A 240582-nucleotide genomic window follows, 5' to 3' on the forward strand; every position below is an offset into this window, starting at 1 on the left:
TGTGCCTTATATCAGTCCCCAGTAGCATGGACACTCTTTGGGGCTGGTAGTTGCCCAGGCAGAATTTCTCTTTTTACTTTTTTTTATGATATTAAGTTTCTCCAGAATGGTGCATCTATGAAGCAAGAGCAAGAAAGACAAGGGGTGCCACGTTTCCTATCCCTCCTAAGGTGACTTTATGATGCTCATATCCCCATTTGTCTGTTTAGCCCAGAAATAAATTTTACATCTGTAAGATAGTTTATAAGAGTGAAGGAGGGGAAGAAGCAGTTTGTGGGCTGTGCAAAGACCTGCCTTTGCAGTGCTGGATGTGCTCCTACTGCCCTCAGAGGCTGTTTATGGATTGTGCTTATGGATTGAGTCCCACCTTTCTGCACAAAACATTTCCAGTCTGTGGATGAGGGACTCTGCACCACCCCTGCTGTGTGTTCCTCTCAGGCAGCTCCCTTTGGAGGGATTAACAACAGTCCTTGGAGCTCCCTTTGCAGGGCAATGGGCTCACCCCTGTGTGCCATCACACAGCTGGGATCCAGCCATTGAGAACAATGTAGAATGGAACAGAATGTGAACTAAATACTGGCAAGAAAGTTTTTGAGGCAGAAAATGGTGAATTTTTTAAACTAGCTTTTGCAGATGCCCCGTTGTTTTTGTTATAAGTTTGTCAGGTCAAGGATGAAATCCAGGTTTGCTGCAGGCATGGTAAGGAAGCCTTGAAACAGCTCTTACACGGGGTGTCCACATAAAGCAGAGAGGCCTGACTCCAGTTGCACAAACCCTTGGAAGAAAAGAACGGAGGGAAATGTGTATCTGAGGGCTGATAACTAAGGTACTACCCAGGAAGGGAAAAGACTGGGATTCTAAGCTGTACAAATCAGAGTATAGCTCCTGCATCACAGCAGCTCTTGTGAAGTGATCACAACCCTATGCCTATTTCACTCTGAGTTTTCATTGTGGGACTCCTTTATTTCCTCTTGGAAGATTTTGAAGATCTTGCTTTGGTCCTATGGGCATAAGAGCAATATACAAAACCTCAGGGTTTCTCTGCAAAAAGATGCCTTTCCTCCACTTCTCTTCCTGCAGGAGAGCAAAGGATGTGGGTGTGGGCCATGACAGCACCCTCCTATTTGTGCAGGGAAGGGAGAAGGATCACCCAGGTGCCTTTGGCAGGTGCATGTGCATAGGGCAGTTTTGTCCCTCATGGGGGGCCACTGCACAGGCTTTGTGTCTCGTGCACAGCAGCTGCCTCTTTGTGGTGGATTTTATAATTGAAGGTTTAAACAGTTAAACTGCTTTCTTAATGCATTTGTGGTTGCTAAGATACAACCTCTTCAATTCTGTAGATCTTCCACTTGAAATAGAGCTCACTGGCAAATGGGGCTTTCCCTTCTGACAGCCCAGGAGAGGGGGAGCTGACAGGGCACTTCCCCTTGGGCCAGTGAGAAACTGCTCCTGCAGCTGCCTGAGCCAGCTGGGCTTGGTCCACTCGTGAGAATACTGGTGGATTTTACTGACTTCTGGTCACTGTATGGGGCTGAAGGAGAAGGCAGAAGGGGGGATGTGGGCAGCCACAGGATGTGGTAGAAGGAAAAGCACAGAGAGAACAGGCAGCACAACAGGCTAGGAGAGTGTGTGGGGTAAGACTGGGGACTGACTCTGTAGAGGAAACAAGGGAAATCTTTCTTTCCCCTTCTTTAGCTAGCCTCAGGCTTCAATTGTCCTTCACAAGCAGGAATCATCTTCTCTGCTCTTTGATAATGAAGAGTGGATCTCAGGAGAATCTGGTTTTGGGACAGGTTTGACAAGACCTTGGGGATAAATTGTGCAGCGAGAGATTTCTTGCAGTTCTAGAAAGAGATTAGGAGATACAGATTTAAAAGCAGCACTTGACTCCTCAAAATTCATTAGCAATATTATAATAGCAGCTCAAAATAGCCAAATATTTTAAAGGGAAGCCTTAAAAAATATGTGGAGGAAGGTGGTATAAAATAGTGCAGCTTATCTCTCATTTCATGCTAAAGTAAGTCTTTACCTGAGAGGGTTGCAGAAAATATTTTGAACATGTTGACAGAGCTCAATTGATGCAGCAGCATCTCTTTGGATTTGCAGATCAATAGCTGTGAGAAACAGAGAGTGCAGCTGTTCATCCTGGAAAGGTGTTAGCAGAGATGTCAGAGGATGATAATTGAACCAGCAATGTTTTCCTCCCCACCTCTTCCACAAGGCAGTCCAAGATGTGCATAAATTTTCTGTGAGCATTACTTTCTGTATTGCAAATAGATCACAATGGTGGGATCTTTCCCATCTGTGGGAAACCTCTGCTTCTTTCTGCACCTTCACACTAAAGTGAGGACCAGCATGGTCTAGAGCACCATGCAGAGCTGCTGGAGGTGTTCAAGCCTCACCAAAGGGAAATGAAACCAAGAACCTGCCAGAGCTGGGGTGTCAGCAGAAGTTTTTGATAGTGGGGTATCACTCTGGTGTCTTGCTTGGGCAGCATTTAGATTACAGGTATAGAATGGAGGAATATCAACCTATTTTCTCCCAATCTGGCACCCAAATACCAATTTCAATTACTTATTTTCTTAAAATAAGGTACAGTGATTTCTCCCCTGCCCCAAAATTGTTTCTTCTCTTTGGCAAATGATGAAGAGGCCAAAGAAGGTGGTGATGAGGTTTCTGGAGTTCTCTGAGCTAAGTACTCTTCTCCTTGAAAGACAGACACAGTGCCATATTCACATACCTATTGCCAGCTGAAGAATTTTGTCCTGTATTTAAAGCTGATCTGCTTGGATCAGGCTATTGCATGGGACATGCATGTTAGCAGTATGATTAGTACTAGTTTTACAGCAAGGACTGGCTGTCCAGGAAACCACCCTGCATACCTTGATTGTATGTATGATTGCTGTAGAGTTTATTTATTTGAGCAGCCATGTTATAAAAACAATGTGCAGCATTGTCATGATACTTGAAATAACTGCTTAATGGAATTGTTGGTTTAAGGACCTTGTCCTGCTCATTGACTGCCTCAATGGGCAGATGGAAAGACAACTAATTAGCTGTACCCTGCCTGGCTGATCCATACTCATGGCAGCTTTCAGAGCTAAGGGAACTGAGGAGATTACACAGTCAAGTTCTCCACATAAATTGTTTTGTGTCATGGGCCAGATTTAGGATCTACAACTGCCTGAAGAGTTGTGTTCACTTTCACATGAGTAAAAGTTTGATTCTCATCCAGCTTAGAGAAAAGAAAAATAAAATTTCACTGCTAAGAAATGCTTTTCCATGGTGCACTCTGAGAACAAACCTTTTCAGAGCTGGCCTGTACAGAATTTCCAGAAATCATTTAATGGTTTCACAAAGCCTAAGAAACATAATCCATCCCTATAAAATTAGGCCCATTCCAGTAATCCTGGTTCTGCCACATGAGCAAGGCAAGTGCCTTTATGCTCTAATGTTAGACTCAATACAATTTGCTGACAAGACTGCAAATGGAAAATAATTCCTATTGGGAGCGGAAGCAAATTGATAATAATGTTACTGAAAATTTGATATAAAGGCAAACAATCCTTCTCCTTGCCCTCTCATCAGGGACAACCAAAGGCTCCAACTGACTTAAAGCAGGACAACTTCCTGGCTGCAAACAGCAGGAGCAGGTGGCTCATGCCAGTATCTCCCCCAAGCCACAAAGGGTTAAATTGCCTTATGTAGCTGCTAAGTATGCATGTGAAAATCTCAAAAGCATGCGAGTGAGCCATCTGGCTCCTGCTCCTACTGGGTATTTGGGGAGGAAAAGGGAAACTGGAAAGGTAAATAGTGTATTGCTTGATGTGTTGATTTTCAGCTGAGATTCCTCTCTTCAGTGCCTAGTCATATTTGTCCATCTAAATGAGTGGGATTGACTGTGTCTTCCCAAAAAGGGGTGAAAAAGATTAGCATGTAAGCTCTGGGAGAGCTGTGCAAAGCCAGGCTCCGCCTCATGTAACAGCTGAGGCAAATTTGTTCTGGTCTGCATCCAGAAAAAGGGCTCAGCCTCTCAGTGTCTAACTTGTGTGTAGGGATGGAGGGAGGCTTCTCACCTCGGGTACGAGCAAGATCAGGTGCCTTGGACTGAGATTCCAGATCTGGGGCAAGAGTCAGGATCACTACGGAGAGTCAGGCATCAGCTCGGACTGGAAAGAGAATGGTTTCCTACCTTAAATGTGTGTGCCAAGCCAGCAGTTTTTGGTTTTTATTATTATATTTTATTTTCTGCTGTGGTAGAGATCTAGTGGTGGGAGAAAGCAGGATGCTGCTCTGCTGGTATCACTCTGGTTTGTCACCTGGGCCAGTCTCACTTGGGAGGTTGACCTGGCCACATCCCTGATGCACTGCCGTGGTTGGAAGGTCTCAAACCCGGCCAGTGATGACACTGTTGGAAAATATACCAAGTTTGATTTTTTATTTTATTTTATAACTTTAGCCAGTTTTCACAGAATCACAAACTAGGTTGGAAAAGACCTTTGATATCATTGAGTGCAACCTGTGTTCATCTTTGCCCCAGGGGAAGGGAATTGGAGTTTCTTTCCAGGGCATTGTTCCACGAGGTAAAGGCCTGATGAGGTTAACATCTCAACAGACTGTGAGTAGCTCAAATAATACCCAAAAAGATAATGACCACCAGCAGAACATCAACAGACATCTACCTCAGACATCTGCCCCCTGGCAAGGTTGGAGACACCTAGTCCAGAAAAGACTGATGAGGAAATCAAGGAGTGAGGACGTAATTAATCAGAGGTGAAGAAATCCAGAGCCAGTAGGAAGCCAAATACTAAGAACTATATAACTTGGAGCCAATGAACATCAAACCAATGAATCTCTATGGGTCTTGACTGTAAAAAGTCTGTGAAAGATCTGGTAAAATTCATGTGTCATAGAATTTTTTCTCTGCACGCCAGGGCTATGTGTGAATGAAATGATTGCACATCCTGGCCAGAACAACATACTGATCAGAAATAAAGTAATGCTTTGATTCTCTAACACTAAAAACGTTGGAGGGCTTTTGCTTCTCCTACAGTCTTGGTGACAACACCAATGCCATTTTTTACCTGTGACTTCATGTGTCAATTCACACTGCACACCTCTGATTCCATCTGCAGGCGACAGAGACTCAAGACTCCTGAAGTCCAGGTTGGGCTATGAGCAAAAGAAAAAGCTGGTCCCAGGACTGAACCTAAATCATGTCTCCAGCTCTGCTAGAGCTGCCCACACTCTTCACCATACAACACCCTCATCCCACTCATGGCATGTGTTCCCTCCTCCACCTGCCACAACACTTGAAGTTCCCACAGTAGCTTGCCCTCCGTGTCCTGATCCCTGTCACTCTTCCTCCTCTGTAGAATGAGCTAAAACAACTCTTTCTTGCCTAGCTTAAAAATAAGCTGTGCCTTGAAGTCATCTATTTATGCCTTTTTTGGTTGTAGTTTTATTGAAAAAGCTGGTATTAACATATTTATATTTTTATTCAACAACAGTTAGCTAATTTGTGCAACACAAAAAATGCAGCCATGAACAACAGCTTTCAAAACAATCAGATTTACCAACTTTACCATCACTTACTCTACACCACTGAAAGCTCAAACTAAAAAGAGAAAGAAAGTTGGAAACGTTCACAATGACAATGTTGACTTTCATACATTCAAGAAACCAGTTACCGACCTGTAACAGTGATGTCAAAGACAGGAACGGAATACTGGTCTTTGAAAGGTTTCTATTTATTTCCTCTAGAATTACTTAATGATATTTTGGTTGGGTATTTAATTAGTTTTATAAAGCTCCAAAGATATATTTGTTTATTTAATTTTAACACGTTCTTTTTGGTACCCAAAGCTGTAACAGAGTAAGGTACTTCAAATTAAAAAAAAAAAATGTTGCTTTAAGATCTGCTTTATAATAAGTTATCTATAGAATCTTACTTGAGAATGTTCAAAGGTAAATATATGTTTTACATTATCTCTAGCTGTAAATGCCAATATGAGCTGATAGCAATTTTTTTTTCTTTTTGAGCTGCAAAGATTAATGGAGGGGTCCAAAAGTCAAAGAAATTGTATGACACCCTTGAAGCAGTAGTTTGGCATAAACAAGTTCTCTATACAATTTACCACACTCTTAAACCTTTTTACAAGGAAAAAGAAAAGGAAAAAGCAATTTTGTTAAATTCCGTTAGAATAAATATGTACATATACTGTCCATGCCTGCTACAGCACACAGTATTTTATAAACAAACATTCTTTGTTCCCTTTAAAATCACCCTACACATTTCATACTGTATGTGTTCGTGTGGCTGGAAACTGGTGCACATGTGTTTGTGCTTCTACACACAAAATATACAGCATTGATCTAGAAAACTTCAAACAGACAGATTTCAGGTGTGTTGTTGAGATGTCATATAAAAGCTCTAGACTTTGTTTTTTCATTTTTTGTATGCAGATTTTCACCCGCCCTTCCCACAAACCAAAATACAAAAGCATGCAGATCCCTTCATCAGTACATTCTCCACTTACCAAGAAATCAGTGCATAATGGCTTAAAGACTTTTTTTTCTGAGGAGTTTTAATATGGGCAGGTTAACAGGTCATGTGAGTTGTGCTCTTTTATTCATGGTTAGAGTAGGAATCCTTTGGGATATTGAATTTTCTGCCAGAGCTATTGAGGGTGCAGCAGAACTTTCTTTTCCTGGATTAAGAGGACTTCCTGCCCATTCGGATACCATTCTGCATGCCCTACTTTGTGTGTACTTCCCTTTTCCATTTATCTCACTCATCATTACAGAACAGAGATCTAACAGCATTTCTGTGGAGGAAGGTTTTGTTACGTTTGGATTTTTCAAATTTTCGTGTTTCTCCAGGACGAACTTTGTCTCCCAGAAGTGGCCTCATTTCAAAGCGTTAAAATTCACTGAGTGGTGCTGCTTCTCACAGTACCATTCCTTTCACAGTTACAGACACCAGGCATTGCCTGTATTCCCCAAAGGCCAGGATTAACACAACCATCCTGCAAACAACAAACAAGGGACTTTATCAAGCATCTAGCAGGGATGTAGCTTTGTTCCCACTCAAGTTGGTTGCTGCTTTCAAGGAGAGCACTTCTAGCCAACGTTTCCAGAACTCCAACCCCAAATGGTAGCATGGGTTTGTGTGTGATTTGCCAGGCTGTGTCTAACCAGCCAGTCCCTCCAAAGTTGCAATGCCAAGTTTTGTAATAGTCCTCACACAATGAAGATACTACTTATTGTTTTAAATAGAGCAAGAGAACCATGGAGAATAAACTTCTTAAAATAAGCTGGCTGAGTAACTGTACCAGTCTGTCACTTAGTCACTTGGGAAGGTGAAGCACAAAGTAATGTGTTAAATAAAAAAATAATTAAATAAATAAGAGGGTATTGTAAAGAAGGGATTGGGATGGGTGAGATGGGGCAGCTTTTCACCAGCAGGGATTCTGCTTCCAGCTCTAGCTCTCATGAGGTCCCTCCAATGTGCCACATGCTCTAAAGGGATGTGGCTATTCATTGCTTCAAACACGCTCAGCCTAACTGAAAGACAGGAGAACAGCACTGGAAAAAAAAAAAAAAACAAACAAGAGACTGAGGCAAAAAGCTCCAACAATGTGGTAAATGCTGTGCACTGCAAAAGCAGGAAGGGCACCAGAGCACCACAAACCACTGAGACCCTCAAAAGGATGGACGGGGGCTGAGGAGCCTCAGCCCTCCTCAGGAACACTCCTAAACTGAATAAATATCCCTGTTTGTTTAAAGGAACCGATACAGACCACAGTACTGGATTTGCACTCGTGCCTTTTACTCATACAGTTGCAGTGATGGAAAAGAATTGGCTTGCCACCAATAATGATACAGGCTGAGGGATGAAAGGATGCAACCTACAAATCCCACCACAGAAGCCAAAATTTTTGTGAAGATCACATCCTTCTACAACTCTCAAGAGGCTGGTTTGTAAATATAGAGGGATATTGATAAATCTAGTGCATTTCTGAGTTCACTTTATCCTGAAATATGTACAGATTGTTTGTCGCTGCTATAGCAATGATGTTCTCGGTTGGGTGCCATGCTGTGTGCAAGATCTTCTTAGTAAAGTCCAAACTGTCAACACTGATGTCATCTTTCCTCCTCTTGCCTCCCACGCAGACTCTGCGGGGCTTGAGGATGGCTCGTGGTTTGCTGCTCTCCCGGGAGGCCTCCAGGGTCACGTCCCGCTTGGTGTTGCGGTCAAACATTCGGAAGAAGTTGTTGTATGCACCTGTCATTATCACACTGCAGAGAGACAGACAGAGAGACACAACAAAGGCACTTAAACTGCAGCCTGTGCAAAGCCTACCAACATGCCTGGATCAGGACAGCCAACTTTGACCTTAGGGTCAGCTGTCTTCTGGTTTCAGATGGGAAAGAGTAAGGAAAAAAAAGGGGTTTTCCCAGTGCTCCCCAGAATGAAGAGTTTTCTTCTATCAATGCCTTCCCCTCCCACATTATTCAATGAAAATTACAGTTCATCAAGTAATGTCTGCTCCCTGACATCATCAGAATCGCATCAGAAGATAATAAAAGCAACATGTTTCAATAAGTTATTTTTAATTACCCTCCAGCTTTTTATGAGTGCTTAAGGATCATACATTTCAGGATTTTTCCCTTTCTCTAGAACCTTATCTTTAATGGTGGCTGAGTTTAACCATGATTCCAGAAAGAGTTGTAAAATTTCCCACATAGTTCAAAATCTTTTGATACAAGAGTAAGGTTTAGTACATAATTATGTATTTTAAAGAAGGGTGTTTTGAAAGGTTCTGAAAAAAACACACTGAATTTGCACATGTAAATTCTTTACAGATGAAACTCTTTTTCTTGCTGATGCCACAGATCTTGCAAGCCAAACATCATGAAAATTTTTATCTACAATGCTTCTTAGAAATAAATACACTGCTGTCAGGATTCTGGCATCTCTTATATGAAGTTTGAATGAAACATCAAGTCAGGATATATTTCTGGGTCTGGGAGAAAGGGACAAAAACCATACCTCGATCTGTATAAAAATTACCTCATTAGTCAGCTTGCAGTTTGAAATAATAGATTGCCAGTTGCTTCATTCCTCTAGTCCCTAGGGGAGGATATTTTGTCACTAACTTTAATGAATTCAGGATTTCATCCATGGCCCCCAGGTTATTGGATTAGCATAATCATGGGTTTCAGAGCCTTGTTTGAAAGCTCATCCCCTGTGAACTTTTTCCATATGTGAAACCAGGGCTGTTCTCTACTCTCCTATCTCAGCCCCAAACAGGGTGGTTTTGTTCTGAATTTCCATTCTGTAAGAGGGTACCATCCCAAATGGTCAAGTCTCCATGGAAAAAGCCACACAGTTTTAAGACTCAGGCAATCAGTAACTATTTGCCTTTCTAATAGAGCCCAAAAGAACATATTTGACGTGCATGGCATTAATAAACAAACCTCCATCTCAAATAAATGACAGCTGCTTTCACACTTTGGTGTTGGGGGGGATATCTGTGTTGAGCAGCAGACTGGCCAGGGAAACGTGGAGCATATGGGAGAACACTGGAGAGCTCACAGGCACAGGAGAGCCCCAGTCTCGAGCACACAGACACTCCCCAGCTGGCAGGATTAGGTGCTCCTGTATTCAGGAGTGCCTTACAGTGTGTGCACAGCCTCCAGCCAGAGCTGCCTTGATCTCATTTGGGGCCATTAGGAGTGACTGTAATACAAACGAATGATACACTGGAAAAGCACAAATGTGAGCTGTGACCACAGCTGGGGATGGGAGCAGAGCAGGCTCCAGAGCTGCTAAAGGGTACCTGGAGTGGCTGTGCTGGGTTTGCACGCTGGGATCACCCAGCTTCCCCCTGCTTCCAGGGCTGCTGGTGCCATGCTGCAGCCTGATGGCAGCTGATCCCACACCGAGCTCTGTGCAGCCCCTGGAGTGCCAAAGGGAACTGCTGCAAAGCAGAGAGTGCAGCACAGAGACCCAGCACACACTGCCCTGGGCAGGAGCTCACCTGCAGCCTTCATCCCATGGAGAGGGACTGCTGGGGGATGCACAGGGGCACTTGTCCACATCTAGCCCCATGAGCCTGGGCAGGGAGCTCCTTGCTGTTCTCCAGCAGCAGCACCTGCCCTGGTTGCCTGCAGAGATGTTTCCCATTCCTTCTGCACCCACTAAAGGCTGGGTGCAGTCCTGCCTAGCAAGGCACAAGTTAACAACCTCACAAGCTAAAAAACAGGAGTCAGTGTGACAGCTTGATAAAATGTATCCCAGAAGCTGCAGAAAGCCTATTGATCAAGATTAGTGCCCATTTCAGAAATTGAATCAACAGCAGTAAATCAAATGTTTCATTCCTTCCAAATCACCATGTCTTGTCATTACAGCTCCTGCTGTAATGGTTATTCGCAACATGAAAAAGTCGAGGTTATTTCATAGCTCAGCACTAGCAAACACAATTTGTGGTGCAGTCCATCTGTATATTTTCCCCCAGGCAAAATTGTGAAACGGGTTCATGAGGCTGGGGCACCCCTGTGCCCCGGGCTGCAGAGCTGTGGCTCCCAGGGGAAAGAGGAGCATCCCTCCTGGTGGCAGTGGGAACTGTCAGGGAAGCAGCTTTCGTGCTGGCAGAGTACCAGTGCACCAAATGCAGAGAGAGGTGTTTGTTAAGGGTCTTATTTTAGAAGGTTTTGCTTGCAGTAAAACTGCCTTTACAGTCCATTTGCTTTTTAATTTCTTGAACTCTTGCATATTTTTAAAAGTCTGCTTTCTTCAGTTGGATTTACTGCAGTTATTTTTTAACATATGTAGATGACTACTTTTCATGCTGGCCCTGTTTTCTACAGTTTAATGGCTCAGTAAAAAACAGCATTATGTAAATGAGAAAGTGTCCATTCTTGTTCAAGGTCACAAACACAGATGGATTATAACCTTACCTGCTGCTTAAAGTAATAAAAGACAGTGAAAACTAGATGTAAGCCTGCCATTTTTTCCCTGTTCAGGAAAATACAATGTACAATAATGGAGTCTATGTGATAAACAGATTTTTTTTTAAATAATGGAATATAAATTGTAGCTCAATGTAGTATTCCCAGACACTGCTCTGCACAGCAGTGTTATGCACAAAACCCTTGCAGGAGAGGCTGGTCCAAGAAGCCAAAGCCCCTCATTCAAAACAGCCATGCTACTTCATAGGTGTGTAAGGCAGCAGCCCAGAAAAGCTCTGTCTAATTTTCCACCTTTAATTCTCATTAGAAGGCAGGTTAAGAAGCTGTGCTGCACAAGGTCAGAGGTACCATCATCTCTGACCTGCAGAGGTATTTTGGAATCAGAGCACACCCCAGTGCACCCTGAGGAGCACTGACAGCTGGAGCTGAGCTGCAGCCTGACTGCACCAGCTCAAAACACACAGCTACAGGCAGCATGATTACAAAAAAACACCCAAATAAAACAACACCACACCTCATCTCCTCCCAAACAAACCCCTCAAACCAACCAAATAAAAAAGCAGGGAAAGACCCCAATGGGTGCACCATGACTACCACTACCTGCATTTCCCCCTCTGCAGCCCAGCCAGTGCTCTGGAAGGAGAAACACCCACACCTGCAGGGCCAGGAATGCATTCACACAGCCCCAGTTAACCCTCCTGGGCTGCCCCATGTTCCCCTCTCAGCACAGGGCTGCTCTGCACAGCACCTCGAGGATTCTCTGCTCCCTCTGCATGATCTGCTCCAAGCGAGGTCCTGGCAATTCTTCAGGTATGTGTGCTTGGAGTGACACCACAAAATGCTACTGATTCCTCCTGCCTGCACTGACACTGGGCACAGTTGCTTATCAGTGATGTGATCTGAGGCACCTCACTGCCAAACTTCAGCCCTCATGTGGGGTCACTGCAGCCCAGTCTTACCCCTCCTTTTTCTTTACCAGAAATAACAAATATATTTTTACAGAAGGTAAAAGGTGAAAGGGAAAACTCCAGTGCAAGAGCAATCCTTACTTTTATTGACTTTTCACTCCCTCCCTAGACACGGTTCTGTTCTTCTTTTCTTTTTCTTCCCTCCAATTCTGATTTGCCTTTACCACATTTTCCAGATAGGTTTCCCTTTCCCCCTCTCCTCATTCTCCCCTCTTTTTTCATTTCCATCAATCCTGCTCTACAGCTTTAAAATAAAAACCTGCCTTATCTGCTTCTCTCTTCCTTTCCCCACCCCTTTCAAGTCTTTGTTTTACTTCTGCAAGTCTCCTTGCTCACCCTTTCTGCTCATCCCCTACCCTCCAGTCTTGCAGACAACTTGCTTGGCTCTCCAGGTGTTTTGGCTTGCATCCCTGCTTTCTTTGGGCTGAAAGCTCGGGAAACAGCAAATCCCCAAGAACCAAAGCTAATTTGGGCAGGAGAGGTAGTTCCCAAATTAGCAGAACATTAACTCTACACCTCCCACTCAGTTCAAGTTTCTTCACTCTATGCTGCATTGATCTGGTACCCAGCAATAATTCAGGTAGGGTTGTTTTTTCTAAAAATAAAATTTCAATCTGTAAAATTGTCTGAAATAAAGGATTTGAGAGAATAGAGTTCTTCCTGTTTGCATTGTAACAGTAATACCCAAAAGGAGCAGATGTTTATCTATGGATAATGATTTTATTAAATATAACACCAACATTGTACCACTGGAGTTTAATTTAGGGCCAGAGTTTTAGGGTCTACAGAAGCAGCCTCTCAACTACTGATGGCTTCAGCATCTTTAATTATTTTAATACTTTTAAGCATCTGAGTCTCAATATTTTGGTTTTGTTAGTGACTTGTTAAATGAAATAATTCAGTATGGGATTTTCCCTGTTAAAAAGTTCTGCTCCTCTTGGGTGGTCAACAAATTCTCTACTTCATCAGCTTCAAAGGCATTTGAATAGGATTTTCACCATTTTACTAACCTGCAATGAAATATTCCATAATACTTTTTAGGCAATGAGATTATATCAAACATGTCAGTCACTAAGAACTGGCATATCTCAGTATTTCTCAGATTTGTTATTCCCATACTTCAAGCCAACCTCTTAAATGTTATCCACGTTGCAACCATCCTTGCACTCAACAGCCTTCATCAAAATGGCTCCATTCAGCTGTATTCCTGGATGCCAGGGATTACCCTGAAGATTTGGGGTATCTGCTGGAATTAAGGCTTGCTTAAAAATCAAACCGTTACTTGCTCCACATTGCTTTGTGTTGCTTTTCTTGTTTAGGGTTTTTTGTTTATTTAGCTCTTTGAAAATTTTTGGGCTTCCTCTGGCCCAAACTAGTCTTCCCAGATGCAGAGAAGTTTTTATTCACCTGCAGATTCCTACTGTCTGGAGAAATTCAGCTCGTTGCATAGCTCCCCTCATTCACTGTTGCTCACGAGACCATGGAGGCCATGGGATGGTGTGACAGGACAGAGCAGGGCTCAGCAGGGCTTCAAGGACCTGCACATGCCCTGCTTAAGGGTGATAGGAAAACAAAACCAGCCCAGCTGCCCTGCCCCTCAGTGCAGGTGTGGCAGCAGAACATCATTCCTTGGGGCAAGAGGCAGAGCTTGGACTTTGCAGCTGAGAGGGGAGGAGACTCAGAGAGCAGCTCCCACCAGAGCCTGCCCCACAATTGCAAATATCAGCAAAGATGGTCCTCAGGCACCCAGCATGAAAAGAGACCTTTTCTTTGACCTGAAATTGTCCCCCAATTGTATTTTGAGCCCCTAAATTTTCAGTATTTCACTGCCACGTGTATGAGTGCAAAACAGAACATCTGCAGGCTCTTAGGATTAACGTGTAAAGTCTACCAGATCTGGTTTCATGACAAGCTGACCCAATGAAGGAAGAGTTGATTCCAGAAAAACTCTTACAGAACATTTTTAATAGGAATAAGATTTTTAATTTTAATTCCTATTTTTAATAGGAATAAGATGGAGGATTTATTATAGCAAAAGGAAAAGAGGAAGCATTGTTGCAAGCAATGAATTCCTGAAATACTGGGAAATTTTCCTGTGTGCTGTGCTGTAAAGTCACTAACTCCCCATCAAAAAGAGGGAATTTATTTAAACCTGCTAGAAAAACTTGAGACACTTGACTTGGATTCAGGGTTGTGGCACCCTGGTACAGCTGGCTGGCGTAAGACTGGGAATATGAACAAGGGATCCCCAAGTACTTCCAAGCTCTTATTTGACATGCCAAGCTTCGAGAACAAAATGATGTCTTCTAGCTCTCCAGCATGGAGTGTGCTGCCAGACAGGAATAGGCTCTTAACATCTCATCCAATGGGATCTGCCAACTCCTGATTAGAGTGAAGGCTGATGGATATTCAGGGGGATGAATGACAGTTCAGTAGGAAAGGACTGACTGAACAGTTGTATGTGATTTCACTCATCTGCTTGCAGCATCTCACTTATCATGATGGTGGTTAGAAGTCTCCCTGGCAGGGGTCCTATACACCCATTCATTTGAAATCTTCAAAAAAAAAAGTAGTTAACTAAGATATTCACTTGCTATTACAACGAATTGGGTTTTATTTGGGTTTTTTTTTCTGGCTTCTTTACCACACAAAAAGCTACAAAAGTGTTTATTTTTTAAGGTAAAACTGAAAGCTGTTGATAGTGGGAAGAAAACTGTGTCCTCCAGGTCATTATTGAAAGACTTGACTTTGGATGTGAATGGAAGAGGTAAATTAAATTGCCGTATAAGTAGAACTCACGTATTCTACATAGTCATGTAATGATGTATACACAATAAAGATAGCATGATTTTTGTGTAATATACTCAACTACAGATAATACATGCTCATCTGGATGAATTAGTGTGAGACCCCTGCTTGGCTCCCTCCCCTGACCACTGTTGCCAAAGTACACAGTGATTAATGTGTCCTTCAGCAGATGAGATCAGCTCTGTCTGATTGTATTAGTTCCTGCTCATTGGAGTAACTGAGCATCAATCACGTTCTAATCAGAGCTCATGTATGTTGATTATTTTTGTGAACAGCCTCACCATCAGGTTCTATCACAGCAGAGATTAACTTCTTAGTAATGACAAAACTTAATACAAAGTATTTTCACCTAAATAATAAACACACTTTCATTTTTAATTGAACAATCCAGTCAGTATAAATTGTCACTATAGCTTTGAAGTCTCCAAAAGATAAAACCAATACATTTAGAACTACAGTCATCACTGTTGTGTAGATGGATTAATAATCTAAGTACTGCAGCGTCTCTATGGAGTGCAATTATCAATATGGAATTTTTACCTTTAGTAATAGTCCTTTTTTAAAAACTGCATAGGAAGAGACTCAAATTAAGTGACCTTACTGTTCAAATGAACTGTTTTTTAAGAGGTACCAGTACCTAAGTATTATTTACACTATGATCCTCCAATAAAAAAATGTCCTGGTAACATATAGAAATACTTATCATATTCATAAAGCAAGGAGCTCAGAGGAGTGAATCAAAAAATGAGCATCAATTCTCATACATCTGACTCCTAAAAGGAAATAACTAAATTAAAGAGAGCCCTTTTCTTTTGGCAAATGTTTCCAGTGCCTTTACTTGAGAGTTTCTTACAATCAAGAGCAGCACATTGTGCTTGGTGACGGGTTTGGTAATTGTGCATGACTAATGACGCCTCAGTGTCTGGGCAGTACAATAAATGAAGCCCTCACAATCTAATGTTCCCACTTAATAATTACTCCCTGCATTGATCTTTCTGATCTGTCAAGTAGGAATGAAAATATTACACTCACTTTAAACCCTGATATTGAACAAGAATTCCATTACTAGCAGGCAGCTATCCAGAGAGTGGTCTTACCACACTAATGAGGACAGCAGCACTTCATCTGCCCAGAGGAGAGAGACTCTAGGCCTGGGAGTAACTGGCTGCCCAACCTGTAAAATGCACTAGGAATTGCCATCAAGGATAAGCAAAACGGTTTGTAAATACCTGAAAAGTCCTAGATCTTTTTCAAAGTTTCCCAATGTCTACATTATTTGAATGCACTGCTGTTCTGTGCCAGACTTAGGCAGGAATCAGCACTGTCTTTTTTCCAATAAATGCATTAAATTTTGTATTTCTAGTAGGCCAAACTCAAGCCATGACCACACTGAGAAAATCCTCTGCTAAAACAACCATTCATGCATTGGTTTGGGAGTTTCAGAGAAAAGCCCCAAAACCTGGATCTTCCACTAAACTTTCTGTGAGTCATTCCCAGTCTTTGACCATACCAAAGCCACAACAGCTGGTCCCCAAGCTTCAGTGACAGCAATCTGAGAAGTATTTTGCTCAGTGTGGTCTATCTATGTAATTTTAAATGGCCAGCAGTTGGTATCACAAGGGACGCTCAGTGCTGAGTCAATTTTTGTCAAAAAACAAATCACTCTGGCACGCAGGCATTAGAGATAATGGAATATATATGTATTTTCATTTGCATTATGAATGATACAAGGGTAAAGTTTCATTTTTTAGCAAAGACAGAATCTTTCCATTGGGCAGGCAGAGGAACTGAGCAAAGGAAAGTAGTCCAAAGAGAAGGTGCCCCTTACCAGTGTACAGCATAACACTGATCTGCATTTGTGGAGCACAAGACTAGATGAGACTTTGTTCTGCACTTTCAAATTCAGACCTGTAATTTTGACCAAAGTTACATATAACTGCTTTCACAAATTTCCTGAGCACCACCACCAGAACAGTTGGGTTTCTTGTATCTGCACCACTGAGGATGGGAAGGCAGCTTGTCACTGTTTGGACAGGTATGAACTACCTCTAATTTCCAGGTTATAACTACCTGTTGACTCTCAACACCTGCCTGCTGTTGTGCCATTATCACTCACATTTATCTTAGCTAGATTCTCTTCCTCCCTATGTATATCTCCTTGGTATACTTACTACAAGCAAGTAAAATCTTGGCTTCTCTTTTGCTAAGCTGATGAAAACCAAAGTCCTGGCCTCTCTTCTTTAGAGCAGCTGTCCATCTGCTCGATTAGTTCATCCACCTTGGAGATGAGGGACAGGAAATGTGTAAATGCAGTTCAAAGGTCTTTGAATAAGAGCCCAACACAATGTCACCACGACTCCTTTCTCTGCTGGATAGCCCAGTCTTGCCCATTCATATTTGTCTTTCACAGATGTCTCAGACTGCCTGTTTCACAGCCCTTGCCCACTCCAGGGTGGGTAGGCCTGCTTCAATACAATGAGACAGACTGTTTTCCAAAATGAGAGGCTGAGCTGAAGGAGCAGTTCTAGGCTCAGTGCCAAACTTCTGCCTCTTGGCTCCTAACTCTGCTGAACCAGGAGTCACTGTGTGTCACTCAATATTGGCTCCTGTGCTCTCTTTCACATGCATTTTGCAGACTGCTAATCCCTTCCAAAGTCACCTAGCATATGAATGTCCCTGGGAGTTATTTCCAACTGCTAAGATGAAGATTGTGCTCTTTTTTTAACTAAAATCCTCACCTTGCATTATACTCTTGGATTTTATCCATTTTTATTAACCCAGTCCTCTTGGCTGCTCAGCTATTCCTGTACCTCATTCCTACTCCACAAAGCACTGCCACCATTTTCCAGCATTAGGGCATTAACCCACTCCATCCTTGCTCAAACTCTCTGACTTGCTCTAGCATTTCTCATTAAAATGTTCAACAAGATACAATGTCCAAGATAAAGAGAACCTCTCCATCAGTACATAGGGAAAGGGACTGCTCTGATGGAGGGAGATATCAGAAGTGTCATTGGGCAGCAGTTTGTAGAGAATCAGTGGGTGCCTGTGATGGTCCTTCCTCACACCCATTTCCAGTAAGGGAACTGAATTTCTGAGGTAGCTCACGTGCAAATACAGGATCATGTAAGTTTCCTTAGTGTGTTGGTGAGATTTTGTGAGTTGGCATCAGTCTTTTTAGCTTTTGCAGCCTATTTATGATTTGGATGAAGATGGACATAATTTGAAGGGTTTTTTTCCCTTAAGGCCCGAGCCAATGTTATTAAGGCACACATCATTTCTAAGGCAGAGACACAACTGCACAAACATCCAAATCTTCTATCTTCCCAAACACTGGAATGTGATTTTGCACATTGATTTGGAAAATAATCACCTGTAACTGCTTTTGGTTTGCTCCCCATCATATGGGAGGTGTTCTGCCAAATGAGGACAGTGATGGAGAGAAGGATGGATTGATTACCTGTCTGATCCATTCCATGCACATTCAAACTTGTCAAAGATGCAGTCGTTTTCATAGAGGGAACACAACTTGCTTCTAAGGTAATCATGGACCTGTTTTAAAGAAAATAACTGTTATTCTTGAAATCAAAGAAAATATAAAACTCCACAACCCGCCTTTCACTTTTTGCATAATCGCCCATGTTCTCTTTCAAAATATGCTGCATAGATTGGTAGCTGTGCAGAAGATGCTGCATTTAAGCTCCAGAGAAGCTAACTGTACTTTTCCACAGCCCAGTTAACCAGGTGCTACAGAATTACTGTTGTAGGAAGGCACAAAACAGGCTTCCCTCAGCAGGCTGCAGACCACCCCTCTTCAACATATTTGTTTCCTGCTTGGGTGATTTTCTCAGTGCTAGCCTAATTCCCAGAGACATTTCACCAGCTGATACCCTACATGGGCTAATTAATGTGCAAGAAATCTAATTTAAATAGTAACAAAAATGCCATATTCCAAGATAAGTGGGTTCTCACTTATGGCAGAAATAACTTGGCTCTATTAAAAGAACCTTTATGGTATGACATTTATTTTTGTAAGGTATTTTAGAAGTCAAATACAGCACAAGGTTGCAGTTGCACAGGTTGCAAATAAGAACACTAATTTAGCCCAAGGATTTCTCCTATTTGGCTGAGACTTAAAAGCGACATTGCAAATTTTCACTTACTAACTATAAAAGTGAGAGTAGCCGGCAGATCTCTCTCCTCTAGGCCACACATCTCTGAATAAGGATTATCATAGAGATCTCATGCAAACTGTTTCAGTCCTTTGCTTAATTTGATTTGTTTTTCTTTTGGATTATTTAGTTTATTTCATAAGGAAATAATAAGGTACAAAATCCCTGCCTAGATCAATTTACTAATGCACTTCCACTCCTGATATTTTCTTCAGCTGTTGTAGAAAGTGTAAAACAAAGATGTGTAGGTGACCTCCTGGAGAAACACACCGATCCAATGGCCCAGGGGTAATTTAGCTCTGTCATTCTGAAGTTACTGGTTCTTGCAAGTCCAGTTCCTGCTCATGGATGCCCAGCATCCTCCTCTGGCCTGAGGGCACAAACATTTCTTCTAGTAAAATAGCTTCTGCCAAGACCAGATGAGGGACAATGAACTTTCACTTAGATTTTCTTTAAACTTACCCATTTTTGATAGTCAAATTGTACAGTATCCAAAGAATGTTTGTAATGTAAGATTACTAAGGATTATAAATTTTAGTTATAGATCAATTTTCATTAATAAATGAACACTGAACTGCTCATTAACAGATAATGTCTTATACAGGAATTAGTTGGCAAATGGCAGATAGAACATTCCACAATTAAATGCACCATTCACAGTGAGCAATAGGTCAGAACACCTACTATTGATGCAGTCTCCTACACTCTCTAATTAAATCCTTTCCCTTTCTCTTTACTTACAACCTTTTTGTGTTAGCAGTGTAATTTGTTACAGAATTGGAATTCTTTCCTTTGTCATGCTTGTGAGCTCCCAATATTTGGAAGAAATAGAAAGGTTGGGTAAGGCAGAAGGAAGCCGATCACAATTTCCTCCCTGACTGTCATTTCTAGGTTTTTCTCTTGTTACCATTTCCAGCAGCCATCTGTCATGACCACTGTCATGTACACACCCTTTGCAAAGTGTGTCCAAGTCCACAGCTTGGAGCAGTGCCTTTCTATCAGCTTTGTCAAAAAGGATTTTGCAATGCCTCTCTCAGATGTCTTACCTTGTCAAGACTGTCAGACTCACCCTACTGCCCTGGACAACCACCTTGTTCTTTGTGTGGACTTTTGAGTTCCACATTTGAGCACATTCAGACCCTCAGAGAGACCGTGAAAAACTAATTGTAAGGAACACTTAATTTTCACTGTTTGTATATTCATCTGCTTCTACCAACTGAGGGGAAGATCAGATTTGTCTTGTCTGTTACACCTTGTTCTTACCACATATCAATAATACTTGAAAGCAAACCAAACTCATTCCTCACTAATTACTAAGGACCTTTTCTTCACTGCAACATCTGACCCTCATGGAATTATCCAGCAATTCTGTGCTCTGGACTCACAGAGCAACACAGCTACACAGGGACCTGTTGTATTGGGACTGAATACACACAACCAGGAATTCCACTGGCAGGTGACACACTGGTCCAAATCCCTGTGCTACAGACCCTGCCTAAAGTGGATCAAGCTATTTCCAGCTATGAATGTGCTCACCTTGCTGCTCCCAAGGTTTCTGCTGGGGTAATTCACCTGGCAGCATCAGGAGAGTAACCGGTCAGGCAGGGCTGCCTTGCAACAACACTCAAGCTCTGGCCTTTCCCCTGCACTGCTCTCTTAGTGCTGTCCACTGACCATACCCTGCCCTTTTTGCTTTTGTGTGAAACTAACAGGAGAAAATCTTGTTGTCAGCAGATAATGTGTTCAGCAGGGCTGCAGCAGCTGCTCTATGCAATAGCATTGTTTGAGCACAGCACTGATATGAAAAAGAACTTGCATGAGGAATTAATTCTTGTGTGTCAGGTTTTTAATATTAAAACTGGAAGCTAATAATGAAGCAGTACAGTTATGGACTCTGCTCTTTATTACAACTCTGTGTGAAATCTCCTGTTGTGACCCTCACTATTGCAGCTAGGCAATATCCTACCATGCAGTGGATGAAATGAGAAAATCAATCTTTTAATGAACACCTTTTAATCTTTTTATGAGGTATTGTCATCGTAATTATGTGGATACATAACTGAAAACGCTAGGTTTATTTGCTGCCTTACAGTGATCTACCCCAAAAAAACCTTTTGAGAAATTTCCAAGTTTGTATATGAGATTTAGGTTTGTGAAAGAGAGAGATATCTCTAAGACAAATTATTTAAGAGAGTAATTTAAACCACTTTTTCTTAGGGAAGAATTCTCTACTCTCTGCAGCTTAAAAACATGAAAGGTTCTCAGAAGATTTGGATCACATGAATCCTATGGAATCCTGTGCTATTGGCTTCCAAGGCCCCCAGTTCCAGATTCTCCTTCAGTCTAGTGCAATGCCCAGCAACACATCTGTATATTCTTTACAAGGATAAATATTTGAAAGTGAAAGGCAATCAAATATTTAAGAAGACTGTTATATTTTTCTGTGTTTTTTAATATTATATCAGGGCTTTTATTGTTGTGGGTCTTGGTTTTTTTTTTTTTCTATAAACTTCTGACTGCTATTATCAGTACTCATTTTTCCCCATCTCAGCATGAAGAAATAAAACTTTTTAATTGGCCCTCCTGTTGGGTGCCAGACTGATTTAAAAGTGACCAGCTTGTTTCACAGCTGCCTGCATGAGGAAATAAAAGCAGGTGTCAAAACCAAGACAAACTGGTTGGCTTGACCAGCTATTCCTCCCCAGGGACAGGGCTGCCTACTAAATTAGCATAGGTATAAAGTAATATATTACCTAAGCTCCCCAAAACTGGGATTCTATTCTATTCTATTCTATAAAACATAGTCACACCCTTACCCTCCCACTCCACTTTCACAGCATATCAACATTTCTAACACATTCAGCATTTAAAGCCATTTTAAGAGAAAACCTGGTTGTGTAGACTTAAAGGTAAACAGGCTCAGACTTTCCAATATTAACACATTGAGCAGTGAACAGTGAACAGTGAGCAGTGAACAGTGAACATTATCCACCAAAATGTTATGGATGCATTGAAAAATACTGGGGCCCACTCTGTCTACTAAATGCTAGCTAAAAAATACTGGAAAATTTTGCTTGTTTTGACAAGAAATGCTACCAAATTCTCATCATAGTTTTTTAAAACCAATCTTAATTATAATTACTGTGAATTACTGTATGCCACCTGCTATTATTTAGACACAGAAAACAAGAGACCTATTCAGCACTGTCACAGGATTGTCCCTCAGTAAGCAGCACAAGCTGGATGAATGGCATTTTTCCTACTTTGCATACACTTTTTTAGGTAACTTAACAGGTTTTTTTCTTACTGCATTTTCATAACAAGCAGTTTCTGTGTCACAGACATATTTTCCTTCTTCAAGCCAGAGTAAAAAAATGTAAGCTCAGCCCTCTATTGCCAAACATAACAGATGTCAGAGTACAAACTTAGCTCTGGCTGGAGCCACTGGCATTTTGTCTGGATAGTATCTCAATGAATTCAGGCAAGCAGATGTGTCTGTCTGGCATTTGTGAGCTGCTGTGTCAGTGGTGATGCCAGGGTTTAACAGGGAGCACTTCTAGTGCTGGGCACAGGGGAGAAACACACAGATGAAGTTGTAGAACGTAATTCTGAAATGCCAAAGGTGTAAACTTTCAGTAGTCCCACCAGGAGCAGAGTGCTAAGCAACACACAAAATCTCTTCCTCGGTTCCTTTTAAATGTTAGTAGTGAAATACATCATTTGAAAGCAGGTGCCAAAGTGAAGAGATGATTTCTCTTGTTAGAATAATCATTTCTTTCAAGAGCCCAATCCACAGGGAGTGCTACCTTGACTCCCCAGGCTTTACACTTCCTTACTAATGCTGCAATTGCCCTTTTCCTGCTATAAGGATGCCACTGTGAGGGTTTTAACCACCTTGACTAATTCTCTTAGCTTGCTGCTTCTTAGGTAAGGTTATGAGAAGTTTACAGAAACATTCACTTTTTGAACACTGAGATCCTTTTATAATGTTGCATTTTAAGAGTAAGAGATTCCTACCTGGTACGTTTCTACAGGCTTTGTTTCCATGTTCAGATCCCAAACCTTGACAGTGAGGTAATCTCTTGTAAGCATGTATCTACCACTGTGACTGAATTTGACATCTGACACTGAAGAGATAATTTCTGAAAAAAATGATCTGTTACTGGGGTCTTCTGGTTCTTCATAAACTGTTCAAAGAAAAAGAAGGAAGAGACAGAAATCAGAATTGTAGAAAAAATGCTCTGTTTTAAAATCTGAAGTGTGCATTTCTCGTGAAACATGTAATTCAATCTACCAAGGAACATAATATAGAATTAATTGTATATCCAGCATTTAATTTATTCTTTTAACTTCATATAAAAATGCAAACTGTAAGCTTTAAACATTACAATAATCAATGTTACAGCAATGGACTCAAAGCATGACTTTGGGAGATTATGCAAATACACTGATTAGTTGATTACAGATACCTATAGCAAGGCATTTCATGCCTTCGTTCTTTCTGGGGTCTGCATACCCCATTTCCCAACATAACCAAAATCCAGGTGTCCCTGTCACATGAGGGGTGTGTACATGGGGTGTCACTTGTCCTGGCATCCCTGGGAGGGGTGGTTGCTCAAAGCCTGCCCTACTTGCCAGAACCAGCTGCCCTCACTGCACTGGTCATGAATGAAGGCATCCAAGACTAAGGACAAGAATTTTAAAAATCAACTGCAAATTGCAATCATCTCCTCCTGAGAGGTGAGCATAAAATAGACAGGGGTTTACCATAGTTGGTGTGCAATTGCTGACAATTCTGGAAAGCACTGAACTCCCTGAATGTGCTGGTCAGCAGTTCAGTGAGATCTGACAAGGCAGCAGTTACGAAATATTGCTTACACGATGTTCAGACATAAAAATTCAGATCCTGTAGCTGTGAGATTGGTCATCCCTGTTCAGCTGTGCATAATAATGACAGTGGATGACTCTACCCCTACCTCAGGGGTCCTAGAGCAATTGTCTTTCTGCAGGTATCTGTGGCCCTGTGATCCAACTGACCTCTGTGGTGAACTTCAGTAGAAAGTTGGGCTTTCAGGGTCTTTTAACTCTCACAAAATCACAGGTTTTTGGGACCTATGCCTAGAATATTCTTTGAAAATTGGCAATTTAGTGAACTTCATTTTTAAGTTTCAAAAGCAGGTGAAGAAAAGCCATGTGATGAAACAGGAAAGCATGCTGAAAGCAGAAAAACTCTTTACTGTCATTCAAAATGAAGTTTTTTGTACAGTCCACTGGAACATTTCTCTCTCAATTATTTTATCCACGACTATGATGATTCAGACTGTTGGAAGCAACAAGGTTAGTTTCCATTAGGTGAAATAATGTTCTGCTGAAAGTTAAGGGTGAGTACGTGGGTGAAGTATGTGGGGTAATGCAAAAAATTATGGGCAATTTTCTTTGGGGGTGGGCAGTGGAATGCAGCCAGGCGGGCACATGAGAATAAGGTCTATATTTAAACATGCACCACACATCTGAATGGCAATGAACTAGTTCAAAAAGAGTAAAAAACTTTTCAGATAGACTGTAAATGAACAACTTTAAATAGCTCTTTAAAATTTTGCCTAGACATTCTGCAAAGCAGGTATTTTGTAATTATCCTGTCAGATTTTCAAGAGAAGTCTGATGAGCACAAAGCAATTATCATTTCTCATACCTCTTCCCTTTAATCTCTCCAAACTACAGACTTGGCTGGCAGGAATTTCATCCTCCTAATTATGATGGGAAGCTGCTATTAAAACCAGGAAAGAAAAAACCAAAACCCACTCTAACTGAACTACACCTTCATTTATAGCTTAGATATATTTTCATGGCTCTATGGGGCTCATTCAACTCCCAGTGATTAGAACAGGAGAGATATTTGTACCTGAATGTTTTGAATTTTGTTAATTAATGAGATTAAACAATTTCATTTGTTATCTGCCCCATTTATTGCTTTTCTATGCTTACTGTATAAAGTATTAGAAAGACTTAGATTAATTAACTATGGAACTAACAGAGGCATGAAAGTCTCATATCACTACAGAAAGAAAGACAGCAGCAGAAATTTTAGTAGCAGCAATTCTTTGGAGATAGTTCCTCTAGTCAGCATAACCAACACAGGAAAATTGCTACAGGAAATTGAGGAGCAGCTCCCAGTGAAAAGAAGAGAAAACTCAGCAACCACCAGCATCTGCCTGAGCAACCAGAACAAGGCATCAGCCTCAGGAAATGAAGGTGAGAGAGTGTTCTTGGGGCTGGGCTATTTCTGGTTTAGCATCAACATAAGGTTATGCACATACTGCAGAAAAGCACGACCTTCCTTCAGTTTGCCCAATACAAGTGGAGTAATTGGAGACAGAGCAGCAGTGAAGTGATAGCCTTGTGACTCAGACTTCAGTTCAGGCAAGCAATTCAAATTCAGCCCTGACCTCTCCAAGCTGATGGAAAAAGCCACAAGTCTAGCCCATGGCTTCCAAAACACATTTTCTGTTTATTACTGTTCAGACTTATCTTTTGGAGGCAGCAATCAGCACCTGAAACATGATATTTCAAAGCTAGCTTACTTCTCTGTATCTAACTTTTGTTAGATCCGAACTTTACTGACATTTGATTACAGAGTCTATCATATTCTTTAATTCATTTCATCATTAATTTAGTAATAACAAACATCTGCCATAAAAAAGGGGTATTTAACTTTCACTGCTCTTGTTCTTGATAATGGTCACAGTGCTAATTACATGAAAGACACAAAGTTATCTGTCTAACTACCTAATGAACACAGGAATCACAAATGACGTGAGTGCCGAGTTCTCACGTGACACTTGCTCAGGCTTAAATGTGACAGGACTCTGGCACAGAGAAATATCATGGAACTACAGAGGAAAGCAGAAAATATCTCTGAGTACAGCCAGTGTTTCAAGAGGAGCCTGCCAGGAAGACACTGTTCCTGCCCCTTATGCCACCAGCAGTCACATGGATAAACTGGGAAGGCTGCTCAGGGAAATAAAAATGCTCAATTCCTTTCTGCACAGCTCACAAGTTAAAAACCACAGTAGCTTCTTAGAGAAGTCCAGATTTTGCAGAGAAGGATGGGTTCATGGAAGGATACTTCCCAGAGTGCTGTTTTCGTGAATCCTGAAGAAAATCTGTAGCATAAAAATATGCTGCTTCTTTCTTAAAAGGAAATACCATCTGCTGAAAAACAAACTCTTATCTCTCATGAAAAATATTCTTGTTTCCTTGTGAATTTCTCTGATCTAATGCAGAATGGAGACTTTCCTTTTCCAGTGGATAGGAAAGGCATCTCTAATATGGAGATATCTAAAGTTAAATAAATAAGATGGCCCAGGAACAGCAAGAGTAGCTGGAAAAGTCCATTTCCCAGCTTCCCTCCCAGACACTGGCCAGGAAGAAAAAAGAAAGCAGGAGCCTCAGGCAGTAACCAAAAGAAGTGTGGTACACTAACACCTTGTGGCTCTCATCTGCACTCTGGGGGTCACAGGCGCTGCCACCTCAACTTCCCATTAATATGGGCCTGATTCTGATAGTAAAAGGTTTTAAAATCATAAAATTCGGGAATTAGAAAGAAGCTACTTAGTGGGGCCCTGGAAAAATGTTAAAAATAGACTCTGAAAATGTTAGGCTTTGTGTTTGCCAGATCATGTGAAATTGCACCTGCCCAAGCAGTATATGATAAATTATATAATTGTTAAATATGATGATTGTTTAGTAATTAAACATAATTATTGTTTAATCGTAAGAAGAATCATGAGAAACTATGTTAGAAGTTTGAGGGGGACCACGAGGAGCCCATGTTTGGCTGAAATCTATGTATACAGTAGAACAATATAAGTTTAATAATTAACATGAAAGTTATATAATGATATAATATAAAAACATGATCATCCTGAACCCATGTTGGAGTCAGATTTGGGGTTGTACCTCTGACACCCAGAGCTCTTCAATAAAAGCAACTGCATATAATCATTCTCGTGATTATGTGTTCCTGAACGCTAACAATTCCACACACCTGAATCTTCTATTTATTGGGAAGATACATCCAATAAAGAAAACCAAAATCTAACCCAAAGTAATTTTCAAGTTCGATTCTAAACAAGCAGCTGGGCAGAGCTTTAATCGTTGCAGGGTGTAAATTCTGGCATATGTGAACTTTAAGAAATATTAAAAATAATGCTAAAATTGTCTTATATGGTGGGTGCAGTGTCACAATCTGATATAGTATAGAAAATTCTGTATTCCTCCTGAAATCATCACAAGAAGGAAAACTTGAAAATGAACAGAAATCTGCTCCACCAATTTTGTAAGAAATTCCATCAGTCATAGGATAAAAGTATAAACAGCTTTAAAAGGCTCATTCTCTCTAGGAGAAAAAAATCCCACTGCTTTCCTTCTACTTACAAACAAATAATAACTTATTAAGGCTTTTTTTTTTTTTTTTAACAGGATGCTGTTTATAGTTTCTATCCTGTTCTGGAAATTTCTGATCTTACAGTACTTGTTGTTACTTGGTGGAACATGACAGGAAAAACATTTTTTTCATTTTTATTATATAAGCAAGTAAACATTCTGCAGCTAGACTAAATTAAGAATTACTACAGATAAACCCCTGGGTTATACTGGTACACAAATAACAGGTGAATTTCAGCTGCACCTGGAAATACCAGTGATGGATCAGGTAATCCCTCACTGGGCTTTAATTTCATAAACACACAAAATGGGCTCAGTCCCAGGCCAAATAATTTATCATTTGAACTAAATCCCTATTTAATTCCAGATCCCAAATGAAAATGGCTGCAATCCCTGATTAGAATGTATTGGAAAACAGTACTTTGAAATGTATGGGATTTCACTGGTCATGACAGACTAGCTACAGGAAGAAAAGAAGCAAGAACCAATATGTTTTCCTAATGGATGATAAATAAAAAAAATTTAACCAAAATGACAAATTATTTAACCATACTTTATTATTTTAAATGTCAAATTAGCATTATTCCCAGGTCAGCTGTGATTTGCTCTATCACATATTTCATAAAAAACCTGAACTAAATTTCATTTGAGCTTCTATGAAAATACAAATATTCTTTCTTTTTTTAAGTACATGACACTTGTTACTAATGTTCAACACAGAAAGCATTTTTTTTGGTGCTGTTTAATTCAACAAATGCCATATCTTGAGCTAAGCATAGTTCTGGGCTTATCTCTGATATGATACAGATCTCAAGACATAAAAAAGGGCAATAAAAATGACCAGAAGTACCAAATGACTTCCACGCAAGGAATGGCTAAACAGACTGGGGTCTCTCAGCCTAGGAAAGACTGAGGGGTGGTAATTAAGAGTGGCATGGAAAGGATGAACAGGGAATGACAGTTCACTTTGTACTCTGTCTCTTCCAATCCACAAGTCAGGGTCACCATGAGAAACCAGGACAGGGTAAGCAGAGAGAAGATGGTTTTTCATTCTACACCTAATTAAGCTACTAAAGACTTTTCTGAGAGATATTGTGAATGGTAAAAAGTACACACAGGTTCAAGAGTAATTGCACAACTTCAAGGAAAGGAAAAACCCCAAACATCCATTTCAGTATTGCTGAATGCAGTAACTTCGTTTCCACTAAGGTCCCTGAACCTCAAGTTTCCAGCTGCAAGTTGCAGAGGATAAAGATTATACTTGGTCTGTTCTTACATTTTCTGTTGATGTTGCTTGGCCAATATCAGAGCCAGAACTGAGCTAAAAGGACCTCTGGTCATTTTTATGAACTGCTTAAATCTATTTTAAAATTTAATGCAAAAGAGTACCTGAGTTCATTTTAAGTGAATGAAGCCCAACTGCAAGCTCCCATTGAAATTCATGGTCTCTTTATACATTTTAGCTTCATTATTCATGATAATAATTTGATTTACCAGTATTATTTACTCTATCTTTCACTATCTCTGAATGTTTTATTGTTTTGCATTAAGCCAATCTACTCATACATTCATCTCCCTTGGAAATTCTTTTTCAATAACAGAATATTCTGCTAATGTTGACAACCTTGCCTTCTTGGTCTACACTGATTGATATGGTTATACATGAGAGGGAGTTTTTGAATCTGCATTCATAAGCAATCTAAAACACAATTATTTTTTGTAAGACACATTTGTTTAACATTTTCCATTACCATAGCCTGTAGCTGTTTATCCTGCTTTAAACTAAAAAGAAGTATTGTTTTATATTTCAATTTTCTACTCACTTTTATGCAATTCAGAGGGCACCTCTTTGTGCCCTGGTCACTTACACATCTCATTTTCCTCCTTTTCCTCAAAGCAAATTTCTGACCCTACCTCCACACCACAAGTCTGAAATTTCACCTCCCATGCAGCATTCCTTTATCCAATGACCCAGTATTAAAACCAGGCTTCTCATCAATACCTCTGGAGAGCATGGCTTTTAAAAGTGGAGCCTCAAATCAATATTTAAGAATCTGTTTTACCATCTGCACTGAGTTGCTGCAGCTTGTCACAAACCACAAGGGAGGGTGCATTAGTGCTGAAAGGCAAAGCCAGATCAATAGCTAAAGATCAGTGGGTGGGAGCTTCACTACAGAGTTGCTCAGATTGATACAACTTTGCCACTAAGTTTGTTAATAAAGAGAAATGGTGCTAAAGAGTGAAAAGGAATTGAAAAAACACAAAGCCAATCTAGAAGATCAAGCCTCTTTGAACTGGGTCTCACAAAGACTTATGTGCATGCCTAATGCCACGTGTTGTGAGCAATCCCAAGGAGTTAATGGGACATAAAACTACTGCTGCTCTACACACAAACTGATGTGTAAGTCTTTCAGATCTTGATATATAAGATTAGTGATAAGTGGAGGTTTTTTTCCCCCAGTGAAATATGATCTTGAAAGCTGGTTTCATGAGACATTAAAGAGCAGTATTTGCTGCTATTAAAAAAATTAGGCAAACAAGACAGGAATTTTAATAGACTGAATAACTAAATCAATCTTCCAGCAATTATTTGCTTTATCTCTGTGTGGCTGGGGGAGATGGGGTTAATGAAACACCTCTTCAATCATAAATCATTTACCATTGCTTCAGGCTTTTCTCTTTCCTCCTAGTATTTGATAGCTAGAAGTACATAAATCAGGTTTTTTCTTCCTCAGATTTAATTTTAACATCTCTTGCACAACTGGAGGAAACAATATATAGACATAATTGCATTTCTGTAGAAACATTTTTGAATTTTCATTACCGTGTTTTAAATGTCTTTATTTAAATGTCTTGATACATTCATCCAAACTGAGCAGAATGGAAGCTTTGGAGCCCATGCTAAAGGCAATCTGTTACCAAATTTCAGTGGGATTCCTGTACAAGGAAGGATCCATTCCAGGGTCTAGTTTAGCATGCATGAAATTGTAGTAACAGACCTTTAGTGACAGTCATAATTACAATATTATCAGGATATGGCACATTTTTTAATTGGGGATATAAAATCAGCAATGCATAAATGCCTTTGTAGTGCATGCCTAAAAATAAATCCAGAATTAGGATAGAGAACAAGCCTTCATCAAGCACGGGGTCAAATCATTTCAGAAGCTCCGATAAGTTTCACTCCTGTCACATGAAAACTTGCAGATTTTGCCTGAAGTGGACATCATTTTGACAGGGGCCTCTCTATGCTCAAAGGGAGAGTAATGACTGTCTCTCTCTCAGATGACATGAGACCTGACATGAGACCAGATGCAGAAATAAAAAGCGTATTTTAGATGTAAAGCTCACACAGAAGAAAAACAAGTTGTCTTTTTCAGCCAGACAAAAAGCATCATTCATTTGGAAAGGTCAATATTAATTAGCAAATCCAGCAGGGATAGTCTGTCACAGGCTTTTTTGTGCATCTGGTTGTTCTCTGTTGCAAATGAAAGATAATCCATATTCAGTCAGAGGTCTGAAAGATGTCTTGTCTCTGAAATTCCAACCTGCTTTAAACAACTGGTAAATATAACTAATTTAATTTTAAAAATTCAACATGTTTAAGTAGATTATCCTTGATTTGTGTCTTGGCTGTTTCCACGATTCTGAATTCTTTAAAATCAAAGGTAATCTCAAAAAAGCCCAGCAGATAACCCAACTGAATTACATCTCTGCCTGACAGGACAGTGGCATTTATCCTTGGGGAAAGGCTGGCACTTCTTTCAGGCCTGGATTTCAAATAAAAATGTGGAAAAGGACCTTCAGTGGAAAAACCACCCTCTTCATCTTTGGGTGGCATCTCTGAGTCACAAACCAAACCTGGAAACCATTTTACACTGTTAAGGTCCTGCTTGTCCAGCCCATTGGTTGGGATGCACCAGCTGAGAGCTTTGCTCTGCTCAGGGAAGATGGGTTGGCATTGCCTGACACCTACAAACCCTCCTGTGCTCACAGGGAGGAGGGCTCTGAACGGCTCCTGCTACAGACCCAGGGGACACGAGCCTGAGAAGTCTGTCTGGAGGTGAGAAAGCACCAACTCATGGCAACAGAGGCTAATGCTATACAATCCCAAAATTTGTGGTTTTAAGATCACTGTAGCACACAGAGCAATAAACTTGAAACTGCAGCTCCTCTTTCCTTGAACTATTTTGCTGTAAATTTTGCACATGGGTAATGGATAATTAGAAATAGGGTTTTAGTCTACAAATACGTATTAAGAAATGAATACTAAAAAACCCTTAAAGCAACATACAGAATTTAAATAAATTACTACAGCTTCTGAAGTATGCAATGACTTTAAGATGTTAAGGCTATTACATGAAATATCAATAGGAGTTATACTCTTGAGTGGCATAAATTTCCATATTGCATAACTATACAGTTTGTATTTACCATTTAATGATAGTTTTAATAATTCTGATGAACTACTGAAAAAGCACTTAATTTTTTTTCTGACTTCACATGCTCAGTTTTCTTTAGCTGACTGCTTTATTGCATGATTTGTTGAAACAGCCATATGTACCCATCTAGCCTACCAGCTGTTTGGAAGAATGATATTAACTCCATGCACATTTATGAGGATCTCTGAACATAATATTAGCCATAAAAAATTAAAAACCAAATTAGCAACTATTCGTTAACTGAACAAATGCTGCTGTAAGTATATTTTCAGTCAGGATGATCTTACTGCAACAGTATCCCTATGCATGCCTTCCTTGACACCTAAACCCCTTGCATAAAAATTTATGGAATTTGAGGTGGGGGTTAATTATTTTATTTCTTCAATGTTCCCAGCTGACTGCTCTAACAACAGTACTTTTGCTGCTGACACATATTTCCATATACTGCCATTTTTCTACACTGCACTGCCATGCATGTTGCCTGATGACATCTCAAAGGCAATCTTTGGATGCTTTGGCAAGTACACTATTTAGGTGAAAGGTTCCATATTATTTAAATTAATTCCCTATTTGCTGCTTCTTGAGTCTGACTTTCATAATTTTAATCCTTACCTATAACACTGTGGGCTGCGAGAACACCTTCCTCAGTCCCGCTCCTCTAATACTCTAAACGAGCAGGGACATTCATCTCTTAGGCACGTCCTCTCCAGAGCATTTTTGGTGGCATCCTCTCCCACTACTTGCAAAGTCTGAGAATAACAGGGAACAGCATTATGTATGTACCTGCTCTGGGCTTACAGAGTGGTCTTTCCCTGATACACATTTGCAATAACTATGTAAGATTTTCTTGTGATCCTCACTCAGCACTGCACAATCTGTTACAGAGCTGTTATAAGAAGGAGTTTCAGGTAGTCTATTAGAGACACAACACATTTTATCACACCTTATCTGAATCTCAATGACCATTTAAAATTCAGCTACTGACCTGGTATTTTTTCACTGCCTTATAAACAGATTTGGTGGTCTGAGATAATTTTTTTAAGGGACAGATATCCTCCCATTACAACTCATCACACAAATTGGCAGTTTGCTATTAAATCTCAGCATAGGCAGCAAGGATGAGTACATATGGAAGTAGTCTCATCTTGTCCATGTCAAAGCCATGAGGATTTATAAGGGAAACCTTGCAGTGCTGCTGTCACTAATGCTGAAAAGAGAGATTCTGCCACTAAGCTCAGAAAACCAGAAATCTTCAAGACATTATAATTTATTAACATCCTGTGATGGTTGACTTACAACACAGACATTAATATGTAATTTATTTTTACAGTATGGCACAGTAATTATTCATGGCACTCTCTAAACCTGTACAAATGGAAGGGCTCCCCCCCAAGAGCTGCAGCGGACTTTGTGAGAGCTACAGAGATTTGAATAAATAAAGGGGAAAAGAGGTAAATGAAAAAGTTCACAACATATGCTCATTATCCAGGTGTTTTTGTTAAGCGTTACACTGCATCTTTTATCCCTAAGAATGTGTACATCCATTACAATCTTGGAACAGCATCTGAAATATAGCACACTACTAGACTGTGCTGAGAAAGCAGGGATGTATGGCACATTGTGAAGGTTTACTGAGACTCCAGTTGTGGTGTTTTGTTTGAAAAATGAAGTAATTTATGGGGAAGGACTGAAAGACAAGCTAGGAGAGCAGGGTACTGATCATGCATATGCACCAGCTGTAAATTTAGCAACTGTAAAGAAGAATAAGATGCACAGTCAAGGTACCAGAGAGACAATCATGCAAATAACTTGATTTTGCAGGCTGTTTTTGGACATATCCTTTTAGGCTGCTATGGGCCGTATATAATTCACTTTGCTTGTCTCTGAGAGCTATACTGAAACCACTCCAATCAGCAGTGCATGGGCCTCCTCCTTTTAACACTTTGGAAGTTCTACCATTGCTGTATCAATTTTGTACTGTACCCACTCAGATTCTCAATGAGCTTGACTCGACTTCAGTGCAGCAATGCTACATTAAATGGCTATTTTCTAACTCATAGATCTGGAAAATGGGGTTTAATCAATGACCATTAGACCTTGCACTCCCTTCTGGCATAAAATGCCTTCTTTCATCCAGTGTTGCTGTATTGTGGCTGTAATAAGTTCTGATTGGCATTTGGCATTGAGTTACAGGGCCATGGAGGCCTTATTAGCAGGAAGAAATGGAAGTATTACAGAACAAAACAATTAAGGGGGACAGGATAACTCACAGCATTGTGTCAGACTGTGTCATGCTTACATTTCACTTCATGGTATTGAATTCCCCCTACAAGTACAAGAGATACAGCTAACAAAGGTAAAGCACTTCTCTGCTTGTGAAATTGTCCTTGAAGGTTATTTTTTTATAATTGGACATCACAACCTAAGAGGTTCTGAGCATGTGCATTTCTCCTTGCACTCAAAAGGCCTAGTCATACGCTTTTTACTAAATTCACTTCAGTTTTAAAACAGCATATGTGTGAAATCTGTGCACCACTTATGTCTCATTTAAATCTTTGCATACTTTTTCCTCCCCTCTTGCCCCTACTAATAAGATCTGCTATCTCAGGTTCAAGTAGGCACTGAATGGCATAAAACCTCTTATGTGCTCTGGTACTAAAAGAATTTCTCTTGAATTTCTTTCCAATGTTTCAGCATGGTAAAAGAGGCTGATGACTCAGTTCTGTGAGATGGAGGTGTCCTGGAAGAGCCCTTGTCCTGAAGGTGGCTAAAGCAGAGCCACCCCAGCTCATTCATGAGGTTTTCAGCCTCTCACCAACCACCACATGATTCCTTTGTCTGGGCATTGTCAGCCTCAGGAGATTAGGAACAAACAGGTGGTTTGCAAAGGGCAAAGTGCCCGGGCTTGCCAGATTACTGGTGGGAAGAACCACAGTCTGTCATCTTTAGACCCCAAAGAGCTGGTAATAAGACAATATAAACATGCATTCTTCTTCAAGTTTTACTTTGAGTACAAAGATAGTCACATATTTTAAAATTTTACTTCCTTTTGCTTATGTACATTTCAGATATGAACTATCATGATTTGGTGGTTCACCTAGGCTACATAATATCATGTAGGATGGATGACAATTTCTGTACCAACACAATTTTTTTTCTTCCCCTCCTTCCTCCCTTCCCCACCACATCCTGTTTACTTATTGCATTTCCTCTGAGTTTTTCAGATGTAATATTGAAAAAATACATATAGGGAATGTGAGACTACATTTTTAGGAAGGATACTGAGATTTCCTAATTCAGAAAATGGATTCAAAATTTGAAGGCAGTCTGACAATCAAAATTTACTTGCTCTAGCACTGAGAAGAGTACTTGTGTATTCAAACCAGCATGATCATCTACTTAAATACTCCCTCATCCTCCTTCATTTGTTAGGAATTCTCTTTATTTTATTAGAGTTCTGGGTTCTTCACTGATCCCTGCAATAAGAACTGTAAGGGCAACCAGTCACAGACACAACTGTTACCAAGTTCATAGCTAATATTTACACAGGTGAAAAAAGTTCTTCTTTATGCTATTTTCTTTTTCTTTTGCCTGCAAGTGAGAAACTAATACGCTGGGGTATGCACCCATCTACGTGCTGTGTGTGAATAAGACTTTAATGTTAGACTTTAATGACATCTGGGGCTCAGTGGAGCCAGGACTTACGCTTGGAATGTTTGTCACAGAGGGCTGATGCCCTCATGTCGCAGAGTCTCAGGGATCCTTTGCTGCTGCTGTAGACAAAGAGGTTGCAGTGATGGGGATGGAACTCAGAGGCTGTAATCACTTCTGTCAGGTCCTCCATATTGGCTGGCTTTATATCTACAATGTCTGAATGGTAGTTTCATCAAGAAAAATGCAGGTAAACCATGACTCTTACTCGAAGGAAGCATGCAAATGTATACACACATAATGCTTTTAAAGATATACTCAATTTTTTGGTAGCAGTAAAGTTTTCAGTTTCCATATCTGACCTACTTAATACAAACACAAAGAGCAATGTAAAACTCAAAGTCTGCTTACTGCAGATGCCATTAGCAGGTCACCATTTACCCATGCTGTGCAAAGACATCAAAGAAACAGTGTTGCAAGGACATAGAAATCTCACTTCAATTCTTCATTGAAGCTAATAGAGAACAGGTAGCTATATCTCCTGTACTTGTTACTGAAACCACTGCTCTACCCCAGATAATGCTGATTGAGAGGGAACAATGCACAGATCAGATCTGCTCACTCCAGTCAGGCTCACTGGCTTTTATGATTATGCAACTTAAGCTAAAAATACAGGCAGATTAAGGTAAAAGATCTCCCTCCAAAAAAAAAAGGTGCCTTATTTTTTTTTGCAAAGGTATGTGTGGCAAACACAGAAGTATTTATGCAAATAATTTTGGGTGAATATATACTAATAAAATTTCCTTTAGAAAAAACATGTGCAGTATTAGGTAAGCTATTTGAATATTTACAAAGTAGTATCTGAAATGGCATTCTTGTGTTTTTTATGTAAATGACGTCCACTACCAAAATCAGGACAAATTTCTGTGACTGAGAATTGTACACCTGAATCATTTAAGTGAACATCATCTGGAACAAAAATATATCAAATATCTAGTTTCCCAAGCAGAAATTTGTCAGCTGGATCACCAAAAATTATCCACATGAGGTGTAACTCACGTGGTGCCTCTCCAACACTTACATATCCACTTGTACACATTACCTGCCTTAAAGCCCAGGACTTACACTGAGCTCATGTTTGGAGGAAAAGACCAGTCTGTGAAAGATTGCTTACAGAGAAAATAAAGTAAAAGTATCATTAGGGGGCTGGAAGACAGCAATAGATACACAAACAAAATGAAAGATGGATATATATATATATATGTAAAGCAGTACATTTAAATAAGATTGTGCATTTTCACATGGCCCTCAGCAGTCTGCTGCAGATAAGCCATCCAAATGTTAACAAATCCTTCGAACAGGAAGAGTAACATTACCCTGGTTTACTGATGAGTTTGTGCGAGAAGCAATAAAGGATTTGCATAAGATCACTTGGGAAATGCATGACAGAACAAACCCAGATCTAACTGAGTCCCAGGGCAGAGCCCTAAACACAAATCATCTCAGTGCCTGCATTCCCTGAACATAAAATTTGAATCAGCTGATGTTCAAAATTTAAACATCTCAGAGGATAAGATAAATGAGAAAATCTGTTTTATTGATGGTGAGAGAAATCATGTATCATGGTACTAAGCCTCTTTCTGTTCCCACTGTGACCACTTCCCAAATGGAAGACCAATCAAAGACCTTTGATTGATTTCTGTGGGAATGGGATACAGTCCATCACAACCTTAACACATCATACTTTGATCTTTCCCAAAAATATAGGTCTGGAATTTCATTACAGTGAAATAGTACAAAAGATTCAGAGATAATTATCTTGATGACTGCGCATATATCACACTGTTGTGGTTTTGGTTTTTTTCTTCTTTTTTCCCCCATGTGGTTTAGAAAGGAAAATATCAGCAAAACTATTAATATCTTGTGACATTTAATAACAACTGGGAATGAATTAATGCTGCATTTTAACTGCATTCCTACTTACTTGTACTATCACATTTGCATCCATCTCCAAGAATCCATCATGATTAATAAAAGTGTAATGAATGTTAAGATTTAGAACCATTGATTTAGCTCTTTTATAAAGCATCACTAAATAATCCTGAAAATCAACAAAAAAAAAATAACCTTTATTCAGTTATGTGTATTTGGTGAATTTGTCTCAAGAAACACCTTTAAGTAAAAGCAGTTGCTTTCAGGGATTGAATTGCTTTGTGGAGTTCAGAGAAATTATGGTTACTCAATAGAAGAATTCTACCTTTCAACAGAGAGATAAATAATTGCTGAGTGATGAGAAAGATATAAAATATAAATGGAGTATATGAAACAGTCATGGTAAGTATCATTTTTCTGGATGCTGAAGACACTATTGATGAATTTCCTTTCATTGTGTAAAATGAATAAACCTATAACGAATAATGAAATTAAATATTCCATCCTTCTGCCAGAAAAGCAAAAAATACTTAAAACATACTGCATTTCCAGACATCATCTAAATCTTCGCTGAGAAAGAATCTCATTTGCCTACTGAGGACCACAGCAAAAATGAAAATTCAACATTCCACTACATTTAGAAAAATTAAAACAGTAACAATATATTGAAGTAAACAACCAAGGGACTAGAGAGTTACAGATGAGATTTACCCCAAATGCATTTGTAATAATAGATGGAAAAACAGCCTTTGTTTTGACAGCTACAGAACCCAATATATCAAAAGAAGAATATGTTACACAAAAGAACATTTTCCTCCTCTCATGATTTTTGCCATCTATTTGAAAACAATCAAGTACAGCTTGACATGTGATGTGTGGGAACTGTATTTAAACTAGCATGAAATGGTAAGGGCAAGCATCTCCCATGAGACATTTCTCATTTCTAGTTTCTATCTTCCTTTTGTGTGTCTTGTCTTCCTTTTAAGCACAGCATTGCATGGCAGGAAAAAATAATAATAATAAAAAAAAAAAAAAAAAACAAACAAAAAAAAAACAAAACCAACAACTGGACCAGACAGTGTGCTTCAGAAACAGGGCCTTTGGTGAACTTGAAAAGCATGAAACAGAGGGAATCTGGCAGAAACTGATTAAATGAAAATTCCACTGCTAAAGAGAAAACAATGGTAATAGCACAAACCTGTAGTTGTCTCCTACACTGCTGCCTTCCCCTGCAATCAGATCTTGTGGAGGGCTGTCTTGAGTGGGGCTCTGTCCTTCTCCCCCACTGCACTCACCTCTGAAATACCAATCACATCTGACTCTGGCTGTACCACATGTGATCTCTTTCATTTTCAGAGAATGCAAAAAACACCTAGGACCAAAGGCATCTAAGACAGAAAGAACAGAGAGTTCAGTTCACCACTGGCAGAGTACTTAGATAGTACTTAGATAGAATTCTGTCGTCCTAAAAAAGTCAGTGTTTCTGTGCCTTAGCAGGGTAGAAATTTCCCCTAAGAAAATGAAAAACATGTTCATATTGCTTTGACTCCCACACTTGCTTGACAAGAACAAGACATTTTGATCCATGGCAGATACTTGCACTAAGGGAAGGCTGAACTTGCACCTTACCAGTGATGGGCTAGAATGCACTGGCAGTCTTTTAATTCATTAACATTCAAACAAGGAATGGAAAATATCTTCTTGCTTGCAAGAGAACAGGTCCTTTCCCCTTAACTATTTGCTATCTTATATACCATGTCCTCCACTGCTTGGCTCCATAGAACAGGATAAAGCTATGAAGATGCCAGCAGACTTCATAGATGCTGTCCACAGAAAAATGGAAATAAAGGTGGTATAAAGGGAAATAAAAATAAATGGAAATAAAATAAATAAATGGAAACAAAACATTGAGTACACTCAGCAACTACAATGGTGAGAGATGATGTTCTCACAGTTGAATTAGTAGAACTACAAGACCAAGAATGGCAATTTTGGGAAAGGCAACAAAGCTACTCTAAGGCAATTTATGTAGCCTTACCTTTGTCTGAGTTGCCTTCCCCAAAATATTCAAGAACAGAAGTATAACAAAGGAGAGTGAGCAGGGCAGGGCCTGGCTGCAAGGAGGCTTTAGGGAAAGATCTGAGGGAAGGGGGAGGGGGAGAGAAGAAAAACTCTAAGAGAGGAAAAAGGAAAGAGCATAAGGAAAGGCATGATTAACAACCTGCAATGATATGCAGTGTGAGGAATGTGATCTGAGTACACGATTCAGTTTGTGGTATGTTTAGTTCTAATCCAGCATTGTGTGCTGCTGCTGTGCAGCTGATAGCAAAATGAGGATAACAGAAGGAAGGAAATTTGTTCCATTGCCTCTGGGCCACTGATCATACAGAAATATTCCCCTCTGGGAGAAGTCACTCCAGAAAGTTTCTTTTATTGCAGGTTACAAAGTTGACCCTCACCTTGATCCAAATTTCATATTAATCAGACTTCTACTCTTGATCAGCTAGAATATAAATGAGTATGCCTGCTTTATGCTCATGCCAAAACATGTATAATAAGAATATGGAAAATACACAGAGTTCCTGCTGAGCAAAAAAGGTCCCAGAATAAGTTTTCTTGTATGATAGTGGAAACATAGCAGCCTCCTCAAAACAGATTAAATTCCCTTTGAAGTGAACAGTATGCATAAAGAAATAGCTGCTTCATCTTCTTCAAACCATCAAGGAATTCTACAAGAAACTGAATTTTGTAGAGAACAAATTTGTAGCTCACAAGCTATGGCATATAAAGGATTAAATCTTCTACCACTATTTTGGAATAATTTTTAAAGGACTTGTGTGTTAACTGCAGGAAAGAAATTGTTTCAATGGTCAGAAGAAGGCTTGAGAAAAAAAAAATTACCTGCCCCCCTTCCCCCTTTATTCAACTGCAATGGAGGAGGAGAGGCTTTCTTTAGAAAGCCAGACAAAATTTTCCATAATAACTTCACAAGAAAAACAAAATTCTCATCTTTCTTATTTCAATATATGCTGATATGACACTTCATTTTTATCCCTGCGTGGGACTTAGGTTTTTGCAAATTTAAGCACTTTCAAAAAATAACCTTCAGCATAGCATATCTTACCAAACCTGGCAGTTCCCTGTGTTTTCCACAGAGGTTTGTTCAGGTTACTAATTTTGTCTGCATCTCACACCTACATTTCTGCCTAGCCCGAGAAAGATTCACTGACTAGCAGTTGAAATCAATAGCAATTCATGGAAGCTGCCAGGGCTTGAGTTTAGAGTAATTGATTACTGTGGTCCTGCTGAGGCTCTACACTTTTAATATAAGCATTTCTCTGAGTGGTTTCCCCTGCAAGTCATTTAGTGCACACTATTTTCATTACAAGGAGGGAACTGTGATGCCTACAAATCAAGCTCTACCAGTTTTACACTTCCTACATGATGGTTATAACATTCCTACACCATGTGCCAGTTGGGAAAAAAAATTCCAAACGGCTCCACCTTTCTTCCAGGCTGGGTATGTTAGGCCTCAGTGTGCTTGACAACATCATGATGTGACTACATCAATCTTATTATCAACAAAAGAAGCAAGCCCTAACTTTTAAATAACCATCAACTCACTCCTTTCTTCCCATTTCTTACAGATACACTGTATGTTTTTTCACTGTTGAATGACAATTCTACAACAGGCATCACTTGGCAGTATGGACAGCACTGGATAGGGTCCAGCTTCTCCAGCTCTGTATTTCAGGCCTGTTGTCCAGGAGTCAAGGGGTCGGAAATGAACTGTCAATAGGTTAATAGATGTGACCTTTCTTCAGATTCCAGTGTTTTACCTTAGGCAAAGAGAGTATTTATATTCCAAGTATTCCTAACAGCCACAGTGCCAATGTTTTTCATTGCACAGCATTTGCCCAGTGCTCCACTAAAAGCATGTACTATATGGGTTTTATTAGAAGCCCAGAGAATTGCAATTACATTTTCTGTATCATTTGACTGTTCTGGACCACAAAAGCATGAACTGCATAAGTGTGTGCTCCTCCCAGCTGCCTTGAACCTAATACATGTTAATGTAAGATATCAATCCATACTAAGTTGTGCAATGTCTGCCTAATTCTATTTTTAACTCTATGGTATTTATAACAGTGATTCTTCAGACATCATACTGCAGTTGGGAACTTTGGCAACAGTCTAACACTGGTGGTGACTTGCTGAAAATACCAATTTAAATGACTTGATTTTGTCTGGAAATAAAATGTCTTTATCAAAGGCTTTCTGACAGTGCCATTACAATAGTAGAAAGGCTTCTGTAGTTTTCCTCATATTAGGATTATGAGATACAGAAAGAGTAAAAACCACTATGGGGCTTGTTAGCTCTATGTGGAAGGCCAAACCATAGCCAATTATGTCAGGTGCTGTGCAAACACAAAGTATAGGGACTGCTCACAACACAAAGAACACGTACAAAGAGCATACAAAGAAGAGATTAAGTAATGTTAACACAGTTCTGTGGAGTTCTGAGGTTTCTTAAGTCAAGGATTACAGGCTAAGCTAGTTGAGAAAGAGCTGTTAGCAGAAGAAGGAAAGTCATGGTCATAGCAAAAGGCTGCAGTAGCAATAAACTTTCCACCCATTCAGCTAGAACTACCCACAAAAGAGAATTTGGCTGTGTTAGCTAAACAAGAGGTTGAGATTCAGTTCATCCACAGACAGGATGATCTATTTGGTGCATCCTCCTGTATTATTGGCAGTGCACTTTTATCCAGTGTGGGTAACAAGAGGTCTGCATGCTGGAATGATGCTTCCTGGGCAAAGGCCTCACATTTACCCTCAGCACACCACTGTCAATACAGGACGGCCCACGTCTCCTCACAGTCTAGTATGCAATGCTCAGCTACAGTCATGCCTGTTTTGCTCCCTATTTCTGCCTTCTAACTCTAGAGAGTTTTGCTCTCTCTTTCTGCCTTCTAACACCATAACACAACACATGAGGATCACAAAGGTGAACACTCAGACCCTTTCTATGTGTTTAGGAACCAAGATGTTACTGATTTATCTGGCAGCTGACAGAAACCAGAGAGCCTCAGAATGATGGGACAACAGTTGTTCAAGAATGTAACCTAAATATCCAACTTCTGAGCCAAAGCTGAAACTTGTGGAATTCCTGTCTCAAGTTTCATTTGGAACTGGAGATACATAGCAAGAAATTCAAAGTAGTATTAGAAACATCTTCCATTCATTAGGTTTAAAGCAAAGTAGAGTCAGTATTAGTGCTAATGTTTTACAGAAAATTAAACTGAGGCAGGAAGTGGCAAAGGCTTGGCAAAGGTTAAGAGCCAGCAAGACTGGATTCTGATCTAGTGGCTCTCTCCTCCCTACCTGCAGCTGTCCAGTCATGGCAGTATTCCCTCAGTTCTCTTCTTGATTCATTGGTTTTGAGAGGTTATTATTATTCTCATCATTACATCTGTCTTTTGCAACTTTCTCCCAGAATGCATGCTGGTCTAAAGACTCATTCTGAATTTGGGAGACCTCACTCCAATCTTTGCAACATCAGAATTACTTTGCACTCCTATTATCTTGGTAGGATAAAAAGAGACAGCAGCAAGAAAACCCTGAATCTCCATTACACAAATATTACTTGAAAAAAGAATCAACATCTTTTATGTGTACTTAGTAAAATTTTAGGAAATTGCTTTTACTGCCATAAATTCAGTAAACATCAGACTTTGCAGTATGCAAGTTGCAGGAAAACTACTCTACTATATAAGAGAAACTGCCTATGGAGTAGCTGCAACATTTGACCAAGTGTTGCAAGCAGAGAATTGTAGAGTAGCACTGCTAGGAAAGAGACCATTTAAAATGGTGCAGGTCACATCCAAACTTTATCATAGATAGGCCGGTTCCTACACATTGCAACCAGTGATTTACTCAGAGAATAATGAATTTAGAAGTAGATAATGGGAAACTTTAATTTATTTAGGAATGGATTTTTTTGCTTTTTTCTTGAAAAGAGCACCCACATTTTCAACTGTAAACACAGTCACATGCCTGCTTTAGCAAAAACCATATGCAGATTGAAATTTTCAAGAGCAAAGACATCATTATCTGTGTATACACAGCTGAAAGAAAATTTGAGTGGATGAATCAGCAGAGGAAGACCTGCCTTCATAAATACACACCTGCAGACAGTCACTGAAAGATTATAAAGTCATATTTAGTTCATATATTTGCATATTAATTGATTAGGATTTGTCTGAAACTACTGTGGCACGCTTGATGTTACACTTGGAACACAAATACCAGAAGGGCCTCAGGTACAAATAAATTATTAACAGAAGAGCACTATGGAGTCCCTGAGCTGAGCTCCTCTTAGGCAGTGTTGTTCTATGTGGTGTGGTTAAGTGGCATCGTGTACTACACGCTGGCAAAGGTTCCAAGAAAAGAGTGATTCAAAACTAATAAGGCAAGGATAATTTATAAACAAAAGCAGTATAATCTCATTGTTCACAAACCTTTCCTGGAACACATTAACAGAAAACTGTGAGGGATCTACTTAGTTTACTGAATAGAGTCCCTGGTAGTACAGAGAAATATGACATATAAAATTCTCCAAATTCCATCTTAAAAATATCCAGGGATTTTTTCCCACATAACTAGGAAATAAGAGATGAAATGTCTTTCTTTTCTTCTTCTTTTTTTATTTCTTTTTTTTTTAAGTGAATAACCTATATGCTAACACACAATGCCTATCAAGAAATTTCTTCTTGGTAATTGCTAAAATCCCATGCAACTGAGGAAGATCTGTCTCAAATAAAAGCACGCACAGAAATTCCAGCTGGAGGGTATAGACTCTTTAGAACATTTGGGTGGTGACTTTTCTTTCACAATATGCAACTTAATCTTTTATATAGATTTCAATTAACCCCAATACAGTAGTATTTGTACCACACTAGGCTGCAGAAATTCCATATTTTTTCTGATTTTTCAATTTGAATCACAAATTATACATTTTTGCAAACTTTAGCTGGCTACAAGTGTCCTTCAGAGCATAAATCTCTCCCCTTCTCTGCATGCTTCTTATGGAAGTAGTGAAATAAAACTATCTTCAAAAATAGCCAGATACTTCTGAAAAAATAGCTACTTTAAAAACACTAATAAAATTTACATTCAAATCACCTATACTGCATTGCAAAAGATACCTGAATAAAATCTGGTGGCAGGACTTATTATCTGGTAGCTCAATTCGCTTGAAAGGATTTTCAAAAATGCCCATCAGCATGCAGTATGCCAACAGCCAAAAACAACTTACTCTTAAGACTGGTGCTGTACCTTTGTGAAAGTTTATATGGCCTTTATTTACAGAGCATTTCTATTCCAAAGGTGCAAACCACTGCAATTCCACATGCAGTCCTTACCAATGTGTATTATTACAACACAAAATGAAGTAATGTGTGCACTAATGAGAGTGTCCCAGCTCTTTTAAGAGTGAGAGAAGCTTCCAGTGTCTCATGTTCTGGCAGCTCACACAGGTACAGACTTCAGGCTTGACACAATACCTGAGATGACCCCATGAGCATTTTTGTGACATTTTTGTATGAGTACTCTTCAAGCTAAAGATTTTTTTTAGCTAATGAGCAAAACAAGTTATAGTTTCTTCTTTTTTTATGTTAATACTCTGAGAAGGACTGAGCTTTGCAAGGTTAATTTCAAGTCCAAACTCACATGGGAATTAGAATAATTAGACTCATTTAAGAGAACTCTCCCCTCTGGCAGAGCTGATTAAATTATTTATACATTATCTTTTCATATAATTGTACCTAGAACGGTGTAAATGGGGTTTTTTGTCTAACTTTCAATAAATTCATAATACACGTTTTTCAAGTTGGATACACCGACTGCACCTGTGACAACAGAGAATGGCTCATTTTCAAAAAGCTTCAATGAGAAATTAATCCAGAGGGAAACAGAAGCATGCAATTTAAAAGCTTCTACAATGACAACACACTGATTAAAACTCATCAGCTGAAGAAATAAAATTAGTTAGGACAATAAATCCTGGACTGAATCCTGTTACCCATTTCTACAAGAATAACATCATTGACTGCAGTCACATTACACTAAAATAGGAGTGCCGCTTAGATGAGGATCAGTTCCATGAAGTGACCCTTTATCTGTAATTTAATATTCTTTGACATAGTTCCCAATACCCTCTCTGCTAAGGATCTCAGATTCTGGATAACACCTGAAATTTCTTTGCTGAAAAAGGAAATCCTGTAGTTGATGCTAACATTCATTTCAGCTCTATTATATGCTGTTTCTCTCTTCCATACCAATAAACCTGAGAAAGGTTGAGATAATGATATTTTAGAGACCATTCCTGATACAAAATAGTAACTTGTTTGCTACCATCGCTATTACATAGGAAATCACTTGGCTCTGTGGAGATCTGTGAGAAGATATCTTGGCACCTATTGTAAAATTTTAAGTATCTCCTAGAGTCACATTGCCGAGATTGCTCTATAAACACATGAATTCAGTGAAATCTCAGCTGTGTTCTTTAATGCACTATTAAGGAATTCTGAAATGTTCTTTATGGGTTTAGAATTTCACACTATTCTCTATCATTTGCTACAACTCCAGTCAATTCTCTTTTTCCTTTTTACAATTCACTATACATTTTCAAAAACCAAGATTATTCTAATGCCTCAGGCTATGTTTTTCCTTACCTCTGCAGAAATGAAATCACAGGTACGGGTGTGTATTTGGGGACAACTGCATTAGAGAAGACAGAGGGCTAGATAAAAAATCCTTTAAAAGAATAATGTAATCACATACCTCAAGTTGCGTATGGACACAAGTGATAACTAAGAAAATGATGTATTCTGATTAACAAATTCATATTTCTATTAGACAATAAATCTACAGTGCAGTAATTATCACAAGGGTATAGCTATGCTCAAATCACCTTAAATTAACTTCCTTAAAAGCAACTGTGGAAAAAGGAACAGACTGGTCATTTCCCAGAATGCAAAGGCCTCAGCTGTAATTGGTTTTTCACAGCCAGGTTCAACTACTCCAATTTATTTATTCTGGAGGATGGCTAGCTAGGGAATATTTCCATAATGCCATCCCCTGCCCTGATGGCACTGGTATCACACACTCAGGCCATGCACTGTTTGCTCTCACTGCAATGCACATTTCAGCTGCATGGCCAGGAGGATCTCGCTCAGGGATTCAGTGCTAAGATCCTGCTTAACTAGCTCTGATATTGCTCCTGTGGCTATCAGTCATGCTCTGTCATCAAATTCCCTCTGACTGGCTGACAGGCAAATTCCTAAGATAGGAGTCAATTTAAGGTAATCAGAATAGTTAAAAGCAATTGTTTCTGACAGGGATCACAAAGTGTCCTCTGGCAAGAAGCAAAACAAAACTTATTGAAAGACCACTTCTGCAGATTTAGTCATGGTTTTCAGAGCTCCCTAAATATGAACTTAGAGATCCTTAAGAGATTTCTGAAAAGATGCTGAGACTTCTCTGGACTTTTGAAAACAAATAATCTGCAAGGTGCAGATTATAGTGCCCATTCACACAGCCTTACTGCTGTAATTATTAGCTAGTATTTGAATTACACAGCTAGTGATAAAGACTGCAATTTGCATGAGCTCACATATAAACATGCCATTTTTCTTACTCTGAAAAGCTTAAAAGCTGTACTCAATTAAGATATTCTAAATAATGATGACCACATCAGAAATAATTTTGTATCTGAACTGGATGTAGCTTTACCTCAACAGAAGCAGAAGATAATTCAGTGCCTTTTTCAGAAGCTGCATCTACGTTAGTGCCTACTAGGCAAAGTTGTTTAAGTGATCCTAGAAATGCAGTTCTCTCTTGGTACTTTGCACTGGGGACACACAGAATTTTTCTTACAAATTAGTCTTTTGAGAGTTCATGGAAGGCTCCATTTACTGTTGGGATTCTCTGCAGTTCACAGAAGATGACAACTTACATTTACAAATACTATTTACCTATCACCATCACTTATTTACTAATTTCACCCCTAGACTGACACTAAAAACATTTCTTGTCTGATTTTAATAAAAGAATCCCTACTGCATTTTTCCTAACACTCAGCCAAAAACACACACCAAGGACTTCCCCAGAGGGACCTGGACAAGCTCAAGAAGTGGGGCCAAGAGAATCTCATGAGGTTCAACAGTACCAAGGACAAGGTGCTGCACCTGGGTCAGGGCAAGCCCTGGTACCAACTCAGGCTGGGGGATGAAGGGATCAAGAGCAGCCCTGAGAGAAGGACTTGAGGATGCTGCTGGATGAGAGGCTGGATGCACTCACAGCCCAGACACCAACTGTGCCCTGGCTGCACCCAAAGCAGTGTGGGCAGCAGGCCAAGGGAGGGGATCCTGCCCCTCTACTCCACTCTGGTCAGACTCCACCTGGAGTGCTGTGTCCAGTTCTGGAGATGATCTGAATTGCTTATGCTTTCTGCTTACTTAATTAAAAGAATCTTTCCAAAAATAAGGGGCTATTTTTCATTATTTCAAGAATTCCTATAAGTACCCTTAATACATATCTATACAGCACTTTGTTGTGGTCCCATCAGCAGCACTTTATGGAGCTTTATGTTGGAGTTTGTGCCTATCCTAAGCCTCAGTATATGATCTATGACCTAGTGCTCTTCATACATACCTTTGCTGACACAGAAATAACAAGCATTAGGAATAAAACCTATATAAGAACCACAGCGCCTGCTGCTAATCTATTAATTACATCTTAACAAAAGTTATTACTGAACTACACCAGTGTAAATGATCCTCAAGTTACCAAGTGATATGGTATCTGTAGTTTCATAGCCAATTTCAAAATAATTTATTTTTCATAAGCTGAAAAGATCTCAAACCCAGAAAATTAAAAGGCAAAGTCAATGGAACCTGCCATTTTGCGGAGCTTTGAGAATCAGATCACTTCAAAACAAGCTGAAATAGACTGTGAATTGTCGCTAAGTGGGTCACAATCAATTTCCCTCTACTACAGTAATTTTTCTCATGAAAAACTTTTCCATTGCTTCAGATAAGAGTAACATAAATGGAAAATCCTTGGGAAAGACAAGGGTCTACAAGGCTTAAGGACTACAAGTCACATATGAAAATCTTTGGGTTTGCCACTGCCAACTCTTAGTAGAAAACTCTTTTACTACACAGTATTCTGTTCTGAAAAAGTGGAGTCTAGCAAGGGAATCCCATCAACCCAGAATCTAATCAGTTAATTGAAAAAGCTTTTTTCCTCCCCTCAGTTGTTCACATAGGAGTGTTTTAATGAGAAAGGCAAAGCAATCCTTTCTCAAGAGTTAGAATCAGAGAGCTCTCAAAACCATGAGATCAGTGTACATGGTACCTCTGCAATCCTCTAACTTACAGACCTGATTTTAGCTTTGCAGGCATCTTCATTCTCCTTTACCAGAGAGAGAGAGACACACAGTGCATGTGGGAGAGGGAGGGACTCTAGGAAGTAAATAACAAAAGAAGAACACAATTTTGAGGAGAAGCTACCAACTCAGCTGGAATTTGACTCCATGGTATAATATTCACTTTTTAAATACCTGACAGAGACTGACACACTCTTCTTGACAGAATAGGAAGTGCTAACATGGCTCAGACAGAGCTCTCCAAAGAGGATAAGGTCTGCCATCTCCCAAACAGTGCAATGGGTGGGGGTGGCAGCAGTTTCTCACACAGTGCAGACACACTTCTGAGAGCACAGAAAGTGCATCCTTTGCACAGAGCTTGTGCACAGTCATCCTCACTCAGGCATTTTTACACAAACAGCCCTATCTCACTCAAGAGTGTAAACTTCCTCCAAAAAATACAAGACAATACTGCAGATCTGCTTCAGTTTAGCTTTCACATACTTAGCACTGAGTCAGGGACAGGGATTTTGTAGGGCTGGCTATTTCTCCCAGGATAGGCTGCTCCCAGAGCTCTGTATTTGCCCTGTACATGCACTACATTCAAATGAACAGTGGGCTGCCACAAACTTGGTCTCCATCAATGTACTATGTTCTTTTGGGTTTTTCTATTTTTTTCCTGTTGTTTACTTCTTAAGTAAATTCATTTTCCCAAGATATGGTGCCTAACAAACTAACTATCCAAGATATGCCTCAAATACCAGAATACATTAGACTGCAAGAAGGCCCTATGGTGTTTTGCTAATTAGCTTAACCCTTTTGGGACACAGAAGAAGGAATTTTTTATTAAAACAGGATAACCCTGGACTATATTGATCTGACTGAGAAATGAGTATTTTAGTCAAGATGAGTCTCAAGATGAGCACATGCTGGAAACAGCAATGTTGTTTCCATAGCAATGCCATGACAGCCTCTAGAGTGAAATAGTGCTACCAGGAAATGAAGGGAGTTCAAGTGCTATGAGCTACATAGTTCTGTGAGCAATCCAAATACATTCTCATAAAGAATATTTAGTGCAGCTAGATAGTCCAAAGATTGCTGCTAATGGCAAGTAAGCCTTATCAGTATGCTCCTGGCAGTCCTTTTTTCTCATTCATTTCACCCAAGATGATTATCTAAAGACTTAAGCTATGGGCAACACTGCTAAACCATTTCAGACCAAACATTAACAAATACAGCAACCCTTACCTTACTCCTTTGCCAGTGCAGAATATCACCCACAATTAAGGTCACTGACTCACTCTCCATAACACAACGAAATAGACGAAACCTTTTAGTGAAGAAAATCCTAGTATGTGCAATTATTTACCAGGCTGACCTTCTCCCTTCCTTTTCTCTCACCTCCTCCTCTCCCTTGCCTCCTCCTGCCCAAACAATACTGAGCAGATCTGTTTGCAATTTGCAAGTGGGCAGCAATGTACAGAAGTCTTGCATACTCCTCATTAAATTTACATAGGCACAGCATAAACTCACTTTGTCTGCTTTTCACCCCAGTTAGTGCTTACACTAATACAAAAGCAAACCAGAAAAGCACCAGTTGTATTTTATCTGTCTAAGGCTTTACCTAAGGTAAATATTCTGGTCAAATTCTGCAAAGCTGATTTAAAATATTTTCCCAGAGACTACAGAAAGATAATTACTTTAAGATCTCCATTGCTCTGTATTTTCAAAGAAATGAAAAATCATCAGTGATTTGTAAAACTGTTAAAACGATGGTTATAACCAAGCTGTTCTCAAATTAAATTCCACAGGGCAAAGTATTTAAAATGTAAAATACCTAAACACACTGTTGCTGATTCTGTCTTTCTCCAGCATTTCCCATGCAGCTTGTAAAGATGTTCAGACATGAAGTGAATGTCCAGAAACTCTCCCACTGTATTTCTTGTTTGTGTCATTGTCACAACCAGCCTCTTGGGTAAACAGATTGGAGGTCATTATATGTAGCAGGGCTGCCTCTGAGGGAAAATTGAAAGACAAATACTCATCCCTGCCAGATCCCTTATTAACAAAATCCACTTCAAACCAAAATGTTTTCTATTTATTGTTTCAAACATGCATTTCAAGGAATCAAGCCTTGAATGTAAAACAGCAAGATGCTTCATTTCCCATTTGCATTCAGTAAAAAGATGTGAAAGAAGCATTTTTAAAGCAGCCTCAGCCTCCTCCTGCCTATCCCTGTAAATGTGTTACAGAAGGCACCAAGCCCAGCAACATTCATTTATAATTTAAACTGTTTGTTTGGCAGAATTTTTCCACCTTAATATGTCTAGTCTTGTAACTGGCACACCCACTGATTTTACCAGAAATTCATCTACTTCCAGGAGATTTTTATATAAGTTGTTTTTCTGTAGGACAGAAATTCAGTTTCAGGGACAGATGTTATCCAGGGAAAAACACATCCCTGCAATTTTACAAGATATGCAGGGTTCTGTATGGACAAAAAGGTCCCTGTTAGGAGACTGATGTACATTTAACTTATCCCATTCTTTCAGTTATCATGGCCTCCCAGTTAATTCTCCAATATGAGCAATATTCTGTAACTATCTCATCTTTTCTTGGAATACCCATGTCAAAAATTCTGTTTATCAAAGAATTAGGTAAAAGTAATCTGCCTGATGACCTGGTTTTGACAACTGAGTACAGACAGGTGCAGCTTATACTGTCTGTACTCAGTCAAAACCAGTCAAAACTCAGTCAAACCCAACAGCAGTGGGTGCAGGCTCTGTAACTCAACCTACTCTCCTGAATTCATACAGGTATCCAGCCATAAAAGCCAACCTGCTGCCACCATGGGCACCTTAGCAGGAACATTTTGCCCCTAGAATTGATTATCCCATTACTTTGTGTTATCTCCTGCCACTGCTTGAACTCTCTCATCACAGTCCTCACAGGTTTTCATTAAGTGGAAAAGAACTAGCAATATTTATATCCCAATCCAAGACAGAAATCCAAATATCCCAAAGCCACTGTCTCAGACACAGGAAAATTGTCCTATCCTAAAACTCTAAAACACACTCTTAACTTCCCTCTCATGGTCATTCTTAGAACATACTCAGAAAATGAGTGTGTCATTATAAACTTTATCATGCTTTAAGACCTAAATCAATGAATCAATCAGAAACCTTCAAAGACATTTTATCACTAAGTACTCAACCACAGGAGTGGGCTAATGCTTGAAACAAAGTCCACACAGCTATTCATTTACTGCTATTTCTTTCTTAGTGTGGCACTAATGACACTAAAAATTCATGTTGTCCTCATGAACTATAATAACAACTATTTACTTGGTTTTCAAAACTTTTCAGGAACATTTGTCTTGGCAATCCATAGATTATTAAATAGCTTTAATACAACAAAAGGACTTGCCAAAGGCAAAGCCTTATCTTGCATAAGCACTCTGGAATGTGATCTGGTGGTCACACAAAGGCATACAGGGGTTACTGTGCTTGGTCTGACCACTGCTCTGCCTTGGAAGAGGAGGACACAGAGCAGAGTCACATGGAAAAGTGTCCAGGACAGAGAGAAGTCTGGAGGGTGAAGCTGCTGGGAGGAGGGCACTGTCAGAGCCACACTGCTATTCCAAATAGCTGTGCTGGCAAATAAAATTAAATCATTATGATCTGTCTTACTGAAGAATGGAAGTACAGTTGCTTGGATATCAAGGCAGACATAGCTGGGTTTTGAAGTACCACATATAAATTGTTCCTAAATATACAGTCATATTAAAGAGAGAACCAATTAAGCTTGCTTAATCTAGACAGGTGAAGGACAGAATAACAGTATGAGTCTGGAAACAAATGGAGGAGATATTCAGATATGCAATCCCCAGGGTAAGGGCACCTGTCACTTGACCCTGCAAAAGTAATTCTTTAAGGACATCAAATGTTGTTTGATTTGAAGATCATTGTTTCCTGTGACATTAGCAAAGTATGGGTAAAATTTCAAAGATGACCTGGCCCACAAAGGAAGAAATACAATCACCACAGACAGGGAGAACACCCCATCACATTGCTGCCTCCTCTGAGGAAATCCACCCAACAGGACAACTTCACTTTGACATCTAATAGTCCCTCATATAAACCCACAGAGACATACTCTTCTAGCTCCTTTTTGATACACTCAAAAAGAAATCACCAAAGGAATACAACATTCTGACCTGGCCCCATAACCTATTTCTCTTCTTACCAGTCTATTTATGTTCTGCAAAACACAGAGAATCACTTTTCTTGGCTACATTCTCTTTTGCTCCCCCTCCAAGCCACCCAGTTTTAGTGCAAGGGGCAGCCTCACAGATGGCCAGAATGACTCCACAACAGAGCTTTCAGGATAACACCAGCACTCAAAACATCAATGCCTGCATTAATCACAGACAGAACTCACACAAAGCAGCTGAGCCTCACCCCCAAACTGTGCATCTTGGGCATTAGGGCTCTGGGAAGCAGGATGATGGAGAATGGGGGGCAGGGACAGGATAAGGACTGACCTTGCAGCAAAGCAAGGTGCAGTATCTCAGCATCAAATGTCTTCAGGATATGACAGTACAGAGTATTATAGTCAGGTGGATAGTTACCATTCAGCTGGCATCTGTTTCTTATTTAAATGTCTTTGAACAACACCATTACTTTTTATATAAAATTCCCTGATTTTTTCAATCTCTTGGCTGTCTCTTACAATATCTCAGCATTTGCTGTTACAAGTACTGCAGAGATTCTGGTAAGTAAAGGTATATTTTAAAACCCGCAGAAAAAATATTTTTAAATAGTCCTCTTAAGCCCACTAATAACATGAACACTGAGCAAGGAATCAGAATGAAGGATACTGAAGCTCCTGTCTGTGATGGCTAAATGCCAGAGGTTAATCCTGAGATCATCCGCTGACATGTACGTCTCACAGTCACTGTTGACAGATATTGAGTTGACATGATAGGTGTGACCATTAGCAAAGATTCTCCTGGGAGTGACTTCTACCATCAAATCCATGGGTTTCAATACAGGCACCTGCCAAAAAAACACAAAACACAAATCAGAAAGAGAGTAAGACTTGAAATACTGTTTTGCTGGGATGATGAGAATTCCAATAGAAAGAAAGCATTCAATGACTGTGATATTATAAAACTTCTTGACAGTGTACACAGCTGAACTTCCCCATGGATCAACTGCTGGGCAAGGTCTTCCCTGCCAAGGAAGAAGAGAGAGACCAGAGGCAGAGTGATGGAAAATCTGACCTGTGGGAAGGGAGGGGTTGTCAGCTGCCACAGAACAGCTCTGTCCCACTGTATGAGCTACTGTCCCACATCTGCAGAGGCTCTGGCAGGCAGTGAAGCACTTATATTTTCCTTTTGCTAAAGGGTTTGCCCTTAGTTGTGAATCACTTAATTCTATTTGTTTTGCTACTTGATGTTTCTCTTTCCAAAAACTCTCATGGTGAAAAGGCTGTAATCTCAGAGAAACATAATAAATAAAGGCTTGCAAAACAAAGCCAACATGACATACTGTACATACACATGTGCCCCTGAAAAGCCAATATCATAGATCATCACTTGTCAATGTGCCCTTCTCTATGTGTCACTTCAAAGTCATGCCTCAACAAGTGGACACTCAATTTATTCCTTATCAATAAAGCATTAATCACTGTAAAGCTGTGGTCCATGACTGGGACTACTCCATGTTGTTGAACATGCATCAGAAACAATCATACATCAACCCACAAGGTAATCTAAAAGAGGAACACAGAGTTTGAGATTGAAACATTTGAGTTTCACTTTCTACTAAAGGAACAGAACAAAACTCAACCTTTGAATTACAGAATCACAGAATATGTCAAGTTGGAATGGACTCACATGGATCACAGAGTTCAGCTCCCTGAACAGCACCATCCCCAAGAACCACACCATGTGCCTGAGAGCATTGTCCAAATGTTTCTTAAACTCTGCCAGGCTTGGTGCTGTGATCCCTTCCCTGGGGAGCTGTTCCAGTGCCCAACCACCCTCTGGGTGAAGAATCTTTTTCTAATATCCAACCTAAACCTCCCCTGACACAACTTCAGGCAATTCCCTGGGGGCCTGTCACTGTCACCCCAGAGAAGAGATCAGGGCCTGTCCCTCCTCTTCCCCTCAAGAGGATGCTGAGTTCTCAGGGAATTCTCATACTATAAGCAATCCGGAATAGTTTTGTTTGCCTAATCATATAGAATAGATAAATATTCCATTAATGTAATCATATTTTACATTTTGGAAGCTTTTTTTCCCAACAGACTTGTTGGGTTGTTTTGTTTCCAACAATGAAGACATTCTAGTGTTTATACAACACAGACTTCCAGTTCTAACCTTTAGCCACTTCCTTTGACAAAACATCTGGAGTGAATTCAGCCAAAAAAGTCTGAGAGCAAAAATCTACATTAACATGTGGATAATGGGTCTCCTCTCCGAGAAACAAGTGACAGGAGAAAAGGAAATGGCTTTAAGTTGCACTGGGAAGGTTATTCTATTATAATTGGATTATATTGATTATTGTATTATAATTGGATATTAGGAAAGATTTGTTCACTGAAATTTTTGTCAAGCACTGGAAGGGGCTGCCCAGGGAAGTGGTTGAGTCAGCACACCTGGAGGTATTTGCAAGATGTGTAGAAGTGACACCTGGGGACATGGTTTATTGAGTATGGCAGTGCTGGGTTCATGGCTGGACTTGATCTCAACAGTCTTTTCCAAACTGAATAATTCTATGATCACATATGCTTATATGAGTTTCATTATTGCATCTTTTCAGCAATGCAGAATCTCAGGTTTACCAGAGCACAGACTACTGCAAATCCCACTCTTAAAATAATTATTTGATAAAACAGAAAAAAGATAAAACTGAAATTTGGTGTACTGTCTTTAACTCAGTTGCTCTGAATGTGGCAAATTAACTGTTCAAAATTAACTACAAATAAAATGCTTCCAGCACAAGAGGTTAAAGAACCTTTTATGAAAGCACATTAAGTCACAATAAGAGAATTTTATCAGGAAAAATAAAACCAACATGAACTCTCAAAAATACTTATTTTGGTCAATATATCTTAAAGGATTTGTGACTTGCAAATATGTGGTAGATTCAATACAGTGAGCAGTCAGCTAAAGCTTCAGTTAGAATTACCATATAAATACTTAGCATTGGGTACATATTTAAATCTTTTACTGACTTAGCACTGCCTTTTTCATACAGAAACAACTGAATTTTGGACATGGACAAAATCTTACCTGCAGTGATGTTACTGTAGAAAGATCTTTAAGCTTTCCTTCTTCATCTTTTAAGTTGTACCCCTCCGGTCTCTTATCTCTTTCAGTAATTTTCCACAATTTGATTGTTTTATCTTTAAAAGAAAAGACAAGCAACTGTCAGCAGAGGAATTCTGAATGCAGTCACTCACCTTTCACAATATACTCCTTAAAGAAGATTTTACACCTTGGTTTAGACAAGTCCTGTGCTGAAATAATCTGGGTCACTTCATTCTGCACATCCAGAAAATGCTGCCCACAGACAAAATACTCATAAAGGACATCCCAGATCTTCACTCTGAGTCAGGGGTTCCTGGCAGCTGACACACTGTGTGGAGCATGTAGAACACCTGCTGCTCATGAATCCAACCTGGCAGACTGCAGGTGGGACAAGCCCAAACTACTCAATGCTCACTGCTGAAGCTCAGTTTATCAATGTGACTTGGCAAGGAAATAATGTCAATATTAAAACCAGTTTGGCATTAATGCCAGTTTGTTAGGTTACTTATAAACAGCACAAGAACAGCATGGATACAAAGCCACACCAATGACCCCTTCCTGGCCCACTGTGGGGATGGGCAGTGGTGCATTGGTGTAGCATCAGGAGCTCCTGCAAATGAAAGGCTGTGTAAAAAATGAGGCATTTCTCCCTCCTAATGGAGAGCAGCTGAGAAATAACAGAGGAAAAATAAAAAAACCCAACCAAACTAAGAGAAATGTGTTGCAATGGCAAGAGAGAGAAGTAATGAGAAACTTGAATTAATCCTAGACTCTTCCTTTCTCGTGATGGGTGAAGCACATGATGAGACAGTAATGATGACTCTCAGTTAGCAAAGAGCCTCTGAGACCAACAAACATTTTTTAAACATTTCAAATTGCATTTGTCTTTGGGGTTTTTTTGTACAAGCTGAAGCTCCAGATTTCCTAATGCTGATTGTCCACTCCCACTGTGGTTGTGCTCCTAACCTGCCAATCCTAAAGCTTCTTGGACTCAAAAATCAATGCCAACTCTTCTGCAAAAAATCTGTCCCGAGATTCTAATGGCTGTTTCACTCATCTGCTTGTGCAGCAGCCAAAGTCTTTCCAAAGCTTCTGCCCTTCAGCTGCCAGCACAGATTTATTAACCTCAGTTCCTGCATCGTTTCTGATTTCATCCCACTTTCTTCATTTACCTTTTTTTCTCCAAGTACACAGCAGAGCATAATAATTTCCCCAGTGTGACTGATCCAAATACTACTTCTAAATGCCTGTACAAACCACTTTAAAGACAGGATATATGAAAAACATGAATTGATTTACATTTCTGTAGCAACTTTTAACTTTGAACTTTCTTTGTTTCAAAATCAATCCCTCCATTACTCATTTTTTGCTATTATGTATCTCTTAATGATATTGATATGCTAATATGCAAGCAAAAAAAAATCACAATACAATTACAGTCAATCTACAGAACAAGAGGTTAGTTCAAACTGCAATTAAAAAGCTCCTTTTAAATATTCAATAAATTTCATTTGTATTGTATATCATGTTAATTAATTATTAAAAGTATACATAGGTCATGTCATGCCCTTGGATATTTTATTACATGTAAATAGTGCATTCCTGTTATCTAGTAAAAAAATTATAAATACAGCAATTGAAAAATGACTTATAATAAAAAAGAAAAACAATTTTCCATTGTTAGATTTGATTCCTATTAATAAATCTACCTCTTTCCTGAGTGAAAACTGTTTTATTAGGAGGTAAGTTTATCATGTATTGGGTCCCTTCTCCTTTATCTAACTCTGGAATTTAAATACTCCTTAGAAGTTTTAAGTATGCTTATATTTTGCAAAATATAGAAAAAACAGAAACATCTCTGTAAGGTTAAGCATTCAGTCTCAGGGGTGTTGTGAAGTTAAAATTAATTAATGTCTGGTAAGCAGCCTGAAATCCTCAGATGAAATAATCTGTGTAAATTCTGATCCACCTTATGTAGCTCACACTGAAAGTGGCCCAAATATATTCTGGTACAGAAGATACCAATGAATCATAATAAGTTGTTACTATTATACTACAAAATCAGTTCATTTTACAGTGAAAACTACAAATTTGCTAACTGCAAGCACTGTAAATCCACAGTGGGATTTGAAAGCCTTGGTGATTCCCTTCTGTCTCCATTAATTAAGATGCCACAATCAAAGCTTAGCTGATAACGCGAACTGGAAAGGAACCAGGACTGACTCTGAGGGAGCGGACCTGTGCAGAATCTTCAGACAAAAGTCCTCCTCAGAATGAGAGAAACAGATTTGGGCAGGTGCAGACCTGCCAAGTCTCATTTACTGAGGGTCAGATTTAGACTGACTCTCCCCTCATGCTCCTTCCAGCACATTCAGTGGGCACTGTCTGCCTGAGCACATGGAAAGGATGCTATTTCACAACTCCCATTTTTCTGCAAAAACCATGCATTAGATCCTAAATTATCAGAGAGCAAAATATCAAAAATTGCATTAAAATAGCAGGCTTGGAATTTAGTAAGCAAAAAACCAGTACTCAAGATATTTCTACAATCTATCCAATATGAGCATGTGTGATAGATAGTGCCTTCAAGTTAGGAAACATATTATTATCCCTTTTTATAGGCATGGAATTGATATATATTGTCAAAGGCTTCTCCCAGCTAATCTGTGAGACAGTGAATAATTCAACGTGGGCTGTCTGTACCCTGAAGCTAAAACCATCTTTAAGAATATGCCAGGAGGTGAATCTTGAGACTTCAACCCTGCTGTGCCAGGAAGCCTGGAATCCTCCCTGGCACATGCAAATGTTTTGCAATTCAAAGCCAAAATCCAAGGCTTGTAGCAGTGGAACCATTTATGTTCTCCTCACCATGAAGGGATCTGCTGAGATGCTCCAAATTAAGAGAGGGAAGCAGAAGCCAAAGTATTTTTCCAGGTCCTAGGCTTGCTCATTGTTGGTGGGAACTGGATTAACCACAGCAGCACTAGGACTGGTTATTTCTTCCTTTCTCCCCTCTCATGACAGTACAAACCAGAAAACTCATGTAGTAATCTATCATCTATAACTGCAAAAGCTGAAAATATGAGGATTCTGCTGTATTCCTCTGTGCTTCTAAAAGCAAACTTTAAAATAAAAAGGGAAAGGTTCACTTTCAGTAATCTGCTTTTGTGTCACACACTCAGAAGCAGCTGCTCTTAGTTACCTGAAGGGGTGAGGGATATTTTTACCAAGGGAGAAGAGTAGAAATAAACTTCATAAGGTGACTAATCATTAAATTAGCATAAATCACCTCTCTGTAACAGGTGTATTTCATTTTGAATAAGTAACAGTGACCCCAAAAAAATCAAAGGCAACTTCAGGTAAAACAAACTACAAAATCCTAAAAAATTATCATCTACTTTGAATTAATGTAAACATTATTTAATGCTATATATTTTAATGCAAAGCAATCCTTTATATTGTGTCAGTTCCCAAAGATGAGATAACCCTATTTCTCATCAGCAACTCCCAATTACACTCAAACTTCTAGAACGAAAAAATTTCTTTTCTGATTACCATTAGATCTAAAATTTAAAACCATTTTTGTGGTATTTTGTGTCATGCATCATCTGCAATAATGAAGTTTGTGGGTGTCTAAATGCTTCCTAAATGACACCTATTCATGTTAGGTTACATTCAGTTTTTTTCCCCTTACTTCATATCTGATTATTCCCTCTTGGTAATAATAGTGCCTTTTTTCATCAATAGGCTTTACGCATGTCAGAAATATGAGTCAATACCCTAGTATTATTCCTTCTGTCTTCCTAAGATTTGTGTACCTTTTTAAAATTGAAATAGACTATTCTGATGATAAGGAATAAAAAGAAAAATAAATTAATCTCTCTCACCAATCTTCATCTACGCATCTGCAAATAATAAAAATTATGACAAATACAGCAGAAAAAATTCTAAATTTCCCATGAAACACAAGCTGCTGAGTAAAGTGATGCCTTTGTCACATGATCTATTTCAGCACAGCACTGCATATTGATAGAAAAATGGACAGCTCTTTAAATGTCTATGAATATTCAACTGGAAAAACCTCGTGATTCTATGAATAAAATACACAAACAACAGAGATCAGAGGCAGTATGACAGTCTTGGTAAACTCTGAAAGAATAAATTACTAAAACAGTAGATTAAAATGAGCAAATATATACATCAGCACTAAAACACACAGAGCAAATACTGCAAATACTGCTATGTCCTGCATACTCTCATCAATCTCACCATTTGTTGATAGAAGTGAATGAGCTGCATTTTGCTGTGGTAACCACTTGATCTTGTTTATTTTTTCTTCTATCTCCAAACTCTTCAAATAATCAAATTCAGGTTCATGGCTCTGGAAAGTGCTGTAAACATTGTACTCCCCCTGATTGTAAGGCTCATTTTTACTCTGTGGGGAATAAGAACAACAGAAACATTGTTTATGACAGTAATATATCTTCATCTCTTAGGAAAGATGTATAAACCTTATAAATATAAAAAATATTGGAAATTTATTTTAATTTCTCATTTAGAACATGATATTGACAGATTTGTTTCAGCAAGAATGACACTTCCTGTGAGAATTGAAACACTTAATATTAGAATTTTTGAAGAAATATCAGCTATTCAGGAAAGAATTCTACACAAAATACTGCAGATGAATGGAATTTACAAGTGGAACATGTAAGTGAAGGTATTGTTTTAAATAGAATAGGGTTCCATCATCAGGAAAAAGCTATTAAAACAAGGCAAAAGTAAAACAAAAATAATCTTCTTTTTTCTTATATCAGAATTTTGGAGCTTTGAAGCATTTTTGTTTGGGACAGCAAACTTACGAGTTAAAAAACCTTACCCTATTTCACTTCCTCTCTGAACAGGTGACACTGTTTTAATAAATTTTGAGATTATAAACAAGTAAATTCAGTTAAATAAAGTGTTTAAAAAGTAAGGTTTAGGTTTTAGACTGGTCAAAAATTTAAGCCAGGCTTTTCAGACTATTGAGGATGACATTGGTAACCCACATACCTCAGGCTCCCTTTGGAATATAACCACTCGGCCCCCCTTGTCACCAGTAGCCAGCAGTTCTCCAGTGTGGTTGAACTCAACTGTAGAAATAATATCAGCTGGAGGAAGAAAGAGAAAAAAAGGCAGATTTTAGACTGCTGCTAAAACATAAAGTCACTAGAAATATCAGGCACTGCACAAAGAATGCAACAAATGAGGGATTTGAAGGAATACAGATGAATTCACTAATGCAAACAGGCCGCATGCCATTACAATCTAATGAAACAAGTGCAAACATTAAAGAGGCAAATTTGTGTTTCCAGCACATCTGCAGTTGGGGGGAGCAGAAGCTCTCTGGAGAGGTTATGCTCCAAGAAGAGCCATCTTGGGTGGCTATAAAGCTTTTTTTCAGTCCTGGCAAAGAACAGAACTGGCCTCCTGCTATATGCTCTAGCAAGGACCAATATAACATCAGTTCTCTTGCATGTTTTATTTATTCTATGAGCTTTCTGGTGATTTTAACGTAACCCCCTAGCAATAGTTTTCTCAAATATGTATTGGAGTCAAAAGTGCAAAAGCAAAGTACGTGCAGCCTGTCCTACCACTGAGGAGTGAAGGCAAAACCAGAACTGCTCACTGTGCAGGGCTGGCAAGAGCCCATTCTAATCACTGTTTTCAAAAAATCATTTCAGCACCCTAAAAATGTGTCATCAGAAGACAAAAGAAATCTCAGTCTCTCTTTTCCTGATTTTCAACAACTGCCTTCCCTAAGCAATATCATCAGCTTAAACAAGAAACCTCATCAAAACCTGAGGCCAGTCTTGAGCACAAATTACTACACATGAGGATGAGAGGGAGAAGAGGCTGTAGCAGCTAAAGAACTGGTTCTTCTGCTTGAATGACAGTACATGCTAGAATCATAATCCACAGTTAATCCTACACTATTACCATAATTTGAATTAAAATGCCTACTGCAATAGTAAATTAAGAAACCATCATATATACAATCACAGGCAAATTCAGGGAATTACTCAGAGACTGCATGTATGAATCCTCTATAATGATCAGTATTCACTCATCAGAAACATGGGCCAGATTTTAGAAGTGTCAGTAGACAGGAGCTCCCCTTTAGGCATAAAAAGCTGCAGCTCCCAAACACATTCATCATCCATCAGTTTATGGGGAGAACAATGAAGTGACAGTGGGCTAAGCTCTTTTGAGAACCTAGCCCAAATGAGTTCACAGAAATTCAAAGGAATTGAAATAACAAGTGGATGTACCATTTACTTGATACATTTTATGAATTGAAAACATCTGTTCCTATTATTCTTTTAATAAACTAGCAGTTTAGTGTTACAAAGTGTCTGTTGCCAGTAGCTCTCATCAGCAACACAGCCATCCAAAAGCCAGATTCTTACTCAAACATTATAAACTATTTACCATCTCAAAAAGGAAAACTTTGCTCCAATCACAGTAAAGAAAGATAGCTTTTCATTTTTTAAACAAATCTTCACCATCAAATTCTTCTAAATCAAACCAACATTCCTCCATCTTTTTACCTCCAATACTCCAATATATAAAGGAGGAAAGAAGAACCATAAATGGATGTGTAGACTTTGAGAAAAAAGGCACATGAAAATTTAGAGTATTTTTGGTCTGAACCCAAAGCTTCTCAAAGGTAATGGCATTTGATTTTTATGTAGACTTCCACAGGCTGCATATTTCATAGATAATAACTACAAAAGCCCGAGATTTACCAAAGTATGGGAAAAGGACTGTCCTTTTCCAATAAAAAGAAACAGACTTGGATTATAATATATGTCTGTTACTTGCATAGTTAGAAACACTCCATGTGATTAACATAAAGAATTTCAAGAACAAAGAAAAATTAAATATCTGTATTGCAGGTCATAAAAGAATAAGATAAAGTAAGTGCAAGAGGAGTGAATTGCAATTGGACATATATGTGTGAATACATTTGCTATTGGCCTGGGATAATTCCACAACTTCACAAAATATTCTTCTCTACAGTGGCAGAGGTCATAAAATATATTGCACTTTACAGAGGGCATCTGTCACTGCCCAGTAAAGTCCAAAGCAGTATTTGCACATAATAACTGAACCAGGATTGTAATAAAACAGCTCTGCATTTTCTTATTATATTGCATTTGTCATTAAAATATCATGCACAGTTAAATGACTACTGTTCAAAGAAAAGGACAGTGTGCAACAATATTGTTCTGTGGCAAAATTCTCACCCCCTTCCAAGGTGTATCTTCCAGATACATCTCTCCTTTCTATTAGAAAAACTACTCCTGAGCTGGAAACTACCTATCATTTTTAAATTAAGTTGTTCTGAAAAAGAACAGATCCAATATTATGACCTTATAGGCTACGTAGCTTGTTGGTAAAAATTATCCTTGAATTGGAAAATCAGTTTTATTGATCCTGTAAATAACAGCTGAAAACAACATCTATCTGTCCCCTGCACAGCCACCACCACCCCACCACCCCCCCAAACACATCCAGCATATCTGTTCAGCAGGTGAACATCAGTCATGCTGTTCTCTTACAAAGGGGTTGCCAGGCTGGCTCTTCCTAAAACAGAGGAGGTAAGGACAGAATCAATCAACAAAGCTCTTCATACTCTTCTGCAGGACACTCCCCCAAGTATTTCTGAATGCTGTAGCAACATCAGCCACTGCTGTCCCAATCCTGCAGATTCTCCCACTGCAGAGTGGCCCCCTGAGCACACAGAGCAATTAATTCCCAGATTTCAGCATCTCCAGGATATATAAATGCACCACAATAGAAAAGCTGATGAATTTGCATGTACAGTAAGCCCTTGGCAAGGGATGGCAGAGATGAAAGACTCCTTCCAGCCTTCTCCCACACTACACCTTCCATATCTCCGCTGGCAGCGCCAAGCTTTGCACCGACAATTAGGATTATCAGAGACAGAGATAATTTACCTATTAAGAATAATTATGGGTAACTTCAATGCCAAATGCTTACAATCAAACTGTAAATCCCATCTTCCCATCTTTTATAGAACATAAATCTTCCTACTCCAATTTTAAATTTTCCATTTTGTCTATGCAGAAATGTATGAAAACTTGGATTTAAAAGTCAATATATTCAGTATTTTCCCTCAATATACAGGTGCTGACTGAGAAAAGCAGACCCAAAACTTTCAAAAGATGAAAATATTCCAGGGGCATAAACACCTGATTATCTGGTCCACATCCATACACAGCAAATTGTCCCAGTATGCAAAATGCATTACAGACTTGAATCCTGAAACTTATTTTACATATTCACAGAAAGAAACCAATTATTCTACAGAGAAAGACATCACACTACTTTACAGCTTAAACTGACAAAAAGCTTTTCCTGACCCAGCCTGTGAAGTATTTCATTTACTGACGCAGAGTCACCCCTGCCCTTTCACACCTCACTAATTCCTCTGCAGATTCACAATTTACACTCCTTAAATGTTCTTAATGGCTATGCTGTTAATGGTACATCATTACACCTGGGCACATCAAGGTAAATCAAGCTGGCTGTACTGTTCTTTCCAGTACTTCATGAGTATTGTTCCAACATGGATGCAGGCAAATGAACCCTCCAGCAGCCCTCCCTAGGCTGAGAGCAGGGATGAAACAAGGTTGGTACACATAACCCAAGCTAATTTTGGCCTTTATTTCACCATTACATACTTTTCTATGTTCACCTTCTAGCCTCTCACAGTTTTATTTAAAGGAATAAGCTATTAAAAGCCATACAGAACACCAACAGGTCCAAATACCTCTACAATAAATCAGAAAAGCCTTACCTATATATTCAATCTTTCTATCATTTTGGGGCACTCAAGTGTAACAGCATGCGATTTTCCACCTAATATGGACTCAGTCAAGCTAACCCTGAACATACTTACACATCCTCATACAGCCTTTTGGTCAGAAACTTCAAGTATTTCTAAGAACAGCTCAACTGTAATTTTCGTGTGGTTTTTTTACTAAAAATCTCTACTTTTCTGGAACCTTCAATCTAAAAACCGTGGTTTGGTTTGGTTTGGTTGTTTGGGTTTTTTTGCTTCAGAAGATCAGCAAAGCAGAGAATTTTGTAATTATTTCATCCAGCACACAAATGCAGCTTTTTGAACAGCACAGCAAGTTTTGAGGGCAATCATCATGCAACAGTACAGGGAAAAGAAGATCAGAGAATATAATCTTCAACTGAATTCCAGTGTAATCCAAATAGAGAATTAAAGGATTTGGAATGGGCCAGAACACTGGAATTAACTACAGTACTCTTCTCTAAGAAAAAAGCTGTGAAATCCTACCAGCCAGAACAGGTCAGAACTCAGTATTAGTATCACACCCAGCACAGTCAGCATGGCCAGCCTGAGCTGTCTGAATCAACATCTGGGTCAGGTTTTTGTTGTGTGTGCTCCCAGTGGCTAGCAGAAAATCTTGTAGTCTATGTTATTTCAACCAAGTTCTGACCTGGCCTAACCTTGGTTTGTGAAATCCAATAAGATCACAGCACAATCTGGCATGGCTGCAAGCAATGTTCAGTCACACTGATACAGAAGTCCCTGAGGAGAATAATCTGGAAGAAACAACAAAGAAGCTTGCAACAAAGAGAAACATAAAACAAAAGGACAAATGGCAAATAAAAGAGGAGCAGTATTACAGTATCTCAAATGAAGGGACAGCCAATACAAAGAGCTGTGCTGTCAGAATTTAGTCTAGACTAAGAAAACAACAAAAAAAGGAGGGAAAAAAAAAAAGAAAAGAAAAAGCCTGCTACCTTTTTAAAAGCTGAAGTTTCAAAGGTTTCCTCAAACAGCTAGAAAATAAAGTATGCAAAACCTCAAATGTATGAAGGCCTCCTTTTCTGAAATAGCTGGCAGAGAGATCCTTAACAACTGAATCATTTCCTGCCTGAAGCAGCAGTCTCTGTAAAGGGCATTCACTTTAGGCCACAGTAGTATTATTCACCATCTTGGATCCAGGGATTGTAGGACATTAGAAGCACCCTCAAAGTTCAAGCCAGCACAATGCAAACTCCCACATCACACCATCCACCCTGGCTGGGTCAGATACTTAACACCCATAACAAACTCACCAGAAAGCCAACTCCACTCTTGGGCAGACAAGACACAGCATTACAGAACCACGACCATCAGGGCTGGAAGAGACCTTTAAGATCATCGAGTCTAACCATCAACCCAGCACCACCATTGTAACCCCTAAACCACATCACCCAGACACTGGTTCCTTGTCCTACACACAAACTGCCTGATCACCTCTCCAAGGCACCAAATCAACACGGGTTATGCGCACAAGCTGCATGGTCAGATGAGGAAAATAATAAAAAGAAGAGCACAAGGATGCATGAGATGGCAAGAGAAGGACAGAGCATGCAAATGTTAAAAGAGCACGAGGATGGAAGCAAATGAGCATACCTGAGAAACTACATGGACATATGAGAGTTTTAGAAAGCATGAAAGAGTACAAGGAAATGCTGCAACAGAAAAGAAGTAGTTTGAAAAGAAGGATCTATGTGCCCCTTCATCCCTAGGATTATTTGTCATCCTGGCAAATCTTTAATTTTGCTTTTTTCCTCATTTATTATGGCTTTAAAGTGTGATGAGTTGTGCTAAAATATGGCAAATGTTTGCACCATGTCACATGTAGGGACAAGGAAAAACACAACAGGAAGCAGATTTTGGCCAAAACAAACTTTGAACACAGATGCTGCTAACAGTGGAAAACCTTGAGGAATCACTGAAACAAGGTGATCAATTCAAATGAATCCAGAGATGGGTGTCCACTACACTTCAGGTGGTTATTTTGTTAACTGCCACCTTGCCTGGCTTCTTTGCTAACACAGGCAAATATATCAAAGTAAAAAACAAACAGCCCTATTTAATCTTGTCATGCAAGAGCAAGGTTTATCAGGCTAAATATCACCTTTTTTCCTGAGTACAATCCACACAGTAGAATGCTGACCAGGTCTTGAAAGGTTCCTTGAAAGAGGAGCACTTCAGCTAGGTATGATTGTAAATAAAAGTTAAAAAACCCCAAAGAATGGAAGCAACAAATTTTTCTTACTTCAAATCGTGGCAAGTACTGTGCTAATGTTTCCCTTTTCTTCATCTTTAATCTCCAACTTTTGGATTTTAGAAATCCTACACATACACACCTTGGTGTCTTAGGTGACCATCAGTATGAGACCGCTGAGTTTCACAGGTCCACGCATCCCTATCCTCAGGGACCAAGGAAAACACCTTCCCATGCAGAACATCTGAACGTATGTTCAGTGCTCACTCAAAGAGAAAATTCACTTAAGATAAAATCTAAAAAAACAAACCCAAAGTCTTTAGCCCTCTATGAGTACTTAGGACCACTGTGATTTATTCTTTCTAGCCTGGAGATTTAGTGGAGTTGGGTTTTTCCTCCACTATTTTTGTATGTTTTATTTTAAGAGCCTAGAAAATTTTTTCAACAGCTTTTTAATCACATGTTAATTTCTAGCTGTATTTCTCAAATTGGAAAAATCAACTATTAGAGCACAGTCAATGTAGAAAAGAACTGCTTACAGGACAAATATGTAAAATAGATTATCTGGGTTCAGTGTTCTATGCTAAAACAACACTTTATACTGAACACAAGTCACTGAGATTCCGTGTTTCACAAACTGACCCTCCCACATATGAATTCCTCATTCAAAAGCTCAAAGCCCTGACTTCAGAGGTTCTGGCACCCATCTCCTGCCTGCAGAGTACAAGGCCTCCAGGAAAAGAGGCCCAAGAGACTTGACCTTCTGCCCACTGAGGTAAATGCAAAGTTTCCCACCACTTAAGTAGCAAATAAGGTCAAGGAACATTTGTCAGATGTAGTGTAGCTGAAAATTAGGACACATTTCTCAAAAATTTGGCTACAGTTTTCATGCACTTCAGGGTCTTCATTTTCAAGGTGACCTGCTTAGACCAGCAAGGCTGCAAAGGCAGAATGGCTAATTAACATTATTAATATTATCCTTTAACATTATTAATATTATCCTTGCTGAAGTCACCAGGTGCAGTGCTTTGGGCCTTCCTAATCTGAACCATGCAGTGGACTGATAAAAAGCTTCCCAGGACTCCTTTTAATGCCTATTTAGGGCTCCCAGCAGTGCAGACACTGCACCCCTGCAGTCCTCGAGCATCCTCTCTGTGCTGGGAGCCTGCAGCCCTCCTTGAGCAACAGCAGGCAATGCAGGGGCAGCTCCAGCCCTGCTTCCAGCAGGTACCCCAGCCCCTGGGAATGCCAAAGAGGGGAACAGCAATCCCTCTATCACCCTATTATATCCTGTTCAGCAATCTCTCCATCCTGAACAAGACCAAAAAAAAAAAAAAAGGCTACAAAGCCTTTTGCTCTCAGTAAATATCAAAGTTACCATTTGGTAACTCTGCTTGTATCTATTCTTACAAGCAACACTTAAAACTAAGAAAACACTGCAGATCAGTATCTATTTTAGCATAAAGATATGCACAGAAAGCTTCTAAATTTCACATTCCCTCAAATCTTCTTCACAGCTTACATTGTGTAACACATGCTAGTCATTTACTCTTCTGAGATTTTGGGGAGGGGCAGGGGGGAGAGGTAAAAAAAAAAAGGAAAAAGAGAATTGCAGCCAGATCTTTCTTTCTTAGCTGACAGATGAGACCCTCATCTAAGCAAAGGACTCAGTAACATGCTTGAAACACTCTGCTTGATAAACATGCACATATTTAGAAAATGTGCCAGTCCACTCCTCTTACCAACCCACGCTGAAGGACAAAAGAGAAAAAATTGCCACTGGCATCACATCGTGCATTTACAATTTCCAGAGAGAGGTTTAAACTGGTAGCCTGGTAGCCACAGAAGGCAGGCTGCCTGAGCTGGGAGCTGGGGCTCAGCTCCATGTTACTTCCCACTGAGGAGCTGCACAGCCTGGCTGCCAGCTCCACACAGATTAGAAATGGTGCTGCCAAGTGTTAAAAATGCTAGGCAACCAGGCTTTATGGAGAGCACAGAAAGACCTTGAACCTCGCCCTCCATCTCAGAGCAAACAGAAGCCAAAAATGGGAAGCACACAAATTATTAATATACACTAATTCTGCTTTTACTGTCGGAAGTGATTATGCTTGTGCATAGTAATTGCAATGATCTACAATAAGAAAACATCAAGTTCTGTTAAAAGCCTATTCTAAAACAAAGACCAAAAAAAATCCCACCCATATTTAGAATTTTAAGGGAGAATAATTAATTTCAAATATATGAAAGACTAATGAAAAATCATCCAAAATTTAAAATACAATTTTCAATAACCAGATTCCAAATGAATGTTAAATCCATATATTACATAAAAACTTCAATAGAATTTCCCTGCCAGCTGGTTCTGAACTTTTCTTCCCCCCTTCCCCCAACCCTTAACTAAGCAATTAAATTCCAGAAGCAGAGCTCTCAGTAATTCTGTCACAGCAGTTCTCATGTTCAAAGCACTTTCTGGGCATTAAACTCCACAGCAACCCAAGGAAGTCAGCAAAGAAATGTCAGCATTCCCATTTTACACAAAAGAAAAAAAATGAAACAGATACTCCAGAGTTTCTATCCAAGATCAGAGAACCAGTTTTGATTATACTCATACTAAGGGACAGATAATCCATGCTGTGGCTTAGCAAAACATTTCCATTTAATAAAGCCCTTAATCACTTGTCTAGAGACTTAAATGTTCCTATATTCAGCTCAAATGACTATGCATGTTGCTAAATGAACATACTGGTGGAGTCCCAACAAACAAAGCCTCACACAGCATGCACCCAGGGAGAAAAACCCCAGTGAGCAGGTTTTGGGGTGAAGCAAGGGGCATATGATCTTAAAAATCATGAAGGGCTGGAGCTGGACTAGAGCCAGAGTCTTTAAGCACAGAGACAAGGCAGGCAGAGACACAACAGCCCTGTCTGTGCTAGCAAATGAAGAGCTCCAGGATGTTCCTGGGCTGTGCAGTGCTATGGTTCACACTGCTCAACTGATAGAGGGGACTTTTGGCTGCAATAAATTTCTCTCCCCCAAACACCCCCCTGGCATGGCTCAGAGGCTACGAGGCAGGGCCACTTCTCAGCAGCAGCACACACATGGCCACCATGGTTTGCAAGCTGCAGAATGTCACCCCCACGGGCCTCTCTGTGCCAGCTGGTCCCAGGGCTCCCAAACACCCAGTTTGCCCAGGCAGGTGCACTCAGTGAGTGAGTGCAGCTCACAGGAATCAGTGTGGCACACACACAGTGGCAGTCACACTCTGCCATGCCAGATTATATTAGGGTTTCCTACTGCACCTGGCAGAGGTTGGGGGTCCCCAGCATACAGGGGGCTTTGGAGCTGTAGAACCAGCACATGGAAAATAAACTGTGTTTGCTTTCTCATTTGTAACCCAAGAGGGTGGATGGTAGTGTTTAAATCTCATCAGAGACTCTGACTACAGCATCCAAATAAACTCTATTCAAACCATAAGCAGCGGACAGCTCTAGCTCACACATCACTAGACATCTCCTCTGTGACTCCCAGCAGTGGACCAGCAAGCTAAGGTCACACACAGGGCTGGCTGCCTGTCATGGGAGCTCCATGCCAAGCCATGTAGACACTCATCTAACATTAGCATCTGTTTGCTTGGCAGGCTCCAAAGGCAATTCAGCTGACAACTCTGAATTTGCCTCTAGGTCTGTCACAAGATCATATAACTCTGGGACTTCTGGGAATGCCTAATACTTCTTTGATGAAGATCATGCATATCATAATAAATTAGCTTCATTCTAAGCATCCCTTGAAATCAGTGTTTGTCACCTCCCAGAATTATTCAGGTTGTGTGGCTGGTTTAAGTGTGTAAACTAAAGCCAAGTTCAAAGATTGTGTAAGTAGTGTTGTTTACATCAAGATCTCTTCAGCAACTTTACATGATGATCCTAAGAAGATAAAAAACAGATTTTTCAGTGTTAATATGGGTTGCTGTTGACCAAAGTCTGCTCCCAAGCTTGTCTAAAATGAACAGGATAACTGAATCAGATTTACTATCACCCTACTGTTTTAAGGTTTGATATGCATGTGAAAATGATACTAATAAAAGGCTTACATAACTTTAGATTGGTCTAAAAGCTTGTTTCATAAGATTCAGTTCATAAAAGGTCAAAGTAATCTATCTATCTATCTATCTATCTATCTACCCATCCATCCATCCATCCATCCAGACACATGTATGTATCCAACTGAATAAATGTGAGGAAAGATGGGATTGCTCACATGCTCGAAATTAAAAGCATGCTAAATCACCCTATTATGTCAGGAAATAGATGAACTCTTGGCCCTGAAACACTGAATTCCAGACAGCTGCAGAGTGAAAACCCAATGTTAAATTTGCCCTCAAGTTTAAATGCATTGTATTTCTATAATTACACACTTAAAAAATTACTTAAAGAGCAGAAGACACTAAAAATCAATTCACCTTTCCCCAGTCTGTGTCTGATAAAGAAACTTCAAACACTGTTAACAGCCTCAGGAAATAAACATCCCTGTTTTGGGATATTCCCAATGGACATCAATTACATAACAGGACTAGAGCAGCAAATATTACAAATGCTATGGACAATGTCTAAAACAGGAACCATTTGCTCGTCAGGCAGTTTCTGGTTTATTTTATTTCTGAATATTGCCGCATGCAGGGAACCCAGTCATTATGTAAAACAGCCCTAAAAGCTCTTTCCAGTTAAATAATGCAATATTGCAAGTGGGAAATCAGACCATTCCCACTGTGTTTCCACCTATGGAACAGAGACTTCAAAGCTTCAAACCTATGTTTTAACACTAAGCAAAACCAGTCCTTCTTCATCAAAAGGGTAAATGCAAAATGTAATTTTTTTCATCCTATCAATAAAATTGAGAAGTGAAAAACCAAAATCATCTGGAAAAATAAACATCACTAATCAGGTTTCTGTCTCCTGTACAAAAACAGACCTAGAGGAACTTCCTTAGGAGGCTCCCCAAATCCGGGGGGGTTTCAAAGCAAATGGTGGTGGCTCACAAATCTGCAGGCACCCTCCCCAAGGCCATGCCTCCTGAAGCCATACTGCTTGAGAATGCTAATTTGCAGCCCACACAGATAACATTTAGACACCTAAGCCCTTGACAGAAGCACAAGGTTTCCAAACTCCCCCAATATCCTTGAAGCTGTGCCTTGCAACCATCATTGGCTGTTAAAATGCAGTCCACAGTAATTATTGCTGTGCTCTCAAGGCAGAGCAGCCTCTGCTGCAACACAGCAGCTCTGAGACATGAGGCCAACTGAAGCCTCAAGTCTATTTTAGTCTCACTATAATTATAAATTATGGATATGTAGTTGAGATGCTTCTGAATTGTTTGCATGAGGGAGTACTTGTGCAGTGCAGAGGAATATCTGAGCTTGATCTGGCTGAAGTGGCATCAGAGCAGTGGAACTGCAGCACGAGGCTGTGCCCCAGACATCACTGCTGTCAGGACTCACTGCCTGCTCACAGCTAACAACAAAACATACCTTTTCACCATCCTCCATTAAGCAATGTTGACACATCCATTAAATACAGAATGAAGAGAAAAGGTGTTGACAGGTTTCTCCAAGGCAAAACAGAGGAGAAACACGCTGGTTAGTTGTTCAAAGGACCGTGATAAGGGAAAGTATTATTACCCAAGTCACAACCACAGAGTAGATGCTGGTAAATTTGCCAAAGCCTAGTTGAGTGGAGAGAGACATTATCTTATCCATGCCTGCACCAGCTCACAGCTGCCATCAGGCCTCACACTGCAGTGAAGAGGACAGATGCAGACCCCGGCATCATTTCCTAACCCTGGAAGAACTGCCTACAACAATGTTTTTATTTCACATTACTATCCCTTAGTGATGCAATATTTATAAGTAACAAAAACTCCTCTTTTACTTCAGTGTATCACTGTACTTTTCTGGGAATACCACCTCAGATCAAATACCTGGTGTTTTTAGTTTGATAGCGTCCTATGCATAATTAGCAACTAATTATTTGGAGAAAGAGGTTTGCCTCTACACATGCTCTGCACTAACTGGAAAGTCCACCATAAAGCAGTACCATATTGAGTAGATTGTGGGGATTAAGTACAATTTCCACCACAAACAATAAGGAGGATTTCTGTAATCGGCCTTGCAGAGGGATCTAGACAGATTGGAGCATTGCTCTATGATGAATGGGAAGGAATTTCTAAAGTCAAAATGTCAGATTCTGTACAAAGGACAGAGTAATAAATGGGGACAGGAGCAGCTGGAGAGCTGCCCTGCCGAAGGGTCTGGGGGTGCTGCTGGCCAACAGCATCACAGTGGGAGCCAACAGTGGCCCTGGGGCAAACCCCACCCTGGGTGCATCAAACACAGCACAGCCAGCCAGGAAAAACAGGTCACTGTCCTGCTGGTGACACAACAGGTCACCGTCCTGCTGGGTGACACAACAGGTCACTGTCCTGCTGGGTGACACAACAGGTCACTGTCCTGCTGGGTAACTCAGGTCACTGTCCTGCTGGGTGACACAGGTCACTGTCCTGCTGTGCTCAGCCCTGTCCTGCTGTGCTCAGCCCTGGGGTGGCCTCACCTGAGCACTGTGAGCTGTGCTGGGCCCCACAAGTCAAGAAGGATGTTCAGGTCTCTGAATGCATCCAGAGGAGGGTAACAAAGCTGGTGACAGGGCTGGAAGGAATGTCCTGTGAGGCCTCAGGGCTTGTCTAGTTTGGAGAAAAGAAGACTGAGGGACAACCTTATTGCTGCCTGCAGCTTCCTGAGAGAAGTGCTGATCTCCTCTCCCTGGTATCCTGTAACAGGCCATGTGGAAATGGATCAAAGCTGAATCTGGGCAGGCTCAGACTGGACAACCGGGAAAATTTCTTGACTGAGAAGGTGGGCAAATATCAGAACAGGCTTCCCAGAGAGTTGGTAGATGCCCCAAGCCTGTCAGTGTTTAAGAGGCAATGCCCTCAACAACATTGTCTAACTTTTGGTCAGCCTGGATCAGTCAGGCAGTTGGACTGCATGGTCATTGCAGATCCCTTCCAAGTTAAGTAGTGCATTCTATTTTAATTATTTCACTGTAGTCTTCTCCAGATCACAGCTGTCACGTACTTTTTTTTCCCCCAAACACTAAAAAAAAACCTAGACATGAAGAAAGAGATGTATCACATTATCATTCACAACTAAAAAACAAAGATTGGAAGAAAGAAAATAATTTCCTCAGGATGCTGTCATTCAGAGAGGATCAAGTCAGCCTCCTAAATCTTAGTCTGATGCCTCAGAATACACAACAAATTCTTGTCTGTTAGCTGTTCATGAACCTCCTCAAGCTTCAATCAAAGTATGGCCTTGCATTATGAGTGAACTTCCACTGAAAAATCAACGGGAAATTGTTTAAATAATGCACCATGCCAAATTTTGTATGTGCTTCCTGAACATTCAGAAAAGGTGTTCACTGCATGCAAAGGAAAATTATATATTTTACCTTAAAGAAAACCAAAAAGCATGGGTCCTGCCTCAGAGTCTTACGAAGAGAACTAGCTGGTTTTCATTCCTCCATGCTTATAATGGAGGCCTGAAGAAAGCAGCCAAGGCCTGAAAATTCTATAAATCTGTCTCTCTTTTTAAGTCCTGTAAACTCCCAGATTACTTGATGTAAAAAATCCTTGCAGAAAGACATGAGGAAATACAGGGACACTACTTGAAGCTAAATTAACCTACCAGAGGGAAGTACTTACCAGAGTTTTAAAAGCACAATCCAACACTCCCTAAAAGAACTGCAGAACCTGACCTGTACCCAAGTACACTCACACAGGGAAGCTGAAACAGGCAGCAAAGCTTCTTTTCCAGTAATTTTGCACATAATTTGGAGCTCCTTTCAACAAAAGAGACCCTTTTATCTGCCACTTCCATCGCACTGCTGATTGTATACCCTGAGAAACTGTCTGCAATAAACAACCAACCATCAAGCAGTCACTAAAATATTCCATTTTCAGAAACTAGACAAATGACAATCATTATCATAAATGCCCTATTATGAGAAAAGAAATTTATTGTCATACTAATGTTTCTCCTGATGATGTGAGATAAAGAGTCTTTCAAAAGATGTCAGAGTGGTACCTGGCCTGTTGGAGCTAAAAGCTTTCTGATAGCTTCAGAATCAAACCATACAAAAATCTGTATTTTTCTGGTAAAGGAAAGCAGGACACTATGAAGCACACAGAAAAAATTCCAACTCTGTATTTTTTTCTTAGTAACTGACAGGATTTATTTGCCAGCTGGTAAAATAATGAAGGAAAGAGGCCAGTAAAACTATACAAAGCTTAGAGAAACTGCCTTGTACTAATTAGAAACAATGTGCAGCCCGATGACACTTTATAGACTTCAATTAGCATACTCTGCAGGAAGGAGCTTTCAAACATCTGTATGATGATTATTGTCCACTGGGATGCCATTTACAGTGCAAAGTATTAAAAACAGGGCCAAAAATCAATTACAATCTTTGTAAATGAGCATATTCTTTATCTAAGGGATTTGAACTTGTATGTGGAAATCTGCTTTAAAAGGAAAGACAGAATCTGATTTGACAGTGAAAAACAGGCAGCAGCACAACCTCCATCTGATTTGCACAAAATTAAACTTAAGCATCATTACGATAATAATCTGTATGTAAAGTGTTGGAACAAAATATTATACGAAGTCAAGCCTAACAAAGCAATGACTAACCCCATGCCAGATTCAGAGAGAGAGGTAAACATCCAGAAATACAGTCCATTAACCAAGATTACTTGGATGATTAAAGATATGTACATACTAGACAGGAAGACACAAATCTGCAAAAGCAATAGGGAGAGAAGAAAGCAACCAATATCCAGTGAAAATGCTATTTCAAGTACTCCCTATTTAATACATTAGAGTTGAGAATTAAGGATTTTAGCCTATAATCAAAGGAAGCCAAAATAGTGTAAAAACATAAATTACCAGACAAAAATATAAAAATTTAAAATTTACCAAGTAAAATTAAAAGGAAAAAAAACCTCACAAACAAATAAAAAATGTTGTGTGAATGGACTGAGGGTTTCTTTTCCCATTTACTGATTTTCAGACATGCCATTTATCTCAGAGAACATGCTCAGAAGGTATGTGAAAGTAATACTGAGTTTCACTCAAGAGCAATGACCAACTGCAGAAAATGGCAAGAACATTTACCAGATATTTTATCAGAGTTTTTAATCATGGTAGAAAAATCTGGCAGCCTTAACCTGACTCTGCAGATCACTGATGACCAAGCACATGAGCATTTTGTACAGGAAGTTAAGATGAATATAACTATTCTCTTGGAGGCAAAACTTATTTGTCTTTGTAAGGGCAGATTAATGACCCACAAATACACAGCCATACTTCAAGAATGTATGAAAGCATGAACTAATGGAGAGTGCAGACACTTGCTGAGTAAAGCCAAAAGTGTGTCCTTCCCGTGCTGTAAAGGTTGTCTTCTCATAATTAAGGAGGCACTAACCTAAGGCGTTGCCTTTGACCTTTAAAGCCCTAAGCAACCTGAAAATCTAGCCAAGAGATCAGGCTTCTGTGCTCTTTACCTCTCTTTCCTTCTTCCTTTTGCTTTTACAGCAATGATTAGAGAGAAGCTGTCAGTCCCCCTCAGCCACAGTGTCATTTGGTCAGACAGGACTGGACCTATTAAACTCTCACTCAAACTTCACAGCTCATTTCTCCCGGTGGGCACCTGGGGAGAAACTAAAAGGATGCCCTGGAAGAGCTGTTTTATGAAGCTACCTCTCAGTTTTGTAGTGGGTTACCTGGCAGATGAGCAATTTTAAAATGTTAGGGGGATTTTTATGGTTAAGGCAGTTCAGAGCAGGATGAGATGCCAATCAGCTGTGGATAATCAAAGCTAAGAGGATGGAGGATGCTGTCATGATGCCTGGGCCTCTTCACTGGCATGGAACATCATGGCTGTCACTGGTGTTCTGGAAAAAGCAACTGCACAAGCTATTTAATACCATGTGCTCTGCAGAATTACAATAAGTCTGAATTTCACAAGAAAATTCAAGATAACTAGGTTAATGCAGGATGTCTGCAGTAGAATTTCAGCTGCACAGCAGTCTCAAGCTATTTTGAGCAGCAGCAACTACTTACTTAAGTGGGAGCAGCAAGAGGCCACATTCCCTATTGTTTGGGAATAACAAAGCTAGAACACCTCTAACAGGCTACCTAGGGATTACTTCAGCTAAATCCAGCTTTGTTATCAAAAAAGAAAAGATTTTTTTTCAGCCTGACAGCACCATAAAAACTCTTGTTCGTAGTGAATGACACATGAACAGAGACTGGTGTTTATAATTTTCTGCTGGTCAAAGACTCATTCTTGCTCCCATTGAACTAAATGAGGCAAAACTGCCATTGATTTCAATCAGATTGTCAGTAGACCTTAAAGATACTAACCATCAGCATTATTAATATGGAATTATCAGCAGAAAACATATTGACTAGTTGATCTAAATACTTTATCTTCATTCATCAAAACACTTAATCCAAATGAACAGAGACAGAAAACAGAACCCAGACCAAAGGTCAGGCTGAACTTACAAATTGCAATGACTGCTGATGCACATTACCAGCAGCAGCAGCATAATGTGCATTGTATCCAATCAAACCAATGGACAGAATATTAAATGGGAAACACACAGCATTCACACACCCCCAGACATCCACCTTGCTTTCCTAACAGTTCAAATTCTGCCTCAATCACAAACAACCTCCACCTTTTCACATAAAACACGAAAAAAACATAAAAAATTCATAAAACTATCTCCTTATTTGCTGAAGCTTTTCATTATAAAAGCCAAAAATCAACTTTTGTCACTATAAATGCTAACAATTCTCATAAAAAGCACTTAAACTCCACTGGTATTATTTTTACTTCAGAGAAATAATTGATGCACTATAAAGGATAAAAAGAGTGGTAAAAAAATCTGAATTTAATTATATGAATGGTATTCTATATACACTTAATTGCATAGCAGTAACACAACCACTTTCATTACTCTTTATAGCTTCAGATGCCCATTAGCACAATCCCCAAGGTTCCTTATGAATAATTAGATTAGAAGAGGGGGACTCTGATGAAATGCAATAGGATGCAATGCTTATGAAACAGCACATCTTGAATCCAGATGCTGACATGACAACATCATGAAGAGCTAATTTGCACATCCGAATTAATATCATCATGATGATAACATAAAAGAAAGATATGCATATGAAACGAGCTACAGAAAATAATGTCAAAAAGAATTGAGGCACTTATATTACAAAAATACATCTTTTTGACATTTTAAGCCAGTTGGAAAGGTGTAAATAGATGAAATGTCATATTCATGAGCAAGGAGATACTTAAACAGACTTAGTAGAATTTAATCCACTATTTGGCAACACATGGGCAAGCTGTTTAATAAGTAGTTATACCCATCAAACATGTGCAGCACTCACATTAACAGGTGAATAAATTTCATTATATTCTATAACATATCTATTTCTATTTGATACACTGAATGGTTTTGTATTGTTTGGTGCTTCTTAGGTATATACCACTAACTAAATCAGCGGTGATACATTTTGGAAGGATCTCTGCATGGGGTCAAAAAAGAGAGTCAGATATTTCTGCAGCTGTCCTGAGTTGCATGTCTGTGTACTTACATGTCTGAATGGATCTCCCTCAAATACACTTAGCAGAAAATAATGGCATTTCTGTAGAGAGAGAAACAGTTCCACTTCCACTTCCATGTCTCTGCTTCATGGACAGATTAAAACACCAGTCCACATTACAAGACAGACTCAGCCATTTGCTACTGAGACACTGATGGCAAAGACAGCTCCTCTCTCCACATTTTACAGCTTGTGATGTACATGGATCCTGTTTGCCCAATGCATTTGGGAATGTGTTCTGGCAAGGCTAGCACACAGCTTTCAAGGAAAGTTCACATCAAGATGATGGGATCTCTTTAGAGTGCAGAAACATTATTGTAAACTCAGAAAAAATGGTAACATTACTGAAAAATATGGCAGAAACAGAAGAAGGATAAATGTAGATAGATGAGACACAAGCAAGAGGCATAAGACTGGAGACATTATAGATATGGTAAAACAACAATTTGAAACATAATGACTGGAAACTTTCTTATACTGCAAGGGTAAGGAAAACCTCACTAGATTAAAAACACACCATACATAATGCTAATAATAACAGTGTTCTTCACAAAGCATTTAGGAAACTGCTACAAAGTATCACTGAAACAAGGAGATCAATAGGATTGAACTGATATATGTACACTCATGCACTTATCCACAAAAAAATTATGACAGTAATGACAATAAGTGAAAATAACTTACAACAAAATTTTACAAACTGATAGGCATATAAAAGAGAAAATTATATCAAGAAAAATTTAAAAAAAGAACCACAAACCCAAAACAATTACATATCTTTAAAACAATCACAACAACACTGTGGAAAAGTAAACATTTTTCTGTAAACAGAAAAAGTAAACATCAACTTATAACAGGATAGCAACAGGGAAAGAACAGCAAATCTTTCCATTTTGTGTTTGTGTAGCTATGAGGAAGAATGCATTATTTTTGTATGTAATATTACACTTACTACATGCACAACAAAAATTACAGGTACTTCATTATCCATTCTCACAAAACACTTCCTTTTAACAGAAGTCTGAAGTGCAAGCTTCTTCATTACCACATCCCTACAGTCTTTGCTTACTGAGATTGATCCAGCACTGTTTAAATCACTAGGAGTTCCTTCCAGGGACTTCAAGAGAAACAGTATCAGGACCAAAATCTATGATTAGAATACGTTAACAAAACCAAAAATCAAAAAACCAGCAAGACACAGAGGCAACATGCAGTGAGGAAACGTATGTGAGGCATAAGTGAAAGCTTTTATTGGTGTATGAAAGCATTTTCATGAGCTCTTGCCACTGTAACCCTGATGCTTCCTGTATTTATCTGCCTTTTTTTGTTACCCCTTGCTGTGCACTGTGTAAGTTACAAACTTCTGATGGCATGTTCATTTTAATCACCTATAAGGCATCATACACTCCTGTGGCACTGAAGTGAATAAATAACATTAGGCTTTTTATTTTGAGAACACACAACTAAGTGCTCTTAGTCATGATGTATGTTGAAATAAAAGCCTCAAATCAATGTAGTCCCTCCTTTGGAAGGCAGAATACTAAAGAGTACATCTATTTTACAAGCTCCTATGCATCATCCTAAAGCTGAAGTTGTTGACAGACACCAAATGCATAAATTCACAAGACACCATGCTTAAAGCCAGAGCTGGCACACTCCTCGGCTCCCCTCACAGTGTTCCTGCCACAGCTCGTGCTCTGCAGCAGCCCTGAGACCCATTCTGGACTTACATGGTGCACATGGATGACATTTTAGTTCATTTGTTCCCTCATCTGCTTTCCTATAATTCTTCATTTTCTGCACAAAGGTTGAAGTTCTGCCCCAAAACATGCTATTCCTGAAACACTGTCAGATGATTTAGGGTGGTTTTGGCAGACACTGGTTTCTAAGTACATCAGCCCAAGTCTGTGCAGTAATTTATATCCTGCTAGGATCTAATTAAGTCCATGTACAGTTTGAGACATGTTTTAGTGCTAACTTTTCGTGTGGAATGGCCTTACATGAAATGTATGATACAATATTAGACCCCATTTAAGCAGGAGATACACACAATCTATCAAAAACCTAGAGAACACATATACTAACTCAGGATGTCATCTCAAAACTGAACACCAATTTCTGGCATGAGAAAATTTAGGCAATTTCTGTGAAATATTTTAATATTTAATTTACTTGACACCAAAAAATTATCATAGTTAACAAACGGTAAAACAGTTCTGGAACAGGCCTGAAGCTTTTCAGTGTTTTCAGACTGCAGTCAGAGAACTGATGACAGATCACAACCACCCTGGCAGCTGCCACGGCTTGGCAGAGCTGGGACACCACATGGCATGGATGTAACATGTATTGTCTTAATATAGTAGTTCTAAACATAAATTTTTAAAATATATTCAAACATATTAGTAGGACAACAAGAGCACAGAAGGTTGGGTTTACTATTACCTCTGCTATATCCATGCTGTATTCTCTTCTCACATTAGTCTAGCAAACTTGCAGAAGAACATTTATGCAGGTTTTTTTAATATAAAGAAACTACATGCAGATAAGATTTGCAATAAAGCTCATCATTCATCCCTCCTTGGTAGTCTCTTTATTACCCTCATTAATATTGCTTTTCTGTCTCCAGACCTGCGCCTCCAAGTGCTTCCCCAATTTCTCTCACCTGAATAGGACTGCGGGATTTATCGCAAGAGTAATATTGTGTTCACGTATTTCCAAGATTTTTATGTATGCATCCAGCCTCTGACTTTCAGAGATCATAACTGCAGCTTCAATTCTCCTTCTCTGGGAATCAACTAAATGCATAATTTGCCTGAACTTGTGATAACACTTCAGTCTATTTAAGTGCATTCACAGTACTCAATAGCATAAATTGTTATTAAAAGAAACTCTTGGGATCAATATGGTTAAACTTTCACTGAAGCCCCCATATCTTCACAGCCACCTGGATATTATACTTGCCTAAACACTATGCACATTAAAAAGAGGTTTATATTAAAGACTGCATCTTCAGGTTGTCATTATATCCTGCTCTGCAATAAAAATTAATGAACTTTAATTAAAAATGTGCCCAGACAAAAAACAAACTACTAGCAGTGGGGGAAGGGAATTATTGTTTTCCCATTTAAAGCAAAACAAAACCCCGCAACAACAACAACAAGAACAAAGTAAGAAAAAGCCTGTAAGAAGAGCCATTGCACAAGTCTTTAGCTAGATCTGTAGTCTGAGAAATAAAAATGTGCCAGTTGACGAATTACAAGCTTAATTACATGTGGGATAAGACATTTAAGAACCCAAAGGAAAAATGATTTGCTGAATGTCAGCATGCTCAGATGCCCACCAGCGAGCAGTCCCTCCTCTCTCCCAGGGTTTCAGTGAAGAGAACATACATGTCAAGCACAGCAGAAGAAACACAAACTAATGAAACTGTGTGTAAGCTGTAATTACACTGTCTCAGAGAATGGCACTTGGGGTATTGTGAACAGATTGTACATGTTACTTCACACAGGGCCTAATGAAGCGTTCCCTGTTCTACAAACTTCACCTCTTGATTTAATTAACCTTCATACCTATACATGCACTACCTACCAATCATAAATGTTGGAAACCCCTTAAATCAACTACTGTGCTTTTGAGCTACATTAGAAAAGTAACAGAGGTTTGGTTTGTGTTCAGTTTGGCAGCTCAAAAGTGAGCAGCAAGGAAATTTTAAGGTTCTTAGAAAATAAAAACTCATATGGTGAATTTGGCCCTAAGTCACCACTCCTAAACATAACATCTAATCCTGTAAATGAAATAGCAACGAAGCAGAATTGATTCATTCACAACAATAAATAGCAACTAATATTTTACTAGAAGAAAAATAAACATGACAATAATCTAGGAGACCTAACTTTATAGAAGACCTCTAGATAGGAAAACGTGTTCTGTTTTGCAGAACCAAATAGCACAGACCACAGCAGTTAATCTTTTCCAAGTTTAGGACAGAGCAGGCTGCCTATAGCAGCCCTCCAGACCTCCCATTAGCCTTCATCTTCATGTTTGCCAGATCAAAATGTTCCTCCTGTATAAATTCCTGCTCAGATTTGAGCACTCAAGGACAGATCTGTACAAATGCAAAGGGAAGATCTGTCTGTTCCACTGGCAGGAACAAACCCAAGGAAGGAAAGGAGCAAGCCCTCATTTTCTCGGCTAACAAAGGGCAGCATCTTCTACTGCCCTGTATTTTGAAGGAACAAAGAGAAAGAACTGCACCTCAGAGAGGCACCTTCATGACACAGGAGCTACCAGGGCTGCTCCTGGCAGGCAAGGCTCAGCTGAGGGTCCTTCATGAAGACTTGGTTGCTGTGTAAACAAGAAAGCAAAACTGACACACTTTCTCTGCTTCCCTTCCCCCAGGATTGAAGTTTGCATAAGATACTTAATATTTTACTTCATTAAAAAATCAAGTTGAAATTACTTAATGCACAAATTAGAAAAACACTCAGAGTTGATTTAGAAACTACAGGCTGCATTGGAGAAATATTAGTAAATTCTACACAACAACAAAGAGCAAGTGAAAGCTGCAGAGATAATTTATGTGATTCTCCAAAGTCATTTTAATAGTACCTCTCATAAAAAATTAATCTGTGAAAGTTAGCAAGCATGACACAGAGGAGGAGAGCCAGTGGACTGGATAGAAGTTGGCTGAGGGATAAAAGAGAAAGTTTGCCAGGCACAGAAAATGAGGACTCTCCTTGCATTTTAAAATTGAATCTTCTGTTTTTATATCCAGCTCTGGAGACCTACATTACAAGCAAAAAGAAGTACAAAGACCTCCCTAAAAGCCTATGAAGCAACACAATTTCTGCTTTAAAAAGAACAAAACCAAAACCACATAGAATAAAGCAGAAAAAAACTCAAGAAAATGCAACATTTATGGTTACATTCATCACCCCAGAAGAGAGATTTCAAGGAGGGAGCAGAAACCTGTGTAATAGAGGCCATAAAGCAGGGTTTTAAATTAACTGAGAATTCAGCCAACCTTGACAACTTAAGCAGAAGGTATCAGGTCTGTCCTTTTCCTTCACTGGAGCTCTGCTATTCATGAGAATATAAACCAATGTCAATGTCATTTTGGCATAAAGGATAATAATTGTATTTATGATACATCCCTCCAAGGCAGCAAGTGAGATCACTCAAGAAAGCTAAAATATACCATAATACATGAAAATATTTAATATATTTTAAACCTGTACTTACTACTTTTCACTTCAGTAGAAAATTTGCAGCTACTGTAAAACAATATCATGCTTTGCCTTGTACCATTTTATTGAATAAATAAACAAGTATGCTGCTCAATAATGTAACAAGAGGAGTAGCTCAGCACACTTGCTTATCTCCCTACACTGCAGCTACTTACTCAAAGGCCATCCTTCACCTTTTTTATTTTCTTCCTGACTCAGTTCTTGGGTCCTGGGTGCATGGTAGTAATTTGAACTTCAAGGTACCAAGATGGAAAAATATTGCAATGCCACAAAGTGCCACACTCCAGTGAGGCCAGGGACACAGAGCATGACAGATGACTGCAATTGGTGTGAAATAATTGGGGAAGCATTTGGTACAGGACATTAGAGCTGCTGTGGTGGTAGCACAGACCCTGTTGGCAGATTGTCCATCACTACCAGGCTGGGGTCTCAGCTGACAGCAGGGATGCTCAAAGTCCCAGGTTAGCTTTTAAGCCTGAAACCAAAGGCTCTCAGTTTCCAAGGTGCCTCATCACAGGCAGAGTATTCACTTCACTCCCTGCCATTTTCTTCCCTTCTTCCATAGCATTAGCAAACAAGGTGGACACTCACAAGTCATCTCCACACACAGCTCAGCAAAGGTTCAGGAATTCACAAAGACTCTGAACACATCTATAGCTCAGGATGCTCCACAGATTCACTCAGAGTCTGAGTACACATCAACCAGAATTAAGTCAGAACTGGGTGACTTCAAGCCAAGGAACTTACGACTTGCATACTGAAGCACTCTGTGACCCTGTGTTTCAAATCAGAAGCTGAATCACATGTTTTTGGAAACCTCTATGTGTCATATGGCACAGGCATTCCCATATTTTTGAGGTTTAAACAGCTAACACTGACCCATTAACTGTGTACCCACCAAAGAGGACTAAAAAAGGATACATTACTGAGGACCTAGCAATACGGGAAGCCACAGGTCAGCAGCTGAATCTTTTGGGGATGTCTCCTTGCACAAATGACTCACAAACTCCTCTCACCTCATGTGAAAGTCACTGCTACCCAAAAGAGAAGGCAAGGCTGCTTGCTGATGCTGCTGAACACACCCAGACCCTTCACCTGATGTTCACAACTCCCAAGGGCAGTATGAGCAGCCTGGCTGCCATGGCAGAGCCTGCCACAGAACCCTTCACTGCTGTAGTCTACACTAACACAACAATCAATAGTCCTGGAAGACCTAAAAAATTGAAGAAAATGCTCAAAACATGGTGAAAAGTGTTTTTGTTCAAACTGTTATTTCCAGCATTGAAAAAAAGTAGCTATAGCTTTTATAAACATCAACATGGAGTTTCCTTACAGTGATCCCTTTCCTATCTGGAATGGTGAAAGAGTAACACATAGGGTATAATCCTGGATTTCTGTGGATTTTGAATGAAAAGGTAGAGAACAAAGCTCGTGGCAATTTTAACACCCTCAGATTCTGGTAACTGCAAGGAGCTGTCCTGGGCAGACCATTGGATTTGTTAATGTAAAAGTAGGGTAGGTTTTATGCAAGGACAGTGGCCTTACTTCTTACAAAAGAAACCTCAGGATGAACAATGTGCCAGAATTCATGTAGCACAAAGATGAGCACAGGCTTCTGGGTTTATAATCACACTGTTTTTCAAAGTCCAAAGCTGTGAACTAATTTATGGCCCCAGTTCATTTGTACTTGCTACTATAGCAAAGCTTAAAGCCAACACAGATGATATCTGGCTTCCCAGGAAGGGCTTTTCACAGACCTAAGTAAAAAGTCATTTTGCACCCTAACCAATGCTATTATAGATCTTACCCAAAAAGTAAACATAGATTCTCCCTTGTTGTGATTGGCAACAATCAGATGAAATAGAAACGACAAGTGTTTTGGTTTGCCTGGGACTCTGAAAAATGAGGGGTTAGTGAATGAAGGGAGTCCTCTGTTTCTTGTGTACCACAAAAATAAATAAACCTTGATCTGCAAAATCCAAAACTGTATTATGTGCACTGCTTCAGACTGCAGCTGAATGGAGGCATTTTACTCTGGTCTCTCTGGTCTTGAAATTCAGAATACAGTGCAGAGCAGAATAAAGCCACAGGCTTGGAAAAGCTATTTATAGTGCACATGCCCCAAGGAGATATAGCTAATAGCTAATTCATTTCACATCACACATTTGAATGCAATATGAAAACTTCTCAGTTTCTTATCAGCGCAGGAGAAAGGACCCCACTGTGGCTTTCTTTAAAATAATTAAGGATTCTTTACCAAAACATTTTAATCAACTACATCTCCACAGCAGTCTTTTCTTTCCCTGCCTATAGCTATTTTATTGGGAGGTCCATACCTATTAGGTTTGATAAAAGTGCTGATAAAAGTTTTGATAAAATGAGGCTCATTTTCTTAGATAACACATTTGTTTATCAAATGGTTTTCCACAAGCTGGATTAAAATCCAATATAATACTGGTCATATCAGCAGGAAACAAATAGAAAAATCTGCTGAAGAATTCAGTGAGCTATGTAACTGTAATATCTGCATATGATGAGGTTTGGGATTGGGTTAGTTTTCTGCTGTAGAGAAAACAAATCAGCTAAGTATTGTTCCATGGACCAGATTGCTGAATATTTTATTACAAATGATTAAGAATTAAACAACAGACACGGAAGATAGGGATTTGTAGTCCTTGAGAGACATCAATAAGCATATTGAGCTTCGGTTCTGCTGTAAGTGCAGCAGCAACAAAGCAGCAAGCTGACACAGTGCTCAGTGTAATGACTGCCTTCTTGTTTCTCCACACCCACAATTTCTGTTTTCTTTTGCCTTTCTTCCACATACTGACACCAGGTGTTAGAACAGCTTGACTCAAGGAGAGTGTCCCAAGAACAGTGTGGCTTCAGCCAGCGCTGGTGCCAAGAAGGTATCAGAAAAAAGCCAGCAGGGGAGGCTGTGAGGAGCCCCAGCTGGTGCTCCACAGGAGCTACTATTGCCATGGGACTCTAGTGACTCTAAGAGAAGAGCAAGGACCCTTGGAAGCAAAAAGGAATTGAAAAAGTCCAAAAAAAAAACCCCCACAAATACCACAGTGTATCCAATGGCTCAGACTTAGCAATGACCCACTATTTAACCTGGGCCTTCTGTTACTTCTTAATTAAAAGGCAAGTTTTTGTTAGCAGGTTTTATGTTTAAATTAGAATTAATTGATATACAGAGCAATGTGAATGAACACCAATCTGCAATTCAGTGCCCCCAGGGCACCCAGTTTTTTCTGAGTAGGATGACAACATCCCAATTTTACCACAGCAGAAGCAGCATGAAAATTGTTTGTAACACACAGTAAACATAGACTGTTACAAGATATTGTGAGCTTATACAGCCTTTTACTGATGTTGTAGGATCAGTGAAAATGCTGGCAAACACTGAAGAATATATGCATAGACATCCTAATGATTTAAACACAGCTGCCTTTCTGTTCAGCAGGCTTAACAGAGACAAAAGCAGTTACCTGCTACACAAAATGCTTGTTTGCAAATTTATCAGTCATGAAGGTCAGTGGGTAAAACTTGAATAAACATTTCCTAAATCTCTAAATAAATTTAACAGAAAGAATGCAGATCTCCTTCAACAATCCTTTTAGGGTTTGGTGTTTTTTTCCTTTCAGTAGAATATTCTGATAGCATTAGAAAGTAGAGCTCAGTGACCCCTGAACACCCATTTCCAGAATCAGACCTTTTATAGAAAGGATACACTACTTCATCTGTGTGCATTGATTTTGTTTAGGAAATGGAGAGAAGCTGACCTGAGGTTTTTTTCAATTTTAGATTGAGAGAAGGCTTTTGGTTTGGGGTTTTTTTCTGTTCTGTTTTCACTTCTGTTGTTTGCTCATTTCACTTTATTTATTACCTGTTTATTGATCATATGCTTTAGTCTGAATCTCTGTAATATTCAGAAAATAAATATATCCTCATTGCAATCGAGCAACAATATATTAACTATGATTATTAAAGCAAACAAGGTAAATTATACTGACAAATATCTGACCAAAAAAATTCAAAGTGGGATTATAAAAATAACTGCAAAATACATAATCTGTTCATTTTTTCATATTTTAGTCTGAGCCAGAGCATGTCCAGACTACCTGCAACACAAAATGTGCAAAGACTCTACGCAACTTGTGAAGGCAGATATCAGCTTTGTTGCTCAGAATTCTAAATATATTGAGGGTACATCAGCTATTGAAACCAACTGTCACTTTTAAAATTTTTCTCATACAGTATTTAAAACTTTGAAAAGCACAAGTACTATCTAGTCATCACATTAATTCTTCAATTGTTACTTCTCCCATCAAGTAAGTGGCAGATAACTTTTTATATGCTAATATGTAAACTAATTTTTATTAATTGCTGTTCCAATGTAAACTTTCTAATGACTTCATTATATCAATAGGTGAAGAAATACAACTCTAACAGAAAAAAACCACTAAAATCAAGTATAGCAATATAATTTAATATAAATAATACTATACTGGTTATAAGCTTTTCTGTGTTTTCTTCAAAGGTCAGAAATATCTACTTTCCCCAGGAAATTCCAAGTATTTCACTTTTAAAACAAAGGAGAAGTGCAAAGCTTGTAAATTGCCAGAAATGTAAATTCATTAGCTATCAAATCAGTACATTTGAATGGCAAAACCCACAGCACTGCAGATGAAAGACATGTGACAGCACATTGGGTTTTTGGAATCTTTAAATGTAGATTACAACACTGAGTCAGCACCTTCTCTGTAACACAGGAAAGTGAAAATGTCTTTTTGAAAGAGCAAGAGAGGGCTAAGCAGTGATCTCCTCCTGAAGTGGATTTATAACCACAGCCCTGCAAAGGTGCAGTGACGTCCTCTGAAGTGTATTTATAACCTATAATTTATAATTTATTTATTTACAGCCCTGCAAAGGAGCATGGTCACTGATCACACTGTCTCCTGGGGATACAGCAATGCAGGGTGCTGCTGTGCCAGTACATCAGGAGATGAGCTCCTGTACTCCTGCACCCTGTCAGGAGAGCTCAGCAGCCTGAGGGAGAAGCAGCACAGGGAGAAGTGCTCAGGGATGGTTCCATGCTAGTACCATGCTAGTATCTCCCATCCATGAGCTGCTGCTAAAGAACCAGCCCCTGAGCTGCTATCCATGCTTGTTCTGCTTCCAGACAGGCATGCAGGCAGAGAAAATGAACCATTCCAAAAGCAAACACCACAAAACACTGTGCTGTATTCACTGCTTGTATAGAGCAAAGCAGAATAACAGCAACACAAAATTTCTCTCCTTTACACTCTAAGATATGTCTCAGTGTGTGCTTATTACATCAGAACAGCCAATCCTCTCCCAAATCAACCTAGAAATTTCTTCCAATGAATACCTGAAATCTGCATCCTCTCCTACTTGATTCCCATGATTTATCAACACTGAAGAACTGGAGCCAATAACATGATGTGTGTATAATCACATTTTAACTCCAGCTAATATGCAGCTGGAGCATCTTGAGCTTCATTTTAAAAGCTCGGTTATATTGAAGACCTTTCAAATAAAGGGAAACCTTGTGGATCAAGCTCTGAAAAACAATCACAGAAGAAAACTGCCATTGATACTTTTCAACACATCTTTCTATAATTAATTCATTTAGTGACTACAAAGCTAACATAAAATCAGTCTGTGATTATACAGCCAAATGCAAAAGCAGGTGACAAAAAACATGAGCAAATTTCCAACTTTTCACTGCTTAACTTCATTAAACATGTTTTTAATTTAAAAGTGGCAATGTTGCTGGGTCTCAGGTATTTCTAAATCCTGCAATTAGTGACTATTAAAATTTTCACTTATTAGCTGGATTTTAAAACCACCTTCAGCATGTCACTACTGTTGTAGTACTATCTATGCTAACAGAAATTCTTCATGCTTGAGTCTTGGTGCAATATGGGGTAAAGGAGAACCTCAGCCATCCTCTCTTCTCTCATTTATCGGGGGCTGGAGAACAGCCGGTCCATATCCAGCACGTCCAGACCAGGCATTCAAACTCCAGAGCCTCATGACAAAGCACATAGCTAGCTTTCATTTTCTTGCCAGCTCCCAGATAATTCCAATGCAGTACCCACTTTTTCTTTTAAAAAGGAACTTTTCTCATGGCCTTTTCTGTTCTGAAAATATTTTATTGACAGTCAGAATTTTCCTAAGGATTGCAAATAAAGATAGAAGCACAATATTTTATAAACCCACTGTAAAATACCATCAGAATTTCCTAGAACTAAAACTAATTTACCTCACTCACCTTTCAATGGAAGGTGTCCCTGCCCATGACAAGAGGGTTGGAACTAGATGATCTTTAGGGTCCCTTCCAACCCAAACCATTCTGTGATTCCATGATTCAAATGTTTTGACCTGCCCAGATGTTGACTAGATAGATATAAAATAGATATAAAGACTTATCACAAAAACCTGGCAGTGGACAAGGTAAGGAAGCATTTGACACAGACCACTACTGACAGTATGTCAACAAAGAGTGCATCACAACCCAGCAAAAAAAAAAAAATTTAGTCATCTTCCTGTCCACTAATGATACACACATAAAATTTATCAATTATCTGTGTGGCAAAGTGTGATCTGTTGCTGTCAGTTGAAAAGATAGGCATATGCTCCAATTATTTCCTGTATGGTACAAATTAAACAGCACAACTATTGAAACCTTTCATTAACCTCCCAGCAAGTACATGTCTTTCAAAACAATTATAGTCAAAACAACAATGATCTACAGACCAATTTTGCAAGGCTGAACACCAGAGACACCCATTCTTTAAATTTAATGTTATTTTGCCAGACAACAGACCACAGACATTATACAGCAAATTCCAAGCTGTATGTAACTCACAAATTGAGCATGACCTTTTATTGTGCCCAGCTGATGGTTCAGGCTGTGCTGCTGTGGGACAAGACAGGGACGTTCACAGGGGGCCAAAGGCACCAGCCAGTCTGATCAGGTGTTCACTGGAGAACCCAGATTCTCTCTCAAGTCCTTAGTGCACTAGGAAGAAGCCCCTGGAAGGATTTTTTCTCTCAGCACAACACCAAAATAAGGATTAAGCCCAGCATTTAAAGGTGGAGGCAGCAAACAGCTGCAGCCCAACAAGGTGCACAAAGGAACCAGGAAGGTACACACAGAAAACATATCCTGTCACTGGGCAAAAGAAAAGACAGCTTTGAACTCTCCCAACTCAATACCTAAACTAGATAAAAATCAAAATTGTAATAGTCTTTGCAACTGGATTAATATTCAACCAACGTCATTCTCATTTAAAACATTTAAACCCCCCCCCATAATCAGTCTTAATTTTTAGATGTGATGGAAAATCCGAATAGAGGGATATACTCTATTGGATATCAAAGTCTTAAAATGTGAACTAATAGTACCACTCCAAAAACATCTTTAAACATTCTGTATTATGAAAGTTATGTCACTGTAGTGCAGGAAAGACCCAGTTAGGAGACAGAATATTTTCCCACCTAAAACAAAAAAGCAAAGAGAAGTTCTGACCTCATAAAGCAGCCAGTTGGCACTAAGATTTCTTTTTCATTCCAACAGCTAGCTGAGATACCAGAGCAGATCTAGAAACCTAATTATTAACTATCATTTACAACAGTACTTACTGATCTATTTTTTCCTTTGGATAATAGAGGTGTTATTTTATACTCAAAATCTATGCTTGGTTAGAACATAATCTGTTTTCATTTTACAACTGTTGAGCATACAGACTAAAATGACACTATATGTCAAAAAGGAAGCTTTGATTTACGTTTGCACATTTCCGGGGGTAGTAAAACCAAATAAAGTTGTGTTGGCAACAATCCCATTATTTTGCCACTGAAGGCAAGTTTGTGACCCTCAGGAGAGGCTGAGTTTCCCACCAAGCTGCAGACTCATAAAAAGCTGTCAACATCAAATGCCAGAACCAGGCCAGAAGTCTCTTTTAATATTTTTTTTTAAGAGCACTGGTGAAAAGATAGTCCACAAGAGTGGGGACAGATTGTAGTGTCACAACTACCCAAAAAGCAACAGAATCAAGAGTCAAATGACATCAAAAACGGTTAGTATACAGGACTGTACCTTGGTCTATCATTTGGAAGATATAATTTATCAGTGCAAGCAGTGCAGCTTGTCTACTATATTTAGGGCTAAACCCAGATGGATTCAGTCAAGGAAATCTGAGGATTCTAGATGCCACCAGAGTCGCCTTGCGCACAAGCTTCCTTATAGCTTTCCCTAAAAAACAAAGAAATTCAAGACAAAAATGGTGAAAACTTTCCTCATCTAAGGACAATTTTTCAAGCAGGAACAAAACTGCTGACCCTGTAAGCAAGCAAGCACCTTGTTCTCCCAATCACTTTCAGTAATAGAAAAATCCTTCCTCAGTGGACATTCCCAGACTTACAAACCACAGCCCAGATCTTTCTAGCTCCTACATTCACCTACATCAGTGCAATTAGCTGAGAGGCAAGAGAGTTTCCTCTCTCATACTCATAATCCCAAAGAAGTAGAAACTAACTTTAGAATTACCAGTCCTGATCTAAGTCACTGAAATAATTAAGTACCTTGAAAATTCTTCAATGTGAAACCCATTGTATAGCTGTTGAAAGGATTAAACTCAGATTAATCAATTTACCCTCCACCAACAGTTCAACAGAATAACTGCTGAAGAGATTTCAAGAAGCATTAGCTGCCTCAGTCAATAAAATTTAAAATGGAGCCCATAAAATCATTCTACAGGATCTAGAGAAGAGGTGCACTTTCCCTTTTAAAGGCAGGATCTTCCTACTGAGAAAGAAAAAAGGAAAAATAAAATCACATGAGCATATAAATAAAATTCTCTATTTCATAGAAATAAATGTATTTCCATTATCTGAATATGAGGAGAGGAAATTAGGGAACTGGATTTTATACTAATATTGGTATTCAAAAGGAAACAGTCTGAAGTAGCAGCCTCATTCCAGGTTTGTCTAACATCAAAGAAAAAAACCTTATGGACCCATGAAGAAATATCTTCTCCATTTTAATTCACATCTTTCATTTTCCAAAAGCCTTTCTTTTCCAGGAGTTACATCAGAAAGGAAATACATGCAAGCAGTGACTAGGAAAAAAAGAATCCTTATTATACATTCCAGGTAGATTTCTATGGTTATTTACACATGTGTATACTCAAATTTGCAGTGCTTTGAAATTCAGAAAGATGAAGTGCCGTATCAAAGCAGTTCTTTTTATTAAGGCATTTGTCATTATGTGAATCTAGTTCAGACAGCAACAATCCATTCAAGTTAGTTACTCAGGTGTGTATTTGTATGCACCAAGCTCTCATGAGAGAGTTTTCTTTCAACTATATTTGCACTTTTAAAAAGCAGTACTGAATGTGAGTCAAGCCCACAGTATTCCTTTGGTGGAAATGAGGCGAGTTTTCTGGGTATGTAGACACCACATCTCTAATACATAATTTCCAAAATCAGTGGAGGTGCAATACTTACACCAGCACTTGCAGATTCAGTTTGAGCAGTGCAGAATTATCGGCCTGTGGCTGATGTGGGAACTGTTAGAAAGCAACATGGAACAAGCCGTGGCTTTGACCAACCAATCAGAGCACAGAGGATTCTTAATATAACCAAATTTAAGGACACTTCCCATCTCTCACATCACACTTCCCTTAAAAAGGCAGACCTCTACTAAATATAATCCCACTCTTTATGACTTGCCTTGCAAGCTGGCTGGCAAGTAGACTTGAGGAATTATTAGCCAAGGGCAATTTCTAAGTGAAGTCTTATAGGAATATATATGTACTTTAGGGATGACCCAAAACCCAAACAAAATTAGTATCTTGCATAAATGTTCTTGAAAAAGAAATTAAAATGCAAGGGACACTGCAGAAATTGCTTTCAAGAGCTTGAGTACTCTTGTCTGCTTTCTGGCTTAAGAATTTTAGATGCTCAACCCTTTTTTAATTATATAATTGATTTTTCTTGAATCAAAACCAAATTAAGTTATTTCTAGATCATCTGTACCACCACGGGAAGCACTAATCTAAGTATTGATTTACTGCAAACAATTATATAAAAACTCTGATAAGTTATATTTCTATTATTTCTCTGGAAGCCATTTGTTGAGGTTTTCCACAATTACATTCTCAAACCATTGTCCGTTAATGAAGTCACTATATATGATACCAAATGGAAACCCAGACCAGAGACAATAATTGACAGTTAAATACTGGCAGGGTGCTTATGAAATGTTGGTTTTATAATTACCTTCAGGATGTCTCCCATGGTGTGTTGATATCCAGAATGGTTACAAACTAGCCTTACTTTCCATAAGTGCCCTCCATGCATTTTAAATGCATGCCACCAAAAGGCTATGTCCAAGAAAAACAAATTCTCATTCTTGATCTCCCTCTTGCATCTGCAAATTTATTTATAGCCAAAAAATCAATATCAAATGTCCCATGTTTATTAGAATGCAACAGTATCTGCCGTACTCTAATACTATAATGCCATAATGACTGCTGGTCATTTGTATGTATCTTGCAACTTGGAATACAGTTCTCTAAAGTAAGTTAAAAACCACTAATAAACAATGAAAAGCTCATATAACAATAAAAATCTCAACTGTAAGTATCAGAAGATAAAATATCAGTGAACTCAGTCACTAAAAACACATTTGTAAAAAGTGGGCATGCTTAAAAACCATCTCCTGGGTGTAGGGTTTTATGTACTCATGCATCCAATGGCAAGAAACAAATGTGAAACACCACATGTGTTAAATTTGACCATCCAAACCCATAAACTCAAAATATATTTGCTGATTCACCCAGACTTTTCTAGGGTTTTTGCTTCACTCAAAAACATTAGGAGACTGTCCTATGAATATTTTTAAAGCATAGATTTGACACAAGAACAACATATACAAATAACATGTAAATGTATATACAAATATATAAATATATATTTATTTATATTTATTTTGTTCTTTGTTCTTAATGATGTTATTATATATGTTATATGTAATAACATATAACAAAGAATAACATATAAATATAAATTACTAACAGACCCAAAAATACTTAAGCCTGCTTAGCTACACAATCAGTGAGGTTCAATCCATGTTCTACTTATTAGGACAGAAGAATCCCAGTGCAATAGATTAACACTTACTCCATATTATAAGCAAAGAAGAGTTTCACTTTTCCTTTTAGTTTGCTGTAACATGACTGGTTTAAGCTCTGCTGGTTTTCAGTCTGTTTTGGTTTTGCTTTGGGGTTTTTGGTACTATCTTGGGAGCTGGATTTTTCGTTGTTTGTTGAGCTGATGCAAATCTTCATCTTGATCTCTTGCCAAGTCATGTACCACATGCTTGGAAACTTGTGTTTCCTGAACATCATGATGGCTTTACCAGTCTGCTTTACTATTCTGGACAATGAGGTTTAGCTGGGTGTCCACTGACAGTGAGGAATTCAAATACTGAAATGGAGCTTTTACAGATGTCTACAAGCTCATAGTCTCTACCAGCATCGTTTAAAGCCCCTCCAAGACTCAATTTCATCCCTTAGTTATTTTTCTTAGTCAAACCCCTGATAACTAGGAGGTGGTTTTGTTCACAGCAAGAGCAGAGATATCATTATTCATTGCCAGCATTTTACTCCACAGTGGGACATTATTACCTGCATACAGAAATGAAGGGGTAGCGTGTAAGGCTCTGGGAGAGCAAACAAAAGCTCTCATGACACTTCTGGGAGGAAAAGGCAAAGGCTTCTTCAGAATATCCTGCTATCCACAGGGACTGTGCCCCTCTATTGTACAGAGCACACAGGGAAAAAACCATTCCTAGAAGAAACCCCTTGTCTGTCTAGTTATTTCCATGTGTAAATACATGTTTCCACAGACTCATCACACAAAAGTCCTTGATGGACTTTTAGTATGCAGCACCATCTTTTACAAATGTAATTTCTAAACTGCAATCTGAAAGTTTCATTGTTTCGTTTTGGATATAGGTATGAGTTCAGCAGTAAGTTGCTTTGTATAAAACAAGCTCTGTCTTTTATTTGTCCTACTGATACAATAGCAGCCTGGGTGGGTAGGAGAACTACCTCACCTTCAAACCAAGAAGCTTAAAACCTTCAGAAGACCAGCAAAAAAGTCTACCTTCCTTTTTTCAATAGTTCAACTATCACAATATCTCCCTCTCTAGCTTGTCTTTCTTTTATTCTTGTAGCACTGCCAGCTACATGTCAGCATCATTAGAACTTTAAGATTCTTAGAGATTACCTAGCAGTTGTCCAGAATTTTCTGATTAGCCAAACAGCAACACTAAAACTGAGCAGACAAGCAGCAGTCTGGTAATTCTCTATGAGCAAACAACACCCTGTCAGAAACACGCTACCACTTAGTAACACAATGAAAAGCGGCCAAACATGGACACAGAATTTTAAAAACTAATAGATTTTTAGCTATGAATTACTGACACCTTTGGGTGATAAAACAATAAAGAGAAATTATAAAAATTATGATAAAACATTACAGAGAAATTAGTTCAGTCATTCAATTTTTACCATCCTCCTGGAAAAGAACAAATGCCTTTTATTCCCATTGCAAGCATTTAGTTACACACGACAATATATACCATAAACATAGATTGTGATATTTTCTTGAAACTCAAATTCTGCCATTCTCCCAACCTCTTCAGATTCTTCAAGCCAAAAATACTTGCTCTTTTGATACAGCTCCAGCCTATGTGACCAATTTCTTATTCTGGGCTGAGTCATTACAAAAGCCAGCCGATTGGTTAAAAATAAAAAAAGGAATGCTGAATACCATAGCAACCGGCTTGCAGCCTTGCTAACATGCAGGAAGGATTTTTTGCTTGAACAAGAGCTACAAGTGAAAACACCAGGCCAAAATCAGATCTGGCATAATATCAACAACACAATAGAACCACAGAAATTACTTTACCCCTCCCCAGTCTCCTCCCTGTAATATCTTTTTTGCAGCAGCAAATCTTCAGGTTCTTATTAAAATACAATTTAAACAGCAAATTAAAACATGTGCCATGGTATTGATTCCACATATGCATCAATATGTGGTAGAATCTTTGGCAAAACAAATAGGATTAAATGTTGAAAAATCAAGTAATGGAAGTAGAGCAGTAACAGAGCTTGATTTTCAGTTTTAATTAATGGTCACATCACTCCATAACTAAAAGGATTAAAGGTTTCTAAAGAAACACCTCTAAATACAGATAATTTTACAATGCCTAATTTAGTGATCACTTTTAGGAATGTATCAAAGTAGTCACTTAATGTCAATACCCTCTAAGAACTGCATCAAATCCATAAGGAATATATTTGAAGAAGTATATTGCTCTGGAATTACTGCAAGAGTATGTGTTCAGGGCAAGGTTTTGGCAGGGGGGGACTCTGTGGGAAGAGACCAGAAGCTGCCCTGTGTTGGACAGACCCACTGCTGTCCCAGGCTGCACCCACAAGTGACACCAGTGCACCTCTGTGATAACATATTTAGGAAAGGGTAAAAACCTGTTTGGCAGCTGCAAGAGAGAAATGAGAGAACCAGCCCTGCAGACGCCAAAGTCACTGAAGAAAGAAGGAGTAGGTTCTACAGGCACCAGAGCAGAAATTCTATTGCAGCCAACAGAGAAGATTGTGACAATGCAGCTTGTCCTCCTGCAGCTGATGCAGTCCATAGTGGAGCAAATATCCACCCTGCAAGCACACGGAGAACACCCAACCAGAGCATGAGGAGATGCCCTAAAGGAAACTGCAGCCCATGGAGAGCCAGGCTGGAGCAGGCTCCTGACAGGACACATGGCCCATGCAGGGAGCCCACACAGAAGCAGATTTTCAGGCCAGAACTGTAGCCTGGAGGAGCAGCACACTCCTGACGGACTGTACCCCATGGAAAGGATTCATACTGAAGCAGTGGAGAAGGGCCTGTGTTGGACAAGTTCATGAGGGACTGTATTCCTTAAATGGGACCTCACAGTGGGTGGAGCATGGGAAGAGCAAAAGCAGAAGGAGCAGCAGAGATGGCATGTGACAGACCGAGAGTAACTCATTCCCCATTCCCCCTGCTCTGCTCAGAAGGGCAGAAAGTGGCAGGCAAGTTAGAAGGAAAGAGGGAAGTTGAGTCTGGGAAAAGAGAGGAGGACCAGAATACAAAACTGTCAGTGACCTCAGCTCTGAAACAATTCCTCCATGCTCAAATTGGCATGAAAGCCATGACAAAGATGCAGCAGAGGTCCAGTGACTGAAGTACACAATGGTAAGGCCTAAACTAGTGCTCAAGAGTAACCAGCAGAAAAATGGCCTCAGCTTTTTCCAAAACTTGGGAGAGGGCAACACAAATGGCTCAGAATGTTGAAGACAATGCCAAGATTCTGTTACCCTTCATTTGCCTAGCAGAAAGGCATCCTTTGAGCCTAAATACTTCCACTGCTCTTGTTACAATTTATTATGACAAAATTATTATTATAACAAAATAATTATTTAATAGTATTATCAGAAATATTAAAACTAACTTGAACCATCAGTTTCTTTATTAAAAAAAAAAGGTAAACTGTTTAGGAATACATATCTGCATGTCAGCCTAACTGAGGGGTGTCTAGAAGCAACTCATTTGTGTGAAGGAAACTCAGTGGTAACACTCTGGAAACTGCTCCTCCTACTAAACAGTACTGCTGATACATCAAGGGCCAGGAAAAAATTACAGAACTATTAAACACAAAAAAAGGCATCTTAGCACAAGCAGAGTACACTCATACAAAAAATAATCTCCATGATTATAATGCAGTTACAGAAAAACATCTAAACAAATAAACAGATGTGCAGCATGCTGAGTCTTATGTTATTACAACCTTTTAATGTAGAGCCTCATTCTTTCCTGTAATATTTAGATTTCTGAGTTCAACAGCGAGTTGACCTAGGCAGTTCAAGGTTTTCTGCAAACTAAAGATGTTTGCTTGGTTAGTCTCAGAAGAAGCTGTGTTAAACCAGGAATTTAAAACAGACAAGTCTATCCAAACACCTTGTCAAAGATCCCCTGCATTATACCCAAATATATTTCCCCTGCAGAAATATTTTTCAGAGAAGTCTGTCACCCTACTATAAAAATTATAAACCACGGCAATGAAGTGAGCTAATTTACAAAAGGACACCTGTAGAACTTGTAGCTAAATAAGAACAAAGACTATTTTAGATCATTGAAAAGTCTACATGTACACATGGGTCACTAGTATAGAGGAAAGATTCAGTATCATGTAATTCAGCTTCCTGTAGTCCAGTTAAAAAACACAAACAAAACAGTGTGTGCAATACAGTTAGTGCAGGAGACACAAAAAAAGGAGAAACAAAGAAAAAGAAAAAAGGTTTTACTTTTATTGTAGGTATTTAGGGTTTGTATTATTTCTGGGACATCTCAGACTAAATAACAACACTCACAACATGGATTGTCTATATGTACCACTTTCTCTAAGACACAGCTCTTTTGAAAAACTTTTATTCACTGCTTGTAAAGTGACAAAATACAATCAATGACCTGTAGACAGCTTTATCACATTTGCTTTTTTGTAAATTCCAAGGTCCATTGTCATAAGGGATTCCTGTAACCAGCCATCTGGGTTGAACACAAAAATAAGTGACAGGCATCCCTACCTCCCAGTCCATCTCCAGAATCAACCTCACAGATGCTCTCCCCTTCCATATGGTCTTTGGGATGCAGCAGAAAGCAAGATCTTCCTCGAGTGATTTGCTCAGGCTCCAGAAGGAAGATGAATCCACCCACTCTGCAGCCAGCAAGTGATATCTTTCAAATAAAAACAAAAACAAAGCTATTGAGCCACCTCTGGTATACAACAGATTAATTTAATTTCATTTAATTTCTCCCTTAAAAATTCAACTTTTCAAGACTGTGTGTCAGCTAGTTCTACATCCATCATTGCAGCTCCTTATATCAATACTGTCTCTTCAGGGGGTATCTGAGCTCCTTTTCCCTTGTAAATTCAATGGTGATTCACAGATCAAACCCTTCACCCAATATAAAGAGGTTACATCAGCCCAAATTGCAGGACCCTGTTAAGGTGGAAAGCCTCGGCACAGATTCATGCTCATCCACATGGCCTGACAGGACTAGGAGAAATATACTAAATATCCACATGATCAGCTCTTCTCTGGCTCACTGTGAGTACTGTAAAACTAAATTACATGCAGTTTGCAAACAACTACACAGACTGAAAACACACAGTTCATGTGGGTTCATCTTCTTAAACTCCTAGGGTTATGTTAAGTAACAGCAGAGAGAGCATCTCAGTTTAGCAATGGATTTGATTTACACATGAGTATAATGAAGGAAAGTGTAAAGATGGGTATAGACAAAAGAATAAACCCATCTCATGTTTTATTTAAGAGAAGGACAATAAGGGAGAAAAATTCCTTTCCCTTAAATTGAACCCAAATAGCTGATTCTTTTACTATTACTGTCCTTTGCAGTAGTTTTTACCAGCACCTTCTCTTTCTGAATAAAAGAGAAATAACTGTCAATTAATTAAAACAAGAACTAAGGAGTCAGGAAACACCCTCACATTAGTGCCTTTGAGAGGCAAAAACAGACAAAAAGCAATCAGAACAGCATAGAGTTACTAGATTAGTTTTGCAGTGAGTGAAGAACTGTCATGTGTCAGATGTTCATGATCTAGACAGCAAAGCAAGAATGAGCTCCAATGCTCGTCTAAATATAAGATTTACAGTATGGTTATTTTTGAAACAAAGGAAAACAGGAACCAAAATGCATCCAAAAAGAGTTCTCTGCCACAAATGAACTCAGGCTAAGAACAGAAAATACATGAGAGAACAATGATCAAGTATATGAGTGACGTGATACATAAAACTGTTCAGGTATCATAAGTAACTCTATGAGCCAGTCATGGAGCAATATATTAGCTGTTTCCTTGCCAGTTCTGAATGAGCAAATAACAACTAATTTCTATTTGCAAGTCTGTGGCTTTCTCTTGCTTTTCCATATCACTAGGAAAGCATTCAAACTGTCCCATGCAACTGTGTCTTATTGAAGGCGTGGAAAAGGGAAAAAAAATTTTTATTAACATCGACTGCCCTACATTCAACATGAATTGTCTCCTTCAGCTTCCTATCACAAGAAAACAAGAAATACTATAAACAAATCTGTATTCAGACATCAAGTAAAAGAAAATCAATAGTTCAAGCACTATGTCATTGTGTTGATAAAAAGAAGAGCATACCTAGAAGTCTCACACCAGAAGAACTCTGTTTCTTCAGCTTCTTCAAGCATCTCTCTCAGCATTTCTGTGTTTTTGTTGATTTTCTGCTGCTTGAGCCAGTGGAGGTGTAGGCCATGTCACAGAGCATGCATGGCACTGTGAAACACTGAGCAGAATTCCAACGGAGGGAAAATTGTAGCACAGCCATCCTACACTGCTGCTGCCTCTTCTTCACCTTGAATTCAAGGTGTTCTTCTAAACCCACCTGTGTGTTCTTCAGAAGGTGGGCTACTGCAGTTTGCCAAAGAGCACAGACTCAGAAAGGATCCACCATCATGCAGATTTCCAGTGATGAAGTATCCATAGCAAAAATTTGGTAGAAAAGAAATCCATGCTCCTTATTTTAAAAATATTAAAATACTTACCAAATAAATGAATGGAATGCAACAGTAATAGTATGAAGTTCTGGCTGTGTATTTACACCTGAAATATTTAGCTCCAAATGCTGATTTAGGATACTCAGAAGAACATTAACAATCACAGTTCCTGTTTATAAGAGCAAATGCCCTCAAGCAATGAATATTGGATTCCCATGATCAAAGTTCTACTGCCAATGTCACAGGATTTAGTACTACTTTTTCTAGACAAATAGGTCAGATGAACAATTAACCGTCATTTTAAAAAGTCAACCACAGGCTTTCAAATGTAAGAACTTTTCTTGCAAGTTTGCTTTTGGAAAGGTCATCTTATTCTGCTCAGATCTGGGGTTTTATGATGAGTTACAGTCCTCCTGCACAGTAATACAGAAACATGTATAAACTAACTGACCACAGGACATTGTGCACTGTCTAGAAACTAAATAATACATTTTTTCCTCAGCTTTATGCCTGCGTATGTGGAGAAAAAATTAATCTATGCCCAGCATAAATGCCTACTTCTACATCTACTTAGATACAGCTGTTGTACAACCTAATGTGTTCACATGTCTGTAAACAAAAATGTGTGTCCTTATGAAAAATCCATCAAGTGTCTTATCCCTTTCTGCCTTATACTGATTAACTAAATGAAGTCTGCATGCCTTTTTTAAAACTTGTACATGTAGAAAAGACTAAATTCCAAGCAGTCAAGGCATAAGGACTGATTACTAAAATTAAGTATCAGCACTGAAAAATACAAGCATTTTAGTGCAAGATTACTAACACAGTAACTGAAAATGAAATTCAATTCAAAAGACAAAATTACTGTTATTATTTTTATGGAAAACCAATATTAAAAGAAGATAAACAGAAGAAAACCTGGTTTTAAATAATTTATTATTTTATATACATTTCATTGTGAAACAAATTAATTTTTCTTTATTACATGCTAGCTGTCTAGCAATATTTGCACCAATATTGCTTTTAATAGCCTTTCACTCATAGCTGAACCTTTGGGTGGTGGGGGAAGGCACTGTTAGTCAATAGCAAACTCCTATTGTTCTGTTCTCTGGCTATGAAAACTTTTAATTAAAATCTGAAAGCAAAAGGATGCAAAATCTGAAAGCAAAAAGCAGCTCTGGAATGCAGAGCTGCTGAAATGTAATCACAGCAATGGGGTAACCACAGAGGTGAAATTCTTAGTAAAGAACTGCTCAAGCTTGGCCATTTACCCCTAATACAACAGAGAGAAAAACCTGAAATGTTTTAAGTCAGCCCTTCCACAAGGGAAAAACTCCACAGCAGAAAAGCAAAGAAGAATGAGGTATGAGTAAAGTTTTTTTAGAACAATGCAGCAACAAGTTTGCTACTTTTTAAGCACATAGCATTTGAAACCTACATTACAGGGCTCCTTTGGTCACGTAGTTTCATTGTTTGATCATCTTGCTCATTCAAATCCTTCTCCCTACTAAGATCATACAGTATGTCCCATTTCCCACCATCAAAGCAGAACGAAGCCACATGTGAGCCGACCATCACTTGGTGATGTCATCTGGTCCTTGGTGAAAATGTTGTCATGAGAGGGGAAAAAACCAATTAACATGTCTACTTAAGTCTTAGGGAAGACATTTCTGGTGTTGAGGGAACTTGACATAGAAGGAGGCTCAGCAAGACCAGTTGTGCACAATTTCCACCTCAGTGTGGTTTACAGAACCACCCATGTCAGAGCAAGGCACAGGTGGCAGAAGCATGAAGTGGGGAATGCATAAATCCTTGCATGACACATATTTTTTCCCTCAGAGTAGTTAAAAAAGCTTCAGCACTGTTTTAACCCAAGCCAAGGAGTTATGTTGCCAAGCAGATGTGCAGAAGAAAGAGCAATAGATAATTACTGTCATTAGTCACCTTCTTCAGACCAGAGCCTGGCTACAAGTGCTGTACAGTGGGGTGCAGAGAAACTGCATATGCATACAAGAAAGCCCAATGAAATGTAAATGACTGCAGTCCCTTGATCTTTCTGAAATGATGTGGTTCACCCTCCGGCTGCAGATATTGGATTTTGCAGTATTAATCCCCATTAATGTAACATAATACTACCACTGGAGTGTATGTATTTTGATAACAGCATATGAATGTGTTGCAAAAATCAGAGTATGATAAGAATATTTATACTTGCACACATTAAATCTTCAGGGAACTTGACAAGTTTAATTCTCCAATTCAAGTCAGAAAGACCACAGTTTTCTACATTTCAAATCAAGTGCTGAGTTAACAAATATGCCAGAATTAAAATGCGAAGGGAAGATTCAAGTCACAGAATCTCTGAATGGTATGGATTGGAAGGGACCTTGAAAATCACCTCCTTGCCATGGCTAGGGATACCTTCTAGTAGACCAGGTTGCTCAGGGCCCTATCCCTGTATTTGAATGCTTCCAAGGGATGAGGCTACCACAACTTCTAGGGGCACTGTTTCAGAGTCTCACCACCCACACAGAGAATAATTTCTTTGTAATATTCAACCTAAATCTTCCCTCTTTCATTTCAAGGCCATTACCCCTTGTCCTGTCAATATTTGCCAGAACGCCCTCTCTAGCTCCCTTGCGGCCCCCTTCAAGTACTGGAAGGACACAACGACGTCACCCCAGAGCCTTCTTTCTTCCAAGCTGCACAATCTCAATTTTCTCAGCCTCTCCACACAGGAGACCACCTTTGGGTGCCTAAGTCACTACAGCAGCACACCTCTCTGCTAACTCAAAGACCCCAGTAGTCTCAAATACATGTTGTGGGTGCACTTTTTCAAACAGAATTTTCACAAGGGGTTCCTACATAAGCCAAACTCCTAGGCTGCTGCTAGACAGACATTCCTCAGGTGCACACAGTCAACTCCTGCCTATAAATCTCTCAGAGGATAGTGTCATATCTGCTCCTGAAAAGGTTATGTTTGTAAAAGTTTACCATCAAATGGATCTACAATGAATTATCAGTGACCTCTCTTTATAAGTCCTGTGTCTCTGCAGGCAGCCAACCTCACACAAGGAGTCCTGTTAAGCTAGTTATTTTTCCTTTCTCTTCATTTCACTCATTTGTTGTAGGAATTTATTCAAAGTTAATGAATCAGACCAAAATTCTTCATACATATTTCAGTGTTCTTTAAAATAAAAGAGAGATCTACAATTTAGAAATAGGCATAAATCTTGCATTCAGTCAGGCATGACCATGCTTGAGTTGTCCCGCAGTAATACACTAACAACAAGCCTCCCTGACTACCAGACTTGATAATCGTAATTCCTGCCTAAGAAGGCTTTCAGTGAGACTTTATTATTCTGAGAAAGTCTGATTTGAATTGATTCACTGTATTTCACCACAAAGCTGCATTTTTTGAGGTATCTCTATATGGAAATCTCAACGAAGTCAAAAGGAAGTTTGTTATAGACATGGATATTTTAAAAACTGACAAAATCCTCTCTTTCCAATACATTCAAATAAGCTGCCACTCAAAATTTTGCAAAATATGGTCAAGTGCTAAGCAGTTTGCTGGGATCAGCCATGAAAGGAGATCTGACTATTCTAATCCTGCAAAATACAGTTCAGGGAGGGGATAAATATCATTAAAGATCTGATTAATTTCACAGCCTCATTCCTCAAAAGTATCCATCTGAATTGGCAAGAGGAGTGATTTCTGAGGTACTTCATTTCCACACACGTTTTCCTTAATAAATTTTGTATTTCATAATATATATAATCCTTACCTATTTTACTCACCAAAGTGTTTTACTGCTCCTATCACACAGTACTTCACTTTCCAACTGCTTTTCTTTACAAGCATATTGTGATCACTGTGAAAAAAGTTAGTTCAAGCACTAATGTGCAAAAGCATTTGCAATTCAGCCATTGTTTCGGCACAACAGAGTTCCACAAAACCTTGGCCACACCACTCCCTTGTGGGCCAGTCCCATAAGGTAAAGCCAGGGCTGTGCACTGCAAAACAATTCCCATCAAGCTGACACAATATCCTCTGTAATCTTAGAAAAATAATCTTGGTTTCTCTGCTAGCAGCAGAAGCAGTAGCTATGGCACATGCAGAAACAGCAGAGGCCAAGATAGTGTTTTTTAAAGCCACCTGATGATGTTGACAATGATCTGGAAACAAACTGCATATCATTGTTTGTGTTCTAGGCATACTAATTCAAAAACAGAGGGCAAGACATTATATCAGAAATATTTTCTTTACAGATGTGTCTAAGAAGACAATTTCTCCAACTTGAGATTTACTGCATAGTCAGTAGGAACTTGTGTATTGCTGCAAAGATTCACGAAAGAGCGAATTTGACATTTACACAAATTGATTTCTGCATACAGTTAACTCTACTACTGTTACCAACACAAAGCACACCTTAAAAGAAAATCCAACACAACAACCTACAAAGAAAACCATAAAAACATCCCCAAAACACATCTCCTTGATAAGGTGAATTTTTAGTTCAGTCTAAGTACAGTCTTCAGTTTAAAAAATCACGTGTTTCACATTAGAGACAATGCTAATAAAACAGCAGGATTTTTCTATTGCTTCTAGGACTGTCTGCTTCCAAAGAAGATAAGCTAAATTTAATTTTGAAACCCACATTCCTATTGCAATTAGCAATGGCTCTAGAAGCATATAGGAAAAAAAAAGAACTAATCAAGATATTGATCAAAACATGATTTGATGGAAACTGTACAGGAAATCTGAATTAAAAAATAAAGTCATAACAAGAAAAAATAAGTGAAATGAAAAACCCACTGTCTTTATTATTGGCATAGTTTTACTTAGCAGTTTGCAGCAAAAAACCAATTTGTTTTCCTTAAGTTCTAGCTGAAGGTCTAAATGAAACATGCAATACATACAGAGTATTCTCTCATTTGTTTTAACATTAATTTTCAAGACGCTGTTGAAAAGCTGAATTTATACCCAGCTGTAGTGTTTATAACTAACCAAGAGAAATTTAGTTTGTATGCTAGAGCAACTGTGGAAATCAATTCTTAATCTATGACCTTGCTTACCACAGCTTGAAGCCTTGCAATAAATAAATGCCTTGAGCCACACATAAGAAACATTTGGTGAATTAGAGAAAAATAACACAAATCTATATGTGTATATATAGTATTAGAAAGGTCATATAAAATACAATATAGGCTTTTTTCTTGCTCTAACATAATAATGTTTGAAAGGCAAGACCTGGTAATTGCCTACATTAATATCCAGGTGGTGAACAGTCACTAGAACCTATTTTCTTTTCAAATTACAGTGTTCATCCTTCAAGACAACTTCTTGTAACCCATCTTTTCTTTTAGTGTGGAAAATGCCAGAATGATTATAAATCCGTGAAAAGAACAATTTTCTTTGTCCTAGCATATGAAAATTGTTTCTCTAAAGCACATTTAAGCTTCCTTGTGAACATGGTGCAGTATTTCATCACTAACAAGAGTAAAACAAATGCCAGAGCTCATGTTTTAACCTGCACTTAGTCACAATTACCCTCTTTTACAAGCTGAACCTCTCAAATCCTCACCCCATATGAAATTACTTATTTCTCACTGGAGTATATGCTAAAAGAAAAAAGAACCTATGGTGCTGTCTCCTTATTGATATTGCATCATTAAAATTCACCAAAAATCCTGTAAACAAATCTGTACCTCCTTAAAAACACACCTTCCATTCTTGATGTATTTGATTGACTGTAGATTTTAAAATCAAGCAGTACAACACAGCACTAGTTCAGCTAATTTCCCTCCCTTGATTGTCTCCTTCCTGAAACACTGAAATTCAAATGTGACTGTGACTGACAGTCCTTTTGAGATTAGCATGGCATTATTAGTTTGCACAGCAGGTGACCAAAGTAACTGCTGGAAAGGTTTCCCTTATTTTAACCCTAAAGGATGTAATCTAATATGAAAAGAAATAATTTGGAGGCTTACAATTACCCTTGAATTTGAATTGTACAAAGAAACCAAAGCAGAAAAAAGACTTGTTTTCTTTAAGTAAGAGTTGCAGCCGAGGTCCTTAGGCTTTCTAATGTTATATTTTCACAGGTCCTGCTACACTTGATACTCAGAAGAAAAGCTAGATTTACACTGGAATTATCAGGCTCATCCTGCTTCATTCTACCTGTGAGCATAAGCACACTTAATTAAAATCCACAAAACAACTCAGGAGACTTCTGAACTTCTGTTCTCAAGGTATGGATTTATTACCATGTAAGGGCAAGTTTTACAAATATGATGCCAAGTACATATTGGTTAGAACTGATGCCTGGAAATAGAGAAACTTTCTGGAGTACCACAATTGTTTTCATACTGAAAATTAAGCTGTATTTGACCCTACCTCAGAAGAGACTATTCTTACCAACAGCTAAAGAGGACCAGGAAGAAGTACAGTCTCATGCATGCTTTTCTCAAAAGCACTGATTTTTGCTTGGCAATGACTTTTTTAATACCCAGCTGGAGTGACACCGGCAGTCTGAACTGAAGCCCCTCAGGTAACAGCCACATTCTGCAGATATAAAAGCACATTCAGTTCTCAGCTTCCCAAATATTTTGCAAATGACAGCAACCAGAGCTGTCCCCAGTGGTTTGTGGGAATGGGCAGCTGTCAGCACAAGTGGGGAAGCCCACCCAGCCTTGCTGGGCAGCACAGCCTGCAGCGCCCATGGACCTGAGACCCTCAGCACCAGTTACCCCCACCCCTGCCCAGCCCCACCTGCTGTGTCCCACTGGGCATTTGAAATCAGTTTGCAGGCTACAGACTTAAAGGCAGGTTCTTCCAACTGCAGGAGAGTTGCTTGGTGTATTAATTTGCGTTGGCAGAAACCACTTCCCCACTAACAAAGCAACAAATTTACATCACAATGTGGAGCTGTTTATAACCAACGACCCTTACAAAACAAGTTAAGATTTAATATTTGTGAAACAAAGCAAAGAATTCACTGGTGGCTTTGTATCAGCATAAATGACTAATTACTTTAATCAGGAAGCTCAAAAGATAATGAACTTGATTTATTATAAACACAGGGGCTTGCCCTCTTATAAAAATTACTTGCTCTGCAGTTCAGGACACATATTGATTAATGGCACTACTTGCAATTCTCTTATTTTTAAATTTAATAATGGGTGAAAACGAATTAAAAGCAAACTGGAAAAATACACATTCCCAATATAATTTTACTCAATTCCACAATATTCATATGCTATGTATATGTGTACCCATTCCACACTCCCAGTATTTCACTAACAATAAAAATACAAAACTATTTTGAAAAATATGCAGCAGGTAAAAGATTAATTTGGTCAAGGTTACAGAAAGAGCGAACATTTTTGGCTTTCTCCTACATGACCCCTCATTATTTAACGATACCTGACATCTGTTGCTGAGACCAGCTGAACTCAATTCAAACACAGTTTAGCTCGGAATAACTGAGAGAGTCATAAAAAACCTCTGAGGATAGATTATGAACCAGTTATGGATTAGAATTCCATCAGAGAGAGGGAGGGAGAGAGACTGAGTCTGCCTGGAATGTGGTAGTAGACAAGATAATAACATCTTTGCAGAAAAGCCACTTTGGAGAGCACTTTACTCTGTCCTGACCCCTGCATCACCAGCCCTTTACCTCACTAAAGGGCCATTTGTGGACAGAGAGAGCACTTAAGGCATGTCAGCTCCCCATGACAAGGTTTATAGATTTACTGCATTACATTCAAACTGCACATCACAGTGACAAATTTTACTGTACTTACCTCTTAAATAAACATAAAAACATTCATGTCAAATCCTCTCACACTAAAATGGACTCTGTCACCCATATGAAACCCTCTAAGTTTCTCAAAGAAGATGACTGCCATGAATTTTCTCTTTCTGCATATTTATATTGTAGATTTCTGAGGACCCCTCATGTGCATTTCTATATATTTTGCTGAAATGTTTTCATAGCTCACTGGTAACCAGCAAAGCTCTCTGGCTTAAGTTTTTTGAAGAAATCACTGGAGTGCCAGGGTATTCAAGGACACTGTCACACATCTGAGTATGAGTACAGCTGCTCAGTTATTACAGAGGTTATTATTGTTATTATTATTATTATTATTGCATCATTATTTGCAGAAAATAATGACAAAGAGCAACGTAAGAATATTTTCAATGTGAAGAATGTTTTCAGAGACTGGATGATCAGCTTGATCCACATTCCACTCCAGAGCTCAGCTAAAACAAACCATATTCCTCAGGGCATTGCAACAAATGAATTACCATAAAATAAAGACACTTGGCAGCTAGGTTCCTATTACAGCTGCTCCTTGTGCTGACCAGTCATCATGACCTCATGTTCCCCCCGTTTTAATATATCCTCACACTGTCTCATTCTTGTCTCATACTTAACACTACATTCCTCTGGGCAGAAAGCACCTCCCTCTGTGTTTATGGAGCCAGCTGTGCCTAGTGACTCCATGCTATCACAGCTTAAATAACAAGCAAGATATGCATCTGATACCGATTTAGGGCAGAGCTGAACAACACATTTGATTAAATCTCTGCATTATCAAAGTCCATGGAAATTTTTATTCTTGAGGTTAGGGTTTTTCATGGTTGGTAAAAAGGAAGAAGAACCTTTTTCAAAGAAAAAAACTTTAGTCGCCCATCAGTTCTGATACTCTGCAAGTATAACCATAACCACATCAAATGTGACTAAGAGTAGTATTTTCACCAGCAATTCTGTAAAATAATCTCTTCTTTATTTCCAGCATTTCTTCAAAGCATGGTCATAGACAGAAGAAGTCCCAGAATTCAGACAGACTGGAATTCTGCAGTTTGAAGGAAACCCATCATCCCAAGATCACAAAAAGATCCCTGCTTTGGTCCATGGGGGCACACAGGGCACAGACCTCTGGTGTGCTCTGTAACTCCTCACTGATGAGCAGATACCAAACCCCACTTCTGCAGAGCTGCAGAAAACCACCTGCTACTGCAGCAGAGACCAGGAAGCACGGGATACACACCAGTGTGAGACAGAGGTTTGGATCAGGCTCTTCAGGCTTGGGTAGCCACGTTGGCTCTGACAGGCTGTGGGAGCTCTGGCAGATACTTATCCAATGTTACACCACAATCATGGCTGTCAGAAACTGCAGACATCATTTTTAAGGACCACTGATTAAGACAGTTTATTTTCTTTGCTGGATTTTTAACTCATGTAAATGCCTTACAAATAAAGGTGCCCTCATTCTATGAAGTGAACCATCTGGAGTTCTTTTTTTTTTTTTTAATCCACAGTGTTAGAGGTCAGAAGGAGAGCAAGTGTTCAGGGGAGGATTTGGAACAACTGAAAAGGAATGTGAAATATGAATAAAAAAAGAATTAATACAAAAGAGGAATTCTCATCCACAAAATAAAGTTCCACTATTTTACACAAAAAGAAGCCATTAATTATTAAATACATATTTCCTGGTTAAATCTGGGTTAATGTGCTGATTTTGACTGGGGTAATTTTCTTCACAGTGGCTATTATGGGGCCATATTTTGGATTTGTGCTGAACACAGGGTTGAGAACATAAAAATGTTTTTGTTATTGCTGAACAACACTTACAAAGAGCTAGGGCCTTTTCTGCTTTAGGTATATGGCCAGGCTGGCCAGGATGTGGGGGGTGCATGGGAAGCTGAGAGGAACCACAGCCAGGACAGGTGACGCAAACTGACCAAAGGGATATCCCAGACCGTGTGACACCATTCTCAGTCCATAAAAGGGGGGAAAAGAGGAAGGAAGGGACATTTGGAGTGATCATGTTTGTCTTCCCAAGTCACTGTTACACATGATGGGCTCTCCTGGAGATGGTTGAACACCTGCCTGCCCATGGGAAGCAGTGAATTAATTCCTTGCTTTGCTTGTGTGTGTGGCTCTTGCTTCCCCTATTAACCTGTCTTTATCTCTACCCATGAGTTTTCCAGCTTTTACTCTTTGAATTCTTTCCCTGATCCTGCTGGTGGGGGAGTGAGCAAGCAGCTGCCTGGGGCTTGGCTGCCAGAGGGGGTGAAACCACAACAGTTCTGCACAAAACTATTACGGCAGTGAGAGTGACGCTACAGAGCAACATTTACTGGCACCCTGAAGATTGTCCCAACCTGCAAAACTGTCTTAATTGTGCTTTTTTGCAGAAAGAAATGTTTTGAACAAAAAAGTTATGTAAAGCTTATAGTTTAAAAGGTACTTCTGTTACTGCAGCATTAAGACTGGAAACTCACTCTCCCAAGCATTTACTTTGTATCAATCACTCAATTTCATATTTGGTTATAGTTGTCAAACATAATGGGGAGCTAAACACTCTGATCTGTTGCTACTGTGATTTCTGAGACAAAAAATATGAAATAACTTTAAAAATGACAGATCAGGTTCATTGGCAGGCTTGTTCTGCTGAGCTCAGCAAGAGGGAAAGGCTGCCTGGTATCAGTCACTCCTAGGGGCTGGTCTGACTTGCACTTGCTGGCAAAAGTCTTCAAGGACCATCTGCCAGCAAGAACAGTGGGGAAGGGCAGGGGGAGGAAATCATTCATGTGCACACTCAGGTTCTGCCAAGTCCTTCCCTATCCTCAAAAACTTCAAACAGTAGAAGCTACCACAAGCAATACTTAAGATGTCAGTATACCAGTTTTTTTATTCTGTGGAGTCCTCAAAATAGAAGCACTTCATCAGAAGAGACACAGAGAAGCTACGTGGAAAGAGAAGATAAAAACTGAACAGATAAAAGAATTTATCTTTTATAAATATCTTCAAAATATTATGCTTGTCATCACAGAACCATGGTCAGCATTATCAAGCACTGCAGGATAACTGCACTGAAAAGACACATCTCAAAAGGCTTATTGGAAAGGCAGGGAGACACATCAAATATATACAACAGATGTTTGCACACTAAGCTCATGTCCTCAAAATTGCTGATACAGGTCTATTTATTTAACTTACTACTATAAAAACACATAACAAGCTCAAAGCATTCAAAATAGAAGTGCATAGCAGAGCTGCTTATGTTCCAATAAGAGAACATTCTGCTTCCCTCAATCAGATTTAAAGAGGAAGATCAAAGAGAAAACATTTAAAATTAAATGCAAAACCTTATTCTGATTTGAGAAAAGAAAATCATATACTAGAATTACACAGATATACACCCTTTACATATATGTGCATATATACATATTGCAAAGTTAGGGATTAATTGGCTTAGCCTGCCCTGTTATGTGTACCCATTCCATGCTCCCAGTTCTGTTTGTCTGTAAATGCACCCCTGAAAGCATCAGCTTACATAGAAAGGCAACAGCTGTTCATCTCTTGGCATGATTAGGATTTTCTCCCTCTGTGGTATTGGACAAAGAGTATGGTGATCATAAATGAGCACACCCTACAGTTTTCCTATTAAAGCCTTCTCTTCCTTCCCACCATGCATCTCTGTCTCTATCCCACTATTCATCACATCTTTTAGACATCTAACGTTTAGATTATGCTTGGTCTTAGACACAGCCCATGGAAACCTTCACTTGAAATTAGCAATACTGACTTCACGGAAATGTTTTGATTTCATACCACAGTGCTCTGTGCCCTCTAGCACAGTACCAGATCTTTTAAAAGTGTGAGCAACAGCAGAGGTTCTTCCCTATCATCAAATCTTCAGTTTAGGTTTTATGTTTAATTGGCTCATGGAAGGAAAGAAGGAAAGAAGGAAAGAAGGAAAGAAGGAAAGAAGCAAAGAAGCAAAGAAGCAAAGAAGCAAAGAAGCAAAGAAGCAAAGAAGCAAAGAAGAAGGAAAGAGGCATTTTTGGTTGTCCAGACAGTGACACTGGTGACACACTGTCTGCAGACAATGTAAAACAAGTTCCTCTTCTGCACAGAAAATTCTAAGCTAACTTGTAAGCCCCAGTCAGGTGAGAAGCAGATGTCCTTGCTGACACCATTTATAAATCTCTCCAGGATGGAAGAGGCTTTAGGTTGGTTTTATGATGGCTTTTCCTGATTTGTTGGTATCAGACACTCCTCCACCCACATTTCCATGCAGTTCTACAGCCAACTGCCTGAAACCTCAGTTCAGCTGTTTCTTTTGCACATCAATACTACAATACTGATGCTGTGAACAGAGAGAAGATTTGATGTACTTAACATTTAACACAGTAGCATTTTCTTCATTCATATCCTGTTCCTGTGAAGGGAAGTCAAGGGCAGAATCAATGTGTGGAATAGATCTCTATGACACAGCCTCATCTCTAAGCAGTTTCAGCATGCAGACTCTATGTAACCAAGCTAATAGCATCAGCAGAGTATAAATAATACTATCATTAGGAAGGTACTAGAAAATAATAATCTCTATCAGTGTGAAACCAGCAGCACTACAGATAAAAAAATGTTATTACTTGCAGGCAAGGCTCAACTCAATTTTCTCCCCAGCTTCCTTTACTTTGTGAAGTGCTCAGCTCAAAATCAGCAAGAGATCTGCTCAGAACCTGGGTCAGATTCCAGTCCAAGTTACAAGAAAACACACACTTTGGGGAATCTCTATCCCCAGCAGAGATCACTCCACACAAGAAATCCCTGTACACTTACTAACGGGTTCAATGGTAGAAGCAGCAAACTCACAGTTCACTCATCACAGTCACTGCACTGCCAGCTGTAAAACCAGGAAAGGCAAAGTACAAAGGCCATAACATCAGTTTTCTTCTGCAGAAGCATTTAGCCAAGAGGATATTTTATGGGGAGGGAGATGCAGAAGAAAGCAGGGGATGGAAGGAGGCAGAAGCATCAGCAGTAACCTTGCAGCACCCACCCTCCCGGGCTCCCAAAGCTCTCCCAGTATCCCCTACACTGCTGGGGACAGCACAAGACATCAGCCACCAGGCAGGAGTGGGGCAGGAGACAATACTGGATCAATTACTTCCAAACAGACCTTCAAACTCTTCCCAACCATTCAGAAATTGACAGCCAAACTTCAATTCAAATAAAGAAAAATAACACCTACCCAAAATTCTAAGAGAAACACGATGCCAAAAACCTATTTACAATTAAAGTTTCCTTCCCAATTACACATCAATTCTTCTGAATGTTTTTTCATAGTTCTGGAGTTTAAAGAACACTGTCCCATTGTGCTCTACCTGACATAAAAAGGCAGCCTTCACTCCAGCACTCTTACAAAATTAAGTAAACTAGCACAGAGACTCCTTTCTCAAAAATCAACAATGTTGGTGTAAACACTAGCAAAAAAAAACAACAAAAACCCCTCAGAACTAAAAAAAAAATCTTAAAAAAGTAATTGCTATGCAGAATAAATGTAATTAAGTTATCTCCACAGCTTCCAACATAAAGAACAAACAGGACATTGCTCTCCCAACCTAGTCACACACTGCCAGAATACACTTTTCATTCTCTCCTACTTAATTATCAAATTAAGCTCTTTTTCTTTTGAGCAATATAAATGGCACAAGGTCATTCAGCACTTAGCACACAGATAGGATCTGATAGATTGTTACAGCAAAACCTCTAAATTCCATCTAACAACTCAGCTTGTAAATTCCAATCAATTTCCTGGGATTTTAATCACTGGAGTTTTTTTCATTACAGATTAATAAAAATTAAGGAATTGATTAAAATTTAAGTGCCTTTTAAGATGCATCTGTCCTTTAAAACAAATTAAGTTCTCTTTTTCCTGAAGCATGCTCTTAAGTATTTTTTATAAAAGAACATATTTCCTAATTTGCTTCATCTCCCTGTAAGAGCCTAGAGTATTTGATCAAGCAAAAGAAAACACACAAAATTCCACAGCCTCCTGGCACAACAGCCATTTAAGTGCAGAAGAAATTCACTATCAACTCCAAATGCACAGTACATGAGCCTAAGAAAGAAACTGCAAACAAACCTTCCTTTTGTCCCAGAAAATCTCACAATTCTGAGTCTCTGTATTTACTCTGCTAATTTTTCATTTGCTGCATACTAAAGTAGAAAAAACTTATGTAAAATTTAGATTTCACCAGCATCAACGCTGTTGAGCTGTTAGGTCTCATCAGGCTTCCTAGAAACCGAAGAATGACAAAAACAAAAACCATGGGATTTTGTAGTTGATCTTGCAGCTTGACTTTGTGAGTCAGGATTTTATGGAATGCAGAGAATGATGAGTGTTGTCATTATGATAACTAGATGGCATTCTCAGAAGGCTCCTGAAAGAGGATTAACATTCTGTATCACCTTTTCATTTTTTGTCTGCACGTCTCTTCCTGCGTAAGCGGCATTTGTTTTGGTAGAACTGTTTTCAACATCTGACTTCAAATACTCTGCGACAAGATTAAAGGTGACACTCCCAAAAGCAATTTCAGTAAGCCTAAATTTTCTAGGCACTCAAAAGAAAGTAATTAAATGGGTGAAATAGTTATTGTGGGACTTGGGGGACTATTTGCTTGTTTTTTCCTTGCACTGAGTCTGCTATAAATACTTATTACCTGCATCACAGGAATACCCAAGATCTAGGGAGGGTTGGCTTTATGTGTGCACAGAAAAATGTATTCCTTGCCCTGTAAGAGCTCACAGCAATGGTTCTGCAATGAGTTCCATGTGTGGCAACACTTAAACCTTTACAGATGCCATAACATTGCTGTAGAATACTAAACAAATTTAAAACCAAGCATTTTTCATATCCTCTGTTATGCAGCTGCTAATTGCTAATGGTATCTTGTCACAAACTGCTGGACTAAAACTGTGAACCTAAAGACTAATAGACAGTAAAAACAGTCCTTCATGAAACCTAGAGAGACAAGTGAAAAATTACTTCCTACAGTCCCTATAATTCTGAACAATAACCTGATAGAAGCCTGTGATAACCATATGATAAGTCTGTGAAAGTAGTTGTACAGCCTGATAGTTGAGCAATGAGATTTCATTTCTGATAGCTTTGGTACTTTAGTCTTCCTTTTACTTACACATGCAAGTGGCATAAAGCTTTGATAAGAAGGCATTTCCTCCTGCTTTATCTCAGTAATTTCTAGGTGTCTCAAATAAACACTTCCTTTTGAACAACCTAAGATTACACAACTCTTTCGAGATCATCACAAACGAGTAATGTACTTCACTCTAACTCCAAACCTACTAGGGAAACACTTTTCAAGTATCTCCAGAAGACTGGGAATAAGCAAAGTCCTTCCTGCATCTCTTATCAACACAGATCTATACTATCTTCACAGACAGAAAGTCAAAAAAGGAACAACAGTTTAGCATGGGGGTTTCCCAACTGTTCAAAGACCACACATTATTCAATGTGAACCTAAAGTGTTTCTTATCCCTTGTTTTGCAGCCTGTTTCTGACACTTAAACTCTGTCATCTAGTGGTTGGTGATAAAAAAGTTTGTAAATTGAGCCTGAAGCCTCAAACCAATTTACTGTATCTTCAGGAAAATATTTATATACATTCTTGAAAGACTGGTTTAACCTTCCTCAATCCCAGTCCCTGAGCAGAAGCTCTGAGAGGCTGTACAATCACTAGGATATAACTGGAGGTAAAGACAAATTGATAAAGTTATTGTTGATGTTTTTAAGATAGGGATCTGTAACTATGAACGTCATGCAAAGCCTCTTCCCATGTAAGCAGTCCCAGCAGCAACAACAGATTTAAGTCAGGACTCCAGGATGAGGAGTTCTGGATGCTCTGGGCCCTTTGCTGGTTTACACATGTGCTACTTTAGATCACCACCATTCAATGTAAATGTGCCAAAAAAAATCAAACTGCATTAATTAGTATTCACAGAAAGCAGATGCAGAGACAGATGAATATGTGGTCTGAATAAATACTGTGTGAAGAAACAGTCTCTATGACCATTCTTGTGTTTGTCCTAAAAATGCATTTTTGTACTTGAATTTAAAATTATGTCTATTATAAAAAAGGTTTAATTGTGACAAGGTATATAATTATCTTCAAAGGTTTACATGGCAGAGAGGGAGGTTGGAGCTGAATTCTGGGCTTCAGATGTGAGAGAGGCCAACTCTGGACCTCTCTACATCTTTGTCAACATCACTAAGAGATTAGCACACTGCACTGCATTCAAAAGAGCTGAAAAAAATCAAATCCACATGATTTAATGGCACCATACAAACATTAAATAAGGTGACTTATTAGCAAATGCCCTAATGCCATGTGTTCTCATGACAAGGACCCTCAAACTGCTTTCCACTTCATGGATCAATCTCAAATGACTTCTCAATAGGACTTTGTCATTAATTTTAATTATGAAGAGAAGTCTGTAGCCCCTGCTACCTGATAAAAATTTTTAAAAAATTTAAAAGTCAGGAACTGTTTTAGCTGTACATGGAATGAATACTACTCTGATTCATATCCTTTAAAGTTAAAAAATTAAGAAATCCCTTCGGGAAGTCTACTTTGACTAGGAAAATTAACTCTTCTTACTCTATGACCTCATGGAAACAAACAGGAACAATGTTAAATTTATACAATTATTGAATTGTGCTACAGTCTCTTGTTATCACTCCTGTTTACAAACAGCCATAGAAACAGAGTTAAACAGTCTTCAGGGCTTCACCTACAAATTACAATCAAGGCATTGCAAATCCTTCACACAGCATTTGAAATTAGAAAAGTAATTCACCATGACCGAACAGCCCAGCTAAGCCTCTGTTTCCCATTTTCTCAGATTTATTTCTGTGTTGAAGAGATGTTAATTTGGCTGAAAACAGAATACTTCTCACCGTATTTGAAGTATGTAGTGCTTAACTCCAGGAATGTATAGGGGAATTAATTTGCCCAAGTGGTAAGCATTCATTAGTGTTGTTCTGAAAACCTGCATCAGTCACTAATTCCTCTCACAAAATTTATCACATATTTGTGGTTTGGATGACTACTCCCTTCTGTAACTGCAATACACACTCTTTATTTTCATATAGCGTAGAATGTTGCATGTCTAGCTTTAGATAGGCAGATTTCATTAATTATAAAATAATCTAAAAAAGAACATTAGTTTACCAGCTTAATTGATGTTAATATCTAAATTACATAGTAATTATGTAAAGAGAAATGGTTAAGATACGGCTTTGCAACAGAAACCTAATCATTCATTTAGATACTGGAAACCAACATACAGTTTCTTATCAATTTCTGGTGCATTTCAAAGCATGCCTCTTGATCTAGTGCCCTACAGCTCCTCTTGCACACAGGACTGCCACCAGTGACTGCTTTTCTGTGCCACATTTACAACCAGGCTGCATTCAGTTATTCACATGCCACTTCCCAGACGTGTATATAAAGCATTGACAAAGCCTTTAGCAACAAAACAGTGCAAAAAGAAAAAAAATGTACAGGTGCCATCCAGCCACAAAGAAATATCAAAATGTGACAACAGTCAAGCAGAATAATGCAACCTCAACGAATCCAGCCCACGCTGCTTTAAGGCACATGAGGTGATTATCTGTTCAAGACTGGTGGCCCACTCAGGACAGGGGCCAGCCTCCATCCACAGCCCATCCTGCAGGAGCCACTGCCCTGCAGCAGCCTCTGCACACACAGAGACTCTTCCACCCACTCACCTCCAGAAGTGACTTCTTCAGAACTGGGCTGAGGAGCATTGGCAGGACAGTGTGGGGAAGCTTGCATTGCTGCTGCCCTTGCTATACCTGTCCTGTGGAGAAATAGAGGACTTAATTTCCAGGGCTGTCAGACAGCACCTTCCACGTTACAAGTGACGGAAAAAAAAATTCATTTGAAAATGCCTGATTTGAGCAAGTACATTCTGGGGTGTGGTGAAGAACTCCCACTTCCTACAGAAGTATTTGGATTACTTTCACATCTTGCTGGAGCTCCATTTGCAGCAAGCTGGATTCTTTGGTTCATGAGCTGATGATGCTCAAGCTGAGATATGGTCATTGAGAGCCAACAGAACTAGACAGTCTAAATAAAATAATTAAGGAAATAATATTTAACATAATTTCTCAACTCTGACATGAACAAATAACCATTGAGTAGCTCTCCCTTCTACCTCCTTTTCAAAATGGCAGTGTTCTGCTCTTTATATGTTTCCTTTACAGAAACCATTACTACATGAATTACCTAATAGAGGAATAGTTATTTTGCTTCTCCTGTCCAGCCCATTCCATAGAGATACTTTATTTTACTTCCACATAAATCTACATAGGCTTACCACAAGAATCAATCCTAGCAGAGACCTGGTTCTTTTTTAAAGGAGAAAAAGAAACTTTCCACAGTTTTCATAGTTTCCAGCTGGAGCAACAGTTGTCAGCCACCAGTTTTTAGTATGACACATTCAAATGATTTGTATATCCCAAAGTGCAGTCCATTAGAGAGAGACAAAAATAACTCTATCTGAAACACATGAATAAATGATTTTTTTGAGCATGGTGATGAATGCAATGTTTTTTCATTTCCAAACCAACTCTTTATAGCCCTACTAAAACAAGTGTGTTTGTTCCAAAAGCGATCCCTCTATCTTTCAGGAGTGCCGTGATGGTTTTTGGTTTTGTTTTTCTTTTGAGGAAATGTCAAGTTTAGACACCAAGGACTGAAAGCTAATGATCAACCACTTTTTTCTGGTATGAGTGTGCACTGAATACTGATGTTCACAGGCAGGAACAATTTCCAATAATTAACTGGAAAAATATCAGCCTTCATTGCATTTACTTAACTTTGGTCAACAGCAACGTTAATCTTGCAAGTGAATTGAAAGACAAGACAAAGCCTGTACATGTGAGGTTTATACATTATTCAGAACTGCTGAAAAGCATGGAAAGCAAGACAAGAAAAACATGATTATAATATGGCAGAACAACTCTACTAAGGAAAAAAAAATAACCCCAAAAACCCACACATTCATGTATTGCATCTATTACTTCAACTGAAGAGTAAATGTAGGGGTAAATAGAATTTTTCACTTCTTATTTGGGCAAAACAGACTCATGCATCAATGACTTAAAAAAATTCCAGACAGCTTGTTTTCTTCTTTTTTTTTAATTTGCAACTGCATACTGTTTTTCTCTGAAGTTCCCAGTTTCCAACATACTAACCCATTCAAAGCAATGAAACAGTTTGTGTCTCTCAATATCTGCTAACTGGAGTATAATTACAGCTGTCTATGAGCTATGAATATAAAAAGACTTTGCCAAAATATTTGAAAGAAATCTCCAGGAGAAATAATAACTGGTCACATATATAATACCATATCTACTAAATCCAGTATATTTAAATATAAAATAAGATACAGCAGGTTGGCTCAAATAAATATGATTGATTAATTCTGTTCTGAGCACTACACATTGATGTCCTGTTCACCTTCTAAGAGAGTGATTATTTTCATCATTAACAGGAATTTGAGTAAATCTGCTCCTCTTCTTTGTGTGACAAAAACAATGAGTATCAGAAAGAAGCAAAATGAGAAGAAACTGACAACCTTAGGTTTTATGTGTTGCCTAAAGCCCTCTCAGAGTCCCCTGAAGTTCATGACACATAAATAATCTAAATATTACGGTAACAATGCATTGATAGCACTGATCAGATCTCCAGAGAAAAGATTTCAAATACTTTGAAATATTTGCCAATATCTTCTAATAGTCATTGAAAGGACTAGAACTACTAATTCATCTACTCTCCCTGAAATGCAAACTGGTAAATTCTAAAACTGTGGGGAGGGGAACCACTACAATCGAAAGCAAGAGCTGAATTGGTCACAGTGTGGATTTTGGTTTCTTTACTTCAGTAATCTACAAAGATACCCAGGCCATGGTTTTCACACTTTGAGGGTACCATACATTTATTTCAAAAACAAGTCTTAAGTCTTCAAAAACTAACACCTTCTGCTTAAATGCTTCAAGAAGCCCTTCCTTTGCTTACATCATCCTGATTTTCTCCCCACAAATTACTCCTACAGTCTACATTGACCTATGTACACCAAGCACTTCAAGAGGCACTTTAACCATATGGGAAATTTCTAATAGACAGGATCACTTTCACTGTCTGGGAGAGTAATTCATGGAATAAAAAAAGAGAACAACTTTGTCTCAAGGAAGATACATTCCAGAGATTAGTCCAATTCAAATAGAAAGCTCCTCCATGACAGAAAACTATTTTTAGGATGAATATGCATCCTGCCACCAAATCCAAGCTAGAACACTTCTTCTTCCTCAGTGTTTAAATCTTATGTAGAACCTATCATGCATATAAGAACGAATACAACCCTCAGACTGACTTATCACCTCCACAAGAAATTTTCCTGTGAGTCCTATAGAAATCACTTGGTTTTTCTACAGTTCATCTTCCCTTTGAAAAATAAAGAAAACCCACCTTTCAGTCTCCATGACCTGGACAAAGAAATGGTGAGCAGTACATTTTGTGGGCCTTTACATGAATGAATCCATGCATCTACGGCTACAGCAGTGGATTCCCAAGTGACAACATTCAGGTGGTGCTTGAACATAACCTTTCCCATTCTCTGCAGGTGTGAGAGGACTCTAGTCCCACCTGGTTCTCTCCAACCAACCTACAGCTGGTGAAATAAAATAAAACCTACAGCTGAATCATGTCAGTCATCACTGTTACAGAGCCCATACTTAAATCCCAACATCCAGAAATGATACTGCTGGTACTTGAACTTTAATTGATAGTCTCCACAGAGAAAGTAAAATGGCAGTTTCAATATATACTACATGGTATGGTTTTGCTAAGAACCTATGATTTTTTTTTTATGCAAACTAAAAAGAATGTTGATTTCTTTCAAGTCCACTGCACACTAAATATAATTTTCACCATTGCTATTTGAGTTATCAGATTAAAATGCCATCTTTCTCACTAAGAAAAGAATCAACAAGTCTTTCTTGAATCAGAAATGCCTAACGGCTATTTGGTATAAATGTCATTTGGTATAAATTGCCAATTGCCAAATGGCTATTTGGTATACTTCAAACAATCTTGGTGGTAACCAAAAACATACACTGATTCATGAAAAAACATACAGAAAATTCACTGTAGTGCCAGCCAAGCTTAGGGTATACTCAGCATGCGCTGTGGACTGCAAGACATCTAAAACATTCACAGTGAAAATTAACATTACAAACTCAGTGCTTCACTTCCAAGTTACAAACTAAGGGAAGGCAAGAAATGTCAAAAAAAAAAATCTATATAGACTCTGAGTAACTTCAGGAGGTTCAGCAAGAAGTGCAAAATTCTGCACTTGGAGCAGAAGATCTCCAGACATCTGGCTGAAAAGCAACTGTCTGGAAAGGACCTGTGGTCATCCTGGATGCTGGGTCAAAGAGTCAACAGTGGCCTGACATCAGCAAACCATGCTGGCCCAACACTAGGAAGAAAGTGACCAGAATAAAGGGAAATCATGCTCCACTCACCTCTAATGGGGCTACATGTTGAGCAGTGAGCAAGACTTGAATGCTCTTCCACAAGTGACTGAACCAGGTTATGATGAAGTTAACCATTTTTTAAAGACTAATTAAGTGAAGCAAGTAATTCTGCATGTAGCACAGTTTTTCTTGCAAAAAGTTCAACTGTGCAAATTCTTCAGCCATAGTCTGTTCCTTTATAGTGGGTTAATCTTTCAGGTTTGTCCTCAACCAGGGAACTCTGGGATGCTCTTAACAGGAATCACCAAGCTTAAGTGTTTACCTAAATGTTCTGCACATAGCTCAAAAACCCCCGTCTCTCATCATGACACTGTGAACTTTCTGGAATCTGTAAAAGCATAACTTAGGAGGATAATAGGAGCCTAACAAATTAGCACAAACCCAAATGGACAAATGAAGGGAAAAATTACTGTTTTCTTAAGACACATTTTTAAGGTTCTACTAGACATAACCCTAAAAATTATCTCTAGAAAAGAAAAATTATTTAAGGGCTAAAACTATGGTACTGACATTCATGAAATATCCTGCAATTTTTTTTCAGAGAGATTTAATTATACCTTTCATACTACTCATGCATTTAAAGATCTTCTGGTTAGCATTAATTTGAATTCTATTGCCACATAAATTAATACAACTTAGACACATTTATCAGCCCTTTAAATAACAAAGTGATGTGTCCAGGCAGCATATTCTTGAAAAGAGGAAAAGACATGCAATTAAAACCTGAACTGCAACTGCTTTACATTTCAGGAAGTTAAAAAGTAGCCTGGAGCAAATTACCTCCAAGAGAAAATCTGGAGAGCAGTTTTGCTTCAAGCAAAGACTTAACAGTATTTAAAAGAAAACAATATGCAGCATGAGTAAATCATATAGCAGACAAAAGGGGCAAAGAAAAATAAATGGGTTGTACTCAAGTTAGTATAAATCTGAATGCATTAAGCTCCTAAGGAAACTTGCAAAGACAGTATTAAGGTCACAACATTCAACCTTTAATTTTAACCCTGATTTTAACCTTAAATTTAATAAATCATATTGTGTATGAGAATTTCCAAGTAGATTTCCTAACTCATTAGGCAAATGAACAAAATGATAACTAAATAGCTACAGCATAGCAGGTACAGAAAACCTGTTCCTTTGGCTAAAGGACAGCATATGGTTTACTAATGAACAGAATTGCAGTAAATCCTAAGAAAAGTAACAAATCCATATAATTTTAAGTCCCAGAAATTTTTGTGCTAAACTGCAGAATGTACTTACATTTCCTGACAGTAGTAAGAAAATACAAGCTTTGTAGATTCTAACAATTCAGAATATGGTAGATGGAGTTCAGCCACATTTTCATCTTTACCTACTGCTGTCCTAAAAACAAAGCCATCAATGGTTCTGAATATCTGAAGATTTAGCACACTCAATTTCCAGAAAGGCTTTTGGTGAGCACTGAGATAAACTCTTCAAAAAAACCTCTTCCAGTACCAGGGGTTATAAACTACATCCCCACACTATATTATGTAGTACTGAAGAGAAAAGTAACTAAGGTTACTATACAAAGTAGTAAGCACAAACAGATGCAGAGATTAAGGCAGATGAATATAGGTGCAGAATAGATGAATAGATGTTATAGATGCAGAATAGATGTGGAGGTGAGACACTGGAACAGGCTGCCCAGAGAAGCTGAGTATCTTCCTTTAAAGTGTTCAAGGCCAGGTTGGACAGGGCTTTGAGCAACCTGATCTAGTGGAAGGTGTCTTTAAGGTCTCTTCCAACCCAAGAGATTCTATGATTCTGTAAGATTAAAATCATGATTCAAAACACAAACAAAACATGTGGCTCATATATACATATATTTTTCTGGACTTACAACATGTACATAGAGCACAGCCAAGTAAAGCCTGGATCCAGTCCTGCTCCAGCCAGTGGCAAGTTCTCAATAGACTTCATCAGATACTAAATTACAATTACCCAAAGGCTGTTAAAAACCTGTCAGGATATTAAAGATGACTTTTAGAAACATGTATGGTAACCTTAGTGTCCCAACAAACCTAGGTAGTGCATTTCTGTTTTTTAAAACTTACCAGAGTAAAAAAATAAAATTAGATTAAAATAAAAAATTCTGTAATTTAGTCACTACCATTTCTACAGTAGGATGGCATGGGGGACTGAAATGTTAATGGTTAGTGACTCAATCAACCATTTGCAATAGCTGAGGGTGCTTTGCCAAGGTTGGGTTTGCAGGGTCCCAGCACACACCAACAGAGGCCACAAGCTGGGGTCTGAGCCATGTGAGGGAGAAGGCAGGTAAGAAGCAGAGGTCAGAAAATGCTTTTTATCACCCTTAGATAACAGGCTCAGTTTACAACCTCTCCCTGGGAAGGACCAGGGCATTCACAGACAGGTCTGAAGGTTTCCATCCCTTCTGATGGGACACAACTGGCTCAACCACTCTGTCATGAGAGGCAGCTGCTCTGTCTTTGAAGGTGTCATAAACCATCAAAGACCCCCAGAGTGCCCCCTGCCTCATTTTTGGGGCCTTCCACCAGAGGACTGCATGTGATCCACAGTGTTACATCAGACAGTGTAAAACAACCCCCCCAGTAAGGGAGAGATGTCTGACATAAACCTGAACATTTATTAACCCATTGAACTTTGTGTTTTGGGGGCTTCCCCCACTCCCAGCTGATCAAGATAGAGATCATCACTTCAACTAACAGACACCAAATAACAACAATCAAATCTCCTTGCTAGATGGGTGGTGATATCTTTCCTCTCCACTTACCCAATCTTATAATTTTCTTCTCATTCTTTCTTTCCCTTATGTATTTTCTGAAGTGGTACCTTTATACTTTTCTAATGTTATATTACTACAGGTAGACAATAACCAAAATGGCTACATACCTCCTTTCCAAGGCAAGCCCATTATTCTAAAATAATCCATACATAAATATATCTATAATATATATTAAAAAAACAGTCATTCAGTGTCATTTCATTCTAATCTGCTGCAGGAGATCTATTAACAAGAACCTCGGCCACCCTCACCTTCAGGGGTGAGTAATAACAAAGAGAAAATGCCATTAGCTTTTCCCTTATCATAACATGATAAAATCCTGACCCTGTCCTTCAGCCAGGTCTGTTGATATGAATATTTTTAACTGGGATCTTAACCAAGAAGGATGCCAGACTTCCCCCCAAAAACTCCTTTTCAGTAAAATGGTGCAGAAGAAGGGACTCTTCACATTTTAAAAAGACCTTCCCCCTCCACCTGAGGGTCATCTACAGATCAATTAATCAGGTCCAAGATGATTCTGAGTCACATCTGTGTCCTTTAATGACAGTAAAAGAATAGTACTAAGCGACACTTCCAGGTCTTGCCCTCACAAGATTCAATGGATATTCATACAGAGAGCAGAAATAACTTGGCAGAGAGTACTAAATGAGTTGTGGTTTTGGCTGGACTCCCCTTTTATTTTAAATAAAGCTTCTTGGAACTCAAACAGTAGCAAGCACTGCAGATAAAAGCCAAGTATCATTACAATCAAGTCAAGCAGCAAATGGAAACGGAGTAACTGTAGTCAAGGAAGGAATCCTGTGTCCTTATTTCTCTCCCCAGCAGTGCTTGGATCTACATATTCTTGATGTCTCTGAAGTCTGAGCAGGGAGTATGACTTCTAGAGAGAGAAAATCTGAGAATTTAAAGCTTTAGGGTCCTGCTTGAACAGACATGCAACAGTTGCCTTCTGGCAGGAATTAAAGCTGGCATGGAAATTTCACAAAAGGAATTAAAAGATGTTCTGGAAAGCAGCCAAAAGGAAATCAAAAGAACTTCAGCAGTATGAAGACACATACCAGAAGCACATGAAAAGGAACTTCAAGACAGACCATTAGGTTTAAGAGTTAAGGTTACCCATCTGTTGCCTGGGTAGAAGGTTGTGTGAATCAGGGGAAAATGTTAATTATTCCTGTGAGATATTTAGTCCAAAAATATTCATGCTCTCTTACATAATTTCCAGTCTTGACCACATGTCAGCTGTCAAGGGGAACAGATGCATTTTAGATTCCACCCAAATTCTGACCTACAGGAACTGATCAACATAGGCTCCTTTCTGTTCTTCAAGTGTGGTATGTTACTGGATGTGAGAATCAGTCTGGGAAAAAAGACTACCTGATAGCCAGTCTGACAGCTATCTGTGAGTTAAAATATCTTAAATACAGATAAACTATAGCTCATGCCTTATATCACAGTAATTGTTGTAAATATCTGATATAGGCATGAGTAATCAGTTATTTTACAGAAACATAACATAAAAAGTGGACAGTTTTTAAAGCAGCTAATTTTGAAAACAGAAATGGAAATCCACGGAAATTATCTGAGTAGCCCCACAGGTGAAGAGATGAGCTCCGGGAGTTTTTATTTGTAGAAATGTTAAAGGGATCTGTTGGACTACTGCTTTTAAGAGCTATTATGATGAACAGGTGTTTCACCCCATCTCTATTTTAGCCTGATGAGATACTATTGAACTCTTTCAATAAACTCTACTTATGCTTCCATTAATAAAAGCAGGTTTTGAATAAAGGAAAATCTTTCTGTGTTCCATCAGAAGGTTTCTCAGCAGGGCAAAAAACAAGGAAAAGAAAAAAAACCTACTTTTTAGATAAGCTCACAAGAACCAATACTTATAAGCTAAAAGACAAGATTTTAACAAGTTCCTTGTCCTTCCTTGGATATGTAAAGTAGTGAAGTTACTGTTTTTATATGAAAAAATTGTGCTCAAGTTTGCTTGAACTGTGCAGCAGTTCTCCTAGAGGCAGGTTCCACCTACAATGGCATGTCCTAGTTAAAATGTTTAGGTAACTCTTGCTGTCACGTGTAGTCAAGTCTCATCTAGTTACTTGTATTTATTTTAAACATGCAGGTAATTGGCACTATTTCCCCAATATATCTTGCCTTGCAAAATCCTTCAGGGTTTCACTTACACAATAAAATCTCAGATAATGGAGCCAATATCTGGACTGCAAAAACTCTAAAGGCAAAGTATAAGAGACTCTGGCAAGCTCTTTTATTCTTTTCCTTAATTTCAATTATTTGGATTCTATTTTTGTGTTAGATTATGTCTGTGCCCATATGCACAAATTTCTCAATGAAGATTTTTGGATCAAAGGTGACTTAGCAAGAGGTTCATTAAAGGCTTTGAAATATTTGCAACATTTCAGAAAAGAAGACTGCCAAAATGAGGAGTTTTCAAGAAAACTGTGTATATTCAGCTGCTAAAAAGAAAATTATTGAGTTCAGTCATTAAAATGTAAAATATAGGAATAGTTTCCTGTGCTAACCTCAATATAACTATATTCATCAAGTCTCATCTGTAATAACCAGGCTGGTGTTTGCTCTGTGGAATCCAGACTGCTAATTCTTCCCATTTACAACAACTCCCTGGCTTTCAGGAACAAAAATAATTTTCTGTCTAAATATACTTACACTTAACAATCAGAAATTAATCCCTCTGCAAACAACTCTCCACACTGGCAATCACCTTTGTTAGTAATTATTTATAGTGCAGAAGCATCAAAGCTTTCTGCTTTCACATTTAACATTACTACATTACTACCATTTCCTGGGATAGCTGTCAGACATTTTTCTAGTATACTTATAGTTTGTATTCCCTCCCTTCCTTCTACTGTGCATAAATACCGCAAAAGCCTTATAAGAAGGTGGTTTTGAAGGAGCACAGCAGTAAGCTTCACTCCTCTGGAAGTCTTCACCATGCTGGTGCCCACTGAGCAGGTCACAGGGAGCAGCAATGGGACTCTGGTGCCAAATTTGCCCTGGACAAGACAGCACTGACCATGGCCCCTGTGCTCTCAGGAACAGGCAGCTGTGGTGGTTCCCTCCCTGCCAGAAAGGAACAAATGTCAACCAGGCCAAGCTTGCTGACATTTTCTGAAGAGGCTGGTGGGCTAACCAGAGCCTCTTCCCCTCTGCTCTGATACTTCCCATGCAATGGGAGTGGCTCCAAAGCAGCAGGGAAGGAAAGATGGGCATTCTTCCAGATCTTCCTCTGGAGAATGGGCAATTTGCTGACAAAAATGGCATCCATGTCAATTTCAAACCAAATCCTCGATTTTAAATGCCTTGAAATTAATTTAAAAGTTGGAAAAAGTAAAAGATATTTTCAATAAAACAATTTTAAACAAAAAAGCTGGGAAAAACCAACACAACAAAGAGCTGGTTGTTTGTATTCTGTACAAGTCACATTCAGCAGTAATTTCTGCACCACAGTTCAAAGTTAAGGCAACTAAAACCCTATATTTGGATGTAGAGTGAATTCCTGCAGCTAGTAAATATTGAAGTTTTAGTATAATTGGCTGATTTGCAACATCATAACTGCTAACAGATGCGACTTGCTTGTTTTAAAACTAGCACCTTTTGTAACATTTGCACAGTAACACAGAAGACCTGTACTCTGTTTCCCTCATTTTTCTGAAATGTGCATGGAAGCACAGAAATGTCTCCTCTACCAAGTAAGGCCACATTTAATCATGGAAAATAAAATCCACGTTCAAGGAAACAGATTTTCAGAAAGCTGCACATGTGAAAACCAGAAGTCCAAGGACACTGCTGTCACACCATGGTGGAAGGAAAGTTCTGCCCCAGTCAGAGACAAGTGTCACTCCCCTGAGCAGCCCTGTCACACATCGACCAACAGGTCTGTGAGTCATTTGGGACTTGAAGGACAGTGCCCTACACACCAGCTCCTACTGCCTCCCAGTGCTGAAACTTCTCCATGGCCATTCCAGGACATCCAGATTCACATTTCAAGCAGAGCAGCTGGGAGGAACACAGGCACACCAGAAACATGCAGTAGCAGTGATCCACAAACCTTCTGTGAGTGTAGCATACTCTTGTGTACCAACATGCACAAAATGTTATTCATATTGTACCTGAGCAATGAAAATAACCATCATCCATATGACTTTACTGCACTCTTAATAAGACATTCCAGGAAATTCTGTAAGATGTAATAATTCACATCTACCTATTTCAAAGAGGCTGCATATGTGAATTCCACTTTGATCTTCACTGCTGATTAAAGAGAATATACTTGACCTAAATCTTCCATTCAAAAGAAGACCATAGAATACACATCTGACTCCATCTTGTACTGGTTATTCCCATATCACAGATCTGCATGCAGCAATAAAAGATATCAAATCAAGCAGGGTGTCAAATTAACATGTAGCATGATGAAGAGTCTCACATGCTACCTTGGCAGTCAATTCAGGCCTACACTCACCAGTCCACTGTGCCTATTTGTTGAATTTTTCTGATTTATTATTATTATTATTGATGTTATTAGTTGAAATTTTATTTTTATCACAGAACAATGTAGAAATAAAGACATTCTATCAGAAATAATTTATGAAATAATAACAGACAGATTCTGATTAGCAGCTATACACTTATTGAAGACTTTGTGCCAGGTTCTATCATAAACTGAAACCTCTCAAACAGTCCAACACAATTGGATGAAAGTCTAAAAATAAATTATTGCTAATTGGTGACCAGCTTGTTGCTTGAAAACTATTTTTTTGTTTCTATTTTTAACATCTTAGAATAAGGAGAAAAATATGGAGTCATTAAAATCTGAGATAATGAAATAAACAATCATTTAATTCAACTCAGATGATCTTTATTTCTACTGCAAACTGGCAGAGCAGGTTATGGTTATCTTTAATGCAAACAGCACTACCACAGGCAGCATTAGCCTCAAAATTTACGTAAATGATGTTATTTTGTACAGTCACTGATTATTTGCAACACCTGAGTCACAGGAACAACAAAAGCACTGCAAACAGGAAAAAGTATGGTAACAGTAACTAAGTTCTAATCAGACTCGCACTGAACTAGAGAATAATAAACCAACCCTCAATCTTTTACTTTTTTCTGTACTCTACATAAAACACATAAATGTCATTATAATACAGATGTTTGCATCCTTTACTTCTCTTTTTTGTAACAGATGGATCAGTGAATATGAAAGAGACAAACACTGCTATATTTAACAATACAGATCCCAAACCCTGTCATATTAATAATTCACAAAAGTCACTGAACTGCATGGCATATTGTGCTGAGGTTTTATTAGGATCAAATCTCTTAATGTACATTTTTATTATTTGTCTTTCACTGGCAAAATACAGTCTGCTTTTATTTGCATTGAAGCAATAATAAAACAGGAAAAAGAGCTTTTCAGCAAGGTAACACTCCTGAGAATAGGAACTCTCCTACCATATATAAGGCTGCTTTGCTCAGTGGGGCTTTTGTTCTTGGTAAAGATTTGGGGAATTTTCACCAGGAATAAGTAAAATATACCACACTCATGACTAAGGGCAAACTCAGCATTAACCTGAGAACCCTGGAAATAGTTGATCAGGAAGGTGCCTCAACATGGCTAGATGTTAATTTAAAACCCTTTCTTGTTTAAAAAAATTCCAAAAGTGCCCATATTAACTTTATCTAATTTTTTGAGATTATTACCTTTCCCTGGCTACAGGGAAATCAGCCTGAAATTACACTGAGATTACACTTTGAGTAAAAAATTTGTGTTCTCTAAGCAGACAGTCCTTGGGACAAAGACTTGCAATGGTGATTAAATAAACTGTGGATGGGAAGTTCCAAGGATACAACCAGTAATGATATAGTAACACAAGGTAAACAGTAAGGATGGATTACCTTTTTATGGCTGTAATAAAAGATAGTTCTTCATTATAAAATATTCAGTGTTATTGTATAGTTAAATATTGTATATATTGTATATTTTAAACTGATAAGAGCAACATCTACCATTCTCTAAATTCACCATTTAAATATATGATGTATTGCTGAAATGTCTAAGGTCTACATGGAAAACATATAGAAAATATATTGCTAAGTATGGTTTTCATAATGATAAATACACTAAATAAACTTCTCCCACAGTGAACAATGACACTGACTCTACCTGCACAACATTGTTTACTTTTAAATACTTTTAAACTGTCAGTTTCAATTAGAAAAAATCGAGCTTCCATGGATTGTATTTCTATGCCCATGGTTATCTTACATACACATTGCAGAGCTGATGTCCTGAACTTCTGGTTTTAAGGTTTATATGTAGCTCAGTCTATTGCATATAACAGCTATATAGTTAAATATTCTATAAACATTTCTATTTATAATGTTTCTAGTCTGCTGGCACCTGGAAAAGCTCCAGAGTGCTGCAATTATCCTCTTTTTCAGCTCCTTGTTGTCACTGTCATGGAAGGAGCTCGGCTTTAGCTAATATTTCACATGGTCCTTTTCTTCTGTTAATACATCTTATTCACTTCTCCAGGATCTCTACCACTATACAGCAACCAAATACATTTATTATTTAGATGGTGAGTGCAAGATCATCTGCTGATTACATATGCATGCAGAGAGAGCCAAGGCTGCCATCAGTCCCTAAGGGCAATCCACCAAAACCACTGATCCAGCATCAGAGATTTATTCCTTGGCAAACAGGAAGATTGCAGCCCAGCCTAATCACACTTGGTAAAGCTTTAAGGGTACGTGTGACACTGGTGAATAACTGCTGTGTGGAGAACGTGACATTAAATGAAGAGCCAAACCCAGTTAACTGCACACCTTTGAAACGTCTCCTGCAGCTCAGAGTGGCTTGAAGTGCCCTCTCAGGATGGTCTAACAACCAGTCCTTAAAACTCCTTGAAGAGGCAGGTCTTCTGAGGAGGCAGTAACAAGTCAACACTAGCACACTCTGGCTCTTTGGGAAAGCTGGGAACAGCAAACTGAGAAACTCCAAAATCCCAGCCTAGGATCAACATCCTAACCCCAATCCTGATTTATGATTTCTTCATCAAGTACATTTGGCAAGCAAAACAGAGACAACAATATTATGAGCCTAATAAATGTAGCATGAATGGAGTACTTTGAATGTGTAGCTGGTGCTGCATCATGGCAAGCTGACAGTGTAATTCACTCTGGCTAAATCCACCCTGCCTTTTCTGGCTGTTAGAGAATTGCAGGCCCATGTCACCCGTGCAGACATTGCCTTAAATATCTGTGCTGTGCAGATCCAAGCTTCAGGCAGTACCAATGTTTGGTTTTCCTGGATGCTGAACCCCACATCCAGCTGCAGGTTTGGGTGAGTGAGCAAAGGGACAGGACTGCAGTGCAAGCCAGAGTGGCAGCAATGCTCCAGCTCTGCCTCTGTGGCCGCATCCAACTAAGCTGCATGAATAAAGATTACAAAGTCAGCAACATCACTTGGATGGAATAAACCTTACTAATCCAAATCTTCAAGGCTACTCACAACATTCATCTGAATATCACTGTGAATAAAAGAACCAAATCCATGCACAGAAAGACATAACTATATCCTGTTTAACAAGGGGCAAAGTCATGCTTTGACAAGGTTTACCCTGTTCACCTCAATTCAAGGAAAAAAAATAACACAAGTGACTACACTAAGAATGAGTAATAATTTCCAGGGTTATTCTAAAACTGTTTCAAAATTATTTCTGTAAAAAGATTAAAAATCATCAATATTCACAACATAAATCCTGAATTGCTGGAGGTTCAGAAGAAGAGTTACCTCTTGTACTTTTCTTAATAAGGAGAAATCAGTGAACTAGACTGACCAATGGAGAGCCTGAGCCAGCAGTGTTACTTGTTTGCTATATTGATCCAATTAATACCTCAGGTATTCAAGTCTAATTCAAATTATATTTGAGATATTTATGAAACAAAAGATCATAAATAAATTTCTTTTTGGCAGATGAAAAATTGATAATTTCCTCTATTTTTGATTACTGAAGAAGAGAGATACTAACTTTTTTCATTAAGGCAAAAAAAAAAGCCCCCAAATCTGTTTTTATTATCTACAGAGGACTTTTCTCTACAATCATTAAGAAAAAAAGGGTTCCTTTATCCTCTATAATAAACATTTCTCATTTTATGATTCAATATATTTTGTACTGCACTGCTAATTCTCATAATTCTTCAAATATCTTATTTTAGGGCATTAATACACTAATACATACATTAACTAATCATTAACATGATTAATTTTTTCACAGAAGTTAAGCCATATGGAACCAAATGGAACAATTTGGCCATATCATTGTATAGATAGTGCAGGTCACATTCTGCCCCACTGCACCAGTGCAACTCCACTGGCTCCACTTGCATTTGCAGGCCTAGACCAGGGGAGGAACCTGTGTTTCTCCAGAAACTGGATATATAAACATCTTTTTATTCCTTCCCAAAACAGACATAGTCCATAAAAAGGCAGGGATCAATTCATAGCTAGACTTGTCTGGATGCAACCTGCATTACATCTTCATTGCCAGAGAAGAATTTCTCCAAATACCATGGAGGGACCATGGAGGTGAAACACATCCTTTAACACAGTTTGGCAAGAATAGCAAATTTTGCTCATTATTTCTGTTAATTGTTAAATCAGTAAAATACAGAGTCATGGTATTAATCTAACAGTTGAGTAGGAGTGGCACCATAGATTCCTGCAACTTTTTGTCCCTACCAGGAGCACAGCAACCACACCAGGCAATTCACTGCTCAGAATCAGATCCTGTGGGGCTGATCCCAAGGCCCTGTGACAGCCAAATGTGTCAGCAGTCCTGTCAGTTTTACCATTAGTCTTACACACAGGTAACACCAAGGGAACTCTAGGACTGAAGGACATCCTCTGCCCTCAAAAGCACAGAAGCCTCCTTTATCCCCCTTCCCCCAGCTCACAATTTTCTTGCTCTCTCCCCCACACACTCTGTCTGTACAGTAATGAAGGATCATATTTCTCCCATCCAACCCTTCTCTTCCCGTGCCTCTCCTCTCTCCTCAGTGCTCCTGCAGTTGCTGTGGAAATAACACATTTTACTGACCCAACACCTCCTGGGCAACTGGTTCCCACAGCTGTGGTGCAAAAGGCAATTAAGATAAAACACAGCTCTGCAATGAATCACAAGCCTGAACAGATCTCAGAGGTCATCTAGTCCATTCCTCTGCCCCACGGGAGGCTCAGCTATCCCCATGTCATTTCTCACAGACATCTATGTCACCTGCTTTTAAAAACTTCAGCGATAAAAATTACTCAAGCTCCCTGGGCAATATATCCCAGTGTTTTACCACCTTTGCAAAGAAGTTCAGTCTTTCCTCACAGCTCATTTTTTCTAAGCCTCAGATATTTTTTCTCTCTTTCTTTACAATATCAGATCTTTTCTATTTTCCTCACACAAACAACTCCAATTAAAGCAGTTTGCTTCAAAAGCTACTTTTGAAAGTGATCATTGAAAAATTTGCTGTATATTGCAGCTGGAATTAAATCACCTTTTTCCATTGTGCAACCATAACATAATTTTAAAGACTTTAAATGACAAAATTATTCATGTTCTGCTTGCCTTAATGCCACATTGTAGTTGTGCACATGCAAGAGGAGAAACAGGGCCAGGTAGTCACTGTTGTCATATGTGTGCCTATAATGCCTATTATAGTGTAATAGTTACAGTATAACAACAAATCAAAAAATTGTTGAGATTTAAAAACCAATTTAATTTTCCATAGTCAAGGTAAAGCCAAATTTGTTACAGATAATCCCAATGTCAGAAAATAATGACCTATCAAAGAGATGAAATTTGACTTTGCTCAAGCAAGCAGTTTTGTTAGGAACACCTTCAGTCCACAAGCGAGAGCAGAGCAAATCAGATTTGGCTCACAGCTTTCCTATACCCCGAATTCATATGTCATCTGACTGTCTGGGCTTTTTTAAATCACTGAAAAAGTAAACCAGGTAGAGAAGTAAAGCAATGCTATAGTTAACTTACATCTTCATGATTTATTGCTGGCTTTACTTTCCTCAGTGAATAGTTACGGGAAGAAAGTACATATAAGGGTTAGAAATACCTCCTTTTGTAAATTAATGTAGTCTGCTGCATGGAATAACAAGGACAGAGAACACCACTTACCAAGACTTTAAAACTGTGAAAATGAGATAAAATTTTGATTATTCACGAACAACAAGGAAATGTAACTTCTCTAACACACTGGACACCACATAAAGCATTTCTTCATTTTAAATGATGGATTACAAAAGCCAAAGAAAAACTTGGATTGAACCCCAAAGAAGTATAACAAGGTAACACAATACTGCCTTTCTATTGTTGCTACATACTGCACTTAAAATGTCCAGGACCAAATACAAGGCCTGTACACCTTTACAGTTGAGAAGTCTTAAAGTTCTTTCAAGGAGCCAAATCTTTAAACAAAAAAAAATACAAAATCCCACAGAAGAACAAACAAAGCACATTTAAAGCAGCAGTTAAACTAATATATTCATTATGCATTTTTAACTAAGTGTATCAATGAGAAATTAAAATTCGTGATGCTCCTCTTTGAGCATCTGAAGGTCTCCTTGGAAAAATTTCACAGATAAATCCATTCCCTCATGATTTCCAAGAGCTTTTAAAAGGTGTGGCAATGTCAGAAATAACAGCTGTGAAGAATTCTATTACACCTGACAAACTCTGCATTCCCAACAAGAATTACACTAGTCAGAGATGAAAAACTAGTATTTTGCTACTGAAGATTTCAAGAACAGATGCCAACATATTTCATGATGACTTCTGATCACAGGAAAAATATAAAACAGGTCAGCATTGATATTCAAATTGTATTTTTACCCATTTCAGACAAGCCCCTCCATGTGCAATGACACAAGAACATCCAGTCCTTATGATGCAAGTATCAAGTGAAGATAAAACATTAAAAAAATCTAACACTTGTCCCAGCAGTGTCACAAAAACTACTAAAAATCTCCATCTAATTTTTAGAACAGTCATGACATATAAAAGAAGAATATGTGTTTGAAAAATCCACCATTAATTATTTTCCTCAGATCACAAAACAAGAGAGACTTGAAAATTCAATTTTTAACATTGCTGCACATCTGAAATTCACCATGTATCAAGTACACTGCAGTAATTATACTGAGCATTTTGCAGAATGCAAGGCATGAATTTACAAATTTAAACAAAGTTCCTTCAAACAGGTGACCACATCTCAAAACATAAATCATCATTCTGAAAAAAAAAAAACCCAAAACTCCAAAACAAATTTGAAAATGCACCAAAACATGAACCAGAGTGCAAAGAATGTCCTAGAGGCAAGACTAGCAAGCAATTACACCAGTCACTGGTAACAGTTACAGTATACAGCATTTTTAATTTTTCTTCTGAAAAATCTGCCTTGTGGTCCTGGCACGACAAAAATCATCCTATTGTTTTCTCCAATCTAAAACAATTCAAATCATCAATAATCAAGAGAGCATCAGCTGATCACGTTTCAGGATGCAGCATGGGAGTATTAAGTGACTGAGCATTGATCAAATGACGACAGAATCTGGAGACTGTGTCTCAAGGAGTATTGGCTGACCCTGATGTTAAGTATGTTCATATTATATAAGCCTACAGTGAGTTACTGTTTCTGCTGCTGAAAAGTGCTGTTAAAACTGCACATACAGATATATTTGCAAAGTCAAGCACCTACAAACACATTTCTCCTGTTCAATCAATCTTAAAATGGCCTACTCTTAAACCAACTTTCTGGCAAGGAAATACAGACCAGTACCTGACCCAACCATTTCATGTTCTCAAGGTAAGTTCTCTCAGCATTTAAGGTATGTCACCTGCAGGAAAATTCCTTTTTATGTAACAACCTACAAGTTACTGAATGATTCAAAATGAAGGTGCCTTTTCTTTTCTCATGTACCTCGCACAAGGAACAGAAAGCAAGCAGCATCATTTCAAAAGATGATGCTTACATATCCCTTCTAAATGCCTTCTAAATGTATACAGTTCTCTAGGGAACAATCAACTGAGCAATGTCTGTAATGCTCAGGATATAATTACCAAAACGAGATGCATAACCTTCATTACACCAGCAAACAGTTAACTTTACAGATTATTTCTCTTACTTTGGTGCTCTCAAACCTTTTTTTTATTATTATTTTTTAGTAATGAAGTGCTTCCAATCTTCTGCATTGCTGCTAGTGAGCATTCAATGCCAGGTGCTGCACACCTCACTAGCAGAAACTCATCACAATGCAAGACCTTCTCCAGCCCGTGTACTTTCATACACTGCTGTAGCATGACAGAATGTCTTCGGGATTCAGCAAATTCAGACAGATTCTGTTGCTACATCCCACAGAAAAAACGCCCTGAAATCCCCCCGTTTAAAAAGCAAAAAAAAAAAAAAGGAACAGCTTGCATCTCCAAACATGACAGTGCATTCCCAGCATAGAATATGCAATGCAAGAAGAGAAAAATGACAATATTTATGTTACCTTCAGTCACATAGTTGTGGTCTCGCAGAAAGCTGTGGTTAATTTTCCGTGTGTCCGTGTCCTCGCCCATTTACAGCAGGATTACTCAGCATGCCTATCCGCAGTGGACTGATAGCATCAGTAGAGGTCGTCACAAGAGCACCATCCATGCTGCCACTGCCTAGCAGAGGCGGGGAACACACCGGGCCACTGAGCACAGCATAATGAGGGCTATTGAGGCAGCACACATTGGGAGGGGGGCGAACAACGAGCGGGAAAAGAAAAAAAAATAGAAGAAGGAAAAAAAGGGGGAGAAAGGGAAAAAGAAGAAGGAGGGAAAGAACGGCTCCGAGAAATTACGGATGCAGAAAGCCAGCAGGGAGCTTGCGTGAAGGGAATACTTCTCGCACAGTTAAAGAATAGCCCAGTTGTGTCGCAGGTACTCCGAGCACGACTGGCCCCGCAGCGGCTGCAGCAGCGGGAGCCGCCCGCAGCCGAGCGGTGCCGAGCGGTGCCGAGCCGAGCCGAGCCGCCCGCAGCGGAGCCGAGCCGAGCGGAGCCGCCCGCAGCCGAGCCGAGCCGAGCCGTGCCGAGCCGTGCCGTGCCGTGCCGTGCCGAGCCGGGCCGCGCCGCTGTCACACGCCCGTGCTGCATCACCCTGGCCCCTCCCCGCCCGCGGCCCAACCGCACCGCATCTGCATGGAGCAAAGTGAAAAATGACACTGCAGGTAATTATTTCAGCTCCTCCGCCGCGGAGATGGGCAAGGAGAAGAGCTGAGGGAGGGGATGAGGGAGAAGAAACTTCAAGCTGATGAAAGGCGTTTGCATGGACACGTACTGCACACGGAGATGCGGCCGCGGTTTTGTGCTAGTCTCACTGACATCTGCAGCAAGAGCAACAGTCGTTCAATGTCAGCCTCTACAAATATTACCGAAACTGCCAAATATCTGCCTGTGCAAAAGGATTCGTCAGAGGCAAGGCAACCGTTCAGAGGACATAAGATAAAATAGCTGTTACTCATCTTTTTTTACCCCCAGTTTTGTAGATAAATGTAAAATTACAAAGTATTTAAGAACCACCTCTCTGGCTTCCCTGTACAGGAAAGAAAAGCTGGACAAAGGGAATGTTTGCAGGTCATTGGTTTTCTTAAACCTGCTACTCTCTCAGTTCATTATCCCATCACCTTGGAAAAGCAGTGTTGAAATGCATATATGCAGAAATATGAAAATAAGTACAAGAGGAAAATTACTCACTTGCATTATAAAAGAAAGCTTTCTCTTTATTCCAAATGCTTAATGGTTTATATTACAGCAAAATTCTTTCAAGTGAACAGACAGTTTGCTTTAGCTTTTAGTATCTATTCAAGAAACCACAAACTGTTTGCTGCAGAAAATATGTATTCAGAAAAGGTAAGCACCACTGAAGTTTAAATATTTGAAGAGAAAGCAAATGGCTGTATACCAAAACCACCACTACAGCATGATAAGAGTGTGCACAACCACAAAACCAACAGAGAGAGAATCTTGTGCTTTAGGCCCTGGAATTGAATATGGAAAGTACAATTCAGTTTTCACCATTACTACAGTATTTTGTGTAACACTGGATCAATTTTTATCTTTTTTTTTTGTATTTGTTTTTCTTTCTTTCTAATGACCTCGGACATACAGTTCTTGAAGGAAAATTCAAGTACCCTGCTATTCCTACAAACTGGCACGTGACTTTGAAAAAAGTAGAGAACTACATAAAAACCTGCTCAGGAATAAACATCTAATTTCAGGATTAAGCAAGGCTGGGAGGGAAAGAAGAATAGCAACAGAATGACCTTCATCTTTTTCTCAGTAATAAAGCAAAACAAAGCAGAACCATCTCCAGCCTAACAATATTGTAAAACCTTCGCATTTGAGCAGGTGGGAAAGTAAGAGAAGTTATTCTGTACTTGCACCTGTACAGAACACATTTTACAATACTAGGAATGTTATTTCTGCATTTAGAGCATCAGTCACTACTGTGGCAGTACTCACCGCTCTCCAGTATCTGCCCTGTCCTCCTCAGAACAGAGGAAGGAAGCCTTGCAAATGCTGATCTTTAGTTTGGACAACATGGTTCTAATCTATGTGATGATTTATTTTGCCCTTCCCTGACACATTATGTTCTTACCTTGGATTTGTTTCTCCAAAGGCAAAGGGGTCTATGAGCATAACACAGTGCACACAAAATCCCAACTCTGCCAAAGTCCTTGGCAAAGAGTGCAACAGTTTACTCTCAACTATTTAATAGTTACACCAGTCTGGGTCAAGAAGTCACCTCCCTTCAGCATCTCTGCAAACTGCCTGCCCTTCAACAAGTCTGTCCAGATCCCTTTGGAAAGCCGCCCTGCCCTGCAGCAAATCAAAGCCTCCAGTGGAGACCAGCTGCCAGCTAGCTCTAACTCCATTTACCACCAGTCCCTGGGCTCAGCCATCCAGCCGGTTTTTACCCAGCAAAGAACACACCCATCCATGCAAAGAGCTGCCAGTTTCTCCAGGAGAATGTTGTGGCAAACTGTGTCAAAGGCTTTACTAAAGTTCATGTAAGCAACATCCACAGCCTTTCCCTCACCCAGCAAGGTCCCTTCACCACAGAATGAGATGAGCTGGGCCAAGCAGGACCTGCCTTTCATGAACCTGGGCTGGCTGGGTGTGATCCTGTACGTGCTGCTTGATGTTGCTCAGGACAATCTGCTCCGTGACCTTCCTTGGCACTGAGGTCAGGCTGACAGGCCTCTAGTTCCCTGAACCCATTTGATAGATGGGTTCTATCACACTTCACACCTGCTGCCCTCCAGGCAGTTGGGACCCACTCCTCCCTGTTACCAGGGCTGCTGGTGGATGATGGAAGGCGCCTCAGTGAGCACCCTCACCAGCTCCCTCAGATCCCTCAGATCCCTCAGGATCCCATAGATTTGTGTGTGTCTCAGTGGTGTAGCAGGGCACTGATCATTTCCCCTTAGATTATGGTGGCTCCATCCTGCTCCCCATCCTTATCTTTCAGCTCAAGGGACTGGGTACCCACAAACAATTTGCCTTGCTCTTAAAGACTGAGGCAAAGAAGGCATTAGGCACTTCATCTATTTCCTCATTCTTTGTCACTATTATTTCCCCCTGCATCCAATATGGAATGGAGGTTCTCCTTAGCCTTCCTTTTGTCCCTGATGTATGACAGAGCATGGATTCCCTTGTGAAGGTAACACTGAGAAGCTTCCTCCTATTACTGTAATGATTCCTAAAACTGAAAGAAATGTCACCCTGCAGGGCATTTGATCCCAAAAATCAAGCAGCATATTTGAGTAAAAATGCATAGGAACTACTTCTATCTTCAAATACACAGAAAATGAGCATGTGTTCTGTCCTTTCTGAGAAAAAGAATCACATGGAAAGATTATTATTGAAAATAAATAGATAATATATTATGCAAATGATGAGTACAACATCAAAAAAGTCCCACTGACAGTCTGTAAAAAAAAATACTGGAACCATTTTCTTTGTAAATATCTCTACATTTATGTGATCAAGGTGGTTGAGAAAATTCTGGCTTTCTTGTTGCTCCTGCTCTTCCAGGAAAACTCACTAATAACTTTTATTTGTCCTCAATCACTTCAAACATTACTATTTCTATGGTCTGTTATTTACAGCCTACACTGGTTATTTTTTAGGTGTAATTTAAGCAGATAGAGGTGTTTTCATTTTTCCTAGGAGCAAAGTGGACATTTTTTTGTGAAGTCAAAATTGTAACTTCCATCCAGAGATAATTTTCTCTACTCACCATTGGAGAGGTTCATGGACAACTTCCTTACACATCACATCTGGGTCAAATCACATTTACCTGGTTCTTCTTATTTTTAAGTTAAAAACAATCTCATAAAGAGGAATGGAATGAGGAGGAAGCCTTTAACAAAAACCCTAGACAATATCCCCAGTGTGCATGCAAATGCCTTCCCTAAGATTATGAGCCAAATCCTTACTGTGTGGCAAATATTAGCACTCCACTGACTTAAGTAGGTCAGTTCACATGAGAAAGATTAGCAAAACTCTGCTCTAAATTTGTAGCACAATGCAAATTTGTGAGCCAACATTTGCAGATAACTAGCTGTGCCATTTTAAAATGCTACTTATTATCAATCCCACCTATAACCTACATAATTTGATCTGGTCAAATACCCAGGGAGAAGGTGGTGAGGAAGGAAGCTTTAATCAAAAGTGTATCAGTTATTTGGAATTTCATAATAGTCCACAATGCTACTCATAAAACAACCCTCTAATTGAACTAAATACAGTACAAACAGAGAAATAACAGTGTCCTATACGAAAGAATTTATAAGTAAACTATAAAATAGAAGAGCTACATGCAGATCAGCAGTGACATTTAGGTAAACAGGGAGTCAGTAATGAGGATGGAGTCCTGGTTTAGAGCTTTCTTCAAAAGAAGGTCATTAGAGACTGTGCAAAAAAGCAATAAACTGGATTCAAGAGGCTGAAAAATAACTGCATAACAAGAATAAAACAAGCTTAGACATAAAAGGAGGAGAACTGGCCAGCAGGTCAAGTAGGAAAGTAAAAGGCAAGAGCAGGCATGACACAGATGCCAATACAGACTGTGGGTGTCAGTAAAAGAAGAGTTAAACAGCAAAACAAACAAAAATGGATCTGTGCCAGAAGGAGAAAAATCTCATAGGACAGGGAAAGAAAATATTTAAAGAGAGGAATAAACCTACATTTCCCTTTGTTGTTTTGGGCAGAAGAATCAGAGAAAGGGGAAGGTAGAAGGGAAAAACAAAACAAAAAAAGTCAACCAACCAACCAACCAACAAAAAAAAAAACACCTGAAACAAACAAACAAACAAAAAATGAAAACAAAAAAAAACCCCAGAAATGGAAGCCAGAGGTAGCCAGTACCCCGAGGTAGAAATCAAAAACTATTTATGATACAAATGGAGCTGAGAAGGTAAGGATTGGAAACAGTGTGGTCTAACAGTAAAGAATTGAAGAAGACGAGAACAAATCTTTGGCTGAATGACTGTTGATCATGTTTGCTCATTGCATTTCCAGCAGGAAGCTCTGCAGCAGAAGAGAGGGAGGAATGAGGCATTAGAAGGCAATTTGTCTTAAAGGTTACTGTGTAATCCTGTTTATAAACACCTGTTGAATATGGCCATCCTGCTTTGCTCCTGCAGAACATTTATGTTCTTCTCTTAAACACATTTTCTTGAAGAGCCTCTGTTTAGCTTTGTCAGACACTAAGAGCACAACCTTTAGTAACTATTAATATCTGAAATAAAACATCATCAGGTACTCCAAGTCTCCATTTTACCCCTGAATTACTCCATTTTACCCCCAAATTCATCACTCCATCTGAATTAGAATAATTAAGCTTGAACTGCAATTGAAAAAAATAGTAGTGGAATAATTAAGTATTTTCTTCATCTAACAGTGGCTTTAAAAGAAATGAAACTGAATTTTCAATTGGCACAGAACTTTAATTATTTGTAAAGCACAAGAGATTTAAAGACTGTGATGGTAAAAAAAAACCCTTAGAAGTTGCACAAATTTCACCAAAAGCAGACTATCTTAAAATATTACTTTAATTTAATGTTTGTGACATCAGAGGAGGGTTTTAAGAGCTTTGACAGCATTTGCTTCTAACCATATCTTAGTATCAGCAAACTGTGCAAAACAGTGCAAAGTTTCTTCAAATAAGGTAACACATACAATCAGTCAGCCACAAAAAAAATACAACAAAATGTTTAGCCAACCTTGACAATCACAGCTCCTTGAATCTGAATTTGCTTACCAACAAAAGATGCTTATAAGACTGGTATTGTCTCCCTTTGATACATTTACAGAGATGTAGAACACCCTGCTACTGACTTCTCCAGTTAGGACATTGGCAAATTAGTTTTGCTGTTCATTTGTTTATTCATAATGTCCACAAAAATAAGATTGTATAGTACAGTCATACTTCTGCTAAAATACTTTCATTTAAAAGGAAAAAGCAACAAGGAATTAAAATGTGATAAAAGCCTATCACATTTTAACCTTAGCCTTCCTCCAGCTCTACTCAGCTTTACAGAGAAGGACTCAGCTCTCAGGCAGGTATAAGACAGCAAATTCACTCCCTTGAGTTTGTGTAGTTTTCCTTCTCAAGTCCTTCTGAAGTCCTTTTTGTATTTGTTTAATAGCCAATACAATATACATTATATTTACTACCATGCAGTTCCTTTTTTGATTATTTCTGACAGCTAAACAAAAGCAAATAGATACTGCCAAAAAAGCAATAGAACAAAAATTATATCAATCAAAGCTCTCAAGTAAAAATTGACTTTGTTTCTTTTAACACCTCCTAAGTAATTGTTTGGAATCTTTACATTTACAGCATTTAATTCATATTTTGCTACAGTCTTCAGTTACATTTAATATTTATTTAAAATTATGATGCAGCCTAACAATTTTGAAAAAAACTAATGGCTGCTATCACAATTGGAAAAATATGTCATTATTCAAAAAGGGGAAATTTCTTCAATACACTACCTTTTGCTGTGTTAAATCTAAAAATAACACCTGCCCAGAAGAAGTAATTTATTTTCAGCCTACATACTCCAGACACAGAGTAAAACTAATGCCTCCCAGCAGCTGGTGATTCTGGAAAGCAAGCAATTAAAAGTTATCATTGAGTAATTTAAATCACAGAAGCCAATTTCTGTCAATGTCTTTCACCCTCTCTATTCAGGTGAACATTGCATAAGGATCCTGGGCTGAGTCAGAGCCACTTCAAAGTTTGCACAAAGTCAGAGCATGGGATGAGCTGAATGCACCCCACACTCACAGCTTTTCACAGAAGAGCCAGCAGTTTTGCTCTTATTTTTCTGTGATGTGCTGATGACAGTGGTAAAACTCAACAATCTGAAGAGCTCTGGGCCTGATTTAATGATTTTTACTAACTGAGAGAATGCAACCAGGATATTTGGACATAAGGATCTTGCCAGAAGGCTCCCTGAAGGAAATCAGATGCCCTGAGCTATGACACCCCTGTGGCCCCAGGATGTCCCTCTGCTCCTCTCAGGGGCCACTGCATCATTCTGGCTGCAGTGGAGGTTTCCCATCCTACCACAGCAGCTGCACACCAAGCCCCCTCTGTGCTCCATAATGATGTATTAATCCAGTCTGGGCACTGCACACAGGTGCTCACTATGCAGAAAGGAAGAATTTGGAAACAGGAACAGTTCCCTACCGACTGCCTGAGCAAGCCTGCAGCCAAACAGCTGGAGCTGTGCTACAAACAGCAACTGCAACTTTGCCTGCTCCTTTTGTGGTTTAAAAACACACCTAAAACAAGTCCTGCAAACTATCAGCTAGTGAGCTCAAGGAAGCAGGTAACCAGAGCATGAACAAATTCCAGGAGTGAGTTCTGCACACTCTAGGGGCAAGTTTTAATTTGGCAAATTTCAGAATACTGTAGCAGGTTTCAGTGGGATCTAGGTTTAGCAAGAGATGGAAGGCAAAGCTGCAAAACCATAGGGAAAGAAAAAGCAGAAAGACCAGACAAGATGCCAAAAGGAGACACTGGAAGTTTTCCCAGAACTTACTAATTTGAAAGTTAGGCCAATTCAACAACTGCAGCAGGAATGGGAAGAGTGGTCTAAGGGAAAGAGCACAGGATGAAGAATTAAAGACCAAGCATTAATGCCATCTGTGAGGCTTTAGCCACATCATTTATCTTAATTATTCTTTTTCCCTCTTCCACTGCCTTGCCTATTTAAACCAAAAATTACAAGAGCATAAACACTGTCTTCTCTACTGCAGTCATCACATGGAGACTGATGCAGGACCCTTGGGCAATGCTGATACTTATGAGACACTGCTCCTAGCTAAAGAAGCTCATCTGTTTCTAAAACAAGCTTCTGTGTCCTCTAAAACACAAGGCAGATTATTTACTCCACTGCAAAAAACACCACAGTAAAAGAAAAAAAAAAGAACAAACATAGGAGAATGGCTCAAGATGAGTTTCACATAGAAAATCTCTCAGTGACAGTCTGTCACTGTGCCAAGTAAGCCAGGGACCTTGGTGGGCAAAGGAATACAAAGCCTGAGGAAGACAGTAGGCTTGGGGACAAGTGTTTAAGCAAATGGCTCCAAATTATCCTTTAACTTTCTACAGAGGTTACTCTGCTCCCAAGTTTCTCAAACTGAAATGCTACTACAAATATAAATATATTCCAAACAAGAAATAGTATGTTAGGTTTGGTATCATTGCATTGGTGGAGAAAGCCGACTACTAATTTTGCTAATGTAATTTAGTTTTAAAAATACTTTATACAGGTATTAATTAACTCAAATACAGCATCACTTGCACGTTGCCTCATATCTAATGTATGATACAGCTTATACTTTGTTACTGCTGTCTGGTGTGTATGGGTCACTTTTTCTCTAAAGGCACACCCTATGAGAGAATCCTCTCTCCAAATTGCCCTGCAACTTCAGTAAAGCTCACTACCATGTTCTCCTGCTGTGCAGGGGAGAAAACATCTTTAAATGTATGTCTCTACAAGCAAGCCTTTAAGATCGTGCTGCATATAGTTTATTAAAACTATGATTTTTATGTTACAGCCTTTCTTGCTCACAAAAAGCAAAAAAACAACACACACTACCAAAAAATTATGAATTCGTAAAGCAGAAGCAGATCCTAAGAAGGATAGTTAAAGTTCTGCTGGAAAGGGCTGGAAATCATGAAGGAAATGTTTCAGTGGCTGTTCATGATGAACACATCTCAGGCATCAGAGCACACAGTGCCAGAGGCTGCTGATGGGGCTGTCACAAGAGAGGAGCTTCAGGCCAGAGCTGTGTGCTGCCTCCCCAGCAAGTCACCCAGCACACTGCCAGAAATTATCTCCAGACAGGACCTGTCACTGCACAGCCAGGCAAGGCTGCAATTACAAAACTAACTTCATACCCTAAGACAAGATGACCCACATCCCAAATAACTTCTGTAGATGTCAGGCTCTGGAGTGGAGCATAAAGCCTGCTGAGACTGAAAAGCCTGGAAATAAATTAAATAAGAACCTACACATATATACATGGTGCAAAATAATTATAAAGTTGTCACTTGAAGGTACTGGACAATCCAAAGAAATGTTGCTTAAAAACCAGATCAGAAAGGGGCCTGATAAAGGAATTTATAGCAGGGATACAGGCACTGTCAGAACTTCCTTACACTGTGTAGACATATTTGTGTGCATATTTATCTAAGAAATGGACTGGGAAGAGAGGGAGAAAAGCAAGTGAGAACAGTTTCCAACCCATGCTAAGGGTTATATTCCTCCTTCCTGAACAGCAATGGACCAAAACACATTTCAGCAGTACCCTGGTGTGGCATCTGGGTGGTCAGGCTACTACACAGACAAACCACAGAGAAAGGAAAACACTTGCTAAGACAGCTTCCAAAACTCAGCATTCTTAAAAGATTAAGCCAATAAGATACAGAAATCTCGAGAGATGGAGCTTGAACAACTTCAACAGAAAAAAAAAAATCCAGGGGAAAGAGATCAAAGCAAATACAAAGAAACAAACTTTCCACACAAAATCAAGTGAGGAAAAAGGAAATTCTTTTAAATAATATGGCCTATCACAAAATATCAGAAGCTGACTGAGAATTTGTAACACCTCTAAAAAGTTTGTTAGGAACTATAGTGAAAGGACAAGGAGTAATTGCATGTGCAATTTGGTGCAATTGAAAAGGGTGCAAATTGAAAGAGGAGAAATTTAGGTCAGATATTACAAAGAAATTTGTTACTGTGAGGGTGGTTAAGCATTGGAACAGGTTTCCCAGGGAGAAACTGCCCTGGCTATCCCTGGCAGTGCCCAAGGCCAGGCTGGATAAGGCCTTAAGCTGCCTGGTCTAGTGGGAGGTGTCCCTGCCCATGGCAGGAGGGGTTGGGACTATGATCTGTAAGTCCCACTCCAGCCCCCAACATTCTGATTCTATGACTTTTCAGACTAAAAAAAAAAAAAAAAAAAATTAAAAATCAAATCGAACCAGCAGCTTATATTCACACTTAGGTTAAAATGTAAACCACAGACGCTCTTCATAACATTTTGCTAATTCAGACCTCAAAATATTTCAGGTAATAATAGTTCAGGAACAATTCCTGCCCATGGCAAGTCTATGAAATAAAATCAACATACAGGATCATTTATTACTGGTTTTGAATTCTATACACAGTCATACAAAGATGTCAGTTTGAAAGGGACTTAGCCCAAAAGACTTTGTTGTTCACAGGTCTGCAGAATAATTACATGGCATCTGACAGGGCATTCAACTTGACTCCTTCCTTTCAGCAGTGTAATTAATTATTTCAGATAGGTATAATGCAAGCAGATTTTTCTCCAGCATTACTTTGCACCACAAAAAATAGTTGCATATTTTTGTATTCTCCAATAGCTAAGGTGACATGCAAATCCAGCCATCTGAAGCACCTGCAGATCCCGGCCATCCTGGGCCACAGAGGCAAACAAAAAAGCAAAACAAAAAGCCGCTCTAAAAAGGATACAGTGCTAGATTTCTTTTCTTGTACATAATATTTACTGCAATATTGCTAAAACAGCCTCAAGAGAGAGGAAAAAAACTAGTTGTGTCAATATAAACAATGATTTTGCTGTTAGCCTTTCCTCCAGATCATCCAAATATTTAAACTGCTGGAGCATCAGATGTACAATAACAAATGCTGCACCTGCTGTAAGAGCTGAGAGAGAATTCTGAAATAATACTTAGTTGGCAAAACAAAAGCTAAAAATAAATACAAGCTATTTAAAATGGGAAAAAAAACCACCAACCCACAGGAAACAAACACATAAGCACTCAATGGTGTGAGAAAAACAAAAGCAATTTGTAGGCAGAATGGACAACATTAAAAGTTTGCAAGTCATTGCAGAATTTTGAGGAGTATGAAATCCCATAGTACTTTGCAGTAAACAGAAAATGCACTTAAGCTCTGTTCCACTTCTGGCCACCTTCATACCAACAGCAGCAATCAAAATTCAGAAAAACTGAACAAATCACAGAGGTGATCTGACATTGGAATTTGAGAATTCCGAAGTAAGCAATGACTGAGAAGACTCCTGTAGGAACCAGTTGAAAGGAATAGAAGCCCAAACATCAAATTAAATCATTTTTATTTTGGCTCAAGACATAGTTAAGTGCAAATTAAATTATGGGAAAACTTACAAGGGAGAGTACAAGTGGAAAGCTATTAATTGATTTTGCAACCTAATGAAGGACTAAGCACCTACAAATTAAGTGCTGCAATGAAAACAACAGCGGCACCATATTTCCTGCTTAAGTTGCCCCAGGCAACAATTAAATACAAAAAAAATTATTATTTGTAGAACCAGAAATTATCCCAAGCAAAATGAGCACGTCTGTGTCTTTGTGATGGAGATACTCACCATGGCCAGGAAATCTCAAATTTTTGAGCCAAACCTGAGGTCAGTTTCAAGTTTTTACACTGACAATTACATTATGTAACAGAAAAACAGCCACCTGAATGCGATCTGGAACCACAACTGCATGCAACAGTGTGTAAGAGAAAACTCAACTTGGCAAAGGGGAAAACAGGAGCCCTCACCAAAGAGAGGCCAATAACTGCTGCTGGAGAAGGAAGGTCTGCTAAGGAAAACCAGGACCCAGTGCCTCACTAACCACTTAAACAAAAAGGAAGGGAAGGGGTGGCCACTTAATAGTACAACTTTTGCTGAACTCTGCAAAATTATATTTAACCTTACTTACAGCTAGACAGGGATTAACACAGTTGCTGAGCAAGCATAAATGCTAGGCCTTAGCACATCTGTAAGAGAATGAACTAATTTCCACTAATGAACTGCTGAGCCAGCGCAAGGCAAGGACCAAAGCATGGGAAACGTAATGAAATAACGGTATATTTGAGACAATTATAAATCAAGGAAAAGAGAATGATTTCTCTTGAATGAAGCTTCATGGAGCAGCTACCTGGGGAGGCATGAAGAAAGCTATCTATGAGACACAATACCTAAGGGCACAGTGACCAGCAATCCGAGGACAGAACAGAAGCAGTAAAACAAGTGAGTAGTCTGGGAAAGCAGAGAAGTGAGTTGTGGTTATGGCAGTTTGGCAGAAATAAAGGCAAATTCAAAAGTCAACACTGTGGGAACAGCAGAAGAGGATAAACACTGCAGACTCCAGCAGCAGAAAACTGACCCTTTGTAGAGACATTAAAGTTTTTCAGAGAAAAAACTGGATACACCAGGAGGGATATCCTTTGATCCCTCATACCATGAGTGCAGGCTGTATGAGAGGGGGTTGGTGTATTTTATGGGCTGGGAGGGAATAAGCCTTAAAGTAAAGGTGTCTACCATAATCACAAAATTACAGAGTCACAGAATGGTTAAGGTTGGAAGGGAGCACTGGAGGTCACCTGGTCCGACCTCCCTACTCAAGCAGGGTCCCCAGGAGCACATTACTTGGGAGTGCATCCAGACAGCTTTTGAGGATCTCCAGAGGAGATGAAATTACATATGCTAATGACTATCGGCTGTTCCTCATACCCACTGTCATTTATGTAATCTCTTTAGTTACAGAACTCCTCTGTCAACACCCCCACAGCCATCCTTACCTCACACCCTGTCTCACTGATTGCTGACACTGCTCGTGATCCTGACTTGTTCTGATTATCCCATAGCTAAGTGCCACTGATTTTTAGCAAAATTGCTTTGCTTTGCCCATAAACACTGTTGAACTGCATAAGCTGTTAAAAAATCCTATCTCCCTGTAAAATGATTCTTCCTTGCCAGACAATACTGCTGCACACCCCCTCCATCAAAGCTAACCCACATTAACACAGTGTCAAAAACATAACAAAAAGGAAATACAGTTGCATTTTCTGTTAGGATAAATATATGAATGCAAGAAATACTCTAAGCCTGGATTGAGCTTTCAGGGTAATTTCTTCGTTTCAGAAATGCAGTGGAGAAATGAGAGCAACATGGTAAATTTAGCCATTTCCATGAAGTGGCACCCTATGAGCTGACTCCATGTATTCAAGTATATTTAAGCATACAGCTAAGCACTGTGTAGTATCTAACCATAAATCTCATCCTCATATCAGTTAAGCCCTTTTACAAATTTTAACATGCAGCTATAGGATAAAAAAATTCTTTCAAATATGATGTGGCAGAAACATCTGGTAGTATGCAATTTGCATAGTTCTATTTAAAGAAATTTAATCCAAAGATTTCAGCAGTAGCACTCTTAGAAGTGTAATTTCTATAACTCCTTGGGACAGTAATTAAGAGTGGCTTCTTAATTGTTCAATTAATCTGTAATAAACCAGGAAGATTAATCTTTTATTTGTGCCAATGATGGGAGCTTTTCAATTTTACCAGAAAACATATGAATAGACCAGTAATTTTATACAGTATCATTTCAGAGGAAGCACAGTAAACTATATATTCTATAATATCACATTATTACATTCTCAAGAAAGAAACAAGCAGGTCAACATATTTCAACAATAGTTGAAATAATAACAAAGGAATAAAACAGATTTTTAAAATTGCAATTTTACAATGCATTTAACTGTCCAATTCTCCCTCTGACACTCCAACATCTCACACATATTTTGTGAATACAGTAAATTTGCCCCAACCTCCACTGTGCAGCCGAGTTGTCCTACATCTTGTTGGTGTGGGCAAACATCAGCACTGCTGGATCCTGCAAGACAGCTCTGGCCAGCACAGGCAGCAGGGCTGGCTCAGGGCTTTCAGACCACCCATTGCCACATTCCACAGCACTGAGGACTCACATGAGCTACCAGAGGATGAACAGTCACTCCCTTCCCTTCCCTTCCCTTCCCTTCCCTAGCTTTGGGTATTCCTGAACTAGAACATTCTTTCAGCTTCAAGATAATTTTGCTTGTTTCTCTCTTACAATACCATCGAAACCCCTGAAAACTTTTACAGTCACATATAATGAGAAATACTTGTTGCCACAGCAATTCTTCCAAATTCTATTCCTGCCACCCCCAGTAGAGGTTCTGCCATTAACAAGAGCCTGACTCACCTCTACATTTTATGGCCCAGAGCTGATGCTGTTGCACTGCCTATATTCTGTTTGGGAAAAAATGCAATTAGAATGGATTCATGACAAGCTAGACCCTGACCTTTAGTTTTGACTTTGGCTGCCTTTTGTTTGTTTGTGAGGCCCTGTAATTGTTTACACACAATATAAATTGAATCTGTGGCATGTGAAATCCAGGCTCTGCAGCCTCTGTAGGTAACCCAAGGTTAGAGGTTAAAAAACATTGACATTATGACAAATTGCTGTAATTTGAGGAATAATCTGAAATCCTGCTGGGACACAATTGAGCCTGTGAGCCTAGTTGTTAATGATAATAAAAGCTGACACAGTAAAAATGATAAAATTAAAGAGAACACCCAGTAATATAAGTACCTCCAACATATGACATTGACAATCCAGTTAAGGGGGCCAGTAAAAATATCACTGGTGAGTAACTCAATACTCCATTTCCAGTTACAGAAACCTCCACTCATTTGTGGAAATGCTTTGGTCTTTTCTGCTTACAAGCTATCTGTTTTTCATAATTTTTAGAACACGCAGTTTTCATAATATCCTTAGTAATGTAAGGTCATAATTTCACTTTCTGATTAGCTTGTGTCTATGTAACAGTACATAAACCTGTATTTTTCATATAGTACACCCATGGTACCTTCCTCTGTCTCTCTGACATATCATAAACCAGCTGGCAACATAAAATATAAATTGGCTAGCTGTAAGAACAGATGATTCATTAATTACTTATTCTGTACCAAAATAAGAGACCAATTCTACAGTATCAAATGGCAAACGTAGCTGCTAATAAAAATTATATTTCAAAAAATCCCCAAACTCAATGAGTATTATTTAAGGTTGGATTGAAAATGATCTTTAAAGGTCATCTAGTAGCCCCTATATATATATATTACTGTTTTAGAATATTACCATTTCTCGGAATTTAGAAACATCAGTACTGAATTTTGCTCTGGCTTTGATTCTGTATTTTCATTCTCCAGCAATACTTATATATTATGGATTAGTGCATTCCATTACAAGAATCTTAATATTTTTATTCTCTCATATTAAATTGTACCTTTCACAGGCCTCACACTTCAGATTATTATTCTCAGCTTTGCAGGATAAGGGAATAGTGTCTTCTCACAAATACAACTTACAAGACATATGCTGCTAATGTGAAAAAAAATCACAAAAATCCCAAAACTAAAGCTAACCAGTTTCTGATAATATGACCATCTGTGAGTCAAGAGTTTCACATGAGAAGCTGGCTGCATGATGAAGAAAAAGAAGGAATACTACAACGGACAAGGTAGACCGGCAAAACCTGAGAAACCACTTGGATTTGTTTTAGAAGTGCAAGAAGACAGATCTATTCTTTGTACTGGGTGCTGTGATAAAGTCTATTACAGTAACACCACTGACACTTGGCTTGCTTCCAAACCTCTTCCAGCATAATCCCTAAAATAAACACTCAAACCTGAAGACTAAGAGGTTAAAAAAATGCTATGTCTTTATTCATAATTAGCAGCCAACTGCCCCGCTTTGTTATAATAGAGAAAATGAATGCAATCGATCTGCCTTTTAATGGCAAAGTGCATTTACAATTATTTCCAGGGGTTTTTTTACACCACTGAAAGCTATGCATGAGGATCCAAAGCTGCACCTGCAGCCCATAATCTTCATGCAGTGGATTTTGAAGATAAGGACTGTTACACAGAATATCCAGTGCCTTTTGGCACATTTTCTGTTGCCTGGCATGTAGGTGTTCAAAGTTTTATACTGCTACATATTAAAACATTCTGAAATTGCTACATCTTTGTAAGCTATTTATCTTTTTGTCATATTATCTTATTTTTCATAAGATCTTGTATTTTCTCTACTCCTTTCCCTATCCAGCAGCTTCTCACTGACACCTGCCAAAGAGAGCACCAGGGACAGACCAATCAATTTTCTTCTTTGTAGGATTTTCTTTTGTTGAGGTGGGTGCCTTATCTAAGGAAACAGCTTTCAAGAGCCCATCTACACAACAGAAAGGAGAAATACTGCCCAACTGAAAATAATGTGCAAATTAGGTTTTCATTCAGGGCACACTATTTAACCACTTCACAACTGATAAGGAAAAACAGCATGAAACCCTTCACTGGTGTGAAGCACATTGAAGCAACAGCCCTAAGACAACTTCTTCAAAAGCCAAGGGTGCCTAGGATAAGTTGATTGATTTGGTCATTTCTTCACCCAAAGTGCTGTCACTGATCTCTGTGTTGCTTGGTAGGCTTCTGTCAAGTTTTGCAGACTCTTCATAAATGTCTTCAGATCAGTTTAAAAGTTACAAATGTAATTATAAACTACTTTTAAATGTAAACATTCGAACTGTAACTGAAGACACAGCTGCTTATTATGAGAACTGAGATTGTTCTAAACACTCTTGCATATGGGAAATAGCCCTAATTATTTCATTAGGGCTATTTTTAAAAGAATTTTTAAAAATTTTATTTTAATTTTGTGTAAGAATTAAATATTCTAAATATAAATATAAATAAATTTTCAAACTGAACTATAACAAGGCAACTGTAATTATACAAAACAGAGTGCTTTGTTCTACCTTTTACATCAGATTTTTTATCAAGGCTTTTAACCCTTCTTGATCACAACAAAGCAGCATGATCACAAACAAATCAAGGCTCCACATCATGGATTGATCCCTTTATTAATTTCCCAAGGACCTTCACAGATTTCAGAAAGGACTCCCTCTGGAAGCAGGCTGATTTTATAGGAACTTTTGCATGGATTGTGCAAGATTGGGGCCCTTCTTGCTTTGTTCTTGTACAAACGAGCATCCAATTTGGCACACTTGGCACCAACTCCACATTTCTAAAATTCAAGTGTTTTTATGAGCCTGTGCCCAGGCCTAGAAGAGAACAAAAGATAGAATCAAACTACAAAAGTTGCATAACTTCTTATTTTGACAGTATCATTTTGAAAATTCTTACACGTCATAAAGTGCCAAATTTGCAATTTTACTCCCTGTAAAAACAGGAAACAAAAACTGCAGTAAACCCTGAAACACAAACTATGCACAATTCGACCGTGCTACACAAACTAAAGGAGAATACCTGGTACGTAAATGAAAGAACTTTTTCCAAGATCTTTTTTGTTGAAGAAAAGACTGGATGTGGCACTTCGTGCCATAGTCTAGTTAACAATGTGGAGTTAGGTCATGGGGTGGACTCGATGAGCTCAAATTTATTTTCAAACTTAGTTAATTCTATGATTCTTTGATTCTTTCAGGCACTGAATCACAACTTATGATGGAAGACAGAAAATAAATTCTAGTAGAGTTGCACTATATTTCTACAGAGTCTGACAGGGACAAGTCTTAAAAAATAATATTAAAAATAGACAACACAAAGATGCAATAAAAGGTCTCTTTATATATTTGCCATGCAATAAAAGGTCTCTTTATATATTTGTCTTTAAGCTATCTAAAGAAACAGCTGAGCTTTACCATATGAACAGATTCTCTCAAATTAAGTTTTCTCAGCTTCCAAATACATTTCCAGATACCAGTGATTAGAGAAATATCTATATTGAAGAAAATAGATGATATAATTTATATTAATATATAAATAAATGTGTATCATAACGACAAAATTAAAAAATAAAATAGAGTTTAAAGGTTGTTAAAATTTGCAGAAGAAACAGCTGAATGTATCTAGTAGTTTCCAAAGACAATTTAGAATGAACAATGGAAACCTCTTTCTTAGTAAGAGAACTTAGGTACTCTAGCGTTCATTGCAAAGATGAAGATAAATTTAGATTTTATAACTAACTCAATAACACATTTGAACAGGGATTTAGAGCTCCCCTTGGGAACCTCAAGAACGAAAAAGAAGTCAGAGCAAATCATGATATGGTTGCACAGCTATAAAATGTTAACAGCTAAACAGAAGAACAAAAATTATTTTCCCTTTTTAAAGAAGCAACATAGTTTAACAAAGTCATTGTCTCTAGGTTTCACAGTAAGTGTAAGGACTCAGAGCCTTGGGAGCAGCCTCTGCAGCTATTAATCTCAGTAACACACTTTGCATGAAGATATTTTTAAGGGAAAAGATGCAGAATTTAATATTAAATAAAGATAAAACATAAATTACTATTGAAAGGACAGAGAGGACACTGATCTTATTAATACTATTTATATATAGCATCTTTCATTAACTTAGTATATTTAGAACACACTATTTTATCTGTAAAACACTTGTTTCAAATCAGCTGCACTTTTGGAACATTATGGAGATTATGGAGAATTCCTTAGAACAGCACCATCAATATTAAACACTCTATGGAGGGTTATCTTAAAGTAGCATTTAAGCTAGGTATATAAAATTGCACATTACATAACTGGACATATTGTAGAAAATCTGAGTATTTACTACATGCACAGATTTGGGAGATGGCTTTCATGTCACTTCAGCTAAATAACAGCTGCAGTAATATTACTTGGAAATGCTGTCGCAGGGAGAAAGCAGAAATAACAGACCCTCATTTAACTGTCATGACTAAAAATACTTTTATGTAATTTTTAAATTGACAGTGCAATTATAGGTGTATTTCTCACTTTCATATCATGAGGTGAGGTCTTTGTTTCTCATTTTTAAAAATGCATTGAACTTTACATAAACTTTACTTGGGACTACAGGACATGACCCATTTTGAAGATGCACCTTGCTTTCTACTGAAAATGTGTATTATCTAACACAATACAAATAGGTCAGTGCTTCTGTTCTAGTTCTTTTTGTTATAGCTAAAATCAGTACAGACTGAAATTAATACACACAGCAGATAAAGAAAATAGAAGTTATTACCATAGCAATACTCAAGAGATACAATTAGGTCAAAAAAACTGGGGGGAAAAGAGCAGAAGCATCACTTCAAAATCAATAGGCATTATGAAAAGATGAGTTTAGCAAAAACAATCGTGCATTAAGCAAATAACCACTATAGGAAGAAAGAAAAAGGTGTTCAGCAAGGGTTCAAAAATACAAAATCAGTAATTCTCATCACCATAGTATTACCAAAGCATAAGGTGGTATGCCAGTAAGCCTTGGAATTTTAAGCAGAAAATCATTTCAGCAGAAAATCATAACTTATGTCCATAAAATTTCAGTAACAGAAAGGAAAGAGGCTGACAAAGCAGTTTATATTTAAATCTGCAAGTGTAACTCAAATGCAACTTCCTTCTGAAGTTACAACATGCTCAATACAAGGTACAAAGCGTTTTTCATCATATTTATGATGCAGCATGAGTCAAAGAGCAAGGTTTTGCCACAATTCTGTTTTCTTGAGGTCATAACTGATGGTTGCAAAAAAAAAAAAAAAAAAACCAAAAATCAACAATTGCAGTTAGAAGCCAGAATTCCTGGTGCTACAATTGGTATCATGTAGAAAGCACAGAGGTAGTGAAAGCCATGGGATGTCCTTTCTGTTCCTCATGGAAATTCCTCTGGCTTCTAGTGCTGGCCCATTCCCCCTCCTGCCTCCTTCCTCACTTACTCAGCTCTGGACACAAACCCTCTGTTTTAAAGAGCCAATATATCAAACATATAAATTAACATTTTAAAACCTCCTTACCTTATAGTTTTATATAAAAAACATGCAAAAAGAAGAAAATGCCAATACCACCACTTGAATACAACCCATATGTGCCAATTATTTATTATGCACTGTATAGGTTACATTCTCATTCCACAGTCATCTTTTGTTTGTGTCTTTCAGAAGATCAGCCCTAAGGGACAAGGGTACATATTTGTATGCTTAGCAGCAACATTTGTGCACCATAATTCTCTTACATAATACTGCTTGGTATGACAAAGTTTCCAGCTCTGTAAAAGACAATGTCAACAAGATGCAGATTCAGAAACTGCTTTTCATTTACAGCAGTTTCTTTTTTAAACAGCTGTTGTTCGGTTTAGAAAAATGAGACTGAATATATTTGAGCATGAAGAAGAGTGAATATTCAATACTTGCAAACGCAAATATTATTGGAACTGCAAATAAGAGCATCAAATCAGCAGTATGTGCTCAAAGATCCCTCTATCTCAGTATCCTTACAGGAACAGCAGTCTCAGGAGGAATATGAAAAACAGGGACAGCATAGAAAAGCCTTTCTTGGGCTCCAGCAATTTGTAGGTCAGGGACTACCTCAGAATACAGTTTTTGGACTTCTGCCAGTCTCTCCCAGATCTTTCTTCCATGAATGTATCCAATCGTTCTTGAGCGTAGAACTATTGGATGTCCCCATGGCAGGAATGTTCCACAAAGTGCTGTGCGTTGAGGCATTTTTAGTATGTAAAGGGACACTTCTGCATGAGCAATTATAGCCCAACTTCCATTTATTTTAATCAGAAAATATAAAATCTGGGGTTGCATTTTTTTGAAATTAAATGCTTTCTAATTAGAGTATATCAGAGTTTAATGCAGTGCTTTTTAAATGCAAGATCAGTTAGGGCTTTCAAGTCTAAACATTAGCATGTTGCAACTTTTGGTAAGGAATGGCAGCATTCAGAACAGCTGCTGGCTACTAACAAGAACAGTTTGCCCCATACAGAACCATGCTATGACCAGCAGCATCCTTCTAGGGTGCCTGTGGACCAGAAATGGAGACAGTCTAGTGTCCTACTCCAGTTAAAGCTGACTGGTTCCCATCCACACTGCCGTGAACAAGCACAGATCAGATCATTCCACATCCACCTTGCACAGCACCTCCTCATAACCCTTCTGGGCTAAAAATGGTGCCTCAAGATGCAATGACTGTTGTTCTGCTGGGTTTGGTTCGTTTTTTTTTTCAGATCAAGGTCCTAAAAATTATGAGAAAGCTGTGTTGCACAACCCCAGAACAAGAGCATGCTGCCAAAGACACATGCACAGAAGTAGGTCAGGTTAGGGCATACAAAGAGGCAAGTACTGCTGGGGCAGAGCTCAAGCCCAGCCAAGGCTGGCACAGTTCACATCTACACTGCCCAGAGCACATCCTGAATACACTCCACCTCTTGTGCCTGGGCTTTCTCTTCAAGGGAGCAACTTCAAAAGGAAGGGCAGGAGCTGAATTATCACATCAAGTGAGCAAAGTGTGGGGTCAAGCCAAGCTGGCACCATGGAGACACTGTGGCTTTGTCTACATTGCTAAGCTAGAGATAGAGCATGGGGCTGGGTGCTGGCATGCAATTGATGTTCCATTAAGCTGTTACAACAGCTCCCTAAACAGCTTTTGTCCTGTCAGCTAGTGCTCTCCTGCACTGTCTGGGAATGGACTGAGGACAGCCCAGACCAAGGACCAAACCAGTGGGTAGTTCAGATGTATCATGCAACTTTGCTCTGGAGAGGAAAAAAGTTTAGCCATTAAGATGCAAATTTTTATGTTTCTAGGCTTTAGAGCCAAAGCAAAAATCCTGGTCCCTTTTATTTACTGGTACTGACACTTTACCACAGCTCCATTTGCATTCCCAGCTCAGCATGATCAAGGAGCTCAAGGCAAGCTCATACACCTTCCAACACCTTCCTTCCTTTCACAGAAGGTCAAAGCATACGCACACATTGGTAACAGCTTCATTAAAAGTAAACATAAGATCTTCATTGTCTATACTAGGTTAATGAATTAATTATATGAGGAAAAACCCCCATTATGTTTCAGTAGAGAGCACTGTAAAATTCTGCTTTGTCTGGCTTTGAACTCCTGCCCTAAGACACCTCTCAAACTCAGAACACATCTTATTGTACATAAAACAGGCAACAAGTAAAAAACCAAGAATTTAATACCTTTCCTTATACATAGATGGCCAGAAAACTGAGTTTTCAGTAGTTGCAAAGATCATGTGAGTACAGGCCCATTAAGGAAAATTCTGTAGCTAATAGAAAGCAGGTTTGGTTCCCCAGTGACAACAAAACTGTAGTAAAGAATGGAATCAACACTACCTGCTGTTAATCAAAAATATCCTGTTTTAAACAAGACTGAATCAGTTATCAGTAAATTAGTGAATAAGTAGTCTCAAGATATTAAAGGAACTTTACGTTCCAGACAAATCCATTTAGAATTCGCTTTTAATTAAAAAAAGAAAATACTCACTGCTTTTAAATTCATCCCTAAACTCTGGTTGGTCTTTTTGCCTATTTGATTATTATTACTTTTCTCACTTTGCCAAGGCACTGCCCAAAGGCTTGCCTCAGATTGATGTTTGAACTTACATTTTCTGAAGCATAAATAACATTAGCATTTATCAAAACCAGTCATATTCAAAAGTCATAATAAAAGACACAGAAAAGTAATTATAAAAATAGACAGACCAAAGAATTCAAATGAACAGGCTCAATATCCTGGAAGAACATCACACTGGATACTAATCCTGGATTTTGATCAATGCAATGTATCAAAACAATACAGAAAATTTACTGGGTGATTAATCTTTGAACATATACCACATTATTAAGCAACTTTCTCCTAATACAGTGGAGAACTATAAATATGTTTTCAATTCTTGTGTTTTAGCACATACAAAACGCCAATATGATACCTCTTCTTCCAACAGAGAAATTACCTGCTGTGCTATTTGAAACCAAATCCTGCATGGTTTCAGAAAACAACCATCAAAGTCTGAAAATATAGGCCTGTAAAACTTTAGAACAGAAAAACTTGATAAAGAAGAATCTCTACTTTGAAAACTTATTTGCACCACACTTTATTTTGAATTAATTGTAAAAGCTGTGAAAAATTGTAAAAATTGTGAAGCCAGATCCTGTAATACTAGCTTTAAGAAAAAAGGAGGAAGGAATAGAAATGAAAAATTAAAAGAGTTATAAATCAAAGAAAAGTAGCACAAGTATTCATAAAGACATATGGAGGTGTTCACATCCAGATCTGGATCTGACTGTTGAACACCAACAGTACTTGAGAGCTGACAATCGTTATGTAATCTGGAAAATTCACAAACTCAGACCAGATGCTGACTGATCCAGCTTGTATATCACACCCAAACCATCTGAGGAGTGGGTATCTCTCAACCCAGCCACAGCAGAAAAGCCAGAGACTGAAAGGGGAAGCAGAGTGACTAGTTATGTAAACTGTACAAGCCTCCAGAGACACAGCCATACATCTAGTCATATCTACTAAGGGAATCTGTACAGTTTTAATTCACAGCTGTTCTGGGAGCCTGTTAAATGTAGCCTCTTCTCAGGGAAACCACTTTCCAGAACTATTTCCCCCACTATAAGCCATAGGTTGAGGTAGGTAGAGTGGCAATTGATAGTCGCAAACTCCTGCAAAAAGCTTTAATTGGAGTCTGTTATCTGAGGTGAACTCCTATCCAGCATAGAAAATTAGTGGTAAAATTAGCAGTGAACAAGGCAGGAAGATATTCAACTCTGCTACTGAAGATGAAAATCTCCTCTGCTATTACAGAGGGGAAATAAAATCACAAAGGTCTGTTTTGTTATGCTGTACAGGACAACAGACTACCACCTTTGCCTTATTTTATTTTTTTTGGTATCTGCAAAACTTACACCACTATTTTTGTTTATATACACATACAACTTTCAGGGATGTTGTTATTTTAACCATTTATCAAAACTGAAGTTCATCAACAAATACTTTCCAAAATCTCTCCTCTGTACCACGTACTGTGCAGACATTTACTATTGACTTTAACCATTTTGGCACTGATCTTTTCAGCAGGAAGAGCTGTGGGGAGCTGCAAGAGGAAGCAGAGAAATGGCTGAAGAAAGACAGACTCAGGGGAAAGAAAAAGATGATGGAGACAAAAAGGACATTAATTACAATTCCAGAGATGCAACTTACAAAAAAAAACTTTTATTTTAAAAGTTCATACAGATAAAGAAAAAAATAATATAAATTTGACCTAGGGCAAACACTGCAGATTGGTTCTACAAGTGTAAAAATGTCACCATTGGAATAAAATTAATCACTTCTTCATTTGACTCCCAAAGGCTGAAACTGAAGCTAAGTAAGTTCATTTAAAAATGGGTAACAACAAAAAAATATTTCTGCAGAAAAACCCTCATTTCCTTTAATGCTCCCTGTCCATGACCTCCACAAAGAAGAGCATGTGAAACACACAGGCCTCCTGTTTCAGTTTATTTGCCTGTGTTGGTGAAATAAATACAGGGTAGGGTTCCATTCTCCTCAGCCTCCACTCACCATTAGAGAGATTTGTATGTCCATGCACAGGCTAAACAATCAACATTTATTTCCAATCAGTAAGCTCAGCTCTTCAGGTTCAGCCTTGTCTTCAGCAATCTCAGTACTTACCCCCAGCACCACACTTACAGCTGATGGCACCAATTACTGTGCTAATGCTTACAGTAAAAGCAGGAACATGGCTCCTCTCCAAAACAGCAAGAGGGAAGATTATAAAGTCATAATTTCTGATTGTCTCATAAAATAACTGCCCAGGCATCCTATGCTCCATCTGGTCTGTGGTTATCAATCTGTGCTACCCCACCTCACAGCAAGGACTCAGGCTGTGAGGGAGGTGCCATGTCAGATGAAAACACACAGAGTGACTCTCTGCACAGGGCACTAAGACTGAAACTGTGCTGCTGATGCTTTTTTAAACTTCTTTAAGAGAACTGACTACATCTGAACTAAAAGGATAAAAAGTAATGCAATTTCAATCACTTAAAATAACTTCAGAATATTTAAAAGCTGTATTCCTTGCAAGATTAACCTGAATTACATTAGGTTATTTTGTTCTGATTATATCTCCACTCAACACTACAGGTGAAGCCAGATCCTGTAATATTAGCTTTCACCATTTTATATTGCTCCCAGCTTTCAAGCATGTTGCACACCAACATTTTTGTTTCAGAAAGACTTTTTGTGACTCAATAGGTCTCATTTTGCCTTGGTTAAATTCTTCATGCTTCTTTTCAGCTGGCACAGTAGAGACATAGCTGCTGTTTGTTTCATTATACAGGCTGAAGCCCTGCAGTCTGGGCTTTTGTTTTGTAATCACCAAAACCGGAGAATGAGAGGGCAGATTTCATTATAAATATTAGAAAAATACTTTAATTTGTGCTTTCAAAGCTAAATAGGCCATAAAAAATAAAGACCCCAGTTAGTCCCCATTTCCTCCAGAACCTTCTAATTAATTTTCCATAATAAAAGGAAGGTTACAGATAGGGTAATTGGCAAAAACTTTACTGCTGAAAGACAGAGTGGTCTATTATGCCCCCAGAAAACACACCTTGCATGACCCCTTATGAAGTAAAAAAAGATCTATGAACAACCAATATTTCCTTTTAATTGGAGCTTTCTATGTAATACTGCCTTACTCATCTTAGTTTTGTGTTTTTAAGCTTCTGAAAACATCAAGCTTTCTAATAAGCAATGCAGAAGCTAGTCAGCATTTGCCTGAGCTCTGAATTCAGTGTTTTCAGCCAAGCATTGCAGCTCATTCATAGCAACACTCATATTTTGTTTTGGTTTTTTCCAGAGATTCAAACCTAAGCCCTCAGAAGAAGAAAAAAAAAAAAAAAAAGAAATTTACAACTTTAAAAATCTTGGGCAAGAGGACTCTGAAAGCTAGCTGGACTAAATGTATCTAATATCTGGAAGGTGCTTCCTAAAAGGGCACAGAAGACTGGAAAATGTGGCTAACTCTTATTTTTCTGATTCTGTAAAGATCAATGGAAGAAAGATACAGACTCTGAGTTTCAGAGATTCCAAGGCCCAGGTGACTGACCTCCTTATCACACCACACAATTCCTGGCCAAGTAAACCAAACTGGGCAGGGCGTCAGGTTAACGTGTCCCTTCAGCTTCCAACGCCCTTACATGGCTCCTCCATTAAATCTTTCTAACAAATTGCTTTTCTATCCCCAGTTACTCAAAGAAACAAACCATCCATCATTCACTTTCCAATTACAAAAATACTTTTGTTGTTGTTGTTTTGCCATTAAAATTGTCATAGATAGCAATGTTTAGACTCATCTCTGTGTCAGCTTAGGCACCCAATTGTACTGAAGCTACTTGATAGAGAGTCCCTCATTTTTCATATTTTATGGCCTATCATCACATTTAGTTCCATTTTACAAAACTAAAACTATTGCTCATCCACACTGATTTAAATATTTTATTGGGGGGGGTTTTGATCATTTTAAGGAACTGTGGCCAACCTTGTCTTATTCAGTCAGGCTATTTCTTGAAACCAAATATGTCTGCTAAAATATCATCTCATATTTTTAAAGTTCTATGTCAACTTCTTTCATCCAGAAATTGTGCAAACCTCTTTATTTTCATATAAATAAACAAAAATGCATTTATTTAAAACATTGCTTTGCTATGTTCATCGTCAAGGCCATGACACTGTAGCTGCAAGGTCTGTAAGTATTACAATTTAATTTATTGCCTTTCAAGTAGTTCCAAAAAGCCTTTCATACAGACAATAAAAAATTATGCAAGCAACTTCAACAAAAGAATTTATTATCTTTTCCCATCTCTGAGGGAAAATATTTCAGGCAGATAAGGATAATTTGAACATCATCTTATTTAAACAGGTTTTTTAATCTTTGTAACAGTGCAGGCTGAATTCACATATTGCCAAAAAATCAAATAAGTTTACAGGATTGTGTATTGTTATAAAATATTTAAAGAAGCTGGCTGAACTTTCAATTCATAATCAGGGAAACATCTTTAGATCTCAACCAAAAGCCACATTTGAATTCTAAAACTTCCAGAGTCTTACACAGGGGAGTTTCTGAAAGGCTTCAAGAGGTCTCTAGAACACTGTTGAGCACTCCAATGAGTGAAGTAAAGCTGAAACACTTTGTGAGCGAAGAACAGCTGAAATCTACCCTGTATAATGGTGACTTTTAGCACTCGTACTTTTATCAGTGCCTAGAGATTCATGTGACAGATTAGAGTGTGTGCTAGGCACCACACAAAAGCAGCTCTGTAAATTCTCATAAATTTATCCTCTAAACTCATTGGAATGATACTCCAGTCCAGCTCAGTCACTATTGCTGAGCAAAGCTTTTAAATGGAGGTTGGTTTTTCCAGCTCTGACAGGGAAACGTGCAGACTCTATGCTACAGCCTGGCAGCTCCAACCTGCCAGCAGACCTATGAGAAAACTAGTAAATTCCTGGAAAACACAGCCAGATGATAATCATAACAGCAAAACAGGCCATAAGAGCCTGAGATTGGTTCCAGAGGCCAAACTCCAAGAAGGAAATCAGAGAGAAGATGAGATAAATACAGACAAACTGATCTCTGCTATGCAGATCAGCTTGAAGGGATGTTCTACTCATAACTCAATGCTCTGCAAACAATCCAGTTTAGTATAGAGCAGTCTGCTCAAAACAGCACAATGATGGAAAAGGAAAACAAAGTCAAAACAGACTAAAATGCTCTCTTCTCCTGCAGGACTCAGCTCTCCCTGCAGGTCACAGTCCTGCCCTATGCAGCCAAACCTCAGATGTCCCCATGCTGTTTTACATCTAACAAATCCTTACCAAAGAAGGGACACAAGTAGCAGCAAATACATCCATGAGTCATCTGCAGTGTTCAGAGCAGATGTCACCAGCAGGGACTTGGTTTCTTAAATCACCACATCTTGTCTGAGGACAGGAACCACTGCTGGGGAGAGGCAGAATGCACCTAACCTGGACCAGAGAGAACACATTTGCACACAGGCTCACTAAATCCTGCTTTGGGGTTGTTTGTTTGGGGTTTTTTTCCTAGGAAATAGAGACCAAAGCCATGAGCAAGACAGAAACACCTTTCATTGCTGTGGGTAGGGATGTCCTACAGACATCCTGACCAAGTAAGGGGAGGGGTTTTAAGCACGTCACATCTGCTGAAAGGACAGCACAGCACCACACTGGCAGCGCAGGCTGTGGCACTGCATTGGTGACAATTTCCTATCCCAAACTCTGAAGAGGCTCAGTAGCAGTAATGCTGTGTAAGCTGCCACTCCCTAACAGGGGTGAACTGGTTGGGGATCCTTGTCCAGCGGCCTGGGTTGCAATGACCTCAAGATGACTGGTTTGAGGACATGGAAAAAGGCTGGAAAGTTAAGCAGGAGGGAGAAGAGGGATTTTAGAACTACAGACTGAGGTTTATTCAAGGAACAGCTGGGTAAAAATTTTAAAAGCTAAAATTTAAAAAGAAAAAGGAAGATGAAAACCAAGATGGGCAAATAAGAAAGAGTACAAAAGCACTGCTCATAAACTTGGGCACAAAACCAGGGAGACCAGAGGTCACCTGAAGACAGGTCTAGGAAGGGACATTTCAGGAATGCAGGGAAGCCATGAGTGTGACAACTGTAAAAGGAACTTCAGAAAACGTGTGGGTGACAGACGAGGGAGGGAACGCAGTGACAGACAATGAGAGAAAGACTCAATGTCTTTTTAAGTCCCCATCTTTACATAAAAAGCTTCTGCACATAGCAGCACACTACATGTGGGAGTCTGGACCATGTAATGTGAGCATCCCTTCAAACTACCATTCCTGGGACTAAACCATAAAGTCAAATAACCAAAAATACTGCAGAACTTAGGTACACTAAAGGATTTATCTTGTAATCACTGTGCACTCCCTGTTTGTCTTATGATTCTCCATACTTGAAGCTACATATATTCTTTAAAGAAATATTCTTGGGGGATTTGAAATGTAATTTACTTGTTCCAATTACATCTGCCTATTGAGTGTGAGCAAGTAATTCTGAAACAGTTCTGAGTTTGTTATTCTCTGCAAATTACAACCAGAGAAACACAGACTGTCTCATCAATCAAGACAAAATTGGAGAGACATGTTTCCACTGGATTTTAACTACTCCTAAGTGCTGATAATTTTATCCTGTTGTACTCCTACTGCCCTCCATCAGTGCTGTGAAGGACAATCAAGCAAGCTAGAGAGAACTGGGGAAACAAGGTGGAAAGTAGAGGTCATCTTCTACCCTCCCCACCAAAGCATCTTAAACATGTCCCTATATTGTGTTTCTGGATCCTTTGTCATTTCAGGTGATGTTTGCTCTTACTCTCTCCCCTGGGTACGAAGAAATGTGTTTTTACCACAAGCAATTGTCTGTGACTGTTAGTATTCTTTATGTAAGGAAAAACAAGCAAAAATGTTTTAGGAATAAAATGTACTTTTGTTGTGTTTAGAGGGAATAATAATAATAATTTTTCCTCTTTTTCTTTTTTTAGGTGAGAAATCATAAAACATTCTCATGCTACAGAAAACATGAGAAGATTACCTAAAATTATCTTTTAACTCCTCATGGTTGCCAAGATATCACAGGTATAAGAACTTATGTACAACATACTTACTTGTTTGTGTTCTCACCTAAACTGAACCCTGGAATACTGTGCACACCCTCATCCCTTCCCCCAAAACAGTCCTGCAACACTTGTTTCACATGATCCTGAACAGAATGGTGAGCACCACAGCTGACAACACTGTTCCTTTAACTTGACAGTTACTTTCTAAAATTAACCTTTCATGCTTAAATCTTAATCTTCCTACAGTCCAATTATGAAGGCATATCTTAGTGAGCACAGAATTAACCTATAAATATTAATGAAATCATAAGCCTTGTCTATTGAGCATGGAATTGATCTGTTATTCTCCTGATAATCATTTAAATCTATATAGAGAAAATATAAACTCTCAATTAAACAGTCAAAATCGTGCAAAAATTCCTGCATCTCTTTTATAAACTGAAGAACATAGGAGCAAGAAAATAAGTAATATAGGATTATACTGGGAAAAAATTCTTCACCAAAGAGGGTTGTAAAGGGCTGGAATAGACTGGGTGAGTCGCCACCCCTGGAGGTATTTAAAAGATGAGTGGATGTGGTGCCTGGGACATGGTTTAGTGCTGGACTTGGCAGTGTTAGTATTTGGACTCTATGATCTTAAGGCTCTTTTCTAACCTAAATGATTATATAATATTTTTTTAATTTACTTTCAAGGCAAAATATATCTCTGCTATAGTTCAGAATTAAATTCTATGAAGAAGAAACTAGTTTGGAGATGGAACTTATGTTTCCACTTGCATTTAGAGCTCTATTTGATAGTTCCCATTACTTTGTATTTCTATAAGTTACTAAGCTGGATAAAGTTTTTAACACTGTCATAGTCATTGCTATATTTTCAGTTTCTTAAATAAGTATATATATTCAGAATCTCACATTGGACTAAATAAATAAAAGCAAGCAAAAATACATAACTATATCTGTGAATAAATCAAATAAACACAGACAATAGTGAAAACATCTGTCACTAGCCAAAATCACTCCGTATCCAAATAAAAGTCAGGTTTCTGCTTCTATGAACATCATATAAACTCTGAGGCAGCTGTGAAAAGCAGTCCTATAGAAACTTAAGATTCAAACTGGCTAAAAATTGACCTGTTTCCCCTCAAAGTAAAAAGAAGACCACATGACCCACAAACCAAGTCTTGGTTGCAAAACCAAATCTATGAGGTCAATTCTTTAACAACTAAGGCTTCAACTCAGTGAACAAAGGTCTTGAGAATTCAGGGAAGCCACACCCTTACAAAGGAGATCTTTACATAAACCAGATCTTAACATTTTTATTTAATACTTGTTCTGAGAGAATAACTCACAGCTTCAACTTGACAACTTAGCTAGGCGCTGCAGAACATTTTAAGACATGCTTTCTCCAAAGGGATCATGGTACAAGTTAATTTTAAACTAGTTTAAAAGTGAAATTTGGGCTTTAGAAACACCACAGGTTCGATGTATTGTATCAATACACTTATCACAGGTCTCAATTCTGCACTATATTTAAAAAGACAGCATTTGGATACTTAGCTAAATGGAAAGAACTCAAATTATGAAATACAGCTGTAAAAATAACACCTGCTCTACTCATTCTTCCTTGAGGATCTGGTTAGATTAACACATATGTAATACTTATGATTTATTCATTGGTTTCTGAGTAGAAACATAAAGTAGCTAGACTGAGCTATAAAAAACAAGTTAGTATAATTTCTCCTTTTATCACGCTTGAGGAATATCAATATGAGCCCTGTCAGATTGTACATGGTTTTTTTTCCCTTGTTTTAGAACAGCTAATTTAAGCACATGATTCAGTTATCACAGTGCTGATAGATTAGGCCAGGGAAAATACAGCCAACACTACTTCAAGAAAACTTGATTCTCAGATTCTAAAATTCAAATACAGAAGTGTGAGCTCTCAATAGAAACTAACAAACAGTTATAGAAACACAATAGGAAGTCTGGTCTTCCCTAAGCACACATCCTTTAAATAGTTAATTAAAAGAAAAACAATTAGGAGTCTGATGATTAATACCTAATGCATTGAAGTAGTTACTATGAGGAAAACAGCACAGTTCTCTCTTAGTACCCTACTGGCCCACTGGGACTTTAACATCACCTAGACCAAACTTTGAAAAATCCTGAGAGATGTTTCATTCACGTGGTATTTCTAAAACTTTTATACTATAATGCATGGAATTGGAATCTGAAGTGAAAAACTTCTGCAATAGAAATGAGACTGGTAAAGGCATTTTCCATGCCATAAAAATCATCCCACACTTCACTAAGTTGCTTTAAGGCAAGGGCAAAGGGCTTCAGTGCACAGTAATTAAATATCTCATTGATTTAATGATCATTTGGTAAGGAAAAAAAATAAGTAAATCAGCACTCATTTGTGGAAGCACTCAGGCTGTGGGCAACAGCCTCTGAAAGAAGGACTTTTATGACCTTCCTAGCAAAGACATGATGGTTTCAGCTGATAATCAGAGATACCTGGCAGAGGCACCAGCTTTGTTTAGGCTTTTTTTTTTTTTTTTTGAAAAAGAAAAAAAATTATGACATAACATTTTTGGAAGATGATAACTTGTAGTTTCATGTTCTATTGACCGAGATCTAACAGATTTTCCAAATAAACATGTATGATCCACAGCCTAGGTTTTACAAATTGGCTTCAAACATATTCAAAAATCACATGACATTTTCCCAAAGTCTTCGGCACAAACCTGTGTTGTACATGTGTCCCAAATTTCAACTCAATCCCTATGGAACTAAAAACCATTTTTATTAGGTTTTATTAGAACAGTATTTCAAATGAACTTCATGACCACAACACAGTTGTATGAGTTACATTTTTAACTTTTCAAGTACATAAGAAAAGAGCAATGGGATGAAGAAAAGCAGGCAACCATAATGCAGCCAGGCTGTGTCCACAAGGATGTGGTGTGCAATAAATAGAAACAGAGTGTGGCATATGGGGACTGTCCATCACTATCTACACACTGTACCAGCTGGCATTACAGCAGAAGAAATTTTTAAGAACTCTTTCCTTCTTCAGAAGGAATTTTTAAGAACTCTAAATTCTGTGGTATTCTTGATTTATGAAACACAATTTCTCCTTTTATGAATGAAAATTTGTAATTCAAGTAAAAGATCACTGATTTCCAACATGTGTTAAATCAGGTTCAGCCATCCAGGATGTGCAATTGTACTGAACAGATGTGCATGTAATAAAAAGAAAGGATAAAAGCATCTTAATACATGAAAAATTATGTCCTTACATTTGGGTATGGAAGGTAAATTAGCCAAATCCTTTAAATTTTTACCCATCAAATTACTAATAAAGCCAACAACAGTTTACTCCTCAAAGTCCTTAGTTATAAAATTTAAAACTTACAGGAGGACTACTGCTCCCCACAGAGGGCCTCTCATAAAATTAAGATCCCTATTCCTTACTGAAAGTAGAAAGAATAAAAGACTTTGGGACCTAAAAGCTGTCTTCATAAAAAGATAACTATCCCCTAGTTCTGTCAAAAATTATTCATTCAATTCTGGAATCACTGTGAGGAAATCCACAGTTTATGTTATGAAGCAGGCCAAACTAAATTGCTGAAATCACCTCCTTTTTTTGATCAACACTGTCTCTCTGAGTGCTTCATGCTGTGACATCAAAAGTGACAACATTTGCCAACAGCTTTCATAAACAAAATAATGAAACAAAATCAATAAATATTGCAAATATTAACTATTTTTAAACTAACTTAGGATTGACTTAATAACAGAGATAAAATAGATCAATTGCACACCAGCTTTCACAAAAAAGTCTAGGTATAGTCTCTAATTTATCAATGGTCACGCACTGCACATACCCTAAAAATGTCAGCAAGACTTTATACAGAAGTATCAGAGAAACAGGTATTTCCTAAATAAGTGTTTTCTCTAGCACAGAACAGCAACAGCACGTGGGGGTTTTTTTGATTTTCCTGGAAGTTACTGAATATCTCCCTGCACCAGTGAGTTAATATCATCTCCTGTTGTTTTTTCAGCATGTCTAACAAAAAACATTAATTTTCCAGTAGTGACAATTTGTAATTACTCTCAGTACAATGTTTCCAACCGTAATTTTACACGTATCTCCCCCAGGTAGACTAAAAAGTGATTTCCTAAATTATATATATGAAATCTAAATTACACAAAATCAAAACTGTAAAATAGGTTTCAATTCTTCTCATACTCTACATCTGATCTATACTTATAGCATATTTTCTACATTTTCCCCATGAGTATTCCTATAGAAAAACTGCCATCAATGCAGTAAAATACTGCATGTATAGTCAAGCTACAAGAGACAGAACTAGGAGAAAAAAGTAAAAGACTGTACAATTAAATATATATTCAGAAGATTACTATGGTGTACAAAAGGAATGATAAAAAGCAACAAAAAAGCATGTTACAAATTAGTGTAAGACTTGGGTAATGCCTACAAACAGTGTTACAATACTGCTATAAAGACTGTTAGCCCTGAGAGAGGAACTGCTTTGTTTTTTACATGGGAAGAAATGCACACATCCACAAAGGGCTGGGGTTTCTGTCAACATCTTCATCTGCCTGATCTCTGATATTCTGTCAGACATTTCAGTGCCAAGGCAAGGCACGGTAAGCACAACAAATAAGCAGACCTAAAAGACTCCTCAAGCTAGACATAGCTAGAGTTTTCCCTAAAGAATAAAGGGTTCACCTTCTCCTTCTTGCCAGCATAAAAGGGAAACACTTTCTTTTCTTTAGTGCAAAACCAAGAAGAGCTGAAAGCGGATGCCACTTCTTTAAACAAACAAAACACTGTACAGTTGCAGAGGTGTACAGTACACAGAAAAAAAAGCTGTAAAATAAGGACTGTGTTATTTCTTTTTAAAATCAGTTACTGGTTTGAAACTACTAAAGGTTGTTCCTGATATTTAGAACACCATGATAGCACATGCAGGAAATTTTCAGTGTATTCAGAAATGTTGGGAGACTTAAGCCTTGAGTTTTTACATAAAATCCAATATGTTTACATACTGTATTTGCATATGTCTCTATACACTAGTATATTTACACAGTATCATGCTGAAAGGAAAATTTTAAATAATGTCAGAATGGTGCTCATTAAAGTTACAATTGGTCTAGACTTTGCTGTGCATGATTCCATCAGGAACTTGAATCACACTGAAGAGCTGGAGGTCACTGGGTGGTGAGTTTGCAGAGCTGCCTCACATCTCTGCAGGTCCATGTGCACAAAGCCCATCTCACCTGGCCACAGCTGTCATTGACTGACAAGAACAAAACCTTGCCTCTGACTAGATCCACAGACTGACAGGACTTGGCACAGCTGGATGGATTTATGTGGGTGCTAGCTGCATTTATTATATATGTTTTTAATCACCCTATCCTCCTGCCAAGAAGTCCGGTCTTCAAGTAAAGTTTAAATATTTTATAGCAAGTTAAAATGTGCAATAATTGAAGCCTTCGATCAGCAGTTTCCACCTTTTGTAAGACCTCTACCACTGAAAATGTACTTCCACAGCTCTTGGAATAAAGAAACCATGTTGATAGTTGAGCAGAATCAGGCATTTAAGAAAATTACTACATGACAACATGGAAAAAAGTGGCTACAGGCACAGTTCTAGCCATCTTAAATAAAGAATGAAGAAGATGGAGAAATTAAAAAAAAGGTAAGATTCTAGAAAAATATTTATATAATTCAGAAGATAAATGCTTTGAGGAATTCAAAAATCTAACAGCATATGTGAACAAAAAACAAATGCTTTATCAAAAGGTATTTGTAGAAGATCAAACTTTTTCTGATTAAGACATTGTAAAAATGACATTTTAATTATCTCTTTGCATCTACAGGACTGGAATAATAACCAGTTTAAATCCTGCACATCTGTTGCTGTATTTTCTCAGTATTTCAAGGACACAGACTTTAACCTTACTCCATACTGGCCACCTACCAGTTAGATTTTCCTTCTATACATGACATGTTGTTACTCTGCTAAAAGGCAAATTACTGGGCCTGATCTCAGACAAACAATCCCACACCAGGTGAGGAACTGCACCAGAGTGGGGTGGCAGAGGGGCCCAGCACAACAACGCAGTTTGTCCCGCGCTCGGAGCCGCTCGCGCCGTGTCTCACTCCAGCCACTCCAGCTCCTTCCCCATCAGCACATCCCATAATTAAATCCATGATATGCCTGGCACGTTAGGAGTCATCTGAGCTGCAGCAATCAGAATTCCCGTTTGAATAACGTAAATCACCATAATGTAACCTCAGCCCCCTCTCTACACTCACAGCACAACCAGCCCTTCCTTCCCCAGCGCTCTCTCGCTGACCCCTGGGACTGCAGGCAGTGCTGACCATCCACTGACAGCTCTGCAGATGGGAGATGACAGACTCAACCATAAAAATACAACAAATAACCCTCCTGGTTTTATTACTTGTCATCTACTGGATGTATTAAAAAAAAATCCTGAGCAAATCTCCTCTGGGAGGATTTGAAAAGCTGTGATTTTGCAGACGTTTCAGGATTTTCAGAAAGGAGAGGTATCTATGTTCTATATCCCCAAATCCCACCTGCAAGAGGGGAACAAAGCCAGCAGCTACAACTTCATGGTTTCAAGCAATACTTTACAACTGATCCCTGTAGAAAAACAGCTATCACCTCATCAGCAAAAATTGATATGAAAAGTCACATTTCTTCTCCTCCTGAAGTCAATGAAAGTTTTACTGTAGCATTCAGTAGATTCTAAATTGAATCCCATTAGGATAGAATTCATTTTTTAATGATTTTCTCCTCTTCTTAAAAAGAGCAAAGTAACTGCATTTTAAAATATTAATTATTATCACCTGCAGACAATTACAGTAAAGCCTTGTGACTTTGTAACAATGATAGAGACACTTGATGAGATTTTCTGATTTTGCAAATTAACCAACTGAAAAAACACAATAGGAAAGCAACACAAATTTACTAAGTTTAGTTAAAATTGTTTATACCACTTCATAATCTATTAGTCAATCGGATATATTGCATCTTAGTTTTCAGATCCTTCACTTGCATTCCTGGATGTATTAAGCATCATTACTGCAAAATGATACTTAAGGGTAAGAATACAAAGGAAGTATGACAGTATCCTGAACCTAGTAATAAGTTTTATTTCTCACCAAATCCAGAGATTCCTTGCTCACATAATTTTCATTTTGCAGCTAATTAGAACTCCAATGCCACAAGATTGTCATAGCAGCTAAACTTTCACAATTTTTTAACTTTAAATATTACATATTATTTTATAGATATTATTATTATTGTTATTATTATTATTATTACTACTATCACTATTACTATTACTATTATTATTATTATTATTAAATATAGTTTCCTAGTGAAATATGGCTTCTGAATTTGACTTCATTTTTCACAACTATTGCTTTAAGGCTAATACCCTATAAAATTATGACATAACATAATTACATTTGAAATCTGTGAAAATTATATCCTTTTCATTTAATTTTGTCTTTTATAGCAACTTGTAAGTATTTATCCAAAACATCCAGTCCCTTTCATTTTCATTTTCTGTGTTCACACAGTTGCTTTTCTGTACTTGTACATACCCTTGAAGCAACTAAAGGCAACTGGGAAAAAGATGCCAAAACATTATTTTTTTAATTAGCAAGAGACTATGATAAGATACTGTAATTACTTCAGCTTATTTTCTTAATGTACTCTTTTTCATGCTAAATATAAAGCAAGCCATTTTCATCCAAAGCTATTTTTTATTTTCTGTAGGTTTTTTTTTTTCTGTAGTTACATGAAGTCTCTCCTTCTCCCTCATACACATAATTCTTAAAAAGTTATTTGCCAGCAGTGCAAATGCAAATAACCAGAAAATAAAAACTGCAGCATTAACTTGATGACAGCCACATGCTGGGATCACCAAAATTTTAACCTTACTTTACTCAACACTCTAAAAGGATATAACTCACTTAATGTCATACCTGTAGTTGTCTTGTTTTCTCCATACTACTCATTCTATGGCCCAATCCTTTATATTTTCTATAGTTTATAGCTTTCTCTACAGGATTTCTACTGACCAAGTGCAAGAGAGCCTAACCAGCAATTCAGCATCCCAACCTAGATACTTAAAAACCAAAACCACACAATTAGGGACAACACATTATGAAGTGCACTGCTTCTTACCTTGCCACAGTGAAAGAGATTCCAGCTCTCCAGAATGCTAACAACATGTCTTCCAATTTTTGCAATAGATCAGACACGGCTCATAGAACAGTATTCTGCATTTCTCTTTCATTAGAGACAGTATTCTGCATTACTCTGATTCATCTGCTCAACCGGGTGAAAATTAAACCAGCATCATCATATAATTATTATACTACAATGCAAACATGTCAGGCATTTAAATAAGGCTCCACAGGCAATTGCACACTTCAGATGGCAATTTGGAAGTGATTCTGAGGTTTTCAAAGGTAAAAAAAATTCCAAGTTCTTAAAAAAAGGAAACATATTCCATTACATGACAGGAAACTTATACCTTCACAGATTTTACAGTCATAAGGTCTACTGGAAAATTCCCTCCATCTTGAACCAAGTAGGTCACTCTTTGATCTAGAAACTTACCAGTCTGTGCTTTTAATGAAGAGCTGGTTGAAAAGTACACACCAAAACTCCCTTGGTGGAGTACAGCTTCCCTGCCAATGCCAGCAAGGATGCCAGGCAGCCTTCTGGCACCAGAAGTGAAGCAATTCTCCAGTAAGCTGTGTTACTGTCTAGGCCCTGCAGGAGACTCATCTCCATGCCTCTCCTCCCCTCCTCACAATGCCTCTTCCCATGTTTCCACCTCATTCCCAGTCTCTGTACAGGCAGCTTCAGCATGTCACTGTGATTACCAGGTACTACCAGTGTCCTCCACACACTCAGAGTTCTGATTTCCTGTGCACCTGAGCTCCACACTGCCAGAACCTGTGCCAGTTCCTTCAAGCCCAGCATCCTTTTCCAAGGTACTCTGGATGGCCAGCACCTGCTCTAGGTCAAATCAAACAGTGATTCCTCCTCTACTCAGCCCCTTTCCAGCAGACAGGGAATGCAATTCAAAGAAAAGAACAGAAAACTGTAATATTTCAACACCAAAAAACATCTCTTATTTCAATCAGACCAGAAGTGCAATTACACAAAGGTCAATTCAGCTTTGCATCAGGGTACAATCCCTATATGCTGAGCTGACAGAAAAGGGGGGAAAAATTCTATCAACCCATTTCTACCAACACTTACAGGAGATTATTTAAACAATCATTTTTCAGAAGTTTATAAATTGGTCAAAGAAGAGTAGGTATTCACAGGGACAGTCAAAGACACTCTTCAATACAGTCAAATTGATTATATTCACCTTGTCAATTTGAAGTTCCTCCTTCAATGCATGCAAGTACTAGAGCTTTTTCAAGGAGAGGTTGATGGAATTCTTTCTTTTTCTAATGGGCAAAAGGATACTAGGAGTTTTCTTGTGAAGCTTAGGATCAAAGCTAAATTGGCAGTTTTAACTAGATTTTTCTGTGAAAAATCAGTCTGAAGCCAATCCATGGGGAAAAAACCTGCCAGGCTTAATGGTTAGGAGTTTGTCAAAGTTGGAAACTGGAAATATAATCCTGCAAAAGGAACTGTATTGCCTTCAATAAGAGAGAACGGTCAACTTCTATCAGACCGTTGTGTTTAAAAACACAATTCAAATATATTTGTGGTAATTTTGACAGGATGTCCAAAGAAATGTTTGCAGATAAATGGAAAATACTGAAAACACTTTAAAAATTAAGCTGAAAAATTTTAAAAATTGCCTCTTTCGAGCTCACTGTAATTGACAAGGATACCTATTTTCAAATGAAGAGAAAGGACAAAAATCTTTAACATACGGCACAGTATATTCTACATACCAACCCTCCATCTACTAAGAGTGACTAACATATTTAACATCAAATTCTATCTCATAGCTAACAGCCCATGATGCAAGCAGATGGTTTCAATCCCACCAAGGAAATTTTATTCTCCTTTGAGAACTGTGAGGTGACATGGCCATCCACTTCCATCAAAGTCCTGTGTTCCATTAGGAAATCTGTATCTCTGGGGACACATGCACACACAGAGGAAGTGACATGCTGGAGGAAAAATACCTGCATAAGTAGAGTTACACCAACTTTCTCCTCTGATGGCAGTAAGTGTTGAAACTATGACCTTGTTCCCAACACCAGGCCCTTTTGCCACTACACAGAAAGCAATTTCCCATATAAGTATTTTTGTCCCACAGGACCCCCATCACCTCAAAACAAATTTAGCTTATCATGATTACCAGCAATCCCTGGCAGTATTGACTGCACATTTCTCTTCCCTGGGCCTGTATGCACAGTAATTAATTGTATAAAATAACTACATCTAGTCATCCAGCAACAGCTATTGATCAGCTTGTAATGAACACAAATGTAAACTTGGTGTTTACACAAAACTGTGTCTATATATTTATTTCTATTTACTACAAATAGATCAATTTCAAGTGTAACATTTTGCTGTTTTCCAGTTATCTCAAATCATCCCTCTGCAGTTCTTAGTTTCCACTGAAGTTTGCCATAACTCATTCACTTCAAATACTAAAACCACAACTACTACATGTAAGAGGACAGAAAGAAGAAAACAAAAGCATCCTTGTAACTATTCACACCATAGAGGAGCTATATTACCTATATACATTGGAAAAAGAAATGTTGTAAGGATGTTGATGGAAGCTGATGATCACAACGCAGCTCTTACCCAAAACCTACACCCAGAGTATTCATCTTCTTGTTTCAGCAGGACATGGAGCCTTATTAATCAAGTTTTATCCAGGACTCCACTCAAACGCCAGGACACTACCTGCTCCTTGAAGAATTGCCATGATTCACAATTCCCAGTTCCCTTCCTCAATTCATAGAATTTAGACACAGTGAAGTCACTGTGGAAAGACTTGACCAACTCTTGATCAGACAGCAGCCAGAATTCAATTAATCTTCATGTGTTTACCTAGTAAGAAATTGTTAAGCCACTGTGAATGTTTTAATTTTCAGATGGAGTTCAAATTTCAGGTTATAAATTCTTACACAAGAAAACCTGCATTTCATACACACAAACTATTTTAGACACATGTACAGTACAACGTGCAGTTCCGAACTAGCTTTTCAACACAATTAAACAGAACAATAAAGCTCTGGGAAGGCACTGGGCTGCAGAGTGAATTCCCCTAACCCTGGCTTTGAGGTAGGCAGGGATGGTCCCTATAGGACTCTGCTGAGCAGAGATAACAGGCACTGTCAAAACAGGCTTCCTAGAGCAGCTTGCCTAACAATCTGGGAAGGGCAGGATCCAAAGATTTCCCAAGGAGAACATTTTCACATCCTATCAGCCTTTCAGCTCTGCCCAGACTGTCCATAAAAAGGCTCATATAGCAGGCTAAGATGTGATGGAGGGCTGAGAAAAATCAGTCTGGTAGAAACTAGATGAAGTCTAAATTAATTTTTTTGTAGTTTACTGAAGAGAAACTCTTACTATGAACCTTCTTTTTCTTGTGTCATTTCCTTTTTTACCATTTATTTTAAATGATGGGTGAGATACAGTGATTTTATTCCATATAAATTATGAGGTATTAGCATATGCCACAGTCAAAGGGAATTTTTTTAGAAATAATCATGAATACTCGATCCAGCTTACAGATGTAATAATCACCCATGGAAATGGGACTTAATATACCAATATTCAGACATCATAGTCTCTCTCTCCACTGGCCATATCTGAAAGGCTAAGAAAGTTCATATAGAATTTCAGTCAACCAGCTTCTGGAAATCCTGTAGATATTATTTACAAACATTTGATGTGCTCATTAAGTACTATAATTGAAACATTTACATTTTTCCTCAATAAAAATATTTACATTTTTCTCATTAAAAATATAAATTCAAAACAAGTACTCTTCCACCTCTTCACCAACCGTGATAATAACTAACCATGTCTAAGATGACCAAATCAGGAGACTTAGCAGGCAAACAAAGAAACTAAAAGTACCCTATAAGATATTGAAAATAAATATATTCCACATGCTTTGGGATATTTTATCCTGGAGCCTTAAGGGACAGATGAAGCTGAATAGCAAAATGCATGGCTACATGCAGGTAAATATCTGATTTATTTATCCTTGGTAGGCAAACAAGTAGACCCCATTAGCTGCAGGTTTAGTAATAGGGGTAAACAAAGAGAAAAAATAGAGTTAGATAAGGAAGTAGACCAGATTATGTTTCACATTCAATATTACTCCCTTAAAAATAAAAGTCAACAGAAAGAGACAGTAATCAATTGTACATTACAAGAAAGGAAAAAGATACACTAATCCAAATGGCCTCTATTCCATTTCTTCATTTCTGCACTGTTTCAAAAAATACAGATTTTAATTCTAAGAGATATAAAATGTGAATGTAAATACTTCTGGAAATTAAAATTTATGGCTCTCCTAGCAACTGTGTCTCATAAACTTGCATGCATGCAGTATTCTGCATGGTATTTGGTGTGAGCTTTTGTGCTTTCACAGCAACGAGGCTGAATTATGGTTGCTGTGGGAACTATATCTTTGAATTTCTTGACTTGTGCTCGCATCTGAACTTAAATGTTACATTTACATAGGTAAGCATTTGCTGGTGGAAAAGGAATCTATGTGAATGGTTACACACTTCAGTATTTTACCAAAGAAACTACCAAAGCTCTGTGTCTGGAGAAGTACAGAGCTCCAATCACTCACACTGCATACAAAAAAAGTAAAACAGAGACACATAAAACCTGGCAGTCAAAAGCGCAGGGTACCTACAGAAACAGAATTATGGGATGATGTCACTGAAAGTTTGGGGCTTGCAATCCTCCTTCAATCATTCAGCTTTTTAACCACAGGGTTTGAATACATGCTTTCTTTCAACCATTTGATGAGAGGACACAGAGAGAGAGAGGGAGAGAGGGAGAGAAAGACAGAGAGGACACACTGTTGTCAGATGCTTTGGAGCTTTGTAAGTGAGTGATCTTTGCAAGTGCAAGGGGGTCAGTACTGCCCAGGTCAGCACTGCCCAGCCCCAACAGCACAGGCTTTGCTCTGGGTACTTTCTGAACCTGCAGCTAAAGCAAGCAATGACTACACAATTCTAACATTTGATGTGTAATATAGGTCACAAGCTGCTCTAGAGACTCAGCATAGGGGGGAAAACAGAGACAGATCTTCTTCTTGCTTCTAGAGATGTTCTCTAGCAGAGGTGATTTGTCCCATTGCAGAATCAAGATTAAACCTTGAGATCTGTTTTCTTGACACAAAATATTCTATTCCTCCATGGATACATTTTATGATTTGACATCATCAAGAAAAGAGAAGTCAAGTCCTTCAACAAAGCTCTGTGCATTTCTGGAATTCTCACTGAACAATTATGCCTCTAAAATCATTAGACTAGGAATCAGAAATACCATGTTAATATTGCAATATTCTTGAATTGAAATAAATTTCAATGCACAGTTGCTACTTCCAGAAGTCAACACAGGTATCATGCTTTAAGGAAGATTTTTGATTAATGTGGAGGAGCATGAGGAGAGGGAGAAGTCAAAAAGCAACATAAAATCACAGATTCGGAGGCATGGTATCACCTTTCTGAAGAAACACCAATGCACAGCTACACTCTCAATGCACTCAGCAGACTCTCAAGGTCCCTCTAGCTTTCACTTAGGAAAGGTGGACATTCCACTAGGGCAAGTATTCTTAGGGAGAAAAAACTAAACCCAGAAAAAGCAATCAAACTGAAATATAGCTGTGATGCCTTCGTTTGGAATAGAGGAATCAGCACACACTGAAATTAACAGACTTTAAGAAAAAAAAAAAAACAGCATTAAAAGCTCAAGGGGAAAAAGCCCCACAATTTTAAGATGTAGCGCATGAAAAATAAGAATTCTTCTTACTTTAAAATTATTACATCTACTTTGTATACCATTACAAAGACACCAAGTTAGTGCTTCTTGCAAATAAATGCAATCTGAAACATGGGGTACTTCCACAATAAACAATCAATTTCAAAGCAGAGTTTGCAATGTTAACACAAGAACTTACCAGAGAAACTTAAAAAATAAAGAGTTACCTGACAAACAAAACCATATATTGATGAAAACTGTATTAAAAATGTCAAAGATCATGAAGATTACTCAGTAAGTCAGATTTAACAAGAAACCATCAAGTCTTGCAAGGATAACACTTCTACTTTGCATCTTTGAGTCTAGTCATAACACAGAAGTTTATTCTGGGTATAAAGAGAAAGAATATTAATATAATTTGTATCTCCCAAAGAAACTGTGGGTGATTTTCATTTCAGGATCTCAAGATCACTAAATATAGTAATTAGTTATAGTAGTCATGTGAAGTGGAAAGGCCCATCACTACCAATGCAGCCATGCTGAATAGTTTTAGAACTCACTTTTGAATGACACGTGCCCTCTCTATCAATAGAAGGTCAAATCAACAGCCCCTGTTAGTGTCTAGACATAATTGTCTTTGAATTGAATGCATCGGCATTAACTGCAATACCAAAATGGTCCCAACTAAAATAATGGAACTGTCTCTTGCACCATACTTCTGTATATTTTGTAAAAATTACACAATACAATAGGTGGAGAAAGATTTATGAGGTTAACATTTTGCATATTCCTGCAATCAGCCCAACTGTCAACTCTATTCACTGTGACATGAGCCACTACAAAATGTGCTTACAAATAAACATTACCAGAACATCTGAGGAGTGTATGCATACTGAAAAGAAACTGTATTTGATGGAAGACTTTAATACTTACAAAAAACCCATCAGTTTTTTGAACATACAAATATTTTTAAATATTATATATTTCAACTGTAATAGCCATGTGCAAAATATTAGGTTTATAAAAAACCACTATTTATTTATGTACCTATTCCAAAGCCTCCTGGAGAAAAAGTCAAACACATCTACACTGATCTTAGATAATTTTCTTTTGATTTTTATATTAACTTTGCATAGATATAAGAAAAAAGTATATGTATATACATCTGTGAGCATGTAAAAAATACAGAAATTTCAAAACTATCTTACAAAATAACTAAAAATAAGCCACAGAGTTCTTCATGTTGGCACATTCCAATATTAGAATGTTATGCACAACTTCACAATGTAATGTCTAAATTGTCTAACAGAGCAGCTTGCATATGTAATCTGAAGGCCACATGATGATACCACATAGACATATGAATGGAATCCAGTGGTAACTTCTATGAAAGCATTCATATTTATAGATTTACTAATTGAAAATATGAAGTAAGTGAACAGCAGGATACTATCACATGCAGGAATATTCAAGGTTGAGAACAAAGGAAATGCTCCATTCTCACTCTTCACTGGAACCACAAGGACTTTTACTGTCCTGTACTTACCTCCAGAAAGAGAATCACAGGCTCTCTTAGGCTGGAAGACAGCCTTAAGATCATCCATTCCACTACTAACATCCCACTGCCAAGTCCTCCACTAAACCACACCCTGAAGTGGCACACCTAGATATCTTCAGCAATGGTGACTCCACCACTTCCCCCCCAGCAGCCTGTTCCAGTGCTTGAACACCCTTTTAGTAAAAAAAAATTTCCTAATATCCAATCTAAACCTCCTCTGGTGCATCTTGAGGCCATTTTGCTTGTCCTATTACTTGTTACTTGGCAGAAGAGACCAATCCCCACTTCTCTGCAATCTCCTCTCAGGTAGCTGTAGAGAGCAGTAAGGTCCACCCTGGGCCTCCTCTTCCCCAGACTAAACAACCCCTGTTCCCTCCGCAACCCTCCACAAACCTTGAGCTCCAGACCCTTCATCAGCTTAATTTCCCTTCTCTGAAAATGTTTCAGCTCCTCAAAATTTGCACAAAATATAAAACATGATGAGCCACAAACATATCATCAACACTGTGCTGTATTCACTCTTCTTCATGAGAAACAAATATAAGCTTCCTAATACTGAGTATCTTCTAAAGCTTTTAATGACAAAAAGACCCAAGGAATATATTAGGCAGTTGGGAAAAAGTCTCACCAGTTTCTCAATACTCCAGTTACCTCATGAAACAAAGTCACATCACTGCATCAGTTTTTAACACAAAATGACTAACAATGAATCTGAAGATACAATAGCTGTGATAAGATCTATCATTACAAGTAGCAACGTAGGATTCCACCCACCAATTTCAGAACCCAGGTTAAATCATGCACTTGAAAATATGCTCAGGATGCTCAGGAAGTCTGGTCTCCTTCCTGACCATAAGTTCAAGTACGTGTTTTAATGCCTTCTCCCAGTACCTCATTGTTCTTTTGTTTTATAACCCACAAATTATAGATAGGATCATTATAAATTGCTCTGCAGTGCTAAAAAATAAAAAGCACATTAGAAGCACATTGAAGTGTGCACATTGGTTTTGCTATTTTACATATATATTGCTATTTTCAAAATACCAGTTGTATGTTCTTACTGTGACAGAAAAGCCACTCCTTATACAGAAAAAAAACCTACAATGATTCAGAAGCCACGTCTGTCTCACATAAGGAAGGCCAGCCACCACAAAGTTCTTCCTGCATGCTACAGAAAACATCTCTAAAAAATCCATGGTGGGCTAGTCAGAAACATCTATGTTTAAAAAGATTTTGCATATTAAGTAAAAAGGGCCACATTCATCATGTCAACCAAAGGGTTTAGCACAGTATTCAAGCAGAATGTGTAAAAACACACTGAACTCATACTGAAAAATGAAGGAAATTAAAGCATTAAGTCTCTAATGCTGTCCTTAGAAATCAGCAAACTATGAACTGAGTGACCAAAAAAGCATCACATGAAACCCCTGGAGTCAGTCTTAAAATTAAAAAATAAAAAAATTCCATGATGGGGGGTTAAAAGAGACTTTACTAAGTTCAAAACTGCTAGAAATTTATGTGGCAGCTCCCTCTTCTGGATCACCAAACCCTGACAATTCAGCTGAGATGGCAACATCTAGAATTTGACTAGTAAATAACATATTTTCACTGTTGGTGGGTTTTTATGTACCATTAGGTAATCACACAAAGACTTCTGGGCCATTGCCCATTATTTTGAATTAGTTTATATTCAAGTAGCACACTGTGAGGAAAAGGTAGTTGAAAATATCTGAAAAGTTTGAAATACTTTTGGAATTTTCTCATCAGACAATAAAAATATGCAAGGAAAAAAACTATATTGACTTTTGCTTTCAATCTCTCAGAATTTTACTAACCAATTGCATTTTACAGAAAAGAACTGATTAATGAGAGCATTACAGTTCAAACTGTGTGGCCTACAGTATGACTTCTGAATCCATATTTGCAGAAGTTAGGTGTCTGGGCTGAAACAGAAGAATCTGATCTTGAAATTTCTTTCAGCTTTGACAGGTTCATACATAAAAAATCCTTGTACAGTAGAAAAAACTTACCTGTGCATCAGCTCTTCAGACAGTCTGCAAGACAGCTTGGGCAATTTCTGCAAACATTTCTAAACTGGAATTGGAAAAATCAGAAAATTGGTACTCTCTGCCCCTATATAAAATTAATCTCCATAAAGATACCCTGGATTTCTGACTTGACCTATAATTGAAGAGGAGGCTTTGTGAAGACCTGTTGATTTTTATGTATCCCAGCTGGAACCACAGGCAATTCTATACTCTCTAGATTGTCCATCACTATTCAAGCTGAATGGCAATGTTTGACTTAAATATAAAAAATTACTCTAAATGGAAAATTTACCGCTCAAATGAAATCCCTGTTTACTTCATCAGTGTAATTATTGATAAAAAAATCATTACCTGAATTAAATTATTAAGTGTTTAATGAGGAAGAAGGTGCATAGAAGATGCCCTTGTTAAATTCTGGACTAGGTAACTTGAAAGCATGATTTTTGACTTGCTAATAATTGCATCATCAGGCCCACAAGAGTGTGATTTCACCTTTCATGAGATATAAGAGGCACACTGAGTGCCTCATAAAGTATATGGAAAACTGAAATACCAAGGAAATTTTCGTCATTCAAGCATGAATAAAACTAAAATTGCCAAGAGTTATTTGGATGGAACTGAAGGGATCGTATAAAATGGAAAGCCTTATGGACCTGGAAAGAGTGAGAGAGAGGGAAAAGAGCTCAGATTTGCTATGCAGGCACCTGCTGGAAATGGCAGACTTTCAATGACACAAAGGAGAGACATCTTTGTCACACTGCACAACAGTCAGTGGGCTGAAACCACCCAAAATTCCCTTTGTGGAGGGGAGAGTTACAGAAAACAAAGGAAAAATAAAACAAACAGAACCCAGAAAATCCAAGCAGGTATGTAGAGGGGCAGCCTGGAAAGCAGTGCCCCACTAGACCTGCTGCTTACAAGCAGAGAAGGTTTGGTGAGAGATGGGGTGGTCAGAGGCCATCTTGGGTACAGTGACCATTAAATGATAAAAAGTTTTGGATTCTTGGTGCAATCAGGAAGATGATCAACAAAACCTCCAGCCAGCAGGAGCAGAGCAGTGACTGAGCCCCTGCACTCAGACTGTTCCCCTGTACTGGTGAGGTCAGACCTCAAGCTCTGTCTCCTGCTCTGGGCCCCTCACTGCAAGAGAGACACTGAGGTGCTGAAGGGAGTCCAGAGAAGGGAAACAGAGCTGCTGAAGCATCTGGAGAGTGAATCTTAGGAGGAGTGGCTGATGGAGCTGAGTGTGTTTAGTCTGGAGAACAGGAAAAAACTACCCAAAAGGAGGTTGTAGCCAGGTGGAGTCAGTCTCTTCCCCTAGGTAACAAGGGACAGGACAAGAGGAAATGGCCTCAAGATACACCAGGGGAGGTCCATGTGGAGATTCACAGTTCAGTTGAAGAAAGAACAGAGATAATTTCTCCCAGGCTGAGCCTGGGAATCTTAGAAGAAACAAGATAAACAATTATTATCTTTCTGTAACCATTGTTTATAGCTATAGTTCTTCACAGTGTACTATTCATAGCCACCAATAGTGTGAAATGTTTCTACTTTGAGACCAATTAAGTATCACCTTAGCAAGTCACATTATAAAAGACCTGCTGCTTTCATTAACATTAGCCTTCTGATCCATATGAAGACTGGAGTCTTTCCTTCCATCCCTAACTCAACAACATCAGGTCCAGACTGGACATCAAGAAGAATTTCTTCGCTGAAAGAGTGGTTAAGCATTGGTATGGGTTGCCCAGAGAAGTGGTGGCATCACCATCACTGCTAGTACTCAAGAAAGGACTAGATGTGGAATTTAGTGCTATGGTTTAGCTAACAAGGTTATGTTTGGTCAAAGGTTGGACTCAATCATCTTATAGGTCATTTTTAACCTAAATGAGTCTGCCAGTCTGTGACTAGAAAGCAAAAAGGAAACTGGGTGAAGACCACATTCTGGAAACTGAGAGGATGAAGGCTGCAACTTATGGCATTTAAGATCCAGAGAATTAAAGAAGTACAGAATTTTAGAGGAGTGTATGAAGTCCTTGAAAAAGGAAAATCTGAAAGCCTGGTTAAAAAAAAGTCTTAGCCTGTTTTTCAAGCTTAATCCAAACAGCAATACCACTTTTCAGGTTACTGAACAGGAGCTAATGTCTTTGGTCAGACATGTGCAAAATAAAATAATTAACAAGTATTTGTTTTATGGTCAAATGACATTTAATGACTCTTAGGAGAAAACACAGTCTAGCACTCATAATAAGTTCAAATGGAAACACTATGTAGGCCAGGATTTTATGAATCATTGTAATTAAATCATCTTAATGTACTTTAAAAAATTAATTTATTCCATAAATTCAAACCAGCTCTTAATCAAAACACCAAAACAGGAAACAACAAATAAAAAATGTAAATAAATCACTCACCTTTTCCTTTTCATAACAAGTACATGTACTTTCCAGTATTTTATTGTCAGTCTTTTTTATAAGTCTACAGAAATACCTGAATTAATGATTTTTACAAAACCTATGCCATGTATAAAGCACATATTAAAATATCACAAATGGACCACTGTAGAAAATACCACTAGAAGTAAAGCTATCATAAATACAATTTCAACATATCCTAACCCTTCCTCTTTGCCTATCATGTTGAATTTTTCATATTGAAACTTAATGTCAGATTGTGCAGGAACAACTAGAAGTATAATCAAATACCCACATTTTCTTGTAATGAGTCATTTACCAGGTCTGGTCTTACAGAATCACATTCAACATTATAATGGGAATAAATTATGATGATACCACTTCAAACAGAAGCCCTTTCCCTGTGCTGCAGCAGCTCTCTGACATCAGTGATAATTAACCAACCAAATACCAATACAAGTCAGTGCAAAATAAAGGAGGGATGAAATGCAGGGACTTGCTGAATGAATAAACAGGAGTGTTTATTCAGGTAGGACTGGAACTGTATTATCCATGTACATGGCACCAGAGGGGCTATCAGGATACACACAGCCCTGTGGCACACTTCACAGCACTGTATGGACACTGGCAGCATCCTAAGCTGTTTAAAACTGGATGTGGCACTTTGTGCATGTCCCAGGTGACATGGAGGTGTTTAGTCATGGGTTGGACACAATTTCAGAGGCCTTTCCCAACCTAATTGATACTGTGATTCTGTAAATGTGCACTGAGGTGAGGCAAGGGGAGTATCAATGTTTCAAGCATTTTGATTTCCTTTGAATAAAAACAGAATAGTGGTCTGCAGAAAAATCACAGTTCAGCTCACTACATCTCAGTCATCAGTCACAGCCAGCAGGTTTTTATGAGAGGAAGGTCCTGCTTAGCAAATCTGATTCCCTTTTATGATAAAGTAACCCCCTTAGTTGATCAAGGGAAGCCAGCTGATATCTTTTTTTTGGATTTCAGTAAAGCTTTCAACACTGCCTCTCACAAGATCCTTTTGGACAAAATGTCCAGCACACAGCTGGATAAATACATTATGGGATGGCTGAGGAACTCATGGCTCATGGGTGGGGCATGATGGGGGGATATCAGACTGGGGACCTGTCACTGCTGGGGTTCCACAGGGCTCCATCCTTGTCCCCGTGCTCTTCAACATCTTCATAAATTATGTGGATGCAGGACTGAAGCAATACTGAGCAAGTCTGCAGATGATACAAAACTGGGAAGCGCTGTTGACTCCCTCAAAGGCAGGGATGCCCTGCAGAAGGATCTCAGCAAATGAGAGGGCTGGGCCATCACCAACCATATGAAGGGAACATAAGGAAGCGCCAGATTCTGCACCTGGGATGGGCAACCCTGAATGTACAGACATAGTGGGGAATGAGATGCTGGAGAGCAGTGCCAGGGAAAGGGACCTGGGGGCCTGGTCAACAGAAAGCTGAATATGAATCAGCAATGCCCTGGCAGCCAAGAGGGCCAGCCCTGTCCTGGGGACATCAATAAATGCTCAGCATTGTCAGCCAGGAAAAGGAGGGGATTGTCTCACTCTGCTCTGCACTGGGGAGGCCTCACCTCGAGTGCTGTGGGCAGTTTGGGGCACTGCCATGTAAGAAAGATCTAAAGGTATTAGAAAGCCTCCGAAGGAGGGCAACAAAGATGGTGAAGGGCCTTGAGGGGAAGCTCTGTGAGGAGTGGCTGAGGTCACTTGGTCTGGTCAGCCTGGGGAAGGGGAGACTGAGGGGAGACATCATTGCAGTTACAGCTTCCTCATGAGGGGAAGAGGAAGGGCAGACATTGATCTCTTCTCTCCGGTAACACTGACAAGACCCCAGGGAATGGCCTGAAGTTGTATCAGGGTAGGTTTAAGTTGGATATTAGGGAAAGATTCCTCATCTAGATGGTGGCTGGGCACTTGAACAGGCTCTCCAGGGCAGTGCTCCAAGCCTGACGGAGTTCAGGAATTGTTTGGACAATGCTCCCAAGCACACACCGTGATTCTTGAGGATGTTGCTGTGCAGGGCCAGGAGTTGGACTCAGTGATCCTTGTGGGTCTGTTCCTTCCAACTTGGCATATTCTGTGATTTTGTGATTCTGTGATCTCCAAACTGGACATCTGGAAGCCCAGTTCTGTAAAGCATACCATCCAACTAAGATGGAAATACAACATCCATTCATGGTGAAGATCCTTTGAAAGAAATCTTGGCAAACTGTGAAGCACTAGGAAAAGGACTGCTACCATGCCTTTTTGTAAAAGACTAAGGAAAAATAACTTATTTGGATCTGCCAGAAAAGGACTGGGATGTGAAAACATCTACTGATGAGACTTCCTATTTAATTAGACCTTGCTAATGAACACATGACTCACAAGAACATTACTTTAGTTGTAAGCTTGTGCAATCACATCGCTTTCTATTTCTATTGGTGAAATAATGGAAAAGACAGCATTGAACCGAATCAAGAGTTACTGTCTTTGATTGAAAACTGCAGTAAACAAAAAGCTATTGGAGATAAACCTGACAGTGATTAAACTCATATTAATCAGTTCACAAGTCTTCTAGTTCCTTAAAATGGCACACTGCTCAATTGTACTTTCAGAACAAAACACTATATTACCCGTCTTCTCAATAAATCTCACTTCAAATTATTCATAAATGAAAGAGAATGCTACAGCAGCATAAGGTAAGTAATAGGAAAGTTCACATTGAAATTCACAAGGCTAACAGATGCTAAAAGTGCTTTCAACCTCTCAAGAGCATAGTTACAAAATAGATGAAAAGAAAATTTACACTGTAAACCAATCTCAAGTCTTTAATGAGGTAATTTTAAGAGTGAAAACTAAAAATATGATTTGTGACTGAATCTTTTCATTAAACATATTATCATTCATATCTAGAATAACAGAATGCCAGATTAGAATTCACAGCCTGGAATACTTCAAACATGATTTAACTCACAGAGTTTGCAAGAAGTTATTGTAATTTGGAGCTTAAAGCAAAGGCTCTAGATTAAGCAATCCTGATAACAGTCCAGTAGATCACTGGACACAGAGCAAAAGATATGACTTTTTAGAAGTCCCATGTTGCTATCTGCTTAATAGTTAACATTCAGCTTCTAAAAAAAAAACGCATCCTTAACTTCTATATTTCATTCTTGAAGCCTGTAAATGGATATACTAATATTGTTCTTCATACAGCTTTTGTGAGGCTGCACTTAGTGTGAGCAAAGTGCTTTGAGATTTTCAGCATGAATAAAATATATTTTGCACTTAGACGTTAATTATAGAAGTAGCAATATTTGAAATAGGATTTTGTTTCAAGACAGCAAGACTAAATCAAACACGATTATCTTGGCTTTGATTGTGATATTTCATTTACTATGCTCTATTTTCCTTGCATTTGAAATATGCAATTTTTCTTTTCTGTTATGTAAATGAATGTTTTTCATCTAACACATCTATTTTTGGAAAAAAAAAAATTTCCTAGGCTAAGACAGAAATGTTGCAGAACACAACTCTGAAGTCTGAGAGAGTACCACAAGGTCAATGCAAGCATTCAATAGCAAAAACAGCAAGAGATGCCCAGAAGACAAGCTGAGCTTATAACATTAATATGCAAATGTTTAGATATCTATCTAGATATATAAATCACACTACAATATTGAATACAGATAAACTTGTCCTTCTGTCCATCAGCTAGGTCGACAATGCAGCTAACCAATGCAGCTGCAATTACAAGTTGTGGCCTTTCTGAAAAGTAAAAAGAACTGGGATAAAGAGCGAAAAGAAAGTCTGTGATGGGAGTCTAAGAAACAATCAATTTAAAACTAAATATTCTGTCTAGCTCTGTGTAACTTATTTTAGAGGCATACTTCAGCAAAGAAAAAGGTTTGGACTTCATCAAACAACACTGTCAAGCAAAAGAGGTCAAGTCACTTATCATGGACTTTTCTTTGAACTATTTTTCACTTCTGCAAAGTGTGCTGAATATATTGCTCTATGTGTTCCTAGATATGTGGCATTAATACCCAGCATGTACTCTGGAAAAAACACGTCATATTTATATACAATATATATGTATATAAATGTATACATGTATTTATATACAATATATTAACATAAACAGGGTTTACTACCTGCAGATGACTTTGATTCTACCGTTTTTGTGATCAAATTACATTGCTTCATCTTGTTTCCTGATCTCAGAATTTCATATATTTCCATGTTGAGTTAAGAGAAAACATGTAAGATTCCTATTTAAGTTGAGAAATAAAATTGAGAACCCAAAAATTGGCAGCATTAAAGAGAACTGAAGTCAGGGTTAGCAAAGTAATTTTAAAAATATGCCCTGTGAAAAGAGATGACCCAATAAATCAAAGAAATAAAACACCTGTTGAGAAAAAACATTATCATCTCAAAGCAGTGCTGAAACACTGGTATTTACCCAAATAAATGAGGTTAAGAAGCATATTCTGCTCATTCAAATCTTTAAATGAAAGTAAATGCCAACCTAATGCTCATTTTCAGCATTCTGTGATGCCTAAGAAATGCTGTCACTCACTCATTACACTCCCTCACACAGATATAATTTCCACCCCCATCTATCGTCATCACATCTGGTTTGGTATGCAGTTTCACCCAAAAAATCACGTAGGCAAAAAAAAAAAAAATCACAACATCTTTTGATAAATGCTTTAGTATGCACTTGTGTATAATTACGCACATTCTTAAGTACACCTCAAAATATAAACCACCACGGAATAACTGGAAAGAAGAACTTAGTCCAAAACTTTGGGGAAGCTATAGCTTATTATTAGTACACTGTGGTTAAATAATTTCTCCAAACAGCAAAACACAAGACACAAAACTTCAATTCCCAAAGGATCACAGATAATAGCTGAAGAGACACCAAACAGGTAATCTTTCTGCCTGCCCCAAGGTAAGATCTGTAGCTTTATCTATATAGCCCAAATGAATGGGATTTTTTTATCTACCTAATTCCTGTATTCCAGTCCTCCCCTGTTGTCAAGTTTTCCTTAATGTTGAATCTGAAGCCAATCTACTACAGCGTGCCACCTTCCCCAGTATTGCAAAGATTTTCAGTCTAACTCAGCTTCTGATGCCTTTTAAACGTTTAGAAAGAGTAATAAATACACTCTTCTTAGAAAGCCATAACCCCAGCAGACCAAAAACATTGACATGAGGTCGTAGTTCCACTTAGCTCACAGACAACAGCCACTGGAAGATGCTCATGAGCACAGCACAGTACACATCTGATATCCTGGAGAACACAGGTTCACTCCTAAATTTAGATACTCTGCATGTTCAAAACCATACACTGATTGGTATGGCTGGTATGAGAGACTTTCCTGCCCTGACACCCAAAGACTGTTCTTCTGATCACAGAACATTAATAAATAAAACTTTCCAGGTGACTTCTTTCTTCAAAGTTAAGGAGTGAAAAAAGGCCAGAAAACTTTCCAGCCCACCTAGCACCAGCACCCACTGATGCCAAGGTCAAAAGGACTCACGCCACCTCAACTGCTACACGCGAAACAAACTTTTCCCACACAAAAAAAGCCAAAGCAAAACCAGCCAAGACACTTTCGCAAGGCCTGGGATACACAAACCACCGGCAGATACCCCTTTGCCCGCCCACCTCCACACCTGCCCTCGGGCACACGCTGGGGCGGCTGCCACGGTCTCTCCCAGCAGCGAGCCCCGTTTCTCCACACGCTGCCGGCCGGGACAGCGGGCGAGGGGACGCTTCCCCTCAGCATCCCGTACTCACCTTCAGAGACCTCGAACTCGGCCGCTCCATTGAGCTGGTACAGGCACCAGTCAGCCGCGCTCTCGCCCGGGGGGCCGCCGGCTGGGCAGGAGCAAAGGAAAGGCACAGTCAGTCAGGGCATGGGGCCAGCGGAGGAAGGGACGAGGGAAAGTGGCGGCGAGGGGGAGAAGCAGAGAGCGGGGAGGAGAGATGGAGGGGGCTGAGGAGAGAACGGAGGGATGAGAGGGGACAGCGAGCACCGGGGGAAGGCGCGCGGTTCCAGATACCCTGTTTGCGGGACATGGGTGTTGCCCTCCGGAATGCGCCCACAGCTCTGAACTGTTCTTAGCTTTGCTCCTAGCGCCCGCGGCTCGGGGCGCCTCCTCCTTCTCCCAGCCGAGCGGGCGCAGGCAGCCGCCGCTGCCTCGGGGTGCTCGGGGAGCCGGGGGAGGGAGCACGGGAAGGAGGGAAGGCTCCGCCCGGAGCTCCCGGCGGAGGCGGCGCCGCCTCGCCAGCACCCGCCGCGCCCGGCAGCGCCAGCTCCGGCCCCGGGAGGTGCGAGGGAGCCCCGGCAGCGCCGGGCGGCAGCGCGGTCCGAGGCGAGCCCGGCCACGGCGGCTTTGGCGGGATGCGGTGCCCCAGCCTCGCCCTGCCCCGGCCAGGAGAGCCCTCCCTGCTGCCCGTCGCGTTTCCATGTGCGCTCCCGTCCGGTGCCGCCCGTGTCTGGGGTGCCGGCGGCCTGGAGAGCATGGGCGCGCATCCCAGAGGGAGGACACCGCACTCCAGGCACTCACTGCCAGTGGCACCCACCTTCAGTGGCACCCATTGTCAGTGGCACCCACCTTCAGTGGCACCCACTGCCAGTGCCCTGCCACCATGGCTGCGTTCGTCTCATAACATTCACCTCAGTTCTCTTACCCTAGGCCACTTGGGCTATCTTACTGATTAGAGCTACAAATGCCACATAAACTGTCGGGTTATATATGCGCTGCAAGGCTGGAGTGGTTTTCATCTGAGCCTCTGTGAATACACAAACTGTCTTTACAGCATCCCTGAGAGGTTAGTAAGAAAGCAAACCTGTTACCAAATAAGTCTAAAGGGCTCTTTGCCTTCAGTGGGAAATGGCAAATTATAAAACACCGAAACAGTCAGCTAGAGCAAATATATGTTAATAAATGCCTTTATTCTTAGAGACTTCCACCTAAAAAACATGTCAGGAGGGAAATGTAAAGGTGCATTAATTGTTCGTTCACCAGGTGACTTTCTTGATACCTAATTTAAGACAATTGTTACTGCCTAGCTTGTAGTTGGTAGCATCCTGCCTACGACTTCTGTCTTATCAAGGTAACAGTGTCAGAGGCCCACGTATGGCACAGTTTGTGTCAAAAAGAGCAGCCACATTTCGTATAGGCAAATGAGAAAAGCTTAAGAAAGAAGAAAGGAAGACTATAATCAAGTCATGCTATGAGATTAGGAGCCAACAAGAAGGTATTGACGTAGGCAGCTGTCATGGCATGATTACACTGGCTCCTCCATTTACCTTTTTGCTGTTTGTGAAATGGTGTGTAAGTGGCAGGAAAGAATTGGTTTTGGCATAAATTCCATCTAACATACCTACATTCATCCCTTTGTAGCCCCCCATTTCTCTTCACAGAGAAAAGCAAGGCACAATTTTTCCCAAGAATATTCTTATCATCTGCTGTGCCTGTGTTTGTGCAAAAGTAGAATGCAATATGGAGATTGTTTACCCAGAGTGAGGGTGTTTTGTTTCCTTGCCCTATCAGGGCCAAGCATGTGTGTGTCGGGGCTGTCGGGTGACAATCACGAGATTCAGAGTGTTGAGTGCAGAGTTGAGTGCTTGACAGATTCAGTTTAGATGTAATGTAATATAATATAGAATAATATAGTATTATAAAGTAATTAATTAGCCTTCTGATAAGATGGAGTCCTCCTCATCATTTTCTCTCCCCCTCGTCAGGGGCTCCCTGAAAATTCTCTTCCCTTTCTTGCAGCAAGTAGACACCCTCCTGATACTTTCAGGTGTGTAAACTGAGGGCAGTTTGATTCACTTTTTCCTGATAAAAGTATTCTGTTTAAATATTTACATTCTTCTCCACTGCATCCAAGACAGTGGCACACTGCGGCCTCTGTGAAAGAATAAGGAGGACATTACAGTTTCTGAAGGAAATAGGTTTAAAACGGGAGTAACATTCAGCAAATGTTCCCAGTTACTTTTAGAAACAAAGCAAAACACTTAAGCTTTCCTGGGAACTTCACCTAAATTACAAAGATAATAAATGCCTTCTGAGGTAAAAGCACCAGTTTGTTTAGACAGTGTGTGTATATATATCCCCAAGCCATATGCTTGCTGGATGTGCACTAACATTCCTGGAACTGAACAGGTTTATGCTGATGATTTGAGGGGAAAAAAATGTATCGTAGAGCTGTATTAAAGTAAAGCTCCATCCAGCTGCTTATAGTGCACTAACTTTCCCTAAAAATTACCTATGGACCTTGATTGCTTTTCATGACAATGGATTATAAAAAATAAAACTGATCTTAACATTCCAGTGTTAGCCTCTTCTTTTTGCATAAAACTGTAAGCCATAGGAATTAGCAAACAAAGGCCCTGTTCTGGGAGAATCTATTCATATTAGATTTAAGTTTTATGGAATGTGGCAATTTTATTGTGTTCAACTCATTACTACTGATCTGCATTTATTACTTATTAACTTACATTTTATTTACTGATTTATATTTCATTCCTGACTTCAATGATTTACAAACTTTTTATGTTAAAAAAAATCACCAAGTTTGGTGTGTAAAGCAGTACATGTTTCTTTCTTTCTAAATGAGGAGGTCAATACAAATTGTGTGATCCTTTTTTACAGGTGTCTTGAATATTGAGGTGGTTTAATTTGCACCCAGGAGCCAGCTAGTCCAGAATGAATAAATCTTTTACTTTTATGAAAATCTGCAAATAGACACTACTAGGCTATTTGTGATTGCTTCCTTCAATCACAGAGGGATGACTGGTTTAACTGGGTTTGGGATCTAGTAATGCTAAATCCATACCAAACTTGAAGGTGGGAGCAGTTGCCCTCCTTCATGTGATGTTCTTTACTTTTGCACTGTTGGAAATGAGCGAGGACTTTGACAGGATATTTTGCATCATTTCAGAATTGAAATGTTGTTAAAAGCATGTGATTTAGTCAAAAGAAAACTTAAGGAAGATAGTTGATCTATACTATGGTGTATGTTTTTTTAAAGAATCAAAGTTTTAAATAGTAGTTTAATCTGTTTTGGCTTTCTATATCACAATGATTTAATAGGCAGAAAGTGGTGCAACTGCTTACAAAAAACTTCTGAGGAGACTGGACTATATTATACCACAATATTTTTTAGTTTGGGGTTGGATTTTTTCCTTTTTCACTAGAACTTTATGCAGTTTAAACAGAAATGTTTGCCTTTCCAGTTCTCAGCACAGGGTCGACCTGTTCCTAGCAGTGATAAAACAAGTGACAAAACCTATTTCAACGGGATCAGAAGGTCAACCACATAAAATTTAATCCTTCTTCAGTATCAAAACTTCAGAGATGCAGACAATAATCCGTAATGAGTAGTATACTGTGAAATAAAGTACTCGCGCTCAATTCAAAGGAATTTCCAAAAACCGAAAAGGATTTATAGGTGTCCAAGGTGCAGAAGTCAGCCTGTCCCTGGGCAGCGCAGTGCTATCGGAAATCCAGCTCGGGAATCAGGGGCTGATCAGGGACTGCGCTTTCCGCCCCTCACCCCCGGCCCTGGCGCTCTCCCGCCCCCGCAGCGCCGCTCGGGGCTGAGGCGGAGCCACCCTCAGGCCCCGGGGCCCTCCCGCTCAGAGGAGACTCCTTCCCCTCATTTTATTTATTTATTTATTTCGTTCCGCTCGGGGAGGCGGTGCTGCGGGACGCGGAAGTGCGGCGGGAGCGCCGCAGCAGCCATGGCCGCCCCGCGTATGCTGCTCCTGCCGCTGCTCCCGCTGCTCGCCCTCCTGCCGCGGGCCGCCGGCGACCTGCGCGCCTTCGTGGTGGCCCACAGCCACATGGACGTCGGCTGGGTGTACACGGTGCAGGTCGGCGGGGGCGCCGCACGGGCGGGGAGGGATCGCTGCGGCCGGGGCTGAGCCGCAGGCAGGGCTGCCCGGAGCCGCCTAACGGGGCCGGGCGCCGCCGGCTCTGCACCGGCTCCTGGGGCGCGCAAATAAATCCTTGTCCGGTGCAGCTCCTGTCCCGAGTCCGGCCTGGTGTCTCCGCCGTCCCCTGGTGTTCGGGATCCTACTTTGGAGGAGGCATGGTTAGCCTAGGAGCCGTGCCCTTGGGCTGTGGGTTTGTGTGTGCCTGTGTTCAGCAGGATGCTCCTGATGGGGTTTTTTGGGTTTTTTTTTCTTCTTCAGGAAAGTGTTAATTCTGTTTGATGGGGCTTTGATTATGTGGCAGATTTTCATGGTCTTTACGTTTATCTTGTTACAAAGCCAAAACCCTAGGAGAGCCTTCTGTCATTTCTTCAGAGAGGAGGGCAGGAGCCCAGGTCCTCGATGGCTGGGTGGGCTTGGAGCCTAGTGCCTCTGAACTAATTTTTGCTAAATATATGAAATGCAGAGCAAGATAAATCAGGTGGGGCCTGATACCTTTTACCTTTGTTAATCAAAATCCTAATCCTGAATTCTTCTTCATTACTACGAATTATTTTCCTTTATGTGTGAAAGATGCTGCAGATACTTCACTCACTAGAGAGAAATGACATTAGGCCTAACTAATGAAAAAGAGCTAGTGGCTCACCCACTATCTCTGCTGCGCATGTATTTTGTCTTCCCTTTTTAGGAAAGATTAGTGAATTTCTCCTTTAATACTTCAAACTCATACTCAGAAATTGCATAAGAGAACACAAAACTAAAACTTCAAATCCTTAGTTAAAATTTCACATTGTTTTAAGTATCTAATACTCTTGATTTTGAGAAACTCTTATGAGCCAATGGAAAAATAATTGAGGAAGAAATTATTTAGATAAACCAAACAGTATCTTAAGCCATTCATCCTACGCTCAAATGCTTTCCTTTTTCTAGTGGCATGACCATTTTTACAATGGTGTGTTTCTGTTGTGGAAAGCAAGGGGCTAGGAATTTCTGAAGTCAATTTCTGATTTGGATTACCTCAAGTCCTTGTTTCAAATGGTAATTTTCATGTTGGAAATTAACCTAAACTGAAACTCTGCATTCATGTTTTACATATCATGTACATTAGTTTTTCAGTGGGGAGAGATCTATGTGTCAACCACTTTAGGATGTACATTTTGTGGTGCGTCTTCTTAAGTACCCGTAGTTTAAGTAGGTAAGTGTTAACTGTCCAATAACATGCAGATAACTTTGTTACAAGGCAAGACAGACATCCCAGGAAATCCTAGGCTGTTGTCTTTAGACATTCTCTATCCCTTTACAATTAAGTAAAAGGTGGAAGACAATCTGGTCAACAAAAGTTGTTTTGGTCGAAGTGTACAAAAAGTATCTCCTTGTGTGCACAACTTCAAAATTAACATGGTGTTGTTAATTTGATACCATATCATAGGATCTAACACTGTGGTAGATTATTTGATGGGTACAGCTGTCAAATTTGCATTGCAATAAAGGTCCGTAGGCCGCATTCTGGAATAGAGGTGTTTTTAGGAGCAAGACAGGGTAGATGCCTAAAATCTCACACTTTCTGTGTCAACGGTTGAACTCATTCTAAGATTCTTTTACCGGCTTGGTTTTACTCTATCCTAAAACATCAAGAAAAATAGAGTTATTTTTCATAATAGTATAATTTACAGTAGATGCATCACTGCATTGTACTGGTAATGCACAGCACAGAGTCACACTTGCTCTGAAGAAGCAATTCTGGTAATTCAGGCCATCAAAAGGAGAGCTGGAATGGGAGAATGAAGTGTGCATGTGGGGTCTATATGGTGCTGCAAAATACTGTCAGTGATTTAAGGTGAACACTGAGGAACAGAATAAACCATTCCTAGTGTGTCCAAAAGATAGCTGAAATTGGTGCTGGTCTTGGGAGAAGCTGCACCTTGATCTAGTCAGGTCCCCAGTCAGGAGGATATTTTCTGAAGCAGAAGGGCCAAAGGCTGTATGTAGACAGCACTCAATTTTTCTGAAGCTACAAGGCAAGTGTGCAGCAAATGTGAAGTTTTTGGTATCTCTCTTTTCAAGTCCAATGAGTGCTTAAAACAGCCTTTTTAATTTAGGTAAAACAGAGCTTATTTACTTTTTTTTTCTTTCAGGAAAGCATGCATGCTTACGCAGCAAATGTGTACACTACCGTTATAGAAGAGCTGATGAAAGGAAAACAGCGCAAATTTATTGCAGTGGAGCAGGAATTCTTTCGACTCTGGTGGGATATGGTAGCCACAGATACACAGAAGCAGCAGGTAAATTGCACTGGAGTCATGCTTCCTGCTAACAAAGAATTCACACTCTTTTCAGGGGATAAATAGGGGCAAAGTACCTTCACCATTTGCTTTTTACCCAGATCCGATGTAAGCTGCCTCTGAATCTAGTACTTAAAGGACTTTAAAGGCAGTTGCAAGAGGTTAAACCCCAGCTATAGATTAGAGCAGTAGGAGGTAGTAACCTTTGCACTGAAGATTTTTTTTACACTTTACATTTCTTGTTTCATGGCAACTTACTTATCTGGGGCCATGCTACTTTGAGATGTGGGTGAACCTGAAACAGGCTGCACCAATATCCATTAAAACATCTGATACCTATCACTGCTCTCAACAAGGAACTTTTTGTTCTTTGCAGTTAAGTACTGCTCGAAAACCTGCCATTTGTAAGCACAGATAGTACTGCAAAGAAGTGACTGCACATTTAATGGCAGTGATTTTTTTTCTAGTAACGTCATTGTGGAGTTTTATTTGTCACTTCTTCTTTCCTCTGACATGAAACAAACATGCTGAATCAAAGACTGGACTGATAGGCTAGCAGCTGGTTGTTTGTTTTGGATCCTAAAACCAAAGGGTGTACAGGTGCAACTTCCCATGGGCACTTAGAAATCCATGGTCTGTTTTGTTACCAGGATCCTATCAACAGTTCTTTACATTTCAGTTTGTTTAAAGTTCTGGATGTTTGAAGCATTGTACTAAAACCACACCTCTTTGGTTTTCTTCACATAGTTCTTCACCATTCTGAATCTTCTGTTATGTTCTGTATTCAAATAACAGCCTGTGCACAGCTGATCTTTGCAGGAGAGATTTTGCTGGGTTTAGGCAGTTCACAGTGTTTGTAAACTCTGCCCATATTCACCTGTTGTAGGACAATTTCCTTGTAGATTTATTAAATTAGAAAACTGTACTGTAAGTAGGGAAGAAAACAGCATAGGAGCTGCTCTGTAGAGGGACAGGGAAGTGCTCCAGCTTTCAAAGGTGAGTTGATGTTATTTCAAGTATGTTCTGCTGCTGTAAGCCAAATGTGAAGTCAAGGCCCATGTTTCTAATATCTATTCCTGCTATTATGTGGAATCCAGAATGATGTGTATCACGTTTGACATTGGTAGTGCAAAATTAGTACCTATGAATCAGGCTTTACTTTCTTTGCCTAATTATTTGTAATTATTGCTTTTACGCATTGTGTAGCCCGTTCTCTAGTTACTTTATAGTTTCTTCTCTCAAAATTAAAATATTTAAAACTAAATTCCTCTTAAACCTGTGTGTCTAACTTTGAAACTCTAATTTGCAGATAAATTATATGTTTTTAGCGTTAGCAAGTTTCAAATATTGGTCCCTGAAATTAGGTCACTCTGGTTACTGGCCTGCTTTTTCCACTTGAACTCTAGCATTAATGATTTTCTGTGGTATAGGCACTCTGGTTTTAATTTTCCTTTTTTTTTTTTTTTTTTGGTCATTTAGCGGTTTGCTTGGAATACAAGATGTAATTCTAGTGTTGGTTTGAAGCTTTGTATTGGAGCTATAGCATTAAAGACTAGTAAAAGGTACAGCCTGGGTGTCGTAGTTGAGATGGTCACAATACAAAGCAACACACTCCATTTTCAGAAGGCTTCAAACCTGTTTTTATTCTAGCATGCATGTTTTTTATACATTCTTGCAACATAAGTTTACACTTTACTCATTGGTCATGAAAGATAAAGAAGGTGCTTATTGGAACATACAGTTGCAGTTTTCTCTTATTTATCCTTCTTTCTTTCTTGATTTCTATGTCAACGACCTTGGTAGAAAATTCTTTCAGGGGTAAACATGGATCCTCTTCTCAAACGTCTCTCTGGCTCACAGAAGTTGCTGTAAAACATCTTCCACACCTGGATACAGAAGTTGTTTTTTCAATTCAGACAAGAGAATATGTAAGAGTGAAATGCACTGCAGCAGTATTCAGCCAGATGGGAACCTTGTAGTTCTTAGCACGTGTTATTTACACTGAATTTTCTTGTGTGAACCATTCCTACCTCCTTACTGTGGGTTGGTGTCTGAGTGCTTTAACTAGGGGAAAAAAAAGATGTATAGCCACTTCTGTCTGGTTTGTAGGCGTGAGTTGATGGTAGTATGGTCGCAAGGATCACAGATATGTTCTAACACCATAGCCTTCTGCTGTTTATAGTACTACTGCTTCTGTTTCCTCCATTCCTCCTTCCTTTTTCCTCCTTTTGATCAGAAAAAGTGCTTTTCTTGTACAGATACTATTTTATTTTCTTTTTTGGGGAGACAGAAGATTGGATATAACTTAAATAATTTGAATTATTTTTCTTGTTTTTCCAGCCACTCAGTGGTTCCACAAAACTTACATTAAAAAAACATTTTTGTGGCCCCAAGTTTGGATCAGAGGTATATTTTGGTATTTGCCCCATCCAAGTGGGGAATAATAATTACAGATTCTTTTCATGTAGGTCAGGGCCAGTTCTGTGCTGACACCAGATATCAGTTATCTGGTCTCCCAGCATGCTAATCAGTCACCACAGTCGGCTGGAACTAATTTAGGAATGCTGAGCCCTGAAGCGTTTTCACAACATTGTGAAGGAGAGAAATGATTATAATCAAAATTGACAATCTGGCATCCTATCTGAGTAGACACTGAAGGTTCCTGGGAAAATAAACATAATAGCTCTAAAAATGGCATCCTACATGACAGATTAAAAAAAAAATGTTGAGGATTAAAATATATATTTGCATAAACTTTACTTATTGGGAGTTTGAGATATCTCTGAATTTCTAAAGTAACTAAAATAAAACCAGAAGACTTCTGATGCTTTTAGAAAGGGACATAGACTATTCCTTCCTCCCTCCAAACACCACCCTCTCTTCATGCAGCATTTGCTGAAGGCTGTACTTGTCAGCATATCTGTTGTTTCTAGGAGCTGAAATTAAACTCCCCCCTCCCCCACCAAGAAAAAAACAACCCCCCCCCCCCCCAAAAAGCCACCACTGAAAGTTGAGCAGGTTGTAACATATTGAAATTTTTTAAACTAGGAAAAATACCAGAAATTGGGGTTATCAGTGGGTTATTCAGGCAGACAAACCTGTGGAATAACTATTTCTTAATAAAGCATTCTGTCAGTCACAAGTTGAGCAACTTGTCTGTGCCCCAAAGGCAAGATAGATGCATATGGAGCAAGATGTTTATGGCCATGGTGTGTGGCACTGTCTGTCTTCTGGATCCCAGAGATCTAGTTTCCAGTTAAAACCCTGAGTATCACTGCTTGCCTGGGGCTCCATTGCTGCTTGCAAGGAATTGCATATTGCTCCCTCATCCAGCCACCAAGTGCCTTCCCTAAGCCAAGCTGGATGCAGCAGGAGGAAGATTTTGGGAGAAGCATTAGCATCTTCTGTTTTAATCCTCCAGCTCTAGCTGCCTTGAGGCAGGATTTACAGGCTGCTGCCAGTGCAGTGTCTGGTGTTCAGGCAGTATAAAAAGGCACAGTAACAGCACCAAAAAGTCAATGTGTACCTGGCACCCTTTGTTCCTGTTACCTGGATAAATCAGTACACTGTGCAGCACATTGAAATCCTTTTTTTTCTCTGTTACTCTACTTTAGATAGCCTCAGTACAGACAGCCCTGGATCTCACTTTTATCTCACTTTTTCTCCTAGATGCCTTCTTGACAAATGTTGTGTCTAGGTAATGTGCTAGCAAATGAATTTGCAGCCTTTTTGGATAAGACTGAAATGATGCTTACGTTCTGTGTCTTAATTTCAATATCATAGGTCCATCAGTTGCTTCAGGAGGGACGACTGGAATTTGTCATTGGAGGGCAAGTGATGCATGATGAAGCTGTGACACTAATTGATGATCAGATTATACAGTTGACGGGTATGGATATTTGCATTTAACTTTTATTTTTCATTGTAATGACCTTGGAGGCTTTTTTTGTTTTCATTTTTGCCCTCCAAAATTGCTATTAATTTCTGACTTCTTAAGAACTAATTAAAGTGTTTCTTATTTTTACTAGCCAAAGTGTTATTTGTATAAAAATTGTTGCTTAAGCAAAACCCATTAGTTTTGACATGACAGTTCTGCAGCAGGCACAAAGGTTACCAAAAGCTGGTTTGTCAGGTAGAAACTTGTTTGGAGCAGAGGCCTTTTGTGTGTGTATCTGTGTGTTTGAGAGCAAAGTTCTGGGAAGATAGTAATGGTGAAATTGAGGGTATGAAACACTCCTCAAGAAAATACGTGGTAGCAATTCAGAGTGTGGGGAAGTTGTATTGCTTAGGCAAGGTCTTCTGCAGAAAGGGGCACTGGGAATGTCGCTGAGGTCAACTGAAATTCGTTGAAATTCTTCCTTGATGAAGAAACCCCCATTTGTAATCATCGTCATTTTCTGTTAGAAAATATTTCCAAGAGATGCACTATTTGCCATTTTAATCTTCTAACTTTTTCATTTAACATTTGTATGTTACACCTGTCCATCTGATGGTTCAAAGAGTGTTTTAGTACATGGGTTTGTTTGCATTGGTCAGTGCAAACAGAATCAGGATAACTGATGCCACCTCTGTGCTAGAGATGTCTGCTCTATGCCAGGAGGAAGGGGATGTGTCAGCACCAGCTGCCATGGCTGATGGAAACTATGCCAGGGCTGTGGTGTTTCTACATGGGACACCAAAGGGACAGAAAACACTGCTGTTATTTTCTGCATCTGACTGCACAGCACCACTGGCCTTGCTCCTTGTCTGTGTTTATCAGGAGCTCAGGATTAGCAGCTGCTTCTGTACCTCAGTACACTCTGGCCGAGAGGAGGACAAGATATGAACTTTTTTTCTCTCATCTGACTCCCGTGTTTAAAGGTTTTTTTATGGGCTTTAAAGCACTGACCCTAGGACTTCTTAAATAAAATATTAAAATGATTGAAGAGTCTTTTTGTTAAACACAAACACAGCTTTTCTATACATTGTAGTTAGCTGAAAAAGACATTCTCTCTAATTTAACATTTCACTCTGTATAAACATAATCTTTATTTTTAAAAAAGAAATTTCAATTTTGGTAATTTATTAACCAGGAACAAAAGTATTAATGTATTTCAAAATTCTCATTTGTTTGTCCTGAGCCATCTATTCAGTTTGAGTACATACAAAGAAAATTGATTATGTGGAGTTCAAGTTGAGAGGACAAAGCCAGTGCAGACATTTGTGGTCTAGATTTCATGTCTTCTATTGTCTGTCCAGAATTCCAGTGTTTTGGAGAAGCCTAGAAAACCCTGTTTCAAATATGTCTCTATCAGAATACTGAACCCATTGTGAATATTTTAGCTAGGGAAGATATTAACCATGGGAAAGATGAAGTGGAAAGAGGCCTTGCAGCCTCACTTATTCAAATGTGATATTAAAATTTGAAATAGAGTTATTCCAGGGAAGATATGATTGTATTTTCAGATATTTCTGAGCATTATTCTATAACTATAAAATAATGATCTGCAATTTCTTTTTCCTTTTTTTTTATTATTTTTTTAATGATGAATATCCAAGTGCAATATACCTGAGTTCCAGATAAAATCTACTGCTTTCCTGGTAGTTTTCCTTTGATTCAAATGATTTTTCTGGGTTCATGCTATTGTCTGGGCTTTCCTAGTTCGGGGGTTTCTTTCTTCAATACTCATTTCTATATTAGCAACATTAGTAACTAAATTAGTAACATTACTTGTAAATAACATCAAGTATCGAGTACGCTATTAAGCTTTGTCTTTTTTAGTTTCATATAATCATGTTCATAATAATCATGTTCATGCTAGTTTTTTTTAGTGAATGGTTTGCTTCCCTGTCCCTTTGTCATTAATGTGAGACTAAAATATTCTGAGAATGCTTAAAAACCATAAAACCCAAACTTAGACTTAGCCCCAGGTTGTTGTTTTCATGCAGACTGCACCCTGGCTATTAGCCTTAACCTAATCTGTAGCTATGTACTTTTTCCAAGACCTGTCTCTAATCATAATTCCTTTTTGTTGTAATCCTTTATAATATTAATAAGGTATACTTTGCATAACAATATAAACATTTTCAGTATGAATCTTTTTGGTGTGAATGATTAAATTCCCAAAACTTTGTATGTTTTGGGAAACAGCAACAAGAAACTATCCTTCAAGTGCTTACCTGTATTGCAATATGCCTATTAAATTTACAAAATTAACTTTAGAAGTGTTCCTAACCTAAAGAAATTTTGCTTTGCAGAAGGTCATGGGTTTTTGTATGAAACTTTTGGCTTCAGGCCTCAGTTTTCCTGGCATGTTGATCCTTTTGGAGCTTCAGCTACAACACCAACTCTTTTTGCTCTGGCTGGTTTCAATGCTCATCTTATTTCTCGTATTGACTATGATGTGAAGGATGACATGCAGAAAAACAAGGTAAAAATACCCTTAGGAATGAAGCCCTTGCTGGCCTCTACTTACAGTAATCTAAACTATGACATTAAGATAAGAATCTCTGTCATCTGGGCAAGAAAGTGTTGGTATTTCTTGTTGAAATGGGACGTGTTGATTGCATGTGGTAATGGTGAAACATATTAAATCTGTGTTATATGGTCAATTAATGTCTTCATGACTTCTGGTCAGTGATAAAATGTAATCTAGCCTGAAGAAGACACAAAAGTGGGCAAATAGGCAAGTCTAAAAGGTCACTGAATTAGGAGTGTTTGAGACAGAGACATCCAGGACTTGCACCTTTCCCTGAGAAAATCTTGTATCTGTTGGGTTTTATGTGAGCAGGTTTTTTTGTAACCTTTGGGCACAGTGTTGTCAGGCTTGGGACATTTATTTGTGCCTGTAAAATTAATGATACTAGGTCAGTTAAAGTGGCAGCTAGTCATGGTTTTGCTGAATTCAGATTTTCTTTCATGTTTTGCCTTCTCTTGCGCAGTGTCCCATACACAATAAATGCTTTTCATATCACTGTGTTGGACTGATCTGTCATCAGTTTTGCTCACTACATTATGAGAAAAAATGGGGCTTTCACCACTGTGTTCTGGGCACTAGGCAGTTTTTATGAATCTTGGGTAAAACTCAAGTGTTTTTGAAGAAAACAGAATTCATGTTGAATTTAGTGAAGCCTGGACCAACCACCTTGTGTTTGTAGTGGTTTGCAGTTCTTTCTGTAAAAATCTTTTATGACCTTTTGACAATCTTTGCCCAGCTATTTTTTTTTCTGGCCATTAAGAATCTCAAGGCTTCCAAAACAGTAACATTGAACATTAACATCAGTTAAACATTGATTTCCACTGACTACAGTGCAGTCAGATTACATCTGAATCTTTTCTAGCTTATAGATGTTCAGCTTCCATTGAAACAGCTGAGGTGTAATGGCTGTGATAAGCCAGGCTTATCTCTGGATTTTAGTGTGCTGGCACTGTGCTGCCTCCTCTCCTTCTGCATGGATTCTAATGGAAAGAGGCACTGATGTGGCCTCCTGTATATAGTGTGGGACCTTGCCTGGGGTACCATTGGCATTGGCTCTTCAGAAAAAACACTTAAAAGTATTACAAGTGGTGGGAGGGAAGATGGGAACTCTGAAGTCTTAAGTTGTTAATGATGTATTTCTGTGAATGCCATCAAGGGTAATGGTTTCTTACCTTTTTTTGTTTTCCAGAAGCTTCAGTTTGTATGGCAGGGCTCTCCTTCCTTATCTGCGAGACAGGAGATCTTCACCCACGTTATGGATCAGTACAGCTACTGCACTCCATCACAATTACCTTTTTCAAACAGGTCCAAAGATCTCCCAAATATCCAGAAATGTTGTTCACTTTGGAGAGTTTATCTTATTGGGGTTTAAGCATTTTCTTTGACTGTTTTCTTTCAATAGTATCCTGCTGCTTTCTCCTGACCTGTGGTAGGTCAAGGAGATGTCTAGACTCTGTAGATCTGAGTAAGGGTTATTAAGCATCCTCAGCTTTCCACCACAATAAAGAAGTTTGCTCAGTACCTAACAGTTGAATTCTCAAAAGTGACACTTGGTACTGACAGGCATTAAAAATACCTCTAAATATTGACAGACTTGTTTTCTTACACCAGGAGGCTTGAAACATAGATATGGCTTTCATCTACTTATAATACAGTGACTTACTTACAATGTCAGTTCTGATTAAAAAAATTGAATAAAAATGTGAAACAAATTAATTACTGTAAATAGAAAATGTCCAAAGCAGAACTGGGGTCTTTTTTCTCTGCCTGGAAGTAAAGATTTGAAAGCTCTAGGAAGCTCAGTAGGGAATTGGCTATTGCTAATTGATTTTCTATGGGAGATTTTCAGCATTATCTTGAGCTGAGGTTGTGTCTATTGTCCCGGTAGAAACTAGAGCAACAAAAAAATGCCATTAATTTGTGAAGAAATTTGAGAACTTTTGAAAAATTTATTTTGCTTACTGGCTTATCCAGTAAAATACTCTTTGAAAACCAAGTCCACTTGGGGGAACATCCTTATTTTTACAAAGCTTGCTGGTTTGTCCTATGGTTTCTTCATTCGATGCCAGCAAGCAGCAGGGACTTGAAAAGTTGCACAGAGTTGAAAGAAAACTGGAGACTCTTCTCCCTATCTCCATTGCCAAATAAATACTTAAACTTAAATAGTAGCAATGAATATAAACTGATTTTTTTGCGTCTTATTCCCATTTTATACCAGCACCTTTTGATGTGTTTTTCGCAGTTGAGTAAATCCTGTTTACAGCTTACTGCTTTCTACTTCTCCTTAGGTCAGGATTTTTTTGGAATGGATTTGCAACTTTCCCAGATCCACCAAAAGATGGTGTTTATCCAAACATGAGTCTCCCTGTCACAGATGCCAACCTCCACCTGTATGCACAAACCATGGTGGCAAACATCAAGCAGAGAGCAGCCTGGTTCCGGACAGGGGATGTCTTGTGGCCATGGGTGAGTGCCTGGTCAGTGTTTGCTTTAGGAGAGACAGGTACACACCAGAGTGTAAGTGGATGGTTCTTGCTGCAGCAGGTACTGCAGAAATGCTGGTACAAACCACGTGACATGAAGTGTTTTTCTAATAATTGTGGTCTAAATGACTGACTAGTGGTGATATTTAAAATTTAAAAAAGCCTACCAGTTGTCTATCAAGTCTTCCACCCTACTCAAGATAGAAAAAAGTGACAAAACTGTAAAATAACCTCTTGCATAACTATATATTACAGTATTGCTTCTTTTTTTTACCCCTTGCTTTGTCTATTTAAATGATCTTTTTTCTTAACTAACTTAGCCCAACACAACTCGGTGTTAACAAAATTATAGCATTATAGGAAAGTGTGTGACACTTAGGTAGACATGGGCTTTCCTAACACATGCATAATAATTTTCTTTTTGAGTCTTTGTATTTTAGCTAGAGCCATAGGCAAGCATATCCCAGTTTGGTAATCCAAACACTTTCTTCAGCAATATGCTGTGTTAATTACATCCTGCATGTACATACAGCACTGATGAGCTCTTGCTGTTTTCAAGTTCTTAGGAAAGAATAACTTCGCCTAAACTGAATGTACAGTCTGGTTTCTAATTTTGATGGATGCTTCTGGTCTCATAATTGCAATATTAGATTATGTGTGTTCTTTATGGACTATTTCCCCACAATATCTGTTGTTACAAAGAAAAACTTTTTCTGACTGATGAGTCACTGATTTGTTTTTCTCCTGTGTTTATGACGCTGTTGCTTATATAGAATTTATTATTTTTGTAGAGAGTGAGAAGTAGAATATAATACTCAGTAGTTGTGCTGTAGTGAAAATTGTGCTGGAATGAGAAGTTTTTAACAGTACAAATAAACCCCTAAGTTCTAGATGCAAACACACAATTTTGCTGTAATGTAAGAAAAGTTATGGGTTTCTGTGCTTCTGATAATGGTATGTAAAAAAACTAGAGAGAATATATGGTTCTAAATCTCTATGCTTTTTCATGATTTTTTAATAATTACAGACAACCTGTGTGAGTAACCCTGCCCAGTCTTGATAGTTTTGTAACTAGTATCAGTTATATGGGCAGTCAAAATCAAAATAAATACCCCTGGAACATAGACTAGTGTTAAAAATGATCCTCCCTAATTATCTGACCAAAGTGATTTGGCTGTTCTGTGTTTGGAATTTCAGGGCTGTGACAAACAGTTCTTTAATGCATCTGTTCAGTACTCTAACATGGACCTGTTGGTGGATTATATTAACAAGCATTCTGCTGAGTTTGGAGTGACTGTCCAGTATGCCACTGTCAGTGATTACTTCCAAGCAGTCTATAGCAGGAATCTTACATGGGAAATTCGGGACTCTCAAGACTTTCTTCCATATTCAACAGGTAATGAAGTTCACAGTGCCTAATATCTGCCTCAAATGTGTACATATGTAAAATTTTAATAAGGGAAAATGAGCAATAAAGAAGAAAAATGCCTCCTGGTAGGATTTGCTCACTCTATGAGGTGTCATCAACAGACTAGGTCATCCCAACTTAGTTGTGTAAAAAAGATGGATGTGTGGCCAAATAGAAAAATGTCTCCTTTTTACTGTTTAAAAGAACTGGATTATGCATAGCTTAGACCAGAGGTGGAAAATGTGATGTGGAGTGATCTGTGAATGTCTGGAGAAACTACAGGTAACCAAGGGGCCAAGGCAATCTGAAAACTCTTGGGGTAGTTCTGTATTACTACAGTGGAAGGGGGTTCCCACAGTGAAACAGTCAATATTGAGGATTTGGTGTCCACACTCTAAGTAATTGAGGAAATTTATAATTAAGTCATATATGGCCTCAGCTCTCTTCACAGAGAGCAGCAGGCACAAGTTCTCCAAGGATTTTTCCTGGGAAAGGCAGTGAGAAGCTCAGAGAAGAAGAGAAAACAATTCTTATCTCTATTCACTGCTCCTGTTGTTTTGCACATGTGGAATGTGTTATGGAGATTGTTTACCCAAAGTGAATTGTTAATTGGACACCAGTGAAGGTTGTTTTGATTCCTTGACCCATTGGGTCAAAACTGTGTCCTGGCTGTCTCAGACACTCACAGGCTTTTCTTTAGTGTCTCTTTTAGGATAGTATTCTTTAGTATTCTTTATATGTTTTTAGTATGCAATTTAGTATAGTATTAGTGTAATATATTATAGCTTAATAAAGCAATCGTTCAGCCTTCCTAATCAGGGAGTCAGAACACATTCCCTGGCTGGGGGATTGCCTGTTTCTACTATAGCCAAATAGACTTGAATGCCCATTAATGCTTATTGCACCCATCAGGAATCCAGTTTTTGAGCTCCAAATCCAATCTTTTCTATAAACCAGAGCATATTAGGTAAGGATGGCCTGATCCAAACAAAATACTAATGTAGATGAACCCCTAAAGTCTCCTGTAGGAGAAAGTCTTGCCTTTTTCATTAAAGAAAACAGTTTGAAATTCTGGGGTGGGAAAGAATTCTCTTACAACTGAAGTCTAAACAAGTAAAAATATGGTCAGTATTTCTGAAATTTTGTAATACAGTGTTACAAAATTTCTTTGCTGCTCCTTGTTGCTTACATGCTGCACTGACTTAGCTTTTCAAGCTGAGCTGAAAAGTACTAGAAAAATACAAAAAAAAATCATGCAATACCCAACATCCCTTTAATTCTTTTCCCCAATAAATTTACCCTTTTAGACCTCATATCAAAGTTTGCAGAGAGAAGACACAGCCAATTTCTCAATTTCTAAACTCATCAATTTATTTTATTGCCTGATTTATTATTCAAATCCCATTGATTTCATTAAAACACCTTTCTGTATAATTGTAGCTACCACTGCTTCATCACATTTTTGGCTGTGTGCATCTATTTCAGACTGTTCTGTAATGTGTCTGTTAACTTTTCAATGAATAAAAATAACCATTGCTTCCTGTGAATCATGGCATGGGCTGATCCCTGACTCCCTCACCTCCCTCTAGGGATTATACCTAACACTTACTGATAAAAGCATTGCCAGTTCTAACTGCTAATATCCTTTCACATCTGGGCTCTTTCCTTTATCTTTTGGCATAATTTACCTGCAGGATTCAATTGTTATTAGCAGCATAATAGCAGCACCTTCAGAGTTCCAGCTGGGTGCCCACACAGAGATGTAGTTTTTTCCCCAAATGACTTTGTGTGCCTGGCAATTGCAGTATAGATTTGAGTGCACTTTCTCCCACATGCTGTTTTGCTTCTTGATGATTAATCCTCTCTTATTCTTGCTATGCCCCTTTTTTGTGAGTCACATATTGGGCTCAGTGTCACTTATGATATATGGAAACTCAAGTTTTAAGTCCCAGATAAGTATTTCCTTCTGCTCTGCATTCATTGTACTATGCTGATACTTATGTGTGGTTCTTCTGCTTGTAATGTTTAAAGCTATAATTGAATTAATTTTGTTGAAACTTCTAGCACCTTTCAGTCCAAAAATAAGTTTTTTGAGCAAAAGATCCTATTTTCTAATAGGCAATCTAATTTGCCTTTGATCTTGGGCTGATAGCAGATTATTACATTTGCATGTATGCTCTTTGGAAAACACTTTCTGCAACTTCTTTTTGGAAAACCTATATATCACTCGTGTATTTTAAAAGAAATTGCCCTCAAAAAACTGCACACTCCCACCCCTAAGGACAGTTTTGAAGGCTTTAAAAACAAATACTTGTTTTCCTATTTCACTCTGTGGGCTACTGAAACATTAACACAAATAGAATGTTGAAATACTTTCCAGTAACCACTTGAGGGCATCTTTTGATGTAGTTTGAAGTGCTGCAGTAGTTTGGAGTCATTACATCACTATTTCTACTCCAGTTTGAAGAAATAAATCCCTTTGACTGAAAGGTTGAAATTTTAGTGTGTGTATGAAGCAATTACCATAGATTATAATGAATTTATTAACAACTAATAATAATATATGCTTCAGTGAAACTTCAAAAATTCTTTTGTGCAGATCCACAAGGAAGAAATTTCCGTAAACACAGGTTAACTTGGTTGCTACTGTCTTTGTATCAAACTTGCATGTTACTAGGCCTGTAGGAGAGATGATAGTTTTTCAAAATGCATGTTGTTGGCTGAGTTTCTTTGTATGCTTTGTGACCTTTCTGCCTGATGGCTGCTGTGTAAATCCCCAGTAGGATTCATGTAAGAAGCTGAACAGTAGTAGTAGTAGTAGTGGTAGTAGTAGGATAACTGAAGTGGTGTTTTGATGTGTATTGGATCTGTTCCTCTCTAAACAGAGCCCTTCCAAGCATGGACTGGGTTTTATACTTCTCGGAGCACATTAAAAGGAATTGCAAGGAGAGCAAGTTCATTGCTTTATGCTGGAGAATCCTTTTTCACACAGTATGTCCAGAAACACCCAGAAGGTTCTATTTGCAAATGTAAAGCCTTAAAGCAACTTCAGAGTCTTAGATGGGCAGTTTCAGAGGTAAGGATTGATTTATTTTCTGCTTTGAATGAAATTGTTTATTTTCCAAATGAAAAGTTCACATAAGCATTTCACCTGGAGTGTCTCAAAGTTGCTTTTATATTTTTGGAAATAACTTCCCCCCCACTTTTGCAAGCCATAAGTAGAAATAAAGCCATTTTTCAAAAAAACTGTCTTGAAGCATGACTTCAGCCCCTTAACCATGCATCATGGTCACTGACAAGTGTTTTCTTCAACCAGTGAAAGAGTGTGTGGTTTCAAACTTTGCATATGAAATTCCTTTTCTTAGTGTTAGTTTTGTTATTTACAAAATTGTTCTTAAAAGTAAACAAAAAACAAAGAAAAATGGAACTAATTTAAAATTACTGATAATCTCTACTTCTGCAGTTTAGAACAGGAAGGACAAATTTGTTTCTCCAAAGTTCAGCAGCTAAGTGATTAGCCTTGTATCATTACCATTTGCAGTCCTCAGTACTTTTGCTGTTAATAATTATTTGGTCTGCTAAGTTGATGACCAGATCTAAGTATGAAATGAAAAACCTGTCTTGGTACAGTATATTTGCTGCATTCTTGGTTTTTGTAACTTGTTTGGTTTTTGCCTCTGAATGTAGCTGTTATCTCTTATTAAGTTGTGTGTAAGAAGTTTAGTTGACTATCATGTTAACACAAATGCAAACCTGAAGTTGTCATTCTTTCAAATTACTTTGCACCTTTGAAATTACTTTTAAATACAAGGTCCAGCACCACGATGGTATAACAGGCACAGAGTCTCCCAAGGTGAAGGACATGTACATGAATAACCTGATGTATGGAATGCTCAACGTGAAGAAGCTAATGGCTTCCATAATCTTTGATATCAACAATGCAAAGAAGAATGGAGAGGTCTATTCTTCTGTTTACACTAAAGACTCAGGAGAACCAGGTACTTTTTGCACAGCTTTTTCAATTTTGAAGCTACCTTATGAAAGCTATCATGTTTTCCTCCAAAATAATCAACATATTGTATACATCTAATTTCTGTGAACCACGGCTAGAAAATTGTATTTGCCTTCTGAGACCCAGGATTTCTCAGCTAATGTTAGACAGAACTCTACCCCAGTGCATTTATTAGACCTGGCTCTCAGTTTCAGACTTCAGTGTAATACAAGGAAGAGGTGCTGGGTCAGAGTAGTCACTAAGCTAACTTTACTCTGCAACAGAGCATTACATGATAAGGAGCACAGTCAGAGTCAAGAAATGTTCTTGCTATAATGTACTGCCAGCTTGTGTAAAAAATGTAAAAGGATTTTTAAGAAGTTTGTTCTAAAGACTGTGTACTCCCTTTTATCTGACTTTGGAAACTTTTTAAAGTCAGATGTAAGCAGTGCCATGGGCTGTGCAACAGACCCATTTGGATTTTTACTGGGCTGTTTTTCATGAGGCTTCTCATTTGATCTCCTGTATAACTCTGATAAAGTTAATACTGCATGACAATGAGTTCTAAGCAGCTTATCTTCACTAAATGCATTTACATTCAACTCAGGTGTCATTTTCTGAATACATGGTCTTTTTTGATTGGGCAGAGAATAGAAGAATAAAGCAGAAGAGGTTTTAATGAAGGAGTGTAAAAAATTTTCCTTTTTTCAATCATGAAGTTTTACTGCAGGGTTTTATGTTAAAATTTTGTAAGATAGTTGTACCTAGACAGATTTCCTAAATACATTTTAATACCACGTTTTAAAAATACATAATGTAGTGACTGCAAGTTTTTTTTGTTTGCACAAAGGTGCTGCAGATGTTGACCTGTATGTGGTTGTCTATAACCCACTGGCATGGAACATCACTACCTTTGTCACAGTTTCTGTCAGCAGTGAGGCAATGAGTGTGTATGATGAGCTGGGACGTTCTGTGCCAGCACAGGTACTTCAACTTTGTTACTTTCTGTTACTTTTTTGCTCATTTGTCAGTTTTTATTGAGTTGATTCTACCTCCTGTTGAAGTGGAATTTTCCTACTTGTCCTTCAAGGGTTGTTTTTGCTTGTCTGTTGTCTCAACAGAGACTTTTTTTACTCTCTACAAGGACTTGCTGCTCTTGTAGTGTGTTTGTCCTTTGCATGTCTGTGTGACCTGGTGCTTCTTACCTTATTTTTATATCTGTGAAAAAACACTGTTTCAAAGAAACACTTTTATGTTGAAGCACTGCCTTACAGTTGACAGCCCTGTTTGAACAATTGACAGATTGCCTTGGTGAGGGAGAAGAAGAGAATTAAGAAATGTAGGTCTTAGAAACTGGTGTCAGTCAGCTGCCATTTGGTGGCTCATTCTGTCACAGCCAAGCTCCAAGACACAGCCAGCTGTTCCAGGGGAGGGAAGAAAGTGGCCCCAAGTGAGAGCTGACACTGGCCTTTCTCAGGAGCATCTCCTGTACAGAATGCATCACCATAAGTGGCTTGATAAATCTCCAGGAATGCTTCCTGCACATGAGGCCTGAAGAGGCCTGACACAATTGCAGATGCTCCCCTCTGCCCCTGAGATAGCTCAGCAGATTGTGCCAGCTGCAGTTTCTGTGACCTGTGGCTTACCACTGTGACCATGCACGAAGGCACATTGTAGTCAGTAGTGAGGCACAGCAGCTGTCCCTTGTTCCTGCACATGTGGTGCCATGAGACCACACTGCCTTTATCTGCAAACCATCAGTCTCTCTGGCTTGGCACGTGGTCATGCTGCACCAGAAAGGCTCAGCTTAATCCAAGTTCACCAGGCTCCCAATTAAAAGCAGCATGGATCTACATTATAATTTAGAATTATAAGAATGGCATGTTTAAAAACTTATTAAAGTAGAAGCTAATTTTTATAATTTAGGGCTTACAGCACATGAGGGTAATTGCCTTGCTAATTAATTTTCTGTAATGAGGCGTTTTTGTGTATGCTATTATACAGGTTCAAAGCTCCGTGGAGTCCCAGTCTACCTATGATCTGTATATTCTAGTTGCAATAAGTGGCCTGAGCTACAGAAAATACAGTATTAAACCCTTGGATGGTCAGCAGGCTGCCTTTGTTGGGAGCTCAGTCAAGTACAAACGGAGAGACCTGGCTGCTGCAGGGCAGCAAAGGCAGCAGTTGTTTCCTGTGGTTAACAGCTGCTACCAGATCGTGTTTGACCAAAACACAAACCTGATGCACAGCATTACTGACAGGTGAGACTGCCTGCTTCTTTCAGTAGCATTTCAGATTTTTTTAAAACAATCCATAAAAATAAGTGCAAGGATTTGTATTATGTGTCTTAATTCCGAGACTCAACAAAATGCTCTTTATGGTCTTTAAAGTTCTTTTTTATCCCCATTTCACATGCCCTCTTTTCGCAGGACACTTCAGCACTAGCACAGGCATGATTCCATACTAGTTCTGTGATGTTGCCCTGTTTAACTTTGCAGCTGGTCTGAGATGACATATCACAGTAATAACTAATATATCAGCAGAGTTCCAGTGTACTTTAGACCAAAATAGGGTTGTGAATGTGCATTTTTATTAAAAATTAGTAAAAAGCACATACAGTATGGCTGCACAATGAGCCTCAAGTGATAAAGTAAGAGCTTACTTACACTAAGTAGTGTTTTGCAAGTCCCATATCACTCTTTCTGTGGTAGAAAGCTAGAAAACTCTTTGAAAGGAAACTTTTAATTAAGGAATTTCCATTTAATCAGGTAGGAAAAATGAAAGAATTATCAAGATTTAGGTGAGATTTGAGGTTTTCAGGTGATCTCTCTCAGCTGATGTGAATTGGCCCAATTTCTTCAGCTTCAGTGCAGTTGTGCTGCATTTTGCCTGCTCAGGATTCAGATTGTCACCTATTATATACTGATGGAATATTTGACCCCTTTTACACTGGCAGGGTGATGGCTAGATCTCTTTCACCTTTGCAGTTTTGTTCATAATTCTGCCTTCTAGAGCAAGAACTTGTTGTCCAGTATCATTAAAATCATCTTTAGAAGTATAGCTGGACCTTAACTAAGAGCCCTGGAGTAAGTATTTTCTCAGAGTGCCTCCAGATCATAACTGCCTCCAGATTCTATGAGAAATATAGTGTGGAAGAACAAAAATCTAAATTCAGATTCCTGTTTTTTCCATGCTGTTCTGGCAAGCAGCAAGAACTGGAGTACAGCATGCAGGGGAAATGAAATATTCGCTTTCTTCACAAGCCTTCAGACAAGCTCAAAATGCTTGAGTTTCACAAGGTTTGCACTGGGATAATGGGAAAGAATGAGGTCTCACAGGTCAGAATGGGAGGAAAAGTTGAAAAAAATTGGGATCTTCAATTGGGAAGCCCTTTACATTCAACTGCAACAGTTAGAAGTTCTAGATCCTGCCCCTGCACTGAAAGTGCCTCATAAGAGAAGTAGTAGAAAACACTTGGATATTCTCCTCAGTTAATACAAATGATGGGTAGCTACATTAACACGAGATAAAATGTTTAGCAGTATAAATTTATATGCTAGATGAAGTGATTTTTCCTGTTTTCACAGCAAGTTGCCAAAGGCAGAGCAGGTAGCTGAGAGCAGCATCTTAAATTGCCTTCATATGACTTTCTAAAAATTGTGATAATAAGTCAAGAATAGCAAACTGTAAGCTTCAGTGGAGAGAGGAGGAGATGCAGTAGGTAGTGAGTGATTGTAAATGTTGATATCCTGTTGATTTTATTGTTACCAGTGTTAGACATGGAAACTCGCATCATGCTGATTTTACCTAGCTACAAAGTTCAGTGAACCTAATTATTCAGTGGAGCAGTGCAGTGTACCTCATTCCTGTGAAATGGGTAGTTTTAATCCTGGAGCAACTCTGGCATCAAAGCAGTGACATAATATAGATGATGTTTAATCTTAAGATGTTTCTCTTCTACAAAAATAGAAAATTACATAGAAGCTCCATTTGCTTACAAACTGACATGTATCTTAATGGGAAGCACTTTAGTTCTTTGCTGTCCTCATTTATTCAGTCTCACAAAATCAATCCACTGTGAAGAAAGTTTTTTTTGTCCTTACATTTCCTGCCTCATTCCTGTTGCTGTTCAGCTTTGCATTTAGCATGTACAAAATGTGTTTGTAAGTTATATAATTTTTACTCTTGTAGGGAGACCAACCAGACTGTCCAGTTCACCCAGGAGTTCCTTGAGTACCACGTAAATGGAGACACCAAGAAAGGACCCATTTCAGATAACTACTTGTTTGCTCCAAATACATCAGCTGTTCCAGTATCAAAAGCAGTGGTGTTGGAAGTGATGTCTGGAAGCTTGATGACAGAGATCAGGCAGTATTTCTATAGGTACAGCACCATTACAGCTTCACTGGAATGTTAGCATGTGTATGAGGTTACTTCTGTACAGTTACCCCTAAACAGTGAGCTCTGTACTGTTTAGGATTTAGACAAAAGAACTATTATACATCTGCTGAATGTGCTGCTGAGGAAGCACCTTTTGTAAATCATAGAATGATAGTAAGTGTAAATCATAGTGTTAGAAGGACTGTGAAGATCCAGTTCCAAACCCTCTGCAGGGACACCGTCTCTAGACCAGGTTCATCAAAGCCCCATCCAACCTTCAGGGCCAGAGCCAGAGCATTCAGCACCTCCAGGAATGGAGCATCCACAGTTTCTCTGTGACTGTCTCACTACCCTCAGAGCAAGGAATTTCTTTCTCACATCTTATCTAAACCTACTCTTTTTAAGTTTAAAGCCATTTCCCCTTATCCTGTCGCTACATGCCCTTGTCAAAAGTGCCTCTCCAGCTCCCCTGTAGGTCCCCTTCAGGTACTGGAAGGCTGCCCTAAGATCTCTCCAGAGCCTTCTCTTCTCCAGGCTGAGCAATCTTAAACTGTCTTCATAGGAGAGATGCTCCAGACCTCTGATCATCTTTTTAGCCCTCCTCTGGACTCATTCCAGCAGGTCCTTGTGCTTCTCACGTTGAGGGTCCCAGAACTGGATGCAGAGCTGGATTCTCTGGGTGGGGTCACATGAGGGGGAAGCAGAGGGACAGAATGACCCCCTTGACCTGCTGGCTGTGCTGCTTTGCAAGCAGCCCTGGATAGGTTTGGGTTTCTGGGCTGCGAACACACATTTGCCAGCTCATGTTGAGTTCCTTATTAGTCAACTCCCCCAATTCCTTCTCTCCAGGGCTGCTCTCCAGCGCTTCTCTGCCCAGCTTGTGTTTGTGCTTGGTATTGCCCTGACACAGGTGTAGGACCTTGCACTTGGTCTTGTGGAACTTCCTGAGGTTCACATGGGCCCACTTGTGAAGCACATACTGCTGCAGGAGGGAGGGATGGATGTGGAGATTGTTTAGGGTGATCCTTTGTGGTACATTTTTTAATGCAACTTCTGTTGAGAAGCTAGTTCTATACAACTCAATGAATATTGCTGCTAATATCTTACATGGATGGAAATTGGACATAATACATTTTCATAACTGTGAATATCTATCTTGAAAGCAAATCAGAGAATGGAGGAATGAATCTTTTATAAGGTCACTCTGACCCCTGATGAACTAACTGTTCTCTGTGGTAAAATTGTATCAGTCTATAAACCCTTCACCCCCTTTTAAATCTGGTTGTTTGGTTGAAGTCTTTTGCTTTACATGGCATTGCTCAAGGATTGTAGTGAAGGACCTTTGGAAAGTAGTGTGCAATTCTTTCATCAAAGCTGATGTCACCCAGATTGAAAAAATGCATCTATTCTGTATAATGTAAATATGTTGCTTAGAGTCATAATAATTTTTAGATTTGTTGCTAATTTTGAGAAAAACAAAAAAAAATTGTTGTTAATTTTGAGACAACAGCATTTGATTCCTCATTTGTAATCAAATGAGGAATCCTCCTGACACTTGAAATGTGAAAGAAACTTACAGGATATCACTTACCCTGGTTGAATATCTGTATATTTGAAAGTTAAATTGAAATTAAAAATAACTGTACTTTAAATAAAAAGAAAATGGGTAAGAAAGTTGTCTGTGTAGGGTGACATCATGAGTGCCTTGCAAGTTTTGTCGTAACCAGTCAAGTACTTCACCTTATAAACTCTGCATCCTTCCTCTCATTTTTGCAGCAATATTACTTCTCAGGACTACATTTATGCAGTGTACACCAGGCTGTATTCAGTACCAGAAGGCTACGATGGGAAGCTGCTCTGCCGTAGGATAGAGCAAGAGTACAGTGTTGGGCCTTTGGAATTCAATCGGGAAGCAATCTTGAGAACAAGCACAAGTTTGAACACCAAACAAGTTCTCTACACTGACAACAATGGGTATCAGATGCAGAAAAGACCATTCAAGGCATATGTGAATAACACAGTGGCTCGGGTAGGCACTAGGGTGTAATCCAGAGTCAACTGTGCTTTATCTTTCCTCTCTGTTACTGTTTCCTGTGTTAATATTATCTCTGCATGGTTTACTGTGTGGTTACAGAACTATTACCCTATGGTCCAGACTGCCTACATAGAAGATGACACCACAAGGCTGATGCTGCTTGCAGAAAGAGCTCATGGTGTGTCAAGTCTAGGGAATGGACAAGTCGAGGTAAGGTTTGAATTTGTATTTCTTTTTCTAGGTGGGCATAATTTCATGGCTGCTGATAATGTAAGTAAAGCCTGATGGCTCATTCCTGTTGTGACATTTACCTTCCCAATACAGGTGATGCTACACAGGAGACTGTGGAACAACCTTGAGTGGGACCTGAACAACAATCTCACTTTGAATGACTCTTCAGTGGTTCGCCCTGTAATCTGGCTTATTTTAGGGAGCAAGGCTGTCACCAACACTTTGTATCAGATGAGTGGCCTGGCATTAGAGCATAGGCCAGTAGTGATGTTTGGAGCATTATCAGGTAATCATTCAGTCCCCTGTGCTGCCTTTAGCATCTGAATGGCTTGTTTATGTTGCTTTCATTTATGCTGTTGAGTTTTCAAATGCAGGCTTCAAGCCTCCTGTGAGGCAAAGTTAGCATGTAGTGAGTTAGGAGACAGATTTAGAGCCTGCTAATTACTTAGCATTAAGTTCAAACATGGATGTTGTCCAAATATATGTAATGTTTCTCTTGTTATATAATTATCTCTACTTGGAGAGGAAAATAAATTTTAAAGCATCTAATGAGAGCAAAATGTTCACACAGGGAATTAGTGCAAAGTAGGTAGTGCACCATATATCAGCTTCCAGGATGCTGAGTCCTTAATGGCCATTTTTGGGTTATTCTTTTAAAAATATTTGTTCACCTTAACTAAAACTGAAGCCTGGTATTGAAATAACAATTTCAAACTGAAGTGAAATTTGTTTTATGGAAAGCTCTGATACACTTTTCTAGCAGTTAAAATCATGCTGCTTTCTGCTTAGTATCTTGGAAGGCCTTGGAGGAGAAGGCATATCATCTACTTTGCCTCTGCCTTGGCAGAATAAGCAAAAAGCCCTTTACCCTTCCACAGTGCCCTAGCCAGGCTTGTGTGTGTGATGGATGTTTAATGTCTGTTTTGTTTTATTTTGCATAAAGGAGAAGATAAACCAAAGCTACCCAGACAACTTCAGCAGAATTCAGTCCATGATTTGCCTGTAACTATGCCACCTAATCTTCATCTCCAGACCCTGAGCATTCCAGGGTGGAGGTACAGCTCTAATCATGCAGAACAGGTCCACAGCATCCACATGGGTAGGTGCCTTCCAAAAGGTGGCTGGATGTTACACTTAAATAAGCTGGTTTTCTTTTTTCTCTCTTCTCTGTGGCTAGTATTTTTATTTATTCAAAGCATTAAATTCCTCAATCAAGGAAGTTAATTGTGCTGTATTATTTCTCTGCCCAAGTAGTAAAATATTTCTCCTGCATGAGCTTGTTATGCCTGTTAGTGACATTCCTGTCAAAGTGGGAGCTGGCTATTTCCTGATATTAGTCCTCTTGCTAATTTTAAAAAAAAATAGGAACTAAGTTCAAATGATGGGAGTTTAAAGTTTAAAAAAATTAAAGTTTAAAACTTGGTTTTAATTTTAAAGTAAGAAAATATATGCATTTTGATTTCTTTTGAAGGTGAACAGAAGCAAGGTGATCCAGATTTCAGTCGTGTCCTGCTGAGAATTAGACACTTGTATGAAGTTGGAGAGGATCCTGTGCTGTCTCAGCCTGTGGTGGTAGATCTAAAGGTAAATATAACCCTTTGAGATGGAACACCAAGTGAGGTGTTTTTATTCCAGAGAGAAATGGTTCTGGAATGCCACATCTTGAGCACTATAAAGTACACAAAAGATGGATATAAATGTATTAGTAGAACTTTACCTCAGAGGGAAGTGAGCCTTCTTTTTCTTACTTGGCTTTGCAACACAGGAGCCATCACTTCATGCTGTGCCTATGGCACCTTCATCTGAAGATCTGCTAAATGTGGGTAGGACTGGTTCTGCTGAGCTGTTGGTAGTGTAACACTTCCTGCAGTACCTTAACCAGTGCACAGAGTAGGATTCTGTTTTGTTGTTTCTTTAGTCATTGAAAATTGTACCTGTAATTAATGAAACTTGCACAGGATTAAAGGAAAACATTTTTTTCTCTACAGTTTATTTCTGTGAGTTGTTCAAACTTTGTCACTTCCATCATGTACTCAGTTTTTTTTCAGTTTCATGTTTATTTGATCTTTCCTATGGAAATAGATAACTTTATACTCCATGGCAGGTTTATTACTTTGATTGTCATGATAGAAACATGGGGAACAATGTGTAGAATTCTCTGTTTCAGTAAAAAGGGAAGAGTTTCTGCCATTTTAATAGACTCTGTACTGCAATGCAGAGGAAGCTTTCAGCACCTCAGCTTCTTGGTGTGAAACCTGGTGAATCTGAATTTGCCCTTGTGCTGCATGACCTTGCAGATTTTCAAAGTCTCTCTGCTCCAATTAACAGGCCAATGCTAGAGTTGAAAATTCTTTCTGGTATTACTGTGTGCTAGGCTGGTGAGTTGATACTCTTTTCTATGAACCCTCCTTTGATTTCTGGTGTTCTCTTTCCTCAGTCTTTGCTGAAGGGATTGGGATCAGTGGTGGCAGTGGAGGAGCGATCCCTCACAGGCACCTGGGATGTGAACACTTTGGAGCGCTGGAAATGGAAGACTGCACAATATCCAGGCAAAAGTAGGTGGATTAAGGTTCTTGGTGTCCATTGACTGTTGAAGCTTGATGATTAGTCTAGTTAAAAATATTTTTTAAAATTGTAAGATTAGAAATGTTTTGTATGACAGACCTGGTACCTGTCACAGCCTGCAGGTAGGAACATTCCCTGCAAGCTAAGATTCCCTGCAAGTACCAGACTGTTGTATTTATCTGGTAGCTTGTTTTGCCTAGAGGTGTTAAAAAGCTTGGAATCTTTCTGGAGTTTTCTTTGTCCAGATAGAAGTGGCTACTCTATGAATTCACACTTGTGACACAGATTGATTTTGTCAGATGCTGATGAGTTGTGTTTCTCTAAGTTGAAGCCTGTGCTACAGAAAAACACAGCTGCAGTTAAAAATCTCTGCTGTAATCAGCTTAAAGGACTCTATGGATGTGATTCAAGTTAGGGCTGCCACCCAGATCCAATGCTGTGGGTGACCTCATTTTATTTCTCATTCCAGTTAGCTGCTTGGACAAAGTCCTTACTGTCACTTGCATACATATTGTGCCTTGTAAAAAGCTTGCCGAGGTTTTGGAATGAGCTGAGTGGAAGTTTAGAGCTCTATTTGACCTGCAGCTCTGAGCTTCCTTGCTCTTTATTCATGATGAAGAAAAGGTGCATGACTGGAAAAGTCATTTCACATTTTCTGTGTGAGTCAGTTTGTGAAAAGAAGAGAAATTGTTGTATATTTTAATATTATGAATGGGTACATCTTGGGCTCTATAATACTTTGAGTTCTAGGGAGGAGAAGCTGCTCACACACTAGCTTTTAGGGAAGGGATGAGTTAAAACTGATGTGATAGAATAACATGTCCACTTGAGTAAAGCTGCTTTAAGAAATTACCAATGCTTTTGTGTTTTACAGGGTTCTTCAGCAGCACAGAGACCTCAGAAGACTTTACAGTAACTGTTCACCCAAAGGAAATAAGGACTTTCTTTGTATACTTTCAGGTTCAATAATGTTTGATGATGTATTTCAGGTGGATATGTAATATCTTTGAAATTTTGTTTCAAGATACAAGTGGTAATCTTGAAAAACATCCTATTGCTGTTAATGAAAGAAAAATTAATTTTGGAATAAACTTTGAATTTAATTGAGTTGTGGGCCTGAGCTGTGGGTGTTTTTGTTGGTTAATTATTTACAACTTTTCTTTTCTGAAACTTGCTCAATGCAAAAAAAGACCTGTGTTGCAGAGTCAGCATATTGAACATTATTTTGCTTGCTATTGATGGTTTTGAAGTGATTGCTTCTATGATGCTTCACAGTGAAGCACTAACAAAATCATATTATTCCTGCAGTCTTGAATTGTCTTTCTAATTAATAGTGCTGCCAAGAGTCTTCTCTTAAGGTTTTTATTGTTAGGGAAGATGAGTTCCAAATCACAGAGTAGTCATTGGTCAAGGGGTGGTCTGTTCCTACATGCAAGGAGAGCTGCCTGCTGTGTTTCAGCTACTTTGTCTTCTGGGCAAAAACTGCAAGGTTTCTGCTTTGCTGTAAACTGAAATGGAATGTACTATTTACTCTTTGTATTCCTTAGCCCCAGGTTCATTTAACTTGTGTCTCTTTAAGATTCAGAACTGATGAATTTTGCCTGACAGAATCCTGGTCCTGGATGTTTGCTTGTGGTCAGGGTAGACTGAAGCCAGTTTGACAGCAGGTGTGTCCAGTCCCATGGCCAGGAACTGACTCATCCTGTAACCTGAAGGAGGGACACTGTTTTTGTGATGCTGTGAACTTTCTTACTTCTCAGGCTCAGAGAACGTGCACAGTGGTAGCAGGAAATGTTCTAATAGCAGCAAGTCAAAATTAACTTTGGAGTGGAGAGGATAAACTGGCAATGAGGGCAAATTCTAAGCAGATCTGATTGAACAGCAGAAGGAAACTCAGAGAGTGACTAACCTTCCCAAGAGATGGTATTGATTTTTGTCCAAAATCTGCAATTTTTTTGTATTTTGGTTCTTAGCGTGCATGTGTAGAATCTTACTCTATTCTCATGCCATTGGGCTTCTCTACTTGTTTTGCTTATTCACCAGGAAAATGCCCACAGCTGAGATGAGAATCAAGTCAGTCACTTCACTGCAGTAGCAATGATGAATTATGCTTGGTGCAACACTGTACAAAGCTGTATTTCTGATGAGTGAAACATAAAACTGAAAGAGGAAATAGAGAGGTTTAAAAGAGAATAGGTGCATTTTCAGCCACTTAATAGTCCCAGATCTAGAATCATGTAAAAATTACATTTTACTGTGGTAATTGTTCTAATTTACTTTGGCTGTTCAGCAGTAATTTTCTCCACATGGAGACATTATTCAAGAACAAAAGAAAAAGAGTGGAAAAGGCCCTTCCAGAATGTTGCCATCTTATTGCAGGGGTTCCATACTGTTGTCTCCTATCACAAAAGTTTCATACCTTCTTGATGCTTTCGTGTGGGCTGCTCCTCAGAGCTCTGCCACTTTCTTCTTCACAAAGCAGCCAACTGACTGCAGGTCCCTTCTCACCCAGCCACCCCACTCTTTTATAGCACTCTGCTTCTCATTGCTTACAGCTGTGGCCTGTTAAAGTCAGGCCTGTTCCTAATCTTTGATAATTGGCCCAGCTGCAACTCCTTAGGGGTACGATTACTTTCTACACTATCTTTATTTTCTTATATTCTATCCCCCTACACCAGAATACTATTGGGAAATAGTTTTGCTGAAGACTTGCACTGGTGGTCAACTTTTCTGTGCAAACAGCCTGTTTTGCACCACCAAACAGTGTTTTGCACTGAAATCACTGCAGAAACTGTCACATTCAGTTATTGGATGAAGAGAGGTTGTTTTGTATTTTCTGATGGTCATTTTTCATCCATGGCTGTAAATATTTAGTGATGAGCCAATCAAACCTGTCCTACTGCAGTGGAAACCATTTTCCTGCAACATCAGAAGGGGAAGCACATAAAAAGTTACTGTGGTACAGTAAAGCATGATGGCAGTACTGGTTTTCATTGTGCTTTGTGTATGTATTTGAGAAATGAAATGTGTTCAACTAAGTAATTTTCACTGATACTACACCTTCCTTCATGCCCTGCTTGGTTCTGCTGTGGAATATAGTGCATGGGTTACACAGAGATATGATTGAAATGGTGTTTGCTAATACAAGTGATGGTAACAGCAAGTCATGTTGATAGATTTAAAAAAATTGAGCTGCTCCTATAGTGAACAATTGCATGGTCAGTCCTGGCCAAGCAGCAAGGGATCCTACAGCTGCTACCTTGGATGCTGCTTTCCCAGGTGGCAGATTGAACTAGATCTACAAAAACCTTCTTACACAGGATAATACAAGAAGGAATACCTCATTACCAGCTGATTCATCTCTTTGAGGGAATTTCTGTTTTGATTAGTGGAAGCTTTCTGATTTAAAGGAAGAAAAATAACATAAAATATTCCTTTTTATCTGGAGTTATTTCAATGCAATTGGCCATCAGGGAATAATTTGCCAGAGTCAAATCTTGTATTGCACCAGAGGCATCCCAGACTGTGGTCTGTAAAAAGCCTGGCATTCCTGCTACAAGAAGATGTCATTCCATATTTTGTACCTTCGTTTTCCTGAGAAGTCTCAGCCTAAGCAAATGGAAGCCTGCAGGCATTCGAATCTCAGTAGAGTGACCTGTTTACTAATGATCCTTTTTCTTCCCTCACATATATGAATCTAGTGAGGAGGAATACTGCATTGCTACATAAAAAATTGATAGAAGTCAAGCCACTCAAATCCTACTTCAAACCGTAGATCAGACAGGACCTGCAAAAGGCAGAGGGTTGATGTAATGTTCTCACCAGAGGACAAAGTCACACGTGTGCAGCATGTTTGTGCTATGGGAAGCCTTGGTATTAGTTTCAGTTCCACACACATTCTCACTGTTTCTATCTATTAATAATTTTTCCCAGCTGACAGTTGCACCTCAAAAAATCTGCTGTCTCATTAATGCTTGTATGGCAAGCTCTCAAACAAGTCTGACATATAGGTAAGGAGAAGGAAGAGGGTTTAGATCCTCTTTGTTTAAAAGTTTCAGGTAATTTTCAGGATGTCCCAAGTGGTGCTCTTTGAAAGTGACAGAAAAGTTTTAGGAAGAGAGATTGGTGGGAAGTGTTTGGAGGAGACTGACTCTGCACTGAGCAGCTGCTGTTCAATCATCTCCAGCACACGGGTGAGTTTACACGTTTAGAGAATCCAAATTCATCAGTGCAGTTTCCAAGGTTAAATATGATTGAGTTGCAGAAAGATCCCATTAGTATTTCTTTTCTTTCTGTAGTAGATGTTTTCCTGACCCACGTAGTTATTTTGTGTGCTACACTTCTCCTGGCAGCAAAGGTCACTTAAGAAATTTTGACACCATATTTTTCCACCCACTCAGTAGTGCTGTCATGAGAGTTTGTGAGGTTGTGTTGTAAAATGGTACAGAGAAGTTACCAGGGCTAAAAATAAACCTTTCAGCCAACCTCTTTTTTTTGTGTGTGTGTGCTAGTTCATTTCATCTCTGACAGTAGATGCTTTGGACTAGAACCAAAGTATCACTTAGAGTAAATACAAGCTGCTATCAGCACTATGGAAAAAGCTGCACCTAGTTTCTAGACAAATTATTCTGCATGTTGGAGCTGCCAGCTGAGCGACTCAGCACTAAATTCAAAAATGCAGTAATTTAAATAAAAATAAAATAGTTTTTCCTTTGGATTTACACATGCATCTTTGTGTATGTAAATTTTTAGTGCAATCTATATCTTTGATCAGTACTACCAAAGCATGGATGCAAGGAGAAATATTTACATAATGAAATAATACCCTTAAATATAAATTATTTCCTTTAATAAATCCCTTTATTCATTTGAATTTAAAGGTATTTATGTCCTCACTAGTTCTAAAAGATGATAAACAGGTCAGCAGGATACCATCAGAAATGGGGTTAGCCTGTAGCACTTTGTGACATTTATCTTTATTATCTTCTTCCTCTTAATTTTGCATGGCAATCTCAATATAACTGAAATGATATCTGTAAGGTAGATACAGAGAAGTAGCTGAGCTGGTGCACTGTGCTTTTGTTCCTGATAACTGGAAAGGAACAGTCAGTGCCTTAGGCTCTAAATGTGACTGTGTCATCATTACAAAATGTTGTTCAGTTGTTTCTGGGCACCTGCCCAGTGCTACTCAAACCTTATATTAGTTCTAGGAAATTAGTAGCTGACAGATTCTTAATCAAGTTTTTAATGTAACTGATTTATATTCTCAGCATGTTCTATTTGATTTACTTTTTTTATCTTTTTTTTTTTTTCTGTCATTGCAATTTTGACGTTTTCCAACTGACCGTGTTTGCAGGACAATTTTTTTCTGGCCTGGTAACTGGATTTAAAACATGGAATAAGATGGATAAGTTAAGAAACAAATGCAATGTTTTGTCTTCCAGGGAAAGTCTCTGGCCAGGCCATATAAGTGTTTCTGTGTTGGAGCCAAAAATCAGTGCTGGAGAATATTAAGCAACTTACAGTTACCTGCATTTGCAGAAAATTTTTTAGTAGTTGATGTCAAATAAATTTTACCCTTAGCTTGATGAGGTAAGTGTAGATTGTTTTCTTTTAACCCATGCTTATAACCTTCCTGAAATGAGCGTTAGTCAATGTACATTGCACTGGTATTGCATTGATGCAGCTGCACCCACAGAGGTGATGGTTGATGCATTGCATGCACAGCGTAAGGTCCCCACTGGTGTTGCAGGATTCTGGGGCCACTTTGAGTGCGAGATCATGGAGCTCAGCCTTCCTCTGCTGCTCCTGACAGGAGAGCTCTGCTGCTGTTAAGGCAAAAGTACAAAAGTACTTCTCCCAGGAGGAGGAATTCAGGCAACATTTCAGCAAGGAGGCAATGAAATGTTTGGTAAAGAAAGATCGGAGCAATGCTTGACTCCAGTGTAACCCATAAGCAATCATTGTCTCTGACTTTGGATGAGATTCATGGAAGAGGCTGCTGACAAGCATGTGCACAGCAGCTGAAGAAACCTCACCTTGTAAAGTGCTTTTAAATGAAGGATTTTAGGACAATGGCAAATTCTGTCATGAAACCACCTGTGGAAACCCAGTCCTTTATGTCATGCCAGAAGAGAGACTAATTTAGGTTGAACCGCAACCAGTAACAACACAGCTTAAATGTTAAAGAAATTATTTCATTTCAAATAGGATGGCTGAGTTCTGAAACAGCAGTTTCATAGAGTGTAGGGAAAAGCTGGGTTGCATTTAGGTTGTATCATCGTCACCACATGAGGGGAGAGGAAGTTAAGCCACACATTAGACGTGCTTTCATTTGGTGTTCTGCTGATCTTCAACCAAGGCAGCCTGATGCAAACACTAATAATTCTGCATGATGATCATAATTTCAATGAAACTTCTTTTAACTGTGTGTTTTGGCTGCTTAGGTAAGTGTTGATTTGGTTTTCTGGCTGTTTTTCTTTTGTTGTTGTAGTTGTTTTGTTTTTAGTTAGTTGCTTGTAATTCTTGAGCTGGATTTAAAAAAAAATAAACTTATGGCATATCCACCTCAAATACACATGTGAGACAAGGAGAATATTAACTGTTTTTTCATAATGCTGAAAGCAAGATTAAAAAGCATGAGAAATCAAAAAGCATTTTCATAAAGAAATTGTTGCAGGGAAAACATAGAGGAACAAATTGAACACTTCAACACCCAAAATGATGTTAGGTTAATGTATGCACCATCTTTTTAGGATTTCTGACTTGATTATTTGCTATGAAAAATGCTGAATGTAGAATTTTAAAGTGTTGAGGAGGATTTCTCTAGATCACATAGGTACTGAAATACAAAGCAGAAAGCACTCATATTTCTTGTTCAATATAAATTGCAGTGGATAAAGCTGAAGGTATTCCATAGGAGTTAAAAAATTAGCAAAATATTTTTTTCAGTGATATTTTTCAGAAAAACAGTAAAGATGAAAATATAGCACTGTCAATAGCACAACTGTGTTTTAAACAACAAACTGAATGAACACAAAACCTGAAATCCGTGATTATTTCTTTAACTTGAACAGCTTCTAGGTTGTCATTTACACACTACATCAGTTATTTCCCTTGTTTTTTCTGCTGCTTATATTAGCCCTATACTTTCCATAATGTTTTCTACAAGTTTTTAAGTGTTGCATTGTAAAGATGGAGATGCCTGACTCCTTTGATGAACTTTGCCTGACTACTTGTGATGAATGTGTGGCTCTATTGAAAAAATAGAAAAAATTATTTGCATCTTTTTAATAAAGCTGATCAGATGCCATTTTAGGGTGAGATATGAAAAAATTGTCAAATTAGTTATGTCTTGCTGTGAAAGGTGCCTGAGTGATAAACAGGATAAAATTTAGAAGAAAATCATGCCATTTACTCTCTTATTATTAGTTCTTCACTTTAATGTTGTAAAGGATAGAAAAAGGGAATTATAATTCTTCATACAGCATATGAAAATTGTCTCAGCAGTCATGGGAATAGATTTTATAGGATTAGCAGTTTTGTAATAAGCATCAATGCCATTAGAATGTAAAAAGAGTTATCTGATACCCACACAGTGGTTTCACTTTAGAAGAAAATGTTTTGTACATTTATTGCACAATCTCTCATGTATCACTCACTTTGCATGCTGCAGGAAGGAACAAAAAGTTTGATTTCTACTGATACTGTCCAAGTCAGCCTTTTCTTAGAAGCCAGACAAGAGACCCCATGAGAGAACAGGGATCTGTGTGGCTTCTCTTACTAAAGAAAGAAGGTGAATTTTGTGTTATAAACGGCTTGTCAGCAAGTACTTAATGGAAGAAGTTGAAGCCAAATGAAAAAAACACACCCCTAAAGTGCTGTACACTTGTCATTCATTAGAAGCAGTGCTAGACTAGAACTCCTACACAGGGACAAAAATTGCAGTGTCTTTTTCTTTAACCTTGATGATTTTTTCACTATTGACTAATGAATCATTCTGAATTACTCCTTTTGTTTATTCTTTATCTGGCAGAGAGTGTTTAATATGCTTCAGACTCAATCTCTTTTTATAAAGCTTTTTTTTGAAAATAATATGTTTATCAGCAAGCATGCAGAAAATATTAACTTATTGCACACAAACAATGATGAAGGACTTTAACACATCAGTTTGAAAGTTTACTTTAGCCAGAAAACAATTGCTGTCATTCAAGGGAGAAGTGAGTAGCAAGTAAGCTTGAAAATTAGTGTCATAATGATTTTAGAGTATTAATTATTATTTTAAATGTTTATTTTAATATTTAAACACTACTTTAATATTTAGATTATTTATTTTAAATACAGTTTAATTACATCTCTTCGTTGTTTTACCTTTTAAATCTATGTGTATTTCTCCATAGCAACAGATCCCAATAATTTAAGAGTCATCCAAGCACCAACAAATATAAATCTATCAGTTGGAGACTACACAGAAATCACCTGTATTTGGGGAAAAGCTGTTGAGAGGTGTAGAGCATGCTGGTATTTTGTTAATAAAGTGAACATCACTGAAAGTATATCATCAAAAGTTCTCTATTTGTCCAACATCACCCGTGAAAACAAGGATGTGCTCGTCATCAAATCTGCCAATGTAAATGACACTGGATTTTACTACTGTGAGATCACTATTGAAATACCTTTCTTTAAGAAACTACGTGGAAATGGGACAACGGTGATTGTTGAAGAGAAAGGTAGGCTGGCAAGAACATGTGTGTGCCATATCACTTTCATCAGAAAGATTCTGCAGTTTGAAGTATTTTATGCATTTCCTTACCGTCCCACCTTCCTTTCTCAACACTTTGGATCCTCTGGGTGAAAGAGACAAACACAAAGAGGGCCTGAACAACTTTTAATGACAATTGACTTAAACTCTCTGCCTTAATATCTCCTGTATGTTTTCCTCCATAAGGATTTGCTGATAGGAATTATTACCTAAGGTTTACAGAAATGCTGTGCATGAGCTGTGTGTTTCACATGAGACCCAGCCACAGCTGGGTGTGAGACACTGAGTGAATCTGCTGGGTAGTTACAGGTGGCTGCAGTGATCACAAGGTTACTCTGCTCAGTTACCTGTAACCTTTACTAAACATTTTAATTTTTTATTACAAGTTCTTAATGAAAAATGGGAAATAAATCAATATGGATGATGGAGAAGTATGGGCCCTACATGGATTTGTGTCCACAAAATTGTTGTGGCTAATTTTTTTGCATGTGCTGTGTCTCCCTCTTTTACCAAAGTCACATGCTAACTTTTACAGGAGAGCAGTTTAAGGTCCCAATTCTGAGTTAAGCATTGAAAATCATGAATGCAATCAGTAATCACACACAACTAAAATTTTCAGCAATAGGAGTGTGATCTGTTTACCCTTAAATTATTAATACAATGTGAGACACCCAGAAGACAATTTACCCCACTTCTGTTATACAACTAGCTGAAGACATTATGCACCAGTTCTGGAAGATGCTGATCTTCAGCTCTCTTTATACCTCTCAAATGCAGAGAAGAACTAGGGGACTAGATTTAGACCTTTGGCATTACCAAACATCACTCACTTGCTGACTGATCAAGTCACAGGAAGCCTTTCCAATCCTGCAGTACACTCCAGTTTTGTACAGTATTTTATACCGTGGGTCAGCTGGTTCAAAGGGAAACACAAAAATTATCAAAGATTTAGAAAATACCAGTGCCAAAGAATCAATGAAGTAGCGTTCAAAATGGTGGGAATTTAATGTAGATTAGCTTAACTCTTTAACAGTGTTTTAATGTCCTAAAATGAGTTAGGAAATCTGATCTCTTGCTTGGTCAAGTACAAGCAGAAAAGAGTTGTGTTAAATACTGTGGGGAGGGGGAATGGGAATCTGCAGGAGCTGTAGGAGGTACTGATGTTATTATTCATAAGGCATACATCCCTTAGGGATGGGAAAGTGACCTTGTACCTAATTCACTCTTGAAATAATTTTTAATTTTACCTGCCTTTTCTTTTGCTGTGATATTGACCTTTTATTTTATCTCTGACCAGTACATCACTTTGTTTAAAATTTATAATTGCAGCAGCTCACTCACTGAAAAGGAGATATTTGGAATCATGGGCCATCCTTCTTTTTTTAGTGGCAACGGGAAGCTTGTATCTTTTCTACAAAAAGAAAAAGCACTCCACCCTATCTGGTGAGTTACAGTATTTCCATTGGCACAAACAAATTATGAGTTTGGTTTGAGATGTCTGGAGAGGTGCACTGAGGAGGTGTTTCAGTGTATAATTTGCTCACCTGGTCCTGCTCTGCTGAGGCATCTCGAGCTGACAGGAGGATCAGAGCTCGTAGTCCAGGTGAGGGCTCTTGCAGCCACTTGCTTTCATTATTTACCTTTTAAGGAGAGTCATCACTTAAACTGAAGGTCTTGACCTGGCTAGGGTGTTCAAGGATATCAGTTCTGATAATTTCTTGCTGATTTCTGACTGAAAAAGTGGGGAGCCAGAACTTAGGTCTGCATCACTGTCTCTTACTCCTGGTAGTGACAACTGGAAGTGACATGTGAAAGACCCTGCCTTGAACACATAGTTCTGTTTTTTTCAGGCTGTGATTTCTTTCTAATAATTATTCATTTGGTTGGGAGGGGGGTTCCAGAGGGCAGTTTTGTTTGTTCATTTGGGTTTTTTGTTGTTGTTGGGTTTGGGGGTCTTTTTCAAAACTATAACTTTAAGGATGGAAGAAGTCATAGGAAGATAATGGTGAATGACAAGGGTGCAGGCCAAATATAAATGTAGGGCAGCTGTGAGCAGAGGGCTCAGATCAGTGAGATAATCTAAGGCAGCCTCTTAAGTAACTGTTTGGGCTGTTTTCAGCTAATTTCATTTGCAGCCAGAATACCACTCTAGTTCCTGTCATTGAGACTGGCTGTACAAGAGCTCTGCACTCTCCATTTTGGAGCTTATTGGCAGAGTACAGGTGTGACTCTGCACATGGGCAGTAAGCAAGCACTGACTGGAGCTTGGGTTTTACAAGGTGCTGCACAGCTTCCTGTGCTGACAGGAGGGCAAGAGCAGGAGCAGAGACTCGAGGTGGAAGAGCTTCATGGGAGAGATGAACCCACCAGGGAAGCAGCTGAGGAAAACTCATCATCTAATTCTGCTGAATGGGTAAGAGGTTTATAAAAATATTCATTATATGAGAGCGTTTTCAAAATATGGCACTGGGGAGAAAGCACACAAGAGCCTGCTGTTCCTAGGGCAGCATCTTCCTACACAGGAAAAAGGTTTAAAGCAAAAAAACCACACTGAGAAATAAGAAGAGGGATATTTATGTAGTAGGAAAGTATTCGAATCTGTTATTATAGTTAATAACACTCTAAGATTGTCTGGAGAAAAGGGCAGCAAAAAGCAGAGAATATCAATATAAAGACTGAGTGAAAGAAAGAGGCATAGGAGAAATTAAAAGTGCCAAGAAAGTCCCTTTATGTGTAATTGTGTACCAAGCTCAAGGGGCTTGGACCAGCTTCAGCTCACAGGGTCATTAGAGCAGGCAACACTTGCTGAGAGCAGGTAGGAGATTTCTGGCAAGCTCCTTTTCCTATGCAATTATTCATCTTTTAATTACATTGAAACATAAATTAGGCGAGGGAAAGAAGCCCTGATTTAACCCTTGCATAGGCAGACACAGTTTTCATTGCAGTCAGCTGGAGAGACTTGGGCAAGTCACACTGAAGAGGTGAAAAATGTTCAAGCCCATGGTCACAATTGCAGCTACTGAGCTTACAGATCCCCAGGTTCTCCTGAAAGAAAACCTGGCTGCAGCCTTGATTTGGTCACATTGGTACTGTGGTCATGGCAAGAGAAAGTATCAGCATGCAGGTAGTGAAACAGTAATATCCATCTTTAATTGAGCAAGAGTCATTGCTCTAAGAAAAATAAAATTCCTGGGAAAATTAATTTTCTCTAAGTAGATTGCCACCGAAGCTAAGGGACTTGCTTTTACTGGAGATATCATAGTAGAAAATTACAAGAATACAAGTCATAATATGGAATGGTCATAGTAATAGATTATTCTAATTACTAGCTATGAAGGGATTACTCTTCTGCTTGTTAATATTTAATGAAGATGTAGGAAAATGAAGTTGAGAATGAGAAAACAAGCATCCTAGGGGGTGCTGAGTGAAAAGTTCATTAGTAGCCAGTTACTGCTCAGGATTTGTGTGGATAAGACTGCTCCAGAGGATGTGTGAATGCAATAAAAATCTTCTGCAGCTGCTTTAAAATTTAGCAACTACCAGCCACAGGAATGTGTCATGACATAGGTCCAGTATTTTCCTTCATGTAACAGACCTTTTTGCTATTTTAGTGAAAGCAGAAAGAGTGGTTTCATAGTGTAATCTTTTTAAATGTTCAAGCATAATTGGATGTTATAAATAATTCAAGAGATCCAGTGGGTTAGTAAAGCCAGTACATACAATGTGTATGGACACCACATTTCAAACAAATTAGGCCAGTAGAGATGAACAAATATTATGGTATCTCTGAAATTTCACTTACTACCTTTCAATTGTATTGCAGAACACTATCACCTTAATTTAATTTTTTTTTCTGATTGTGAGAAAGTCTCTACTTACTTGGGAAAAACTAGTCTCACACTGGTTTTTAACATAATGTACACTTTTCATGTTTGGAAATTTGGTGAATATTCTGAGTTGGTTTGGGCATCATTTCTAGAACATTGAACATGAAGGTTGTATCTGCCTCTGCAAGACTGTTTACAGTCTCATGCTTTTTTTACAGTTCTTGGTGTTGAAAAGGCAATCCGGTAACACAGAAATTGAATCAAGCTATGGATTTTATTCTCACCTATTTTATTCCTCAGTATTATATGTCACAGCAGCACTGAGCAATTAGGTCAGGTGACAACACATAGATGCAAGTACCTAAGGTAACTAAACCTGGGAGTGAACATCCTCATGGCAAAGCTGGATCCTGTAGCACTTGTCTCTGGAGAATCACCCCATGTTTCCTCAGCTGAGATGCTCAGGGGCTGTTTCCCAGACAGTTCTGCCAGCTGCAGGGGAATTTGGCCTTTGAGGGAGTTCCCAGTGCAGTTGATGACTTTTTCATCTAGTTCTGCAGGTTCCAGCCAAAATCTAAGAACTTTTGTACCATTAATACAGACTTCCAGCTCATAGTAGTGTGTATAATGCTCACTCCTGACTGGGGAGTTCTGGTTGTTCAAAACACACAGAACTGTGATCCAGCTCGGTTGGCCATCCCTACCATGGCTCCTGTTTGGCATTTGTCTGGCAGGACCTCTCTGTGCCGAGCATGGTTCATCAGAACACAGACAGCAAACCCCCATAGCAGCATGTAAGTGTGAAGGCAAAAAGCCACTTCTTCATGACTTCCACCCATTTTTTCACTGATGCCATCTCAGCTCGAGAATTTGATTTTGTATACCTGTGGGAATAGGTCTTTGTGTACATTTCAGGCAGATCTTTAATTCTCATATTTTGCTAAAGAACTTACCCATGTATGTTTAGGAATAGGATGAGTTTTGCACTGTCCAGAAGAGCATCTGAATACCACAGCAGTGTGCTAGTTTACTGCATCAAAGGAGCATCCATCCAGAGGGAAGAGTATGATGAAGTTTTTTGGAAATATCAGAGTTAAAAGATTAAGGGGGTAAAAACATTTTCTATTTCAGATTTCATAGAATCTGATCTGAACTTGACATCTTTAGTATTCTAAAAAGTATTTTGTGCCTGCTGCCTAATTAACTAAGAGAATTGAATCTGAACATAGGAAAGCTTTTCCTTTCAACGTTAATACTGAAACATTCATTTCCTCTGTGATTGTAACTTCATGGCCTGTGTCCCTTTGTGTTTCCTAGGGCTGTGCTGTGTTATGGGTAAAAGTTCATTTTACCTCTACTTTATGGGTAAAAGTCTTGACTGACATTTTCTTTGCTTTTTAAGGCTGTGTCTATGCTTTATGAATCACTTGAAATTTTATGCAATGAATCAGGAGGAAAAGATGACAAATCCGCTGCAACTATTGTGTCTAATGGAGAAGATGAGCAAATCCCACAAACTAGGGCAGCTGAAAAGTCTAGAATGAGACAAGGATCTACCATCTACTTTGACATTCAGAACTAAACAAAATGTGGCTAAATAACTATGAAACTGAAAAATACGATAATTTGCTGCTGCAAGATGGATTACGTGTTTCTTGTCAAAAGCTTGTCAGTGGGACAATACAGAAGAAAAACAGTTGGCTCTAAGCAGTTTTTGAATGTTTTGTCACTAACAAAATATTCTAAGGAGTCTGAATTTGGAGGATATGTCATCTAGCAGACTGTCTTCAGCTCTTCCTCTGGTGTCCAGAAATTCTCTCTTTACCACACTTTGAAAAAAACTTCTGGACTGAGCAACATTCTCCAATACAAGCATTTCTTCAGGAAGCCCATGGATGAATAGGAGATGATGGAGACAAAAATGCATGGAGTCTGAGCTCTGAAACTGTCATCAGTTCTGACCGCATTATAGACAGAGAGGTATGCCAGAAAGGATTATATTCCTGTTATATATAAAGGGACTGTTAGTGTTAATTCATTCACAAACTAGGAAAAGTCTTCCAGAGAAAGAAGTCTCCTGCACACAATGAAATACTAGATTGAAATGAAGATATATATATATATATATATATTGAAATGAAGATATATATATATATAATGTATAATTATTGTCTAACTGGTTGAGGAGGGCTGCTTGGAGGAGATAGGGATGGTAATGCTTGTTCCACTTTTGCCAGCTTTAAAACTTTTTCAAAAATCATTGAAGAAAAATCAAAGTTGAAAAAATTAAGGAGAACCTGGCTTCCAAGGTCAGAACACAGGGAAAAGTTTTGACAGCAAAGCTAATGGCAGTTGTCCACGGGCTGCTGAATGCTAAGAGTGGATATCTGAAATGTGAATGTGTTTATGTACCAGGGTTATGTCATCTTCTGTTAATGCTTTTTTCAGAGCTTAGCTGGAGGTTAGAACATCTTACCATCAGTGCAGGTAAAAACAACTTCACTGCTTGATATTTTTGTCCAGCTCCTACCACAATAGATTGTGTCTATTGTCAGTGCAATAGACACAATCCAGCTTTCCCAGAGCCCTTAAAAACTGCTTGTGTAGTCTAAATGTGTGACTGGCTTCCTCCTAAATGCTGTTAATGAAATCTTTGTGGCCACACAGCACAGCTCATGGTGTGGCTCAGTCTGTGCTGTACTGACTGCAGTTCACAAAGCTACCTCCCAAATCACTGTGACTCAGCTGGGTCTCACGCTGGATCCTCTTTCCTGGATTGCTCTGTAACCTGCCCTGAATTCCCTACTGCAATAAATATGCTACTGTCTGAACCAGACTGTAATCAGTGCTCTGTGATTATGTCTTGTATGAGAGAAACTGTAACATCTCATGGTATTTATGTGTAAATGGAATAAACAAAAAAAAATATTCTTTTTCTCCTCTTAAAGGTCAGGTATTTTAAAATTCTGGTGGGATTTGTCCTGAAACTCACTATTACAGATCCATTTCCTTTATTGCATGGTGAAACTCTGTCATGTGCCATATTCCTTTAAAGATCAGAGATGGGGTTGCTCTGGATTCCCCCCAACCCTGCAACTTTGTTTGCCACACAAGAAAGTCATAATCTGTAAAATGGTGACCTTCAGCCCAAGTCCCTGTTCAAGGAAGCTCTAAATTATGCACCAGAGCTGTAAGTGGGTGCAGTAAATTTTGGCCTTTCTATATACTGCTGCTTACTTTTCTGTTTAATCACAATGAGATGTAAAATTTGCAGGAAAAAATGTTAAAGGAAACCACAGCTTAATAGTCTCCAAATCTTATTTTCATTACAATTTGATTAAATGTGGCTCCTAACAGCAAAGAATGCTACCTTCTTAACAGCTGCACACATTCTGTATGTTAACATGGTCATTCCCAACATCTGTAGAAGACTACACCAAATTTATCATGACCTATTTTTATCTGTGGCTGACAGTGCTGGCTATGAGCCAGCAGAGTATTTTTAGAGCTCCAGCTTTTGACACCTCTGCCTCAAATATATTAACTTCCCTGCTTCTGTGCCACTTGAGAAGCAATAAATCCTTCTGTGTTTTAATTCTTCTTGGCTGTTTTGTTAGCTTTAAAACAAAACCAGCGCTCTGTAATTAACCTCAGGTCACGTTCTAGCATGCAGTATGATCTCAGTTTTAACTGTCTGTTTAGCTGATGAGAATATAATGAAGGCATCTGTCTAATAATAGAACTAGAAGAGAGTCCTGGGCCCTTGCTTTTAGCCATTTTATTGGTTATTCCCTTTTGAACAAGCTGCTGAAAAATGATGGTTCCATTCCATTTAATTTGATGGCCAAAGCACAGGCTGAAATACACTGATTTAGGAGCAAGTCTGGCACCATGAATTCAAAAGCCTTGTGTGTGTTCTATGCTTTTAATGTCTCACCAATGTACTTGGCTTAGTCACAGCCCTACAAATGAGGCTCCCTCTCTGCTTCTGACCCTGGTT

The 240582-nt window shown here is 38.8% G+C and overlaps 2 protein-coding genes across 8 annotated transcripts; one reads left to right on the forward strand and one right to left on the reverse strand.

The window, feature by feature from the left end:
- Positions 1–7810: 7810 nt before the first annotated feature.
- On the reverse strand, positions 7811–139271 carry PPP2R2C (protein phosphatase 2 regulatory subunit Bgamma). Of its 7 annotated transcripts, XM_054292774.1 has the most exons (11): positions 138747–139271; positions 119524–119615; positions 99955–100105; positions 61194–61291; positions 60411–60576; positions 56124–56236; positions 53703–53880; positions 35518–35682; positions 22943–23112; positions 18214–18305; positions 7811–8301 (listed from the first exon to the last, which is right to left on the reverse strand). In XM_054292774.1, exons 2-11 carry the CDS (start codon positions 119560–119562, stop codon positions 8010–8012), a joined length of 1464 nt encoding a protein of 487 aa, XP_054148749.1. In that variant the 5' UTR covers positions 119563–119615; positions 138747–139271; the 3' UTR covers positions 7811–8009. The 7 variants fall into 7 exon arrangements, with proteins under 7 accessions (XP_054148749.1, XP_054148780.1, XP_054148771.1 ...); XM_054292805.1 differs by lacking the exons at positions 99955–100105; positions 119524–119615 and adding an exon at positions 92361–92516; XM_054292796.1 differs by lacking the exon at positions 119524–119615.
- Positions 139272–197947: 58676 nt separating this feature from the next.
- On the forward strand, positions 197948–225101 carry MAN2B2 (mannosidase alpha class 2B member 2). Its single transcript, XM_054295812.1, has 19 exons — positions 197948–198101; positions 200297–200443; positions 204227–204332; positions 206681–206853; positions 208091–208206; positions 209190–209367; positions 210582–210780; positions 213678–213868; positions 214604–214790; positions 215634–215767; positions 216788–217044; positions 218975–219166; positions 220940–221192; positions 221298–221408; positions 221523–221715; positions 222373–222528; positions 222901–223013; positions 223867–223984; positions 224869–225101. Exons 1-19 carry the CDS (start codon positions 197970–197972, stop codon positions 224961–224963), a joined length of 3051 nt encoding a protein of 1016 aa, XP_054151787.1. The 5' UTR covers positions 197948–197969; the 3' UTR covers positions 224964–225101.
- Positions 225102–240582: the final 15481 nt, after the last annotated feature.

Source organism: Melozone crissalis, unplaced genomic scaffold (assembly GCF_028551555.1).
Source record: "Melozone crissalis strain CALT ecotype California unplaced genomic scaffold, PUWL_Pcris_2 ptg000006l_1, whole genome shotgun sequence".
In the NCBI taxonomy this organism is placed as follows: domain Eukaryota; kingdom Metazoa; phylum Chordata; class Aves; order Passeriformes; family Passerellidae; genus Melozone; species Melozone crissalis.

Bases quoted from the DNA above. Each gene is read 5' to 3' on its own strand.
- PPP2R2C (XM_054292767.1), bottom strand. From the start codon at position 119,860: ATGACCATATCTCAGCTTGAGCATCATCAGCTCATGAACCAAAGAATC. The intron at 56,237-60,410 runs GTGAGATTGATG...TTTCTTTTAAAG, and splicing joins TTCACTTCTATCAACAAATG to ATAAAACAATCAAATTGTGG. The intron at 23,113-35,517 runs GTAAGTCCTGGC...TTCTTTGAACAG, and splicing joins CTGTGACAAACATTCCAAGC to TTTATGAAGAACCAGAAGAC.
- MAN2B2 (XM_054295812.1), top strand. From the start codon at position 197,970: ATGGCCGCCCCGCGTATGCTGCTCCTGCCGCTGCTCCCGCTGCTCGCC. The intron at 217,045-218,974 runs GTGAGACTGCCT...TTACTCTTGTAG, and splicing joins ATGCACAGCATTACTGACAG to GGAGACCAACCAGACTGTCC. The intron at 221,716-222,372 runs GTAATCATTCAG...TTTTGCATAAAG, and splicing joins GATGTTTGGAGCATTATCAG to GAGAAGATAAACCAAAGCTA.